At 36.1% G+C, this 288358-nt stretch overlaps 5 protein-coding genes and 4 long non-coding RNA genes across 15 annotated transcripts; 6 read left to right on the top strand and 3 right to left on the bottom strand.

The window, feature by feature from the left end:
* Positions 1–21765: 21765 nt before the first annotated feature.
* On the top strand, positions 21766–28863 carry LOC135153490 (uncharacterized). Its single transcript, XR_010292865.1, has 3 exons — positions 21766–21900; positions 24815–24934; positions 25293–28863. It is a non-coding gene; the product is annotated as an uncharacterized LOC135153490 (long non-coding RNA).
* A 7693-nt stretch (positions 28864–36556) lies between these two features.
* Positions 36557–73333, bottom strand: LOC129257977 (uncharacterized). The gene is made up of 3 exons (XM_064096152.1): positions 73107–73333; positions 44286–44438; positions 36557–42929 (listed from the first exon to the last, which is right to left on the bottom strand). Exons 2-3 carry the CDS (start codon positions 44399–44401, stop codon positions 41858–41860), a joined length of 1188 nt encoding a protein of 395 aa, XP_063952222.1. The 5' UTR covers positions 44402–44438; positions 73107–73333; the 3' UTR covers positions 36557–41857.
* A 4288-nt stretch (positions 73334–77621) lies between these two features.
* Positions 77622–101695, bottom strand: LOC129257979 (rab GDP dissociation inhibitor beta-like). Its single transcript, XM_054896430.2, has 8 exons — positions 100752–101695; positions 99822–99918; positions 94226–94360; positions 92577–92775; positions 89432–89563; positions 87945–88216; positions 83610–83809; positions 77622–81592 (listed from the first exon to the last, which is right to left on the bottom strand). The coding sequence occupies exons 1-8, from the start codon at positions 100839–100841 to the stop codon at positions 81455–81457; spliced, it is 1263 nt and encodes a 420-aa protein (XP_054752405.2). The 5' UTR covers positions 100842–101695; the 3' UTR covers positions 77622–81454.
* Positions 101696–104753: 3058 nt separating this feature from the next.
* Positions 104754–109117, top strand: LOC135153489 (uncharacterized). 2 transcript variants are annotated; one of them, XR_010292863.1, is made up of 4 exons: positions 104754–106054; positions 107925–108026; positions 108443–108562; positions 109000–109117. It is a non-coding gene; the product is annotated as an uncharacterized LOC135153489 (long non-coding RNA). The 2 variants fall into 2 exon arrangements; XR_010292864.1 differs by having other exon boundaries at positions 104754–106058.
* A 17586-nt stretch (positions 109118–126703) lies between these two features.
* LOC135153718 (uncharacterized) lies at positions 126704–129715 on the top strand. Of its 2 annotated transcripts, none has more exons than XR_010293230.1 (2): positions 126704–126791; positions 129476–129715. It is a non-coding gene; the product is annotated as an uncharacterized LOC135153718 (long non-coding RNA). The 2 variants fall into 2 exon arrangements; XR_010293231.1 differs by having other exon boundaries at positions 126709–126791; positions 129472–129715.
* Positions 129716–153459: 23744 nt separating this feature from the next.
* On the top strand, positions 153460–174618 carry LOC129256042 (CTTNBP2 N-terminal-like protein). Its single transcript, XM_064096151.1, has 4 exons — positions 153460–153574; positions 161860–162108; positions 162756–162863; positions 168500–174618. The coding sequence occupies exons 1-4, from the start codon at positions 153485–153487 to the stop codon at positions 170813–170815; spliced, it is 2763 nt and encodes a 920-aa protein (XP_063952221.1). The 5' UTR covers positions 153460–153484; the 3' UTR covers positions 170816–174618.
* A 27165-nt stretch (positions 174619–201783) lies between these two features.
* Positions 201784–227796, top strand: LOC129256043 (cortactin-binding protein 2-like). The gene is made up of 16 exons (XM_054894353.2): positions 201784–203159; positions 203760–203859; positions 204668–204818; positions 205539–205757; positions 210410–210527; positions 211349–211542; positions 212867–212987; positions 213695–213864; positions 214786–214872; positions 215323–215422; positions 216315–216549; positions 218483–218779; positions 219233–219408; positions 220412–220594; positions 220830–220929; positions 221373–227796. The coding sequence occupies exons 4-16, from the start codon at positions 205581–205583 to the stop codon at positions 221740–221742; spliced, it is 2328 nt and encodes a 775-aa protein (XP_054750328.2). The 5' UTR covers positions 201784–203159; positions 203760–203859; positions 204668–204818; positions 205539–205580; the 3' UTR covers positions 221743–227796.
* Positions 227797–230528: 2732 nt separating this feature from the next.
* On the bottom strand, positions 230529–250330 carry LOC129256602 (uncharacterized). 5 transcript variants are annotated; one of them, XR_010292859.1, is made up of 3 exons: positions 250145–250330; positions 240778–240932; positions 230529–233881 (listed from the first exon to the last, which is right to left on the bottom strand). It is a non-coding gene; the product is annotated as an uncharacterized LOC129256602 (long non-coding RNA). The 5 variants fall into 5 exon arrangements; XR_008584055.2 differs by lacking the exon at positions 250145–250330 and adding an exon at positions 246163–246241; XR_010292861.1 differs by lacking the exon at positions 250145–250330 and adding an exon at positions 242764–242786.
* A 22888-nt stretch (positions 250331–273218) lies between these two features.
* Positions 273219–286735, top strand: LOC135153717 (MAM and LDL-receptor class A domain-containing protein 1-like). The gene is made up of 7 exons (XM_064097824.1): positions 273219–273886; positions 276092–276339; positions 279880–279973; positions 280439–280588; positions 282425–282687; positions 283073–283172; positions 285076–286735. Exons 1-7 carry the CDS (start codon positions 273673–273675, stop codon positions 285273–285275), a joined length of 1269 nt encoding a protein of 422 aa, XP_063953894.1. The 5' UTR covers positions 273219–273672; the 3' UTR covers positions 285276–286735.
* Positions 286736–288358: the final 1623 nt, after the last annotated feature.

Raw genomic sequence — 288358 nt, 5'->3', positions numbered from 1 at the left:
AATTCCTCCTTGTACACTTGGCTCATTTCTTCTTTTTAAGTTTTCAAAATTCATCCTTGTACACTAGCCTCATTTCTTGTTTTTAAGTCCTCAAATTCCTCCTTGTACACTAGCCTCATTTCTTCTTTTTAGTCCTCAAAATTCCTCGTTCTACACTTGGCTCATTTCTTCTTTATAAGTTTTCAAAATTCATCCTTGTACACTAGCCTCATTACTTGTTTTTAGTCCTCAAATTCCTCCTTTTACACTAGCCTCATTTCTTCTTTTTAAGTTTTAAAAATTCCTCCTTGTACACTAGCCTCATTTCTTCTTTTTAAGTTTTAAAAATTCATCCTTGTACACAAGCCTCATTTCTTGTTTTTAAGTCCTCAAATTCCTCCTTGTACACTAGCCTCATTTCTTCTTTTTAGTCCTCAAAATTCCTCCTTGTACACTTGGCTCATTTCTTCTTTTTAAGTTTTCAAAATTCATCCTTGTACACTAGCCTCATTTCTTCTTTTTAAGTTTTCAAAATTCCTCCTTGTACACTAGCCTCATTTCTTGTTTTTAAGTCCTCAAATTCCTCCTTGTACACTAGCCTCGTTTCTTCTTTTTAGTCCTCAAAATTCCTTCTTGTACACTTGGCTCATTTCTTCTTTTTAAGTTTTCAAAATTCATCCTTGTACACTAGCCTCATTTCTTCTTTTTAAGTTTTCAAAATTCCTCCTTGTACACTAGCCTCATTTCTTGTTTTTAAGTCCTCAAATTCCTCCTTGTACACTAGCCTCATTTCTTCTTTTTAGTCCTCAGAATTCCTCCTTGTACACTAGCCTCATTTCTTCTTTTTAAGTTTTCAAAATTCATCCTTGTACACTAGCCTCATTTCTTTTTTTTTAAGTTTTCAAAATTCCTCCTTGTACACTAGCCTCATTTCTTATTTTTAGTCCTCAAAATTCCTCCTTGTACACTTGGCTCATTTCTTCTTTTTAAGTTTTCAAAATTCATCCTTGTACACTCGCCTCATTTCTTCTTTTTAAGTTTTCAAAATTCCTCCTTGTACACTAGCCTCATTTCTTGTTTTTAAGTCCTCTAATTCCTCCTTGTACACTAGCCTCATTTCTTCGTTTTAGTCCTCTGAATTCCTCCTTGTACACTTGCCTCATTTCTTCTTTTTTAAGTTTTCAAAATTCTTCCTTGTACACTTGGCTCATTTCTTCTTTTTAAGTTTTCGAAATTCATCCTTGTACACTAGCCTCATTTCTTCTTTTTAAGTTTTGAAAATTCCTCCTTGTACACTAGCCTCATTTCTTCTTTTTAAGTTTTCAAAATTCCTCCTTGTACACTAGCCTCATTTCTTGTTTTTAAGTCCTCAAATTCCTCCTTGTACACTAGCCTCATTTCTTCTTTTTAGTCCTCAGAATTCCTCCTTGTACACTAGCCTCATTTCTTCTTTTTAAGTTTTAAAAATTCATCCTTGTACACTAGCCTCATTTCTTTTTTTTTAAGTTTTCAAAATTCCTCCTTGTACACTAGCCTCATTTCTTATTTTTAGTCCTCAAAATTCCTCCTTGTACACTTGGCTCATTTCTTCTTTTTAAGTTTTCAAAATTCATCCTTGTACACTAGCCTCATTTCTTCTTTTTAAGTTTTCAAAATTCCTCCTTGTACACTAGCCTCATTTCTTGTTTTTAAGTCCTCAAATTCCTCCTTGTACACTAGCCTCATTTCTTCTTTTTAGTCCTCAGAATTCCTCCTTGTACACTAGCCTCATTTCTTCTTTTTTAAGTTTTCAAAATTCCTCCTTGTACACTAGCCTCATTTCTTGTTTTTAAGTCCTCAAATTCCTCCTTGTACACTAGCCTCATTTCTTCTTTTTAGTCCTCAAAATTTTTCCTTGTACACTAGCCTCATTTCTTCTTTTTAAGTTTTCAAAATTCATCCTTGTACACTAGCCTCATTTCTTGTTTTTAAGTCCTCAAATTCCTCCTTGTACACTAGCCTCATTTCTTCTTTTTAAGTTTTAAAAATTCCTCCTTGTACACTAGCCTCATTTCTTATTTTTAGTCCTCAAAATTCCTCCTTGTACACTTGGCTCATTTCTTCTTTTTAAGTTTTCAAAATTCATCCTTGTACACTAGCCTCATTTCTTCTTTTTAAGTTTTCAAAATTCCTCCTTGTACACTTGCCTCATTTCTTGTTTTTAAGTCCTCAAATTCCTCCTTTTACACTAGCCTCATTTCTTCTTTTTAGTCCTCAGAATTCCTCCTTGTACACTAGCCTCATTTCTTCTTTTTTAAGTTTTCAAAATTCCTCCTTGTACACTAGCCTCATTTCTTGTTTTTAAGTTTTCAAAATTCATCCTTGTACACTAGCCTCATTTCTTGTTTTTAAGTCCTCAAATTCCTCCTTGTATACTAGCCTCATTTCTTCTTTTTAAGTCCTCAAATTCCTCCTTGTACACTAGCCTCATTTCTTCTTTTTAAGTTTTCAAAATTCCTCCTTGTACACTTGCCTCATTTCTTGTTTTTAAGTCCTCAAATTCCTCCTTTTACACTAGCCTCATTTCTTCTTTTTAGTCCTCAGAATTCCTCCTTGTACACTAGCCTCATTTCTTCTTTTTTAAGTTTTCAAAATTCCTCCTTGTACACTAGCCTCATTTCTTGTTTTTAAGTTTTCAAAATTCATCCTTGTACACTAGCCTCATTTCTTGTTTTTAAGTCCTCAAATTCCTCCTTGTATACTAGCCTCATTTCTTGTTTTTAAGTCCTCAAATTCCTCCTTGTACACTAGCCTCATTTCTTCTTTTTAAGTTTTCAAAATTCATCCTTGTACACTAGCCTCATTTCTTCTTTTTAAGTTTTCAAAATTCATCCTTGTACACTAGCCTCATTTCTTGTTTTTAGTCCTCAAATTCCTCCTTGTACACTAGCCTCATTTTTTCTTTTTAAGTTTTCAAAATTCCTCCTTGTACACTAGCCTCATTTCTTCTTTTTAAGTTTTCAAAATCCTCCTTGTACACTAGCCTCATTTCTTCTTTTTAGTCCTCAAAATTCCTCCTTGTACACTTGGCTCATTTCTTCTTTTTAAGTTTTCAAAATTCATCCTTGTACACTAGCCTCATTTCTTGTTTTTAAGTCCTCAAATTCCTCCTTGTACACTAGCCTCATTTCTTCTTTTTAGTCCTCAAAATTCCTCCTTCTACACTTGGCTCATTTCTTCTTTATAAGTTTTCAAAATTCATCCTTGTACACTAGCCTCATTTCTTGTTTTTAGTCCTCAAATTCCTCCTTTTACACTAGCCTCATTTCTTCTTTTTAAGTTTTAAAAATTCCTCCTTGTACACTAGCCTCATTTCTTCTTTTTAAGTTTTAAAAATTCATCCTTGTACACAAGCCTCATTTCTTGTTTTTAAGTCCTCAAATTCCTCCTTGTACACTAGCCTCATTTCTTCTTTTTAGTCCTCAAAATTCCTCCTTGTACACTTGGCTCATTTCTTCTTTTTAAGTTTTCAAAATTCATCCTTGTACACTAGCCTCATTTCTTCTTTTTAAGTTTTCAAAATTCCTCCTTGTACACTAGCCTTATTTCTTGTTTTTAAGTCCTCAAATTCCTCCTTGTACACTAGCCTCATTTCTTCTTTTTAGTCCTCAGAATTCCTCCTTGTACACTAGCCTCATTTCTTCTTTTTAAGTTTTAAAAATTCATCCTTGTACACTAGCCTCATTTCTTTTTTTTTAAGTTTTCAAAATTCCTCCTTGTACACTAGCCTCATTTCTTATTTTTAGTCCTCAAAATTCCTCCTTGTACACTTGGCTCATTTCTTCTTTTTAAGTTTTCAAAATTCATCCTTGTACACTCGCCTCATTTCTTCTTTTTAAGTTTTCAAAATTCCTCCTTGTACACTAGCCTCATTTCTTGTTTTTAAGTCCTCTAATTCCTCCTTGTACACTAGCCTCATTTCTTCTTTTTAGTCCTCTGAATTCCTCCTTGTACACTTGCCTCATTTCTTCTTTTTTAAGTTTTCAAAATTCCTCCTTGTACACTTGGCTCATTTCTTCTTTTTAAGTTTTCAAAATTCATCCTTGTACACTAGCCTCATTTCTTCTTTTTAAGTTTTGAAAATTCCTCCTTGTACACTAGCCTCATTTCTTGTTTTTAAGTCCTCAAATTCCTCCTTGTACACTAGCCTCATTTCTTGTTTTTAAGTCCTCAAATTCCTCCTTGTACACTAGCCTCATTTCTTCTTTTTAAGTTTTAAAAATTCCTCCTTGTACACTAGCCTCATTTCTTCTTTTTAAGTCCTCAAATTCCTCCTTGTACACTAGCCTCATTTCTTGTTTTTAAGTCCTCAAATTCCTCCTTGTACACTAGCCTCATTTCTTCTTTTTAGTCCTCAAAATTCCTCCTTGTACACTAGCCTCATTTCTTGTTTTTAAGTTTTCAAAATTCATCCTTGTACACTAGCCTCATTTCTTGTTTTTAGTCCTCAAATTCCTCCTTTTACACTAGCGTCATTTCTTCTTTTTAAGTTTTCAAATGCGCAGCATGTGATTTAAAATGTCCTTAAAAAGTGAAGTTTTTAGGTCTAACTATCAGTAATTTCCAGCTGATGCTAGCATTCCTTGTTTAATTAGACATGTATCATGTTTAATATCACAAAAAGTGCTTACAATATTACGTCTAAAAATCTAAATGTGGAAAAATATCAGCTCGCGCTTTGCGTTTACGTCATTTGTTAAATTATGCCTACATTCCTCTCTACCATTTTGACATTTGGTCAAAATAGTAGCCTAACAATTTCGGAATACTAAGAATTTCATGTTGGAGATGTAGCTGTGAAATTGTTTGAAAATAGAAAGTGAAGGGACAATAACCCTTCGAGGAGGGGTCATGTAAAAAGGACCAACATAGTACAAGACATGGTCTAAATTGGGCAAAATTAAGATTTTGTAGCTAACTTTATGTCAAAAATGCATGTAGCTGTAAAATGGTTTCTTCCTGATACTGTTTATATATAAATGAAAGCATGGATGAACGAATGAATGCTAGATAATTATTCCATAGTATTACAAAAAAGATAAAGTATCATCGATATCACAATCCTAGAAACCAGAAGAAAATAAGGGGAAAATGATCTCCGAAATGTGACTAGGCCAAACAAATTCTCGGTACAACATTGAGTTTGCCCCGCACCGATGTCTCCATTACAGGTACTTCCGAAGGAATTTTAAGGAGTCTCCAAGCAACAATATTTATAAACATACACTTTAAAAGGATGCTTATTTGTTACACTAGCATGTCAAGTTAACAAAAATAACTAACACTGAAAGGAAAAGTACGAGGTACATTTTTCATACACGTATTTACATTTTTTGCTATTCCAAGGATAGAACTTGCCTGGCGAGACCTGTTAATGCATCTGCCATGTTCTTCCTTGAACTTCCAGTTTTACCTACACTATCTCACTATCATAATTCTACCAGTAATATTATCTTATTATTTCATTATTATCATCTTATTTGTTCATTTTCTTTACCAATCATTATTTTCTTATACCTAAAAATAGTGTCACTCATTCCTTGTAACTTTTGATAATTTGTTTTAATAGTGTTTTTTTTTTGGGGGGGTGTCATCCGTCACGACGGTGACGCTGCATTATATATTTGTTGCATATTGCCTATACACTAGGAAACTAAGTTACAGGGGGATTGCCTCCCGTACAATCATGGCTTTTCCTTGGCACGCTCCTCCGTTCTTTCCCATTATATTATAGGACCTACTTACAAGCAAAAGTCATTTCAGCTCCATTTTTCATATATCTTTTAATTTGTATGTATTACCACGATTGGCGCAGTTCTTTGTGATTTTTTTTTAAACTTTGATTGTATTTTGTTGTGTATAGAAAGAATAGATCTCAATCGCAATCTCAGTTTTATTGAGATCGGGGTCTACATGCATAAAAATATGAGAAGTGGGGTATAAATCCGTGGCATATAGAGGACAGCAAACAATATGCAACAGACTATACCAATTTAGTTGAGTGGTTGTGTTCGGATGGGCCTATTTACAACTGGAAGGCAAAAGATATTCATTCGAGCCAAACCCATTCTCATTTTTTTATTTTTATGTAGCTGATTGACAAAGTGTATGAATATTATTGTTCATTTAACACTGATTCTATGGATGGAGACGATGGAACTTCCTTTTCCGAAACTGAGGAGAAATATCACCAACTCTTGAACTATTTTTGAATGGCGGAAGGATTAGGGATATTTTCCTCTTTCAGACGATGAATTTGATCCCTCTGGAGATATGTCATCATTAATGCCAATTTAATTTTTAAAGTGAGCTGGTCGAGGGATCTGTTTCTGGTCAGATATGGATTTTCATCCTATCCATTAAACATTCCACCCCCAGAAATTCATCCTTACTTTTAATTATTTTTGTAATAAGTGCCACTTTATAACACGAGTCTATGTGAAATGTTTTACGCTCCTGAAACCTATGGTATATTGCTCAACGTCACGAAATTTATAAGTATAAATGTGAAGCTATGCTTTATATGTGACAGTTATGGTCACATACAAAGCATAGCTCTATATTATTCAAAGATAAGCAACCATATCTAATGAAAAATAACTGATATGCTTTCCAAAATTGCAACCTTCGGTTCAGTTTCGATCCCAAAAAAAATAGCGAATCAAATTATAGTTTTATCCCACTTTTGTTTCTTGGATACACTTCCATAATATACATTTTGCTCTATAGATAGGCGTATTCTTTAATCCAAACCTTGCAATCTTATGGGAAAAAGTCTTATGGTTGAAATAATTGGAAAACTAATTGAAATTCGTTAAAACAACTTAAAAACTTAAACCGGTTAGAAGAACTGGGAAACTATTTTTGATAAGAGAAAGTAACCGGAAAACTATCAAAAATCAGTTAAAACGGTCAGAAACCAATTTAAACCGGTTGAAATAACCGGAAACTGTTGAAAAAGAGTTAAAACAACCTCCAAAAACTCAATTCAATCGATTAAAATGACCGGTACCTTTTAAACCTTTTAAAATAACTGAAAAGTAAAAAAAACACAGTCAAAAACTTATTTTTAAAAAAAATCAAGCAAAACCAGTAGCCCCACCAAAATTTAAAGTCTAGAACTGCGCCTGCTCTCAACATGTACGTAGACAGGATTCTTACCACGGGGTTGGGGGCACTAGCGTACCTAAGGGGGGGCAGGGGAGCAGACTGCCCCCCCCCCCCTGACGAGTCACAACTCATGCAGGGGACGTATCCCTGCCCCCCCCCCCCCAGACGAGTCACAACTGATACAGGGGACGTGCCCCCCTTTTGAGAAGCCAAATTTATAATTTGTAATGTAAAAATGCAATAAAAACAGACGTGTACCTGAACCTGAACCTTTTGAACCTGAAGACCTTTTTTTTTTTTTTTTGCTTGTCAAAATTTTTTGTGGTAAGAAATCCTTTATTTGTGGTTGAAGACCTTTTTTTTTTTGCTTATCAATTTTTTTCGCGGACGAAATATCCTCCAAAATTTTTTTCCCCTTTCTGGAAAATCCTTAGTACGCCAGTGGTTGGGGGTGACCACTCGATCCCTCTTGATTTCCACTATATTGAAAAGGGGCGGGAGAGGAGTAAACGATTTTCGCAAGGATATAGTAAAACGAAGATAGAAGGAACAAAAGTATAAAAAGGTGATCGCCACACTCTACATTTCAATTGAGGAAACATATAACGTTACTTATAGATCGCCCCCCCCCCCCCATCACAATATCCTGCCGCCTACCATGTAAGTAAGAGTATAAAAATTCCAAATAACGTTGAACAATCTTTTGTAACAAAGAAAAGGTTATTGGTTTCTGAATTTCATATTTCTCTTTTAAAGATCATTTTTGCCCTTTTTATTGATTTGGCATTATAAAAGTGTTTTGTTCTTAATTATTATAAGGAGTTTTGTTGTTAGTATTTCTTCTGCATTTATATGATTTTTTTTCATATAAACAAGAATAGGGCGATTACTTTTTTTTAATCAATCATTTTGTCAACAAACAATAAACAAACATCATCTCCATCGCATTCATCTTCTGCATCGTCACCGTCATTATATTCCCTACAATGGCATAAAATCACTTTTCTTTGGAATAACTGATATTTTTGTACATTTGATTTAATACAATGTCATGATTCATGTAAATAAAAAGTAAGAGCCATAATAATCATTATATGCAACATTTATGTAGCGCTTACAATGTTTCTAAGCACTTATACTCAGGCGCGGATCCAAGATTTCGTGGGGAGGGGGGCCCAAATTTGACCTGATTTTTGGCGCCCATGTGTACTTTTCGAAAAATGGCGCCCCCTCCCTCCCGGCCAGGCTAACTTAAATGTAACTTAAATGCCTTAAATATATTTTGAATTATCTTATAACATTATCACATTTAAAAAAGGCAATTAAAGACCACTTTTTTAATGTGTTCTTGAAAAAAATCCATGAATATATAATGTAATATCAATGGGAGCGCGAAGCGCGAGCGATTTTGGGGGTCTCAATTTGGTTTAACTTCTCACCAGAGTAGGCCCTACTAGAAAAATAGCGTGAACGGGAGCTGTAGTTTATTTACTAGTTGTTTAGAATAGCCTTCAATAATATCAATGATAACCTCTTGGGAATAATGCAATCTCGAAGCAATCGACTCAATCTCCTCATCAGTGACGAAGCTGTGATTTATTCAGCAGGGTTGCCCGGGGGGGGGGGGCTTGTTGAACTTTTGTAGAGGGCACCAAGATAAAAAATATATATATAAAATGGAAGGGGGTAGAAGTTAAAGAAATTCCGAAATTTATTCTTAAAAACACATTGAGGTATCTCACAAGGCCTAAATAAATAATGATAACGCGAAGCGCGATATATTTGACATAATATTTGAAAAATAATATATTTCACCATAATCCCTTCCCTTTTCTCTCTTTTTTTTCTTGGTCGTGATTTTTTTTTTTTTTTGGGGGGGGGCAAAACGCCCATGTCCTAACAATCATTTCCTAGCTTTACTTTATAAACAACATTAATGTGCAATAATCTCATAAGCCCTATGTGAGATTTAAAAAAAAAAATTTCATGTATTTTGACCTGAAAATTGAACATTCTGGGCAATGTTTGTGAACCTGAACAAGATGCGTATGTAACTAGATAATTACTACGAGCGCGAAGCGCGAGCAGAAATGTTTAATGTGCGTTCTGGCCTGGTCGAAAAGGGACCTGTTAAGGAAGTTTTGCAGTTACCCATTAAGACGATACATATTTCAACGATTAAATAATGCGAGCGCGAAGCGCGAGCTGAACATTTTTGATATTCCAACCTAAAAAATTAGATTTCAAACCCCCAACGGGACACTCGATTCATGTTTTGTCACTCATGAAAAATGATGGGTAGTTTTTGGTATCTTCCTACATCAGTAATGCGAGCGCAAAGCGCGAGCAGAAAATTTTTGATATTCTGATCTGAAACTAGATAATTTTAGCACGTTTTGAATAAGATCAAGATGCGTATCTCAATAAACATGTGTGCACGTGTTTTAGAGTTAGACAGAATCTGGGCATTCTGAATACATTTAATTTTTCATCATGAAAATCAATAATGCGAGCGCGGATAGCGAGCTGGAAATAATATTTGAAATTCCGATATGAAATGGGTCAATTTAAGCAATATTTAAAGCACTGTGTATGTAGGGGAATTGTGAAGTGAATGTGGAAAGCACTTAATAAATGATGCGAGCGCGAAGCGCGAGCTGATATTTTATTATTATTTAAACTAGGATCGAGACATTTTAGGCCTAAGGACATTTTGTCATTATATAAAAATGATGCCTATCTTCTATTCCTCTTCCTAAAAATTTTTGATATTCAGATCAGAAAAATTGACATTTTAAGGACTAATTTTAGGAATTCAAGAAGAGCAGACATCTCACCAATCAACTAATGCGAACGTTAGCACGGACAGGAAATGTTTTATATTAAGACCTTAAAATTGGGCATTCACTTTAAGTGGTCATGAAAAAAAAGCAAATGTCACTACATAGTACAATAATAACTCGAATTGCGAGGAAATATATTTGGTGTATATTGATTTGAAAACGGGATGTTTTAGTACAACAGGATTATACATCTCGGTAAACAGTCTATGCGAGCACCAGGAACAATGAAGACATAGGCCCTGAGCAAACTGTTTCATAAAGTCATGAAAAAAATGCTTCTTATGTATCATAATTATGATATAATATAACATTATAATAAACAATAATTTCTTCTTTTCCCATTACGTTTCTCTTCCTTTCTCCCTCTTTTTCTCTTTTTCTCCCTTTTACGCCACTGTATACATAAATCACCAATCAAAATGCGAGCGCACAGCACTAGCTCATAGGCCTTCATTTTTGACAATCGAGACACCTGAAAAGGAATATTTTGAGAATCTTATATGAAATACACAAAGATAATAGGTAGGCCTACAACATTTTAAAGTTTCGCTTAATTTCACAAACCAATTGTATTCACATCCTTGTCGGTATGCAAATGAGGAGACTGATGACATCACTCACTCACTACTTCTTTTTGTATTTTTATATATGAAATATGAAATATTCCATTTTTCTCCGTGGTCGTGTGAAACAACGATTAATTCCTCCCTGAACATGAGCAATTAGAATTGTTTAATACTAATCAAGTTGGTCATATTGTAAAATATGTAAAAAATGAAATAATGTATAATTCTAACAATAAAAAACAAAGGAATTAGTGAGTGAGGGACATCATCGACTGTCTCATTTGCATGTCACTGGGTTGTGCATATCACTGTTTTGTGAAAAATAAGCAAATTATAAAATGTCATATTTTTTTTTTTATTTTACATCCGATTTTGATGAAATTTTCAGCATAATGCTTGTTTGATTTTTTTCTATTTATTTAAATCAACATTTTTTGGGGGTGGACTTGTCCTTTAAGAAATGAATGCGAGCGCGAAGCGCGAGCTGAAAACTTTTTTAATGATAAAATGAAAAGGACATTTTCAGTTGTTAGATTAGAATATAAAATATTTTCAGCTTGTGCTTCTCGTTCGCATAAAAAAAACTGTGAGGTCGGGATGCGTATATAACTAAACAGTGATGCGAGCGCGAAGCGCGAGCTCAATTTTTTTTTCATACTGACTTAAGAAGGACTCTTTTAAGGTATCATTCCTATTCTAAATGTTTTTCCTTTTTCTCTTCGTCTTTTTTTTTCTTTTTCTTTCCTTTTTTTGCGCCACCATGGGGGGGGGCAAAAACTTTGCCCCCTGGATCGGCCTATGTATATTGACTTGTAAAACACTAATATTTTAAGGACTTATGTACGTGTGATCGATGGAGAGGATACACACCTCACTAACCAAATATTGCGAGCGCGTAGCGCCAGCTGAACTTGATATTAACCCCTTTTCTGACCCTGAACAGGATACCTATCTCGCCAAACAAACATCAAACTCGAGCACATTGATTTTTGTCTATTATCGTAAAAACGGGATATTTTAATTCAGCCGCATTAATTTAGCCTTTTGGGGCAGGAAATAAATTTTACTATAAACAGGCAATACGAGCAATGTTGCGCCCCCGGTCGAACATGAATTTGCATGGAGCCCCCTAAGTTCAAGGTCAATTTGGCGCCCTCGGTTGAACATGAATTTGGCGCCATGTGAAATATCACTTTGCCCTCCCCCTTCTGAAATATGTATTTGTCGCCTTATGGTCAAACATCAAATTAGCGCTCCCCTAGTTCGAACATCAATTTGGCGCCCCGCTAGTTTGAACATCAATTCGGCGCTCCCCTAGTTCGAACATCAATTTGGCGCCCATCCCAGTTCAAACATCAATTTGGCGCCCCCATCTAGTTCGAAAATTAATTCACCACCTCCCCTTGTTCAAACATCAATTCGGCGCCCCATAGTTCGAACATCACTTTGGCGCCGCCTAGTTCGAACATCAATTTGGCGCCCCCTCGTTCGAACATCAATTTGGCGCCCCAAGTTCAAATAGCAATTCGGCGCCCCCTAGTTCGAACATCAAATTGGCGCCCCTAGTTCGAACATTCAATCGGCGCCCCCCGATGTCGAACATAAATTTTGCGCCCCTACGTCGAACATCAATTCGGCGCAACCCCCCCACGTCGAACATCTATTTGGCTTCCCTAGGTCGAACATCAATTTCGCGCCCCCAGTTAGAACATCATTTTGCCCTAGCTCGAGTATCAATTTGGCGCCCCCTAGTTCGAACATCAATTCTGCGCCCCCCTAGTTTGAGTATCAGTTTGGCGCCCTCCTAGCTCGAACATCGATTCGCCCCCCCCCCCTAGTTCGTATCAATTTGGCGCCCCCAGTTCGAACATCATTTTAACATCCCTTCGAACATCATTTTGGCGCCATCCTAGATCGAATATCAAATCGGCGCCCCTACATGTTGGTTCAACATCAATTTGGCGCCCCATAGTTCGAGTATCAATTTGGCGCCCCCCTAGTTCGAACATCGATTCGCCCCCCCCCCCTAGTTCGAGTATCAATCTGGCTCCCCCAATTCGAACATCATTTCGGCGCCCTCCTAGCAGTGGCGTAGCTAGGATTTTTTTCCCGGGGGGGCACTGGAGGGGCCTTGCTTTTTCAGGGGGGGCACCATTTTTTCCATTGTGTTTGTATGTGTCACAAGGGCAGATCCGACTTTCGCCAATAGGGGACGGGGCCCGAAATTATCTTCACCTATATTTCCCCCGTAACAACATAACTTGAAATAATCTCATAAGCCTTATAAAAAGTGCGAGCGCGAAGCGCGAGCGATTTTTTTGTGTTGTTACTTTCATGTATTTTGTCCTGAAAATTTAATATTCTGGGCAATGTTATGTGTGATCCTGAACAAGATTCGTATGTAACTAGATGGTTACTGCGAACGCCAAGCGCGAACAGAAATTTTTATTAACTGTTCTAGCATTATCGAAAAGGGACCTGTTAAGGACTGCTTACAGTTACCCACGAAGACGGTATATATTTCAATAATGCGAGCGCGAAGCGCGAGCAAATGTTTTTGACATTCCGACCTAAAAAATTGTTATTCTAAGCACTTTTTGTATTAATAAATGGGATAGGTATGTAACTAAACAATTGATGCGAGCGCGAAGCGCAAGAGGGAGAAAATTGAGATTTTAGACCTAAAAGCGGGACACTCTATTTATATTTTGTAAATCATAAATAGGATATAGTTAATTGGGTATCATTAATAATGCGATCGTGAAGCGTGAGCAGACAATATTGATATTCTGATGTGAAACTGGATAATTTAAGTACATTTGATATAAAGAACATGCAGGCTATCGCGCATGTTTTAGATTTAGACCTAGAATCTGGGCAGTCTGAATACATTTGTTTAATGGAACATTATGGAATACACGTAGACAATAGGAACTTGGCAAATCAAACAATTTGACCACGCAGCGTGAGCTTAAAAATTCTGATATGTAGACTATAAAAGGGACATTTAAAAAATTGATGAAAGCTCGATGTCCGAGCTAAAATATATTTTGTATATTGACTTCAAAACTTGCTCCATATTAGCCTATTGAGCAAGATATGAATCTCATCGAACAGGCAATTCTGGCGCGAAGCGCAAGCAAAAGTTTTATAAAGTAATATGAAAGATTTTTTTTTTGCAAGTCTTCCCTTCACATTATTTCATTTTCTCTTCTTCCTCTTATTTTCCTCTTCTGTCTTTCCTCTTCTTTTCCTCTTTTCTTTTCTTCTTTCTCCCTTTTTTCTTTTTTTGCTCTGCCAATTTTTTTCAGGGGGGGGCACCTGGGGTGGCACACCAAATCTCAGGGGGGGCACGTGCCCCCCCAGGCCCCCCCCCCCCCGTAGCTACGCCACTGCCTCCTAGTTCGAATATCAATTCGGCGCCCCTACATGTAGGTCCAACATCAATTTTGCGCCCCTAGTTCGAATATCATTTCACCCCCCTAGCTCGAGTATCAATTTGGCGCCCCCTAGTTCGAACATCAATTTGGCGCCCCTACGTCGAACATCAATTCGCCCCCCCCCCCCCTGTTCGAACATCAATTCGGCCACCAGTTCGAACATCATTTTGACATTCCTTCGAACATCATTTCGGCGCCCCTACATGTAGGTCGAACATCAATTTGGCGCCCCATAGTTCGAGTATTTCACCCTATAATAATGTTATATTTTCTGTATTATGCATTCATATTGAAGGTATTCTGTATATTACCAATTTGTCATTTGATTACATTTCGTAATTATTTGTATAAACTAACTGTCTTTGTATTATCACCTGGTAATAATAACGATTATTATGTTTTATGTATTATTCATGTATACTAAGATTGGGTGCCTTTTACTTTGTACATTTTATTCATGGCACGGCCCCAATGCAAATCAGACTATGTATCTGTTTGGGTTTTTTACCGTGTGAAAATAAAATGTATCTATCTATCTATCTATCTATCTATCTATCTATCAATTTGGCGCCCCCCCCTAGTTCGAACATCGATTCGGCCCCCTCCCCCCCCCCCCCTAGTTCGAGTATCAATCTGGCTCCCCCAATTCGAACATCATTTCGGCGCCCTCCTAGTTCGAATATCAATTCGGCGCCCCTACATGTAGGTCCAACATCAATTTGGCGCCCCTAGTTCGAATATCATTTCACCCCCCCCCCTAGCTCGAGTATCAATTTGGCGCCCCCTAGTTCGAACATCAATTTGGCGCCCCTACGTCGAACATCAATTCGCCCCCCCCCCCCCTGTTCGAACATCAATTCGGCCACCAGTTCGAACATCATTTTGACATTCCTTCGAACATCATTTCGGCGCCCTTTTGGTTCGAACATCATTTTCTTTCCTCCTCTTCCTCTTTTTTTCTTCTCGTCCTTCCCCCTCTTCCTCTCCCCTTTTCTTCTTTTCTTTTCCCCTTTCTCTCTTTTTTTCTTCTCTTCTTTCTTCCCTCTTCCTCTTTCTCCTTTTTACTCCTTTTCCTTTTCCCCTCTTCCTCTCTCTCCTTTTCTCCTTTCCCCCTCTTCCTCTCTCTTCCCCCCTCTTCTTCTTTTTCTCCCCCTCCTCCTCCCTTTTTCTTTTATTCCTTCCCCCTCTTCCTCTTTTTTCTCTTCCTTTCCCCTCTTCTTCTCATTTTTTCTTCTTTTCTTTCCCCTCTTCTTTTGTCTTCTTTTCTTTCCCCTCTCTTTTTTTTTCTTCTTTCCTCCCTCTTCCTTCTCTCCTTTTTCTCCTTTTCTTTCCCCTCTTCCTCTTTTATCTTCCCCTTCTCCCCCTCCCTTTTCTTCTCTTCCTTTCCCCTTTTCTTTCCTCTTTTTCCTCTCTCTCTTTTTCTTCTCTTCCTTTCCCCTCTTCCCCTCTCTCTCTTTTTCTCCTTTTCCTTTACCTCTCTTTTTCCTTCTCTTTCTTTCCCCTTTCTTCTCCCTTTTTCTTCCCTTCCTTCCCCCTCTTCCCTTTTTCTACTTTTCTTTCCCCCTTTCCTCTCTCTTTTTTCTCCTCTTCTTGCTTCCCCCTCTTCCTCTCTCTTTTCCCCTCTTCTTTTCCCCTTTCTCTCTCTTCTCTTCTTTCCTCCTTCTTCCTCTCTCTTTTTTTCTCCTTTTCCTTTCCCCTTCTTCCTCTCTCCTTTCCTCTTTTCTTTCCCCCCTTTTCCTCTCTCTTTTTTCTTCCCTTCTTCCCCCTCTTCCTTTCTTCTTTTCTTTCCCCTCTTCCCCTCTTTTTTCTCTTTCTTTCCCTCTCTTCTTTTTTTTTAGCCGAAGGGGGGGGGCCAAGGCCCCCTCGGCCCCCCCCCCCATGGATCCGCGCCTGCTTATACTATCACCACGGCCTTAATACGGCTACCCTGGTCGGACGCTCGAGCATTCAAGAAAATTAATAATATGGTTTATGCTTTATTTATTGATTTTTTTCTTACAAAATCTGATCGATAGTTTTTATTCGCACATAATTTGAGAACTTCGTTTTTTATTAGGAAAGAGAGAAAGAGAGAGAGGGAGGGGGATGATAAGGGGGAGGGGAAAGGAAGCGAGGGAGAGTGCGGATGGAAATTTGAATGTCTGAGGAGGGTAAGAATAAATGGATTTAAGTTGCAAAGAATGATGACTGCATGCGCTGTACTACTTCCCAGTGATGAAATGGACAAATAGAAATGTTCAACCGAGGAAACCTCTCACATTTCAGCCTGGGGCAAAATATTTCAGAAATTCATCCGAGTCTAATTGGCTGCGATGTTTTCCAGAATTGAAAGAGGTTTATAATATGTGAAGATGGATAGATTTCATGCCCTGCTAATCCCACTAACAAACGTCTATACCAAGTGGCTTCGGTAATTCAGTCTTTATCAGCCATTTTGTTGGGGTATACGTCCTAAAATTTTGACATTAAATGCATCGTTTATTATTTTGACGGATGTTTTAAAAGATGATTGTGTTGATATACTGGGAAATTTATGCAATCGTCTCTATGGTTAGGATTACCTTTAAAAGATTATGGATGGTAAAGCTACATTAAAAAAACATAGATTCATAAAATACCGTATAGCATTTTAGTTTTTGTTGACTTTACATAGTTGCCTATTATGAAAAGTAGATGGGATTTTTCATTGAATTGTTATAATATGTTTTCTCTCAAATCAAATATTCATTCATATGGTACTCGACAAAAAAGATAATTTCCAAGTTCCTAAAGTGAGACTTTCTTTCTCCCTAAATTCACTAGCTTTTACCGGTATAAAAAAAGTGGAATCAGCTCCCAACTTCTCTAAAGGATTGCTCAACCGTATCTCGTTTTAAAACAAAAAAAGTATGTAGGGCCTACTTAACCGAAAATCTATAAAATTGTCAGGGTGTGTGTTTGTGTTTATGTGTGTGGATGCATTTTTTTTAAATTATATCTCGATGTTGTTTATTGCAAATTTTTATTCCATTGTCTTTTTGTGCAATTTGTTGTTCTTTATGGTCCTATCCATATTTTGTATTATCTATTGCATATGTATATATACACTGTATGGTTTTTATATTGACACTTTTATGGTTGAATAGATTGAAATTGAAAATAGAGTTAGTAGTCACAGAAAGGTGTTTGGGTGATCTATGTTATTATCATTTTTTCAACACAAACCTAATCAGGGGCACTAAAGGCTTAGGCCTTGAATTGGAGAAAATACATAATCAAGTCCCAGTTATCGCTGACGCCCTATAATGCTGATTTATTTGATTAACCTATATAAATAACGCTACGTAATCTATTACGTCCATCGTCTGATCAGAAATTGGTTCAATAAATCTACGTTCTGTCTTCGATAATGATGTCTGCTATCCAGCTCACGTCCGCGAGTATAGACTTAAAGGGGAATCCAACCCAAATAAAAACTTGTTTTTATGAGAAAAAGAAAAATCAGACAAGTTGATAGGTGAAAGTTTGAACAATATTGGACAAACAACAAGAAAGTTATGAATTTTTAAAAGTTGTAAATATTGGTAATCACTATACCCATGGAGACTTCAAATTGGCCGCATATGGGATGTCATAGTGATGTAAGGCAAGGACTACTCTTTTATGTACTCCAATACATATTTAATATGGCTAACATGTCATTTCCCCCCAAAGTTTTATTTCAAATTTTATTTTTCTTTCATTAGGACATAAAACAATATACTACCTGGATTATATATTTAGATTACTGCCCCAGGGGAATGGGTACTTAGGAGAAAACCACAAATCCCTGATAATAAAGTACATGGTCTATGGGAAAGTTGTCCTTGCCCCTTGTCATTATTTACTTACCCAGTTGCCAATTTGAAATCTACATACTATTAGTGATCTTAATTTTAGAGCAGCTATAACTTTCTTAATGCTTGTCTGATTTCTTTCAAATTTTCACCATTCTGTTTAATTTATTTTTCTCCTTCCCAACACAACATTTTATGGCCAAGGCTGGATTCCCCTTTAATGATTGATGAGTAATGCACGTATATATTTTGAATGAGTGAGTGGTGAAGGGGTGTGGCGAGAGGGTACGTGCCCCCCCCCCCCTCCCTATGTACTAAAAGTAAATGGTAGGTGAATTTGCAAAATGCCTATTGCAAAAAGCAGAATATAGGAAGCAGGAAAGAAAAGGGAAAAGGAGAAGTAAAGGAAGTTAATTCACCTTTCTTTTTAATACTTTCCTTAATTTTCTTAATTTTTAATTCTTGGGGGCGTCGTGTTCTAGTGGTTACCCTTACAAAAAATTCCTGCAGTACTTTAGTGGTACTCTGTTGTACCTGTGTGATACTTCTGTCATACACGACGGTACCTCAGAATTACCACAGGACTTCTGTGGTATCACTCTGTGATAGTTCTGTCATACTTCTGTGGTACAGGAAAATATGAAAATTTCCTGCAATACCTTAATGGTACTCTGTCGTACCTGTGTGATACTTCTGTTGTACAAAACTGTATATAGAATTACAACAGGACTTCTGTGGTATCACTCTGTGATAGTTCTGTCATACTTCTGTGGTACAGGAAAATATGAAAATTTCATGCAATACCTTAATGGTACTCTGTCGTACCTGTGTGATACTGCTGTTGTACAAAACTGTATATAGAATTACAACAGGACTTCTGTGGTATCACTCTGTGATAGTTCTGTCATACTTCTGTGGTACATAAAAATATGAAAATTTCATGCAATACCTTAATGGTACTCTGTCGTACATGTGTGATACTTCTGTTGTACAAAACTGTATAAGGAATTACTACAGGACTCCTGTGGTATCACTCTGTGATAGTTCTACTTCTGTGGTACATAAAAATATGAAAATTTCATGCAATACCTTAATGGTACTCTGTCGTACCTGTGTAATACTTCTGTTGTACATAACTGTATACAATATCACTCTGTGATAGTTATGTCGTACTTCTGTTGTACATGAAAATTCTAAAATATCCTGCAGTACTTCTATGACAACCCTGCGATACTATTACTAAGCACTTCTATGGAAACCCTGTGATACTTCTGTGGTACATGAACATTTTGAAATTTCCTGCAGTACTCGATCCTATTAAAGACACTTCTATGAAAACCCTGTGATACTTCTGTGGTAAATGAAAATTTTGAAATTTCCTGCAGGACTCAATATAGGCACTTCTAAAATTCTATGGCAACCCCAGTGCTATACTTTCAAAATTTCCTGCGGTACTTCTCATGCAGCCACCCCAGAAATATGACTGAAACTGTATCACAGACGCTACTGGTGTATTTTCTGTGGTACAGTACATGAAAAAATTAGTTTCCTTCAGTACTTGTATGGAAGCCCTGTTTGTACCACAGACTAATTTTTTTATTTCCAGTGAGGGATTTATCTTTTTTTTCAGTTTCGGGAGAGGTCAGTAGCGTATTGAGTCTTATATTTTTAGAAGGCCATATGGCTTAAAAGGGCACCATTCATTTTAAAAAGTACAATTTTTTATATGAAAATTTAATTTTGTGATAGCTAGATTGTGACATATAGGCCCTATTTCAAAATTATATTTCACCCTGTCCCATTGTGTAGGTCTATATCAGCGAGGGGGGGGGGGGTTATGCCTACTGAGACTCAGAGGTTTTAAGTTTGATAGCTTCTATTTCTACGAGAAAGGGTACTATACGTACTAGATCAAAACTAGGAGCAAAGCGCGAACTGAAAAATGCGAAAAATTATTGACCCCAAAATGGGCAGCTTATATTTTGAGGACTATTGTTCGTTTTCAGGGTTATTTCTTTTTCATGCGCTCTTTTAAATTTCAATTATCATTTTTGTTTTGTTTGTTCGCCACTTATTTTTCATAAAAAACAGGATGAATAATAAAAAAATGACTATATTTAAAAGGGTACGTGTTGAAATATACAGGACACACCTAACACTCTTAGAGCTTAATGGTTGTGAGGAAGCCGGGTTGAATTTCAAAGAGATATTGTAATGAATAAAAATATAAGCATGAACGTATTATTCTACTTCATCCATCTCTTTCTAACAATACAAGAAAATAATTGAAGGGGAGGTCAACGCTAGAGATAATCAATAAATAGAGTAAAATTCACAAAACAAAATGCTTAAAATTTATTCAAAATCGGATGACAAATAACGAAGTTAAGTTGAATTTTAAGGATTTGCAATATTCCCATGAAACAGTTTTATTTAGGCATGTCTCATGAATATTCATTAGGTGGGCTGATGATGTCATATCCCATGTTCTTTTGTACAATATATGAAATTAGATTTATTCAACATATTTCTACCAAGAACTTAAACAATTGGAATGACGACTAATTAACCGCATTAGTTATTTAATGCAGCAACTTTACAATGGGGACATATTATTTACACATGTATTGAAAAAATAGATAATCATAATTTCATATCTAACATTAAAAAAGAAAAATGGGAATGTCACATCATCAGCCCACCAAATGAATATTCATGACGATGTGCACACTATCTGTTTTCACAAAATATTGATAAACAATTAACATAAGAAAGTTCAGCGTTGAATGTTGATTAAAAAATAAATCTCAGTTAAAATGCTATCTAAGATTTTGTTTTACACGTTTCATAACCAAGTTTTAATGCGATTCTGGCCCCTTAAAGTTTTTATTGCGAGAAAATACATTTTTCCAAGTTTCCCATCTATTTTTTTATTTATTTTTTTTTAGTAAAAAGGACCTATTTTCTTACAAATATATTATTATAAATAAAATTACTTCAATATTTGTTCTCCTATTCACAATATTTTTTACAGGTGGAATAGGATAAACTAAAAATAGGATATTTAATTTCCATTTTAAGGCCTATTTTTTGCTTTATATCCCCGGTTTATATCTTTGCCACCTTGCAATATGTTAGCCAGGCTGGTTTATATCTATTTCTTTTTAAATCAAATAAATTTGGATATTTTCAATCTATTTTTATGATGCGAAGCTATATATAGTTTGTAAATATGTTTTTTAATTGCAAGAACAATCTTGTATCTCTGTTCACATATGATGGCAGTTTATTTTGCTTCTTTTTTTCTAATTTGTATGAAGTTTGTATCTATATATTTTCAAACTATTTTCCATCCTTAAAGTGTCACAACCGATATCATATTATTTTTTACCTCGTTGGCAAAGTTATTATCTTTTCTTATGTTTCGCTTCAAAATGGTATCTTTATATTTGCTTGTCTTGCTCCTCCACCCCTTATCAAAATACCCTGCCGGCACTTGATCTAAGATTATTTTCTTTTACTACTTGAACCTTATAAAGGGATCTTTCCTTCGATCGCAAGAAAGGATAAAATGTGTGTTTTTGAAAAGAAATAAAATTAAAAATACATAGGATATTGGAGCTGTGATTTTCCTCATTGCTTTCTTTGTCATCCTACTTGCATACTAGTATAACATATTTTGAGTAAAATTGTGAGACATGTTTTTAAATCCTATCCTTATATTAAAAAAAAGAATAAAGAGAAAGAAAAAAATTAAAAGACATAGAAAAGAAAAAGAAAGGAAGAAGAAATAAATATTTGAATTTTACTTTATTCAATTCCTTTACGTTAATAATATGATATATAAATGATGGCGAAAATAGTCAAATTGTCTGGTTGCCAAGTAAAAAGTAAGACCCCCCCCCCCCCTCCGAGCTCCCCGTACAAACGCACGGACTGTACCGTATACGTGTTTCCGGTTCCGCCATTTGAAAAAAAAACGTTCGTAACTGCTCAGCTGAACCCGAAGCTTGATGAAGAAGGCCGTCAATATTTCAACAAAAACTAACAGAATATGGATCAGATTCGGACAACGACTTCTTAAGACATTCACACAACAGGCTAAACAGTAAGTTAGATCCATTTTTCGTAGTTTGGCGCGGCATGCACTTAAATTTCTTCGACTTTTTAATCATTACCGTACGGCCACTGCACTGCCGTTGTTCCCGATCGCTTATCGGGTGGGGGCTGATCTGCGGTGTGCGCGGCCGGGGACGGCCAACGGCTGGCTAAGTTAGTAGTATATTGATGGCGGCGGTGAGGATGTTTGTATTGTCATGATTGTAGCCAGGTCAGGGGTGGGCGCTAATGCAGTTTCGCACCGGCCGATTAATACCAGCATACCTCATCACCAATATTTGTTCCCAAATGTCATGACAAGTCTCTCAGTCACATTTGAAGTCAATATATCCACCACTTTTCAAAATATCGTGATCGGGAATGGCTGTAGGCCTAGCCAGGCGGCTTCTAGAGAGTGAAAATCATTTACTAACGTAACTTCGTAAGGTCACTCTCATATGAAGCCAGGGATCCTTTCTCATATACCCACACAGAGGAAGCCAAAACTTGAAACTTTCACCCCCGGCCCCGAGATTTCTACTTTCCTTCTAAAAGATCTAGCCTAACGTTAGACCTAAATCATGTACATGGGATAAAACTTAATTTCCAACATTTCTACGCTCTCGTCGTTATTTTTGAAGAAGAAATTCATTCCAAAAAATGCGAAAAATATCATGATTAGACGGAAGAGACTTGCCCGATGTTTACGCCGCCATCTTGTTTTCTATTGTTCTTCGCCAACGTTACAGACGCGAACTTCGAGACCATGAACTCGATCTGATATTCTGAGTGACAGAGGTGGGATTTTATGGGGGTGGGGAATATAAAATTCATGCAACATCTTGATTTTTAAAAAGAATTAAAACTAATATTCTTACTTTACACAAAGTTTCATTTAGTTCCATGCTTTTATCAGTCTCAAAATTGGTGATTTAGAGCCAACATGAAGTTCCTCACACATATTTATAATTCGCTGCCGATTTCAAAACATTGCATGCGGATGCAATATTCGCGAGATACCGGGCCTGGTCTGACCCGACCGACCTCACACGCATGCGATGTATTGAATGTTGATACGTGTGAGAAACTTCATGTTGGCTCTAAATCATCAATTTTGAGACGGATAGAGGCATGGAGAAGAACTGAAACTTTGTGTGCAGGAAGAATATTAGTTTTAATTTTTTTAAAGAGCGTGATGTTGCATGAATTTGATATCCCCCCCCCCATAAGATCCCACTTTTTGTCACTCGGAATATCAGATCGACAGATCCAGTTCACGGTCTCAAAGTTTGGGTAGGTGGAGCGTAGTGTAGCAATAGTGAAGTGGAGTGGAGCCTGCACAAACTTCACTCGAGGTAGGCAATCCCACAAATTTAAAAGAGGTTTCTATAAAATCAAGTCCGGCCTTCTATGAACATGACAAACTTACGAAAAGATGTGAAGTCAATTCACCCTAAATATCATCAATATCCCTCAAATAGCTTCATTTAAGCACTAATTTCTCTTCCGGTTGATAAAATATGGATCCGTCTTTAATTTCCAAAATTGTTCGTCTAACTAGCTAAAGGACGCATGTTTTATCTACATATTAAAGACACTACATAGAAAAGACTAGGCACAAAGACTATTATACATGTAAATCGATGCAAAGCATTACGCGATGTCGGCAAAGTGCCCAATCTTCTTATTGTAAAGACTTTAGCGACAATAACAGACTGTGAGTAAGGTTAAAATGCTCCTCTACTTTTAATGTTTTCATTAGTGCTGTTGTCGGGAACAAAAATCCATGTCGACATGTCGCTTAAAAATTAATCCCGACATCGACAATGTCGACATGAAAAAGGGACCGTAATTTAGCCTGGGCTCCCTAACATAAAAAAAAAGCATTCGATCGTGGAACAACACTCTCAATCAAATATATTCACCTTGACACGAGTGATATCCCCACACTAGATCTATATAATACAGGCTCAGTTCGGGAATTGAGCTTCCAAAATCACCGATTTAATCCACATTTTTTTTCTGGAGAATCAAGTTTTTGTACCAGGATCCGGTTTCGAAAGCATTGCTCAATAACACTCGTAGCCAATTTGAGAATCACCAATTACAACAGTGATCATTGCTGCAAACGCAAGCTCCTCAATTTGACAATGAAAAGTAATGAAAATCGACCGATAATTTCAGTATCACTTCCGCGGCGATCCGTGCAACGATCTCCAAACGAATGAAGGGAAGTTTTCTGTGACTTCGTGATATGAAGTAAGCGCTCAATTGCGGCAGTCACAACTTTGACAAAAACACGTGTTCGCTGCTGCTCACGTTTATGTGAAAAGTAATGCATTGAGGAGCAACGTATTATCAAGCACGGTGAATAGCGCGCGATGGGTACATATTTCCGTGGATGGGTACGGTGAATGCTACTCTCGCTATAACGGGATATCGAGGGCGGCTCGATCGGGCAGGCCGGCCCTGCACTGACGTATTTCTACTGCCGCACAGCTCGCAGATATTCTTTTTTCATTTAATGCGCTGCTAAGCTGAATAAACCTTTTAATCGCGCCAATTACTGTGGATAAATGCTTCTAACTTTTCAGCTAATCTTTACACTCGTGATTGTAGGCTAGACCCCTTTTTATTTTATGTTTACATGTCGATGTGGGTGCGTGCATGTCGACATGTCGGAATTTTGAAAATCCTTCGTATGTCGACATCAATGTCGATATGAGGCCTATCGACAACAGCACTAGTTTTCATTGATTTTATGTTGAATATTATTAAAGAATATGACTCTTTGCACCTGAATTGTAACACTGAAATATGGAAATGAAGAAGTTTTATCATGTATTTTTATTACATCATGTATTTGTATTAACCTGCAAATAAAATTTTACTATGTCACTCAAATTCATTTCATTTCATTAAAGATTCAAAGAGGGATCTCTGGATGATCGAGCAGCAAGTCCAGCATTATGTGGGAAAGATACTACAGGTGTACACAGAAAAGGCCATGTTCCTGTACAAGACACGGTTGGAGTTCATAAAAGGTGATTATATAGGCATTCACTTCAGTAGATATTATAATTACAAAATTAAGCAGATTGTATTCATGCAGTGGCATACAGTGTAATCCTTGTTAGAAGATGTAGATTTATTCTTCATTGTTTTATTAAAGAGTTTCAATATGTGCTTATGACAATTTGTTTGCATTATAAATTGTTTGTCACTCTTCGGCTTAGTTTGCTTTTATAAGCAAGAATATGCTAAGAGAGATAGCCGCAAGGACCTCATTATCCGATAGATATGTACTTGTGAAAAGAGATCTAGATGGGGGCAAAACACCTTATTTCTTGTATTTTTATGTTGTTCATGTTATCGTAATGGTATGTGTTTTTTTTTCTACAGATTAAGCTGCCTCGTGCTATACAGACTTGGATAAAAACAAGCTGTCCAATGAATGGTGACTACTCAAGAGGAGCCAGAAAGTCAACTAAAGCCAGGGTATTTTGGGAGTTGATATGGCCGGGGAAGGGGGGAGGGGGGGGTTTCCAGGGCCCCCCCCCCCTTCCTTGAGATCTTGACCGCACAATCGCGTCTAACATTGGCACATGGGTTGTCTAGGGCATAATTTACAAAATTAAATTGTAAATTATTTCACGCAAATTGTTAGTAAGTGATAATACTAATTTATGCGTAATTAGAATACAAAATCATACTTTTTCCTCTATTGCATTGACTTTGTACACAAAATCACGTTTTTGAGCAATTTTTGGTATGACATGTACTTACATAATGTCACGTTATTACAGAACCACGTACCGGGTGACACAAGATTGGTCTCAAAAGATGCACAAGACTAGAAAGAGGCATGTTTTAAAAAAATTGTGCGACAGCATGGTCGCAAAATTTTTGGAAGGGGGGGGGTCAAATTGGTCCAATTTAACTAAGGGTTAATAACTGGGAGGCTGTTAGCTGCCTTTTTACTTTCAAGTCTTGCACATCTTTTGAGACCAAATTTGTGATGCCTGGGTACGCTGTTCCGAAATTTCGCAACATTTTTATGTATTAATCCAACACAAATACTGTTTCTTGCTAAAAATTCACAATTAGTATACCAGTAATATTTATCAAGTCAAATTATTTAATTACATTTATAATCATAAAAGCTTTGATAAAGTATTAAAAAAAACAAAGAGTTGTATGTAGGCCTGGGACTTTCGGGTTTTTCCTCTTCGGGTACCCGTGGTAATTTTCGGGTGGGTACCTGAAAATCATGTCACTTGAAATATGACTGGTGGAAAAACCCCATAGGTGACGTCATCAAGCCAATGCGATGCAAGCCAATTTATGAATGAAAATATAGTAAGCATGCGCATTGCAAGCCTCCCGTGCCCCACGCAGTATTCCATCGAAACAAGTTTCAATACTCTGTCACCTCGTACCAAAATCGACCTAGAATTCCACTTTCCTATATATCATATGAATTATAAAAGGTTTTCTCACCGATACTGCACAGGTAAGCAAATTTTTATTCTTGCTTTTCCGTCAAAATCTTACGAAGTAGCATCGATATTACATCGTGTTCGTGAGTTTGTATCGCTACGTGAACAAAGTCAATTGATTTCCGGGTTTCGGAGCGTCAAATGCGCCAGCCAATCACGATCGTGTTCCCATTTTCGGTTTATGATGAACTAAAAATGGTAACAAGAACGTGATTGGCTGGTGCTTCGTAGGTCGATTTTGGTATGAGGTGACAGAGTATTGCAGACTTGTTTTGACGTAATACTGCGTGGGGCTGAGGCTTGCAATGCGCATGCTTACTATATTTTCATTCATAAATTGGTTTGCGTCGCAGTGGCTGGATGACGTCACTGCGCTGCAAAAGAAACATGGCGATGATTGAACGATCTCGGTCACATCATCATCACTTGAAAACTTGTATATTTATGGATATTTAGAGGGTAATTGGTGAAATTCAAAATGAGGCTTGTGTACTTTTGTAATGAGTTACAATCATGTCTTACACTACGCAATACAAATCAAATACATGTACATTATACTGGTGAGCAATTTTCGGGTATCGGGTATTGATTTTTCTACTCGGGTACCCGGGTTTTAGTCCCAGCCCTAGTTGTATGAAAATTTTCAAAAATAATGAAAGGTAAAAGAAAACAAGATTACAATGTCCATTGCAAGGGGGCTAGTCTAGCTATTCAGGATAATTGGGATTTTATTCAGTTTTTAATTGACATAACATTATGACAAGATCCCTCCATTTAGTGTATAAACAGCACATGGCCATGATTGAAATTCATATAACATTAAAGTATGCAAACCAGGCAGCTACATGTACATGTAGGACTCACTGCTTGTCAATTCTATTGTCTGCCAGGGTCAAGTGACATACAGTGCACATGTATAACATGTGTGAAAGTACATAAGAAAATCAGCTTTTTATTTTTGTACTGTAACATTGGGTGAACTGGTGATCACTTTGGATATGATGCTCTTCATATTGGTTTATTTTATGTATATGAATTTTTGGATAATCATTAAGAATTAAAGCCATTTACTTAATATATGGAAGCATAAGCCCATCAAAGAACAGAATTATGTCATGTACAGCTAATTCATTTTGCGTGATATTACAATTGTAATTGTTTACTTGAGCAAGTAATTTGAATTGCTGCATGACCTAAACAATGACATGTTCCAATTCGAATAGTAACATGACCTAAAGAAGAGTTACTCCACCTCGATTGAGAGTGCTTATGTTAAATAATTGATGTTGCTACTTCAAATAATTGAGGTCAATCAAATTGGTCATAATTATTCAAGTCAATTTTGAGCTATATGTCATAATTAATTAGGTCATATACTAATTGAAATTACTAAATGACTCGAGTAGGTATGAATTCACATTGCCACATGACCTTAATTATTTTATGTAGCAACATCAAGTATTGAACGTCATTTAGTTATCAATTATGACATGTAGCAAATCAAATTACATGCCGCAATTTCGTGTTTATGATGGGCTCATGCTTACATTCATATATAACCCTTCAATACGTAGTTGGAGCAATTCTTAGACAAGAAGACTGTGTAAAATGATATGCCTATTCAATGTCAAAAAGGTTAATGTCTCAATAGATTTGATCTACGTTTTGGCAAAGTAATCTTATGTTCATATTTTTTCTAACCTATGGTGAACGTTCTAAATCATGTGAAATTCATTCAAAAATATCTTTCAGTATTTATGGACTTAAGTGAATTCTGAGCAAAATGAAGTGATTATGATTACGTTCATGTACTTTAAGTTTATACTGGTGATCAACACATCATAATTTCATCCCTTACTGTATGTGCACCATGCATTATCTGTACATGCAGAAGTGGTTATCCATTGTTTCATAACATGGTTGAGTAAAGGATGTTCTGCTTTTAGTATTAAGCCAATCGGGTGTTGACAAGAAGGGGAAAATGCAATTGCTCAGCTATTACAGTTTTTTTTGCAACCATAATACTGGTTAAGCCTTGGTTACATTCGCCGGCTCGTGGCCTTACGTCGAGTCAAAATTAACAGTCTTAATCATCCTTGTACCAGCTACTACCAGCTACACGTGGGTGGTTTGTACAGGAATACCTAAAACTGCTGATTTTGTCTCGCCGTAAGGCAACCGGTCAAGGAATGTGACCAAGGTATTAATAATAATCGCTTATTGTTGTGTTAGAGGGAAGGATTCTGGGTCGAATCTAGCTTTCTTTATGTGATCTCAAAATGGCAGCAATGTATGAATAGTGAAAGTAGTTCATGTGGCATCTCAATGTTCATGGATATAAATCTTTGTACATGTCTTATCCTAAAGATGAAATGTTACTGCATTATTCTAGCAGTCATTTATGATATCAAAGATGTTCTATACTGTGCATAGTACAGCTCATACATAATAAAGGTATGTGAATATGCTTTTAACGTCTTTGCAAATTTGTGGGTTTTTTCACGCCTCTTTTCATTAGTCAAGATGTCAAAGTTGTTGTGCTGGATCACAGGAAATTCTTACAAACTACTACGCCTAACAAACCAGTGCAGGACGGTGTCGTGAGAAAATTGCACAGACTACTACAGGACAATACCATAGGATTGTCACAGGAAATCAACAAGAATACCCCTGCAGGATTACCACAGTAAAGTATCACAAGAAGGCTGCAGGATGAGACCAATAATGCCACAGAAGATATCAAAGATCAGTATCACAGGAATACCACAGGACAGTACTGCAGGAATTGTCCTGCAGTAAGGTCTCTTGGTATTCCTGCAGTACTGTCCTGTAGTACTGTTCTGTAGTACTTTCCTGTGATACTGGTCTGCGGAATTCCTAAAGTACTGTCCTGTCATACTGTCCTGTGATACTATTTATCACCACAGGATAGTATCACAGGACAGTACTACAGGAATACCAGACCAGTATCACAGGACAGTACTACAGGAATACCAGACCAGTATCACAGGACAGTACTACAGGAATACCAGACCAGTATCACAGGACAGTACTACAGGAATACCAGACCAGTATCACAGGACAGTACTACAGGAATACCAGACCAGTATCACAGGACAGTACTACAGGACACAGTACCAGAAGCCTGCGGTACTCCTGTAGTACTGTCCTGCGATACTGTTCTGTAGTACTTCCCTGTGATACTGGTCTGCGGTATTCCTGTAGTACTGTCCTGTCATACTGTCCTGTCATACTATCCTGTCATACTGTCCTGTCATACTATCATGTGATACTATCCTGTGATACTATCCTGTGATACTGTCCTGTAGTACTAATAGTAGTGTGGTAGTGGTTGTAGCGGTTGTAGCGGTTGTGGTGATCGTGTCCTGTCATACTTCCTGCCATACTTATGCGGTTATTACCACAGGAAGTATCACAGGACACGGACCTGTTGTACTCCTGTTGTACATTTCTGTAGTACCGTCCCAAATTACGTGCACGTAATTCCTGCAGTACTTTCCTGCGATACTTCCTGCAGTACATATCACAGAGTACTACAGGAATTTTTTGTAAGGGTAAGACTCTCGTCTTTCAATCTAAAGGACGTGGGTTCGATTTCAAGCCATGGCGTGTTTTCCTTCAGCAAGAAATTCGCCCACACTGTGCTGCACTCAACCCAGGTGAGGTAATGGGTACCGGCAATTCCTCAAAAAGCTGTGCGCACCGGAATCGGTAGACTATAGCTAAGCCGGGGTAATATAGGAGCGCCTTGAGCAACTAGCAAAGTGGATACGTGCGCTCACAAATCCTATATATGATTTATTTTTTTATTCCCCCTTTTCCAAGCGGTGATGGCAAATTTGCGGACAGGGGAGTGCTTCATGAAAGGAGATGTCAGACGTTTTATTCGACAAGTCCCATTTTATCCGATAGTTACCGGCCATAGTAACACTGCTTCTTAGCCAATCAATATCAATGATGTTGTCAGATCTGACAACTTGTCGGACAAAAATGTTGATGAAACGTGTTTTGTTTTTTTGATAATACTAATTCTAGGGCCTACTAATTTGTATATATAAAAAAGAATATGCATGATGGGCTTTCAAGCCACACTGCTATACCAGGCAAGTTTAACGGCAAAGAGTGAGTTCACCTATAAGAGGTTATTATTACTATTATTATTATCAGTATTATTATTATTATTATTATTATTATTATATTATTATTATTGAGATATAACGAACCCCGGGCAACGAACTCTAACCCTAATGGTTATTCAAGCCTTGTCCGATATAAAATTGCACCCATTAAGGTACATCAATTACTCACAAAATACACGGCAAGAAAGTGTAAGGAAACCGTTGAATTATAATAAAACGTAACGCCAATTCAGGTTGCAAGCTCGCTTATTATCTCTATTATCTCTTAGATTATCTGCACTTGAATATCGGAAACCAAAGCTTGGGTTGTATACAGTCACGTATATAGACCACAATTCCACTCCTTCCAGTATATCATCCTGTTCTTGAACCCAAAGCTGGTTTCCATGTACATTTCCTGTCCAAGACATTGATTTGATCTTGTTTGAATTTATTCGCGCTGAAAGCAATCCTGGATGTTATTTATTTATTTATCTATTTATATTTCTTTGTATCTATTTTGTGGGGGTGTCACAGTGGAATTTGATTTTTAGTAAATACTATACTCAATTCCCCCAAAGAATTTGTGTCAATGGTGGTGTCGAGCTATGAAAGCGTTGTACAGATGAATAGTTGTTAATCATGTTAATTCATGTATAGATTTTTTTTAATGGGCTTTCAGTAAAAGTGGGATATCGCGCTTTAAAAAAAAAGTATAAAGAAGTTGTAGTTTTGTAAAGTTTGTAATTATGGTTTCACAAATACAAGTTTCTGGGGACAACTGGCCCGATACCTCCTCCGGAATCATAGGCGGATCCAGGGGGCCCGGGTCCCGCCTATTGGCGGAGCAAAAAAATAAATAAAACAAAGGGGAAAGAAAAAGAAATAATAAAAGAAGGTAAAAGGAAGGAGACAAGGAAAAGGAAAATCAGAGGAGGAAGACGGGTGAATACAATAAGATGAGGAGAGGACCTGGAATTTGAAAATTTAACATAAAATCATGTCACTGTATAAAATTTTCGCTCGTGCTTCGCGCTCGCATTGCCTGATCGATGATTCATATCTTGCTCAATATGCTGATATAGAGCCCAAAAATATCAAGTTTGAAGTCAATATGCAAAACATATTTCAACTCGAACATCGAGTTTTCATTATTTTGTTTGATTTACAAATTGATTTGAAAAAAACGTGCTTTATAAAATGTCTGTTTTATGGTCTGAATATCAACATTTTCAGCTCGCGCTGCGCGCTCGTATTATTTGATCTGCCAAGTGCCTATCATCTTCGTGCATTCCATAAAGTTTTAAAAATATCCCCAAAATATTTCATTTCAGGTCTGATTGTCAGAATGTATCAGCTAGCGCTGCGCACTCGCATTTTGATTGAGTTACATAGTTGAGTTATGTATACCTTTATAATTATTCTATAACAAACTTCTTAAAATCCCCTTTTCATGACAGTTTTCAATGAAAATTTTCGGCTCATGATTTGCGCTCGCATCAATAAATATTGTTACAAATATATTTACCCATGCATCATATTCATAATTACAAAAGTGCTAAAAAAATGTCCAGTTTCAGGCCTTGATAGCAACAAATTTCGCGTTCTCATTAGGCTAATATGATTAATGAATAAGATAATAACATTTTTATGAATTTCTATATGATTAAAATACCCCGTTTTAGGAATGAAATATCGACAAGTTTCATCTCGCGCTAAAGAAGAGGAATATCATTTTCATATGATGACGAATGTTCGGTCCTAGGTAAAAAGATTAATAAAAATATCAGCTCGCGCTTCGCGCTCGCATCATTTATTAAGTGCAATCCATATCCATTTCACAATTTTCTTCCACAGTGCTTGAAATAGTGGTTGAATTGACCGTTTTTTACAGATCGGGATATCAAATATTTTCAGCTCGCGCTTTACGCTCGCATTGTTGATTTTCATGATGAAAAATGTATTTAGAATGCCCAGAGTCTTTATTTACAACGCGCTTAAATTATCAATTTTCAGATCAGAATATCAAAACTTTTCTTATCGCGCTTCGCGCTCGCATAATGTATGTAGGAAGATACCCGATTGCCCAATTTTCATGATTTACAAAGCATGAATAGAGTGTCCCGATTTAAGGTGTAAATCTCCCCTTTTCCGCTCGCATCAATCGTTTAGTTATATAATATCCTATTCATGATTACAAAAAAGTGCTTAGAATTCCATTTTTAGGTCAGAACGTCAAATTATTTTCGGCTCGCACTTCGCGCTTGCATTATTTGATTGTTGAAATATGTATCATCTTCATGGCTAAACTGCAAACAGTCCTTAACAGGTCCCTTTTCGACCAGGCTAGAATATATATTAAAACTTTCTGTAATTAATTATACGCATCTTGTTCAGGATCACAAACATTGCCGAATGTTCAATTTTCAGGACAAATTCATGAAATTTCCAAAAAAAATTGGCTCGCACTATTTAAACAGGGCTTATGAGATTATTATTTATGTTGTTTTAAAAGAATAAAGAGATATATATATAGTGACTGACTACTAGGACTACCTCTTCAAAGAAAAAAATAAATATCAATTCATGAGCGGCTGATCGGGAAAAATATGCCGGTGAAATTTTTTCGGCCCCCCTATTGGCGAAAGCTGGATCCGCCCCTGTCCTCCTCCTCCTGCTTCTCCTTCTTCTTCTTTGTCGATGTTCCATCTTCATGAATTTCCTTCTTAAAAATGATCGATTGGATTTTCTCAGGTGTCAATCGGATCGAATATCGTGTATAATTTCTAAATTCTGGTAAATTTGGTGAGTGGCGGGAAGGTTCCATGGCCATACGCATAATTTTTTTTCGCTGGGGGGGGGGGACAGCATGCGTAAACTTTATGACAAATCTCAAAAGCGAAAGAGCGAAGCGACCGAGCTTGTCATTGGGGCGCTTTGGCATTTTGTGAAGTGAAATTGAAAGATTTCGTGCATACTTTTGGTGAAAATTTGTGAACATTTTCAAGAAAAAATGAAAGTTTTCAAAATTACTGGGAAAGGGGCAACTGCCCCCCCCCCCACCGCTGCGTACGTCCATGGTAAGCTCTCTCCTTCCCCATTTTTTTTTTAAATACTCTCTTTTAGAATATCACATTAATTCGCCCAGAGCACTACATAATTCAACTTTAACTTTATACTTTGAAACAGCCCCATCCCGAAAATTCTGCATATATATTTATATACGGACATTTCCATGTGGTTCCATTTCTTCAAACTATATTGGATATTTGATTGATATTTGTTTCTCCGACCATGATGATCACCTCTTGTTAAAATACCCTTTGCAGTTACAGAGTTATGGATCTGTCTGGTGACATTGTTTTCGTGTTTGTATTATGACTATCGACTTAATGATTGCACTGATGTGAATTGTGAAATGTGAAAAAAAAGGGGCTTTAAAAATGATACATATTGATTTATATTCGGAGAAAGTGACCTCTTTCAGGAAAGTCCCCTTCCCCCTCCCCCATAAAAAAAAAAATGAAAATAATGTCACATGGATCTGGACATGTTGAATATTAGGCCTATATGAAATTAATTCTACTTGTACAAAAGTTTTGGCAGTCTTGCCAAATTGATATTTTCTTTTCATGACGATATTTAACCATCAACGTAAAATCAAATAGGTCCTAAATTAAGAGATTGCTTTGTTGTCCTTTTCAAGGAAGTGAATTTATAAATTTTACTCACAAGTGAGGGTTAAACCTAAAGGAAGATTAAAAGGTTGCAGTATAAGAGAACAGGGACAAAAAGAGCGAAACGGGGAAATTTGATATAATTCAATTAGGCATGGTGCCCGGGCATGATGGTAGACTTACTCTTGATAAGGAGTGAAAAGGACCCTTCAGCAGTATGAAGTGTTTGATAAAATACAACAAAAAATATAGGAAGTATCGTGTACTTAAATTACATGGATACGCGGCGTCTAATTCTGGGTTAGAATAGCAAGGCTTGCGAGGAAAAACACTTTTCATTAGGCATCTAGAAAGGGGTAAAAATGTGGGCCAAAATGGAGGAATGAATGGGTCTCAGAGAAGTAAATCCGCAAGTTTTTTTTTTATCAGTCTAACAGCTTAGTCGATGTTTACCATGATGATACGATAAAACGTTTATGAATGAATTCAGAAGTGACAGTCCGGCTAAATTGAAAGTCAAAGTAATATTTATCCGCTGAAGAGAAGGTTATCATATCACCCTTCCTGCCTGTGTGTCAAAATGATTAATGACCGCCAATGCTGTCATATAAATTATAATCATTATAATCATCATCATCATCACCTTCATCATTTTCATCCCCATCGTCATCTCCATTTTTCATCACCATCATCATCATCATCATCAACACTGTAAAATCTATCATCATTAATTAGCATGCATCTCTATCAACATTATTATCATTGCTTTTTTTCTTACCTATCTAAAACTGCATGACCTTCACAAGGAGGAATACGAATACAATCAAGGGGATTTAGTATCCATCTATGAGCATTACTGAGATTTATTAAATTTGTTTTGTCCATCGATATACCCGAGTGAATGACAATAATACTGACATTAACATTTACACGTATAATATGCAAACGATATAATTTACAGCTGAATAAAGTTAGCTCCATGTACATGAAAAATTATCTACATCACATTATTGTAAAGCTTGATATTGTTAATCATGAAATTCTTCTAAAACGAAGTATATTCTGGTGCACATGCATACATACACAGTACATACATATGTGCAAACTGAATTTTACACACTATAACACACTATCAAGACATACTTACACTTTCGCTGCATAATACTAGTATATGAATCACAGTAGTATATACAATGTCTTACTCTCATAAATCATGAAACAATATGTGGAGAATGATAGTCTATGAGGTGGTGTGTCAACTAACAGGGATGTCGATTGAAACATCCTGGCTCCAGAATGAAAATCTTTGCAATTGATTAAACAAGTCATATTATGATTGATTTGTGGGACAATAAAGAGGGGCGACTGCCCCTATTATTTCTCATGTGATCCACCCCCCCCCCAAAAAAAAAAAAAAAAAAAAGAGCTAAGAGATTAAATTGAGACCCTCCCAAAAAAAGAAAAAAGATACCAGCTGGAGGTAACATAGGCCTCTTGCTTAATGTTTAATGTAATATTATGCAACGTAATGCAATATAATTTATTATGCTCTTCATAATCCGTATACATGTATTATGTTAAGTTATAAATGTTAAGCGCTTAGAAACTACTGTAATAAGCGCTATATAAATGTACATTATTATTATTATTATTATTTGCTAAAATACTGATGTGCAGCTCCTCATTGCACACATAGAGCATGACTATCAGTTACAGAATAAATCCACCCTACAATCAATTTCTACAATGCGTAATAGATACCATACCGTATGAAATGGCAGTGTTACTATAGTTGAATATGATACATGTGGTACGGAACAAAACAACAAAGATGGGAATAATGATTCCTATCTGTCAAATATTAAAGTAACCCAGAATTACTTGCACCAATAAATCTTATTTTTCTTTATTAAAAAAATAGTACTCATTATAGCTGTTTTAATTAAAGGGGTACATGTATCTATCAAGAATTCACTTCTGCATCAAAATGCACCAAATTAATAACTTTGGATAAAATATGCACCTAACATAAAGATAAACCATTGCAAAAGAAAACAATAATACATGCATCTATGATATGATATTCTGAAGAATATCAATGAAAAAGTGAGGTTAGTATTGTTAAGAACCTCCATCACAGACCTGAAACTTATTTGCTAAACCATATTGATTTTTATCTTTTTCACTTTTTAAAAACAGAAATGCTCAAATATAAATTTATGCAAATAAGACATTACCACACACACAAAAAAAGAAAGCATAACGAAAAGAACTTAGAAATTACAAAAACTAAAATTAAATGGTTACTAGAAAGAATGCTTCAACAAAATATGTTAATCAAACACACTCCTAATACATCTTCTGGTGTTAAAAAACTTCTACCTGATAATCACATTTACAAATATTACTGGATCAGGAGTAAAAGTATTACCACTACAGATTGATAATAAATACAAGATTATCTCCACTTCAAGAATACAAAATTGAGCCAAAACAGACATTATTTCAATAAATCCCCTGGTCTTTTCAACTTTGCGAGAGGGGCTCGCAGAGGGGTTTGCATTTTTTTTAAAGACTTGGAAATTCACGGCCAAAGTCTTGTGTCAACTTGAGCCTTGGTTTGTTTGGGTTGTATTCATGTTTCACACTGTGGAGTATTTACACAGCATACATGGGAATATATAAATGGAGGAAAGAGAGGGAATATCCATGACACTGCTCAACCTTACAAATAAAAAAAGGCTACCTTACACTGGGTGTACTCACACCTGCCCCAGTAAGAAAAGTACCTGTAAGTTGCAAGACATTGTCTATGCCTAAAAATGCCCATGTCATTGTGCACATGCACACCTGCGTAAGAAAATAAATTTCTCTCAGTTTTAGGAGTAAGCAGTCTCTTGGAGTTGATTCATTTCGAGAAGTAGGCACAATATCTTGCCTCGCACAGCAAATATGTATGCAACATTTGAGATATCCCTGCAAAGGTTCTCTTAATTTGGAAAAGTGCCTTTTCATTTGAGGGTATTTTCTCGTGGGGATATTGAAATACGAGGCATTCGCACTGGCAAACTAACAGGTATATTTCCTGATTGGGGAGGTATAGATCAACCTTCTGATCCATTTCAAATGTTTGTCTGTCTGTCTTGACTGTTTGTCGACACCTAACCATCTTATTTCATTTACTTTTACAGGCCCTATAGGAATTATCTCAGAAGGGGGGGGGGGTGGGGCCAAGAGTTAAAGTCTGGGGGATGGGGCAGACTTGATCATTCCTTATCTTTGGTATGTTTACTCGTAATTGAAGAATTACATACTGTAATCAAAACTATTCATCAAAGTATACAGGCCAACCTCTGATGTCAACATCTTGCGGTCTCGATCGGGGTTCGCCGAGTCAGTTTGTAGGCAAATACACACCCGCTGACCAAACAACAAACATTGCAACAGACAATAACAGAGTCCAGAACTCTCTTCCCATATTGCTCATATTAAATGTAAAAACAATGTTAGTTCTGTAAGGTAGGCCAATTAGGTGAGCTATTTGAATTCATAAATACAAAGCAAAATGCAGCTTACAAATACATTTATATTTGTAGAGCACACTCATCATTTTCCCTACGCTTATCACTCAATCATAAAAACTCCAGACTGTAGACACACCTGTCAACAACATAATTTCTAATTGAATTGACTTTTGAATTATAAATGAGTCATGAATTATTATTAGCATAGCTGAAATACTCATATACTTGATAGCATGAATGGAAGGTTATGATACAAACCCTCAAATTCCATTTCAGCAGACATATCAGTCTGCTAACGTAGACATTCTAAACACAGTTTTTTCCACATGTTGATTACGGATACTTTTTATCATCTATGAGAGAGAAATATCCTTTTAAAATCATTTTCAAAAATTTTCATGAACACTTGACACTTTCAATATGACTCTTTTACTAATCTAATATGAAAGCATACATGCTTATAAATATGATATATTCATCAAGTGCTCATGAAGTGTTAAAAAGATAAAAAGAGAATTTATTACCCGAGAGACTTAATAAGACAATTTCTCAAATGGCTGCAGATAAGTGTATATATCAGTGTTAGATTTGTTTTCTCTTTCTTTTTAGTACATGCCGTTTTTTAACCTTCTGGCAGAGGGTTTCATGAAGCATGTCAGGGATTTTTCAATAATAAATTTGCTTTAAGCCAATCAGATGCAATAATTTCAGTAGCATACTACATTTACCAGTACAAACCTCTGACAATTCACTTCCTTTAATACATACCCTCCAAAATATATAATAATTTCATCAATAAAATGCAAATTACTTTCATCTTCAGAACAAATGTCCATAAATTTGAGGAATATGACAACAAAATGTCCATAAATTTGAGGAATATGACAACAAATTGAATATTTGAAATACATCCTCAGTCAAGATGTACAAACAGCTATTTCTTTAATATACCGGAGATTTCAATCACAATACTGAAGACATTCTGTCTAATTTGAATATATTCATAATAATACTTGGTTTTGACACATGCACTGATTGTATGTAACATCATAAGTATTAACACTAGGAAAATATAGCACAATAACACTATAGATGATGGTGAACTTAATATAAAGGAAAAAAACCTTCATATTTATTTAGCTTTAAGAAGCACAGAAAATATGAAAAATCCATCAACCAAGGTTCAATGAAACTCTATCCAAAAAAAATAAAGAGTTATTTTTTTTTTAATGTAATGACTATTATTCTTGAATAGAGTTTAGCCAGACTTTCATTCATGTACTTTCTCATTTTTGATGATTTTATTAAATTAAAACCAACTTAAAGGTCAAGTCCACCCCAGGAAAAGGCTGACTTGAATAAATAGAGAAAAATCAAACTAGCGCAGTGCTGAAAATTTCATCAAAATCGGATGTAAAATAAGAAAGTTTTGACATTTTTAAGTTTCGCTTATTTTTCACAAAACAGTGATACTGTATGCACAACTATAGGTGAGTCAGTCGATGATGTCCATCACTCACTATTTCTTTTGTTTTTTATTGTTTGAATTATACAATATTTAATTTTTTATAGATTTGACAATAAGGACCAACTTGACTGAACCATATATTATAGTATTAAACAATGCTAATTCCACATGTTCAGGGAGAAATTAATCGTTGTATCCCTTGGCAATGAGGAGAAAATTAGAATATTTCATATTTCATATAATAAAATACAAAAGAAATAGTGAGTGGGTGACGTCATCAGTCTCCTCATTTGCATATCAACCAGGATGTGCATATAACTGTTTTGTGAAATTAAGCGAAACTTTAAAATGTCATAACTTTCTTATTTTACATCCGATTTTGATGAAATTTTCAGTGTTATACTTGTTGGATTTTTCTCTTTTTATTCAAATCAATTTTTTGTTGGGGTGGACTTGTCCTTTAAATTCAGGGAGGACTTCCATTCAAATACTGGCACTGAAAAGTATTGATTTGAAGGGAAAAAAAGAAAATTATACAGTCAAAATTATATTCTTTGACAATGAAAATATATCAGCAAAATCATCTGATATTCTGCTGATTTCTGATGAATTCTAGTTCATTTATGAAATCAGCCCAATTCATATAATGGTCCCTTTTGACATATGCTACTGAAATTGACCCCTGCAATTTAAGCGTGAGATGAAATTCCAACAATATGCAAATGTTTCATTTCTCATCGGTTTTGACCCCAAATGCAAAAGTACACCAGATCCATCCTATATTATTTGCTTTTTTTTTAAATTAATCTTGATGAAAAAACACATTACCATTGCCAATGCCTTATTTCTAACTAGCATAAAGAGAAGAAAATGCAATTAATAGTTTTAAGTGTTGCTGTTCGTTGTTTTGTGTTTGTGGGTATCCTTCCATAACTGAAGATGAAATTTGAGTGTTGTCGAAGGACAAATTCAAGTTTCCTTCAAAGTATAGTCGGCTATCATGAGCCAGCCAGAATTTCATACCAGCAAATTACTGCAAATGGAGATGTATTGTTATATGAGTTGCAAAATTCATTTCCCTGACATATAAACCAAGACATAATGGAAACTGAATACAGGAAAAATACTGGCAAATATAAACTATCATATGACATGGTGATAAAATAATAAAAATAAAATAATAAAATTGTAGTCCAGAACCTTCATGTAAACAGTCAAAAGTGTACATAGGGTATTCATTATTTACAGCAACTGGCAGCAAAACTATTAAAAAATAGTACAAAACTACAAACGATGAGCAATAATAGTACTGCACATAAATTCAATATTTTAAAAGAAGTGTCAATAGTCTGCAAATGCTTCAAATCTACAAAGAAAGGTAACATATTTTGGGCAGCAATACTGATATTCTAATACCAATGAAGATTTCTCCCCCTGAAAAAAAAATGCGATTAATAAATAAAATAAATGAATAAATAAATAAATAAAAAGGAATAAAAGGGGCATATTTTGAGGAACGATAATGGCATTCTAATACACAGATCATTCAAACTGCTTAATAGATTGAACAAAAAATAAGGATGAAGATCTATTGCAACATCTTATTTTTCGAAAATCACTTGATCGATTATATCATCTATTATTCAATCGAGAATTTCACTTCCTTAATAGTCTTCATCAAGACACCATAAATTTAATGTAGGAGGAAGTATGCATAATACAAGCTAAATCCTCCGCAAATGCACACGATCTCAAGGGGGGTGGGTCAAAATATTCTTGGTCAAATTGTCATTATCTTGAGAGTAGAATTCAGTTGCATGAGTTTGCCTTACAATTTACATGTCATAGTAATCTTGGGTGTTTTATGTTAGGATTCCCAATATCTAGTACTTACAACTTCATAAAAACTGCTCATGACATTTAAAAGAACATGCACATACATGTACACTAGTCTAGTACAAAGTACATCAATATTACAACCATTTTTATTACGACAACAATACTATCCATATTATATTCATCATCACTTGCATGCATTAAGCATACAGCATGAACAACACGACAACAATCCTCCTCACAATTATATACACGTGATTAATTTGGTACTCGTTATCGGACACAAAAGGAATTTGATGAATCATGTGATTCTAAACTATGTCTCTGTTTCTTCTCAATATGAGAAACACGATGGCACAGCTTCTTCATTAATACAATGAGAAGACAAACACCATACCCCCCTCACCCCCTACCCCACTCTTTGGATGGTAAAAATAAAAGGAAAATAAGGAAAGGAAGAGGAATTTGAAGCAACAAGAACAATTAGAATAATGAGAATATACATTATAGCATAAATTTGTCTCTAATCTCCAGTCTTAATGATTGCATCATAAACAAATCATTTAAATATTTTGTTTATTTAAATCACATTTTAATAAATTTTTAAAATTATGCAAATGAATGCAAATAGGAATATCTTATCTACCCAGCAACTAAGTATGGCTCATCCCCTATAGATGAGAGTCTGTTGGGGACGTACAGAAATTGATGAAATAATTTACTCATCTATCATAATTTCAAATGAATGCAATAAACAAAAGTACAATAATTAGGTTAGTAAAGGTTTATTTTGTCCAAGAAAAAGGGACAGATAAAGAAAGAAATCATGAGGTTGTTTTTGTGAGGTATTTAAAGACTTCCTTTTGTCTATTGAATATTTGTTTTGCTTTCTCATACAAGACAAGGTCGGCATGCAACGATGCATTAACACGAGGGTCTGCCAACAGTTCCCGCTTAAGCTTTGCAACCAGAAGATCGGCTTCAATCTTTTGGCGCCTTTTCCGAAATCTTCCCTGGTTTTTGTGGGTATCTGCACACCTGTCTCTGAAAGGTACATGATAGACATGCTGAAGCATCCCCATGGTGAGATCAAAGTTATCTAGGAGGCCTATGACAGCGAAGTAGTTCTCTAGGTTGTCATGGACATGTTTTAGGAGATCTAATCGCTCCTTCTCACTCAACATGCGTTGTAGCAAGACTTTATGTTTGAACCAACATGGTATCACGTCGCTAGCAAACTTGTGTGGGAAGTCATCAAAGTTGCCGAGATACGGTGAGTTGTCGTAGGAACCGTTGCAGACCGCAGGGTTGAACACAAGCTGCCGGAAGAAGAAACTCCCATGATGGATAGCCCAGTCTACAACGCTCACCTCGCTTGCTCTGAGGGCAGTACACAACTGGTCCTTGCTCGCGTTCTTGGAGCAATAAAGGTACGCGGACACTGCACGGTCGTACGGATCCCGAATCATCGTGAAATACGAACATGGTCGGCCATCCGTGATAACGTCACAGACTCCAAAAGAATACCCACCATACAAGCCCATGCGCTGCTTAGTCCTTGCTGCATGCTTCCAATAGTCAAATTCTCGTGCTGTGTAGCGATAGCTGAATACATTCCTGGATACGTTCAATCCACTCTCTGGTCCAACTGCTTGCATACATTTCCTGATGCTGATACCCCCAGCCTTGTTATGATGCAGGAATATTATGTTACCTTCGCTGTATGATGAGAGCGTGGGAGACTTCTCCTTGTCCCATAGTAAAAAGAAGTTTGGGAGGAAGCGGTGCTTTTCCACTGGCCATGACCCTCCAGATACCTCACTCAGCGGCGAGAAACTGGTTATTTTCCTATGACGTTTACCGCTGTAGTGATTCCATGTGTCAACTGGATGAGAGCTGATAATTGGAGAAATAGTATGAAAATGATTGGAGTAAATGAATTGATTTAAACATCAAGGCAGCACCTGTTTTTACTACAGTTACACCAATGAATACCTGTAAATTCACTGTTTGTGTCTGAATATGGATATTACCATTTAAATATACATGTACATGTATGTCCTACTCCGACATGTACACATGCAAACTACTTTGGTAGTAATTTCTAATTACAATTACAATATCTATTAAAAAAATTAACATAAATGGCAGTGAAATGAGACAGAAAAATTTACAATGCGAAAAATTTGTCAAGAATTTATAGTTACCTTATTATTTGATTTGTGAGTAGAACTCTAAAGGGGAGACTAATAGCAGGGCCCACTTGAAGAACAGTTTTCAGAACTGGAGTGGCTACCCTGGGTAAATATGCTGTTATCATTATTATCACTTTTACAGTAAAACTGTGTAGTATATCACATTATACCCTAAAGCAAATAATTTTCTGTTGGTTTTTCAAATCATACCACATAACACATTGTACGCCTACTTAACTTGTTGTACATGAGAAAATGAATGTCGAACATTCGTATCGTAGCACACGTACCATCAATAATGTACCGTTGCACGGTCAGGAACAAGGTGACATCAAGTATTTGCATTACGCTTTTAAATGCAGGTGCAATATGCGTAGGGCTTACTGGTTAAATGTGCATTGCTGCTGCAGATCAGGTCCTCGTCTTACAAAGCGTTACGGTTGATCTGATCAATCGTAACTCTATGGAAATCCATCATTGTCATAATTTTTTCTACGAAAAATTTGCACAATGTCCCTTGTATGCAAAGAGAAGCGCAGTGAATTTTTTAGAAAACAATGAATGTATGAATATACATCATAGCTAGAAAATATTTTGGACGAACATGCATAATAAATGTTGACGTTGCTGGCTGTCAATAATTGCGATTGATCAGATCAATCGTAACTCTTTGTAAGACGGGGTCCTGACGCGCGTTTGAGGGGCTTTGCTACTCGCTTTCAATAATTCTTTCTTATTTTCAAAGATTAACACAAGAAACAAAATTTAATGTTCATATTTTTGCCAACTTCCGAGGCATTGTAAAAACATGAATAGCGAATATTCTTATTTATGCAATGGTGTGCAACTTTTCACATTCAGGGAAAGAAAGAGACACTCTATTTCAACTCAGCTACAGTACGCGTAGTTGAATAGAGCCTTTTTCTTTCACCTCATGCAAAATCTCGCACCATCACACTCATGCCTAATCGCTATTTGCATATTAATCAACACGTGAAGAGCTAAATTATATCATTCCCATGGTCTTTGTACAGTCACTACCTGGTTTCAGTATTACCTGACTTGCTGATAGAGTGTCCACAGAGCGATGCCTACAAAAGCAGTTATGCTTATGACAACATAGAATCTCTTAGATTTCATACTTGAACACACTTCATGGTAACTCCCTAGCATCTGTACAGGCGGTGGCAAAGTCTTTCAGAAAAGCAGACTGCACAAAGAAAAGAAACCAAAGAGAACAAGCAATAAGAATGGATTAAAGTACATGTAATGTTCAAAAGGCAAGATCTTTTCTCGTGAGTTATCATTAGTCTCATCACCATTAGTTTATGTACCTACCGTACATGTAAGTTCCACATTAGCACAGTCTCTAGCTCATACATGTACATGTACTGTAAAGTCACACCACCACATATAAAGATCAAGATCCATGATTACTAAAAGATAAACTCATGCCCTTTTTATTCCTCCCCTTTCAACTCACTCCTTGAACTTTGAGGTTTGGGATAAATAACAATAAATACCAGAGATATGCTGGCTCAGCTCATCTTGCTGGACATCAATATTATTTAAAGGGCAAGTTAAGTCATATAGTTGGCGTTTAGGAGAAGACCTGACATATAGTATGGGTTAGGGTTAGGGTAAGCTTTATGAATCAGATTTGATTATTAAGGTTAGGGTTATGTTTGTCAGGTTTAATGCTGGTAGTTAGTGACAGTTAGGGTTAAATTCACTTAAGACCTGTTTAAATTGAATTCGTTTTCGCAATATCATGATGATTGAGATACAAGCTACCAGAAGTCTGCAAATCCAGTCTTACCTATAAAGCAATCTATCCCCCATATTAATAAAAAAAATAAACTGACATTGTATCAGAATATTAGATTAGAGCATCTGAAAAGTTAAAAAGAAATCTGTTTTTAATTTTCCTTAAAGTATACATTAGATTAAAGGCAATAACTTTTGTACAGTGAAGTGTTATGTTATGAAGTATTATCATGTATGATATGATTAACTATCATAAGAATTATAAATCTAAACTGAATTTGTTCATTATATATCTAGCCCAATATAAAATCATGTAAATCCCTATTCAGTATGGTTTTTAAGAGTTAGTAATATACATGTAGGCCTCTATGGAGGCCAACACGTACACATAGATTCTGTGTGTGGTCCACAAGGATTTTCTAAATTGTGAATCTAAGCTGCCGATTTTGTAATTGGAAGTATTGTAGGCCAATATACATGTACATTAAATTTTATAATGTGATATAAACTCTCATTGCACTCTACATTATCATTTCTTCAGAGATTATCAGGATTAAGTCTCTTGCATGCAGTATGAACAGCAGTGTTAAGAGGCTTTCTCCAAGGAAACACCACAAAGAACTCACTCAGTCCTTCATTCTCACTGATTCCATTCAAGCATTTCAAGACTGAACTTATCTTCCCATAGAATAGGGGATAACAGAGAGAAATATGTTTCATAAAGTCAGCACATCAGCACTATAAAAGAAAAAAATAAAAATTACACAGAATATCTGGGTACTAGGAGCTAGCAGAGGCCAATTACCATTCAAAGGCTTGGGCTTCATGCGTAGTCCAGGCACAAGTACATGTGTATTAAATTGGAAGTTCACCCTGAGAAACTCTAATGTAAAAATAGCAGAAAAAATAGTAATAAACATTGGTGAAGGTTTGAGGAAAGTGTGACATCATAAACGAACAGCTGCCCCATATTTAATTAATATTAAATGCACCAATTCCAATTTTTTAATGGTTCGTGATGACTTACTTTTGTTTTCTTTTTAGGAACGAGTGTGAAATGATTTGTCTATTGATATACTGAAGGTACAGTAAGTATAAAACATCTTCAATTTTCTGACAAAATGACATTTCATTTTTTTTTTTTACCATTCGGTATGTAGGAAAGCTGCTCGCATATGAAGTCACAAATCAAATGATTAAAATTCTAATAACTTTTTTTAATTCTTTCATGGATTTTTCTCAAACCTTCGGCAATATTTTTAATTATTTTTTCTGCTATTCAGGGTGAACTTCCCTTTTAAAGCTTTTAATTAAATCAAGAAAAGAGATATACACAGAAAGGGTTGAATTTATTAAATTCTCAGTCGTTCTATTAACATATTTTTCTTTTTTAATTTTTTTTTTGGGGGGGTTCAGTGTGTCATTTTTACCATTAAGTATTGTTACAAATTACAAATAATAATAATAAGAAAGACTACAACATAAAACTACTTATCCTCCTAGCCTGAACTCTCTTATGGCAAAAATATTATAACAAATAATGACCTACTGTAAAAGAATTAAAATTCTGTACAATCTAGAAATTGCAATTTTTTTAGATTCTTTAATTATAACCTTGAACTAAGTCACAGTACACCAAGCAGGTTACTGATGAGGGTGATTAAACATTATACTAGTATTCATTGCTACATGTACTCTCTTAATTTCATCCTAATTTACAGAGTCCCCTGGCAGATGGCAAATACTAAGCTGTTCGGATCATCCAAGATCATATATTGATGCCAGTCGTGTCATTGACAAGCAACTGCTAGATTTCCGTAACCAATGAAATCACAGACCATGGCTGAATATTGGAAGTCATTTCCCCAGGTCTGGTCAGCTGGACATCCATGGGAGAACAGAAGCGCTGCCTGCGATATCACTTCTCACCATAGGCTCCCAGCCATAACATGTAGGCTTTATACTGCTGTTTGTTTGAAACGCATGTAATACAGTGTACATGTACATGCTGTCTGTAAATTATACAAACTATTTCATCAATATAACAGCTGGATGGTACATGGGGGTACATGTAAAAAAGTAGGGGCCGAACTTTCTGCAGCTTTGGCATCCCAAAATAGGTCATTCCCAACACTGCAGTGTTGAAGGCAAAAAAAGAATTCAAAGAAGAAACTGATTATTAAAATATTAATAATATGAAGTCAAATAATCTGCCTATTTGAGATTGAGGTATTTCACTCATGATCGGGTAAACCTGTAACAATGGTCACTTAATGCTTGAACTTAAATAGGAATCTACTGCTGTGCAATGATGAAGCATTTGCAAGTTTATTAATACCTCGGTCACATTTGCTCTACGGTGGCTGTACGGCAAGTCGAAAACAGCCATTTTAACATTTTTTTGTACCAGCTAGTTATATATAGGTGGTTTGAATAAAAATGAATAAACGGCTGTTTTCAACTCGCCGTACGGCCGCTGTAGAGCAAATGTGACCGAGGTAAAAAGAGATCGGAGGTATTTCACAAAGAGTAAAGTACACGTATGAATTTACATGTATGCTTAAACACCAATGCGTACACAGTATCTAAAAGGCATACACTGAGCGCACTGAGAGTCATTACAGGTCTGAAATTCGCTATTAATATGACTGCATGTATGTACGATGAACATGATCTGAAAAATGTGGTGAGGCATTATTAATTGTGACTTTCATTTTTATTTTTTTGTTGAAATCAAGCCACTTGCAAATAAATAAAATTTAGAAAAGATTTAACTTCATCTTACATCCAATTTTGATGAAATTTCTAGAAATATCATGCATGCATGCTTCCATATGTTATCATATTTTCACCAAAATCAACTTTGTGATTGGATGAACTCGACGTTTGAATAAAAATTTTCATGGCTACAACAACATGTAGCAGCTTAGGGAATACTACAGGGCAATGGTGATTTCACCCTCATGACAGCCCAAATAACCCCTGAAATTCCCCAAATGAATTGCTATGGGCAACCAACTTTTCTAAAGTTGCCCCAAGATCTGCTACAAACAATATTCAAGAAAGTTTAAAAATCAATTTTGTAAACAGAACAGAATAATGAGAACTACTTCTCAGCACAGTAGCTTGTTGCACAAAAAGTGACTCCTGAGGGCCCCGTTGTACAAAGAGTTACGATTGATCCGATCAGTCGCAACTATGGAAAGCCAGCAAAGTCAACATATGAAATGCAGGTTTGTTCAAAAAAAATTCTAGATATGAATGCATATCCATAAATTCATTGATTTCTTGACAATTTGGGGTGTTCTCCTTTGATTACAAAGGACATTTTGCAAATTTCCTCTAGAAAAAATTATGACACTGATGGATTTCCATAGAGTTACGATTGATCGGATCAATCGTAACTCTTTGTACAACAAAAAAAAAACCTCCTAAAATTCCACAATCACTCAAATGTGAAAAAGGAGTTCTAAAAGATTTGAATTATTTCCTACCCAGTTTCTAAACCATGATTCATGAAGGAAAACTTGTCATTGAACATAATCCATGATGTGTAAAGGGATAACAGACTTGGAGAAGAAGTGAGATGTATATACGGCCTATCAACCCAAGCATGACAGCTCGTATCATTTGATTTTATACCATCTCCTCCTCGGGCCATCTGGACCTATCAGAAATATCTTGTCATATCCAATTTCATCATCTGCTTTTAGACAAAAAAAAATCACGTTTCATCAAACAAGAAATGTTTTACTTTCAAATTCCAGTCCTGACTTCATTTGGGGATAGACAATAACAAAAATTCTTCTAAGATTAGAATTACTTCCACATTCTATTCTTGACTTCATTTGGGGATCATAGACACCAAAAAAAATTATCTTTAAAGGTCAAGTTCACCCCAGAAGAAAGTTGATTTGAATCAATTAGAGACAAATCAAACAAGTATAACGCTGAAAATTTCATCAAAATCGGATGAAAAAAAAGAAAATTACGAAAATTTTGTTAAAGTTTCGCTTATTTTTCACTAAACAGTTACATGCACAACTCAGTGATATGCAATTATTATTAAAAGAGAATTGACGTACCTCACTCACTATTTCTTTTGTTTTTTATTGTTTGAATTATACAATGATCCAATTTTACTGATTTGACAATTTAAGGACCTTCTTGTTTGAACCACAGTACATGTATGTTAAAACATGGTAATTCCAAATGTTCAGGGAGGAATAACATTTGTTTCACATGACAATGAGAAGAATATTTGAATAATTCATACTGACCAGGATGCGAATATAAATGTTTTGTGAAATTAAGCGAAACTTTAAAATGTCATAACCTTATTTTCCAACCGATTTAGACGAAATTTTCAGTGTAATGCTTCTATTACTTTTCTCCTTTTATTCATACCAACTTTTTGTTGGGGTGGACTTGTCCTTTAAAAACCTCTTTAAGATGTCAATTACATGCCTTGGTAAATTTTTTGAGAAACAACTGTCTATATTTTGATCAAATATTAAAACTAAACATGTTGTTCTTGCTCTTGATTTTCCATCCTGAAAAGAAAAAAACTATTCTCTATGAAAGACTCTTCATATGTATACATGTATGTATGTAATATACATGTACAGGATATCCTGAATACACTACACGTCTGCTTTTAGTCCCCCAAAATCTCCAAAGTATCTGTAAATTTGCAAGAATTTCTTCAGGACTCAGAACACCCAATAATCGATTTCCACAATCATACTCCCCCGAAACACAATTTTTTTTTTTTGGGGGGTAAGTACTTGAAGATACGAGCATGTGCAGTATGAGTGTAGTAGCAGACAAAGCACACTTAAGCAAAAATCGATAGCTTGACAGTGAACAATCCTAGACACCGTTCTCATTATACTTTCTAAAACTGGTTTACTGGAAACCGGTTCAGGAAACCAGTTTGGAAAATCCCTTTGCTAGCATTCCCATTTGATCACCAGAGTGGTTTTCAAAACTACTTCACGTAAAGCGGTCTTGTTGCCATGGGAACACTCTCAGTGTGGTGACATGTTTCGAGCGAAATTTGAAATCGCAGCGTACATGTAGGCCCTCCACATAGTGTGTGATGTAGCGCGCTCGAAATGTGTGAAGATCGCTTCCCGAAGAACCGTTGTGTCCTCACTTAGGCTAAAACCAGTTTAACGGGGCAAAGCGATCTTCAGAACTACATCGCGAGGAGGTTTTCTGAACTCGTTTGGAAGATCGCTTCCACAACCGCTTCAACCGTTCTCATTACACGTTAAACTAGTTTCCACTAAACTAGTTTTAGGATAGTGAGAACGGTGCGCATGTGAAACATACTTGCTGGATGGGATGGGATGGGAAAGGCCTTGGGAGTTGTATTGACACTGTCACAACCTTGTTCTCACAATGTTTCAATATAGATCTACCTACTTAGTGCATATTTTCTTTTGGGGGGATGATATGCTATCACACTGGTAAAAACCAGTATCTTTCAGGGTAGATTTGTTGATCAGAGCAGGATACCATAAGGTTATTTTCTTATGTTAGTTCTACAACCTGGTGGATGATTACATTTAAATGTAGACTAAATATATGTAACAGAAAGTGTTCTGAAAGTGTTTATTTGATATCATCAACAACATAACATTCTATTTATCCATGGAAAAATTCAAGCTGGTATCGCTTTCCCATTCGGTATGCAATTATTTTAAAAGTATATACTTGTAAGTCTAGAATGTCCTTTGGGTGGCAGGTTTTAAAATGATTGGATAGAACTTTTGTTGATTTTTGCCCAATGGATAAACTTGTTATCAAATTGAAAATTAAAATGAATTCCTGATAAAATTTATATCATCAATTAAGAAAGATACATGCATGCATATTAAAGGATCTGTTAGTAGCATCTGACAGAGAGATTTTTCTCTTTAATAATATTGAAGATACCGGTAATGAAAATAAAGATTAATTTGAGAATGTGCAGAAGAATTATACACATTATCTGAAAGAGAAACCTAATTCTTCAAAATTCTTGGAAATATTCTTAAAGAGCTGACTAGAACTAACATACAAGTACCTGAGACAGCAATTCTTGCTAAGAAAAAAGGAGAGAATCTTGACGTATGTAAGCCTAATACTGGAAAACAAGAGGTACATGTATATAGTAGTCCCATTCCTTTGATTTCGTGTCAACCTGTCCACATCTCCCTACAGATGTGATGCAGGCAGGCAGCCGCCTAGGATGTCAACAAGCTATCATGAAATCTTTACACTATCCATGGATCTCACTAGGTGAACTATCTTATCTTGCTCTTTAGCACAGTTTTCTTCTCCAGTATCCCTCCATCTCTTCCCTTTATCTAGGTCTGTTTATATTAGCTCCAGAATCGGAATGGCGCTGTAATTCTTAACCGTGAGCATTTCAACCAGTCACAGATACATGCAGCTCAAGCAAAAAAAAAATGCATTGGGAGTCCAAGATATTGGACTACATTACCCCATCCCCATAAGAAAAAAAGGGGGGGAGGGGGACAGAGTTGGCTGCTACATGTAGTTGAGTTCAACCTTGTTTGAGCCAATGGAAAACCACAAACTCCCTCTCACCTCTCCCTCTCCCTCTCTCTCTCTCTCTCTCCCTCTCTCACTCCATCTCTCTCACCCCAATCTCTTATCTCTCCTGGGTCCCGTAACACAAACGTTAGCAATTGATCGTACGCTTGATTTTCACAATTGATTGTACATTGTAGTCAATGGAATCAATCGTAGAAAAATGCTCTACGATCATTGCTAAGCTTTGTGTTATGGGCCCCAGGTCCATTTCCATTGGCCTGAATTGTCATATTATTTTGCCATTTCTGATGAGAAAAACCTTGAGCTTAATTACAGTAAATCGAGATGCGAGTAGTGGGCTATTTTGTGTGATCCATTTCACTATCACAATCCTGAGTAAACTGAGATTGTAATGTCATATTCAGTGAATTACCGGGATAAAGCTAAATCAAAAGTGGAGAGGAACTCCACACAAGTTTTGATTCAGGATAATAGTAACACAACATCGCACAGGCACTAGAGCCAGAAGTGTGCAAGGTACATGTCTGTAGCGCAGTGTCACATCCCACGCTGCATGAATTCTTCTTCTTGGGCTGATGGAGATAGGGTTACCTGAATATTGAGGGCGGGATCAACTTCTGGCTGATGAAGAACTACCTTCCTTCATCCTGGTTTCTTACCCTTCTCCATTATCACATCACAATTTCTCTTCGCCAGACAAGTTCTTATAGCAGGGCTTACATTTCTACACGGGGATAACGTCTGTCCATCACTACCAGTGGAAACAAATTTGTTTGCCGGCTCCTCAGAGGGAAGGTTAGGGGCCTCATCATTCGCAATGTGACAAACAAAATCCTTTTACTCTGTGGATGCGGTCTTCCCCTCTCCAAGGCAGAACAAATAATCAGACAATGATAAATGGGACGCGTGTCAACAGCCCAGAAACTCAACATTTTGTGATGGCAAATCAACTGGTGCAAAAGTATCTCCATGGGCATATTGGAATCCTATCCTTTTTTTTAACCTGCCAATGTATATTCCGCAGGCACAGCCACAGAAATCAATACGAACACCTCGGGCTCGGAAAATATAGGCTACATCATACATGTACATGCAAACATCCATGTTGCCCTGCAAAGCATGCAATAAAGTTATGTTTCATTATAAAAAAAAATTAACCTGAATGTTCTAATTGGTGGATGCATAGTTTTAAGTATTGCCCATCCCTTTCCCTTCCATATTTCAACAAAAAATTAATTAAGTAATCAGCGATCCTTTCACAATTGACAGAAAAAATATATTTGTACACTTTCCATTTTTGGTACAACATGGTGTAGTACTAGTCTCCAATATTAATACAAACATGCAGATACATTACATAGATCTGCATTATACATCTATTCTTCATTCATATCACGGATAAAAGCAATTCATTAATGACCAACATGCGTCTCCTTCACTCCATCGATGGCTCCAGAGCACTCAGTGCCACTGTACCCACTATATTCATGAACTATATATTCTATATTTCACCATGACCTACATTACATGTAGAAAAAAACTTTAAAATAAAAAAAACACCATAAGAATTCCTCTACAAAAATATTTATAAGGAGGAATTAAACAGACAATGGATCCTTGAAACATCAGAATTTTAATTACCACAAACTAGTCACATACATGTAGGTCAGATTCAAGTGTGCTGGCGTGACCGACTCAGGCCTCCTGAGGAGGAGTGAGGACCCATTTTTTTAAACAAATAATGCACAGGAATTAAATTTATTTCAGTGATTAAGGAAGGCATCTCAGGCTCAACAATGTCATAAAGAGCAGTAAGTGCATTTTTATAGCACCATCAAGCCTACATGTACATGTAGCCTTTAATTCTCAAGCGCACTGCATTGCCAACATTTACAAAGTCACACTATTGCCTGGTGAAACGTTTGGTTAATACATTCGTAGACACTGAAGAGAGAATAAAGGAAACAATTTTCATCAAAATCCCTCATGACTTTTACATACCAGAATCAATATCCATTGCATTATTATGCATAATCAGAAGTGAATGCATGCTCACGTCAGGCGTCCAGGGCACTGCCTTCACATCTGCCTATCAAGTCTGTTTATATTCTCTCTCTGATTGGTCCACTGGACACAATTTAATACATTTAAAGAGATTTAGGATTACAAACACATTTTGAAGTGTACATTTCACATTTCTATCAGTAAAACCTTTATATAATATTAATAAACACCCTCCAGATAAGCCACACAAAAAACTGTCTTTATGAGAAGGTGGTTTTTATTGACAGATTCCTTTCTAAAGTTTACCGGTAATAGGTGTTTCAATGGGGAATTCTATTCAAGGGAAACCTAATTTTGGGGTCTTTATATCCAGGTGAAATTTCCCCCCTTAGTCCATCAAACGGAGGTGTACATTATGTACGCCACATTCTCAAACAAAGAACCAAGCCCCAAAGGAAGGGTTACAAACTGATTCCCCTCGACATTTCCCATAGACTCGTGTGTTAAAGTGGTACTTTAAAAACTTCATAAAAAATAATGATGAAATCAGAGGGTCGAATGTTACCTACCAGTGGATAGGGATACATACATGTATATCTGACATTCCATATCTGACCAGAAAAGGGTACCTCGACCAGCTCATTTTAAAAATAAATCAGCATTTATGAAGACATTTCCCGACAGGATCAAATTCATCACCTGAGAGAGTAAAATTCTTCCATCAGTCAAAATAGTTCCAAAGTTGGTGATATTTCTTCCCTATTGGGAAAAGTTCAGTACCGTAGCTACCCTCCCTAGAATCAGTGTTAGATGGCCAATCATATTCATACACTTTTGTGAACCAGCTACCGCATATCAAATAAAAAATTTAGAACGGATTAGCCCTTTTCAGTTTCATTCTCCCGACAATTATCTTTCCTAGCCTGAAATAATATAAACCCTCAATTGTATGCAGTTGCAATTATAGGATTCACGTACGGCCATTTGTCTTTGAACATTTTAATTTACAAAGTCCCTACAGCATTCATAATGACCTTTGCATGGCTCATGTGGAATGAGAGGTAATCATGTTCCCTCCCCCAGACACATGCGCAAAACAGGTATAATGAGTAGGTGAATCCCATCGGAATTAACCTTTAAAAAATAATTCATCTTAATAGCCTTTATGACATCTGGATACCCTCCAAACATGGAGGCTACATGTACAGCATCCGTTAGACTATTGACAAAAGATATAAAATGTCACGTCAATACTATATAGGGTCTGTGTTTTATGAAGCCAACCAGGCTCATGGACATTTTAATCATGTTCAAAGGATGTTCATGTAAATTAACATCAGAGTTGGTTTGTTGAATGGGAGAGGAAAACATTTGCTTCATTGTGTTTATATCACCTTCCTAGAACCTGGTAGGTGTGCAGAGCATGGACCTATTCATAATAGGTCCACGTGCAGAGTAAGGTTTGCACTGCAAAACTTAAGTGATACAAGTAGCTTAATAAGCATAGTAAGACACTTAATGATGAAAATAAATATCAGTAAATCTAACATATTACAATAGTGTCCTTTGTCAGTACGATTTCCATGTACATGTACTTGGATGAAGCTCAACGTAAGTTAAAAGCAAAACAAGCATGTTTTCCTTTTCATAAACATGTTATCAAAAGTAGAAGAGCAAAGAGCTTATAACAAAACACCTTGAATAATATAGAAACTTGAAGTCAATAATCCAAAAGTCAAAAGAATACAGAATTGTTACGGTTTGAATTATGATATTTGATTCACCTATCATTTGGGAAGCTGGGGACAATGCTTTTTCAAACAACCCACTGCAATATGACATTGTAAATACTTTTTGTTATCTCTGCAATAACATTGATGCATGACCGATAGAGCAGATTCATTCATTTAAATCAATGTTGACATTGTATGCTTGGGATTCTAGTTGATGTATTTCATTGACCTCTTTTAAGGTCAATGAGCTACAGGTACATGTACATGTAAATGTACATGTACCTATTTGCACACGTTTTTTTTTTGGCAATCCTCAACCAAGCTATAGCCTGAAGTTGCAACTTTAAAAGATCAACCCAACTTTAATAAAGTTTACACAAAGCATGCAGTTTTCATATCTGTATCTTTTCAACAGATTAGACTACATGTACATTAATATTTGTGTCTAAATCCTTACAGTGTATGGCAAATGAATCAAACACTTTTACAAGAGAATTCCCTGATAATACGTTTCTAATTTCCACAGGGAAACTTTGCTCACTCACACCTTGTTCCACATGTTTGGGCCACATTCTTGATTTATATACCATTTCATAAAACAACTGAAACTGTATAGTAACTTTTCATAAACACATTTGATCAATAGAAATAAATAAAAGATAAAACAAGAATGTCTCGAGGTGTACATGTAGAGTAGTAGCAGAGTGCCCCCTTTAATACTGTTTCTTGGCAAAACATGTTCAAAGTCCAGCAGAAAATTATTTATCATTCTAGTGGACAAACTAATATTACAAAAATGTTGTATTCAGGGTACGAGGAAAACTGCAGACTATTTGGATGGCTTAGGACTCAAGATGATGCATTTCAAATTGACTTTGGAAATCTGGCTTTATTATGGATGATATTAGGTTGCAGTGAGTCATAATGTATACTATGAAACATTTCATTATTTATCAATTGCTTCCCCTTTCAGCCCTCCCATGGCATCTTTTTGTCGATGGTATCAATCATTCTGATGCTTTGGGCAAAGTAAACCCCCCCAAAAAGATTCTTTTCATCTTAAATGAACTTCTACAAATATATTCAAAACTGACTTCTATAGGTTCATCAACAATACACAGGGGTGTGAGTGGTCACAAATAAAAAGATCTAAAAAAAGCTGAAGAGTGTTGAAAAAGTCTGAAATAGAAAGAGCTTCCATGCTTTTTGTACAAAGGCCAAAAATAAGCTGAAATTAAGCTGAAAATCAAAAAAAAAAAAAATCTGAAATCAGATAAAAATCTGGACTCTGACACCCCTGAATACATGTACATGTAGTTCAGAATTTTCTATGAACCCTGGATTGCACAGGAAAATACATTCATCGACCAGATTCTAATGTCTCCCATGCAGTCCCATGGATGCCTCCATGTACATGTAGGCCTAAAATGTACATCTCAAAAAGTTAATAATTATTCAAATTTTCTGCATTTCTCATTCTTGTAAATGACAGAAAACTTAAGTCGCTGAATACAGCATAGTATGTTTGAGTAAAGTTTGTGAAGTAAAAATTCATACTCTTCCAAAAATATACAGCAAATGATAATTCCTCCAACATTCCCTACATTACATATAGATGGGTACAGTAATGAGGTACTTGTTAATTCCTCAGAAAGCTGTGTGCATCAGAATCGGTAGCCTAGCTTCAATAGCCAGAGATAATACACGTACATGTAGGAACAGCACCCAACAAGGTGGATATGTGCACTATACAAATAACCTACATCATTATCAAATCATTATCATTACTGCAGGAAAACTATTTCAGGAATAAATATGAAAATTGGTAAGCGTCTACATGTAGTTTTTATCACATACCTTTTGAGCTTTTACCAAAATATCGAAATTTCTTATTCTCACTCCCTTTCTCTCTCTCTTTGGATTAATACTATGAATTTGGTTTGGTGAGAAAAGCAAAGCAAGCAAGAGAACCAGATACTTGAGATGGGGGTGTCTATTTTCTTGATATCATCAAGCAGTATTAAAATCCCTACCGTTCTTTGAGCTCTGGAAGAAAAAAAGGCCTTCAGAGGAGGCGATGGGGTTCCAAACTTCCAACTGCAATTTCTATTTCAGGTGAAACTGAGACAGGGGCCAAAGATTGATATCATGGGCATCAAATTCAAGACATGATCTCATCTCAAGCTCTTGTCATCTGAGAGGCTGGGATCCTGGAGGAAAAGCTCTTTGAAGAGTGCCCTGGATTCAACATCAATTGACAGTAATTTGATTTAATTCGCATCAGTCATAGAAAAACAAGTATCCTACCCTTCCTACATGTAAATGATCGTTAAAGAAAGGTGGCAAGCAACATAAAACCTACACTGAATTCCATCATGTATCTATCTGTGCAGTATTTAAAAAAAAGTTTCATGTGCAATGGATGGTTATATGCATCTGAAACAATTAAATTACAAGAATCCCAGAAGATTCACTGGCAACTTAAAATGATGTTTCAAAACATACATTTGACACTATCGATATACAATTGATATACCATTGATTTCATCTTACCCCAGAAACTGAAGCCTTCATGTATACAGGAACTGTCAGGAAGCATTGATGTAAAGCAGTGAGTTTGAGAAAAGTGGTGCAAGTGTAGGCAAATTGTTTTCTACTACCGGTATAAAGCAAATCTATAAAATGTACATGTACATGTAGGTCTACATTCTGAGCTCTTCCATTGAGGTGACTCAACAGCAAACATAGGCCTATTAATATGCAAGGAAATTACCAAACGTCACTTTCTCAAGATTATTTATTTAATGGGGAAGTTCTCCCTGACAAAATCTTGTTGTAAAAACATCAGAAAAAATGATTTAAAAATTGGTGAAGGCTTGAGGAAAATCCAATAAAAAATATTAGAAAGTTAATTGAATTTTAAGTTTTTGATTTGTGATGTCGAACATGTATATATTTGTCATGTAATATAAAATGCATAAATTTCATTTTTAATGCATCATGACTAAAAAATTTCTTCTTTCAGAAGTTGGTGTGAAATAATTTGCTTGTTGATCACGGTACAATAAAAACCATTTTCATATTTTGAGAAAATTACATCTCAAGTTTCATTGATATTTTTAATTCATGATACATGGGAAGCTGCTCAAATATGACGTCACAAATCCAAAAATTAAAAATCTAATAACTTTAAAATCTTTTAAATAAGGATTTTTCACAAACCCTCACCATTATATTCAATTTTTCTGCTATTTTCACATTAAACTTTTCTGTCAAAACTACCCATGTAAATCTCTTGTCAATTGATAGCACATTACAGATGATACAATCAATCAAAAAAATCAGTCCTACAATCGATCCCTTGGCTTCAAATGCATCTATACGGGACCCAGATATTGAGTACATTATGTACCCACAGTAGACAACAAAAGTCACTGCACTTTGCATCCATCATCCAGATGATGTGCATTAATTCTGCAACAAGTCAGAGTAATATCAACCAGTCATGTGCAAACACTTTGAACAGGAATTGAACTAGCCTCAGCTCTTTGAACATCGAATTGAAGTCAGAATCGAATATTGTCAACATCACATACATGTACGGAACGTGAAATATCAGGATCACGTTTATGTTCACAATCGTCTTGGGGCAAAAGATACAAGAGAATTATAGAGTGAATAATGTGAGGTGATTTTGTTCCAATTTGATAAAAATACCCGGGGGCTGTTTCATAAAGCTATTCATACATGTAAATTAAGAGCAACTTACAGAACGACTGGTGATCCTTTCTTGCGGTAAATGATATGTTCATCAATCATCAGTGACTACTTCGCGCATAATAAATGTTCGCCAAACGTTCTTAAAGTTGCTCTTAACTTACAAACAGCTTTGTGAATCAACCACCAGGTCTTTTGGCCTTGTCAAAGCAAAAATACCCTCTTAAATATTTAAACAAAATGAAGGTTCTTTATCCGATCCCCCCCCCCCAAAAAAAAAAAAAAAAAAAACAGGGATTTATCCATTAGGTCATAGGGAATGGGGGTTTTTTCAGTATAAAAGTACATATTAAACATAACTTTTGATATGAGGCAAGAAGAATGTGAAAGGTCTTGGAGGATGTGAGTCTAAATACAGACACATATTAAACTTAATATCTGGTTCAGCTGGGTTTGAACATGGATCCTACTGAATGATCAAATGAAGTACAGTGTATCAGGTATTTTGAGGCCTGATAAGGACGTCATAATTATTGAACAGGTATGCTTCTGATCATGAAGATACAAGGATTTTGGCTCTTGTAACAATAATCAATGAATGAACATTTATAAATGAATGCTCCCCTGAAGAATTCACACAATTTACAATGGGTTTAATATACATGTAGGTCTTACCTACAATGTACATGTACATGCACATTCAAAACATCTCAAAATGACTCATATGAAAGGAAGTAATTTCACTGTAAAAGTTTTCCTTTTCTAAACTCCATACTTTGAAGTGACTTGCCTGTCCCTTCCTTCTTTGGATTCACAAATTCAAGTTCTTAATTAAACGAAAACATTTATTCTCCTCCAGGATTTTGAAAATAATGAAAAAAAGATGTTTATATTACCCGTTATATACATTTCGATGGCCGACATCAGAATTTCTTGCCAATAAAAAAAGGCTTTCCTTCCACACAAACACCAACATAGTGGACATTTTTATGCAGATGTATATGATGATACCAAAATACATGGGTTTATATGTAAATTGTACCTTTGTCACACATTTCTGGTGTAGGCCATATATGAAAGAACCCACACATGTTTTTCATAGCATATCCAATTCAATAGTCCTACTGTATAATTCACAGCTCAACATGTGCACATGTGATAGATTTTCATGATTTATCAAATGTTGTTTTATATCTTATTCACAAAAGAAAATTGAAACTGAAAGCAACTTAACATAGCCCCCAAAATTGATGTATAAGGAGTCCAGAACAATGATAAATTTTCTTACACATACATGTACATGTACTTGGCCAAGAATTAATGTAATCATTCACAATGGCAATCAAGCTATTGGTGAAATTACATGTACTTTATCTGCAAATTGTTGCCTGGACCATGGTCATACATACATGTAAATGCATGGACCTACTAGTCTGACGGTATATATGCAAAGCTTGAGGAAAATATCTTCAGGCAATGGCCAAGAAAAATCACAAGGGGGGCAGCAGAATGCTATAAAAACATTCCTTAATGCAAAGTGACAGGTGTCAATCAGTACTAATTGTATTTTTGTACAGAGGTGCAGAAATATTAATTGGTCAAAATAAATAATCATGCAGTATAAATAACAAATGCTTTGTGATGACTGACATCTAGGCATGCATGAACCATATGAAGATTAGGCCTACATGTATATTAGTTTCACATTGCATAAAAAGAACTGAAGAAATTTTAGAAGTTCATCGTCTCCATGTAAACAGCAAACACACCTCCCATCTATCATTTGGTAGAATAGAGAACAGGGACGAACACACGCCTTGCTATGAAGTAGAAAGATATCAAATTTGATCGCGGTTAGCCAATATGTCAGATTTATGCATATGACTCACACGCCAGTGAGCACCTCTTATGCAAGAACCTACGCTGCTGCGTATGTGTATGAGAGCATCACAGACCTCTTGTTATTCTCCAAAGACACTGACTGCATCAACGCACCACGCATGCATGTCTGATTCCGCTTATTCACAATGAGCTTGTCTTGGGAAGGAAAAGAGGCTTTCACAATGTAGCATGGCTTGTACACAATCATCAGGGCAGTAGCCTTTTTGGTTCATACACCTGCGTCCCCACAGCCACATTTAGAAAATCCATCAATCGCGGTCGCATTTCATTTAATGGCCCATTCATAAATGAAGACGGTTTTATCTTTTCAGGTTTGATATAAAGGGCACTAAATAATTATTGCATAGCCCAGAATGATCCCTTTCAATAGTAGTTTCATAGACTTTGTTCATGTATGCTAACAAGGAAGGATGCTAAATAAACACAGGATCAAATTGTTTACCCTACATGTACGGTACATTACTGTGCAAGCCTGACCTACATGTAATTATGGCATAGAGGTATAAAAAGCAGAAGCAGTCTACATGGAGGCTACACCATTCTTGAGAAGTAGGCATATGTTTTACAGTGTAAACACAGGAAGCAGACTTCTTAAAATGGATAAACTGCACATCTACAGTATAGACCTCACAATTTTTTTTCTTCTTTACCTGGGGAGGAAGTGGGAATTTTTTCCTTCAAAACTCTGCATAACAAATATGGCATCCAAGAACAAGGTCATGGTTTAAGAAGTCATGGTTCTCAACAAAGAGAGCAATTGGAAGGGGCAGTTTAAGGTTAATCTGGCATTTTTCCAAGGATCTACATTGTATACACATCCAGGTCTCTGCAAACTCCTGTGTGATGAGTCTACAGGCGTGTTCAATCAATTTTACTCATTCAAAGCCATAGAATGGCAGACTTAATCACATATCTACATGTAAATGCAAAAAAATACACTGGATACTTTTGGATAGCATTCAAGCATTATTCATGAACATTGATTCTCCTCCATCAAGCCACCTGACCCGAAGTATACAGCTTGGAGTATATGCAATCCATCAACAGCAGGTTCTTTGTAAATCAGAATCATAATTGACATCTCCATTGTCTTTAATATATTAATCTGTACATGTAGGCCTCCAGACTTGCATTCAAGTGTTTCATGATCACATTTTGACCCGGGGGGGCCACTTACATTGACGAGTGGATACCATGCACGACCAAAAAAACACGTAAAAAGGATGTCTTTTTCACGATAGGGCACGTTACGTACGTAACGTGATAAGGGTGTCAAAAACACAAAAATAATGAAAAAAGGGTATCTATTTCGCTAGGAAAATTACGTGTTTAGGGTCGAATTCGCGGGGATGATAAAACAAAATTAAAATGTTTTAAAAAGGATGTCCTTTTTGCCCCAATACTTCGTGTTTAGAGTCCGATTTGCGCGAGGTGTAGAAGGTGGGGTCGTACTAAACCAAATAAGGTAAAGCCGACGACCGAAGGATCCGTAACAATAAAACATTCCTGTACTTGTTTAGGGGTTCATTTCAGGGAACATTTGCCAAGAGTATCGTTTTGTTTCCAATACTTGTTAAGGGTAGGGTTTCACACGCCAATACTTGTTAAGGGGTGCATTTTCAGAATATGGAAATTACGTGTTTAGGGTGCTTTTCGAGACCCCATGGTCGCGCATGGTATCCACTCGTGAATGGAAGTGGCCCCCCCGGGCATTTTGAATACATTCACTCTCCAACTAAAATAGAATTGCTTGAACACCACTCATGGTTTGAATTTCAAAACGTTTAACTGAACACAGCCAAGGTCTCTGCATACACCAGTCTGATTAGCTAGCACAGTGCTCCTGTAAAAACAGCTGGCAAAAAACAATCAGCTAGTTCCCTCAAACATCATGCTCACAGGGTCAACCATTTGTGTACAGTCTGGTCATGACACAAGGCAGTAAATCACTATAGGATAGGATAAACACCTAAGTGAACTTGACTCCGGTTTGGAACAGAAACAAATACTTCTCTCATCGAGACATTCCTGCACTCTCTGATCTCCAGCGCAGCTGCTTTGTTTTTCCTTTTCTCAAATTGCATGCTACATGAACTTCATCATTTTCATGGAGCAAATAGATGTTATTGTTAAAGATAGTCACGATAGCTCGGTCGGTTGAGCAGGGGTTTCGGATTCCAGTGACCCAGGTTCGATTCCCACTTGGTGCGCTAGTGCCCTTTGGTAAGGCATTATCCTCATTTCCAGGTCCGTCAGAGAGGACATTAAGCCATCGTTACAAGCATTCATGTTTTCTTTAAAAGCAATCAGGTAAAAAATCACCACCATCACCACCATTTATTAAGAAGTGGTTCAAAATGAGATCATTTTGATGCAAGCAATAAACCAAAATAAAAATGTTTATCAAGTTTGAAAAAGCAGATCCTAAGCTTTAAAATACTACATAGTAACTTTTGAAATTGATCAACAAAAAAGCACACAAGTTCTTGAATGAATGTAGAAGGAATTCAGAGCTCTAGAGCTTCATACAATAAACTTGAAGAAAACAAGGATTAGAGTTTGGATTCACTCAAGCATGAGATGTACTTACAGCAAAATCTTGGTGAATATTCCAACCAATCTGTAAAAAATGGTTCAAGTTCAAATTATCTGAACTGTTATATACATGTATTCTTTCCCAATTCGTCAGTGTCTCAAATTCACATTTTTAAATATCCAGCTTCACATGATATCTATTTCCTAATACCATAATATGGTGATCAGGACAGTGAGAGAAATGTTTGAGTCCATTGTTCTGCTAAAGCTATCATTGTATCAGTGACATTGGTGCCCAATTTCGAGTGATCTTCTTTCAAGTGATGTTCAATGTTAAGAGATGGCAATCGGTCATCAGAGAAGACTGTTAAGTCCATCAAGAAATTAAGTCAATTGCTGTAGGCTACAGAAATGATATGCATGCACAGCAAAGAGAGAGAAAAAACCCATGGGTATTGCTCCGAACCATGCACCCCCCCCCCCCATCATTCTTCCCACTGAATTGGAAACAAAAAAGACAAAATTCAGACCTCTTTATTTCAATGTCCCCCAGCCCCCACCGCTTCCATTTGAATATTTTGGTAATGAGAGTACACACACACACTAATGCCGTTTCCTCACATTTATTTAAAGGGGAATCCAACCCAAATAAAAACTTGTTTTTATAAGAAAAAGAAAAATCAGACAATTTGATAGGTGAAAGTTTGAACAATATTGGACAAACAACAAGAAAGTTATGAATTTTTAAAAGTTGTAAATATTGGTAATCACTATACCCATGGAGACTTCAAATTCGCCGCATATGGGATGTCATAGTGATGTAAGGCAAGGACTACTCTTCCATGTACTCCAATACATATTATGGCTAATATGTCATTTTTCCCAAAAGTTTTATTTCAAATTATATTTTTCTTTCATGAGGACATAAAACAATATACTACCTGGGTTATATTTAGATTACTGCCCCAGGGGAATGGGTACTTAGGAGAAAACCACAAATCCCTGATAATAAAGTACATGGCCTATGGGCAAGTTGTCCTTGCCCCTTGTCATAATTTACTTACCCAGTTGCCAATTTGAAATCTACATAGTATTAGTGATCTCAATTTTAAAGCAGCTATAACTTTCTTATTGCTTGTCCGATTTCTTTCAAACTTTCACCATTCTGTTTAATTTATTTTTCTCCTTCCCAACACAACATTTAATGGCCAAGGCTGGATTCCCCTTTTTAAAGGTAAATTCCAGTTTTGGTAACGATCTCAAAATGACCTTTTACAGAATCTAATATAATGACCACCCAAGTGTCTGTTTGTATGAATAAAAAATATGTGCCAAAGGATTCTGGAAGAAATTGTGTAATTGCTGAGAAATAAGCAAAATAAGCGCGGATTTGGTCACTTCCGTCGGGTCTTTATTCCAGCAATAATAACACACTGTCCCACGTGTGCCTATCTGTGTTTGCGATCTTCAGCGTGATCGTATTTCAGCTTAGATTTTATGATTTCACAAAGTTCAGTTTATGTAACTGTACCAGATCTAGATCCACGATGATATAGTCATACTTAACCTTGGTTTTACAGACTTTCTCACGAAATTAGTGTTTTACTGCAACTACTGTAATTTAGCTTTAAGCCTGGACTATTGTTAACCCTATACACTGTACTTTACTTTTTACTGACTTGCTCTTTAAGACTCTCACATAGTGTATAGACACTCAATAATCCAATCAATCAACTCATTAAAATCTGGAATATGATTGTAATAGAAGTAATCAGCTCAAGTACTCACTGCACCTGATGTCTATAGCACTCAAAGAATATTGCTTTTGATATAACCCATTCTCATTGCAGTTCACTACATGATCTTAGGACACATGATACACACCAAGGAGAACGTATCATACACAGCATACATGTAACACGTTTCATGCAGAATAACTGCGAAGACAGATATTTATTAATTTCTTATCAAATTCATTCCTTAGTTTACAATACACACTTTGGTCAACAAGGACAAGCAATGTGCATTAGAAATTAATTTGAAATGCAATGTGGAATTGTGGACATCCAGGTTTCAACATGTGCGGCCCCAACAAGATTTGTTGGGGGCAGCAAAATTTAGCAGCAGAACTGTATCACAACCTCATCGATATAATTTTTTAATAGGTAAACTCATAAAAAATTAGAATTTTGAAGTACCTTCATCTTAGGACATTTAAAAAAATAAAGTGTGCTCAAAGCATTTTACTGTACATATTTCATGTTCAATATAACACTTTTTGTATATATTTAACATAGTTAGAGCATGATTTCAACCGCACAAATCGATCACAACAAACATGTTTGATGTGTCCGATATTTGGCAAGTGCGTCCAGCATTTGGAGTAAAATATGACAGGAATAAAAAATCTTTTCTGGCATGTCTGGGGATTAAAATAACATTTTCTTATACTTTACTACATGTACTATCTCTAATAAAGTTATCGTCTAATGCTACACAGTCACACAGACGTAACCAGGAGGCTCCTACAGATCCTAGAGTAAACATCATTCACGAACGTGTGTATCATAGAGCAAGCACACGTTAGTGAATGATTTTTACTCTCTAATAGCAATAATATTTAGCTAGATAGGAAAACAAAATTTAGAAAGCTCTTAATTTGTCATAAAAAACACATAAAAATAATCTTCAAGTCCTAAAACATAACAAAAATTACTTAAAAGTTACAGAAATTCCAAACAAATAACTTCTGAAAAAGTAGCAAAATAGATCATGTTTATGTGCCAAAAATACATAGAAGAAATGGTACCTTGCTTAGCTGTACGTTGCACGAATGCTCGCATGTGTGTAATGTGACGTAACATACATGTACATATTTTGTGTGTAAACAATCGTCAGCGAAAATCCATGAACTTCATTTATATGCAAGCCTATATCTATGACTTGTATGTATGCATAGGGCGATGCCAGGCGCAGGTCTAATACGGCCACTTATCGAAACTTCCTAAATTCAAGTTTTGAAAACGATCCATAAATTTGGACCCATTCATACCCCAAATTCATAAAATGCACCAAAAAAATGTGGTGAAACGTAAAATGAGCTATTGGATTCGCCGAATCATCGATAGATTTGAGCTGATTTTGAGTGGATTACATTGGATTTTGAAGCTAAAATCCAGCCCGTTGCAATGCCGCCGTATACACTGTACAGGGATACAATCAGAGGGGGAAATGGAGTATTCTTCAGCCCTGCCATAGACTTCAACGTTAGCAATACCCTGCTATTGCGGCACTAATGCATTGACAAGCGAACCGATGCGCCTACAAATTTTGTGCACATCCGTGCCCAACGAACGTAGAGGGCTATTAGGAAGGTCCACTTCCGAGATTTTATGACCATTTGCTCCCAGAGCACTTTTTTGGAAGATTGTAGAGTTGATATAAATGTTAAATAATATTATTTAAGTATTTCATTATTTTAAAAAAATGTAAGACAAAAGCTAATCATGTTTCTTGTAGTTGTAGTTTGCATAGCAATAAAAATACATAGACTAATGATATTTGTGTTACCGTTTTTCTGCTTACATGTAATTCCCTGGTCACATCGGGGCGCCATCACCATCACAAACACACATTGCTTGCTCGCCTTGGCCGAGCTGAGAGAGTACGGTAGATGCACGTGTTGCACAGCTCTCAACTGGCATTTTGGATGGTTTGTTTACAATCACATACGAGCTACGCATGTTGGGGATGATCTTTTACATCTAATTTTAATTTACCTCAACTTTTTGCTTCAAAAAAGGTTTTATACACGTCATCAAAAAAACCCAATTTCGCGGACGTAATTGTGCGTGTTTAAAGCATTCAGAGAGAGAACTTTAAACTATCAATTAAGTGAGTTTCATCGGTCTCAATGATAAATGATGTACACCATCGTGTTCTTTTTATTTTCCCCTTTAATTTGATATGTAATTCTTTATTTTTATGATTTTCAATATATTTCTACTTTAAAGATTAGGATTTCAATCTTCACTTACAGTGCAGATTGTAGTCTGAAAATCTAAAATAATTATGATATATCCACAAATCCAACACAGATTTTTGCAATACATCAGGCAGGATCAAATATGGCCACTACACTAGCTGAAAAGCCAAGTCCTAGACCTAGTCTAACGTTAGACCTAATATTAGGCCGAAATTATCTGGTTCAGTATCGAGCTATGTATATTTCGACGGGTCTTGACTCGAGAACTATCAAGGGTCTATGTCACATTTATATTTTCATTCCATAATTTTACAAAAATTTGTGTTAGCATATGCATGCAGCCAACCGTACCCTACCTCAGCACCGACTGGGCCGGTGCGCCGCCGCAGTTATGCCAGCCATGGTGGTTGTATACTCGAGAGGTGCTGCTGGATTGTGTAGGTGCATTAATGTGGTACAGCGAAATTTAGATGAAGTATTATCAACCTCACGTATCCTTAATACCATATTGATATGCAAAGTCATAAAACCGTTGTCACCACCACGTCACATTTTAGGAAATATATGGGACAAACATTCCATATTTTTACGCATGATATTTGATGTAAAAACTTTTCAAGCAAAAATAATCAAAAAGAGGAAATGAAAATAAATCAACTCTACAATCTGACTAAAAAACGCTCTGAGAGGATTTCCGTGGTCACAAAATGAGCTTGGATAAATCCGGGTGAAATTAGCAGACTGGTTTATTTACATGACAGAATTTAATCCTGTTTTACTGAATATTTACAAAAAATTAAGACAATAATTGAGTAATAGTTTTATTTCTTAAATGTGGTACATTAGTATTCCATTGTTTGTATATTTTTTTGTTTCTATTATAGAATTGTCATAGTCTATTAGTTTATCTCTATTTTGCTATTACTCCCTGGGTTGTATTATATGGTTCATGGTTTCGTTGGCATGACTACCAAATTGTTCACGCACTTCAATTGTATGAGAGTATAGAGTGGACCTTCCTAATAGCAACACTGTGTTGCTGCCCTCTACGTTCATTGGCCGTGCCTAACTAATGAGGCACCGACATAGAGATATATACTAATAACGCTAGAGGGCGTATTTCGTCAAATCGCTGTGATTACGCGGAGACCGGCCGCCATTACTCGATACGTCTTCGCAGCCTGCCATGCGCATACAGTACCTATGGGCCATGTACTGTGATAGCACAGAAACGGAACACAATGATGACATATGAGCGCGATTCAAGCAAATGGAAAAGTTAAATAGTATTGAATGTACAGAATTACAGTTTAAATTAACAAAAAATCTAACGAAACTGAGAACAAAAATGCCTATATAGGAATATCAATATAGCGCATAATATACAGGCCAATGATAGGCCTACATCCCCAATTGTTTTTGCTTTGTGAAAAGACGGAAGAGACTTGCCCGATGTTTACGCCGCCATCTTGTTTCTTATTGTACTTCCCCAACGTTACGCGACGCTCGCGTCCGTAACGTTGGGGAAGTACAATAAGAAACAAGATGGCGGCGTAAACATCGGGCAAGTCTCTTCCGTCTTTTCACAATATTTTTTCATTTTTTTGATGAGTTCTTGTTTTAAAAATAACAACGAGAGCGTAGAAATGTCGGACATGAAGTTTTATCCCATGTACATGATTTAGAGCTAGATCTTTTAGAAGGAAAGTAGAAATCTCGGGGGTGAAAGTTTCAGGTTTTGGCTTCCTTTGTGTGGGTCTATGACTGAGTCACCCATGGGTTCATATCATCTCGCGTGCGAAGGAATATCAGTCATATGCACGCGACACACACGACAAGTCAAAAAGATAGTGGGCTTTTGCCCACATAAAATATCACCAATAATCTGGTATTTCACATTCTGCTATGACACTTACCGAATCATTTAGATCCTTCCGTGACTTCTCCTTGAAGTTTTTTCTTAAAAATATGTATATTTTCTTGATCTTTAGTGAAGATTTCACAGAGATAAAATTTGGTCAGCGTAGATATCAATTTTCGCCTAAAGAGGGCGCGCGATTTATATTCATATCAAAGACACGACAAGGGAAAGATTAGGAACCTACACTGTGGAGCGTTGTGGCCCAGTGGATTAGTCTTCGGACTTTGAAACAGAGGGTCGTGGGTTCGAATCCCAGCCATGGCGTAATTTCCTTCGGCAAGAAACTGATCCACAATGTGCTGCACTCAACCCAGGTGAGGTAAATGGGTACCGGTAGGAAGTAATTCCTTAAAAAGCTGTGTGCGCTATGAACGCCTAGCTTAGCCGGGTAATATAGGAGCGCCTTGAGCACCTAACAAGGTGGATATGTGCGCAATATAAATACCCTATATTATTACACTATTTTACACGCAAATCGACGCAAGGCATTACGCGAAGTCTGTGAAGTGTCCAATCTTTTCATTGTATAGACTTTGGTATACCGGCCGTGACGTTCGTTAATACTGCTTGTACTGCTGGTTTCGTTCCAGGCATGTGTATTTAAAAAAAAAAAAAATTATATTAGACAGCGTTTTAAATTAATTGCAACAAAAGTGTTATCATCGCCAATAGTAATCCTGAATTATGTTTTTGAAGGTATTTTATTTATTGGTGCCCATAATTAGTAAATTAATCATAAGAATTGCGCATTCAAAGAATTTAGACACAGTTATAAATTTACCGAGGAGCTGAATCAAGGTTGTGAAATTTATTAGCGCCACCAACGGGCTTCCTTGTATTTCCGTAAAAGAGACAAACAAAGTCACTTGCTAGGCCGAGGTAAGCGAAATTTGCTCTTTTTAAATGTCATTTTAAATATCATAGGCCCTATGTATAATTTTGTTATGTATTGCTACTTACCGGAATTCGGAAAGAGCCCCGGTGCGTAGCGAGAAGGAGTTTCGGCAAATATTACTTCAGCAATGAAGCAATGTTTGCCGACTACTTCAAAATCTACGGTCAAACACGGTCCGGTGTACGAGGTTCGTATATATATACGAACCTCGTATTAGTGTGACTGAGTATGAGTATGACTATGAGATAGAACTTAAAGGCCTGGCTTCGTATGAGAGTAACCTTACGTTATTAGTAAATGATTTTTACTCTCTAGAAGCCGCCAGGCTAGACGTGGTCACAGCATTAGGAGCGATACACACGGCCTCTAGCCTAGGCTCTCAGCCTCTGCCAGCTCTGGTCCGGGCTCTGGCTATGCGGCGCAGCGGACCTGATGAACCTCCCCACGAATACTGTACCCAACCATGCCAACCAAAGCCCAGGGGTGGTATTCTGAAAACGTTCTTATCTTTGTTCTTATCTTTGTTCTTATCTCAATGAGATAGGAAGACGCTAAAATCATTGCAAATCGGTATTCTGAAAATCTTCTTAACGCGTTCTTATCTCTGTAAGGACTGCCTCCTTCTTATCTTCAACACGCCCATTTTAAAGATATTACCAATCAAAATGCACTTTATATTGGCAGTTTAACCAATAGAAGCGTTCCTTATGTCAAGAGAATATCATGGGCGCTGCGCGTACACTGTTTCTGGCCCATTGCGCGAAATAGGCATTTTATACGCAATGACTGATTATTATTTCGAGACGTCACGTGCACAAAATGAATAAAGAAAGAAAGAAAGAAAGAAAGTAAAGAAAAAAGGTGAAGAAAGCAGTTACGAATAAGAATAAAACAGGAAGAAAGAAAGTAAGTAGGTAAGTAAGAAGACAGAAAAGGGTCAGAATGAAGCAGAAATTTAAAAAATAAAAGGATCAAAGAGGAAAACAATGAAAGAAAGAAAGCAAGCAAAAAGAACTTAAAAGAAAATAAAAAAAATCAAAAGAAATACAAAAGGAAAGAATACAAGAAAGAAAAAGGATGAATTAATAAGATGATAATCAATGATAAAAGAGGAATAAAAAATTGAAGGAAAATAAAGAAGGAAAAGGAAAAAACGAAAAAGGACAAAACAAAAGATTAAAAATGATAAAATGGAGGAACAAAGAACCCCCCAAAAAAGTTAGACAAAACGAATGAAAGAAAGTAAAAAAAGGAAGGAATAAACTTTGTAAAAAGTGAAGGAAGAGAGAAAAAGGGAAAATGAAACAAAGAAATAAAGAGAGGGAGAGAAAGAAAGAGATAAGAGAGAGAATATAAAACATGAAAGGAAAGGAAAATTATAGCAAAATTGAAAACTAAATAAAGATAAAAAGAAAGGTAAATTCAAAGAAGGAAAGAAAAAGAAAGGGAAAGGCAGGAAAAATTAAGAATGAATGAAAAAAAACGAAGAAAGATTAATGGAAAGAATAAAGAAAACGATTTTTAAAAATTAATAGAAGAGTAAATAAAGAACGAACGAAATGAGAATGAGCAAAAAATAAATTAGAATAAAGAAAGAAGAAAGTAGGCCTAAAGAAGGAACACATTTAGTGTCATAAAGCAGAAATAAAAAGAATGAGGGGAAAAATAGAAAATTACGGGAAAGAGGAAAGAAAGAAAAAGGGAACAAATAAAATTAATAAATAAAAAAGAAAAAAAACAAATATAAAGAGGAAAGAATGAATGAAAGAAAGCAAAAGAATGAAAAAATAAAAAGTTTACAAAAAATAAATAAAGTGAAGGAAGAAAGGAAAAGAAAAACAGAAAAAAATAGAGAAAAGGGAAAGGAAAAACAACAACAAAATATTAATAATTAAAAGAAAAAAAGGAAAAAATCGAAAAGGGAAAAGGGAAAATAAAAAAGGAATCACCCCTCGGTAGACCAGCAGCACCTGTATCATTTTATATGTATTGTTATTTGTTTTTAACGGAAATAAATTCAATAAAAAAAAAAATAAATAAAGAATGAATAAAATAACGCAAAAGAAAAATAAGGAAGAAGTTAAAAGATTCAAAAGACTAAAACAAAATGAAGAATGAAAGAAAGGAAAAAAGACAAACAGAAAGGAAGAAAAAGCGAAAATAAATAAATGAAATAGAGAAAGACAGAACGAAAGAAGAAAGAAAGAAAAAAGGGATAGAAAAAACAAGAGACAGACAAAATACAGGGTGAATGAAAGAAAGGGTGGGAGGAATACTTGTTACTAGCTACCAGTGGCCATCGATTTTTAGCAAGAAAGGAGGCGGACATTGTAAGATGTGATAACCCTCTAGCTATCTTAAATATTATCATAAATATCGTGAAAGATAAGAAAGAAAAAAGATAAGAACGTTTTCAGAATACCACTTATCTTTATTTTGTTCTTATCTTTTAGCGCGCTTTTGTATCATATGCGCGAATGATAAATTTACGCGCTCAGCATCGATGGAAAGCAAGATAAGAAAAAGATAAGAACAAAAGATAAGAAAAAGATAAGAACGTTTTCAGAATACCAATTTGAGAACGTGACGTAGATAAGAACAAAATTAAGATAAGAACGTTTTCAGAATACCGCCCCAGATACACAGCCGCCGCGGCCGCCGCACGGGTACCATCAAGCACAGGCCACTAATCACAGCCTCAGGTCATACAATACAACCTCATCACTTCACATGATTAAAGTCACTAAAATTCAACTTTGAACAGACATAATATTAACAGTAATGTTCACTTCATGTACAAAAGACATACAAAAGTAGAATTGCAATATTCATCGCATTTATATGGCACTTACAGATCATTAAATTACACGTTCATTTGACAACACGTCCTCCTCTTCGGCGAGATCTTGAGCAAGCTTGAATTTGAAGGTCGTGATTTCGAAGATTGTACACAATGCATGCACAATTACAATTCAACTACTCGCGACGTCGACGAGTTATAAGAGTCGTAGATTGTAGAGATGGATATGCCATGGTGAAGCTTGTAGTTCGTCGCTTTTCGACCCATCCAGACCCAGAGACTGTCCCAGAGCCTCCAGTAGCTTTCTTGTAAAAAGGATGCCAAAGTTGGGAAAATTCAATTTTGGGGGCAGGGGTTGGCAAATATTCTTTTTTTTTTTTGTTAATTTGTTCCTTTTTAATCACACATGTTTAAACTGACAAAAACGAATACCATCAACCACTGGCGTAAATCCCGGGGGGGGGGGGGGATGGGGGGATATATCCCCCCCACTTTTCAAGGAGGGGGGGATGGCCTGTACAAACATCCCCCCACTTTTTACGAAAGAAATGAAGAAAAAAATCACAAGAGATAACTGTTTTATTGGTGAAAATTCTTCCTGAAATACCGCTTAACAAATAAAACAATATTATTGAATCATAAAATGCAAATAAAGAGCCAGTTCACCATTTCCAAACGAAATACTTATGTCCTTATCATAACATTGAAGAGAAACTCCCGTTTCTTCCAATTCATCAATGTTGGGGTCTTTGGCAAGGGATTAAGATGGAATGTCAATTCTTTTTTAATATAATCTCTAATAAAACCATTAAACCATCATGGGGTAAAAAGATAATAATATTGGAGGGGTATTTGCCATATGGACATACAGTGGCGTAACTATGGGGGGGGGGCATGGGGGCACGTCCCCCCCCCCCAATCGGCTGACAAAAAAAAACGGGGGAAAGGGGAAAAGGAGAAAAGAGGGAGAAAGGAAGAAAAGCGTAAAGTGGGAAAGAAGAAAATATTATTCATCATAATGTTATATTATAATTATGTTATGTTACATTACATAAGAAACATTTTTATCATAACTTCTTGAAACATAATTTGCCCAGGGCGTGGTGCTTGCATTGTCTGTTAACGAGATATATAGTCCTGTTGTACTGAAACATCCTGTTTTCAAGTCAATATAAACCAAATATATTTCCTAGCACTTGAGTTATCATTGTTTTATGAAGTGACATATGCTTCTTTTTCATGACTCAAAAAGTGATTGCCCCATGTTAAGGTCTTCGTATATATGAAACATTTTTTTGTCTGTGATTACGTTCGCATTAGTGGATTGGTGAGATATGTCTGCTCTTCATGAATTCCTAAAATCAGTCCTTAAAATGTCCCTTCTTCTGATCTGAATATCAAAAATTTTCAGCTCGCGCTTCGCGCTCGCATCATTTGGATATTGAAATACGTATGGTCCTAGTTAATTCCTACAAAGAAACCTTAGAATGCCCCACTTCAGGTCTGAATTATCTAAATTTTCAGCTCGCGCTTCGCGCTCGCAATATTTGATTAGTGAGATGCGTATGATAATCATGATTGCAATGACTACTAAAAGTGTTTCATGTGTTCAGATGTAATTCTTATAAACCAGCAAGCGCTTGGCACTCGCATTAGATGACTATGGTGAGATGTGCATACTCTTAATGGAATCCTAAAATATATTCCTCAAAATCTCGCTGTTTGGGGTCAAAATATACGAAAACTTCAGCTCGCGCTTCGCGCTCGTATTGTTTAGCGAGACGGTACCTATCATGATTACACAAATTTGATTATAATGTCTCTTTTTAGGTGTGAATATAAAAAAATTCAGCTCGCGCTTCGCGCTCGCATTATTTGATCAGTGAGATGCATATCCGTTTAATGACATAGTCCAGAAAATGTCTCTATTAGGTCAGTATAACTGGCAACTGAGTGCGCTCACTCAGTGATTCAAACATTTTGCTGGTGCCCCCCTCCCCAATGCCGTGACCCACGGTACGCCACTGTGGACATATCAATGACAATTCCTTGCATATCTAAAAACATGATTGTAAAAAAAATAAATAAAAAATTTCAGTCATCCCCCCCACCCATCAACACGGATTTACGCCAGTGCCATCAACTTCTCTTATCATTGGAATTATTGTTTTTATTGATCAATGATCACCATGGTATACATACGAAAAGGTTATTTATACTCTACATGTCCATGTGTATATATTAAGTGGCTATGCGGCGCAGCTGACCTGAACCTCCCCACGAATACTGTACCCAACCAAGGCCCAGATACACAATTACATTACCTATCAAAATATAACTTAATTAGTCCACTTTATATTGATGCCTAATTTTTTAAGATTAGGTGTTTGTTTTTTCCACATGATGACATGTTTCCATTTTCCCAGAAGCATGCCTTCTGTCTGAGGTATTTTAAGTTTAATCTGGGGTTATCTTATGACTTCAAGAGTGTTGCAAACAATGTATTTGTAGTTGATGGCAGATTCCAGATGTAAAATTTGTTGTTGGTTGTTCGATACAGATATTGCTTTCTATTGCAAGAAACAGAGTTTGAATTGGAAATTTGCAATCAAATTCAAGACTCTGTATGATTCTTTTTGAGAGTGAAAGGAAAAGTTCATCTTAGTAAGAATTAAGTTTTAACAGGAGCAGAAAAACAAAAGAAACACATTGGTGAAAATTTTGCTAAAATTCAACAAATATTAATACTTATGGAATTGGTGGTTATGTCCCTGGTTATGTGACATCATATCCTAGTAATATTATAATATGAATTCAATAAAATGGCATTTCTTCATAATTTGTTTAAAAAGAAAATTGAACATGATTTTGGGTATTCAATGTATAATCAGACACATTACTTCATTACTACTATTACTATAAAAATAATGTTCAATCATCACTAGCCATTAAGAAATGGTATTTATAAATTTCCTATGACATATGGAGCTGCTGCTTGCATCTGACGTCACAAATTTAAATCTCCGCTTCTTTTCATGGATTTTAATCAAACCTTCACCAATATATTTTTCCTCTACTTTTCTGCAAAAAATTTATCATCAAGAACTTTCCCTTTAATGTTGAGTGATGTCGATTCCATTAAAGACACCCCTCTCCCTTTCACCATAGACCCAGGCCTTGGACTTCATTTCCTCAATTCTCTCCCTCGCTCACTTCTGATTCATTTCATCAGGACTCCTGAAGACTTTTTGACCGATCCCATTTTTTAAATGATCTTTAATGATCCCATTTCTTCATTAAATACTCACTTTTCTCTTCCTACTCACATGCACCTTTATCTGAATTTGATCAATTTTTTTTCTAAATCTTCTTTCCAACTGACTTAACTTTTTGACAGTCACAGTAGCGTACACAGGATTTTATAAAGGGGGGGGGTTCAAGCTGAATGAAATGTTGACACCCTCCCCCCCCCCAAAAAAAAAAAAAAACTCTTCACCACAAATTCTATGTTTAGTACCTCCAAAAAAGGTCTTAACATTTTTTTAGGGGGGGGGGTTAATTCTTAGGGGGGTTCCGGGTATCAAAAAAATTTAAGGGGGGTTTGAACCCCTGTAACAGACCTGCCAACCTTTTCTGTGATAAAAAAAACTGTATTTTTCCCCAAAAAAGTGTATTTCATAATAAAATGCGTGGCGCACTCGCTCATCGCGGCACTCAAGCTGCATGCAAGCTAAAATGCGCACTGCTCTTGCAGATGAAAAAGAAAAACATTTAAACATGTGTATATCTAACCTGGTTTTAACAAAATGATTGATAAAAAAAAACAAGTTGCCTGAAATTACATTGATCTTATAGCCATATTTGTGTAAGTTTTATGAACTAGAGACATATAGAGATGATTTTTCTCAATAAATTACGATTTTGTATTAAATTTTTTTTTTTATACAAAAACATATTTTTTAAAGAAAAAACGTACTGCCGTATTTTAGTTGCAAAAACGTACTAAATACGCCATAAACGTACTGGTTGGCAGGTCAGCTGTAAGCGCCCCCTGCGTACGCCACTGGACAGTCATATCTCAGTGACATTTTTTTTAGATCCAGCTATCGGTTACTAAAAGGGCAAAAAATTTATCAAAAATTGACAAGAGCTTTACAAAAGGAGCCTTGTAGTTCTTCTTAATTTCCTTTTTTTTTCAAGTCATCCAAATACAATGTTTTAAACATTTTCATATATAGCTTAGGCGGATCCCAAACAATATATAAAGGGCGGAAAGAAGAGAAAAAAGGAAAAGATGGAAAGGAAGAGAAAATGGAGAAGACTGGAAAGTTGAAAAAAAATTATCTTATGCCCCTATTTACATGTACACAGTGGTGTATCATGGGGTTGAGGATGGGGGGAGGCAAGGGGGCATGGTGCAATACACAAACCTTGAAAGTTTGATCTGTTAAAAAACCTTTAAAAATCGTCAGTATGAAAGCTGGAAGGTGCAGAAATATTTCAATATTCCAAGATACATCACAGCATATAAATATATGTATATTCCAAAGAAAAATAGAAAATGAGATATGTTTTAACTGTACACTTTTATTTTAATATTCCCATAACAGTTGAATGTTTAATTGATAAATAGACGGTAACATAATTCTTATCCCAAGTGATAGATGAACCTAAACTCAAGACACATGATATTAAATTGATAAGATCAAGTAAAACTGAATTATACTTATTTATGCATAATTGTGCATTGCAAAGCAATATCGTGTTCCTTTAGAAATACATCAAACCATAATGAAATTGTACTTCATTTTATCTTTAATATAAGCAAAAGTACCAAAGGTATGCGTAACATGAATTTTAAAATCAGACTCTACTTTTATATTCAACATTTTATACCAATTAGTGATAGTGATAAATTGATACTGATATTTCATTTCCTTTGTATCAAGATAATCTATTCAAGACAGAAAAGGTAACTGAAATCTCGACACTTTATGTGTAAAAAAAAACACTGTATATTTTACACATAATGAATATGTAAAGCTTGTAAAAATTCATTGTTTTGTACGTAAATGTTTACTTTGCAACATGAAAATATTATTTTGCATGACTAAAAAAGAAGAATAAAATTTCAAATGATTCTAGGTCAACTGATGATTAAATTAATCTTCTGTACCTCAAATGGAATGTGTATTCAGTTCAAGAATTAATATGTTCTTTGATTTTGAAAAACCAAAACCAAAGAGAAAGAGAGGAAAATAAAACACTATAATATACGCCAATGTAAATGTGGGTGTAAATCAAAACATATCCATCTAGATATACATGTACAGAGCATTATAAATGGGAGGATATTGATCAATTTACACCATTTATCTCGAGTAGAGAATCATATTTCATATCGGTTATATGAACATAACAGAAATGAAGTCAACATCTATCTGTCATACATTTTAATTACGCTTAAAAAAAAAACCACACGCCACAATTACATGCAGATCGCAGGATAAGTACGTTTATGAACAAACAATGAACAATCATGATCGTTTATAAGTATTCACCTAAAAGGAAGGATTAGCAGAAATACTCCATGTAGTTCTAATCTATTTTCATATACTACTTAGCTTTTCACTAGTGGTAAATTTGGTAACCTTTTTTTCTTCCTTCCCTAAACCATATTGACTTCATTCACAATCTCAATCTGAATATAATATACTGACTTTTTTCTACTTTTTCTAAATTTTTACACACAGATTTTTAACATTTATAGAGCTTCCCATCTTCTATTCTAGAGTAAACAGATCCTCGAAACAGATCTCTCAAAGAAGAAAAAAATGGGGGGGGGCAGAATCAGCAAAGGTGATAACATGCTTGCCCATAAGCATAATTGCCTGAATTTTACAGTCTTATACAGAGAAAAAAAACATTGCATGTATCCATTATATCCACATCCTACATGTGCCATATAACTTGTAGATTTGAGAAATAAATTTGAGGGAAAGTGTTACTTAATTTGATATAGAGACAGAATATGTCATTACACAAAGACATTGTGAAGGAGGAATAGTTACTTTAAAAAGAAATGTTAAAAAAAATGAATCTGACAGAACTTTCATTATTTTTAACAGGACTATGTATTTATGAATCACGTAGGATCTCTAATCCACTTCCACTGATATGCAATGACTTTTTCCATGTAAAATTTTATTTTGTAATACCTGACTAATCACAAACAGACCTCTAATAAGTTTATACTGCAGTATGCTCAGGAAAGGTAAAGTTGTGGCGTTGTTTGGGGTTTTTATTCTTTCATCTTCAGCTTGAAAATAATTTGCCTTTTCTTCAGTAATAGGATATATTTACTTTGCAAAGTTCTACATGCAAGACATGCATAACAATAGATGCACTAATGGAAAAATTGCTGTTACTGCTCAATAGAAAGCTGTGCATGCACATAAATTCATTATAAATTCGATTTCTACGCATAAGGTAGTATGATTATCAGGGAGCAATTATAATGAAAGGTGATCAACGCATCTGATTCTTTCCTGGGTACATGTCCGTATCAATAATTGCTGTCATTATCTGTTTTATAAAGATGTAAAAATTTAAATGAATTCAATTTCTAACCATAAAGTAGTTTATGATGGAGTGATTACATGTAAAATCAAAGGGGATCGGCACATCTGATTCTCTCGTAAGTACATGTATGTATTCATAAATATTGCCAATTTACCATCATTATTTTAGGGGTGCTCAAGAAATTGTGGACCGACAGTGAGCTGCAGGCATGATATAGATATCTGTAATAAACATAAAAAATCATATTATCTATATCCAAAAAAAATTGTATAGTACTTTTTAAGTAATTTACTTCGTTTTTTCCTAGTATATCTGATGGTGGTAACTGGTAACTACAACTTGGCCTATCATAGAAAAACGAATGACATTTTTTCCACTCAAAAAGTCATGCAATCTACTATATTAGGATAATCTGATAAATCATAGAAATAGTTTATATTGTACTATCCACCACTATTCATTTTGTATTTAATGAAACCACAGGAAACTGTACATCAATTTCAAATAAGTGTGAATTACAGCACAGTTGTACATGAAATAAGATCTCTCACAGACTTCATTAACATTGTAAGAATCGCTGGATAAGCAATTGTCTCCATTTGATTTACAATATATAAGAATTAAAATATTGGTACAAGTAATTCTATACCATGTTATTGCTGAAATTTGTGAACTTTTTAAGAGGAAAAAAAAATAAATAAGTGTTAGACCTGTGAAATATGAAATAGGCATGTGTTTATACTGTATCTGGATAAGAATATAAGACTGCAATATCACAATTAATGTCAGATCTCTTCGATTAGACTGCCACATAAAACAATGAAAATCCTTTTACATGCTGGAATTCTTTCATTAAATAATTTTGTCCTATACTTATATAAATGTGACTAATTTATAGAAGATTATACATAAAAATATGCAGTGTATAAACAGAAGGGCTACACATACAATGAAATAGAAAAAAGAAAGGTTCAGGTATTTTCTTCATACTTCAACACAAAAACATTCTTTCAGGTAAAAAGAAAATTAACAAATACATACCTTTTTTTTCTAACCATATTGCAGATAAAAAACATTTCCAAAAACTTAAATCCATCAAATACAATAAATCTTCATGCCACTTGAAGACCAGGACAATCGCTTTTCATTCAACCACTAATTTTTTTTTCTTTCTATTACTTTCTATCATCATACTTAAAGATGTATGAATACGTGGTGTAAATTTGATCATACTATGTTGTACCTGTATGAAGGTATAAATTTAGAGAGAGATGATTAATTTAGAGTCACCTTACGGTGGTGTACATCTATTCTCTGCCATTTCCTTCAGGGTTAACAAATTCATCAGTAACAAAACTAACCAACCTCTCATCAAATTTGTGGTATGTATACAATGTTTTGTATTCCTTCATGAAAAAATTGTGAAGCTGTGTTACCCTTCTTAATCAAATTCTCACCAACTACCAAGAACTAACCCAATATATTTATGACCACACAATTGTACATTCATAACAAATAATATATACAATTAATGCTAGATACAGTTACCCGGATATGTAGTGGCATGAATCTATGTAATAGTATGGGAGGGAAGGGTAGCTGCAATACATAATTGGGTGAAATCAAGTTCGGTGTTGATCTTTTGGTGTTGGTGTTTGGCCAATCCTTAAATCAGCAAGGCACCAAACTCTTAAATGAAGCTGGTGCAGGGATGGATCTCATAGAGCTACCAATAAAGTGATTTGAATCATTTTTGATTGGATAACAGCGACAAAGGGCATTCTAACACCAACACTAACACCAAACTTCTCACTCCCTTTAGTCCGTTGTTTCAACCTCTTGTTTTATTTTGCTGAAATCAAAGTCTTCACCCGTGATTTTACGGTATATGTCCAGGATGTCATCACAGGTTGTCTCAAAGTGAGTAGTCGCATCGTAGGATTTGGTGACGAAAATCTGCAATGAACAAATACAAGAAACAAGAGGTCGACTGCTAGACTTTTGATTCAAGCACTTGATGGTTCAAGAGAAAAATTCAGGCGGTAGAATAAATTGGAAAATGTTGAAGCATTAAAAGATGTCGAAGTGTGCATTTATATCAGAGATATTTTTGCTTTAATCACCAAGAAATTGACAGAAATCGATGAAACAGCCAACTGAATTTGAAAATTGAAGATGCAAAAAAAGTAAATACGGCACAAGAGTTGAAAAAGTTGTGTGAAGAGATGGAATTGATGAAATTGTACCTGAGGGACAGGTTTAGCTGTCAGAATGGATGTAAAGCGGCTTTGACATTTTGATTAATGTTTAGGTAGCTGAATTTTTTAAAGGAATATATTTCAGTGAATATAATGACCTATGTGACCTCTGACCTTGATAATCCCTAAATAATCAGATCATTGTTAATGATTGTTAATAATCATGCGAAAAAATGTATGAAAATAATGTTTTTGCTTTTCAATTTGAATAGCTTGCAGAATGCCAATTTTGGGTGAAAATATTCATTTTGAATTTTCCAACAAATATCTACAAAAAAAAACAACTCTGAAACAGAATTTCCAATGTATTTTATATATTTCAGTGGTTTTTTTTTTAACTTTTGTATTATATTGGTTTTTTTTCAGTGAAGTTGGTCAGGGACCCTTTTGTGATCATAAACAGCATAAAAACCAATCCATAACGACCAGGAAAAGAGAAAAAATCATACATTTTGGGGGTTGAAAACACATGTTTTTTTAGCAATTTTAGGGTTGACATGCATACTGTTAACATTTGCACAATGTCAAAACAGTGTGCCTTATTATCCCCCAAAAATGGTTTCAAAAGACGAGCAGGATTTGAAAACAGGTCTGCTTGCGATGTGGTCAAAAAATTTTGTTGTGTAGTAGCGAAATTTGTCAACGTGGGGAGCAATTTGAGGCCCCCCCCCCCACCAGTTTAATAGTTTAAATAGGGTCAATAAATCTACCACCCAATTTTCAAAAGAAACTATGCATATCCTCAACCACCCAATATTGACCAGTAACCATTCTTGTCTTTGACTACAGTCCTAGGCCTTTATACTTTACCACCTTGTGTACAACACTGACTAAAATCATGTTTAATCTGCGAGCGAACCCGGGTTTAATTTGAAAAATTCCACTCCATGTTCATAAGAAATTATGCTTGTCCCTGACCTCAGACATCTAGTTAGTCCAAGGCCATGGCTTTCAGACCTTGTGCACAACACTGACCAAACTCATGTTTAAACTGCAGTTAAACCCAGGTTTAATGAGGAAAATACCATCCAATGTTCATAAGAAATTATGCTTGTCCCTGACCTCGGACATCTTGTTAGTCCAAGGCCATGGCTTTCAGACCTTGTGCACAACACTGACCAAACTCGTGTTTAATCTGCAGTTAAACCCAGGTTTAATGAGGAAAATACCATCCAATGTTCATACGAAATTATGCTTGTCCCTGACCTCAGACATCTTGTTAGTCCAAGGCCATGGCTTTCAGACCTTGTGCACAACACTGACCAAACTCGTGTTTAATCTGCAGGTAAACCCAGGTTTAATGAGGAAAATACCATCCAATGTTCATAAGAAATTATGCTTGTCCCTGACCTCAGACATCTTGTTAGTCCAAGGCCATGGCTTTCAGACCTTGTGCACAACACTGACCAAACTCGTGTTTAATCTGCAGGTAAACCCAGGTTTAATGAGGAAAATACCATCCAATGTTCATAAGAAATTATGCTTGTCCCTGACCTCAGACATCTTGTTAGTCCAAGGCCATGGCTTTCAGACCTTGTGCACAACACTGACCAAACTCGTGTTTAATCTGCAGTTAAACCCAGGTTTAATGAGGAAAATACCATCCAATGTTCAGACCTTGTGCACAACACTGACCAAACTCGTGTTTAATCTGCAGTTAAACCCAGGTTTAATGAGGAAAATACCATCCAATGTTCATAAGAAACTAGGCTAACCTGGCTCTGCTCTGCTGTTTCTTTAGGGCTCATCTGATCAACTATTGATATAAACTTCTCTGTGATAGGGCCAAGAAGTTTAATACCTGGTTCCAGTTCTGCTTCTGGATTAGAAGTCTCCACTGTGGTAGCTACGAGGGCAATATACCAATTTTCGGTTGCAACGTTGTGAGTTCTGGAGAGCATCAGTACATAGATGTCTGCAGAGGAACGATACAATTATACATTATGTCACTATAGGATATTCAATCTGAAAATGGGGAGGGGGCTTTTCTGGGGGTGCTTTTTATTTGTTGTTTTATTCTACATTTTTGCACTTATACCAACTTTTTACACCCAAGATTTTTTTTACAGATCAAACTGTGACATAATGAATTTTCATAGCTAAAGCTAAAAAAAAGTAAAATTCAAGCCCCTTTTTTTCAAACTTATTAACTTGTTCTGACATGGATATATTTATGTAAAAGAAAACATGTCAGCATGGGGGCATTGAGGGAAGCACATTTCACCACATATTGTGTAATATTTTCCATGCTGTTAAATGCTGGGGAAGCATTAACAGCATGTAATTGATTGTTAATTTAACAGCTTGCGAAAACGTTACTTGGGACCCTGTCAAAAATTATGTACACAAACAGCTCATATAGTAGCCCAGTCATTTAACCCCCACACCTTTTGTGATAAATCTGTAATCCAAACAGCTGGTGCCACGTCATTCCAAGAGTTTTTCTTCCAAGTCTTGCACAACTTTTTAGAATAAGTTTTGGACCCCCAAGTACACCGTTCTGAAATTATGCAAGTATATGTCAGACCCAAACTGCTAAAAAACATGAATCCATGCCTAAATTCAATGCAGATTGTATTTTTTTGTTAGATAAAAGTATCATCATTTCTACTTTTACTGACTAAACGTAATTCTTTCTGGTTTATGATCAGAATAATGTAAGCAAAGATTTCCATTGTAAAAAAAAAAGTCTAACGAGAAATGTGTGAGATATTAAAATACAAATTTTCTTTCTTTTTTTGTACATCTGAGCAGAATCCTACAAAATGTCTTTGAATAGAAAATTGGCAGTTTGGGGCATATTTAATTAATTAAAGCAATTTCTTTTATCATACGCATAAATCAGCATAATCAATTCATATAGAAAGAATATTATTTTGGAAAAATTAAGCAGATCACATCCCACTCTACCACTTTAATTTTTGTGGTGCTCATGTGATCAGGGGCTAAGACCTCTAATTATACATAATATGAATAGAATAAATACTATTGGGTAAGAATAAAATGATACATTTATCAAATTTAGCTAGAAACAGATTTTGCATTAGACTTTTACATGAAATCAGGTTTTGGGGAAAATTTGGGCTTGTCATGCACTAACATAATATTGCAAAATTTTGGAACCACGTACTTGGGCGTAAGTGGAGCGTTGTGGCCCAGTATATTAGTCTTCGGACTCTGAAACAGAGGGTCGTGGGTTCGAATCCCAGCCATGGCGAAATTTCCTTCAGCAAGAAACTGATCCACAGTGTGCTGCACTCAACCCAGGTGAGGTAAATGGGTACCGGTAGGAAGTAATTCCTTAAAAAGCTGTGTGCGCTATGAACGCCTAGCTTAGCCGGGTAATATAGGAGCGCCTTGAGCACCTAACAAGGTGGATATGTGTGCAATATACATGTAAATACCCTATCTTATACATGAATACTCTAAGCCCGAAGGGGGGTGATGGGTTGAACCGTATCTCCTCCCAGGATCCGCCACGCCCGGGCTTCAAAATCGCACCGCATGTCGGGCCTTCCACTCTTCACGGACATGCCACGCTCGCAGCCCATGACGACATCGCACAACGAAGTCGTCGTCCCATTCTTCCACCGAAAATCGACCGTAGACCTGCGTGTTGTAGCCCGACATTCAACCATTACAGACGACAGACGCGTCACGTGGGTCGTCTCGCTCCAAGGCCGCGTTCTGATTGGTCAGCCAGCACGGCCGGGTACGTGATATGATTTCGGTATTGGCGTGGGGCTCTTTCGATCGTGAAAAAGAGGAGTTTGATGTAAGTGTTTACTGATGTGAACAGTGCTTAACAAGAAGTAACGTGTACACTTACGGAGAGGTTGCTAAGCAAGAAGTAAGAAGACTTAAAAAGTAAGGTAATATTGCATTTTATTTTATTGAAAATATGGCAACCGCACATGACTGCATCAGTTATTCAATGTGCATTTATTAAGAAGTCAACTTCATTGAATTTGCACAGAACGTGAACGTGAAACTACGGCGAAGGCGAAGTCTGACTGAGGCGAAGTCCGACTGAGTGAACGTGAAATGAGATTTTGGCATTCTGTCACAACTGAAATGCACTTTCGCACCGGGCGATTTTCGCCAATTAATTTTGGCACAATATAATGATTTTATTCCCAAATGTCTAATCAATCCATAACCTGAATTTCAGCCACATCGAGCATCGGGAACGAGTGTATTTCGGCTTCGATCTCGACGCCTTTATTTGAATTCTCAGTTGGACTTCGCCTTCGCCGTAGTTGCGATATGGACTGAAGTTAGCGATCATAATAATGTGAACCTGCCTCGCGAAGGATGGGGCAGTTTGCGCCGCACCGCCTGTGTGTCCGCGCGGCAGGTTCACATCATTATGTCCAGTCCATATCGCAACTACGGTGAAGGCGAAGTCCGACTGAGAATTCAAACGGAGGCGTCGAGATCGAAGTTGAAATACACCCATTTTAGATGCTCAATTCTTTCTTTTTTCCCTTTTATTTATCCTTTCTTTACCTTTCACTTCTTCTTTCTTTTCTTTCGTCCTTCCTTTCCTTTATACTTCCTTATTATTTTCTTTCTTTAATCCTTTTTTTTTTTGTGATAAAGGGGACAAAAAAATAAAATAAATAAAAACAAATAAACTTGCGTCTTTTTAAAATGTTTTCTTCCTTCTTTACTTTTTGGGACCAATAGAAATAACAAGTGGAATGCCTCTGGCCGTCTCACCTGCATCACGCGATTCAATATAGCAGCAGTGCTGATTTTGAAAACTACTATAACTCGCACAAGATGTTCAGCGATACTTGGTTACTCTTATTTCCACGTTTTATGAACTAGACCAATACACTTATAGAGATATGATGGCAATTCAACAAATACCCCCAACGTGGCCAAAGTTCTTTGACCTTACATGACCTTTGACCTTGATCATGTGACCTGAAACTCGCACAGGATGTTCAGTGATACTTGATTAACCTTATGTATAAGTTTCATGAACTAGGTCCATATATTTTCTAAGTTATGATGACATTTCAAAAACTTAACCTTAGGTTAAGATTTTGATGTTGATTCCCCCAACATGGTCTAAGTTCATTGACCCTAAATGACCTTTGACCTTGGTCATGTGACATGAAACTCAGGCAGGATGTTCAGTAATACTTGATTAACCTTCTGGCCAAGTTTCATGAACTAGGTCCATATACTTTCTAAGTTATGCTGTCATTTCAAAAACTTAACCTCAGGTTAAGATTTGGTGTTGACGCCGCCGTCGCCGCCGCCGTCGGAAAAGCGGCGCCTATAGTCTCACTCTGCTATGCAGGTGAGACAAAAAACGGTTAAAAAAAAAAAAAAAAAGCGGGGGCGATAAAATGAATATCAGCTAATGCAATAAAATACGTTGAACAAGTAAATAAAAGGGTTAATGTAAATCCTCCAAAACCAAATACTTTTTAAACTTCCCTTTTTATAGTTAAAATGAGGGGCAATATTCTTAAACCCTACTTTAACTAAATATCATATTCGTCCAACTTCAATAGCATTTAAATTCTCTTATCTGTATTTCTTTTATTACCCAAAATCCTAAACTCTTTATCACTTTTTACTTTCTCACTATTACCTTTAATCAATCATATATTTTTTAAAACAAATTACAACTTCAAATAAAAACCTAACTTTCACATTCCTTTCAAACCACAACCACAACCTTCCAAAATGTTCTCTTAAAAAATTCAAATGTTTATTTCTTTCCCTATCTTGAATAAACCTGTCAATCTACAACAAATTCTATTTAACTTAATCACACCCCCAAAACCCGTGGAATTTCCACGGGCTCTGCAAGTATTATTATTATTATTATTATTACAAACTTAGGGTCAAAAATTGCATGAGACTCTGACCCAACAAACCTTTCGTGTTACAGACTTATCACAAACAATATTGATAGGGGTCTTATAGCCGGCCGCCCCCCCCCCCCCCCCAGCTTTTTAGGGTTAAGGGTTTAGTAAAAATACTTGAATACTGGATAAAGCCTTGTAAGAAAAAAGAAAAAACAATACCTGAATGTCGGCCAACTTGGTTCTTTGGGATGATGATTTGCCCTGAACTCACTCCTTGTATATCACTGATGCTATGGTTGAGCAGACAAATGGCTCTCACCACTTGGCCCTTCTTCTCAACCCTGTCAAGGAAATAGGAAGGGTCACCTATCACCATCTTACATTTAGCCATTTCACCTTGAGATTTGACGCCAACAACTTTACCCTCCTCCATCACGATCTCCTGTATTGGTTTGTCCAACATGTATGTACCTCCATAGATGGCTGAAAGTCTATTTAACAGAATTCAGAAAAAACAACAAATATAGCAAATGATGATTTAGATTTTCTTGTTACCAATGACAAATTATGAAAAAAGTGGTTACATCAACTTGCTCCAAGACTACATCCAAAACATGGTAAACTGTAAACATAAAAAAAAAAGGAAATAAAAAATGGTCTCATTTGGTGTTTAATTGCCCGAGGTAGTCCTCCCAAATAATTCCAATTTGGCATAAAAGAGTTTTTTGTGACTTTAAGAAATGACTAGAGCACCACTGACAAAGTGAAGCCATTCACTGTATTGGTATTCAGACTGTGTACTTTCAGATACAAAGATATGGTCTCGGAATGCATTCCATAAACTTCTTTAAAATCCTAGAGGCACAGTTTACAGATGACTATTTCAATAACCAAATTTTCTTTGACCATGAAAATATACACGTCCTTCAATAATGCAGCAAATTTGAAATGCTGAAAAATTTGGTTTTGAAAAGTGATTGTGCAGGACCCAGGGGCAGAACCACAGATGTTACGACCAAGTCACCATGCAATCAAAATGGTGATTCCATTTACCTTTACTTCATAGGGAAAAGTGTGCACTGGTTTACCTTGGGATTTGGAACACACAGATTCGCGATTAATCACTTAGTTGAAAAAAAACAATTCTGATTGGTTCCTGCTCAGTCTACGGTGCAAAGTGCGCACGTAACAACGATCTTCATAGGCCATTTTATTTAGCAATTAATTGCTAACCTTTGTGTTACGGTGCCCCAGCTTGGATGAACAAATATTGGGCGCTGAAAGAGGCAGCTACAAGCTCATGGCCTTGAATTCCCCCCTCAATTGGCCTCAATGCCCATTTCACTGGCCTTGAAAACTTTGCCCATTTGAGCTGTAACATCAAAACGTAGTTTTTGAAAAGTGGCCTTGCCTAAAAAGTATTGGAATCAAGGCTCAGGGGGCCATTTCATAAAGCAGTTCGTAAGTTATTAGTGACTATTAAAAGACTGGTGATCCTTTAAATCCATTAAATATTCATTGGTGATTATGTAGCGCATAAGATAGGTTCACCAGTTGTTCTTTTAAAAGTTGCTTTTAACCTAAGAACAGCTTTTTGGAACACCCACAAGGGCTATAATTATAGCGCGCCTTGGAACAGATCATGTTTAAATAGATGGTTCTGTGCAAATGTCCATTTAATGTAAATTATCTGTAATAATACTCACCTGGCAAAACCCTGAGGGAGTTCTCCCAATCCATATAGAGGATATATATATGGAGATTTGCCATATCTAGCAAGAGAATCAATATACAACTTGATTCTCAATATTGTGTCCTTGCAAGGCCGATCAACGTATCTATTGACAAAGGCAAAAAAAAAAAAGTTATCTCTTAACAGTATGAAACATTCAATTTTCAGCATTATTCTGACAATATGTGTAAGACCAACATTCCATGAATTGTATTTATCTTTATAAGATTACTGGGGCGATCCATAACCAATTATCAACTATTTTCACAATCCTACATCGGACCAACTTCAAATTTCTTTAAATTTGCAACAAATGTTCCCAAACATGTTTAATGGAATATATGTAAAATCCTGAAGTATTTTGCGCCAAAGCAAATTTTTTACTAAGAGACAGAGTTATGCGTAGCAAGGAATGTGCATTCCAGCAAAGGAGGAGAAACAATTTCCTGCTTCCACAGTGACATGAACATTTCCTATACAAAGTAATGCGACTTTGATGGGTTCCCATAATTGAGACTGATCAGGGCAGCATTTCATGAAAGGACTTGTGGAACGTTTTATCCGATGTTTCCGTAGTTAAAGTTGAAGTTCACCCTGAAGAAAAGTTTGTTGCAAAAATAGCTGAAAAAATAGTCACAAATATTGGTGAAGATTTAAAGAAAATCCACCAAAGATCAGGAAAGTTATTGGAAGTTTAAGTTTTGGATTTTTGCGTCGTCATAAATAGGGACAGTGATTTTCCACGATCGTGGAAAACGGACGGAAATCACGGAAAGGGCATTTTGAAACGTAAAGTGGCATTTCAAACGGAAAATCACGGAAAACATATTTTTCCTCAAAATACACAGAACAACAACAGAAATTACTCAAAATCTCAACAAAATATGAATATTAAATGGCCACAAAACCCCGGAAAACACGATCTCACTTCGCTACAATCATGACAATTCACACGTCGTGACTGCACTCGACTTCATCACACTCGATCGAACCACTCTCCGCCCGTACCCGGCGCCGGAACGGGCGGGGTTTGTATTGGGCTTATCGAAAACATTCACATGCACACACTTGATTTCAACAACACGGTCGTGTGTTGCTGCCCTCTACGTTCGAAGATGTAAGAGCACGATATCGGGGTCTTGAAATCCAAAATGGCGGATAGGCGAAACTCGTTGACTGCTGGAAACGATGTAAAAAAAAAAAAAAACTATCGATAAAATTCATTTAACCGTAAAATAATGCTATTAATTCGTAAGGTGAGGATGTATTTATGTTAAATGTTTGTCAAAATATTTTGTGTACCCGCATAGATCCAATTAGAACGGAATCTATCGCATTGCTGGTACAGTGGCAGATACAAATTTTGACCAGCGCGAGTGTGATATACTGATATTGCTATTCAATGGGTAAACGGAATTCCCCTTTTTTTATGTACACAAAGTCTATGGGGAAACGGAATTTGAGATTTTCTGAAACGGAAAAGGCAATTTTTTTAAACGGAAAATCACTGTCCCTACATAAACGAGCAGTTGCCCCATATGTTATGTAATATTAACTGTAAATTTCAATTTTTTAATAGTTCCTGATGGCTTTAGTTTTGTTTTCTTTTCAGGAACGGGTGTGAAAAGATTTATCTATTGATATACTGACAGTACAGTAAAAACCATAAGTTTTCAATTTTCTGAGAAAATTACATTTCATTGATTTTTTACCATATGTAAGAAAGCTGCCCGCATATGATGTCACAAATCAAATAATTATAATTTTAATAACTTTTTTATTAAGTAGAAGAAATAACAAGTTGTCGCACGATGCATCAAACATAGTTGGAAAGCGACGTTTCTTCCGCAAGCTGCTAGACTTCGTCAAGCAATGAGCAAAGACGCTGCTGCACACGGGTTATTTAGCGTCGGCGAGGGGCCGGCATGCCCGGCTGCACGCTATTGTCTGGCTCCAATCGGGTGTGAGAAGCGCTGTGATTGGCCGAAGCCGCCGGCCAATCAGCGTCTGTGCTGGTGCTTGGCGCCCGCTTGTCCTCATGCTGTGATTGGCCAATGCTGCCGGCTAATCAGCGTCTGCGCTGGTGTCAGGTACCCGCTGGTGTGGGCGCCGCACGCTGTGAACGGTGGATGCTGTATGTCGTCGGAAGGTAGGTAACCATTCATCAGGGATCTCAATGCCGCTGTCCCTGGTGATATTGCTCGGGTGCAAACGGATCTGAATCGCTTCCTTTATGCGCCGCGTATACCAATGCTTATCACTAGCGATGCAGCTGACCTCATTTTTCAGTTTTTTTTATATTATTTTTTTATTCTTTGATGGATTTTTATCAACCCTTCGCCACTATTTTTTTCTCTGCCATTTTTACAATAAATTTTTTGTCAGGGTGAACTTCCCCTTTAACAGTGTTTCTAGGCCAATCAAAATCTAGGAAAGTTGTCAAAATATTGATGAAATTGCTCCCCTGAACTACATGTATCATCATGATGGAAAGCCAGCATTTCTGTTCAAAGCGATTTCCTAAACATTATTCTTGCATGCACCATTATCATGAAATCGGTGTGCTTCTCTTAGCTTCCACATTGGCGTGTACCTTTCCTATACACAGTAATACGATTTTGATGGATTCCTATTTGTGAGATTGATCAGATCAATCACAACTCTTTGTAAGACAGGTCTTGGTGTGACATTTTATAGAAACAAAGCTTTGTAAGAGCTTTCACAATTGACCGTGCCATAATTTGGTCACAATATACGTCGCACAGAATTGCAACGGTTACAAGCAGTCGCACAACCAATTGTGAAAGAGGATTTACATGTTGTGCACAAAATCAATCACATGAGAAAAAAAAAATTTGTGTGTGCCAGGCTCCAAATATAATCGGTGAGCTGCAGTAATCATTTGTACAAAATATGTTGTAAAAAGTATATCTGCACAACTTTAGGAAGCACACTTTGATTTCATTGATGCAACCATGTGATGCATACAAATACCCTTAACATTCATGTTTTTGTATGTCTGTACAACATATCTGAATTATAGACATATATCATACAACCTTTTAGAATCATGAGTTCCTCATTGTAAACTGGAAAAACAAAACATCAAAATTACTTACTCGTCTTCACGGTGGAGAGCCATCGCATGTCCTACAAAACCTTGTGTGTTTTGATCCAAACCAAACTTTTGATATAGCTCATTCATAGTGGTTTTATTCGGATCTACTCCTTTAAAGGTACTGGGGTTTTCCTCTTCAAAGTTAACCACATAGTTGAGAAAATTCTTGAACCGGCGTTTTTCAAAGATTCCCATCAGGGCTGTAATAGTAATTCCAATGCAAAAGATCTTAAAAGGTGCAACTGAAGTGAATGATTAGTTGTTCTGGAGCAGAAAGCAAAAATATTTGCAATCAAACCAAAATATCTGATGCAACTTGAATTTTAAACAATCACAGGCTATTTGATTCTTTTCGTGTATAATGTAAATGGGCCCTGAGAACTGTATCTCTTCATGCTAACTAGGCTGAAGGAGGGGACAAGAGCCCCCCCCCCCCCTCGTGTTACGCAATACTCTCACCACAATGTTTTTTCACTTGTTTCCTTCTAGTCTCAGGCATCTTATGAGACCAAATAAGCAATGCTCGGGTAGGCAGTTCTGAAGACAAGCATAATTTTGTATGTTGCACCAAAATAGCTAAAAAAACGTGATGACAAATTATGTTTACAGCCAAACATCAAAATAGTGCTACTTGTCCTATGATAGCGGCTTTCTGCCATTCCCCCATTGCTTTGAATGTGGTGAACAGAGAGGATTGGTCGAGACAAGATGCTGGCCGGTTCCTTGTGGGAAAGACGGGGCTCTAACCTTTTACAGGGGGCCTAAGGAACATGAGCAGATGAAATAATCCAGAGAAAGTGGACAATACACATTGCTGGGTCTCACTATTGAGTTGCCTCAATAGAAATCTCATTTCATTTGATTCTGTATCAGTTTGCCAGATTTGCCATCAAAGACAGAGCCGCCAACCTGAACAAGATCATTTTGTATTTTGGTGAGGAAATCAGTATTTTCAAAGAAAAACCACAGGACAACACATAAAACTGAAACTTAAGAAATCAGTGTTTTGCATGAAACCATTAGCGTTCTTCTCATTTTTCAGTACGAAACACGGAAAATCTGTACTACTTGTCAGCTCTGCAAAGACTAACCAGAACAGATTTGTATTTCTCGTATTAAGGGAAAGAAAGAAAAATACGGGACCAGAGGGTGTTTCATGAAACTGTTTGTAAATAACACATGACCTTAAGGCTGTAACATCATTCCATGCAAGGCTTGCATTTGACTTTGTTTTCAGAAAAAGAAAATGCAAAAAAAATAACAATAACTTGGACTCTCCACAAGGTACAATTACACACATATTCCATTCTCACATGTTTTATGTGCATGATATCTGAGAAATGATTGTGGAAGAAAAGTGGGAAATGGCCAAAAAATGAGAGAGAAATTCTGAGATTGTTACCACAACTGGTATTTATCTTTAAACTACACATGGCAATTTGTGATAATCTGTGTCATAATAATAGATCAGGCTTCAGTCTAATTTCATTTGTTTCACATTTGGTGAAAGTACACTTTGTCAGATATGCAATTACATGTATGATGGCTAAATAACAATCATGAGTTCAAAGCCTTTCTCTCAAATCATCGCTATCTGCGATTACTCATGTTTCATATATGTTAGAAATATGAAATCGAAATAGTACTTACATGATGATAATGCCTCCTTTTCATTGGCTGGAACCTTGTAGATCTTTCCCCCTTTGTACACATAACTGCCTTCTATCTGCTTAAACTCTAGATAACGGGTAACTCCAGAATGAATTAACAACTTCACCAGCTGACCTATGAAGAGAGATAAAAATTTGAAAATAAAATGCGTTTTCCGTTATGAAAATTTTCTAGGAAAAGATCAAACATGCAAGATTTTTCCCTTGTTCTACGCTTATTAAAGTTTGTCATAGTGGAGTACCATAATCCGATCACAATTATTTTGTTTCCATCGCCAATGGAACAAGTGACAGCATAACTCATGCTAATAAATTCTTTCTGAGAATGAGAGCATTCTTTTCATTTTTAGTTTTCTCACAGGTTGCTAATAACCATTATACAGAAAAAAATATGAATTTATAAATATATATTGTGGAGCGTTGTGGCCCAGTGGAATTGTCTTCTGACTTTGAAACAGAGGGTTGTGGGTTTGAATCCCAGTCATGGCGTAATTTCCTTAGGTAAGAAATTTATCCACATTGTGCTGCACTCAACCAAGGTGAGGTGAATGGGTACCCGACAGGATTATTCCTTGAATGCATGAGCACTGAAAGGCAGCTCGAGCTAAAGCCGAGGTAATAATAATAATAACAACGCGCCTCGGAATAGAATTTTTCTATATAGATGGCGCTATACAAATGCCTATTATTATTAACAGTAAAACAAACCAAAAATTAAATGTTTAATTTTACATTTCATTCCTGATAAAAATTATTGATAAAACAAGACCATTTTCTGTCTTAGTCAGAATCAGTTTTGCTCAATAGTCTGCTTTTGCTTTTTCTGTTTCAAAAAAAGAAAAACAAATTATCCAACAGTACCTAGATTAACACTCCTATGATCCAAATATGAAGTTGATACGTCAAAGGATTCTTTGACAGAGATCCCCAAAACAAGAGTTTTAAGGAAAATAATGACCTCTGTGACCTTGAAACTTTGACTTTCATACCCTAAAAACTAATCAGGTCATTGTCACACCTATTATAGGCATACATAATCCACATACATGTATGTAGCCAATCTGCTGAAAGGTTCTTGAGTTATCTCCAGAACAAAAAACAGGACGGATGGACAGACAGACCACCGAGAAACGCAATGCCTCCGGCACCACCTACGTACAGTGGGTAGAGGCATGAAAATGAAAAGCTATTGTAGATCTTTCCTGGTATAAGGTTACCAAAAGATCCTTCCCTACAGCCAGGACATTCACAGACTTTGTCTTCCCCTTTTAGAAAATTGTCTCCCAAAGAAAAACTAGGCTCCAAAACTCTAACCACTCATTTTCAGAGCATAGTCTCCAAGAGGGAGGAATTTTGGTGCTCTAAAGAAACAGTCATGAACCAGAAATCATCATGGGCTGTGTGTGAACCTTAGCCTAAACCATTCATCTATTTCTGATACATAAACTTAAATAGGAAATATGTAGCGACAAAAGAAAAATACTTATATAGTCAATCTCAAAAATGAGAGCTGATCAGCTGAAGGCAAATCTTCTGAATAAAACAAGAGAGAATAAAACCATTATAATACCAGTACTTATAATTTAATCTAAATCAAACTATATCAAGTGCAGCCCCTCTGGCAGTCTCGCCTGCATTACGCGATTCAATATGGCAGCAGTGTTGACTTTAGAAACAACTATCAAATAATTATTCACAAAAACATCTTATAATAATATAATACTATGTTCACTGACCCTAAATAACATTTTACCAAGTGATCATGTGACCTATAAAGACTTGAGCAAGATGATCAGTGATACTTGATTAGCTCTGGGCAATTCCAAGCAAAAGTGGACATTTTCCAAAAATTTATATTGGCTCTTTTTCAAATCTGGATCAAATTTTTCTATCAAAACTCATATGGGATTTCATAAATACAAAAGGGGAACATAATTAGCCACAAATTTGTTTTCTTATGCATCTCCTTAAAGGAGAATCCAAACTATACAAAAAATTATATACATGGGACTACATATATTGTATTTTACTTAATTTCAATTTAACAGAAAACTATTGCTTGTTTTGTAAAATTTTCTTTTGGATAATCTGAAGGTCATCATTTTACATCATATCAAAGGTAAATTTTAAAATATAAGTTCATTTTATGTTGCCTGTGTGTGAATATTTCAGATGTCACTCCGTAACCGTCACTCCGTAACCCGGTATGGGTTTATGTTAAGTTGTAATTAATGAAAAAATACACAAATTTTTTAATGTAATGCAGCATATTAAAGCTAGAACAACATAGAATCCAATCAATAACTCAACATTGTGATAGCCATTTAAAGTTCACAGAGTTTGAGCAATATGATTTCTCCTCAAATATGCATGTCCATTTTACGTCACTCCGTAACCATGTTTATGAATATTCATATCTCATTAAAATCAGTGGATCAAAATAACAAATGTTATTATTTTGAAAAGTGGGTTTCAGCAACTACTGTCAGGTACCATTTCTTTGCAAATAACTATTTTAATATGTGTGATATCTTTGTTTGAATGCTAAAAACCTGTTTCTGAATGTCACTCCGTAACCGTGGAACTGCCCCTCTATATCCACATTTCATGAACAATATCCATAAACTTTCAAATTTATAATGGCAATTCAAATATTACCCCAACATGTTCAAAGTTCATTGACTTAAAATGACCTTTGACCTTAGTCATGTGACATGAAACTCGCACGGGATGTTCAGTGATACTGAATTACTTTTAAGTCCCAGTTTTATGAACTATACACAACAAAAAAAGTTTGTCCCCCCTTGAACAAACATCAATAATTTCCAAACCAATGCAAGTTTTTAATATATTTTTACATGAGCCTGTAGGTAATTTAATAAGCTACCCTCTGAGTAAATGTTATGGAAGTATTCTACGTCATGCTTCAGTGAGCACTGTCAGAAGGCAAAAATGTCACTTTTCAAAAGTCACAAGCCAAATATCATGACTTTGATTCCATTTTATTGGAACCAATTCCACATTCTCATCACGAAAAAATAGTCAGAAGGCTTGTAAAATGTACTTTCTAAAAGACGATACAACTTTTGTGGCTAAATTTCACGGTTGAATAAACACAAGTCCAAATTTGCTATAATTGGATTTTTTACACATTTCTATTAAAAAAATTATCGAATATGATGACAGTTATTTTTGGGAAGACTCAGAGTATCTTCAACAATATTCATCGTTTCACGGTTCAATGAACATTTATTGAAAACAAAAAATACAATTTTCAAATATTATAGGCAAGTATCATTTCATTTTGGTAACTGAAAATGATCTTTTCTCAACTTTTTCGTTATGTTCATGACCAATTAACATGCTTCAATGATTAAAAGGCGTTTTATTAAACATTCACGCTTGAATGAACATGTGATTAGCTCTTTTTTACGTTATTGGAAAATATGCAATTTGTAACTATGGATATCTGTCACAAACCTCCTTGCATAGTTCATTTTATTTGATTTTTATGAAAATCCCGATGTTTAATGCATCAGTGAGCACACAATATTCAATAATTATGCAAAGGAGAAGAAAGTTCAAGGCCTTGGCCCCACTCTGTGCCGTATCGAATGGTTATTTTGGTGTGCGTGCCTTTTGGATAGTGTTACTCTGAAGTCATGTGCGAAGTTTCATGAAATAAAAGTTGGCAGAAGTAACAAAAACCGTCCATGAAACAAACACTCATTTCACATTTGTTAAAATTTTGACTTCCTCTCTCATAGACATTGTGTACATTATGGGTGAATATGTTTATAAAGAATAAGTAATCCCTTATTCAATATGGTGGAACTTTTTTTCAAGGCTGTCTTTGGCAATGTCATTTGGCAGTAATGTTTATCAACCTGTGGGCAGAATTCTGTGCAAAAATGAAATCGTACTGTTTATTTATGGATGAGTGAGCACGCATCAAAGTGGGAAAAGGGGTATTTTCAATGTCACAGACTCATTTTTTGGGTATTAAAGTGAATTAAAGGGTATTAAAGTGAATTGGGGGCAAATTCGGTTTCAAATGTGACTTTTAATAATTGCTGTTATGTTTATCATCCATCATTTCTATCACCACACACCTTCCAAACTTTTAACATTTTCATGGTTGAGCGAGCACATTCAAAAACTTAGGAATGAATACTCTTTATACTGCATAAATGTATTCCTTTTCCTAAAAATTTCTCAGGATCAGTTTAATTTATGGACAAATCAGTGGTGGATCCAGAATTTTAAAATGGGGGAGGAGCCTATAATCGGGGGAGCCACCAACATTTTCAAATTTTAAAATGATATAACAAGTTGTAGAGGATACTACCATAAACCCCTATGATGATACGTCACAATACAGGGGCTGCGGAATGGTTTTCAAAGTGGGGGGGGGCTGACCATGCAAAAAATCACAATCGTATGGTCATTTATACATTTTTGTACATGCTTTTGGAACAAAAGTGGAGGGGGTGAACCCCCCCCCCCCCCCAGCTTCCGCGGCCCCTGCAATACATTGTGCTCACTCAACCATAAATATACGATATCAAAATTGTGTGTGGCGTGGCTAAATAATGGATAGTAAAACAGCATTAACACCATAAAATTCACCTAAAAACAAATTTTGCCCAACTTTGTATTTGCACAATCTGATAAACGACTCTTGTGACTTTCAAAAATGGTCATTTTTAATTCAATCTTTATTTACTCATGCATGACCCAACCGATCAATCTCATTTTTCCCCAGGAGTTGCTTGATATCATTATTCAAAATAATTCCGTTCAAAAGTTACGGCAATTTGATTTAGGGGGGACTTACTTTTTTTGTTGAGTATAGATCCATAAACTTTCAAAGTTACAATGGTAATTCAACAAATACCCCTAACATGGCCAAAGTTCATTGACCTTCAATGTCCTTTGACCTTGGTCATGTGACCTGAAACTTGGTTAGGATGTTAAGTAATACTTCATTACCCTTACGTCAAATTTTCATGAACTAGGTCCGGATACTTTTTAAAAGTTATGATGACATTTCAAAAACTTAGCCTAAGGTTAAGATTTCAATGTTGATTCCCCCAACATGGTCTCAGTACATTGACCCTAAATGATCCTTGACCTTGGTCATGTGACGTGAAACTAGAGCGGAATGTTCGGTAATACTTGATTACCCTTATGTCCAAATTTCATGAACTAGGTCCATATACTTTCTAAGTTATGATGACATTTCAAAAACTTAACCTTACGTTAAATATTTCAATGTTGACGCAACCGCCATCACCTCCATCAGAAAAGCAGTGCAGAAAATAGTCTCGCTCTGCTATGCAGGTGAGACAAAAATTATTAGGCTTTATTTCAAAGCTTTGCTCAATTTCATATAAAACCCTCATGAAAATAAAGAGGTTTTATATCACACCGTCACTAACTTTAAAAATCTTAAAAGGTTTCTTTACTTTATATTCAACATGCAATTTCAAATAAATATTCAATTTTATGCTGATTGATATTTGCCTTATTATTTGAAACAGCTCACTATCCCAGTGTTGTATATTATCTCTTACCTGAAGCCATCAAGATTTTGGGGATTAGATCAACATTCCAGTCTCTGTGTCTACCATATTTTTCTCCTGGTTTGGGCAGGCCAAATTTGGTAAACAGCTACATGTATAAAGCACACACAAAAATATGATGAAATATATTTGCAATATACTTAAGTAATTAAACAAGCATTCAAACACCCCCCCCCCCCCCCATGTGTAATCAGGGGTCTGTTTGGTTATTTTTTTTTCAGATGTATCAATCCAATATGATGATTTATATTAATTTACTTTGAAACCATGGAATAAAAATGAATTCTACTGATATTTTGTTAATACCTCGCAGGAAGTACATGTACATTGTGAATGTCATGAAATCCTAAAAATCGCTCAGTCATATTACAAAAAAAGGACAAGACAAAAAAAGTGACTGATTCATTTTTTGATCTTTTCAAATCAAAAAGTATTCATCAAGTTTATTGCCTGGAAAACATGACTAAGATATTGCAAGTCTCACAAAAATATATTGGAATTCGGTAAGCAATTTGAAGTATTTTAGGGGATGGAAAAACTCTGGTCAGTTGCATTACACTTTGTCCAGGAACAATTATACATCACTATCAATTCTATGGTATATATTCCAAACTTGGGTTTAATTCAAACGCTGATTTGAAACTGTGGTTTAACTATGGATTGCCAATCACGGTACAAAGTAACGGTTAAATGTCACCAGCTCGTGTGACACTCAAGTCAACTCTCAGCTCTGTCTGGGGATGACAAACAGTTTCCTTAACCATTAAAGAATGAAGAAGTTTACCACAGTAAACATACAATGTAAAAACAATTTTGACACTTTTTGCTTCCCCTTATTTTTAGCCAGAGTTAGACCATGGTTTAAGTTAAATTGGACTTCAAAATACAGGCTTGTGAATGGGAAAATTTACAACTGATTACCTCTGGCAGGGGTGTCATAGATGCACTGGCTCCTCCGTAGTATTTTTGTCTATCCATGTGCAGTACCTTCTTGCCACTTACAGCCAACATACCACTCAGCACACATTCCTAGATGATATACAGATAATTAATTACAATGAGAAAAATATAGAGTCTACGGATGTATTACAATTTGAAAGGAGGATTGAATTTTGTTGCCGTTATGCAGAATTTGATTATAGGGTTCCTACCCCACACCGCCCCAATTTTACAGACGTCATTGTTTATCACCAGGAGGTGGACATAGAGGAAAAGAAGATCCTGCGTCCAGGACTGAACCTTATGTAACCTTTATGTATATGTATATTATATTTCAAGTACGATATGCAGAAAAAATACTTTGGTCTATGACTGAGAAAATATACCATAAAACCAGTTATTTTCAGTATGTATGATTTCGTGTACATATTTTATTGATCAATTTGATACCTACAAATACATTCTTGAATGCTAACAGTTGACAATTTTGCCTCCACTATTACCAGATACTATTATAGGCCTACATAACTATTGAGGTTTGACTTTTAAAGGGGAATCCAACCTTGGTCCCAAAATGATGTGTTGGAAAAAAGAAAATTAAGAAAAACAGAATGGTGAAACTTTGAAAGAAATCAGACAAACAAATAAGCAAGTTATGGCTGCTTTAAAATAGAGATCTAGGGACAGTGATTTTCCCTTTCTAAAAATTGCCTTTTCCGTTTCAGAAAAATCTTAAATTCCGTTTCAGCATGTCTGAAAACGGAAATTCCGTTTCCCCATAGACTTTGTGTACATGAAAAAGTGACAATTCCGTTTACATAGAAAATCAATACATCCTCACCCTTCACATTATTAGCATTATGTTATGGTTAAATGAGATTTTATCGCTGATTTGGGGACTTTTTGGATGACTTTTACCTATCCACCATTTTGGATTTGATGAATACCGCGATCATGATATTATGACTGAATGCATGGGGCAGCAACACACGGCCATGTTTCTGCCTTAAATGCGGACGTGAGTGTAAGCTAATTTTGAAATTGAAGACCCCTTTTTTTTCAAGAAAAAATATGTTTTCTGTGATTTTCCATTTGAAAAGTCACTTTCCGTTTCAAAAGTCCAATTCCGTGAATTCTGTTCGTTTGCGTCTGTAATGTTGGCGAAGAACAAAAAGAAACATGATGGCGGCGTAAACATTCGTGCAAGTTTTCCCCGTCTTTTCATATTTTTCTCGTTTTTTTAAATGAATTCTTGTTTAAAAATGAAATATGAAATCAATATCGTAGAAATGTCCGAAATGAAGTTGTATCCCATTTACATGATTTAGGGCTAGATCTTTTAGAAGTAGAAATCTCAGGGGCGAAAGTTTCAGTTTTTTCGTGGAACATGCACATGAATGGGACGCAATCCCTGGCTCCGTGGAGAGTAAGCACACATTACTAAATGATTTTTACTCTCTAGGAGCCATCTGGCTAGTCCGGTGATTGCCTTGGGCTTGGTGTTGAAATTTGGATTGCTTTCCCTAGCTCCAATGATCAAATTATTGACATCTCAAAAACTATTGAGTGACTTTTCGGGACCATCTTCATTTTATGTTTGGTGTTATAGACTCTAATCGTGTAAAAATCGACCTAACACCAACACCAAAAGGTCAACACTGAACTTGAAATCACCCATGTCCCATTGTGTAAACACGTTCATAGTGTGAGCGCGAGGTTAGTAGATTGGAGTGAGACAATGCGAGGGAGCGAAACGACCAAGCCCGAGGGCGCGGAGCGCCCAAGGGGGGGGGGGATGGTTTGGAGCTTTTACAATTTTGCAATTTAAATGGTGCAATCTGGCACATACTTTTAACTCTGATTCCATAAATACATAAGGCAGGATTCAAATAGGCTAATTGACTTTTTTAATGAAGTTCACTGACCTTGAAAAAAAATCCAAATTTTTAAGTGCATTATTCCAAATAACTGTCTTTATAAGCTTAGCAGTGAAACCTCAACCTGTGATTATCTGCTGCTCCCTTAAGGAAAAAAGAATGAAGGAAGCAAGCAAGCAAGCGATATAAAAAAGAAAGAAAAGGTAAAAGAATAGATGTAAGGAAGAAAAAAAAAGAAAGACCGAAAGACAAAGAAACGAAGGAATGAATGAATAAGGAAGGAAAGAAAGACCAAAAGATAAAGAAACGAAGGAATGAAGGAATGAATGAATAAGGAAGGAAAGAAAGAGGGAGGGAGGGATAGAAAGAAAGAAAGAAAGAAAGAAAGAAAGAAAGAAAGAAAGAAAGAAAGAAAGAAAGAAAGAAAGAAAGAAAGAAAGAAAGAAAGAAAGAAAGAAAGAAAGAAAGAAAGAAAGAAAGAAAGAAAGAAAGAAAGAAAAATGAAAAAAAGAAAGAAAGGTAAAAGGATAGATGGAACAAAGGGAAAAGAGGAAAGAAAGAACAAAAGACAGAAAGAAGAAAGGAAGGAATGAATGAATGAAAGAAAGAGAGAAAAGGCTGAAAGGAAGAAATAAAAACAAGGGTAAAGAAAGGATGGATGGAAGGAAGAAAGAAACAAAGAATGAAGGAAAGAAAGGGTAAAAAGAATGAAAGAGATAAATATAGGATGGATGGACTCAAGAATTAAAGAAAGAAAGAAAGAAAGAAAGAAAAAGAAAAAAAAAAAGAAAGAAAGAAAGAAAGAGAAAAAGAAATAGAGAAAAATATTTTTTAAAGGACAGAACAAAGAACGAAAGACAAAGAAAAAAAGGAAAATTAACAAAGAAAGACAGTAACAAAAAAATGAAAGCGAGGGAAGAAACAAAGAAAGATTGAAAAGAAAGAAGGAAAGAAAACAGAGGAAGAAAGCTAAAACTATCATCATAAATAAATCATCAGTTTCTTTTTGGCTCAATTAAAATAAAGCTACGAAAGAAACCAAGTGTATCAACACACACACAAATGCATATGTGGTGCTATCATTAGCCTCTTGACGAAGCCCTGGCGGCTGCTTCCCAGGCAAAGCGAGGGATTTTCTTATTCGCGAAGCGAATTAGGCCTGGCGAGCGCAGCGAGCCAGGGCTTCTTGACATCTGAGCTGAATTATATATTCATGAGGAACGTCTTCCTAATGAATATACATGAGTCATGAATATTACCGGTCACCTAGTACAATGAAATGTCAAAGCTGTTTCGTCCGGGGTTCGGAATACTAGTAGTCTTCTTCTTCTTCAAGCTACACTGCCTCCTTCAATCCTGAAGATTCTTGCAGTATTGTAGTACCGGGGACCGGCAGGTGCAATACACCGGGTGAACACCCTACTCTTTGACGAATAGTGTATTGGTTTTAACGCGCATAGGTTGTGACTCTCCTATACACGGGACCAACATTTGCGTCCTTTCCGATGGACGGAGTGTTTTCCAACTGCATTCACACCCGCACTGAACACAGCGGTGAGGCACGTTAACACACAACGCTAGCATCAGTTTTTTTGTTAGACGTCTTCCGGCATGCTGCGGGACTCGAACCCACGCACGTTGAGATCTACGATCTTATCCGGAACAGGCGCTCTAACCGACTGAGCTACACTGCCTCCACACTGAGCTACACTGCCTCCACTGAGCTACACTGCCTCCACAATTCACCATTCTCAGGGACTATTCTGCAGGGGATTCATTTAATTGCGGGACACTACAGGGGATATAACCAGCAAAATGCTACAAGTAGTGGTACTACTACTACTACTAGTAGTACTAGTACTAGCCGTAACAGACCCATCACCGCCCCAAAACTTCCTGGGAGATTGGCCTGGTCAGACTCGAGTCAAGGGGAAGCACCACTAACTGCACAACTCGACTCCAGCATTCCACGCAGAGATCGATAATCGACGCATAGTGGAATCGCATCCGTAACGTTGGGGAAGTACAATAAGAAACAAGATGGCGGCGTAAACATCGGGCAAGTCTCTTCCGTCTTTTCACAATATTTTTTTATTTTTTTGATGAATTCTTTTTTTTAAAATAACAACGAGAGCGTAGAAATGTCGGAAATGAAGTTTTATCCCATGTACATCATGTACTAGACCAAAAGCTTCAGTCTCTGTATTTTGGTTGTTCCGCTGAACTACGTTGGCTCCACTCACCATACATAGACTGAAGGGGATGGGGCCCCGTACCTACAGCCAACGTATAGTGAACTAGCGTTTTATAGATCGCGATTTAAAACTGTTTTTTAAGCAAAATTGAAAGTTTCATGGTTTCCATTATCAGGGAAATATAAATAACTTAAGTAATTGCATACCTTGGGCCGGAGTTATTGAAAAAAATCCTCTGGATGATTGAGAAATCTGTCATCTAAGACATTTTCACCTGACCTGACGGTTTTTCTTGCAAGTTGCCATCTTGAATGACGTCATTATCGTTATTAACTTAATTTCTCGAATCGATATATCGCGATTATAACTAGAACTAGTACTAGTATAACTAGTATCGTTTATCTTCGGTTTCGTTCGCATATGGAGCAGATCGTATAATATCGAAAGCAATATCGATATCACATTCGTGATTGTTGACATTCGTTTGTAAATATTTTATAGTTTGGCTGCCATTTTGACCATTTTTATCGTGTTCAACCCAATTAAACATCGGTAAAGTATATTTTTCATGCCTTTTTTATCTATATCGTTTAAAGTATTTAAACATTAAAATATAAAGTTTTAAAAGTTTGTTGTTTATACATCCTTAGATTGTAAATTCGATGTGTAAAATTACATCAAACTTTGGACTGTGAATTGACAAAAGGGAGGGAATGAGAACACATGCGAGCCCACACGTACACCCTACCGTCGGTAAATGGGGATTACAGTAAAATGTCAGAAATTGTTGAATAAATCCCCAGAAACGACGGTTATTCCTGTCTAATCATGTAGGCCTACATAGCCTGGAGGCGTCTGGGGAGTGAAAGACTTATACTGTACGTATGGTCACTCCAAAGACCTTATAATATATTACTAGACCGAAAGCTGCGTGCGCGTTCAGCACAAAACAAATGAGATTAGGCTCCGCCTACCGCGATCATTTGAAGACAAAAATAAGCCCTCATTGACATTCATGAGCATGAAGATATTCATAATCCGGCCTTTTCATTGGCTAAGAGCGTCATTAATACGCGATTTCCCCGATTCTTTGTCATCGATACTAGTGGTATCGTGTTACAGAATTAATTATTCATTTGACCTCATTACGTCATCTAATTTATTCATTATGAAACTTTTCTTTCCACACAAAAATGGACCTACGAACACTCCGGTGAGTACACATAAATTGATATAACCACATTAATTCTGTGGACTATTTACACATTTCACACTGTATTTTGTGATCTTAGGTTATTTGTTTAACTAATTAGAGAGTTTGCTATCATTCTTCTGTTAAAGAAAAGCAGAATTTGGTCTTTGAAATTGAAGTTAGATTGTCATCGTCGCCCGGCCCAGTGCAGCATGTACCGGTATGTTGCTTTTCAGTGGTTATGCCGCTGTGTCAACCACATGTATTTTGTACGGGCTCCTAGTCGGCTGGGCATCGAGAGAAAATCGGGCCGGGAGCCCACGATTGATTAAAACAAGAAGACTGAAGCTTCTTTTTGTACACTTTATAACGTTAGATCTAGAGGGAGATCTGCATCTATCTTCAGTAGATCGAGACTCAGTCAGGAATACTGTGAAGCGGAGTGTGGAAGAAGATATGCCTGTCATCATTGTGTCAATCCTCACTAGATTCTCGTCAGTTTCAGATATCAAATTTATTTTGCATAACTTCAGGCTTCTTCTGCATTTAGCCCCCACCCATTTTAATTCTTATTGTTATTTATATAGTTAGACTCGGTATTAGAAATAACATGCTGCTCTGCATGTTTGTCTCACTCTTATTATCCGAATAGATCACGATCTAATTTCTGGTTAACAGAGCCTAGTGGCTAGTCTTTCTTCTTAATTTTACTTTATCAGTTTATGTATTGTTACTTTAGTTACTTTTATCCATCGATGCTTGTAGTACGTAGATCTGGGCCTACCTAATTCAAATCTAGTCATCTAACTTATACTTTCCCAACCCTCGACACGTTCCCCCAGGGCTTAGGATCTAGGTCTATAATTTTAGGCCTAGATGTAGGTCTGGGCCTAAACGACTACATTTACATGTACGAGTATGACTGTCGGTAACCCAGGGAGCTCCCGCCCGCGCAGCGGGAGCTCCCTGGGTTAGACTGTCGGTGGACCAAGGACTAGATCTAGATGATAGATCTACTCTCGGTCAATAATGGCAATGAAGGTTTAGCCAGGAATAAAAGTCAGACATCAAAAATTTCTAAATCGATATACATCTAGGTAAAGTCACCGAAGGGTTAGCTTTACATTCTAGGTCTAGATAGATCGAGAGTCTATCGATAGTCTAGATCTAGACCTTATTTAGATACATGAATGTTGTCATGCAGCACTGATTCTGGTTGGACTAGATCTATACTTTCTTACAAATAGAACTAGACCTAGTGCATGAGATTATGAAATTATGTTGTTAAAATCAAATGAACTAAGATTCGAAATAAAAAGATGCAGATTTTTTTTTTTTTTTTTGGGGGGGGGGCAGACATGTGAAAAAAATTAGAGAAACCTGAAATTGAGAAAGTGAGGGCCCGAACCTACCAATATTGCCTAGGGCTGTTTTTTGCATTTTCTAAAGTAAAATTGAAGGATTTCATGCAATTCTTTTTTTTTATGAAGGTTTTCACATTTCAGCTCCCACCCAAACCCCTCCCCCTACACTGTTAGAAAATTTATTCTTAAAATAAAATAATTTCCTGCAGCAGAGTCTCGAGAACACCTGTAATTTTACCAGATTGCATAATCTTACATTACCGGTATATCATGTAAAATTACAGGAAATTGGTATTTGGTGTATGGAACCTTACAAATTTCCTCAAATAAAACACCATTTTCCTCTTTTTAAACAGACCTGTTCTGTAGAAAACTTCCTGTTTTATGAATTTACAGAATGATTCTGTTATTGCTTTCTGCAAAATCTTGTTTTTTTTCTGTAAAATCTGTTTTTTTTTAACAGTGTACATACGGCCATGAAAGAGATCACTTGACACTTATTGTTCTCTCTTTTCTTTCACAAACAGGTTGAGTTTGAAGAACAAGAAAAACAGTAGAGGTCTACCCGGTACCTATGGTTAAACATGATGATCATAAGTGCATGTATCATTTTGCAGATTCTCATCCAGGTATAAAAGTTAAACTAACCCATTAAAAATTACAGATACATTACATGCATTGAAATGAATGTTAACCATGTTTACATTAAATAAAAATAACCTGAGCCACTGCTAAGAGGTAGGATCTATACTGAATATACACTTCTTATATATACAGGCTCTCGACTCTCTCGAGTCTAAAATAGAACCAATGCCAAAAGTTATGTACCTTGGGCAAATTTATAAAATAAGGTCATGTCCTTGATCTACTATTATTTAAATGGCCTTTTTATTTCCTATTTGTTTATAAACAAAGCAATATCTATTTTTCATGTTTTATATTTTATAAAATTCATTTTATTCATTCTTTAGTGTGATATTCATATTTCATATTTGTAGATTTACAATTTTTTTTAAATCTTATTATTTTACATTTTGTCCAATAGGATGATGCAGCTCTACAATTTCCATGGAGGTGATTGATGATGATAAACAATTGGTGAAGTAGGCCTAATAGAACAGTGATAGGACCACAAAGAGAAATACAACCTACAGCAGTTATATGAGTGAGTTAATAAGTGATTATTTTTAATAATGGGGGGTTTTCACAATATTTTTAGGCAACAAATAGACCTGCCTTTGAAAAAAACATTTCAATTCTGTTTTTAGGTTATAGATAGATAATTCTGACTATTATATATAATTTATATATGTTAATTCATATATTCATATTTATGGGAAATCTCTGACATTTTTTTTTATAGAGTACATGTAGTTATAATGGAGAGTGGTATGCAAACTGCATAGAACAGGTTTAAGTGATATGCTTTGTAGAAGTACAAGTTTATAATTAGTAGAAGTAAGATTTCCTATGTTATGTGATGAAGAAATTTATATACCGGTATGTATAGTCTTACTTTTCTTAAAACATTTATGTTTTACAAATCATGACAATTTTAATTTAAATTCATTGATTTTCTTTCTCTATTTTTTCAATCTGCAGGACTGGTGTAACAGATGTTTTCATTCAAGAAATCCAACAAATTGAAGAGTGACTTAGCTTAGGAAGCACTTGATAAAGATGGAAAAGGTTTTTTTTTTCAAGTCCAATTTTTTTTATTTTTTATTATCATCACAACCCCAAATTCATGAAGTATGAAATTTCCTGTCGATTTTCATTAAAACTGGTTGCAAAAGGAAAAGCTATAAACATACAAATAGGAGCGGCGAAGTGAAGTTGAAAGTGGGGGGGGGGCACAGGGAAAATGCTGTATTATGTGAAATTTTAAAGAAGTTGCGAGAGAGCAAAATTTTGACATTTTTAAAAAGAAAATCCAATTTTGTGATAGATTTCGACAAAATATTCAGAATGATATATTTCACCTTTTTGTTTGGGGGGGGGGGGGCAAGAGTCCTTCAAGCCCCCCCCCCCCTCCATCTGTAGTGTACGAAACTGCTTATCTCCCCACTCACATGAATTATTAAACTTAATGCACAAAGGATTTCCTTATTGTTCTTGTTTCAAAGGGCACTCGTCATGGTGACCATAAAACGGGTCCTTCTCAGGTGAAAGGGGCACAGAACAAACTCTTTAGGAGCACTTTTCTTGGGTAAAAGGGGGCAGTTATTCGAGAAAGCTAGGGCACTTACAAGAAGGCGAGGGGGCACTTTTTAACACTTAAAACGGGCCCCCAGATGAAAGGGCACAGAACACGTTCAGGGGGGCATTTTTTGGTAAAAATTTGCATACAAGGAAGAGCACTTGGTAACACCTAAAACGGGTTCTCGTCAGGTGAAAGGGACACAGTACACGTTCGTGAGGGGGCATTTTTCTTACATAAAATTAAAGGCACTTTTCAGTGCTTCAAAAAGTAGGGGGAACTGTGCCCCCCAGGATCGCTGCCCCTGCATACAAAAAACATTTTTGTTCGATTCAAAGTATTAACATACGCTTAAGAAAAAAAGTAAGGCTAAATCCTCTGATAATGTGATATTTTTTCTGGCTATTAATAAAATTCACAACTAACCAGAAAATGCCTTCATGTCTTTCATTTGTATTCATATAGTATTTGTACAGAGCTAAAATGAAAGGGATTTGGAATTGGCAAAATTCAAATGAGATGGAGATCGAGAGAGAGAAAGAGTGATGAGAAGGGGGTTGAAAAGAGATGAGAAAGAAATGGAGGGGCACATATGAAGAGATAATTTAGAGGGGGGGGTAAGAGAGCACGAATGGTGGGAAGTAGGAACAAAGGGGTGGAAGAGAAATAAGACGAGATTTATGGAAACCAGGAGACAGATAACAAGTGGGAAAAGAAGAAGGAAATATATGTAGGAGAAAGGCGGCACCAAAATAACGTGAGTGGGAAAATAAATTATTAAATGGAAAAACAGAGCAAGAAATGCTGGAGAATAGAGGGGACATGAAACGTATTAAACATGATAAACTGGGGCCCGTTTCATCATGAGTTACAAGTATGGTAATTATGATTGGTTACAGCCGTTACCATCGTAGTTAACTACGATGGCAACTGCTATAACCAATCATAATCTAGGTTACCACGGTAATCACAATAACAGCGATGTTTAAATAGCTGTAATTCATTATGAAACGGACGCCAGATAAAGAAAACAGGCACGGGGATCCATGAGGGCCGGCCCCTTACGTATTATACCTTGAACAAAATATTTTTTTTTTGCTTCTCGAAATTTGTAACAAGAAATGTACTCTATTAGTGGTGACGGTTATTTTTTTCAGTAACCATACTCAACCAGTGAAAATTACCATCAAATTGTAATAACCATGTTCTGCCCCCACCCGCCCCCCCCCCCCCTAGAAAAAAAAAAGAAAACAAGACTTTTGGGTCAGTGCAACAGCCCCCTTTGATCCGTTCGGCGGCCTCTGCCGGCTATTTAGAGTCTAGATTCAATTCAATTATTTTATTTTCCACTTTCAATTTCATATTTACAATTATGATACAATTGACAAAGTAACATATAATCACAATTGAAGTACATACAAAAATTGACAACATTATAAAATTACAATAGACAATTATCAAATCGAAATACAAATGAGGGAGGGAGGGCCAACTGAAAAGCAGAGCTTGTATAATGTAGGCCCCCCTAATATTGATTAATTAATATTGATTCTTTACATTTGTTAAAAACTAAGATGCTGTATATCTTAACATGTGACAATTTGGGGATGGCAAAAGCACTTGAGACCTCTTTAACTAATCACGACTTTATAGGCCTATAAGACACAATACAAACAATGCTTTGTTTTTAAGTGATATCGATTGTGATATCGATACTTTATTGAGCGCAATGTATCGTCTCAGATTTGCACTTGCTTGATTCGCTGAATCCTTCGCGTCACGAGCGCGTAACAAAATGAATACATTAATGAATTTGCCAAGTTGACCTTTGTCATTGCGCTGATGTGCGTATTGTCTAATACACGTACAAAACCACAGTCGACGAGGGAGCATCGTACGAAATTAATATTAATGAGGGCTTATTTTAGCTTCTAATGGATTAAACAAAATGGCGGTAGCTTCGGGGGCTTGGGTCACTCCCCTAACGCCTGGCACTGTCCCCTATACTATCCTACACACCGAGGGAAAATGCAACTATAGAAATGCGCCAAACTGCTAGTTATGTTTAGATTCTAGCTTTAAAACTTATGTACATGGGTAAAAATATTGGTTGGCAACGTTTGGCAAAAAATAAGTGTTGATGGATTTGAAATGACGAATAAATTAATATGAATAAGAAAAGTAGAAGAGAGTTCACTTACACTTGTTGACATCGCCATCTTTGATCCTTTGTAATTGCAACCTAGTTACGTGACGCGTATAGAGGGCGGCAAAATCACGAGCGGTGCTAGATTAAAAAGTGCTAAAATGTCCCGCTTCAACCACTGAACTAGAAATACGTGGAAGCCGTGTACACCCAAGCAAAACATCGCTGGCGAACTCGATAAGTCACATGACCGCCGCCATTTTGCTAGGTCAATTGTTCGAGAACGCGCCGCGCCGTAGAAGGCAAAATGCAATATGTTTTCTCTATGTATTTCTAGTTCAGTGGTTGAAGCGGGACATTTTAGCACTTTTTAATCTAGCACCGCTCGTGATTTTGCCGCCCTCTATACGCGTCACGTAACTAGGTTGCAATTACAAAGGATCAAAGATGGCGATGTCAACAAGTGTAAGTGAACTCTCTTCTACTTTTCTTATTCATATTAATTTATTCGTCATTTCAAATCCATCAACACTTATTTTTTGCCAAACGTTGCCAACCAATATTTTTACCCATGTACATAAGTTTTAAAGCTAGAATCTAAACATAACTAGCAGTTTGGCGCATTTCTATAGTTGCATTTTCCCTCGGTGTGTAGGATAGTATAGGGGACAGTGCCAGGCGTTAGGGGAGTGACCATACGTACAGTATAAGTCTTTCACTCCCCAGACGCCTCCAGGCTAGGCCTAGGCCTACATGATTTAGAGCTAGATCTTTTTTTAGAAGGAAAGTAGAAATCTCGGGGGTGAAAGTTTCAGGTTTTGGCTTCCATTGTGTGGGTCTATGGGATAGAAGGCCTGGCTTCGTATGAGAGTGACCTTACGTTAGTAAATGATTTTTACTCTCTAGAAGCCGCCTGGCTAAGTGTGACTCACTCAGTCACTGACTGTGACTGTGTGGACATGGACATGGTGGAATAAAAAAAAAAAGAAACATGTTTAATCAGAAGTTAAATAAAAATTTTAGGTGCACTCAGCTCAAGCCCAATCAAGCAGCACAGCCATTGCAAAGCAAGAATCCAAGATTTCCAAGGACCAAATGAAGCTGAAGTGGACTGGATGATTGAGCGGATCCACTGACTAGCTAACGTACGGTTAGTGACTGTCTGAGCTGTGACTGAGCTGTGTGAGTGCATATCCGCCCATTGATAATTTCACAAGTCAAATAAATGTCTAACTTGCAAATGTTCATAGTTACAATACCTTCAGGCCTGTTCCTAGAATTATTGCATCATATTCTTCATCCATATTGGAATGATTTCGGTCCAAAAAATAGAGTAAACAACAAAAATGTGTTAAGACTTGGACTGGTTTTCTCCGGGTCTTGTCGAGTCGACGGCACCTACAACCTTTGACCCAACGAACGTAGAGGGCGGCAACGGCATGCAGAGAAGTACAGTAAGTACAGAGAGATATATTTTTCAGGGGTATTTTCACCCCTTTTCCTTTTTTTTTTCTGCGTGGTAGTGAAAAGTTGGGAGTTGATACCCTCAAGCCCCCTCCCATCTATACGATAGTGTGATGATCAGAGCATCTCGCTGATCCAGGCGCGGATCCATGGGGGGCCGAGGGGGCCTTGCCCCCCCCCCCTTTGGCAAAAAAAAGAAGAGGGAAAGAAAGAGAAAAAAAGAGGGGAAAGAGGGTAAAGAAAAGAAGAAAAAGAAGAAAGGAAGAGGGGGAAGAAGGGAAGAAAAAAGAGAGAGGAAAAGGGGGAAAGAAAAGAGGAAAGGGGAGAGGGGGAAAGGAAAAGGAGAAAAAAAGAGAGAGGAAGGAGGAAAGAAGAGAAGAGAGAGAAAGGGGAAAAGAGAGAGGAAGAGGGGGAAGGAAGAAGAGGAGAAAAAAGAGAGAGGAAAGGGGGAAAGAAAAGAAGAAAAAAGGAAGAGGGGGAAGGAAGGAAAGGAGAGAGAGGAAGAGGGAGGAAAGAAGGAAGAAAAAGAGAGGGGAAAGAAAAGAAGAAAAAAGAAGAGGGAAAGAAAAGGAGAAGAAGAGGGGAAAGAAAGAGAAAAAAGAGGAAGAGCAGGAAAGAAAATGATGTTCGAACCAAAAGGGCGCCGAAACGATGTTCGAAGGAATGTCAAAATGATGTTCGAATTGGGGGCCGAATTGATGTTCGAACGGGGGGGGGGGAGCGAATTGATGTTCGACGTAGGGTCGCCAAATTGATGTTCGAACTAGGGGGAGGGCGCCAAATTGATACTCGAGCTAGGGGGGGGGGCGAAATGATATTCGAACTAGGGGCGCCAAATTGATGTTTGACCTACATGTATAGGGGCGCCGAATTGATATTCGAACTAGGAGGGCGCCGAAATGATGTTCGAAGGGATGTTAAAATGACGTTCGAACTGGGGGCGCCAGATTGATACTCGAACTAGGGGGTAAGGGGGCCGAATCGATGTTCGAACTAGGGGGGTGCCAAATTGATACTCGAACTAGGGGGGCTCAGAATTGATGTTGGAACTAGGGGGCGCCAAATTGATACTCGAACTATGGGGCGCCAAATTGATATTGGACCTACATGTAGGGGCGCCGAATTGATATTCGAACTAAAAGGGCGCCGAAATGATGTTCGAAGGGATGTTAAAATGATGTTCGGACTGGGGGCGCCAAATTGATACTCGAACTGGGGGGGGGCGAATCGATGTTCGAGCTAGGGGGGCGCCAAACTGATACTCAAACTAGGGGGGCGCCGAATCGATGTTCGAACTAAGGGGGCGCCAAATTGATACTCGAACTGGGGGGGGGGGGCGAATCGATGTTCGAGCTAGGGGGGCGCCAAACTGATACTCAAACTAGGGGGGCGCCGAATCGATGTTCGAACTAAGGGGGCGCCAAATTGATACTCGAGCTGGGGGGGGGGGGAAATGATATTCGAACTAGGGAAGCCAAATTGAGTTCGAAGGGATGCCAAAATGATGTTCGAATTGGGGGCCGAATTGATGTTCGAACGGGGGGGGGGGCGAATTGATGATCGAACTAGGGGGGGCGCCGAATTGATGTTCGAACTAGGGGCACCACATTGATGTTTGAACTAGGGGGCGCCGAATTGATATTCGAACTAGGGGCGCCAATTTGATGTTCCACTTTGGGGCGCCAAATTGATGTTCGACCTAGAGAGGCCAAATAGATGTTCGACGTAGGGGGGGGGGTTGCACCGAATTAATGTTCGACGTAGGGGCGCAAAATTTATGTTCGACATCGGGGAGCGCCGATTGAATGTTCGAACTAGGGGCGCCAAATTGCTATTCGAACTTGGGGCGCCAAATTGATGTTCGAACGAGGGGGGCGCCAAATTGATGTTAGAACTAGGGGGCGCTGAAATTGTGTATGGGTATGGCTTAAAAAGAATGCAACTAGTATAAGTTATACAAGTTGCATTCTTTTTAAGCCATATACCTATAATTGCATAGGTTACAAAGCACATGTTAACATCGTCACGTTCAACACCAATAACAAGCAAGCAATGACCCGCCGTGTAGCTATATAGAAAGCAAACTACTTAACGATGTCTTGGTCGAAAAAACTTTTGATTTTTCGAACAAAGCGAGGAATGAAAGAAACTAATCTTTGCATCTTCGCTCCAATCGGTTACTTCATACTTCCATAGTTTTCATTTTAACCCACATACACGACTCTCTTTATTGGCTTTCTGACTCACACAAATTGTATTACATAGAATCCAGTAGATGGCACTTAGCTTCAGGTCAACTCCATTCACCCACATGGTGATAACATAGAACACTGTACAATATATGTTATTATTATTCATTTTTATTCCATTTTAAGTCCAGACATAATACACAAAGCAGATTTTGATACAAAGGTAAAAGTAATCGAAGTTATGTAGTAAACGTATGTTGTAGACAAATAATTGCTAACTGTTATATCTTCGCTGTAACACAATCCATGTATAGACCTATGGCTGGTATGAATATTGACGATGGAAATAATAGAGTTCAATCTGTCATTTATGTTGACGGAGTTTTCAAGTTCTTGGATTATTTTGTTGACAAGGTGGTGCTGTGCCTTTAGTTGTAGACTCCATCCTCACTCTCTGTTTCTTCATCATCGTCGTCATCGTCACCTCCATCTGGGAACTGGAAAGAACCATCAAATTGTGGATCATGCCTGGCTAAGACTCTTTGTACGGCTTTCTGGAATTCCATGCCATTTTCTAATCTTTCCTTGAGATCAGAAACGATATCGTGATTGATGCCTGCTTCTCATAGGCTAACGTTCTGCTGCAAGAACTTGGAGTAAAGATCGAAAAAGATGCGTTTGACGGCCCACAGTAGTTACGTGAGCCTTTTCTTTAGCGTCTTCTTCTTCCATTCCCTCTGAGATATATTTCTGATATTTTTCGTCTCTCAAGTCCTTGGTGGCTGTCATGGCCTGATTTAACCATACTCGGTAAGCAATGTTGTCTTCAATTTCATCTACGTTATCTGTCTCTGACATTGACGATTCATCATCTCCTTCGTTTTCTGAATCACTAGATTCTTCAACTCCCTGCGTTTGAGAGGATGGTTCGGAGTAATCATCCTCACTTGTACCTTCTTCAGCGTAGGAAGATTTAATTTTGCCTTCATCTTCTGTATCAGTGTGAGCTTTTTGTTCATGCCTCTGCATATCAAACTTCCGACTATAGGTCCTCTGGCATTGGGAACATGCGTAACGCCGGTTGGACATATCAAGAGCGTTCATGTTGACTCGATGCTGTTTAGGTCAGAATTGAAGCAAAGTGATATCAATCGTATCTTTATACATGATCAGGGGCGGATCCAGCTTTTTATAAAGGGGGGGGGTTGGGGTGGTATGCGAGGGAGCGTAGCGACCGAGTCCAAGCGAGCGGAGCGAGCGAGGGGGGAGGGTGTGGAAGGGGGGTGTCCCCCCTCCCACAGTAGGGAAATTTTTTGAAAATCTGTGTGTGAAAATGGCGTTTTCTTGCATCTAAAACACCACTCTTTAAAAAAAAAGATAAGATTTAAAAAAATGGTCCCCGGATTTTTTTTTTGGGGGGGGGGTTGCAACCCCCGGCCCAACCCCCCCTCTAGATCCGCTTCTGATGATGTCAAGTATTGTCAACATCCACAAACGAATCCGTAGATCCGTAATGGAATCCGTAGATCCGTAAACGGATTCGAAATTCTTTGAATCATATTGATAGAATTGACAAAGTTTAATCTGTTTTAGTGGAGTACATATTTTATTACTACCGATGGTTTAAAGAGCCAGCAATGTCAACATCTGTTATGCATGTTTGTTATAAATATTTTCTAACTATGATGTATATTCATGCATTCATTGTTTTCTTGAAAACTTACTGTGCTTCTCTTTGTTTACAAAGGACATCGGGCAAATTTTCCATAGAAAAAAAATATGGTGGATGGATTTCCATAGAGTTACGATTGATTGGCTCAATCGTAACTCTTTCTAAGACGGGGCCCTGATAAACATTAGTGGGTATTCCCTCAATTTGCATAACGATGAATATTACATGGTAGGGTAATAAAGTGTGTCATTGAATTTTCCAAACATATAACATTGTGTACGAACAAAGTTGATTTTGAGCATTAAATCTTGACTTTTTATACTCTCAATGAAGTAGGGAAAGTGGGTATTTTCCACGCTCATGAAGCCGATGTATGCTTGATCATTAATTTTGTGCATATTACGGTATTGCATGTACAAAATAAATACGACGTTGCACCATCCAATAATGCATTGCCTAATCTGAGAAGTAATGACGTCATAAATACTTAGTAAGTTTACAAATATTGTGAATCATCAGCATTGTCATTAATCCCTATATGAGGTCTGTATAACTCTTTAAACCATCGGTAGTAATAAAATATGTACTCCAATAGCAATGTCATTGGTCATTGACCACTCGTAAGATCAGTTCTTTTCATAATAAAAGCTTAAAGCGGCTGACAGGTTTTTTGTTGATATTTTTCATTTCCACATTCTATCCATATTTGGGCAAACTGTACATTTTTTTTGTCAAAGAAGAACTACACAAGTGGTCTAGAAAATTTACAATCTTGACCTCTCGAGAGATCAGTTCTTTTCATAATAAAAGCTGAAAGGGGTTGAATAAGTTTGTTGTCCACATTTTGGCCAAAATTATTTTTTCGTTTTGTGTGTGTGTGTTTCCAGGCGCAGATCCAGGGGGGCACAGGGGGCACGTGCCCTACCCCCCCCCCTTGAGAAGCAAAATTAAAATTTGTAATGTAAAAATGCCAATGAAACCGAGGTGTGCCCCCTCTTTTGAAATTGAAGACCCCTTTTTTTTTTTTTTTTGCTTGTCAAATGTTTTCGGGTATATCCTTAATTTGTGGTTGAAAACTTTTTTTTTTTTGCTTGTCAAATTTTTTCGGGTTCGAAATATTCTTAATTTGTAGTTGAAAACCTTTTTTATTTTGGCTTGTCAAAATTTTCCTCCGAAAAATTTGCCCCCCCCCCCCCCTTTTTTTGTCATGGACCAATATTGTTGGGCATTCTGCATGAGCTGATTTGGAAGAGGAGGACTGTGACATTTGGGTCAAATTGAAAAGAAGCAAGTTAATTGAGGTCTTTAGCGGACGGAGAATGCTTCAAAAGCCAGTATGGTGCCTAATATCAGTTATAATAGATCATACGCGGATCCAGGGGGGCGAAGGGGCCACGGCACTCCGTGGCAGCCGGTGGCGGCGCAAACAATATGGAAAGGAGAGAGAGAAAAAGAGGAAAACTAAGAGCAGGAAGACGAGAAAAAATATATGGTGAGGGGCACTGGCGGATCCAGGGGGCCAGACCGTGCCCCACTCCCCCCTTTGAGAGGCATAATAAAAATTTGTAATGTAAATATGCCGTTCTAACAGAAGTGTGCTCCCCCCACCCCCCCCCCCCCGAAAGCGGGGACCTTTTTTTTTTTTTTGCTTGTCAAACTTTTTCGTGGACGAAATGACCTTAATTTTTTTCTAATTTTCATTATATTTAACATAAATTCACTTCAAAATTAACTGCTTATGTTCAAGTAAACATAAACGACATGATCCCACCTTCCTTCCACAATGTTCATACCATGAACATTCATTCATATTCTGCACGGTAACTCTTCAAATTTTTTCCACTTTGCTTTTTACGCAGAGATTCACAGAACACATGGTCCTGATTAATTCTTGGAACTTCCATATGCTCCACCAGAGTTTGTAAAAGATACTCGTCTCTTCACTCATTTCCGACAAATGTTAAATACATGTTATGATTGATATCAGTATATTAAGAAGATCATAATTCCTCCGATTTGATCATCACCAATAACTCCATCATGCATTTTCATTTCCATGACCATCATCTCACCATTGTCACCATCATGGATGTCGATCGGTGTTTATGGTTGGGAGGGGGGCTGACACAAATTTGATCTCTGTTGGAGATTTTGGGGGGCGGTCAGTAGCGTAATGAGTACAAAAATATGTACCAGACATGAAGTGAAGGGCAAATCTTAAAATAAGCTGCAAGTGGGCAAAGCGAACGAGCAATATTTTGACCTTTTTAATACAAGAATCTAATTTTGTGTTTGATTTTTTTTATATGATATTTTACCCTGTTTCTTTTCCTTTTCTTTCTCTTCTCCTTTCTTTGTCGTGAATAAATAAATATACATATATATTCTGGGGGCACTGGGGGTCCTTTTATGGGGGGCAACAATTTTGTTCTGCGTGTGTATGTGTCACAGGGGCGGATCCAGCTTTCGCCAATGAGGGGTTGGGGCCGATCAGACGCTCAAAGTTGATTTTTCTTTCTTTGAAGGGGTATCCTCACAGTAACTTCTTAGCTTAATTCTTATAAAACAACACAAATATGAAATAATCTCATATGAGCCCTACATGTATGTTTCATTTCTGTAATATTTATATGCATGACATAATAATGTAATATGTAAACATCTGTAAATATGTTGTTATCGTTGGTGAATAAATCAAATCAAATCAAATCAAATCAAATATAAAAAGTGCGAGTGCAAAGCGCGACCTTATTATTTTTTTTTTTACTTTCATGCATTTTGTCCTGAAAATTTAATGTTTGTGATCCTGAGCAAGATGCGTATGTAACTAATTACCGCGAACGCCAAGCGCGAGCAGAAATTTTCAATAAACGTTCTGGCCTGATCGAAATGGGACCAGTCGAGGACTGTTTGCATTTACCCATAAAGATGATACACATTTCAACAATTAAATAATGCGAGCGCGAAGCTCGAGCTGAAAATTTTTGACATTCCGAGCTAAAAAAATTGTCATTCTATAAGCACTTTTCGTAATCATGAAAGGGATAGGTATATGTAAACAATTAATTCAAACGCGAAGCGCGAGCGGAAGACAATTTAGATTTTAGACCTAAAAACGGGACACTCTATTCATGTTTTGTAAATCATGAAAGGATGGGTAATTGGGTATCTTCCTAGATTAATATTATACATTAATATTACTTATTGTAACGTTGTTTGGGCTAATTGTGGCTCAACAAAGCTGACTTCTATTTTCAAATTACAAAAGAGAGTTATTCGCATTTGTACAGGATCTCATTACTTGGCTCACACTGATCCATTATTTTTTAAACAGAAAACACTAAAAGTTGCCGACTTATATACTCTTCAAGTAGCTATCATTATGTTTAAGTATATTAATAACCTACTCCCTTCGTCTTTTGATGATATGTTTAAGTTCAATAGTTCTGTCCATACCTACCCAACTCGTATATCTGGAAACTTTCATCTCACAAACCCCAGACTGTTAATTACCTCTAAATCAATTCGACATCATGGTCCAGACACTTGGAATAATCTTGCAGAAAATATTAAATCTTGTTCCACTTTATACTCTTTAAAATCAACTTTTAAAAGAAATATCATTCGATCTTATTCATCCTAACCTTCAAATTAATCCTCATTTACCACTACAGTGCGTATCAAAAAAAAGTTTACACTTAGAAAAAATCCTGTAAAATTATACATTTATAATATCCTGAAGATTTTTCCACATTTTAACATTAGTACAGATCCATTTAAGAAAATGACGATAAAACTGTCGAAAAATATTTACGCTTGAGTGAGCACCACTTACTTTTGAAAAGTTAAAATGATTTGCGCAGAACTTTGAAATAGTTATGTGAAGAAAAATAGACCTTCATCATGAAGAACACATGGAATTTAGCTATAGTAAAATTGATTTGAAGATATCTTTTACCTTTTTGAACTTGTTTCCTTGCCCAAAACACTTTGAAGAGTGAATTGCGCGCCCCACCCCACTCCCTCACACACCAAGCCATCGTGACGATATTTGCTTTACACTGAGCTGTGATTTACATGACATGGCTTTGGCTTGATTTTTATTTTGTTAATCATTATCGAGCTTGGGAAAAGTGTGGAGAAACAAATAATAAATGAAAAATGAAATGTAAACCCACTTTAAATGATAAGAAATTAGTGAAAAATGCTGGAGATGTCTGAAATAAACTTTTGTTCAGATTAAGTTATTTTCTCAGATCCAGCTGGCACAAAAAGGGTAAATGTTGTGCTTACTAAGTGCTGAAATTGTTACAAAATGCTTGAATGTATCCGTTTTATTTCAATTGACTAAAAGTGCAAGGGAAATGTATGAGAAATGTTTCGCAGAGTAAGTTTGATTTCGCCTTTTCCCCTTGACACAACGTGAATACGAGCATTTCTGCGCAAACAGATTTCTGCGAGCTTTACAAAAATGGACAGTGCTCACTCAAGTGTAACATTCTGTCAAAACTGTTACTTTCATTGGATAGATGAGACCCAAACCCAAGAATATATGTGAAACAATTACCCACATGTTTTTTTTTTAATTCCGAGGGCTTTTTCAAAGTGTAAACTTTTTTTTGATACGCACTGTATAAATTAAATAAAAAAATATAAATTCTACAGCTATCTTCTGCACCCGCACCTGCACCTGCATTGCACCCACTTGTTCAGTAAATACCAATCATAGTCACGAACCCTTTTTATGAGGCCGCCATCAATTACAAGCTTAACCGCTCACGATGGCGGTCTCCTGCGTTAATTAAATTTTGTCAATGTTCCTTTTTTTATTATTGAAATGTGAAGTATTTGCCCACACCATTTTTTTCCTTCAAATTATGTATTATGTTTATATTGTATGCATTATGAATTATTTTGTATATTACAAACAATGTAGATATTTGTGATAATGTATTGTGAACGCAGAAATGAAAATAAAACAAACAAACAAACAAATAATGCGAGCGTGAAGCGCGAGCAGAAAATTATTGATATTCTGATCTGAAACTGAATAATTAGCACGTTTTAAATAAAGAACAAGCAAGCTGCCTATGTCAATTAAAGGGATGGTCCGGGCTGAAAATATTTAATCTTAATACATAGAGTGGAATTGACTGAGCAAAATGCCAAAAATTTCATCAAAATCAGATAACAAATAATAAAGTTATAGAAGTTTAAAGTTTAGCAATATTTTGTGAAAACAGTCGTCCTAAATATTCATTAGGTGGGCTGATGATTTCACATCTCCACCTTCCGTTTTCTTATGTTATTAAATAAAATCATAATTTTTTCATTATTTCATACTTGTGTGAATGATATGTCTCCCTTATAATGAAATAAGTTGCAGCAATAAATATCTAATGCACTAAATCAGTTACCAATCCAATTGTTCTAGTTCTTGGAGGAAAAAAATTGAATAAACCTAATTTCATATAATAAAATACAAAAGAACAAGTGGGGATGTGACGTCATGAGCCCACCTAATGAATATTCATGATGACTGTTTTCACAAAATATTGCTAAACTTAAAAATTCAATAACTTTTTTATTTGTTATCCGATTTTGATGAAATTTTCTGCATTTTGCTCAGTGAATTCTACTCTATTTATTAAGCTATAAATACTTTCAGCCAGGACCATCCCTTTAACATGCGTGCGTCTGTTTTAGATTTAGACCTAGAATCTGGACATTCTGTATGTAGGCCTATACATTTTTTTAATCATGAAGATCAATAATGCCAGTTCGAAGCGCGAGCTGAAAAAAAATTATATTCCGATCTGAAAAGGGGTCAATTTAAGCACTATTTCAAGCAGTGTGTAGGAAAATTGTGAAGTGGATGTGGATCACACCTGATTAACTACCCAGAAGGAAAAACCAGTAAGACCAGTAAGAATTTTTACTGGTTTCCAGTAGAATTTTACTGGTTTCCAGTATATTTTTACTGGGCCAGTTGATTTTTAACTGGACCAGTAAAAATCAACTGGAGACCAGTTCCAACAATTGCATTCCAGTTGATGCAATTAGTAATACCAGTTAAATTGTTTTTCATCAAACTGGTGTTTCTGGTCCAATAAATGGTTTCCAGTAGATTTTTACTGGTTTCCAGTATATGTTTACTGGACCAGTTGAATTTTAACTGGACCAGTATAAATCAACTTGAGACCAGTTCAAACAATTGCATTCCAGTTGAAGCAAAGTAGTAATATCAGTTAAATTGTTTTTCATCAAACTGGTGTTACTGGTCCAATAAATAATGATTTTATTTCAAGTCAGATCATTTGACGAATTATGGAAAATGAATCTTGCAATTCAGAGAAAGTTATTATCGTTATCATCATTCTTCTTATAATTATCATAATTATTATGATTATTATGATCATTGTTGTTATCATTCTTATTACTGTTATCATTTTTATCGATATTGTAATTATTATTATTAATATCATAATTGTCAAGTATTAACATTATCATTAAAATAATTATTTCCTTTAATTATGATTCAGATCAAAGCAAGATACATTCCTCTGATATAGTCAACTGGTCTAAAGTAATTCATTGTTTGAAATTGAACTGGTCAAGACCAGTAATACCAGTAATTATGATGATGCTGATCACGTGGTTTACCTCATTTGCATATTTCCTATTCAAAAAAGAAAAATCAGGATTTAGAATGGAATTATCCTTACAATGGCACTCATTGTTGTTTAAAAACTTTCCAAATAAATGTGTGAACTAATTCACAATGAAAATGTGTAATTTCATATATCACATTTAAAATAACAGCAGAAAGATTAATTTACTAACCATCTTTTCCATCACATTTCACAGACCATGGTATATAACAAACCAAATGCATATAATAAATTGATCCAGTAAGACCAGTACGAGGACCAATTTGACCAGTTCGAGGACCAGTTAGACCAGTAAAAAATACCATTAAACAGACCAGCTTGAAGACCAGTACGAAGACCAGTGATACCAGTATAACAACCACCAGAAACAAGACCAGTATAAAATTCCAGTAATTCAAGACCAGTTTAATTTTTAACTGGACCAGTAAAATTTTAACTGGACCAGTATGACCAGTTAGACCAGTAAACCGATGTTCCAATTTCCAGAGTTACCAGTTAAAATTCTACTGGTCTAACTGGTCCAGTGGAACTGGTTTTTCCTTCTGGGTATCCGAGTGCGAAGCGCTAGCTGATATTCTTTTAATTATTATTTCAACCTATAGGACCGGGACATTCTTAGGACATTTTGTCATCATTTATAAAAATGATGACTATCTTCCTATTATTCCTAAGCGCGAGATGAAACTTGTCGATATTCCATTCTGAAAAAGGGCCAATTTAGTTATTAGGAATTTATGAAAATGTTATTTTCTTACTTATTATCTGATATGCTTAATGAGAGCGTGGAGTTTGTTGATTATTAAGGATTGAAAACTGGACATTCTAAGCATTTTGTAGTTATGAATAGGACGCATGGGTTAATACATTTTATAATTAATGCGAGCGCAAATCGCGAGCCGAATTTTTTTTTTAGATGGCAATGAAAATTTGATTTTAAGTAGCTTGTTATAGAATTGATATAGAGGTGTATACAAAACTCACCAATCAAAATGCGAGTGCGCAGCGCTAGCTGATAGGCCTACGTTCCAACAAATTTAATGATGTAATAATTCAATTTGCAACTGATTTGAATGACCTATAAGATCAACATTTTAATGGTCAAATACTTAATTCAATTTAATTTTATTGGCATACGATTTCATGGTTATCATAAAGAACGATCAAATTAAAATAGCTGAAGAAGTGTTTTCAATTTCGCACCAGTACCCTCCTTGCGAACGTTTAGGAATTAAAAACCATAAATATGCAATCACTATGTCTTATACGATATGGACAGTGTTGTTCGTTGGTGCTTTTTTATATTTTGTTTATTTACTTCTTTAGAATAATTATGGAAATGGGGTTTACTTTGAAATTGGATGTTTACCATTTTACTGAAATTTATCATCCATCTGACAAACCATCATCGGAACAACAACTAGTTTTTGTTCCACTTTCATAACTATAGACTGTGGTCAATACCATGTCTCTTATATCCCTTCCCCAACACAATATAAATTACAATTATGTAAAAAAAATATATTAAAAAAAAGAACAAGAAGAAGAAGATGATGAAGAAAAAATACCTGCCATAGGCAAAGGTCATCCACCTACTCACCAATCACTAAAAGAATAACCGTTTACAAACATATCATATAAGCAGGGGCGGATCCAGCCTTCGCCAATAGGGGAGGGGGGGGGCGGAAATTTTTTTCAGCCACATTTTCCTCGATAGACGCTCGCGAAGTTGATTTTTGTTTGTTTCTTTGAAGGGGTAGTCCTAATAGTCACTTCTAATATCAAGCTTATATGAAATATTTTAATTTTCTCCTCATTATCATGTGAAACAACAACGATTCCTCCCTGAACATGTGGAATTAGCATTGTTTAATACTACATGGTTCATTCAAGTTGGTCCTTATTGTTAAATCTGTGAAAAATTAAATATTGTATAATTCAAACAATAAAAAACAAAAGAAATAGTGAGTGATGGATATCATCGACTGACTCATTTGCATGTCACTGAATTGTGCATATCACGGTTTTGTGAAAAATAAGTGAAACTTTAAAATGTCATAACTTTCTTATTTTACATCCGATTTTGATGAATTTTTCAACAATATGATGGTTTGATTTTTCTCTATTTATTCAAATCAACATTTTCCCGGGGAGGACTTGACATTTAAATAGTGCGAGCGCGAAGTGCGAGCTATTTTTTTTCATGTAATTTTCTTAAAATTTAAACATTCTGGGCAATGTTTGTGATCCCAAACGAATTGTGTATCCAACTAAATAATTACTGCGAGCACGAAGCGCGAGCAGAAATTTTTGATATATGTTTTGATCTGATCAAAAAAGGATCTGTTAACGGCTGCTTGCAGTTAGCCATGAAGACATTTCATATATCAACAATGAAATTTTGACATTTCTACCTGAAGAATGGAAATTCTATAAGCACTTTTTGTAATCGTGAAAAGGATAAGTATATAACTCAACAATGCGAGCGCGAAGCGCGAGCGGTAAAATTCGAGATTTACACCTAAAAATTTGACACTCTATTCATGTTTTGTAAATCATGAAAAGGATGAGTATTTGGAAATCTTCCTACATTGATAATGCAAGCGGAATCCGCGAGCAGAAATTTTTTTTATACTGTGATCTGAAACTGGATAATGATTTAAATGGAGAATAAGCTGCGTATCTAAATAAACATGAGAGCGCGTGTTTCAGATTTCGACCTAGGATCTGGACATTTTAAATATCTTTTTTATCATGAAAATCAATAAAGACTATGTTTTAAACCCAAGCGCAAGTTGGCATGTTTTTTGACAATTTTATTTATTTGATGCAAGATAAAAGAGCAACTAAAGTATTATAAATAAATCGCCTTGTTCAAGGCAAGGGGGCCGTCACTCGGTAATCGAACTCGGGACTTCTAAACCAAACCAATGGGGCCGTAAATTAAGAAAGTAAACAGCGACAGCTTATGACGGAAAAACGAAAGGGTGGAAAAAAAAAAGCAGTTTAACACACACAGGAGAAAGTCCAGAAACGTCGTCGGGTTATTTTGACGGTAAGTGTGGTTGTAAGATTCCTTATTCAACATGATTTGTGTTTATTTGATTTATTAATGAGAGGGAAAGAGTTCTATGTATCATACTGCTCGAATTATTTTCTTAAGTTCCTTGTTTTTAAGGTTTACCGTGCGGTACCTGATAGTGCAGGGCCAGGGGTACCGTGTTCACGTTGCGTTGAGCCCCGGGGACTTCGCCACGAACGTCCCGAGTCAAACCACCGTAGCTACATGTACATCTGAGACTGAGTGATAGACCCAGATCTATGTTAGATTTAGATCGACCAGTTGCTCTTATCTGACGCTCACAATTGGATGCGTATGGCAGTGTATCATATTATCTGGTCACCTTTATTTCAGTGCTTTAAAAATGACAACAAGAATGAAGATAATTTGAAACCATGATTTAAGCGTCAAATAAATGTTAATCGGGTTACTCGGGTGTGCCATGTCGTTTCTTGTATGTAATTTATTCATCAAATGCAAAATGAATTCTAATTTTTCTCACAGCAACTTTGGTTACCAATGAAGATGATTATTTTTGAAACTATGAAAAGTTGAAAACGTCGAATGAATGTTGATTGCGTGTGTCATGTTGTTTCTTGTATTTTGTAATTTATTCATCAAATGCAAAATGAATTCTACTTTTTCTCACAGCAACTTTGGTTACAAATAAATCTTGTCTTGAATCTTTGTTAGAAGTGTGATTATGTTTCAGAAGTTGAGAAATGAGAAGCTTGGCTATAATTTGGGGAATGGGGAGAAACCCGACATGAAAATGAAAAAATTCCAAGTACGATCCCATTTGAAGGTGTAGCGAGTGTAATGTGACCAAATATATATCGGACGATTCACTCCAGACATGTCCAGACAGGACAGCACATGAGTGAGCTGAATGATGTAGGCCTGTCTGGTTTTAGACTTTTAGTAATAGTAGACTCGCACTTACATTCGCCTCGGTCAAATTCATTGCATCTTATTTCATTCGATCGGATTTAAAAAATAAACACACATACTCTCGCAACCATTAAATGGGATCGTAACTAGGCCCGACTTGTATAACTCAAATAATAGTCATTTACTAATAGCTTACACAGCCATACGATCTACATTTGTAGCCGTAGCCTCACGCTAACTCACATTAGTCAAATCCGATTGCAAAACAGATTCAACCCAAAATATTCAGCTTCTCATAATTTCGTGGTTTTCAGAAATATTTTAATTAGCGCACGCTGACTCTCGCCATCATCGGATAGGTTCAAAACTGAATATATAACTGAAAATCTTAAATATAACTCAAATAAGTGCAAATGGATATTATTTTTTATATTTCAGGGTAAAATTTTGGATACCCGTCCGCCGTCCGGTTTTCACTGTCGGGTATCCGAATATTGTAATATCCGTTTCAAGTCAGGCCTACACCAAACTCTAATATCGGCCACCACCAAAAAAAGTTAATGTGGAGCTTTGCTATACATACCGGTATGCCTCGGAATTAGTCATGTCACACTCTCGTAGTACTTTTAGAAAGTAATGCAACTTGATTGTCTACTGTTTGATTCTTTGAACGAGACATCTGCTAAGCATGCTAGATAATTTCATGTTGGGGTGACCAATTGAATAATTCATTTATCGTCATAAAATTATGAAGTTGAATTTTCAATAAAAAAATTTTCCTACAAAATCAATTGAATTCAGAAAAACGAAACGGAAGGCAAGATCATAAGAGTCAAGATCGTTTGACAGATTTATAAAGTCTAGTATTGCGATCTCAAAAATATTATGCCTATGGCAATCGATGTTACTCGTTACTGTGCGCTCGGCTGAAAAAGTGCCATTAAAAAGTGTGACCCCCTTAATTAGTACACGATTGTTTTGCAAAGCCTTAGAAAAGAAATCGAGCAGAAAAGGTAAAGATAATTCATATCAGATGGAGGTTCAAATACCATAAAATTGGTTGGTATCACATTTTACTTAATTGTTTGAACACTACTGCTCGCAAATAGCGATTTCTTAATGCTTGTTGAGAAGTTTAGATTTTCTTGGAACAGATGCAAAAGGTAACAAAATTTGCTGATGTTTAGCCAAAATTTTCACAAATACGGATTTTATTGTAAAGGAAGTTACCATGTACTGAGTAATTTTGGGTCACTTTTTCTGTTGGTATAAGTTTTTCTAGATATTGATTAGATATTGAGATATTCGACCATGCACAAAATAAGGTAACTTGCGAATTAAAGTCATACTGCCTTTATTATAATTGTAATTGTTAATGATAATAAATTACGTTTTTACATTTATGTGTATCCCCCTTCATCAAAACTGCTACCTTGATGACTGAGCCCATCTTGCTTTTATCGAGATAGAATATAAAGTGAAATCATATGCATAAGCTTTTTTTTCTAGATGTAAAACTAAAGCTTCATGAATTCGCTCTAATTGAGTGCATTTTATATGATCTTTCGTCTTAGGATATAAAACTTGCAAAGTTACTCCTCTCATTGAATTAGGTGTTAAATGGTGGTGTATGGTCTATTTTGGTGAAGACACAGGAGGCAATGTGACATTGAATTTAGCATATTTGTGTTCAAAATGTGCTAATTGATGTAATGCATAAAATCTACTTATGTACTTCCTCTTGCAAATGCAAATCTAATTACTAATATTTCTCTTGAATCAGGTAGGCATCATTTGGAAACCTAAAGAAAAGTCTTCCCGATGTAGCTGGGTATTGGGTGTTCATCGTCTTTGCATGCTGGAGCTCTTGTGAGGTCAGTATGCTGGAGTCGCCCAATACCAGTGGACCTTCAACGCGGACACCTAGTAAGGATGGATACTCTGGTGGATCATCAAAGCCTTCTTCTGCTTCTTCTTCATCCATAGCTACAACAAATCTTCTGAAGAACAGTCATTCATTATTACAGGTAAGTCAAAATCTTTCTGGGCAAGACTCCACAGTATGGTGCTATTGCTTTAATGAGCTTCTGATAACTGATAGCTGATCAACGTTCATCAGGTATGAACAAATCAAAATAGCATGTTCAATACCAAGTCAACGTTGGACCTTATTTTGATGTTAAAAAAATGTATTTCAGGGATTAATTAAACAATTTTGGTTAATTATATTGGCAATTTTCTCATTTTTGGAACATATTTCATAGAAGTTGATATATGAACTTGCCACATTTTGTACATACAGCTCTGTAAGCTATAAACATTACACACAATATGTTGGGGGTAAAAAATATACTAGCAATTTTTATGTGATAACAGGAAATTTATTCTTTGAATTTATTATCCATATTCCATGAAGCATGTACATGTATGTAGCAGTAGGTCTGTGTATTGAGTACCGTACCATATCATCATGCAAGGAGAATTTCAAGTTTTTGGGTCAAGGTCGAAGGTCAGGTCAGGTCAGTAGACAGATAAAAATTGATATTTGATCATATTTTTTTAAGTATGTGAATTGTGATCAAAGCCATTATTTCATTTTCATAATACATACATGTACATTGCAATACCCATGTAAGGAACTTTTATCAGGAGTGCACCAATAAAGAGGAAAAAAATTCTGACAAGTACTTATATGGAAGCATGTGATTTCATCTCCCAGAAAAAAATATGAAATAAGTTATGATCATTGATGCAGTGCATGCTACATACATGTACACTTCAGTAATCACAGCATAGTCTAATGGCATATATGTAGGCCTTAAAGGGATGGTCCGGGCTGAAATTATTTATAGCTTAATAAATAGAGTAGAATTCACTGAGCAAAATGCCGAAAATTTCATCAAAATCGGATAACAAATAAAGTTATTGAATTTTAAAGTTTAGCAATATTTTGAGAAAAACAGTCGTCATGAATATTCATTAGGTGGGCTGATGATGTCACATCCCCACTTGTTCTTTTGTATTTTATTATATGAAATTAGGTTTATTCAAATTTTTTCCTCCAAGAACTAGAAAAATGGATTGACAACTGATTTAGTGCATTACATATTTATTGCTGCAACTTATTTCATTATAAAAGGAGACATATTATTCACACAAGTATGAAATAATGAAAAAATGATGATTTCATGTAATAACATAAGAAAACGAAAATTGGAGATGTGACATCATCAGCCCACCTAATGAATATTCATGACGACTGTTTTCACAAAATATTGCTAAACTTTAAACTTCAATAACTTTATTATTTGTTATCCGATTTTGATGAAATTTTCGGCACTTTGCCCAGTGAATTCTACTCTATGTATTAAGATATAAATATTTTCAGCCCGGACCATCCCTTTAATGGCATACATGTACATGTAGGCCTATAATGATTCATTTCATGTGTGACTGATCACTGTTTGCAGACAAAAACTACACTTTCACCTTTCAAATGATATAAAGTTATATTTTACGATGCCGTCCTAATTTAGGAATTTTTCTGTTCCAGTATATCCCATCTTCTCATTTTGCATTGTTATATGAAGTGTACACATGTGATGTAGGCAGTCCTTCACGTTTATATTGTCGTGGAGCTCCATAAATCGCTCTCCTTATTTTTTTGAGGAGCTCAATTGAGCTCCTCAGAATCGCTATCCTTGAGGAGCTCAAATCAATTCAATACAATACATGTATGATAAATTGTGGATTTTTTTAAACATCACATATATGCAATAGCTGTGTAGCTATTAATTAATCTTTGGTGAAACTAGGCCTGGGTCAATACGTTTACAAAATATGACGCTCCTGCAAAAAACAAAAAAAAAATCTATTTTCCATAATTCCTTGAAATTATTTTTATTTAATTGAAAGCTATCAGAAAAATGAAGAATATTCGCCTCTCTCCCGACTCTGATTTGAACGTACACTCGGTAAATATTGTAGTCCCACACGTAGACTTCCATGGTGTTGCCATGAAAATCTACATGTGGGACTACAATATTAACCGAGTTTAAATTCAAATCAGTCGGGAAAGAGGTGAATATTCTTAATTTTTCTGATAGTTTTCATCAAAATAAAAATAATTTCAAGGAATTATGGAAAATAGATGGCCATTTCATGGATTTAAAGATGTAAAATGTGAAATTTTAGCAATTTTTTTTTTTTTTTTTTTTTTTTTTTTTTTAGCAGGAGCGTCATATTTTGTAAACGTATTGACCCAGGCCTAGTTTCGATACGCCATACCTAGCCCCCTCAAAATTTTTGGCTCGTTATGCCACGGGGGCTACGTAGGCCTTACATGTACCGGTAATTTAGTTGCACAGCTTGTATGCCTTTTCATTCTCCCAGCCAAATAAGGAAATCAACAGTCACAATGGTATTACATGTAAAATTACATATTACCGTATTTCATTTGAATTTATAACCTAGTCGCATACCCACAAAGGAAGGCATCCGACATCCTAAGCAGAACTGCCTCCATGTACTGACTCATACTAATGCACAACATGTACTAGACACATTCATGTACATGTAACAGACACAATAGAAACCTCAACTGTGAATGCTTTCTCTGCCAAGATAGTGTGTGTGTACGTGCCATGGGATGTTTGTTGCTAGGTAGATTCCATTGATTTTAGGATTCTGTTTCTTAGCTGGGAGTGCTGAAAGGCACCAAGCTGTCGCAATTTGTGGAAATTCTGAAACATAATGAATCATGAACTGAGGGTATGTGCAACCATGTGTACCAACCATGTGTTACAAATCACTGAGTTTGACCATGGACCTATTACGAATGGACATTCAACGAGTGCATTTTATGACCACCACCTGTTTCCAGCTGTCAAAATTGCTGTCTAACCCTTAACTTTCTCTTTACGCGGTTTTTACGACGACCGCCCGGGGCGATTGTTTACACAAGCTCCTTTCGCCCAATGATCGTCACCGATTGATCACTGGCCCTCTTTCGACCAAAGACGGCCATGTTGTAGCCCCGATTGCCAATAGGGAAAGTCCCTACATTACCTAGAATGCAATGCGCAATTCATATCCGGTTTTTCAGTACATTATTTTAGGCTGTCTATAATGTGCGATTGTCGTCTGTCCATCAAAAAAAATCCCGTTAAATTTCATCAATCCTGTGGAATTTTATGCCCAAATGAAAATCAACTTCTGTCCGAAGGTAAGTGCTACTATCGACATCAATACTGTCCGAAAAAGATGAAATTTTAACGTTTTTCCGCAGATTTTTTCGTCGAATTTCAACTGCTTTTTTGCCGTAGATATACGGATCTGCAAGGTGATGTCAATGCATTTCATTTCCGGTTGTTAGCGATGTACGTAAAAAATACGTTTATGCACGCCTGTTTTCTTGTTTCTGCTATCATTTTCATAGCGCTAACGTTCGCTGCTGTGCGTTGCTTTTGATAAAGTGAACGAACAACATCGCAATGGGTAGGAGCAGCGTACAATTGATTTCCGCTGTCCATCAGTGAGAGCGAGTTTTACGACCGGCTTGATGGGTGTCAGCTGCCAGCGCTCTGTTTATAAAAGGATTAGCGGCGACGGTCTTTGGGTCAAAGGAGGGGATTCGTTGAATGTCCATTCGTAATAGGTCCATGGTTTGACCCAGGAAGCAAAGGTCAGTCTTGGATTGTCCAAAACTATTACATAGCAGAATCAAATTCAGATCTCTGCTACATTCGATTGACATAACGTCTATGGCTCTGCAGACTCTCCGTAAAGGTCGAATCCACCCCAGAAAAATGTGGATTTGAATACCGGTAAATAGAGAAAAATCAAATTAGCATAGCACTGAAAATTTCTTACAAATCAGATGTAAAATAATAATGTTATTACATTACAAAGTTACGCTTATTTTTCACCAAACAGTGATATGCACAACTCAGTGACATGCAAATGAGACAGTCGATGATGTCCCTCACTCACTATTTCATTTGTTTTTTATTGTTTGAATTATACATTTCATTTTTTACAGATATGACAATGAAGGCCAACTTGACTCAATTAAACAATGTTATAGTTCCACATGTTCAGGGAGGAATTATTGTTTCACTTGATAATGAGGAGAAAATTAAAATATTTCATATTTCATATAATAAAATAAAAAAGAAATAGGTAGTGGATGTCGTCATCAGTCTCTTGATTTGCATTTTTTGAAAGTAAGCGAAACTTTATTTTCAGTGTTATGCTTGTTGGATTTTTCTCTTTTATTAAAATCAACTTTTCTTTAAGGTGGACTTGTCCTTTAACGAAATACTCCTTTTTTTGTTGAGAAACTGATTGGACAATGACCATCTTTTTAAAGGACAAGTTCACCCTAACAAAAAGTTGATTTGAATAAAAAGAGAAATCCAACAAGCATAACACTGAAAATTTCATCAAAATCGGATGTAAAATAAGAAAGTTATGTCATTTTCAAGTTTCACTTAATTTCACAAAACAGTTATATGCATATCCCGGTCAGTATGCAAATGAGAGAACTGATGACATCACTCACTCACTATTTCTTATGTATTTTATTGTATGAAATATGAAATATTCTAATTTTCTCCTCATTGCCCTGTGAAACAAAGTTTTATTTCTCCCTGAACATGTGGAACTACCAATGTTTCACATTTTATGGTTCAGTCAAGTTGGTTCTTATTGTCAAATCTGTAAAAATAGAAATAATGTACAATTCAAACAATTAAAAAAACAAAAGAAATAGTGAGTGAAGGAGATCATCGATTCTCTCATTTGCATGTGACTAAATTGTGCATATAACTATTTTGTGAAAAATAAGCGAAACTTAAAAATGTCATAACTTTCTTATTTTACATCCAATTTTGATCAAATTTTCACCATTATGCTTGTCTGATTTTGGTCTATTCAAATCAACATTTCTCTAAGATGGACTTGACCTTTAACTAATAAAAATACGAAAGAGAGAATAACGTTATAAAGGAAATCATCAAATGTGATATTAAAATTTTTTATTTTGTAATAATGAATACTGTAGGAAAGATAGCGTACAGTATATTAAAGGGAGATACCTCATGTACAGTATGCGTTCCACTCCATGAATTTAAGACACCATAAAGAAGCCCAACTATTTTTTCATTTCATTTATTTTTCCATTTCCAACAATCATTTACAATCATTTACAATAAGTTTTGTTACTATTCAATGATTACATCCGGTAAATTGCCAATTCGTCTACTGCCAACTCGTCCACTCACCACATGGTCTACTTTCATTTAGTCTAATGCCAACTGGTTATTAGTCAAAATGGTGAGTGGACGAATCGGCAATTAGACCATGTGGATAGTGGACCAACTGATGGTAGACCAAATGACAGTAGACGAGTTGGCAATTGGACGAATTAGCATGAGACGAATTGGAAATTAACCATTACATCCTACATACATGTACAGCATGCAAAAAAACTGAAAATAAATCAAAATGTATTGTAGGGCCCAAATGCACTGCACGACATTTAAAAGCCGGGTAAAGTTCAGATTGCACATGTTGCATTGCATTGTCGTGTACACTTTGTACATGTACAACTGAAATATGCTACAGATTTTTGAGGTTTTTTTGTGTGCTGTAATCATTGAATGGAGTTTACAATTAATGTTGCAGATCATTGATCTGTTTACAAGTGTACAGTAGAACATATATGCCCTTCGCCTTCCAGACAGCAAAGCGTGTGGTTTTACATGTACTACCTGAAGCTAATTGGACTTTGACTTTCGATCATGTTTGTTGAATTAAGTATTTTACCTCATATACCTTGGATTGTAAAATGTACACTTGTAATTACGGAATCATTCACCACAAACACTTTATTCTTTCCCAATACAATACTTTCTCACGCCATGTACAGATGCTATGTTGTAAACACACTGCATGAGGAAGGGGGAATCGATACATGCTATTCAGCAAAATATCCCTTTGTAAGGCATGTCTAGAGAATCTTTGTTATTTGTAGCACTATTGTTGCTATTGTACAGTTGAATGAGACTTTTGATTCATAATCCTTTCCTTGCTGTATAGCCCATTGTGAGGGGGCATTTGGTTCAATGACATCCCCTGTTTGAAGAGTGTGAATATCTGTAAGCCTTTTCAAATGAAATAGTTTATCTGGAGAGATAGTCTAATACCATATTTGGATGAAATCCGTTTGGTCGATTATAAGGTTGGTCTCAACACTACACTATAAAGTCTGATCATTAGGCCTTGGTGTTCCGGTGTTCCAATAAACCAATGTAATACATAACAAATAGTTTAATATTTTCTTCTTCTGAATATCTTTAATTATCGAGGATGTTTTATTCAGTCTTACCAATCATAACCCAGGTTTCCCTGTTATATTTCAGGTGACCACCGAGAAAAATATGATGAGAAAACGGGAAAGAACTTGCCAATGTTTACGTGGCCTTCTTGTTCTTGTTATTAGCTAAGCTACGAGACGCATATAGAGGGCGGCAGACTCTTCATGCGTCTCGTAGCTTAGCTACTAACAAAGAGAACAAGGTGGCCACATAAACATCGGCAAGTTTTTTCCCGTCTTCTCATAATATTTTTCATGTTTTTTAAATGAATGTTTTTTTAAAAATTAAGTTTTTTTCCCATCTTCTCCTAATATTTTTTCTTGTTTTTTTTATTAAATGAATGTTTGTTTAAAAATGAAATCAATATTGTATAATCTGTGACTTCTATGTACTTCTCCGTTCATGAATTCATTTTTTAGGATACTGATTACCGACCAGCGCAACACCAGCGGATTCCAGAACAAAAAAAATTCTGACATGACTCAAGATTATTCATTGACCTTAGTAGGTCTGGACATAGTCTTTTAGCCGAAATGGCGAAATGGATAACATAGAGAATAAATTTTGGCAAAATTTTTAACGTTCTGCTTGTACTTGTAGTCAATTTAAGCTTATTCCAACCCGGAGTACCCTTTTTAAAATTCATTTCTTGCCTGATTCTGATGAGATTTCAAGTTTTTTGTTCATCAGGGCCCCGTCTTACAAAGAGTTGCGATTGATCCGATCAATCGCAACTATGGGAAGCCAGCAAAGTCAATATATCATGCATGTTTATTAGAAAAAAAATTCTAGATGTGAATGTATATCCATAAATTCAGGGATTTCTTGACAATTTGGTGTATTTTCCTTTGTTTACAATGGACATCACATTTTTGCAAATTTCCTGCAGAAAAAAATTATAACACTGATGGATTTCCATAGAGTTACGATTGATTGGATCAATTGTAAGTCTTTGTAAGACAGGGCCCAGATCTGTTCAAATCATATCCGATTCAGCTTGGAGTACCCCTTTATTAAAAACAAGTAGCAGAAAAATTCTGATGGAGCTGATGAAATGCTTTTTTTTCTTCTTCAAAATAGCATTTATTACCATCAGACTCGTGTTCTCACAACATGTGTGCACATACATTCAATTCATTTGAAATCGACTGAATTTAATTTTCATGTCTCATTGTTTGCACCATATCCATTAGACTACAGACCACATTCACCACACCACTGGTCTGCCATGTATTTGAAATGATTACTTTGCATCGTTAGGATTTAAAGCTATTAGCTATATGGGTATTTGATTTGTCCAGCATTATCACTTTCAGTATTAAGCAAATTGGCATTGGGCATTAGAGGCAATTGACTGTTTGTAATGCCTGAGTGATTTTTTTTTTTTGGTGGGGGGGGGGGGGGTGTGAGTGTGAGAGAGCAAATCATAGTGATGAAAGTGCATGAAAGCTGAATCCTCTCCCAATCATATTTTCAGAAGGAAGAATCGGTAGTTTGACCAATTCAAGCTATTGTTTCAGTTATAATTTTTTTCCATTTCAATGACTGTTATGTCACGGACGTTGGCTTTACCTTTACTTACATTGGGTTAAGTACAGCGCCACCTCCCACACCTCACTAAAATCAGACTCTAAACACGTAGTGTATGTTGGGGCTAAAAGTACATCATTTATCAAGCATTTTTAGTCTTTTATACCCTTGCAAATTTGACCATAATCATGTAGCTTTCCTAGCGAAATATATAACCTTTTTTCAGTAATTTAGTGTTTTTGACACCCTTTATCACGTTATGTGCCCAATCCTGAAAAAAAAAAATCCTTTTTTGTTTACTTGTTTCTTTGGTCGCGCCTGGTATCCACTCGTCAATGAAAGTGGCGTACATGCACAGTATGTGTGCATGTATACATGTAAGCAACATTTCTCAAAATGTGTTGATCGTAATGTGATGTGTGCATCATGTTTGTATTTCATGCACTAAGACCCCTGTTACATCTGAGAGATTCCCTACCTCGGGTTGGAAAGAAATCAGATGTAAACATCCCAAACCTACCTCGGGCCACCTTTTAGCGAACCTACCCGAGACCACATCCAGAGGTAGTCTCGGGTAGGTATCGGGCCGGCCCCAGTCCACTGATTCGTAGATGTAAACGCACACAAGCTTTCAAACCTATCTCGGTCCGTTCGCCAGCTGTCAAATTACGTCATAGCGCGCGCTATCCCCTCCCCAGCCCCGTCGTTCTTCGAATATTTTGCGGCATGCGACATGTGAATTGTGATTGATAAAGTCTTTGATTTGAGTGGAAAGAAGGAAGCATTTTAAATGTATTTTTTTCAAGTCGATCATAAATTATCTTCAACGACTGCTGGGATCATCAGCATTCTTCCAGAACGAAATGTAAACAACTCAAATTAGCGCGCGCAAATTATTCAGAGCCTAGATCGAGAGCGCCCTTTGGTGTCAGCAATCGGATACCGTTCGAAACCGTAAATGAACGCTGTGATGTAAACAGACCACATTTCGGACTCGGTCCGTTCGTGAAGCTAATCCACCAATAATCCAGTCAAGGTTGCAAGTGGACTCGGTCGGGTCTCGGGTAGGAAACTTTCAGATGTAACAGGGGTCTTATACAGCATGACGTCATTGGTGAATGATGACTCATTTATTGGGGGGTTTTCCAGTCCTCGGTTTATCAGTTGTACATACTCATTTGCTCATCAGACCAACCCTATTTCTCTCCACCAATGTTAGCAATACAAGACAACAATCCCTTTCTCATACATGTAATTTATGGAGGGACTGTGCTGTGCAATATCGGAGCATACCCCTGTCCAGCAATCGGTTATTGCAAACTATGAAGGTACAATATAGCCTGATTTGCAAATAAAAATAAACAGATTATTTTTCTCGCCTTTTTAACGAGAGAGATACTGTTCTTGTAGCACGAGCATGCTTTTTGGTCTACTAAATGAGAACAGGGTTGTAGTTTTGTGATGGTCATCTCATCTGCCTGAGTGACTAGATACTCAGTAATATTTAATGGTATTATAAAGCGCAGTCTCTGACCATCCTTGTGAATGATTCATCCACACAGACCCATTTAGTCTCGAAGAAAGAGCGAATATTTGAGGATTGTTTATGATAAGTTAGTCACCCCATTCATAGGGCTAATATAACTGTACGAGAAGGGGTTCCATAATCCATTAAGGGAGGCAAAATTGCACATACATGTACAATAATTAGCTGTCCAAGAATTCTCAATTTGTCCTTTTAATACTGTTGATGTTTCTTGAAATGTAGCAAATGGTTTTTTTTTTAATCCTTTTTTGTTCTTATTTTAAAGTAAACCTACCTCATTGAAAGGATACCATCATACCAAAATACATGAACATGCATTGAATGATTACAAATCCCACTAAATATTCCATAGCAGAGAAGAATAATTTAATGTCATTCATTCCTGATTTTCGGCCATCTGCCTGCAGTGTAGATGGGGCATGTAGCAGTAAGGCTTGGGCACCCACGCTTGTCCAATTAAAGATCCAGAGCTGGTGTAGGTCCTGGTGGCAAGCTGAGCCCAATGATGATTCATCCAAATCCTCTTGCATTTTTAAACTGTTACCACGCCAAGCTCTCCTCAGGTGAATGGGGAAGCTAAAAATCCCAATAGAAGTGAAAACAAAACAAAAAGGAAAGAAAAAGGCCTACATGATATAAACATGGTCACAGAAAAAAGTATATTTGTTACATTTTTATTATCACAGCTCTAATAGTTTGATCCCTATTGGGATTTTGTGTAGCCCTTAGCTTTTGTCTCACCTGCATAGCAGAGTGAGACTATAGGCGCCGCTTTTCCGACGGCGACGGCGGCGGCGGCGGCGTCAACACCAAATCTTAACCTGAGGTTAAGTTTTTGAAATGACAGCATAACTTAGAAAGTGTATAGACCTAGTTCATGAAACTTGGCCATAAGGTTAATCAAGTATTACTGAACATCCTGCCTGAGTTTCATGTCACATGACCAAGGTCAAAGGTCATTTAGGGTCAATGAACTTAGACCATGTTGGGGGAATCAACATCAAAATCTTAACCTAAGGTTAAGTTTTTGAAATGTCATCATAACTTAGAAAATATATGGACCTAGTTCATGAAACTTATACATAAGGTTAATCAAGTATCACTGAACATCCTGCATGAGTTTCACATCACATGACCAAGGTCAAAGGTCATTTAGGGTCAATGAACTTTGGCCGAATGGGGGTATCTGTTGAATTACCATCATAACTTTGAAAGTTTATGGATCTGATTCATGAAACTTGGACATAATAGTAATCAAGTATTACTGAACATCCTGTGCAAGTTTCAGGTCACATGATCAAGGTCAAAGGTCATTTAGGGTCAATGAACTTTGGCCAAATTGGGGTATTTGTTGAATTACAGCCATAAATTTGAAAGTGTGTTGGTCTAGTTCATAAAACTTGGACATAATAGTAATCAAGTATCACTGAACATCCTGTGCGAGTTTCAGGTCACATGATCAAGGTCAAAGGTCATGTAAGGTCAAAGAACTTTGGCCACGTTGGGGGTATTTGTTGAATTGCCATCATATCTCTATAAGTGTATTGGTCTAGTTCATAAAACGTGGAAATAAGAGTAACCAAGTATCACTGAACATCTTGTGCGAGTTATAGTAGTTTTCAAAATCAGCACTGCTGCTATATTGAATCGCGTGATGCAGGTGAGACGGCCAGAGGCATTCCACTTGTTCTGTTTATGCATTTATTCATTTTTATTTATTTAAGTATTAGTATTATTTATTTATTTTATTCATTTTTTTTTTATTTTAAATATTAATTAAATTATTTATTTATTTATTATTATTATTATTATTCTTATTATTTTTTTTTTTTTTGGGGGGGGGGGGCATTTTGATGCCCAAGCAGAAAACCTGTGTAATTTGTTCCCCCTCGGCCATTAGGGAGGCAAGAATATAAAATGTTTATGGATATGAAAAATTCATGTAGACCTATTCTTCATGTAAACAACAGGGGCTAGGGGCAATTTCGCCCCCAAAATGCTCAAAAAAGTCCTGGAAACCTGAATGAGGAGCCCGGAAAATCCCCATCCATTGCAATGTTAAAGCTTATCCAGTTAAATCACCATGAAAACCTGAGAGGTCTTTGTCGAAAAATGGTGAGCTTAGACAGCTGGTCGTCTTAAGATTCGGAGCTGAAAAAATTGCAGATAAGTCATTTGTCCATAGTCCAGGATGATACTGCTGTTTTGATTCACCAATTTTCGACAAAGCTGCTTTGTCATGAAGGGCTTTTGACAATAGATTTTCTATGTTCCAGAATGCGTCTGCGTAGTCAGTGGTTGTGAAAACTCCCCGATGCTTCATTCACATTCAACCAAACTAACTCCAAACAGACTGATGGTATGTCTGTAAATCATGTATCAGAGTTGGTCAGTCCCAAGTCTTTTTTTTGCTGGTGTGAAAGTGACATACATGATACAGCAAGATTTCTGGATTGAAAGTAGTAGGGCTATAGAGTGCTGGACAGACATTTCATTTGTCGAAAATATTGGCCTATTAATTCATTAAGTGTGGAATTTGATAATTCTTTTGTTTTTATTTTGTTCAATAGTAAATAAATGATCTGTTGCTTAAAACTCCTTCATCGATTCTCCATAAATGAAAACAATAAACACAATTATAGTCTATGTATGTATGTATGTCCTGGTAGCAATTAGCTAAATTTGATCTGTGGTATTGGTATGCTTGCAAAGGGCAGAGATCATTAAGAGAGGGTCATCCCTATACGATAGCCAACCCGCTGCGCTACTCCCAGCCAGCTATTTATTTCCTCTGCTATTTCAAGCAGTCGGGATGTATAGCTCTTGACGGCATGCCCTTTCAGGAAGGAGATTCATTCGGCTGGGAGGAGGTTTTGAGTGAAGGATAGCAAAGCAGGATTGCTGCCTGCTTTGAAAAACCCATTCAGCCGAATTTGTGCCTGGCTTAGGTTGGGAAGTTATGGGGCCGTCTTCAATCTGGAGGAGATTTTGACGATGTCATGGGACAGACGTGATGTGACTTCGCCAGCCAAGTAAATCTGATGGGCTGTCATTGTGTCAACTGTCAACGGACTCCTTTGCTTCTGCTGATATTCAATATGGAACAGAAGCTCTGGATTCTTCTGGACCCTTCCCTGATGTATCTCCCAGATGGCAACTGTGATCAAACATGTCCTCTACTGCTTCTGTAATTTGCATTCTTTGTAATCATCATGGAATTAAGCGAGTGACTATAGATTATTGATTGTCTTGCTGTGCCTTGTCATATTTGAGATGAGTTTTCCTTTTGGTGCGAGAGGTACCGGTACTATGAAGAATTACAGCAGCTATACCAAGTACAGGCCCACCACTGCTACTACTGGTAAAGGGGCATCATGGAGTGGAAGAGAGACATCTTCACTTCCTCTTCCATCCGTAAGTTTACATGTCCAAGATAATAAAGAAATAGTTGTAATTTATATCAAGATTGATATAACCTTAAATCGTAAATACAGCATAACTAATAATAAGAAGTAAATATCACCAAAAATGTATTGATAAAGCATGGAGAGAGGTCTATGCGAGGCCTTTATCTATTTCAAACTTTTAGCAAGATGGCTGTCTCTTGCATTTTTCTTTAAGGTCAAGTCCACCCAAGAAAAATGTTGATTTGAATAAATAGAGAAAAATCAAAATAGCATAACGCTGAAAATTTCATCAAAATCGGATGTAAAATAAAGTTATATGACTTTAATATGACATTTTAAAGTTTGCTTATTTTTCACAAAACAGTGATATATACAACTCAAATGAGACAGTCGATGATGTCCCTCACTCACTATTTCTTTTGTTTTTTAATGTTTGAATTATACAATATTTCATTTTTTATAGATTTGAAAAATAAGGACCAACTTGACTGAATCATATAGTATTAATCAATGCTCATCTAACATGTTCAGGGAGGAATTAATGGTTGTTTCACTCGACAATGGGGAGAAAAATATAATATTCCCTATTTCATACAATAAAATACAAAATAAATAGTGAGTGGATGACGTCATCAGTCTCCTCATTTGCATATCCACCAGGATGTGCGTATAACTGTTTTGTAAAATTAAGCAAAACTTTAAAATGTCGTTCTTTCTTATTTTACATCCAATTTTGATGAAATTTTCAGTGTTATGCTTGTTGGATTTTTCTTTATTTATTCAAATCAACTTTTGGTTGGGGTGGATTTGTACCTCTTCTTTATCTTTGATATGAAAAGAATGAGCAAGCAGCTTTTCCTGTTGTAAGAAGGCAGTTTATTTTCATTAAATTTCACACATTTTTTTCTGTTGATATCTCATGCATAAGTAAAATTAAAATGACATCATTTTTGGAACCAAACTCTTAATTTTGTGTGTTAGAGGATGGATTCTAGAAGGATCCATGTTTAGACCGTTGACAATATTCACTGTCAATATATTGGATTATTATTATTTTCATAGAACGAATAGCTTTAAAGATGCCCTCAGAAGTTCTTGGAATCAAAAGAATTGTGTAGTAAATGTATATTTTTATGAACATCAACTTCAGATTCCTCACCTCAACCACCATCACCAACACCGTAACCCTCACAGACCCTGTTCCCATTGCCGTCTTAAATCTAGTCTGGTGGAAACTAGTTTAACGTGTAAGAGAACGGTCGAAGCGATCTTCCAAACCGGTTCAGAAAACCACCTCGCGATGTAGTTTTCAAGATCGTTTTGCCTCGTTAAACTAATTCAAGCAAAGGTGAGAACAGAACTGATCTTTGGGAAGCGATTATTGGGATTCTTTGACACACTGCTCCAAACACTGAGTGTAAAAATGCCTACGCTGTGGTTTCAAATTTCACACAATACATTTTACCCCATTGAGAGTGTTCCCATAGAAACGAGATGGTGATGAGGATGCTCGCAAAGAACTGGTTTCCTAATGTGGTTTAAGGGAAACCAGTGCAAGAAAGTATACTGAGAACAGGACCTATTTGGGTGAGGGGGGTGTTGAGAGAACCTACACTGCATTGTGTTTGTAGGTGTTATGGTGTAAAATGAACGCTATCATGAAGTGATGGCGGAGTCTTTAGAGATGGTATTTTAATCACTGATGAGTCATCTCATGTGCAAGCCATTCTCCTTCTTATTGAAAATCAATAATTTCATAACCATGCCAAGGGAAGCATTTTTCATTTTTACTCTGTCTCATACCATCTTTGAAGGAATACTACTTTCAAGTACCTCTACTCCTGTCAATATCCTTTTGGCTGGTCCAAATTTGACACAGTTTTGACCAGCCTGGGCGCAAAGAGGTGAATGAAGTCCAAACCCATGCAGGGCCAGCCCCTACCGTCAGCTGGCATATATTTTGATGGCAGTTAGAAGCTTTTTGCTGTCCAATATCTTGGCTGTATGAAAGACTTTCATCAGCCTGTATATTGTGGCTGGCCAAAGTTTTGATCTTCATTGAAAAGGTACCATTGTCTCAAAATTTGTCGAAGGGAGGGGGGGGGGTCAGTATTTGATCCGTAAATTTGTATGCTTGAGCAGTACATTGCACTTCCCCTTTATTACATACATGTGCATACTGTTTTTTAGTAAATTAGTTTGTATTTCAATTTTATGGATCAGTGTCTCTATCTGGTGTAAAATACTGCCAGAAAAGTATGAAACATCAATTAAAATTTTTTGACCCTTCAATAATGTAGCCTTATCACATGGACTGCAGATATTGAATCAATTATTCCTATCTCCTTTGACATTTGAATGTCTTCTCCAGAGTGACTGTCTTTACTCCCCTTGAACAAGTGCACAAAGACGTGACCTTAGAATTAAAGAGGTTTCTATTTCTAGCAGATTATTTTAGATGACCCTCAATCGGCTTGGCGAACATCTTGTAGATATGATTTTATTTTGGGGGCCTCTCAAAACACGCACACTCATTCATAGAATTTCTTTCCTCTGGTAATGCTCAGAGTGCTGTATCCATCCTTCTGACGTCAGCCAAATCTCAGAGTTGGTGAGTGATTGGAGTAAAGTTGAAGAAATTCAGATATAGCTTATGTCAGATTTATTGTTTTTAAATCCATAGAGGTGTAAACAGTTTGTGACCGCCTATTCGACAATAAAAGTCTTCAGCTTTACAAGTATTCTTACAAAAACTTGATACATTTTGGGTTTGGGGCGTTGTAGAGATACCATGATACATGTAGGATAGCAACATGATATATTTTGTGAGCAGAGAAACTTTTTTTCTTTCAAATGGTTGTCTAAGTTTCAAATTACATTTTGTGTAAAAAAAAAATTAAAATATTTTTTTATCATTTATTTATTTATATATTTATTTATTTATTTATTTTTTTTTTTTTTGGGGGGGGGCTCCATTGCAACACACTATGAAAGTTATTTCTTATAGTTTCAAAGTTGGGATGGAGTAAAGCTGAGAAGAGAGGGTTAAAGAGCTCTTTATAAGATGGGGGGAGATAAAAAGACCGGAGGGGGGGAGGGGGGGGGCAAGATGGTAAAAGAATGGACTCGGAGAAAAATGACAAGTGCATTGCATTGCAATGCATCACAAGACAGGATTCTAGTAAAGACATACACGTACTTGTAGTTTGATTATTCGAATACTGCTATTTTTAAACCAAATGACTTGTTTTGATCAGTATCATTCCATTAATTTCATTTGATTGTGCTTTGAAAATTCATGTAATAGAGGGCCTAGTTTAGTACGTTTTTATGCTGTATGATGAGTGCGCTATTTAAAGAATAATAGTGGGCTATTGCGTCAAGTCGGTCTGTACTGTATGTTTTGATTTGTCGCATACAATAATTCCTTCCCATCATGCTCTGGTTTTGAGAATTTTAAAGGCAAATACAAGAATGATTATTGCAAACAAAAACGTCATTGGAAGAAAAGAGTCCTCTCGCACTGAGGAATAACTGTTGTGTAACTTCAACTTCAGATTGGTGAAATGAAAGGCATCTATGGAATGTACAAAGTATTGCCAACGTACTTGTACATCGTGCAGGTAGAGTACGAAGCAAGGTAATGCATTTGTTAGCATCATGCCGTGAAGTCTGATATGCCATTGGACAGGAATAGTGAGTGCATTTGAGAGCATGATACTTGTCAGTCATATTACAGTTCTTACTAGTTGTTGATATAAAACAGCAATGATTGTACATAACAAATACATGTATATTTGTACATATATATGTACACTGTACATGTAGTTGCAGTCGACTTTCAATGTACACTGTAGTTTTAAGTTTTTATTTCTTTGACAAGATAGAAACAGTGTTGATTTCTTTGTGGGGGAAGGGGTGGGGGATGGAATGAAATACTAGCAGTATGATTATCCCAACAAGTTATTGGTACATGTATGTTTAGGTGTAGTTACAGATTTGCTCAATTTTTGGCAGTACCTGTACATGTATGTAAATAGCTGTGTGCATGATGTTGTGTGTTATTTAAAATCCTAATTTCAGTGAATTCTTATTAACTGTAATATTTTTTTTGTTTGGATCATCAAAATACATAAGCCTACAGTATGTTCACAATATGGATCATGTGAAAAGGCCAGAATTTATATTTACATTAAAAACTTGTAATCTCAATGCATTGGAAATTATTTGTTCTGCGATAACCACAATTGTTTTACACACGGTATGATGTATACTAATGATTTCATGCCTCTCATGACTTAAAAAAAAATTTGGGAGCAGTTTCCCCTGCTAACAATTCTCAACATATTGATACCGGGGTAAACACAGAGAAATGTGTGAAAGAGTCTACAGTGTACGTCCATGTAGGGTGACGGTCTGGGTCCATGGTAAGATGGTTGAATGTGCATACAATATACATGTACATGCTCCAAGTCCCACTCTATTTTGTATTTGTTGACATAGAATAGCTACGATGAGAGAGAATTCCCCGCAGTTTGAATCACAACACTCTACTACTTACTGTCTCTAGGCTCTACCTAGCATTGGATGGTCTGATAAAGTGAGAAGGAAAGGTCTAGTGTACAAGGCATGAAGAGGATGAAAATAAGAAAGAGGCCAAGATTAATCCATGACTAATATGTACAGTACATGTATTTGTCCCCTTTTTGTTTGATTCAATGCCCTTCTACATGGACATAGGTGTATGCCCTTTTTTATTCTTACCATTTATCCTCTTATAATATGTGCCAAATAGTAGAGTGACCTTGCCTTCAAAATATATTGTATACATGTATCCGCTTTATATGGTCTGTACTTGGTATACTCCACTTAAAAATTGCTCTGGAGAATCCTGATGTTGATCTATTGAGCATGGAAAACAAAATGAGCCTAAATCTAAACCAAAACATAATGTACAACCATATTCATACCAAGGTCTTTTCTGAAACTAAAACCCTATTAAAAAAGCCTAACCCTACTGATTGTTCAAATTGCCAGCTTGCATAACCGCAGAGAAAATCATGTATGAGAACAGAACAAGTTGATGGTGAATACAGTTGGCCATTGATTTTGAGGTACATGTAGGCATGCATAGTTTGATCCGATAGCCTTCAATTCTTTACTGTACTTAAAGGCCAAGGTCGGAGCGATGACTTCTGTGACTGTCCTAAGTCATTTTTTTAATTAGCCATTTTCAAATACTAGCAGACTTGTCAGTCTACTGTAGACAGGTTTGGGCTAATTGCTGTAAACCCCAGCATGCTACACAGTGTAGTGCTTCTCAGCTTGTAATCTTGGCCCACTACGAACCTACTTAATGCCCTTATATGGAAAGCATTCTTGTTGTTGAACTTTTGATATGATATTACATTCTTACCAGAATTGCCCTTTACACATCAGGATTTCATTGAAAACATGATTTCAAAATATCCATAGGCCTTCTGCTCTGAACATTTGTCTCATTAATATTCAGTAATAAACTTTTTAAAATCTTGATTTCAGAAATAGGTCAGGCATGTAGGCTTCATTGGTGATGCTTTTATGAATCTGTAGTTAAGAGTGAAATCTTTTGCTAAAAATATGTATGATATTGACATCAATATCTTTTGAACGGATTTCAACAGAGCAAATCAATATCAATTATTAATATGATCAGTGTCGCATATATGAAAACACTCAACCCCTTTTCAACCTTTCCAATCGTAATTATACAGTGTAATTGTAATTGGAGATGATGAATGGAGATTACTGGTACTCATGTGTTAGTGTTGTGTTCATATTTTCATTCATAGTGCCATTTGTACGAAGGCCTGTACATCTACATGTATAATACCCCCATCTCACTAGGAAGGCGATCGTGGCGACCATGGCTATCTGTGTAAATCCCGCAAATCGTAGCAGAATCTTCCTCGAATTCTATTTTTAGCCTGCGAGACGATTTCACTGCAACTTCTATGCGACCGACCTGCGCTGAAGGCGATGGTAATACGCTGAAAGTATGACGATGCCACTTTCTTGCGACGATTCGAGGCAGATGTGATGCGCTGCTTCTGCGATCAAAGCGATCGTACAACGAGGCTCATATGCTAATTAGGACCTCGGTACGGTGGTGCTACGAATGAAGCGATTATGTTACGTTCATGATGGGCTCTTGAAACGATTTCAAGCAATCGGCATACTAATCGCGGCACATGACACATTTTTCAGTCGATTGCCAACCTCCGACCAACATGGATGTCCAGAATTTGGTTGGACTTATACATCTTGGCATTCTAAAAGAACATCAGTTAAAAGTTGAATGCGAGGACAGGAGAAGGAGGAGGCCAAAAAGATACAGGGTCCGATCCTGGCTGTCACCTAAGTCATAATATACAATATTTTTAAAATTTCATTCAAAAGATGTCGATGAGCCTAATAGTTAATATGAGGGATGCATCCAGAATTTCATAAAAGAGCATAAAAATCTTTGATATTCTGTTTATTTTTTTCCACAAAAGTTTGTCACTCAAAAATATTTGGTAAATTCCTTTCAAATTTGCTGACAAGAAGTAGTCTACTGATGTGAGAGCACTCATAAAAAGGGAGGGGGGGGGGGGAGGGGGGCACAATGCCAGAATCTCCCTAAAGATTGCCTTTCCCAATCAATACATTAGTGATCGAATCATTAACAAAATTTGATGTTGTCTACTGTCACTGTGGTTATAATTCAATTTATTTTCAAAACATAATCAATTTATTTATTTCTGCAGAGGTAACCCATTTCGTCATCAAGACATGTGAGCGTCTTTTTTCTCTTTCCAGCTGGCTCAGCAGTAAGATTTTCATCCTCCTCCTGTACCCCCTCCTTTTCCTCCTCTACCACCACCATAACCCGCCGGCCTAAGAGGGGTAGCTTGGGCAGCTTTCCCTTTTCTGGTCCTTTTTGTGGGAGGTATGTTTGAAAACGCCGTGGTATCGCCTCGTAATCAGTTGCAAATATGATAATCCGCCACCATCGGCACAGCGTTTTATAGCAGCGCGGACGGTTGTTGCGCAATCGCTGCCCAGTCATCAGCAGCGCAGCAAAAGTGCAACGCGAACGCCTGTAGCGGGCTGAGAACGTGTGCCACTTGCCACCCAAAGAAGAAAGCGTCGTGGTGGAAGCTGTGTGAAGCGTGTCAAGCGCAAGTCAGTCGCCTTGTAAACGGAAGCAGGGTAGCAGAATTGTCTTGGGAACGGGCCTGAAAACCACGGGCGATCGGTGCCGCTTTTAATGCGCTTATACTACGCTTTATGCGTTGGGGCTCCGTTACAGCTACGAATATGTCGTTTGTAATACGCTCATGACTCGATTGTGATGCGCTTTAGCACCTCCGCGATCTCGCTACGTAAGTTTTGAACATGTTCAAAATTTTGTGGCGACCAGGAAGATGGTGGCGATCCTTGCCGCTTCAGAAAAGATCAAGGTACGACGGAGAAGATTGAAAAGATCAAGGCACGATCAAGCTACGTTATACCACGCTTTGTCGATTTTTGACGATCGCAGTGGAATCGCCATCTAGTGAGATGGGGGTATAAAGTGATGGATCCAGGATTTATCCCCAAAAGAGTCTTGATAGACCCCATACATTGTAAGTCAGATATCCCATTAGATAGACAGTAAAAGGCCACGAGACAGACACTAGGCTAATACCCTTTTTACACAGGATTTTCTTAACCCCGGACTATCGCTAACCCCGTACTATCCTTAACCCCGTACTATGTTTTTTTCCTTTTCACACATGCCAAATTGTTATCGCTAACCCCGGATAAGGAATGCTTGCTTTTCACACACGAAACTCGCTAACCCCGGACTAGTGGTTTTTGTCGATCATTCGTAGTACAAGTACTTCACTCGTACCTTTTTACACACGCTAAAATTTCCTTAACCCCGTACTATATAGTACGGGGTTAAGCTTAGCCCACTTTCGTTTTACACTAGCGATCTTAACCCCAGCGATCTTAACCCCGTACTATCGCTCTTAGCACCGCAATTGCTGGGATAACCCTGCTTTTTTGCAAGGCCAAATAATCCCGTACTAAAGGTGGGGTTAGCCCACTTTGCAAAAATGCTGTGTAAAAAGAAAGTGGGCTAAGCTTAACCCCGTACTATAGGTGGGGCTAAATTGCCATTTAGCCCCACCTATAGTACGGGGTTAAGGAAATTTTAGCCTGTGTAAAAAGGGTATAATATAATCATGGTTTACTTTGTGATTGACATTGTACACTGTGAAAGGGCACACAGTCGTGGAATATCAAATTTCATTAGGGAACCTGTAGTGTATGACTCATAAAACAAACACTTCAATAGAGAAAGGGTTCTTGTCCAACAAAGATGGGGGTAGATTTTATGGAGTAATATATCTAAAGCCACCTAGCTAGTCTTTAACACCTTAGCTGTATAAGGAAATAGGATTGTAAATTTGATTTGATAGGAAGGTGTCAAAGACTTCACACGTTTACATTTAATGAGACACTCAAGTCAACTACATACATGTATGTACATGTATATACTATAGGCCTAATTTTCCATGGTCCAACTTCCCTGGTTCAGGCTGCATTAAAACATATATGATGTAGGCCTAAATTTATAGGTGGTTTTCGACCTGGCCTATGTCAATGTTTCCCCATCCATGTTCATTGTATCGATGGGATAGTACTGAATGCAGGCATACATATACAAGTGTAATGCTGATGTTTTTTCGTATACATACATGTAGGGGCTGAGTCCAAACGTTTAAACAGCGTTTAAACGACTGTTAGCATTAACATTTATATGTTTTCTATTTTGAAAACCATTAGACTCTATGAAAAAAAGCCATCACAAAAGTTGATGAAATTTCACATTTTACATTTTAACATCCATTAAATGCCCATCTATATTCCACATTTTCTTAAAATAGATGGAAACTATCAATAAGAATATTCCCTTCTTTCTTCATTCGTAAGATCGTTCTTAGTTGATGCCACTCTCGATCATCCTACATGAAAGTCCATACATGTGGGACTACAATATGTACAATATAAATAGAATTTCATCATGTTCAAAGCTTCATTACCATCAAACTGGCATGAGTGATGTGAATGAATTAGCTCTAATGTCCTTTTATGCAGGAGAATTGAACTAGTATTTGGGCCTATTCCCCATGGTATTCTGCAGGGCAGATCCAAGATTTCCTTTATATAGGAGGGGGGGGGGGGGAGGTCCATATTTTGTCAACTGTCAAAGTCCTGTAATTACAAAGAATTTCATATCCCAGATTTTAATTGACCATAAATGAAATGTCCCAAAACAGATTTGATATAATAGGCCTGTACAGCAATTATCATTCTGATTCATCTTTTTGCAATGAATTATTTGTTTTAATAGACCATTTTTTTTTATTACCGTACCAGTAGTTATTCATTCTTACTCTTTTCATTGTCTGTATATGCATACTGACTTAGGAATGCTGTTGCTAGAGTGACAAATCACTCGATATGGATCATATGACTCATTAAAATGCATCATCTTTTTTTACAATTCTGCTCGTGCAATATTCGCTGCAAGATATGGGCATAATTTCTTTTTTCTTTGTTGAATGTTGGTGCTGAATATATGAGATTATAGATCTCTAGTGTCCCCATTTATGTGTGTGTGTTTGTGACTCATTTCATTGTAAGGGGGATTCCGTTCGTAGGCAAGGAGCAGTCATAAGGGTTGGAACGGGAAATCTCAGGATTTATGATGGTATTTAGAATGCAGCTGATGAGGTCATTTTGTGAAATCCAGGGAATCTTAATTTTTCAGCTACACGTGCTGCAGCAGGAGCAACAACAGAAACATATTGTACACTGAAAAACATTTTGTGTACAGTCTGGAAAAAAGCGTACCGTACACCCAAACTTGATTTGTTTACCTCTGTATACAGTGTTATTGATCGAATGCAAGAAATGCAGAAGAGCTCTTTAAAAAATTGTCAGTGAAAAGTCACTGATGATTTGTTTCACAATATGCTGCCCTGATTAAGAGTCTTGAGACTAGTGATGACTTTGCACAGTGCCTTGCAGCACGTTTGAAAGACTGGTGCGTCGCAATTGCATCATGACTGATTCAGTCACTGTGTGTACGTTTGTCCAGTGTGTGTAGGGCAAAGGATCTTTGTCCAAATTTGTGATTCGAAAAACTTCTGTGGACCTCTTTGATGATCAGCTCACCTTGGGTCATGCAGATCTTGATCTTGTTTGGATTTTATGATGACAACAGTTCATGATAATTTCTCTCTGTGATTTTAGTGTACTCTAATCTGGGCACCTTTTCCTTGTATTAATATTCATGCAGCTATTACATCAATAGGATTTCTGGTTGACTGGTTGTCAGCATATTGGAATGGATTGAATAGAATATCTTGTGTATACATGTAGATGATGAATTGAGCTGGTCATTCAAAAAAACTTAGAAGGTTCCTTTTTATCTACTCAGTTGATAAACATGTTTGGTTTTCATCTTTCCATGAAAAGATTGTGTGGTTGGTTTACCAGCATATCACCCTTTTTGATACTCTGCACACCTTGTTTGGATGACTAATGAAATGTCTAGGTACCCACAGTAGCTCAGTTCTTGACATAAACAAAGGAGATTCTCTTTTCCATGCATCTCCTTGACGTAATCATACAGGGGAAGAATATTTCATTGTTGGATTCCTACATGAACCTGTACGCCTGGTAAAGTGAGTCTTTGCTGAATAATAATGTATTTGTTAGTATTGTATGATTTGTATCAAGCCGATTGGATTTTTCCCGAGGTTTCATACATTTTCTTAATGTTGTCATTCCTTTCTCACCTTTTTCTTCTTTCTTGTCTTTCCTTTTCAGAAGCATCAGAAAGAGAAGGGGATCATGGAGTTCTCCAAGGCTGACTTGATGAAGCTTCTAGGGTTACTGGAGGCAGAACTCCAAGCCAGGGACTTGGTCATCAACAGCCTGAAGGTGAGTGAAAATTTCAATGTCAAGTTGTCCAGATCAATGCTATGGCTTTAATAATTGCAGGATCCTTTCACATTTTCTCTGTAGACTACATAAATATATGCGTGCATGTTCTGATTCCAAGTGAGTTGTCTCACTGCAATAGTTCTTAAAGTTTTTCATCAACTTTTATTGTCTGACAAATTTCAGTGATTTTGATTGGCTGAGAAGCACAGGTGTCTGACTGTTACTACGCCTTCATCTTTTTTTTATTGAAACACATCCCTGATGTTGCTAGATCAGGGCATTCTTTGTGAAAATATTGTCAGCATATGAAATTTACAAGTTAAATTTGAATTTATAGTGTGTAGGCCTACACTTTCTCACTGTTAGGGGGAAGAATTTCTTTGGGCTTTTCTTCACTCTTATTGTTTTCAACATTTTCTTTAGCATTTAATAATTCCCTTGGAAATCTCGACGGAGTAGCTGCTCCTACAGAGGCATGAATGGGGGGGGGGGGGGAAGCATTGGAAATTAGCCCTATAGAACCTTTAAATTTTGCAAAAGTACTATTAAACATACATTAATGTCAAGTTTTCAGAGTGCTTGGTGTGCAAAATTCTGTATCATAATTTTGTGCACAGCATGTGCCAAAAATTGTTGGCCTTTTTCACTTTTGCCCCCCCCCCTCTATAATTGTGAAACATGGAACAATGCCCCTGCCCTCCCAACCAAAATAAATATTTTCTTGTCACTGAGTTTCAAGTATCAAAACCATTGAGTTTGGTATTGCTAAGTGAAAAATGGGAAGAAAAATTTGCTGGGAACAGCCTTACAATATGCAACTGCACATTTTAAAGTGTGTTCGCCTCGACCCGTATGGACTAGCATTCTAATAGAGTCAAAAGACATGTCTTAATGCCAAGTGTCAATTACAATCATAATGCTGCAGCTGGTGTTGTTTGAAACTAAGACACCGGTGCCTTTTGCGCTATGTCATTAACACCTCTATCAAGCAACAACTGTCATTTCCAACTTGTCCTGTTTATACCACTGCATTCAGGAAACCAATATTGATCTAAGCGCAATAACCTTTACCTTCTAGCATCTTCAGCAGGCGCATTCAGATCACCTTGAAGTCGGGGAATACCAAGTCTTTGCATTATGAAAGCAAATTTCTAACTTTCTCAAGCCAATGTGTAGTTGGGCTTGGGCGCCATAGGTGGCTGCTGAGCTAGTGAATTTGAATAACACACTTAAAGCCTTTACATGTACCTGTTAATCAGACCATCTTGCGCATGCTCGTTACGTCGAGAACTTAGCCTGAATGGGTCTGTTTCGGGTAGGTATGAATGAGGGCTATAATCATCAGTTATTTTTTAGCCTGAAAAAGTTCTCGTAATTTAACAGATATTCTGGTCCTCGAGGCAGTCTGAATGCACCTAGTGTAGATTAGATGTTTCCAGAATCTAGCCTTGATGTTTGGTTGATATCGTTCTTGGCAAACCTTTGGTAGTACAGCAGCGCTATCAAATGTCAATTAGCAGAAATCTAAAAACAGTTATTCCTCAAAATGTTATATTAGATATTGACTTTGACTATCTGCTTTTCAGCTTTTTGGGGTATTCTGTGAGGATAAGAACTGCTTTCTTAAGTCACAGTTTTTTTACTGCAATACATTATGGGAGGGAATTATTTTAAACAGCGTATCGAGCATGGCTATCAAGTTGCATACAGTCCCATTCAAAATTGTCACACACTTTGCATATTATTGCTCTCATAATATCACTCATATCATAATCATTGTATAGATATTTTTAAAAATGTGTGATTTCCATAGAGATTTTTGTACAATGTGATAAAAAAGTGATGTTCATTGATTTGAAAAAAATGATCTAATTACATGTACAGTATTTCACCAATCATGCTGTTATACATGTAATTCTATACTGTGATTTCTTCCTCAATGTATTGCTAAACAAGAAACATAAATTATAGTAACTATTGTTGGAACTTGATTCAGAAAGTACAAAGAGTTGTTGTTGTTTTTTATATTGGCATTGGTGTCCATCTCAAATTCTAATACCACATCAAGATATCAATCTCCTGAATTACAAAATTTAATTTACATTTTCTCCATGACATGTACAAAAATTAATTTACATTTGCGACATGTATTACCTGTTTTGATATTCATTATGTACATTTAGGTTAATGCACAGAAACGGCACCAACTAAATAGATTGACATTGATATCAAACATGGTTATAGTTGTGAATCGCCCCCCCCCCCCCCGGACTGAATGAAAAGCTATGCTGGCTGTAAAGCTGTATACTACTTGGTGCCCAGTCTTTGTATATACATGCAGCTCATCATTATATCACAAAAGTTCTTTACAAAAAAATTGTAAGGAATTTAATTATTTTTGAAATATAATTTGTGCATGATAATGGATTATTTTGTTCAAATAATTTGGCTCTGCAAACAAAACAGACCATTTTGATCATTAACAACTGGATTCACCTCAATAAACATTGATTAATAAAGCAACATGCATCACTATTTGAATTATTCGTCTACATGCGAACCATTCTTGAGCTGTATATTTCAGCATCGGTAGGAAATTGTACATCATTATCGCAGTTTTTGCATGATGCAGATAACGCTATTTAAGCGGGCTAAATGAAGGTAGAAGGGAACGGAACATAAACGAGGAAAGATTGGTAGTCTAAGAAATTTGGGAAGCCTTTAGAGATCCCAGCTTCCTTACAAGTCATTAGTCTTCAAGTTTATGGTGATATACCCCATGAAAGTGGGGGATTGACAACTGACAAGGCGGTGCATTCACAAAAAAAAGTTTTGAAGGGCTTGGAGAAAAAAGTGACAGAAAAGGCTGATAAGGAAAATTAGCAGATGAACGACATTTCCTAAACACAAATTGAAATGATTTGCCTTTCCTTCAGTGATGAAGGCTACTGAGTTCCCAAGATTTTCTCTTGAACTTGAAAAAAATATGTGAAAATTAAGTAAACTTTTCAACTTTGAAGATTATGCATTTTTGAAAGATTGAAAAGCATTTATCCAATTCTTGTTATTGTTTGAGTGTTCATTATTATTTTTTTTTTGCGTAAGAATCCAGATTGTTCTAGAAGATCCAAGAATAGATTCAGACCTAATCTTTGAAAACGTGCAGTGAGAAATTTTCTGTATTTATTTATTTTAGTTCTTTCATACTTTTTAGATATTTTTTAGATTTTTTTTTTGCTTTCTGTTTCTGTTTATGGATAACATTTTAGTGGTAGATGTTCAAGAGTTTATCCATGACTTGATATGAAAAAAAATCCAACTGTGGTGTGAATCCTTCAATTATGGCCCACAGCGTACCAAAGTAAATTGAGCAATTATCCTGGGACTGAATGGACGGATATTAGAACAGGGTTCGACCAAGGATCTTTAGGGCTCCTGTATCACTGAGCTTTATGATCAATTTTTTGGAATTAATTTTCTGACAGTGGCATTTATCATTGTGAGCAATTGAATGTAAAAGTCAGTGTACTCTGTATTAATCAAATGCTAAGTTTTGTGTTATTGGGCCCAAGATTTTTTTTCAAAATACACTGCAAGATTAATGAGGAAGAGGAGGTTTGCTGTGGAGGGGGTCAATTGGGATAGTTCCTGTTTTGGGCGAGTCCTTTATCGGCAATCCCGTTAATAGAGAATTCATGTATTATTTTATTAAATTACATGGTGATACACAATTAAGTCATCTGCAGTAGAGTAATTTGGTTTCCACTTTCAGAGAAAATAAACTTGCCTGGTCTGAGGGGGAAAACAAATTTGTATGGAAAAAACAAAGTCTTATTATAAAAGAAAGGAGCAATATGAACCTTTTTTTTCTCTCTCTCAAATTTAAGATTTTTACAGAGACAATAGCACAACACACATTGCTCATCAAATAAAAAAGGGAATTATCTTTTAAACCTCATCAGACCAAAGAGAGCAGTACATCTGTTGAATTAGACCTGTCAAAAGTTTTATTTTATCAGCTAAGAAAGGGAATGTTCATTTTTTTTTTGTATTTTGCCAACATGTACATGTATACATGATGTAGGTGCTTCATAAGAGCCCTTTGTAGATACAATTTGCAGTTAATGATGACTGTCATCAATTAAAAGGGTACCGGTACTTAAAGAAATATCTTACAATTCAAACCTTTATAACTTTATTGGATTAGTTTACTTATTTCATCATTCTATTTTACTTATTTTTTGCTTCAGTGTATTAATTGAAGCTATTCATTTATATTTTAATTCCAGAAAGCACTTAAAAACCATTTCAAAGTGGGTTCATGAAAGGCAAAAGAGAAACAGGAAATAATAAATGCTATCGATAAAAGGAGCATTATGACTTTGAGTGAAGACTTTTATACACTGTACTTCAAGATGACATCTCGAGATTTCATTGGTGAAAACTTTCAGTTTTACATCCCCTGCAAGCAACATGAATGTTGTACTATCAGGAGATTGATCTCATTTTCCAGTGTACTGCTATGAACATAAAGGTCATATAGTCCAGGCATCCAAAATATTCCCATAGGTAACTGTGTAAACAGCACTTCTTGTTCGTTCGTTCAAAGCTTGCAGTACACTCAGCAGCGGCAGGCTTTGATGCCAGTGCTTAATCATAGAGATCAATGTATACAAGGTTTAAATATCTCTGAGAGCTTTTATATCTGTTTTTTTTTTAATTCACCATTCTATCAAACAATATTTGAAGACACAACAAACATACATGTACATGTATATATGGGAGTATGACCTTTAATTGCAGCATTATTTATAAAAAGAGCTAGCAAGTAGCATGTTTTTGTCTGGGCACAGAAATAATGATCAAGTATACATGTATGGTGCAGACCGTAACAATTTGGCACCCTTTTTTTTGGGGGGGGGGGTGTTAGGGGTAGGGGGCAGCACATGTATGCAAGAAGGTTGCTGGTGTGATTTTAATGACGAACCAATCAAATTAAGATTTTACTCTAAAGTTAGTTTAGTCCGTACCATGTGCACAACTGTACGCTGTAGATATAATAGTCAAATACATATTAAAAATGAAAAGGCTTTGTAAGCATAAACAACAAATTTGAGTTGAATTTGAATGTATATATGCCATTAAAGGAAAATTGATATTTTGTAAACTTAGGGGGGGGATGGGTCTTCTTCATGTACGTTGTACATGTAAATGTAGGTACAATCCGTCAGCGGTGCGATCCATACACAGTTGTGTATTTTCATCATGCATCATCACGCATTTTATTAAATTGCATTCCCACAAATGAAATACAGACCTGCAACTTTGCCTTTTTAGAAGTCAAATCTTTTGGGATCACAAAATCTGTTCGACTTACATGTAGGGAAAATTCAATTTATATTTGCTGTGACTTTTTAATATGGAAGTCAACCTGTGCAAGTTTACTTGTACTGAATGCTGCTAATTATCTTGTTGCCTTGAGGCCTCATTGTGTCATGAGAGATAAAAACCTAGTCTGAAGAGTCTGTTTAGAAAATGAAAGATATTACTTCTTTTCTGTGTTTTGCTATCTGAATGCTTATTTACTCTTCATATGTGATTGATTTTTGAATAATAAAACTACAGGTAGATGTCTTCGAAATTAAAAAATTGAAACTGCTACTAGTATTCACAATTCTTATTGAAAAAAAGTAGATTGATACTTTATGATAGAATGGCATAGAAAAAACAAACGATTTGCCGAGTCTGTCCAAATTAATTTTTTGTACTACGTGTGGACATATTGTGTTACTTGTGATTTTGATTCGCTTGCAAGTGTCAGAAAATTTCTAAAATTCCAGCTTATACGGTAAATTTCATATTGTGTGAATAGCCTGTATAAGATCAAGATGGCTGCATCCTGCACGTGTGAGATGGGTCTCTGATAAAATAATTGAAAGTTAAGCTTTTTCTCAGACTCTGGAGCGATACACCTGTATGACTCATATATGATCAGGCATGAGTAATATGTGAGAATCTTCCAATAATCAGGATTCATCTACCTATATCAAGGTATGATACTGTCTGCTTCATCTTTGTTGCATGGCAAGTGACTGATAACTTGGTAATACATGTACATGTATGTATAATACGTACACTGGAGATCTGTAAATTCAACCCAATGCCATTTTGTAGTGGACCAGAGATCCTCTTGCATAATTGTCTGATGAACATAACATATTATAAATATGTTTATAATAGATGATCAGCTTGGTGATGTTTAATGTTGCTGTTCACATTTGATTCATTATTCATAACTCGGTCTGGGGGGGTGGGGCTTCATGGCATTGCTAACATAATTTGATTTCTGCCCTGACATAGCAACGTGTTACAGTTTTATAATATAATAATAATAATATAGGGTATTTATATTGCGCACATATCCACCTTGTTAGGTGCTCTTTCATAATATCTTTCATAATATTCTTTAGAAGCTCTAGTTATGCACAGCTACATGTAGAATAAGGTATGGTGGTGTATATGGATTAGGCTAGTGAACTGGGTCTAATCTTCTGTACAGATAATGATGTGGGTCTTAAATTGTCGCATTGTTCAAGACATGACTTGTAACAATGGGTATAGATGTACTGTAAGTAAAAGCCTTGATTCTTTTTATTGCGTAGTACACTGCCTCCCTCAAGTGCCATTGTAGAAATCATGCATCATGAAGCATTCTGTCTTCCATGTACTGTTACTACTGTGTAACAATATTCCGCATCATAAACCCCTTTCAGAGCAAATGTTGCAAAGTACACACTCTGTGTCATTTAAATCCATGTATGCAATTTTCTGTTGTCAATTGTGCCCTGCAATTGCGAAAAATTGACAGTCTGTTTTGCTTTGTGAAGATGCCAAGTGTATTCTGGTTCTATCCTAAGGTTTAATCAGCAGGCATATAGCAGAGTCGCTTCAGTGATTAGCAAGATAAATAGTCAAGTCAGATAGCCAATCATCCGTCCCCATCTCATGGTGCCTATTTAATGAAGCAAGGAAGACGTATTGTTGGGCGGAATGACCAAATATAAAACCTAATATCATTGCGAATATCATGGGTTGATGTCAGAAGCTGAATGTGATAAAATTGGGTGAATTATTCACCAAATCCACCATATAGATTTCACCATGCCTGAATGAAATATATGATGAGCCCTACTTGATGACTGGATATGATGTTCATCCGTTATCCAATTAGAAGTGGGTCAATATTCACCACAAAATGGAAATATTGAACGAGAAAAGGGTGAGAGAGAAAGTAAATGCGACATCGAGAAAAAAAATAACATTTTATTTGCATTTCATTTGTTAAAAATGAAATCTTTTTCTATTTAAAAAAAAATGTTGAAGTGAAGTGGCAAGAATGGAATAGGGAGTATTAGAAGAAAGGATATAATACCATAGATATTTCAATCAGATGACACTTTTACATCAAAATAGGCAAATTTTTGCTTCAAAGTCTTGCATTGTATCTTATCTGTAAATATCAATGATATTAAAGCTTTGGTTGGAAATGATTTTTGATGTTTTATTGATAACACCCATTCCTTTTTTAATCACAATGTTCCAAGAAACTGTCAACAAATTGCTTATTGTAATCTCATTGAAGTAGCATGAATAACAATATCTCTCCTCACATCTTACTATTATTATTATTCATTCTACCATTATAAAAATTACATACACATTACATTAGAAAAAACAATTACAGTATTCGAACATGCAAAGCAATGTGGGAATGGCATGTGGGTCAGGGGGCTCAAATGCGAAATTCAGCACTGTTGCCCGGAGTCATGTGCCCCCACACATGCCGCTCCCAAGACATAAATCAGATATATACTCTCTTACACAAAATATTTCATGTCAAAAAAAGGGAATTCATGCAAAGGTAGGGGGGCCAAAAAAAGTAAAGTAGATCAGCCTATAGATGCATTTAGAAAAAAAATTACCACTGCAAAAAAATGTAGAAATATAACTTTGTAAATAAATCAACACCTCTCTCCTTTGAAATAAAATCATAGTTTTCGAAATTTTATTTATGGATATATTATTGCAGATATAGGGGTCTTGTATACAAATTTGATATAGTCACTACTTTTTTTAAATAAAGCAGTAAACAATATACATTTTAATAAAAATGATGAGCACTACATTTATGTTTATTGAATGTCAATGATTAATCAAATGAGAACTTTTTTACCTTTAGGCATTTAAATCATTATTTTTTGCTATTTTTTTGCTCTGTTTAGAATGAGCGTACCAAGCTGCTGAAACCCTCCAAGAATCCTCATCGGCAGTACACCTTGGCCAACCCCTACACAGCCTTGGTGAGAGACAGTGAGAAGGCCGCAGGGAAGGGCGACTCGGACGAGGAGAAAACCAAGGGAACAGATACCAAAGATGTGGTGGCTTCGTTGCATGCTGTCATAGAGCATCATCGGAAAGCAGAGGAGAGGCTCAAGAACCAAGTCCAGACACTCAAAACCAGTCATTCAAAGGTAACTTTAGAAATGATGATGGAGATGATCAGATCATGATCATGACGACGAGAATGACAGCTAGGTACCATGGTGGCAGTAATGCCGCTCATGATATGGTGATTTCGATCATAAGAATGATGATGATGATGGTGGTAATGCTAAAAATTATATTGATGTTGGTATTGGTGATGATGATAGCATGCAGATTATTTCAAAAAACATTTACATAGAAGTTTGTAGACTTTAAAAATGTTAGCAGAGGAGTATGTAGTTTGACAATTTGGAGTCTAATTTTCTATGAAAATAAAAATGTTAATAATTGCATTATTGCAATGATAATAATATGTTTAAAGTCAATAACTATGGTGACAGTGATGATGTAGACATGATGAAGATGATGATTTTGAAGATGATGAAGATGATGATGATGATGATGATGATGACGATGATGATGGTGGTGGTGGTGGTGGTGGTGATGATGATGATGATGATGATGGTGATGGTGATGGTGATGGTGATGGTGATGGTGATGACGATGACGATGATGATGATGATGATGATGATGATGATGATAGCATGCTGATTACTGTATCATAAACATCAACATAGAAGTTTTTGGTCGGTCAATTTGAAGTCTTATTTTCTGTATTACCTGTGTGTTTTAGGCTGTCAATGAACTTGAGGATGAGAAGAGAAGACATGCTCAAGACACAGCACAAGGAGATGATGTCACATACATGCTGGAAAAGGAGAGAGAAAGACTCATGCAGCAGGTAGGAATGGAAATGTGTCAGCTTTCATAAAACTTTGTAATCGATAACAGTCACAATGACTAGTATGAATTACTTGATTGATAACTTGTGATTGGCTGAGAGTCCCAGACCATTTTCTATCATGGAATGAAGCATTTTTTTTTCAAGGGTGGGGGGACTATTGCACCAGGTGAATCACAAAAGGGTTTTTGTTGTAATGTATGTAAAGTGATCATTATGGACTTGTGAAATAGAAAATAAAGCATTCATTATGATATAAACAAATGTTGTATTAAATCGGGTCGAGATGATGCTAAAAAACAAATATCCCCATCGGATACATATTACCATGTAGCAGCATCAAGGGTGTTAAATCAATATTTTTTTATACGCGTATTGAAATAAAAAGGGTCTTGATTTGTAGGCATGATTTTATACCAGCCTGCATGTTTGGAGGGGCCCTTTGCTGAAAAAGATGCACTCAAAACACAACTCGAAAAACTCTGGTTTTTGTAATTTTGGAGAAAAAAATCTGTGTAGAGAAACCAAAAAAAATACAGAAATTTTAAAATTCCAAGGGGCCCTTTGCTGAAAAAGATGCACTCATAACGCAACTCCAAAAATCAAACGCATCATGGTATTCAACCAATCAGATGCTCATGAATAAGATTAGTGCTAATTTTTTTTTAAGTTGCATTTGTACTTCCCCAACGGGGTCCCTGGTGATTGTAAAAGTCCTGTGATTTAGAAGGAGGGCTAACTCCTGTGAGGTCAGTCAATTGACTGATCATTTCACACAAAATCATTGTACAAACATCTTTACCTCTAAATCTATTCCTCAGGCATGGCTCTCTGCATTCATTTCTGCCTATAGATGTTCAGACCTGCCCCATTTCTTTCCACCCCTCCCCATTCCTCCCGCTATTCCTCTTCTTTTCTTTTCTTTTCTTTTCTTTTCTTTCTTTTCCATTTGTATTCTGTATCTATCATCTCAATTTCAGCATTAATGCAAAGATGGCACTTATCATCATGTACTATGAAAAGCAATTAGTGATACAATTCAACTGAATGATGCTATTAGATATTTGTGTAACAAGGGGTCTTGTCAATTTTACAAGAGACCTTTACACACTTTTAGTTTTACACAAAACTTGTAATTGAAGTTTTAATTTCGATCCTCTTTCTTTTTCTTTTTTTTGGATAAAAATTCTTTGAGTATGTCTTTGCTCATCGCTATGTTTATTTCCAAGCTTAGTTCTTTTCACTTTTGAACATAATTTTATCTTGAGCATCCTTCTAGAATGTACCACTATAGGCCTACTCAATGTATTGATATTCATGATGTATGCAGCCGCTCTCTCTTCTTTCATACGCATACATGCAAGTGAAATCATACACACAGGTGATTTGAGCAAACTGTGTGTTTAATCTCGAGAGCAATTTAAACATGCATTGAGTGGGAAAATATGAACCTGTCTCCCAGGTTATAAAAAAAAGACTTATTAGGGTCAGTTATTGTGAAGTTCGCCAACTCTGATCGCCTCGGGTCAAAAGCACTGTTTTGTTATAGAGCCATCATAATGGGCAGTCCATCACGACAGAAGTACACTAAACTTTTCATAGGCCATAGACGTCAGTAGCTAGATTTTCTAAAGCTGCCCCAGAACTTGGGGAAAAACCTGGGAATTGGATGCCTCTTTTCATTTGTCATGTATGTAACAAATGAAGGGCTTTTTGGAAATATGTATATTAGTTTGGGGATTCTGAATTTGTAGTGAATGACAAGGAAGTTGCCAGTTTATTTACATACATGTATGTTTCTTTGAATTGTTGGTTGATTCAACTTCTTAGTGTAGTACTCAATGAATATATTGTAATATATATTCAGTATTATGATATATTGTAATGCCCCTCCTGATGTAGTACATAGCTTTAATACTTGATTCTATGACATTTTGATGTGGCAGCAGATTTGTTCCTTTGCAAAATCTGAGCATTAAAGGGGAATCCAACCCAAATAAAAACTTTTTTTTATAAGGAAAAGAAAAATCAGGCAAGTTGATAGGTGAAAGTTTGAACAATATTGGACAAACAATAAGAAAGTTATGAATTTTGAAAAGTTGTAAATATTGGTAATCACTATACCCATGGAGACTTCAAATTGGCCGCATATGGGATGTCATAGTGATGTAAGGCAAGGACTACTCTTCCATGTACTCCAATACATATTATGGCTAAAATGTCATTTTCCCCAAAAGTTTTATTTCAAATTATATTTTTCTTTCATGGGGACATAAAACAATATACTACCTGGGTTATATTTAGATTACTGCCCCAGGGGAATGGGTATACATAAAGTACATGGCCTATGGGAAAGTTGTCCTTGCCCCTTGTCAAAATTTACTTATCCAGTTGCCAATTTGAAATCTACATAGTATTAGTGATCTCAATTTTAAAGCAGTTATAACTTTCTTATAGCTTGTCAGATTTCTTTCAAATTTTCACCATTCTGTTTAATTCATTTTTCTCCTTCCCATCACAACATTTTATGGCCAAGGCTGGATTCCCCTTTAAGCCAAACATTCGTGTCACACCAAATCCCATCCCAAGGTAGAATAGGCCTAAATCCAAAACCTTATCACAAAGCATGTTTAGGGAAATGTACTTCACCTCAGGGAAATAATACTATGGAAAAGCTTAATTCACTGACACGTTATATTGTAAAATAATAGCCTGGAAAACAAAAACATAAACAAAAATACAGTATTAAAAAAACTAGGAAGAAAAGGGTGTTATTCTATTGTAGTTCATATTCTCATGATGGAAATGATGGATTATTTTATCAATTATTAATTTTATATTCGTCCTGTTGAAGTGACATATTTCCTTCATCATGTAGGCCCAAGTAATTTCTAGTTGAAAGTACAGGTGCCGAATGTCAAATTAGATGCAAGCAATATGGTGTCTGAGAGTAATTGGATTAATTCAGTCTAATTAATTGCTGGCTCTCGTTGTCATATTTCTTTCCTCTTCTGATCAAGAATGTCGAATGCAGTCAGTGACACAATGAGGACATGTTTACATGTGTGGGCTTGTTGTGAACCATGATAAGTGGGCACTCAATAGTTGAAGCTTCAACAACAAGTGTACATAAATGTGTACTTGTATAAAATAGTAAAAGAATTTTAATGGGATATAGTTCAGGAATTATAATGGTTATGGTCATGTGTAATTGGCCATTTGATTAATCATGGTCAGAACAAAATGAATGAAAACGGTAAATAAAGCAATAAAGTATAATTCCACACAATTAGGTTGAACAAAGGTAGATGGTACATGTAATTTTGATAATCTATAAAATCAATCTGCTCTGAGGTAAAATAATTGTTTTTCTGTTCAGGGATTATTTTTGCATGAATAATTCCAAAGATAACCTTAGAGTATTTTATAAAGACTTTTGTAACTTTCTGGAGCTTTCCTAATTTGATATGAAAGGGAGGGGGCAATGCAACAATATGATTTCACAAGGAAAATATCCCTTATTGTCTTTGTCTAAATTGTTGATGTTGTTTTTAATAGTTCAGACTCTAGAGACTTTCTGTAATTGCAGAATTTATTAATAATACAAAAGCTCTGAACTACTGCAGTACAGTATACATGTAGGCTTAAAAACTAGATGATTATTATTGATGTACAAGGAATCGATGTAAGATTTTATAAACAAGAAGGCATACATGTAGAAACCTCTTACAAGCAAACAAAAAAATGCTGCACCCTCTGATCTGTGCCTTCAGAGCAAAATAACACATACATTTCACTGCATGTTCATGTTAATATGTAAATTGGGAAAAAATTTGTGTAGCTAAATTTGATAATGACTTTTTATTGATAAGATGTCAAATTCTAATGTATTATATCAGTCAGCATTCATGTAATGAAATTTAACATTATAGATTGAGTTACAATGTAGACCTAATATCCAAGAACTTGTATTGTTTCTAAAACACACTGCTCCTCAATAAGGCATTGTCATTAAGTGTCAATAAAATATATTTTGGTAGCATAATACAATTATTGTATTTTTGCAGCAAGCTTCATTTTATTTTATAATTGATCATTAACCTCTTCAAGAAAATCATAATTAGATTAATTACACCGCGCAAGGCTTACTTGCAATTCGATTAAGCGTCGCTGCAACAGTGTCATTGATGCCTAACACTGAGATGACGCTGTGAGTTATTTTAGCATACTGTCTAGCCAGCCACCATCTGATATAATGTGTGTACTTGGCAATGTAGGGAGATTTGAATATAACAGGTTAATATGACCGAAGCCTTTATAATCCACTGCACACATCCCATGTGGGGGTGACATGGGGGCATGATGACTCATGCTAAGAAAATCGCTATTAAAAGGCTCTCCCTCTCTCGTCTGTGTTTTCCTCTCTCTCGCCTTTCTCATTCTCTCCCCCTTCCCTTCTCTTACCACTCCTCTCTCTTCCTCTTCCTTCCTCTCACTTCTCTCCCTTGTGCTTTTGACTTCTATTTCTTTCGTTCCCTCAATCTTTCTCTCTCTCAATCGCTTCCATATCGATTCCAATTGTTCACTGTGCATGCCTCCAGAAATTACAATTCAGTGATGAAAATTAAAGAGTGTTATAAGTACATTATTATGTTAAAAACTTGGAGGAGTTGTTTTAATTGCCCAAACTCTTGTAGATTATACTTGAATTTTATATCAATACATATGTATAACATTCAGAAAATACATTACGGCAGTTCTCAGTCTAGAGTATACATAAGGTTTTCCTGTTATATGCCAAAGAATGAAAAAAAAATAGCCTATTGTACAGATATGGTGCTGCTTGATTATTGCAGGCTACCTGGTATCAGCATTGATAATAATAATAATAATATAGGATTTGTATAGCACACGTATCCACCTTGCTAGGTGCTCAAGGCGCTCCTATATTACCCCGGCTAAGCTAGTCTACTGATTCTGGTGCGCACAGCTTGATGTGAATACAATCTCATTGCTTAATTAATCACTAAATAAGTCAAACTTAATGCCTACTGGTCTTATTTTAAGATGTTTCAGGTGCAAAATTTTCATTTTCATACAAAATGGTTACATTGAAAAGTCTTACGCCCTTTCTGATTCTTTCAGAAATTGAATAATAATTCAGGTGTCAACAAAAATATCTTGTTCCTGAGCAACATTTTCTTGTCACATTCCAACAAAATTTTGTTATCCAATCAGTTATTAAAAAGAGTAAACTAAAATGTCAAAAGCTACCCGGACAAACCTGTGACTTGTACTCAACATAACATCATAATGATGTCATGAGTTGGTCCTTACAACTTCGGACAATATTTTAGACATGAAGCATGCATGTAACACACATTACTTTAATAGCAAGAGTGATCTGCTTTTCCCTCATCTTGTCTTAACAATATGAAAACTGTTGCTGAACTTTGTCAAAAAGTAGCAAAACTATTTGAGACAGCGTTTTTGCAGTCTTGCATTTCTACTTTTCGAACATTTTACTCCTTTTGAGATCCAAGTTATTGTTGCCCAAGCAGTGATATTGATGTTGTGATTAATTCGCATCATCACGTTAATATTTATGTTGTATTATATTTTGTATTTTATTGCAGGTGGACTTTGAGAAGGCCCAGCAGAGCAAGCTAGAAAAGGAGTGCAAGAGATCTCAGGGTCGGCTGGTTCAGGAACGCAAGAAGCATGCAGAGTTCATCAAGCTCATGTTTGACAAGCATCTCTTACTAGCACAGCAGCTTGGAGACACTCAACAGAGAGCCATGGAATGGGAGACCCAGGCACAAGCAATGAGAGCTGAAGCGCAGAATGCTTCAAAGCTTGCCGCTGAAGAAAGGAACAAAAGTGTGAAAATGGAAGCAGAGATGGAGAAGAAGCTCTCGGAATTTGATATTGAGCGAGAGCAGTTGTTCGGAAGGTTGCAGCGGGAGGAAATGAGGACTAAAGAGCTTAGAGAAGAGCTGGAATCTCTCAAGAAGTCTTCTAAGAAATCTGCAGAGTTAGTTAATGGACGTGCAGCGAATGGTAGTGAGTTGAATAGCAATTCAAAAGGAAGTTCTGCAAAGAGTATATCAAGCAGTGGTGACGGTAAAACAACTAAGGGAAAAGAGACTCCTGGGTCTGTTCGCAAACCAGCTGTAGCTAAACCGAAAGCTTCAGCTAAAATCTATGGTGCAAAAGGATACAAGACTCCTCCTCATTCTGATAAATCTGAGGCCTCATCATCATCGTCATCTTCAGAAGATATCAATGTGACTGTTTCCTTAAGCAGAGTACACTCTGTGAGTCCTGCTGCTCCAAGTCCAAAGAGCAATTTGTCAGAAAGCAAGAAACCAAGCATAACCTCAAAGCCCAAGCCTGGTACCACTAACCTTTCCAAAGGCACAGGCAAAGACCATAAACCTCTTAGTCCTGCTTCAAGTCTGGACAAACTATCTGGGAAAGCGTCTTCTGCTTCACCTTCATCAGGGGTGTCTCAGAAGGGAACAAAGATACCAAGCAGCAGTGCCATGTTTGCAAATTCATCTCAACTAAGAAAGAGTGCCCCTACAGTGGCAGTTGTTGCCCCACAACCCAGCAAGGCTTCAAATATATCTCAGGAAGCTAGCAAACAACAGCTGCCTGTAAAGAAATCCTCAGACAGTACAGACTCATCTAAAATGGACAAAAGTGAACCTAAAAGCAATGCTTTGTCCAGACCGACAACTTTAGCTTCAGGGGATACTGCAATGAAAGCAAAAGAACCTGCTGGGAAAGTCTCCCAGTTACGGAACACTCTTACATCACCAAAGGACAAAGACTCGAGGGATAAATCTCCAACCAGGGGATATGTTGGAATGAATGTGAAAGCAGCTGCAGCTCAGCTCACCAGTCCCGTTGGTAAGAAAGTCTTCAATCCACTTGGAAACACTCCAAATAAACTCAATTCTTCCACTTCCTCAGAGCCTAGTGGTACCACTCAAACCAAAGAAGCTCCCACAAGTGTCAGCAGTACTGCCATCACTGACAAAGTGAAACCTGTGGTGACTTCTCCATCATCCATCACCCCAGGAAAACGCAATGTGTCACCCCGAGGTACTCCTCCACCTATTCCACCTAATAAACCCTCTCTTATACCTCATAAATCACAACCTTCTCTTTCCTCCACTTCTTCTGCTCCTCCTACGGCTTCCCTGTCCACTATGTGCTCAGTTACATCTTCCTCCAATACTGCTTCATCTAAATCAACAAGTACAACAACTACATCATCCTCTGCTTTATCTAAACCAATAAGTTCAACCATGTCATCTACTTTATCCAAACAATCAAGTTCAACATCATCCAAACCAACAAATACAACCTCTCCTTTATCAAAGCAAACAAATGCATCTTCCACAACTGCCTTTACAAAAACCTCAAGTACACCAACATCGTCATCTGCTTTCTCAAAGCAAACCACTAATACAAATTCACCCGCTTTGTCTAAGTCAACGACATCTACAACTCCTCCTGCCTTTACCAAATCAACAACATCTTCTTCCTCAACTCCAACCACCAACTCTCACCCCGAGTCCAATGGCCCCAAGAACTCCCCTACCTCCAACTCCCTGTCCAGCTCCAGGAAATCAGACTCTCTGGTCGAAGCCCGCAAGCAACTTTTTGCCAATAAACTTGGCAGCGGTGTGGGTATCAGTGCAACTAACCTGCGGCCACCCTTTGAAAGCAGCAACCCAATGCTCATGGTCAATAACTCCAACTCCAATAGCCTGGAGTCCCTTAACGAAAAGACCTCGTCCTCCTTGGTCACAGGAAGCTCCATCCAAGGAAAGGCTGCTGCGCAGGTGGGTCACCAGACTATAGAATTGAGCATGCCCAGACTGGTCCTCTTGTTAGCCACAGTGCTCTGCAGTCAGTTGTTTCTTGTGCAGAAAAATTAACGCTAACACCCCCTTATCCCAGATTGCCAATTTCCCTTTGCTTTTTTTATTTTGATTCAGTTTTTTCCTCTTTGCTTCCTGCTTTTTTCCCTAACTTCTTAAACTAATCCCCACCTTTAGCACTTCATTGTGGCCTGTTTTTGAGCCACTTTCCATGGTATCTTCTGCTGTTTGTAGTTCACACTAACAATTTTCAAGACTAATTTTTATCACTGGTTAGAAACGAATGCCATCAGATCCGTTTAGCAGAATCATGTATAAGCATGGTAGATTCGGCTGTATTGAGGCATGTCTAGTTGTAGATATTTTACAAGAGATCTAATTTAATCATTTTGTTTAGAAGAACATCCATTTATTTGGTACTCCTCTTTTCTTCATTTCAAAATCCATTTTAAGTGACATCTATGGTTGTTGAAATATTGAATAAATCCATATTTTGGTCATATAATTTTTCTACAATCAATGACAAACAGCAATTGAATACTATGTGCTATAACAAGTTATCAATATGCATTTCATCTTTTTATTGACTTCTCTTATTATCGCTCCTCCTTCTTTTATTGATGATCCTGTTTCAAACTATCTTTTTATCGGACATCAAAGCAGCGCTCTTTAGCTGTCCAATTTAGTTTGATTTCGTATTATCATTTTAGCCTTATCCAAGATGTGGAAACAGAGCTTGTAAGGAAGGAATAGTGAGAGGGAGGGAAAAGAGAGAGAGTGGGGATGGGGGAGGGGAAAGAGGAGAGTGTTGTAGTGAGGGAACGATTCTTCATCATTGGTGAAGCATTCTCCATCATCCCAGAATCAATAAGAGTTTATGGGATTTGTGGCGACTGTTTCACCTAAGGACAGCCAAGCATTGAGATGCATTCATTGTTGCTCTTCTGTGTTCTGCCATTGGGGCTTCTTTTCCTTAAATCTATATATTTTTATGTCATGTTATTAATAGCAGTCATGGTTCTTGGCTGTAGCCAACCAATCTGCTCTGTGGATTCCATTTCAAAGTTGGAAGTCCTGGCAGAAATCATGGGAGGCTTCATTTGAAGGATGGATGGATCAGTTCATATGTTTAGACCCAAAGACTAATCTATGTCTTAAAATGCTTAGAGTAGGGCTTGGTTATGACATACCATTGAATACTAATATACCCAAAGTTTGACGTACAGAGTTCTTTCAATGTTCATAGCAGTGTTAGTACTAAGTATTCGCTCCCACCAGCAAATTTGTACGATATGATATGCAATATTCTCAAAATTACAACAACACCACAGAAAAGTCACTTAGTGGATGGACAAGTTCAATTAGATTGTAGATTATATTTTGATGAAGGGTTTAAAAGAAGGAAAAAAAAGAAATGGGTAAATCAATCCTATATAATACAAAAATCATGCACCAGCTTGATGTATAGAAACAAATTCAACCTTGTAAGTATATATATTTTAGCAGAATGGTTGGGCAAAAATGAAATGTTTCCCTTTTAGTAGACCTTTCACCTGGCATGTAACTGACAATCATATCTTGATATTTTGCCATCTGGGTATCTTATTTTAGTTCAGGAGAGATCTAGCTGCCAATCCATAACCTTCTGCACCCAGGGACATGCCAGAAAATAAATTGATTTGTGCACTGATGTTTGACATTTATTTCCAAAGACCTAAAGGTTTCAGAGAAATCCTTTCCAACCTCTCTGTATGTGATGTGAATTGTTTTTCCATATTCCCTACTCCCCAAAAGCCTCCCCCAAGCAGAAGCAGAAAAAAGGCAGAAAAGGGTAAAAAATGAAATCCAATGTAACACTAACTCAAGTGGGAGGGGATGTCTGTATCATTTTAGGTGAGATGTTTCAGTTTTCATGAACCATATGTGAGTCATTTCTATTATTAAATCAATTTGTTTACATAAATGGGGGGGGTTCTTTTCTTTATCATACCAACAGTTTGGAGAATGCAGAATGACATTCTTTAGTAATGTGTGTTAAAAGATAGAATTAAATAAAAACCCATACTGGTATATTTTCCCCACATTCAAACTATTCAACATACAAAACTAATTTTCCCCTTTTAGGACAGTTTTTGTCTTTTTATTGAATCAAAGGTTGAAGAAGAAAAGACAAAAATGTATCCTTGTAATTCTTCAGAAAGCTATTTTTGCTGTTATTTACTGAAAATAAGCCTATTTAGACTTTATTAAATGGCCTACTTAAGGAGAATCAGGGGTGAATCGCTTCACATAAGAGATATAGAGGGGGGGGGGTAGGAGCAGAAATAGTTCCTTTAAAAGTTTTCCATTCGTTAATTATGCACCATTTCCCTTGTCATAATCACTTTTGATACTCTGCACTGCAATGAGCGACTTAAAAGTAGACTTGTCATATTTTGCATGAAAATTGTATTGTTGACTGTGAATGTGGTTTACCGTATGTGGTATGACAATTGTTCTGCTGTTCTTGTTGTATGTCATGCTATATGGAAGCATGTTCACATTTCTTGAAGTTTTGATGCAACCGGATGAATAAGCATGCATAGTTTTTGTTGAAAGCAAGCATGAAAGTTGCGTTTTAAAGTAACTTGTATGTATTTGTCGTTTAAATGTTTGTTGTTCTGACAAGAATTACTTTGACTTTCATCTACTCAAATGATTGTATTTTTGAATTGCTTATGGCTCATTCCATTCTGGAGTTATTATAAGTTCATACAAGTTTCCTGGCCATACCTGTTTGTCTTTCAGATTCATGCGTATTTCTTTTTATTTTGGAATCCAGTACATTTTATTTTTTCCTTATCCTTTATTATGTTGTCTCTTATTAGGCATGACAGCCTGACCTTTTTTTTATTTCCCTAGAAAATTTGTTGTTCTTTTTTACCACATTATATGTTGTTCCTTTTTACCACATTATATGTTGGGGAACTGATATGCTCTCAAATTTTAGTGCAAGAATGAGATATAGAATGATATCTAGGTAAACCCTAATCATTTCCAGGGTAAAAAGTGTATAGTTTAGGAATACATGTATGGTATGTAAAAAAGTTTCAGTAAATGCAGGAAAGGTCCCCTTACTCTGCTTTTGCATATAATCATTCAGTATTATTATTATTTTTTTTTGGTGTATATCAATAATACATTGATATGTCCAAAGAATGTGTAGTTGCTGACGCTATAAGGGAAACTTAAATCATGTATGATTTTGATAACATTTACAGGCCAAGAAGTTCGGCAAGGCAGTAAGTTCAATGTTTCATACACCCCTATTCGGGTTTTATTGTGGTTTATTGTTTTATTCATTGTCTTTTTATACCTTTTTTTTTCCTTCTAACTCTAACTTTTAAGAAAAAAAATTTAACTCATTTATTTCCATTTCAACCTAATAAACTGATATTTAAAATATTGCCAATGATGTTTTTTTTATAGTTTCTGTTCGATTGCAGTCACTCCATTTGAAATATCCCGCTATTAGTTTGTGGTTCCCATCTCTTTGGAAAATCATTAATACTATTTCATCACTTACATCCCACTCCCCTTTGAAGTTGATTTTCTGTCTTTTTTCCATTAAACACAGTTGACTTTCCATGTAGGTTAGAAAATCATTTGAAAATAACATTTTAGTAATTTTTCTGAAAAGTGTTAGTCGTTAAGTTACAATTAACACATAGGCCCCTTTAATCTTATTTGAAGCAACTTGCATTAGTACATTAAGTGCTAAATTCTCCTATTGGTTTGATCAAGAGAATGCCTGTTTTTTTGGTTTTTTTAAATAGCTGACGGTTTAAACAGTAGTACAGGATTGAACTGTGTATACTACTTCATGCCTCTTTTGTATCCTTATTTGTGTGTAATGTTCATGTTTGGGGATTAGAATTTAATATTCTTTGCCACGCATGGATTGTTGCGACCTTGCTGGACAAAAATATAATGGTTGTGGTACAATAGCATTATGAGCTCTACTCCAATCTGTTTTTTTTTTGGTCCCTTCATCCCCTCTTACCAAAATCCTCTAATCTTGGAGAATCAGGGTGTGTTCATATAATTTTCTTTACCCACAATCGCACATTGATATTACAAATCAAAACAGAGAAGTAAAAGTGCAATTACTTCAGACAACATCCAAGCGATCTTTCATCAATGCTGATTTTTCTTCATATCAAAATATATACTACTGTGCGGTTTGATCTAGGAATTATAGTTCAACTTTTCAGATGCAATGTAAGTCCAAACTTGAAGCAGTCTACCAGTATTCAATCAAATGTTGATACCATGCCGTAGTATAAGGATCAAAATATTTGTCTATTTTTTTAAAAGCAATTTTTAGCATCCTTAGTTCTGTCGTAAAATGCTTTTTTGTGCACTTGGAGCATTCAAGGAATTAACACTGCCAGGTACCCATTCTCCTCACCTGGGTTGAGTGAAGCACATTTGTTAACATTTTGAATATCATTATGCTAGGGTGGAAAATACTAACTTGAACTCAACCACACAAACAGGTGCTTTCCAGACATAAGCTTCAAAACAATAGCTACAACCTCCTCACCCCAAAATCTAGTTGACACTTCAAGGATCTTGGAGAAAATTGTCCAACTATTCATCATGAATTGGCAATTTCCTTGATGGTAATCGTTTTGCTTGAAAGAGATGTATAAGGTGTGACTTTGCTCTTCTATGTAGAATATTACCAGCTGAACATGTGATAAGATATGGTATAGGTCTTTATTCATCTGATATAGCTTGGAGGTGATAAATGCTTTAGAATCCACAGATATTTATGAAATTTTAGTGTTGCACCTTAAACAACTTTTACGTCAAATTCTTTAGCTACTTGTCCCAATATATGTGAATTTTAAAAGCTTGGTTTTTGCCTCTTAAAACAAGTTTTATTTCTTGTCTGAATGTCTTAGAATATAGAAAGCAAACTTTTTTAAAAACTACAAACAATAAGGAAACAATTTTTTTTTATTATAGTGGAGTCAACAATGATGGAACCAATTTCATAGTAAACATGTTATTACTATTAAAGCCTACAGTAGTAAGAGATAAGAAATGAAAGTTACTTATTGAAAATTTGAATGAGCCATTCACTTCTTTCATTATTTGGCTACTAATTTAACATTGAATTAAGTTAACTTTTACTAGTTTCCAACGTTTTAAGTTACAACCTTGTTTTCTTCAAATACATCCTTCTTTTAGAAATTGTGTTTATGTTTGCTATGTTGTGGTTACACTATATTCTTGGCAAAGTTTGTATCCTACAATGTATGTGCACATTTGCTCATTCACTCACTATTCATATTGAGAGTCATGTATTCTTGTACTGTCTAAAATATTGTTTATATACTTTGATTTTCCATTTCTACTGTCTGACTTCTGTTTACAAGTTATTGTTCAGTGGAAAAGTCAGGAGATGAACTAAAAGGGCTACATTATTAGAAACCACTCTCTTTTTGAAACTGTTCACTTGGATTGTAAAGATCAGTTTTCAAATTTCTTCCATTAGTCAGTTTGTTTTATAATTCAAAGCACATTAATTTTGTCCCTGTTATTTAAACCCCACCCATTGTACTGAAATTATAGGTCAATTTTGGTTGTATGCAATGCATACAACTGCACCGAGGAAAAAAAGTATTTAAAGTCTTCTCCAAATCGCCTGTATTGGTTGATTGGTGGTGATTTTTTTACCTGATTGCTAAGAAAGCATGAATGCTTGTAAGCAAGCAACCAGAGGACCGACGGCTTAAGGTCCCCTCCGAAGGACTTGGTACTGAGGATTAATGCCTTACCAAAGGGCACTAGCGCACCAAGTGGAAATCGAACCCGGGTCACCGGAATACGAGTCCCCCGCTCTACCGACTGAGCTATCGCGCCTCCAGAGTATTATCATTATGTAGTCAATCAAATTTGATCAGAAGTGGTTTTGCAGAATGGCCTTTCAAGTTGCATCTTTTCACCATTTCATATTTGAGACTTTTAAAACGTCTTTTTTTTTTAGGGGGGGGGGGGGGCAATCAAATGCACAAAAATTTACTTAAATGTAACCGTGATTGTTGTTTGCAACCATGTTTCTAGAGTGACAGTTGAATGCAGCCATTATGATCTGAGATTACTGAAACAGAACACCATATTTTTTCCAGAGTTTACCCACATTATAAACTACTGAAGTTATGCTCAAGGTTGTCTCTTGTAGGTTTGACCCTTCAGAGATGATTGACAGGACGTTTCTTTGTAATCGGCCAGGTTTTATAAAAATATAGGTTCCTACATATTCAGATTTAGATATATTCTGATTGTTTATAATGCAGTTTTATGTAGTGGAAATTCATGTTGCTCGCACCTGTCCTTTCATTTATGTAAATCCCTCATAAGTTTTCCTATCTAGGCTTGAACAAGAACATTTCTTTTGTTATACATCCAGTCCACCCTTACATCAAGTTTAAACAAGTGTAACGGTGAAATTTCACGAAAAGTAAATGTAAAATGAGAAAAGCAAAACTTTGACATTTCGTATGTGCATAACATGAGTGGCATGAACAGTGCAGGCGATGTCAAACACTCTTCCCTCAATATATTTTATTGTAAGAAATGTGTAATATTTGAATTTTCGTAGATAATATGCTAATTAAGATGCTCACACATTTATTGAAGAAAGTTAATATGGGAATAATGATTTAATCAGTTCCACGAGGCCATGAGCCTTTTATGATTTTGGAGATTATTTTTTAAAATACATGTATATGAGAGTATAACACAAGGCTTCATACAGATGTATATGACATACACCCATATTCCTCAATGCATCTTATGTATATGAAATTTCCAGTAAAGTAAATGTAATACCCAGAGCCTATTACCGGAGACCCCATCATTTGTAACATGTCACATGGATCATATTGCAGTCTTGTGACCCCTATTACACCAGGCAAGATTTGGCCATGAGGGTGATAACAGATGGAACATTTCATCCTTGATGCAGTGAAGGAGAGGTTTTTAAATGTTGCTGAGGAATACCAATTCCATTCCAACATGCCACCCCTACTTAGGTATAATTATTGTCCTTCTCTGGCTGAGTGAGGTTAACTGGAGGGTAACATCAAGTTGTGAAGATGAAGATGATATCATCTGATAACGGGAGGATAACATTCTCCTAATCATGGAGATTACATCTATCTTCAGTTAAGAGGCAAGCCAGAGTCGTTAAAGGGAAGCCTCACTGCGATAGAATGAGAAAAACAATGAAACACTTACAAATTGGGAGGTACTTTTCAAAATTGCAACAACTTTTAAAGGGGTTTTGAGTGAATTACTTTTAATGAACTTTTGAATTAAGGCGAGAAAAATATGCATCCTTTTAATAGAAATGTGAGCCTCGTTGCTGGCAGATATCTTTAGGCACTTAATCTTTTTCAAGCTGGTATGAATGTGTAAAATAATTTGTCAGCTAATTTGAGTCCTGATAATTCATGGGTATTTATGTTATCAGGTAGGTGTTTCATACAGCTGTTCGTAAGCTATGAGCGACTTTACAAATGACTGGTGACCCTTTCTCAGGAACTACAAGAAGGCACACCAATGAAAATCTGGTATGTATTATTTAATACGAGAAAGGATTGCCTGTCAGTTGCGCTAACTTACAAACAGCTTTATGAAACATCCTTCAGGAGGATATGAGTATGCCTATTCAGGGCCAACACCAATACATGCCCCAAATTACATGGTAGCACTCTATTTGAAGATGTTATTGTCATGGAAAGATGTGAAGGAGAAAGCTATAAAGTGATTGTAATGTCCCACCCTGATTCTCATCTTAGTCTTGATAAACTTTTGAGTTGGGATAAATAATTGTAAATATTTATGTCGAGATGTTGGTCATACCATGGACTTGGTTGTAAATGTGATGCTGGCCTTGTTTAAAGTACTGGTCCATGCTATGTTTACCATCTTAAGCATGTTAAGTATGTAAACAAAAAACTGACTGAATTTTCTGAATTTCTAGACATTTGTTTAGACATTGATATGCGGTAACTAGTCTAAAATCAATATATTCTAATTTTGTTTGTGTTCATACAGCAGAAAAGCAAAATTTGCCTTATGCCTTTTGCTTTTCTAGGAGCTTGACCAAATGTACCTGATGAAAGAACTGAATGGACTTTGAACAACTTCAAAGCTTGAATCACTTTCACATTAAAGGGAAAAAATTGAAAGAAAAAACACTTTCTTCAGTTAATACAGCAAATTGTGCATTAGTGGAAGCATGGTGGAAGCAGCTAAGACTTTGAAAATAGCTTTGTATTTCACGATATTTAGGTTATTTAAATGGATGAAAAATTATAATTTCTATAAATGAATGTGTATTGGAATTTTATCTACTTCATGGAATTTTCAATGAATGCTCCCCATCAAGCAGAAAAGAAATCATGAAGTTTATCTCATTTGAGTTTGATGGTGTTATACAGAACTGAAGAAAAAAATTGAAAGCATGGTATTATTGAGGTATGGTGCCCATAACACAAAAGCTTAGCAATCATCGCAGAACATTTTTTAACGATTGATTACATTGACTACAATGTGCAATTATTCATGAAAATCAAGCATACAATTAATTTCTAACCTTTGTGTTCCTGGACCCGGGAGAGCTTGGAAACCTTGGGTCACTTTAGCATCTATTAATGAAGCCTTAATGAAGCAAATTCCTGACTGAATTAGGCATAATTTTTACTCTTCCTGAAGTCTGTGTTTATGAGGCATTTAATTGCATCAACGAATGGAAGAACCTCCCCTCAAATGTGGTTGAGAGCCCATCTGTAAACAGCTTCAAATCCAATTTGTTGAAATTATGGAACTCAAGAAAAAAGAAATTTGAGCCAGATGCAAGTTTTGCTGGTCCATGTTCAAATGCTGTACAGTGCCATTAACAAAGTGTAATGGAATTTGTCATAAGAAGTCAACAAGAGCCAAATAAGTTTTATGAACTTCAAATGTCTACATCCAAAGTATTAATTGCAGTCCAAGTTTGGCAGTCTACTTGTTAAAATAATATTTAGTTGGTCTGAAAGCTTGTTAAGAGACAAATTATAGGCCCTAATTTGTAAAGAAATGTTATTGTGTTGTAGTTTTATTAATGACAATGTTAGCTTTTTTTTCTTTCGTAAGGTTCTTTTGTCAAAAGGGGATTACTTTCGATTATTGAATGTTTCTTTTTGCGGAGAAGCCCTGTGGTGGTTTGTTTACGGGTTCTGCTTTTAGTTTTCATCACTTGGTGATATTAATAGTGATCTTAGCTAGATTTTGTCTGGATATGGCTGACCGGCGGTTGTAGACCAGAGACGGAAGTATCTCACTACCCCACCTGTTCCCAGGGTACATCCTGATGAGAGGGATGTCATGTTCCCCCTCCTCTACGCCTTCTGTTCTCTACCTCACTCATTGGCCTATTCTGCCATCCCATGACAAAGGAAGCAACTCTACAGTGCATATCAAAATAAAGTTTACACTTAGAAAAAATCCTGTAAAATTATACATTTGTAATATCCCGAAGATTTTTCCACATTTTAACATTGGTACAGATCAATTGAAGCAAATGAGGATATAACTGTCGAAAAATATTTCCGCTTGAGTGAGCACCACTTACTTTTGAAATGTTAGTGAAAAATGATTTGCGCAGAACTTTGAAATAGTTATGCGAATAAAAGCAGACCTTAATCATGAAGAACATGTGTAATTTAGCTAGTAAAATTGATTTGAAGATATCTTTTACCTTTTTAACTTATTTCCTTGACCAAAACACTTTGAAGAGTGCATTGCGCCCCACCCCACTCCCCCACACACCGAGGCCATCGTGACGATATTTGCTTTACACTGAGCTGTGATTTACATGAAATGGCTTAGGCTTGAATTTCATTTTGCTAATCATTGTCAAGCTTGGGAAAAGTGTGGAGAAACAAGTATTAAATGAAATTTAAACCCACTTTAAATGATAAAAGCTTAGTGAAAAAATGCTGGAGATGTCTAAAAAGCTTTTGTTCAGATTCAGTTATGTCCTCAGATCTAGCTGGCACAAAAGGGTAAATGATGTGCTTACTAAGTGTTGAAATTTCAATTTGGGTGGCAAAATTGTTACAAAATGCTTGAATGTATCCATTTTATTTCAATTGACTAAAAGTCCAAGGGAAATTTATGAGAAATGTTTTTGCAGGGTAAGTTTGATTTCGCTCTTTCCCCTTGACACAGCTTGAAAACGAGCATTTCTGCGCAAACAGATTTCTGCGAGCTTTACAAAAATGGACAGTACTCACTCAAGTGTAACATTCTGTCAAAACTTTTACTTTCATTGGATAGATGAGACCCAAACCCAAGATGATATGTGAAAAAAATTACCCACATGTTGTATATTTTTTAATTCCCAGGGCTTTTTCAAAGTGTAAACTTTTTTTTGATACGCACTGTATAGAATGAGTTTCTTTTTGAAAAAAATTTAGGAAAATGTGTCATTGTGTTATGTAGAATTATGTAAAGTTACTTTCTTTTGATGTCTATACATGTATGTAAGAAATTGGGGCTTTGTGACTCCAATCCCTTTAGCATACTGAAAATATACCAAATCAGGAAAACGGTCAATTTTCAATAAAAGAAATAAAATGTAAGAGTTGCTTCATTTTGTCACGAGGCAGCAGTACATAGACTAAATTTTTTCAACATGAAGCATTCTTGGCATCACCAGATTTCCCCCAAAGTACGCCCATATCTGGCGCTGCGCAGTGGCTGCTGGGCCAACGATCAATTAGACAAAAATAATTTTCTGAGTATTTCTATTACAGATTTAATTTTGAACAATGTAATATGGATTTTTTTTCATAAATGGACAAAGCTGAAGGCTCTTTAATTTGTCAATGTGATTTCTGCCAAATGCAAGCTGCGATTTTATTGTTCATTTCTAAAGTCTGTTGACCAGGAGGGTGTGTGGAGGATGATATGTCATTCTCCTTTACAGTGGCATAACTTGGGTGCAAGGGGTAAATTGTGCCAACGGTGCCACTTTCGGGGGGAGCATATAAAAGCAGTATCTTGAATGTTTTTAAGCTAAGTAATTACTGAAGAACCCACCAATTTAAAGAAAATTATGGGAGGGATAATTTCAGTTTTGATATCAAATGATGGAGAGGGGTGCAACTTCAGCACCTGCCCAGACTATACCATTGATTCCTATTCTGTTTAAAAAAGGGGTTGTTTGTGTGGATTTCAACCTTCATATAATAGAATTGATAATTCCTTTTGAATTGGTATGGTTTGGTGATTATTCCAGGGGCGTCTTAACCTCCAGATACGTGCAACTTTGAACTTTCTGCAAGTTTGTCTCTGCACCTGAAAAGTAACACTCAGCCACAGGAAGGTACGTGTAGATATATATCATGTTTAAACTGAAGATGACATGGAGCAACATTCTGTACTTCCTCTGAACCCAAAGGCTCAGTCCAAATTCTTACTTAGATACTTCACAGGGTGCTTTTAGACCCACTCAATCTCCAATGTACCTGTAAATTAATACGAGATCTTGTAATTGTATTTTTCTCATCCATACCCATCTGAACCAGACCCATTCGGGTTGAGTTCTCAAAGCATGCGCAGTACAGTCTGAGAAACAGATGAGGCATGTGCTTTCAAATTCAAATGCCCTATGTGTTGGATTAAAGTTCTTGTGATTTGCTTTCACCCTGCGCAAACTCCAGCCATCGTGCAAAAAGCCCTGCAGAAATTCTAATTTGGGAAAGTACCTACAATTTAGCGAGCATTTTCTTCCAGGGATATTGAGAAAGTTCTCATAATTTCTTTCCGATCGCCAAAATACCCTTGACTTCAAAAAAATCCCTGCGAAAGTTCTTGTAATTTCAGCAAGTACCGGTGCCTGCTATTTAGAGGGTATTTTCTTCCGGGAATGTTGCAAGTAATTTGCTTTCACACTGATTGATTGGGGTTGGTAATGATTGCCCGATTGAAATATATATTTTCAGTTTTCATGTGGGTCTGGAAACAGCTATGTTCTTGTACATGAGCATTACGCACCATGAAGCAACATTATGCCTGTCAATTTATGAGAGAGCTGTCAAAATAATCACTGCTCGTGTTCAGTCTCTGCCAAACCGTCACTCTGTAAATGAATTATGTTCATTTTTTATCATCACAAATACATTCGTACGATGAATTTTGATTGTATACAGGGCCACAAAAGTCACCCCGGGAGTTCTTATCGCGCAGTTGTTTATTTCATTATAGGCTCGTATACAAGTCAAAAGGGCAACATTGAATGGAATGTAAAGTTAGCGAGGTACATTTAAAATTATATCCTACATAGAGTAAATCCTGTATAGTGATTGGTTCAAGTAGCATCATGTGACCTAATATATTTCAACTATGATGTTGTGTGACGTAAGACCTCGATATATTTTTGGATATATCGAGGTCTGACGTCATTATTTCGCAAAACTGGATATCTAGCTAAACTCTCGGGCGCACCGGCCAGCGCGCTCTCTCTCCAGGGCAAGTCCCGCGATGCGTCGGCGCAGGCACTAATCTGCGTTCCGCGGAGCGCGGTGGCTCGGAGAAAAGTATGTAATTCAACTCAAGTAACCGGACTTTGCAAGCTCAACACATAGATTTTGGTTGTAAATTATCAAAAGTAGGATGTAAAACAAATATACCAGGCATTTCATTCGAAAGCATAGTGGGAATTATTAATCCTCGGTTGGACTGGCAAAACTACTATATTTCCCTCGGGGCTTCGCCCCTCGGAAAAATAGTAATTGCCAGACCAACCTCGGATAAATAATTCCACTATACTTTCTCAAAGCCTGATATATTTGTTTACTATTTAATGTGCGGTTGCTGTATTTTCAGTGGTGTATCAAGGAAAACTGATGAGTGGGGAAAGTGCTGAAATTGTGCCCTCTTCAAACATTATGACACTGGTGTAAGCAAAAAAAAAACCAACCCTGCCATCTTACCTCTTCCAGCATGGTTGGCTTTGTTACATATATAATCGGATTAAACTAATCTTCATTTCATTGTTTTATATCATTCCATTTTTGAAATAAAATTGGCAATTTTTGTGCGTGTCCTTTGCCAACTCCCAAGCATATACACCTCTTTCTAGTTTGAAGGGATGGTAGTCCAAGGTGAAGATCAACATAGTTGTTAGTAATTGATTTTAGAAAAGGCCATGGAACTTATTTTTTACCAATATTTTATTTTCTTTTTTTTTCTCAGTAGAATATTCATATTGGAAATACTATAGGGCCTAAATGATAATAATGTGGATTGTGCACTAATGTTTTTTTAAAGAGAATGAAATCAGCGTTGGTCTATTGATGTATATAATCATGTACAAGATTTTACAATAAAAAAAAAATCATAGGCTGGTACTAGTATAATAAAACAGAAAAAGGAAGGGATAATTTCAGATGCATAGTAGAAGAAAAGTGTTAAAAAATTAATCAAACATCATTTTGGAAGGGGGGGCGGGGGTCATCATCTTGCTACACAAGTCTGTATAGCACATGCATGCTAGCAAGATTGAGAGAAGACAAAAGACAAATGAATACACTATCTTGCTCCCAGCCTGTTATACATGTGTACCCCTTATTTATTTGAGATTTGAGATGTGGCAAGCAAATTAGCGTCTCGTCGTCATCTCACACCTGACTGGTTGCCGTAGCGCGCTCCACAAACTGAGAATTTAAAATCAGGGCGAGCAGGCAGGCGCCGTCAAGCATTCATTGCTGGAGGGGGTACCACGAAGGGGGGGACTCCAGAGAGATACAACACGAGGAATGTTGTTTTCATGTTGAGTGAAACATCCAACAGTCGTAGGCGGGCTGTCCATGTGCACCGCTTGGTGTTTTGGGACTGTAAATGTCCCGGTTTGTCTCTGATTGCATTGAAGCTTGATTAAATCATCAAATTTCACCCTCTAATCAATTTAAAGGGGTATCTGCCAGTCAGACAGCTGGCATGGAACTCTATATATTAGATGCACTGTCTCAAAGCACTCAGAGAAGATGATAGATGAATGAGGACTGCCCCTTAACAACTGGACATGGGGAGGGGGATGTGAAACATGAAGAAAATGATCTTTTCCTCAATGCAGGAATGACCTTCGGTAATTGTTTATCAGAAGGCGTGATATGATTTTCTTTCCAAAAAAAGATTGAATTTTAAATCAGATATCCTTCTTTATAATATGCAGCTTATTGTAGACTTTTGAAATGAATGTGTGAGGAGATGACAATTGATAAACAATCAAGTACAGTGTGATGTCACCTCAAAGTTGGCATCACAGAACTTGCTCATCATTTTTATAGTACCCCTGTAATAGTTGAACAATCTAATGTCCCTTTTATTAATCATCATCAATTAGTAACCCAATTATGAATTAGAACAGTGATCAATGACCTAGTATCATTGTTGGATTATCATTAATCATGATCCAATGTTGGGGCTTCATATTTAATTTTGCTCTTCTCACAAAGGTGTCTATTCCGTCGAAAAGGGTAATAACACTTACATTCTAGATCACTCTCACTGAAGCGATATTGCTTGGTATTTTGATGATTAAATAAAGGTTTTATTCCATACTTGACAAGAATTTTTATGGAATGCTATTAAACCTGTTGCCTGGTTTCATTTTACCTCTTCAGTATCCATGACAAAGATTTTGTACCATGGAATTCATTGTTTATGGTTATGCTTTTTTTTTTTCTTATTTTCTGAAATTTATTGTATATCTTTTCACAATAGGATTAGTGTTCAGGAAAAAGTTTGGTCTGATTCTATCCATACATGGATCTTGCTATGCTAAGATATGTAATTATAGCAAGATTCCTCATACTGTTCACCTGGGTGAAGAGTGGCAAATATAGACTATATTTAATGTTCTGCTTCGAAAGATTAGTTTCTGTGAGAGCCTGCAACTGCATAGCCAAGATTTTTCCCCAACACTCCCAATCACTGGAATGAATTTACAACTCTCTTGAGTACTGTTCATTTGCCACCAAGATTAAGTCCATGGCCCTGGAACATAAAAAACTTACAATTGATCATAGGGATGATTTGACGATAGAGAATCATCAATCGTAAAATCAGCCCCACAACCGATTCCCTAAGCTGTATGTCACAGAGACCTTGGCAAATTTATCATTTCATGGTCGCATTCAATATAAACCATTTTTACCCTAGAAAACATGTTTTTAAAGACGTTTAATAAAAAAATAGATTGTGTTTTTTAAGATATGTTTTTTATGTTGTAAAAATAGTAAAAATGTTTTTCCTTGTTTCTGTTACAAATATGAAATACTTTAAAAGGTGCCATTTGAAAGGTTATTCTGCAGAACCACCGGCATTCAAATTTCCTCGAACACAAGAGAGATCTTGATCATTATTCTACAATGGGCCTTCTTCTGAGATTTTTATTCATTTCATAGCAAATTTAATGTTTCAGACAATGTTGTACACACTTAACTTAAGCTCAACCTTTCCTTGCCAAGTCAAATTCACTTATCTGGAAAGGGTAACGAGTTGGCTTAATTTAACACTCCCTATAGGTTCTGATGTTTTCAGTTTGCATTTTGATTTGTGATTCTTATTTGCAATAGAAGCTTAAGATATTGATTGAAAGCACCCTAAGAAGGAAAGTATAAAGAGTACAATCTTATGCAGACTCTGTATCCTACCAATGCTGGAGAGGCATGTAATAATTGGTGGTGATTTATAATCTTTTGTGCTAAGCATCTCATCTCGGGGAATCTCTGTAGTAAATTTTTAATAACATTTTGTGATTTATTGCATTTATCAAGTATCGTTTGTAATGGGAGGCAGCAATAGGATAAGGAATTCATGTCCTTTTGCCCTCTGGCGTGCTTTCTTGAAAACATGATAGCAGAGGTGAGAGCAGTTGTACTTTATTCTGCAATTACAAAATGATGAAAGAAATGACTATATGATATAATTGTTTTAAGAATCTGAGTGCATTGTCAAACTTTTTAGTAATAACCTCTGTTCAACACAGATTCATTGATTGTTCAGACCACTAGCCTTTTCGTGTATGGCGGAGAGATATGAAGGAAAAAATATTGACTTGCAGCGCGGAATACTCCCTTTAAGAAATCTACAAGCAAAAATTTGTACTTGGGCTGCAAGCACTGTGTCTCTCATGTGATGTATTAACAAGTTGATTCAGATTACTGTCCATCTTCCATGTAACATACACCCTTTATATGCATCTAAAGGGAATTATCTGCCCCAATAGTATATCATTTTGGAAAGGGAATCCTCTTTTCTAGGCATCTGTGTACATGGACAAACACGTTCTTGGCTGCTTCCATAATTATTGATAGGTTGTAAAGCAGGGATCTGATTATAGGGACCTTCGAAATGACAGGGGCATGCTATGGGGTTTTGTTTTTAAAAAAGGAGATGATTAGGCTACAAGATAATGTAAATATTGACTTTCCCTACAATTTTTAAGATAGTTTATTATAAACTATCTTAAAAATTGTATTTGTCTTTTTTACTCTCCAGATGAGAGCATTTTGGTGATTGGGTTTTCCTGGTTACGATAAATGTCGATAGATCGGTGGATGGACAGATAAATAGATAGCAAATACACATTGACAGACTGGGGTGGACTTGACCTTTAAGATGGACATTTCCCCATCAAATCATTATCTAAACCCCAAAAGAAAACAACAGAAATGAGTACAGTAGATGCCATGCAGAATGCTGCCATTGCTCTTAAAGTCAAACTTTATCCCTACAGTTATTAAGAAAAATTGTCTTGTCATCGGGAGATTACATCATCTTTAGTGAAAGTGCATGGATAAACTGTGTTGATTCCATGCGGATGTGGTTTATATTGTTATGGATACACAATCATAAGGATTCTGTTTTTCTTTTTAGAATATGTATTCATCAAATGCAGCTGATTGTAGAAAAATTTTCATGTTAGAAAACTTCATTCATTTTGATGAAATGTAGTCTGAATAGGATAAATTTTGTAAGTCTTCTTGACATTAATCTTTTTAGAAATATGTTCATTAAATTAATGGAGCTAATTGTAGGGATAAATCAAAATTATTTCTGGTCAGAAGACTTGCTTTAATACATTTTAGTGGAATGCAGTCTGAAAAATTAATGTTTAGTATCATCTTGACTTAATGACAATTCTTCTCATTCATCCAGTCTTGTGTTGTTCTGTCCAGTTTTTCGATTTTTAGCATGCAACTGATTCTAGAAAACATTTGAAAAATAGTCACATTTGAAAGAAATCTTGGTGCCATAAATGCAGTTTGAATAGTAATATTTTGCAAGTCATCTTGAATCCCCATCTCCTTCCCCCGGTCTCCTCTGATGGGAACATGAAAGTACCTTTAGAAAGTGACTAGTGTTCAAGAGCTTCCTACTTTTGCTCCTTCTTTCTCTTGACATTTTCACAACAATATCTGAAAAAATAAACTTGGAGTTGGGCGTTAAATGTCGCGAGGGCTGACATATTGCTTCATTAGAAAATTGAAAGCAAGAAGGTCTCAAGTGTGCTCTGTGTCATGTAATTAGGACCTTCTCCCACTATTGCCAAGTTCTGAAGACTGATACCCCTTTCATAAACCTATCCTCCAATTAGCCGCCTAATAGTAATGCGGATAATTCAATAAAAATTGCGTTCACAAACTCCGAAAATTATCCGCATTATTTTTACGAGAGCCCGTCCTGAAAAAGGCAGATAATCGTCATGATAACTGGACACGCCCCCTCCGATGCGGTTGTGTTGGAAAAGGGTGACCTTGTGACCGCACCATGGCAATTATCCGCATTATTTGGAAATACGTTCATAAACTCAAAATCTTGTCCCGATGCTGCTATTATGTGGATAATTGCAGCATCAAAATAATGCGGATAACTCTGGTCCTCCTCCGATTTTACGACCAAATTATGCTGCTATTAGCCGCATAATTGGGTTTATGAAAGGGGTAAGAGTCTGTCAAGTCTCAAGATCATTAGGATGGTTTCTGCAAATCTAAGTCAATCAACTTCCACTCCTCAAATTGGCAATAATTTCTTAATATTTATAGGGCCTTAAAAATTGGTATTGCAAAATTAAATTAAGAAAAGTTTTTATCACATTTCATGTTTGATCAGTTATAAGGGAAACTGAAACACAACACAAGGTACTGCATTGTGTATCAGAAATGTTTTTAGAAAATATTTAATCATTTATTTATTTACATGTACATGTACATGTATATATTTGTTATTTATTTATTTTCTTATTCATTTATTTATATTTATTTATTTATATATTTATTCATTCAGTCAATTATCTGTCTATCTTTCTAGCAATCTATCTATCTGTCTATATATCTTTCTTTCTAACTATTTGTATACCCGTACATCTATCTATCCATCCATCCATCCATTAAGATGTGGTATCTTCCATGTCAGTGAAGATGGCCATCACATCTTCCTGTCCAAAAGATTCCAAGGTCTGATTCTGTCTACCATTCTTCCTCTCGTCTCTTGCCAAACATTCATGAATGTTCAGGTTTCCTTGGGCGTATCATGGTTCCTTGATGACAGGGAGCACTTTTCCTCTTGGAAAGGCAGGGGTAATGGGGCTTATGTTTGAAAATATAAAGTGAGGGATCAAAGTGACCAAGCTTATTTTCATGAAGGTGTTTTATGGATTTCAAGGCTCAGAAATTACAAAGGATTTAGTGCACCTTTTATCAGCATTTTTGTGATTAGCATAGATTTTACAACCTTGAGCATCATGAATGCAACAAAATGAAATAGTGAACACGATTGAGTTTTTAAATGTCTTTAAATATGCTCTCGCAGCAGTTGTGCAGATGTTGGTTTTTTAGGGCAGGAAATTTAAAGACGATCACCGTACAATCAGCTTCAAATTTTCAACACTTGATGTTGTGTTTATGATTGTGTTTATGTTTTTTGTTTTGTAACTTCGTATGGAATCATGATTCATGTTGCTGTTTAAATTTGAAAATCAACATTGAACACACCTCTCCTCAATATGTGATGACAATATACATTTAGAATTATAGTCATAATCTTTGGTTTTTTTATATTATCTCTTTCATGCTACCCTCAATTTTTTTCAGACTTTCCATAGATTTCTTACCAAGCGAGTGACTTAAGAGTTGGAGTCAGACTTACTTATTTATCCCTTTATGAACCTTTACAGTTGTTCATTTTTAGGCTACTAATAAAGAAATAAGATACTGCATGGACATTTAGGAGACTTATCCCTTGATAAATCTTCTGAACTAGAGAATCAGAGGTCTTGCGAGCCCATTATAGGCCTATACTTTTAATGTATTTCATACTTTGAGTTTCACAGAATAAAATTACTGCTAGAATTAAATGTAGAAATATTGGCAAACAATTTGTACAGTAGAATACTTTATCACACTCATAGGCTTTGTTCCTCCTCGACTTGTCTTTTAAAAATGAATAGTACATTGTAAACAAATAAATGGTTGCCAGTAATTTACTAGTAATTCCTACAACTTTTTATACAATGTGGTTTTACTCAGAAGTAATTGCACCTTGGGTGTGGTCTTTGCTTGCGTAGAAATTTAATTATCTCTATTTGATACATGAATACCAGGAGAATAACAGGTTTTGATACATGATACAAACACTATCAGCAAACTCAGCAAAACGTATGAAACAAAACAACTGAGTACTTTATTTAACTCTCTCTTTCTCTTTTCGTCTTTCCTCATCCCCCTCTATCCTATGGCGTTCCTGTGTTATTAATAGCTTGGCAGGAATGTACAATTGACAGTTTGTAATTAGCAAGGCTGCAAGACTTTCTCCCATAGCACACATCCTCAAGGAAATTGATGTGACCTGGCTCAGGACACCAGGCTTGTGCCTCAGTCACACCAGTGATGCCAAACTCAAACCGACAGATGATATGCCATTGGAAGTGGCATAATAGATTTGGTCGGTCTGGAGTCTCGTGCCGCTGGTGTGTCTGAGGCATATTAGATTATCATCAGCTCCTGTGCTACCCAAGATCTAGTCTAGTTCTAGACGATTTTAAACGAATCTATTCGCACCGCGATGTATACGTTCTATTCCGTGCGTACGCCCAGCCGAGTGTGCGCGCAAAACCGAGAACCTGTACTCCGAGGAAAAATCGTCTAGACCAGTTGCTCTGCGGTGACGTCAGAGGTCAAAGGTCAACGGACGAGTGCTTCATAAATATGCATGAGTTACTTGTCAATCTCGCCGCGCCGAACAACAGTGCAACGTTGTTTACGTTTTGCACGTGTTATCAGCTGTGTGCATGCATTGTACACATGGGATTGATGTAATACTCAGTAGATCTATGTGATATGAATACATGTACACGTATCATACGAAAGTTTGAGATAGTTCATTATTTTTAAGGCTACAAATAGACATTTCATTGTTGGGAAATTACTGTAACATGCATAGGCCTATAGTTATTTCACTCAATGTGCATATCTTGGTTAAATCTGTGGGTATGATGTTACCATCATGATATATGAAAGAAGGTGCTAATGTACCAAATTTCAAACTTCAAAATAATACAGACTAGTTTTTCCACTTTATTCAGATGGAATAATTAATATACAAGTTTGAATGATATATTTTATATTCTTCTTCATCTACACATGTAATTACATAGAGGTAATTTGTCTTAGTATGGGTATTGAAAATTAAGACTCATAAATGTAAACTCTCATTCTTGTGAATGGATCACATCACGGTACATTTTACTGTGGGCACTTGTAAATATATCATTTTCAATGTCTTCTTCACATATTTCACTGTCAGAGAGTATGACAAAAAGGGTTGAGAAGTACATGTACTTTGTACAGATTAGTACAGAGCTGTGAAAGGGATAAGGAAAACAGAATAAAAATCATTAATGATTTTTAAAAGTAGATTAATCTCAGGCTCACAAAAATTTTGTATGCGGATTTTGATGCGTGCAGTGCATCAGATTTTGGAAGAAAATCTTTGCAGTTGTCCTTGGAACTTTTAGTTTATTTATTTACTTTACATGAACATCTAGATAATGCGTACAATTATTTTTGTTGTTCAGCTACATTATAATCTAGCTACATGTAGCCAGGAAATGATATTGCCAATGATGTACATGAAGCCTCTTCGATAAATAAAGGCACCTTTTCTCATTACATTTGAAGTACAGTATTTATGAAATATATTTTTGCAGCCATTATGAAAGAGCATTGTGTTCAGATCTACATGTAACTTGCCAGTTAATTAAATTGCTAGTAACTATTCCATTGCAGTGTAAGTTTTACATGTAGTTTGCATAGGCGGATCCAGCTTTTGGCGAAAGGGGGGGGGGGGCACACTGCCGAGCGGCGCACATAATTATTTTTGCACTTCACCGGCGCCATAAAAGAAAATGTTGAAAAAGGGGTAAAGTCTGACCCTGTCAAATGCTCTTTTCAAAATGTAGGATTTTCAGTCATGCCATTTTGCATGACCACACGCAGATAATATTTCCGGGGGGGGGGAAACTCGAACATATTTTTGAAAAAATAAAAAATAAAAACGATAGAGTAAACGGACCTAGCTGCTCAATGGGGTGATTATTTTTTTTACAAGTGTAATAAAAGTATTTGGTGCACATCTCACATTTGCACATTTTTCATAGTTTTCATGAAATGTTAAGGGAAAAAATGTGTTTTCACAACAACTGATCGGGAATTTGCCCCCCCCCCTTCCCCCTTGCTGCGTACGAACATTCCCTGAAGTCCACTTAAACATATATCATTATAACAGAAAATATACATGAATATACACATAAATAATCTTTCTAAGACATATATAGAGAGAGATTGAAGAACTTATTAAAGAAAGAAACAAACAAATTATGCATGTTATGTGCGATTTCAAAATCTCGTGTACTAACCCTTTTATTGCGATGAGGCAAATACTTGTGTATATTAATTGAGATACAAGGTTTTTTTTTACTATATATACAAAGGGGCGTCGATCCTTTTTTCAGATTGGGGGGGGGGCAAAATCATGAATCAACTTTCCAAAGGCGCTCGATCACACAAAACAAACTCACACACACTCATAATATATATATATATATTTCAGCGCGAGCTGAAATTTTTTAGTATACTGACCTGAAAACAGGAAAAACTGTTTGTAGTAACTCATGAGGAGAATACATATATCACTACACAGATAATGCGAGTGCCGAGGGCGAGCTGAAATTTCTTTATATTCTGACCAGAAAGCTTGATATCTTATATGCATTTTGGTACCAATGATTAAGATGGGTATCTAAAAAAGACAATAGATGCGAGCGCGAAGCGCGAGCTTAAAATTTTAATATTTCGATCTGAAAAAATGAGTTTAATGGACGTTTTTAAAAAAGAACAAGATTATATCCAACAAAAGATTATTGCAAATCGAAGCGGGACTTCTTTTGAGGTTTAGAACTGAGAACGGGACATTCTATTCACCTATGTAATCATGAAAAGTATGGGGTTTTGCTACAGAAATGGTGCGAGCGCAAAGCGCGAGCTGAAAATTTTTATATTGCAATTTGAAAAGCGGACAATTTGAGCACGATTTTAAACAAAGAACGAGTTGTGTAGCTCAATCTTGCTTGCTGATTTCTGTGTAACATTACCATCTTATTTTATTTTTGTACATGCGGAATTATTGGGGGAGGAGGGGGTGGGCAAAACGATATATGATCGACGCCTCTGTATATACAATGATACTACATCATGAATCATTCGGAATACATCACCAATCCAGGTTTATATATTATCATTCAATTTTCATGTACATGATGTATACATCATGTACAGAATTTAGTATATATTGTGATGCTTTTACTAAATCTAATGCAATTTGTAATGATGAGTAATTTTATCTAATTAATTTGATGAAACTGGATATGATGGTTATGACCTGAATTCAGAAAGAGATCCTTCAAGACAGAGCTTTGGAAATAGTTCTCCTGTTTTACAGGTATCGTTATCTTTGTTTTTAACTTCTTCCTGAGTGATCAGATGAATAATATTTAACTTAATGGAAGATGAAAATAAATCAAATTTTGTGGCGTAAACATTTAAACGTTAAAACAAAGATATTGACAAACTGTATTAATACATTGAAAATGATATTTAGTGGTTTAAGGTCTAACGAATATACGTCTGGTTGCGTAATTATACACTCCCTGTAATAGCAACGGGTTTTAGCAAAGTTTTGGACTAAAATATCGAATCATCTTCATAAAACACTTTAGTAGCTGTCTTACACTAAAGGCCATACAGGTGGCACAACGTGGAATGTGTAAAGAAGAAAAGTGACTGACCTTTTTTATTAAAGCATTGGAAAATAAGATCAAAATTAAAGTATTTGCTCTACTTGTATGATTCTGGGATATTTTTCAATAACAAAAGTTTAGATTTTATGACATCTGTGTGAAACTCCCCCGCCCCAGTCCACTCTGTAAGGGCATGTGATAAGCTTTGTTATGACCATTCAACAATAAAATGTATAACCAGGTGCCGCTGACCATTCTTGACCGGCGCCGATCTAGATTTGGTTGGCAATAGGCCCTTCTTCATTATTCTACCGGCGCCTAATTATTGGAACCAGGGGACGCTGATTATTCTTGACCGGCGCCGATTTAAATTTAGGTGGCGCCGGTTAAGACAAAGGCAGCGCCGATTTGTCTTGACCGGCGCCGATTTAGAACAAGTAGTGCTGATTATTTTTACCGACGTCCAGACGTCACGTAAGATTCAGGCAGCGGCAAATGATCGACTGGCGCCGATTTAGAACCAGGGGGCGCCGATTATTCTTGTCCGGCGCCGATTTAGATTTAGGTGGAGCTGATTATTCTTGATCGGCGCCGGTTAAGACTCAGGCAGCGCCGATTTATAATCAGATGGCGCTGATTATTCTTGACCAGCCCCGATTTAGAATGGCGCTGATTATCCTCGATCGGTGCCGGTTAAGAACTCAGGCAGCGGATATACACAATAATGAGCACATCTGAGAAGGACTTGTGTCAGATTTTTTTTTTTTTAATAAAAAAAGGATAATAATTATTTTATGTTTTAATTGTAGTTTAAAGTAATAATGATGACTTGACAGAGATGATGAATTAAACTTAATTTGGGAGTATATTATAAGGTTTTAATAGAGATAATTTGAATTTAGTCTTAAAAGAGTTCAAAGATTTTGCATTTGTTATATCATTATGAAGTGAGTTCCATAACTTCGGTCCATCATATATAAATGTGTTCTGAGCCCGCAACGTTCTTAAAAGTGGTAAATGAAATTCACCCAATCGCCTTGTTGGATAGTTGTGAATGGATTGATTTTTTGGAAACATTGAATTAAATACATTTGGGAGGTTGTTGTTGTTATAGTTATACATAAACTGACCGAGATTAAAGTGATTAAAGTGATATACTGTACGTACAAATATGACCGACTTGTTTCGAGTTTTGTTTTCCCGCATTCAGGTCATGGTTCTTTATGATTTTTTTTGTTCCAGAGAAAGTTTACTCAGTCCACTTTAACATATGCAAAATGGAGACAATTACTGTATTCTTGTTCTACTGCAAATGCCAATTATTGTTTGGTCAGCCATACTATGAAAAAACTGTACATTTCAGATCAAACTTGCCAGTTAAAGGACAAGTCCACCTCAACAAAAAGCTGACTTGAATAGATAAAGAAAAATCAAACAAACATAACTCTGAAAATTTCATCAAAATCGGATGTAAAATAAGAAAGTTATAACATTTTTAAGTTTCGCTTAATTTTTCAAAACAGTTATATGCACATCTTAGTCAGTATGCAAATGAGGGGACCGATGACATCATTCACTCACTATTTCTTTTGTATTTTATTTTATGAAATATGAAATATTTTGATTTTCTCGTCATTGTCTGTGAAACAAAGTTGTCTGTGAAACAAAGTTTCATTCCTCCCTGAACACATGTAATTCCATTATTCTCACATTTTGTGGTTCGAGCAAAGGGGTACTAATTGTCGAATTCGTAAAAATTGAAATATTGTATTATTCAAACAATAAAAAACACAAGAAATAGTGAGTGAGTGACATCATCGACTCTCTCATTTGCAAATCACTGAGTTGAGTATAGAACTGTTTTGTGAAAAATAAGCAAAACTTTAAAATGTCATAACTTTCCTATTTTACGTCCGATTTTGATGAAATTTTCAGCATTATTCATGTTTGATTTTTCTCTATTTATTAAAATCAATTTTTTTCTTTGCCATATTACTGCCATGTGAACAAAGGAAGCAACTCTGTGGAACAAGTTTATGAGGAAATGAGTAAAATTGTCATTGTCATTTTACATGTGGAAATATAGAATTTCTTGTTTTTTTTTAGAAACTTGGGGCCATGTGACTTCAATTAAACTGGCATCATGAAGAGCTTACATAATTAACCCAAATCAAGGGGGATGGTCAATTTTGAAGGATAAAAAGTTGCTACCCTCCCAGTAGGAACAGACAAGAAGACATCGTGGCCTCGGAGGAAACTTTTTAAATCGAGAGAACTTTGTTCTGTTGGATCTTCAAAGTCATTGTTCCCAACTGTTTGGACATAGGCCTATGCAGGATGGAATCTCTGATAGAATGACGTTCATTTTCCGTCGCCATCACACCATATAAAAAAAAACGAAGATAAGTGATCAAGACCTGTATGCACACTATAGCTGATTTGGTAAACAAGCAAGAAACTGAATTTGGAAACCGCGCGCAGTATACAATACACAATACAACCAGGGAGTCTCCCTGATACAACAGCACGATACAGTACACAAATCTATGGCTTATGTTGTGCTGCTTTGTGCGATCCGATTGATTCTGTAATCCATATACGATAGTCTACGCTTATAAACCCTATTGTAGGTATCAGGGGAAACATACACGATACGATTCATTTCTGATGTTTTTGTGTGTTTAATTTGATTTCTTTTATCAATTATTTATAACAAAAAGTCCTTTCTTAGGTAATTGATATTCATTTTATCGGTAGATCACACCATATTTCTCAACCGAGTAATCTTCCCTGCTGTTAACAAAGACTAGCGGCTGAACGGGAGGCGTGTCCACTTTTAACGACTTTCCCTCAAAAATCTGAGGGAGTGACGTCACCGCAGAGCAACTGGTCTAGACGATTTTTCCTCGGAGTACAGGTTCTCGGTTTTGCGCGCACACTCGGCTGGGCGTACGCACGGAATAGAACGTATACATCGCGGTGCGAATAGATTCGTTTAAAATCGTCTAGAACTAGACTACCCAAGATCAAGATTCTTGCACAATTCTAGGCCAGTCAGACCTCAAGAAAAATAAATTGAATATCACTTCATGATACAAAAAGATGTGTGGTATTGCAGTGTATTCTCTTTTTTATTCTTTTAAAAGGCCTAGAATGTGTTTATCTTTACAATGTGCGCATTAGTGATGGCAAAATTCACAATTGGTGTCAGCATCCTGGATTACCTTAGATTGGTTTTGTGTGGTATGACTTTTTGTATTTATATTTTATATGGTTGCGCGATAGCTCAATCGGTAGAGCGGGGTTTCAGATACAGGTGACTCGGTTTCGATTCCCACTTGGTGCGCTAGTGCCCGGCCTTTGGTAAGGCATTAATCCTCATTACGAGGTCTCTCGGAGAGGACCTTGGGCCATCGGTCCTCTGGTTGCTTGCTTACGAGCATTCATGCTTTCTTAGCAATCAGGTAAAAAATCTCCACCATTTGCATATTTAAATTGAAAGTGAAATTGAAGTTTTGATAGGAGGTGCCCTGCATGGCTGCATCAAATAAAATAAAAAATGGCCACATCTGTTGTCTCCATCCACCAGTCCACATCTTCATCATCCATCAGCCAAAGTTTGACAATTTAAAGTAGTATGGTCTTGATCATTAATAAATTATTACGATCCCAAAAGCCATGTGCATCTTCACCTTTGAAAATTTTTTACCAAATCTGACAATGACCTGGATTTGTTATATAGAGATTAATATTAAGTTGCCTGCCTAATCCTTTTTAGCTATTTTTATTTAGCAGAAGTTTCCTGAATAAAATTTATTTGTAGCAGACTATCCTAAGAACTCAGTCTGATGAAGACAGACAAAGAACGACGTGTTAACTTCATAATATTGTATCATCATTATATCAGATTGTTTGTCTGGGAATCAGGAAGGTCTTCTGGGGTTGCAATATGATTCTTGGTTTGTCATTTCTATTATTCATGAATAAAGTTCTTCTTTTGTCTGCTGTTATGGCTATGAACTGAATAATGCAAGTAGGTACATATAGACAGAGTTATATGGTTATTGTTGAAAAGAAAGGTGGAATATTAATGAATTTGACTGATTCTATAGTGCATGTTGTGGTTCTTGGTCTTTGATTTGCACTTCACCAGTAAAAGCATATGATCTCACAGGAATGTTGTGAAAATAGTCTAGAGGTATATCCTAGAGGACTTTTAATAGTCTTCACGAGTGACACCGGGATGCGGCAGCTTTTTCCAGATAGCGGGGGATGCTGTAACCTGGATCCGTATTCTCATCTTTCATATCTTTGACATAATGTTCTTCACCATCATCACCATCATAACCTCTCCCCTCATCCTCATCACTACAACCGTCACCAGCTTAATCACCATCTTCACCATCATGGTCTGGTCATCATCATAATCATCGTCATCATCTTCATCCTCATCATAATAATCATCATCATCATAATCATTGTCATCATCTTCGTTCTCGTCTCCATCATCTTCATTAGCATCGTCAAAATCATTAGTATCATCACCATCATAACCTCTCCCCTCCTAATCACTACAATCATCATCATCATCGTTTGTGGTTCATTGCTAAACCAAGAACTATTATTCCATTTTCATAATACATAATTACATGTACCATAACAAAGCTGAAAATAAGATGGAATACTCTCAATCTGTAGTATATCATTTCCCTCTTTACTTTATTCACAACGCTATTTTTCTGTATCAGCTTGACTGCTAACAAGCTGATTGTTCCTCGTATTTCTTTCTCTGTTTGGTAGAGATTAATATTTATCTCTTCCCTTCTTTTATAACATATTTTGTTGAGTCTGTTTTATTCAGTGAAACATATCACTATTTTAGTGGAGAAATATTTCATTTGTGTCGAGGAAAGTGATTTATGTAGCAACTAGCAAGGTTTAAATGTTTCTTCTTGCTATTGTTGGTGTAACATGACTATTTGCTATATCATTGTTTTTTTTTTCCTTTCCCCGTATTCTTGCTGATCTAATTGAAGACATTGAAGGGATATTTTGTCTTAATCTCCACTTCTCTCCCCTCCCCATATAAAGAATATATTACCCTACATTGGTCAAGTCAACGCTATTTAACATTCATATCCATATCATAGATGATTTAGCTTTTTGGGGTTAGAATGGGCATTTCAAAACATGTTTGGATCAAAAGCTGTTAGAATTTTGACATTTTGATGAATGGCAATTTGAGTCAAATGTTTATTCTGTTCAAACGACTGTTAAAACATAACACGATCATTCAGATACAGTTTTCAATTCAATTCAATTCAATTCAATAATGGTTTATTAAAAACATGCCTCGCAGCCAAAGGCTGAATAAAAACAGGTGAATAGCCTTCATTTTCTTGATAGTTTCCAACTAAGTCAAAATAAATTAAAGAAAATATTGATAATAGATGGGCATTTCATGGATTTTGAGATGCAAGATCTGAAATTTTAACAACTTTTGGTGATTTTTGTTTTTACTGCTCCCAGGTTAACCGTAAATGCCCATTTATTAATAGCATTTAAATGTTTTTCAAAATAAATGTAATGACTCAAGTCTAAGGGCAATCGAGAATGCTGGCATTGAAGGCTGAATCATGATCAAAATATTGTTAGTAGGATAGCATTAATGCAGCTGATAAGGTATTAACTTAAAAAAAAATATTATGTGAACTGTGTCTCGATTCAACGTACATTTCATAATATTCATTCTGACCTCAAGAGTTCTAAGCCTAAACGCACCCATTGACTCCACTCTTCAGGCCATTAAAGATGCACTCTCTCAATCTAATTCAATAAGAAATAGTATGATTGATAATGAAAGAGATTACCAGTAATACAGGCTTCCTTTCATTAGGAGAGGGGTGCATAGACAGCAAGCAATGCCAGTATGTAAATGTAGATGGCCTTTGCTTTTCTTGGAGTGCATATATATGAGATGTATTGAGAGATAGCTTGGAGGGCTTGATTTCAGCACCAAGAAACTTAAAGACCAGTGCACTTTGAAATGCACTTTCAAGATTTTTCTCTGTTTTCGAAATGTGATCTTTACAATGACTTAATCAGTTTATTACTTGGAGCATCAGCTTATGGACTCTCTTAACAATTACTGCATAATTTATTCATTTAATTAATTTATTTATTTATTTAATCAATAAGTTTTTCAGCAATATTGCAATCTTTAATGTTCAGGTCATTTGATTTAAGAACAAAAAAGTACCAACAATTATGTCTCATTGAAAACTGAATATACTCAGATGCAGAATAAACGGGATGTGGTGTTTCATGGTCATCTGTATTCAGCCTGAATATATTTCCAGTTTTGAGAAATCTTCCTTATTGTGCATGTACATGTATTCCCTAAACAGTTTTGCTGTCTATGATATAAAATATAAATGCCTTTTTAATATTGGATAGTATTTCCGAATATATTTTCAAAAGAGTTATTTTGATTGAGTGCATGTTCAAAATGAAATATCTGCTACATGTAAAACTGAAATGTTCAATTATATTCAATTATGATATTCATTATTAACCCTTTTTCCAAAGCTTCAGACAGGCTTTAAAGTTTCTTGATTCTCAGTTGGCAGTCAGTCTCACTGACACAAGTGGGATCAGGTTAAAAACCAATAAATTTTGAGATGGTTGAAATTGACGTCACCAAGATGCGACAAACTGTGAAACAATAAGGAATTAGATTTCAATCTCCCTGACCCAACAACAGAAGAGGAAGGAGGCTCAATGTCCCGATGATCAAAATAGAAATGCTTTCAACTGGACAAACATTACCCACATCTATCTATTAATAAAACTCAATGGAGGCATTACGTTGTCTCCATCGCAAGTTTCTGAATTACATCCCTCAGTTGTGTCTATCAAAGCAGATTATCCGTATCAAACAATTGGATCATTCAAGGAGAATATTGCAATATTTACTGCCTAACCTTGACTGTTATCAATACATTTCTTTAGGAGGTAGAGGCAGCCAGAGGGCAGTGTAGAATGAAAGAGCATCTCTCCTCCTGGCCTTATAGATTTATCCTCTTTCCCAATAATACTTTGGATGACATCTCATCATCTGTTTATGAGACAGAGTTGAGCGGTATTGATCTTTTTGCTAGCCCCGGCAGACCGGATCATTAGCTTCCAGCAAATAGCAGTCAGTCTCTTGACCTTTCACATTTTCTCTGCAATTCTCCAAGCTGCCGGTTTGAATTCTTCTCCCTGATGTATGCCAGCCAGTGATTTATATGTGTACCATGCTTTTGACATGGACAGAGATTGAGAGATGTAGTGAACATAATGGTAGAATTTATATAATTAGATAGTTTTTCGTATGTAAAAGGAGATAGGCAGGGATTTTAGAATCAACAGTTACGAATGGTTTGGGATTTAGAAAATGAATATGTGAAATATGACTATTTAGAGGCAACTTTTATTGATATTCAGGCAAGAGATGGAATGAATAAAATTCAGAGGGGAGGTGGGGGGGGGGGGTAATCAATATCATAACGCGAGACTCGCCAAAATGAAGTAAGAACATCAGGTGGGGTTTTAAATGTAGACGTTTCTTGTATAGGGCCCATTTGGTTTATGCTTAAGCGAACTTAGTCTTACAGAGACCTACCAAAGCCTATATAGCATTGCATGTGGATAAGAAAAAGGAGAAAGAAAGAAGGATATCCTCTCATCTTTCAAAAGCTAAGCCCACTTCCTAGTAAGTGGTGTTCACATGTCATGAGTAGGTCAGAGAAACTTCCCATAGCAGTAAATGTTCGTGGAATACATGCTACCTCTCAACATTCATTCATACTCACAATTTTGAACCTGTTAATTAAAAGGCCAATGAGCATTATTAGAAATACATGCCGTGAAATGTATCTATTTAATGTTCACCTTTTACAAAGTCTTTAAGATTGTTGCGTTTGTCTGAACAATAATTCTTGGTATAGTCTTGAAATGTTTGAAGTCTTGTTTGGAGTACCGATGTATGTTATTGGGAGTTCTGATGTTTTTAAGCATATCGTAAATTGGAGCATGGGATTTTAATATCTATTCATTTATTTTAATTTTTCAAGTTTCACCATTGCATACCTTGAATCACTATTTCGTTTCTGTCATTCGGGAGACATCTCTTTTCACTACTTAAAAGTTTGATAGAAATCGCATCACAGCTACATTTTTTTAAATACAAGTTTTTAATTGTGCTTTGGGTTGTCACAACCTGTGTTATAAGATCTTTATATAGGCTACTGTCCTCAGACCTTGTTCTGAGAACATGTTTATTTAAAAGACATGACCTAAATCTTTGAAACTAATGAATGCTGATGCTGTGTTGATGACATACAGACAATAAAAGCAGTTGTGAGAGTGAACTTGTTTTCAAGCAAGATATTTTACCAGCGTGGTATACCTTCTGCAATGATAAGAAAGTTCTTTAACACTCCAAGCCATGTTTGTTTACTCTTGAAGTGACTTCCGTTGCATATCTTGAGCTGTGCCATGTCTTCCTTTAGTTGTGATAGATCCAATTGCATTTCAGTTATGCTTAATTTTGATATCAATCACGTCCCAGGATGTGATGCATTGTGATCAACTGTCAATTTTTGATTGATTTTGATTAGTCATCACAGAAAATAAAGCCTAAAATGAACCCTTCAAGAAAATGGGCTGCAAGAAGATAAGTTACAATGCACAGATGATGAAGCTTTAATTCTATCTTCTCTTTGCCCCCTCCCCTTTTCTCTCCTCCATCTTCATCCCATGCAGGCAGTCCCCCTTCTCTAACCCGCCCCACCCTGTGTCCCTCGGCCTGGGAATCCCCTCTCCACCAGGCCGCTAGACAAGGGGACACGGCAACGCTCTGTAGGCTTATAGAGGAGCAACACGATAGGACTTCACCAGAGAAAGATGGCTCTACCCTCATTCATGCCGCTGCTTATGGCGGTCAAGTAGGTGAGTGGTGCATCATGGGGAGGGGTTGGTTACAAGAAACTGACTTGCCATGAGAGTGCAATAATATCAATTGCCAGTTTTGAAACGATGTTGGTCAGGGGTCCATTCCATAAAGTAAAGCAATATTCACTTTAATTCAATTCCATTTCAGTTGATGCAATGCCATTCAATGCAGTAGTCCAATGACTTATGCAAAGTTTGCATAAAACATGATTTACGAAATAGAGACTGTATAATAGTAATACATTTATAAAATATTGAATGTTAGTTGATGGAGACATTGATATTTAAAGATTGGATGGAATTAAAACCAGCCCAAGATTACAGTTAGAGGGTCTGTTTTGAATTAATGAAGATCTAGGGCCCATTTCATAAAAATTGTTATAATAGCAAATTTGCATTAACAGTTTAATAAAGCTCCTGAAATCATTCAAATTTATTGGCTAATAGTAAATTTGTTATAGAAATTGTGCATTTGTTATAACAAATCTTTATGAAACAGGGGTCTATATTAAACTGTGCTTGCATATATCTTTGTGCATGTACCTTACTGCACATATTCTTTAACCAGTCTCTTGTTTCTGCGGTTCTGTTTTACAGATAGTATAGATTTATTAGTAACCTTAGGAGAAGACCCCGATACAGCTCAGTCAGAAGGACTCACACCCCTACATGTGGCATCTGGAGAGGGGCATGAAGGGTAAGGAGTTCCTCTTCTAACAATGGCTTCTATCCAGAACTCTTTTAATTCAAGCCATGATTTATGTATATAGAATCAAGAGTAACCAATATGTGGATCTTGTTTGAAAAATGTTTTATCCAATATGCCACACCCACTTTGAATAGCCCCTGAATTAAACCCAACCTACTCTTATACATGTAGTTCCTTGTGAATGTTTCATATAACTGTTTGTAAGTTATAATTACAAGCAACTTTACAAACGACTCGTGAGCCTTTCTTGTGGTATTTGTGTGGATTTAGATCCTAAGAAAGGGTCACCAGGCGTTCGTATAGTCTCTTTTAACTTTATGAAACACCCACCTGGACACTTTCCCAGGATGCAATACTTTGATAACATAGACTTGCAATGTACGCCCGCAAATTATAAATCATTTACCACTACCCTTGACAAGATTTGTGCCACAATTTGCCAAGAAACAACATGTTTACAGGGTGCTTTCAAGTATCCCTGTTTTGCAATAAAGATTGAACGGCTATCATTACTTTATCAAAATTAACACTATATTATTGACTATTTCATAAAAGTGTATATGTATCAAGATTTAACATGCACAAGTATGGGACTACTTCAGGAGATGCAATTTGTTCTAAAGCCAAGAACTCAATCGAGTCAAATTCCCCTTTATTAACAAAAAAAACAATACAATTTCTGTGTTTGTTTTGACTCTATATATAATTTCTGTGTCAATATTAGGTCTTATCAATTAACCTGTCAAGTAAACCTGAAAATGCTAATTTGAGTTCGTTTTACTCCTATTCTGTGTAGATGTGTGAGGTTTCTGTCTGAGCATGGATGTAACCCCCTGTCCCGTGATTCACAAGGATGGCAACCAATACACTGGGCCGCTGCTAGTGGACACGCCTCGTGTGTCAGAACCCTACTGGATAATGGCTCCAAACGTGACTGCATTACAAATGTAAGATTTACACAACTATTTATGCGTCATACATGTATGTATTCTGATTTATATGATTTAAGTATGGTTGTCCAATGCAGTGTATTTACTTCAGGAGAAAGTTGTATGCTGATCTTGCTCTTTACTGTCATTGACAACTTTGTTCCAGCTAATCAGGACCATAATGCATAAAAGTTATTATTATGGTAAATTTGCAATCCAATGGTAACTACCATGGTAACAGTACTCAACAGCCAATCAAATAGCATTTATCATTGGGTGTCAAAGTTACCATAAATGTTATGTAACAAGGTCCAGAAGTAAGGATGTCAGTAGCTAATAGTTGTCACTTAGAAATTTGGAAAAGAATGTTGTATCACCTGACTAGCCTTCACCCAATTGTTTGATGAGGAATCTCAGAATCTTTATACTTAATTTACAAAACTTGAAACCATTCACAAACGATATGTTATCAAAGTATCCTAGAGAAATTTTAGGATGACCCATCATATAGCTCCATATATATCACGTCATATAGATTGACTGGACCCCTCCCTGCATCTGCTGGCTACGGTCCGATGGGTACATGTAGCTCACAAGCCTTGCTCTTCCACACCCCAACCAGTCAACAACTTGATTTTCAGATGCTGTCACAGATCAACCAAGAAATGACACCCCAACCTGTCTCATCAGACCGACCTGTACTTATATCATTGTCTTGTCTTTCATCCAACCTTATAGATTGGCTGGACCCCCTTCCACGCATCTGCTCGTTATGGTCAGATGGGTAGCTTACATGCCTTGCTCTACCACACACCAACCAGTGAACAACCTGACCTTCAGATGCTTTCACAGATCAACCAAGAGACGGCACCCCAGCCTGTCTCACCGGACTTACTCAACATGATGGACCATGATGGATGGACTCTGGCTCACATTCTAGCCTCGACTGGACAGAAGGTGAGTTCACATATGTCAATCCTGCGATTCTCATTGTTCCTCTGTTTTTTCTTCTGGATAATCTACCTCCGTCACTGCATGATTCTTGTCATCGTGCATTGGAATTGGTATGAAATAAACAAACGGCAATATTCAAAATGAAACTAGAAAAGATGATGTTTGAAGGTTTGCATGGTGGTATGAACAATCGCGGAAGTGGTTTACCATACACCATGTTTAAAATCCTAGAAGGGCTGAGGTAAAAGTGAATAGAGGTAGAAGTGAAATAGAAAGGCAAGAAAGTGGAGGTTGGGAAGAAGAAAGTTCACCAGTAAAAACCCAAAACATGCAGTGTGCTCTTGCTTTTAGATTTTCATATTATTTTTAAGATCAAAATGATATATAATTGACCAATTAACTTTATACTTTCATCTTGTTCTATCAAAATTTGTAAAAACATATTAATTTTGTGATTTGTTAAGTGAATAAGAAAGTCAGATTATGATCACTTTTCTAAGGAGCTCCTGCTGCCAGGTCATTGTGATCCTTGAAGGGAATTCACTCAATCATCTTATCACTCCCTCAAATGGCACACTGCAAAATTCTCTCCAGATTATTGCTAATCCGTAGCTCCTAATCCTGTTATATTTAGCCACGTTTTGATCAAATACGATGTGTTAGCAACTCATCTTCACCTACTCAAACCATAGTCACTGTCAATTAAGAGTCTTCCTCTAAACCAATCTAACATTTCCTTAAAAGCGCCTTCTTATTTCCTCCCAAGCGATTAAACATCTGCGATGGTGGGCAAACAGTTATGAGGATGGCATCACAACACTGACCAGTGGCCAAAGTTGTCCCACTTTGTTTGCATGATGAAGATGACTTTACAAATTTACTTCAATAGCAGCTCTCTGTGAAATAATTGAAAATGATATGTTTTTCCATGTTATTCCTTTATAACTTTCTTCCCCCATATGAAAACATCACTACGGGATTTATTTTGTAAATCTGGGCCCTGTTGCATAAAAGCTAATTTTAACTTTGCCGTTGAATGGTAACTTGCATGGAATACTTGATTTTGTTGAATATTTAGCATTTTTACCATGGTAGTTACTATTTGAGGGCAAAGTTACCATAATATGTACTTATGCAACAGGACTCTAGACCCTGTAACTCTGTGATTTGTGATTAATTGCAAATTTCAGTGAACAATATTGATTGTTTACAGGTCAGTGTTTTGAAAAAAAGAAGTACATTCAGCAGTGTTTTTGATTGGCCATTGACATTAAGCAATTGATTGCAAATATTTGTGTTATGAGGGTCCTAAGGTCTTGTTTAATATAACTAGATATTGAGGCTTCTTTTTAAAATCTAGAAATATATGACACTATTCCAAGCCAATCAAATTATGGGTTTTCAGTAGCTTATAACCATATCTTGTTACTTGCCACTGATAACAAGTTTCATGAAACCTTGCCTTGTTTTTCATTGTTGGAATGGAGGATATTGAAAGCTGTCAGAGGACTCTCGACCCCTGCTACCGATATCATAACAACAGGAAGTTTTCTCCAAAATGCATATGTTTTTGATTGCGTAAAGATCCTTGTATTATCATGTGATTTGATTCAGATCCAGCTCATAAAGTCATCTTGTGTGATGCATTAAACTCCAATGAGATTCATTTGTCTTGATGTTGTAGCCTTGGTTTGGAGAACCCTAGATAAGTGTTGTTTTTCAGTGAGAGGTTGAATCTGAGAATTGTACCATTTTATCTGAGGAAAGGCACACCCACCCCTTTACTCAAGTATTGTGTAAATCAACAAAACTAATCATAATTTGTTGTTATTAAGAAATTACATTAAACACCATTAATGAAAAAAAAACTGGCAACAATAAATAATAACTTGTTTTTACTTGTCAATAACATTCTTCTGTGTAGGGAAAAAATAAAAACCATAAAAAACTGCATGTGAACATAGTCAGTAAGGACCCCCCCCAAAAAAAAATAATAATAATAATGATGATAATAATAATATTAATAATGATGATAATATTAATTAATCAATCAAAACTTTTTTAAATAAATAATTGAATTTGTCATATAAATTTAGTCAAATTAGCTAGATGTTTGAGAAAATTCATTGAAAATAAAAGTATGGAATTTGAAAATGTTTCTTTGACATTTTATTTCTAGGGAGGGGGGGTGTTACATGTATATAGTATGAAAATGAGATTTTTTTGTTATTTAATCAGAACCTGAAATTATTATTTGAGTCTAGTTTTAATCATTCATCAGCTATTTTGTACAGATACTTGATGCTAGTCAGTAATGAAATATAAATGTAGAGGAAACCGCAATGCACAAACATGTTTTGATAAAGTATCTTATTGATTTTATGTGTATGACCAGCTCAATTGATTTTCATGGTTCATTAAAGGTATTGTGACGTTATCTCTATGTCGACCGATGAACTCAATTGATATATAACTCTGTTCCTAGAAACTATAAATATCTGAATTAAATACAGTGTATTGTTATGGTTTGATTGGCTTGTGCCATGTAAATGTGACCAGCTCCAATAAAATGAGTTTTTTTTTATTGCAAAGTTATTTCCAAGGTGCGTCTTTATTCAATTGAAAGAAAAAGCAACACTTTCATGATACACATTTACAAAAAATGTCAATTTCTCCAAATTGTTTGATGCTGACAAGAGCCCAATTTGTTATTTTGCTTCTCAAGTATATTTTCTTCTCTAGTTATTATAGATTGTATTTCCAATCTCTTTATATTGAACATTTGCATTTCAAAGTGTATTTTCACTATAATTCTATATCATCTTGAGTCTATCTCCTTGATGTACACTGCACTATTCTCTGATTTCTCCATGTTATCCTGACATAATAAGATTTGCTGGAATAAGTTGATTATGGAGTGGATTTCCTGTATGACAGGTGACCACATAATGCACTGCCCTCTGGCAAAGACATGACAACCTGTATGGCTGAGAGAGGAATATTCACCAGTCTTCATGTAATCTCTTTCGTGCATCTTGGGTAGAACATCCTCTGGAACATCTGAAAATCTTGTATATTTCGTTTTTTGTGGGATATAAATAGGCAGTCACATGTTAGAGGCAGCTACATATGAAACTGTCAATTGTTCATGCCTCAAATTTCAAAGTTTTAGGGCAAAACAACTTTTCCAAAGGGCACACATCAGAATACAAATGGGGAAATCAAATAGAAATTAAATTTATCCAAGCCCAATGAGAGGGCCATTGAGGCTAATCAACGAGAAATCATAGACAATGGCCTTAGTGGTAATGGAATGATTTAATGCTTGCATTTTCCATGTACAAATGTCATGTAATTTTCAACTGTTTAAGTGATTAAGCCACTTTCATGTATTAACACATACTCACACACATGTAAGAATTACCTGTAGACCTGTCATGTTGCATTTTTGTTTAGAAATAACATGAATATTCACCCCTCTATAGGTGCAGGCCTTCCAAATCAAATTTAATAAGGATGTTCTGCCAAAGTGAATTCAATCGAAAATTTCGGATTGGATTTCGGAGGCAGATCAATTCACGTGAATCAACATTTTGTTCGTTTTATCACGTGAATAGTGACTCTCTTGATTCTCAAGGTCACAATTTCCTTAAATATGATCGCAAGAATTTTTGTTGTTGTTTACGGAGGCACAAATGTAGCCCTGTCTATATACATCATGTACACCATCATGCATTGGGACAATGTTATCCCGATCACTCCTTTAGCAATTCCCCTTTTGATTTGCCCCTAATCTTAAACTAGATTGTCCAATCGCCCTCTAGGGCTATAGAATATTGATACAGTTAGACAAAGTACATGTGATAAAGAGAACCTCCTTATTCAATCATCATGTTCGTCCCCTGGCTTCGTTTCTTACTGTAATGCTCCAGCGTTACCTCTTGTCAGCAGTGATTACTGTCGGTTGGGGTACCCTCTTGACGATAAATGCTTCAAGAGGCTGAGGGTGCTACTATCCTTAGCAAGGAGAACAGTTTATGTTGCTGAAATTTTTAATGTGGTTACTTTTTCAATCTTATCTGTAAAAGATTGTAATAACTCAGCACATACTGGAAATCAACCGTGAATATATCAATTGCATTTATTTGTATGTTACATGGCTGTGACGTAATTGTATGGTGAAGTCTCGATTCCTATAGTCCTTGCAATCAGAATAATTCTGCAATTTACCAAACATTATGGCTCTATCTTTATGAACTCAATATTAACTGAGACAGTGGTATCAATTTGTGGTTTGATTATGGATAGACAAATACTTACACAAACCTAAAATGAGGAATTTAGTTCATAGGCTTACATGTATTTGGCACTAAACATATTGATTAACGGGTATGACGTTTTTTTTTTCACTGTTAAAATATGAGGAAAGGGGCAGAGCACAGCAAATACACAAATCATACAGTGTAAATTAAGTTTGATCATCTTTTGGCTATCCATACACTTAGCACAGACTGAGACCATGGCTCAAGTTAAACCACACTTCAGAGTACAGGCCTATGGTTATAAATTATATAAAATGGATGAAAATGAGACAAATCAGTTCTCAGTGTAATTCTGTTATCACATCTCTGTTTTGTTTACTGTGTATTATATAGGAGATGCTTGTCGCCCTTCATCAGTACGGTGGTGTTCATCTCGCTGTACCTGACAGGAGAGGGCGTACTCCGTGCGATGTTGCTTCCGACTCCTGCAAAGAATTCCTAAGCAGCATCAGTAAGTCCTTATATACAATTTTATATTACTAAGTCAATTCTCTTGAATCTACTAAATCTGCAAGCTACATGTAACTGCTCATAGTGATAGGCTCCTGTGTATGAAAATCTAGTTTGATTTTATGAATTTTATGTGTTTACTTTCATTGAGTACGGGATAGATTATTTATTGTTCTCTTAATTTCAATTTTCATTGTTTGTATCTTTGCTTGAATGTAGAAATAAAACGAATCCAAACCAAATATTTACATGACAGGGTGCCATTTTCAGAGATGTGCATGTAATTATGTTGATCAGTTAATCCTGTTTGAGACGCACTCTTATTTTGATAGATAGGTAAACAAGTATTCAGAGCAAAAGCCTGAGATGAGGCTTTAATGACTAAATACAGTCAAACCTGCTTTGAGTCCTTATAGAGACCACAAGATTGGAATCCCTTGAATTATTTTCCCCATTGAGACATGTATGAAATGAACCTATCGATAGAGATCACCTGCTCATAAAGACCGCTTTTCCTGTCTCCCTTAGGTGGTCTTGATATAAAGATATCACTGTATCTTTAAGAGTGTAGATTGATTTCTTTTTTAATCTGATAGCAATTTTTTCATCTTGGAATCTCAAGGAAGGTTGTGAAACCCTCGTTCTGTTCTCAAAAAGACCACTTTTATTGTCTTCTTTGGATGGTCTTCATGTACAGGTTTTACGGCATCAGGCCTGATATTTCAATTGCAGTAATGATTTTGTTTACAAACCCAAAAGGAGCCAATTCTTTGAATTTCAAGTAATCCCGATTTAATCCTGCTTCTTATGTTTGAATTCCAGCTGAAGGCAAGACTGTCCGAGTGATAGTGGACGTTAGCCAGAGTTCGATGCCTTCCAACGACCTTTCACCCCACCTCCTCGGCCAGAAGGACGAAGCCTCTCAGTTTGTAATTGGTCAGTTGTCTGTCCTATCAGGAATGACATGGTCAGCGTTTGACCTGGCCATCGGCTCGGTCCTGGCTAACAGCTGCAAGGTCAGTCACTTCTGTGTGTTATCTCTTTTTATCTAAACACATCATCTGTCCATTAAGGTTCATTCAAACATGATGCAAAAAAAGATAAGCACAGCGCTTTCATTAAAGTGCCTGATGAGATATCGAAGATTACCTTGATGCTGAAGGACAAGTTAACACTGACATGAAATTAGTTTGAATTAAAGCAGACAGAAATCTGAAGGAAAAAAAACATATTAATGACGATAAGGTTAAAATCAATCTAGAATATTAGCTTTATGTGTTTTATTTCTCATTTTTCTGCTGAAAAAAACAACATAAAAATGAAATTTAGATTAAATTGTATAAATAATATCATCTTAATTTTTCTTGGAAGTTTTGGTTTTGTAACTTCAGCTACCTCTTATGTCATGTGGTGTTGGTAGCGTGAAACAAAATGCAAATATTGACCTCTTTTTAATTTGTCACTTTTAACTCTTTTGATTGATCCAACATGTGTGGATGAGGTTGAAGTCCTTTGGTGGTCTTGCTCCCAAAGGACTTGCAGAACAAATTGTGTTCATAAAGTAATTTACAAAGCATAAAGCAATGACCCTTGGATTGTCACCTGATAAATGAGGTAGTTAACCTCAGAGAGCATTTACTCACTTCAGGTGTAGCTATGTGTACTCCATAACCTTTTACCTGGTTTGAAAAAAAATAGTATTATTGGTCTTAACCTTTGTTGATAGTGAAGAGAATACATGTAGGTAACTGTGTGGAAGAATTAAAATAGAAAAAAATAACATATGTAAATGAATCAATATCAGAATACTTCTATAGTTTGTTTAATATGATATTGATAATGATAGTTATAATTATGATAATAGTAGTTATAATTACTTCATATCAAACATTGGGGGAATTATTTTGTTCTATTTTATAGTTCCAAATTCTCTGTAACATATATTGTTTATTCCCCTGAACATCACCTGCCCTATTGTAAATGGAATAAACACATTTTCTCCTGAGGTTCTCTCTTGTGGTGATCCCCCTTCCTTATGGTAGATATGAGGCAGATAATGATAAAATGATGATGAGGAGGAGGAAGGGAGGATGATGATGATGATGATGATGATGATGATGATGATGATGATGATGATGATGATGATGATGATGATGATGATGATGATGATGATGATGATGATGATGATGATGATGATGATGATGATGATGATGATGATGATGATGATGATGATGATGATGATGATGATGATATGCTACTACTGGTGGTGGTGATGACGGTGATGATGATGATTACAATGCTGATGATAATGATTGATAGATTATCTATTATCATTGACAGATGCCTGAGAGTGACAATGAACTACCAAGTCCTAATAGTGATCAATCTCCGACAAACGAGAACTCACCTGAAAACATTGATATTGGATTAGGAGTCAACAGCATTCATAGCTATGTAGCAGGTGAGCAGAGAAGAATTAATACATTTAATAATAATAATAATAAATTGGTACTTATATAGCGCATAATCAATTGAAATTGCTCTATGCGCTTTGTACAAATTGCTCTCCAATATTACAGTTACACTGCAACAAAAATAAATATGTTTTCAAATTTCTTTTAAAAGATTCAACAGAAGTACATGATCAAAGGTGAATTTGTAAACTATTCCGTAATTTGGGACCGCAAAAATCAAAACTAGCTTCCCCCCCCCTTTGAAACCACTCTAGGAATGTGTAAAATTGTAGTGTCTTCACTAGAACAAAGTCTATAATGTGGCCGGTGTGGGGATCTAAGTAAATTATAGAGGTATTCGGGTGCCATTTTATGCATACACTTATAAACTTAGTGTATGCATAATTTCTATTTTAAATTAACCCTCACAGGAACAGAGTTTTCTGGTGGTCTCTTAAATCAGCTTTCATTTTCCCATCAAATAGATTATAACTTATGATTAACAAACCACATAATAGTAAATTTTTTGCAAGGTGACAAAAAAGTGTCCTGTCTGTGTATCATTTTTTTTCGCCTCGTGACAATGATTAAATAAACAAAATGATGCTGAACTTTGTTATGCCATCCACAAACCAATGTTGTGACATTATTCTATTGAAAATGCAAGTACAGGGATGTGTTTGTGATATTTCTGTCTTTTAAATATTTGTCCTAGGAAACTTGCATTGGTCAGTTGGAGAGACTCCTTCCATGCAACCACATGAAATCTTCAATTTGACCTCTGATATTGTCATCAAGCTCCATGGCAACCAAAACGGCCGCTTGGATCAGCTAGCCTTTGAAACCTTCCTGCCACTACAGATGATCCAGACCTATGTTAGAATTGTAAGTTGATCCTTCTTTACCCGGGTAAGGTGGGGGATGTTAAATTACTTCCCTCGTTTCCCAGTCTTCAGGCTTTCTTGACAAAAGTGACACAAAAAGTGCAATTTCATAAGAAGTACCAAGTATAAACCATTTCCATGAAACTATGGATTGTTCATTATACAAAGATCTGGCTCCCGTAACGCAAAGGTTAGCGATTGATCGTACGCTTGATTTCTACGATTGATTGTACATTGTAGTCTATGGAATCAATCATAGAAAAATGTTCTACGATCATTGTTAAGTTTTGTGTTATGGGCCCCTGGAAGTGTTTCATGAACGAGTTGTCAAATGTTTTATCCTACAAAGTCTGTTTATCCAGACATTTGTGCTTCTCACCCAATCAAAACCATTGAAAGTTTTCAGATCTGATAACTGGTCACACCATAACCCTGATGAAATGCTCTTCAGATATACAAATATATTTTTTTAGGTTGGCATGGGCAGGATTTTTTTTTCCCTGAGGGGAATTTAATTCTTCCTATAAATTTCATTTTGATCAAGAATAAGCTGTGAACAATATTTTGTGGCTCTTATGGGAGAATTTTTACAATATGGGAAATTATGATAATAATACTCTATTTTTTATATAGTGTGAGCATTGAATATTGGACAATTATGAGTTTTAATTCACATATATTTTATATTTTCTCAACTCCTTGAGGAGCACTCTGCTTGAGTTTGCCAAGCTCATATTTGTAGCACACTACTTTGGCTTTAACACCTGGGCAGAGATTGGCGAAGAATTGATTGGCATCTTGAAAAAAGACACTTATGCCACAAGGAAATTGAAACTCATTACCTTCAGAATGAGATTCACAAACACGACACTATGATACCTTATTTTTCAGTGAAATATCCTTTCTGTTTTCATTCATATAGATTAAGCAATATAAAAGTGTTCTGTTGTATGGATCACCCGGTTCTGGCAAGTCAAGACTAGCTGTTAAACTGGCTCAATTCATTCAGGTATGGTACCTTTTAGAAGAAAAATTGAAAAAAAAAAATTCTTGCTTAGACTTTTTTTGAGAATGTTGTAACTGTGTGAGGAGCCAACTACAGGGCCAACATTATTTCTCACTTGTTCTGTCCCAAACAGGTCTTGTTTGAATTAATATGGTGAACAAACCATTTCTATTAATGATGAGTGATAGATATGTTTCTCATGTCTGTATCAATAAATTTTAAAAACAAATGTTTGTCCTATTTCAAAGTTAATCATTTAATTAGTACTAACAACATTTTAGTCATATCTTGTATCTCTCAGTAGAATGCAATAACGGTGACAATATGTGTTCGATTAGCACACTCTTTGATATATGACTCAATACAAAGTAACATACATGTTATCATGATTTGATTGATTCATGTTCTAAAAGACGTTGTTGCATGATTAAAACTTTTTTATATGATTGACAGGCAAAGAACAAGAATGATAGAGTGGAGTCTGACATGACCTATGCCTCGTTAAATTCATCATCTACTCACAAAGACCTGTGCAAGTTGCTCCTTAGCAAAGGTATGTGATGTGTTCTCTTTTTCTTTCTCTTAACTCAAAAATGGGGTGGGGCATGGACATTGTAATCACTCTTAAAAAACTATAAAGAAGTTAAGAAAGTCTAAACTCAAAAACATGCTCTAACTATTAAAGAGTAACATGGGCAAAGGATGAGAAGAAATTTTTGTAGTCTAATTTTGAGACCCATCATCTAATTCTGCGACTTTCCACCATGGTGATCGTAACACAAAACATAAGCGTTTGATCATAGGGCTGACACTTATGCTTGATTTATCGTGCTATGACCTTGTCTTCACCAGAAGGCATCTCATCTCTTCTTGAGTTTCTCAAACCTTGTCGCTCTGGTCTTCACACTTCTAAGACTTCTACTCTTGAACTTTCTATTCCAAATTGAGACGGTCAGGGGGAGATCGCGCATTTGCATCAGCTGCTCCCCGTCTATAGAACAATCTTCCAACTTTTACTATTCCGTGACAACGTCACAGATCATGCAATCTCTTGGGCGAGGTGACTCTATGGGGCAAGTCCCGTGAAGGGACAGCGCAGGCACAAATCCGCGTTCCGCTGAGCGTGTGGCACCAGGAAAAGGCAGTCAGCGCAGCGCGTTACCTATATTTTGGTTCAGATTAAAATAGGATGAACTACGAGTACAATAACTAGATTATAAAGATCTATTGTTCTGCCTTAGTAAATGTAGGATATAAAACAAATATACCAGGCTATGAGTAAGTATTGCGGGAATTATTCATCCTCGGTTGTACTGGAAAAATAGTGATGCCAGTCCAACCTCATACAAATAATTCCTGCTATACTTACTCAAAGCCTGGTATATTATTTTTTAAAGTTCTATGACTTAATATTATCTTTACTATTTCTTCTTTCACCAATCCAGGATTTCTTGTCCAGGCTATGTCAGGCAAGCCTAACCCATCCCACAACAAATCAGTGCACATCCTGGTTCTTGATGGGTTGGATAAAGTGGGCGTGGCAGGTCTGTTTGCCGACCTCTTACCGCTGATAGAGAACAGATCGAATCAGAAGACCGTCCGGCTACAAGCCTTGTCTGGCACTGCCTTGTTTACATTGCATGAGAACTCCATCATCATTGGTACCGTGGACGGAGTGGGGTAAGATGGCTTCTTAGTTATGGATTGGCCACTTGGTTTAAAGGGATACTCCAGGCTGAAGTAAATATGATATGAACAGATAAAGAAAAATCAGATAAACAAAACACTGAAAATTTGATCAAATTCGGACAAGGATAACAAAGTTATGACATTCTAAAGTTTTGCATTTTCCGTTGAAACAGTTCTAGGCATGTCTTCATGAATATTCAGTGAGCAAATTGATGTCATATCCCTACTTGTTCTTTTGTATTTTATTATACGAAATAAGGTTTATTCAAATTTTTCCTACAAGAAATTAAAAACTTGGATTGACAACTGAATTAGTGGATTACATTGTAGATATTTCTTGCCGCAAATTATTTCATTATAAGGGAGACATATTATTCACACAAGTATGAAATAATGAAACAATTATGATTTCATGTGATAACATGAGAAAAAAGAAAATGGGGATGTGACATCATCAGCCCACCTAATGAATATTCATGATGACATGCATATAACTGTTTTCACAAAATATTGCTAAACTTTAAAACTCAATAACTTTGCTATTCGTTATTCGATTTTAATGAAATTTTCAGCATTTTGCTCTGAATTTTACTCTATGTATTCAGATATGAATATTATCAGCCCAGAGCATCCCTTTAATTCCACTAGGCATTCGCACTACGCCTTAGATTGGTTCTTATTCCATGCAGTTTTATCCATTCGGTCTATTACTAGATTTCTTTAATCACTTAGTCTTAACCTTTTTCTAGCTTTTCCCATTGACCATTCCATCTTATGCTCAGTCCATCTGTTTAGAAGAGCTGCCACTTGGTTTAGACTAAATAAGCATTAGAGGAAATGTGAATTCTCATTTATTTGTAGCATCATTCCTCAATGCATTTTAGGATGTGGTCAATGAAAAGTTGGTTTTTGTCTCACCTGCATAGCAGAGTGAGACTATAGGCGCCGCTTTTCCGACGGCGGCGGCGACGGCGGCGGCGTCAACACCAAATCTTAACCTGAGGTTAAGTTTTTGAAATGACAGCATAACTTAGAAAGTATATGGACCTAGTTCATGAAACTTGGCCATAAGGTTAATAAAGTATTACTGAACATCCTGCCTGAGTTTCATGTCACATGACCAAGGTCAAAGGTCATTTAGGGTCAATGAACTTAGACCATGTTGGGGGAATCAACATCAAAATCTTAACCTAAGGTTAAGTTTTTGAAATGTCATCATAACTTAGAAAATATATGGACCTAGTTCATGAAACTTATACATAAGGTTAATCAAGTATCACTGAACATCCTGCATGAGTTTCACATCACATGACCAAGGTCAAAGGTCATTTAGGGTCAATGAACTTTGGCCGAATTGGGGGTATCTGTTGAATTACCATCATAACTTTGAAAGTTTATGGATCTGATTCATGAAACTTGGACATAATAGTAATCAAGTATTACTGAACATCCTGTGCAAGTTTCAGGTCACATGATCAAGGTCAAAGGTCATTTAGGGTCAATGAACTTTGGCCAAATTGGGGTATTTGTTGAATTACAGCCATAAATTTGAAAGTGTGTTGGTCTAGTTCATAAAACTTGGACATAATAGTAATCAAGTATCACTGAACATCCTGTGCGAGTTTCAGGTCACATGATCAAGGTCAAAGGTCATGTAAGGTCAAAGAACTTTGGCCACGTTGGGGGTATTTGTTGAATTGCCATAATATCTCTAAAGTGTATTGGTCTAGTTCATAAAACGTGGAAATAAGAGTAACCAAGTATCACTGAACATCTTGTGCGAGTTATAGTAGTTTTCAAAATCAGCACTGCTGCTATATTGAATCGCGTGATGCAGGTGAGACGGCCAGAGGCATTCCACTTGTTATTTTAAACATCATGGATCAATGTTCTAAAATTCATGTTTTATTGTTTAATCTTGTAGACCTGGCACGGATCTAACAGTCCAGCAGCACTTCCGTTGGATCCGGGTAGATTGGGACCAGGAACCATTCCGTAGCATCCTTCCTCGGTATCTCTTCAGGCGTCTGATCCATGAGAAGGATGGCTGGATACCCACCTCTCCTTCTGATGATACCTTGAGAGTATTGACATGGGTGTGTGGTATCTGGAAACGACTCAACGACGCTCTGGCTAGACTCTCCATGCCCGAGTTCAGTACCGGCCCCAAACAGTTCTTCACTTGCTGCATCAACGGCGATGCTCCAATGTCCATATTGAAGTGAGAATAATTCTCCTAAATCTATATTCTAGGTTTGCTGTACACTTTTTTTCAGTCTTGAGCTGTTAGCTGGGCAGTACCATACATTTTGTACGTCTGACCTTTAGTTACGTCCCTTTGCATTTAGCCAGCGTATGATGAGACCTTGACATAAGACTTGCCCTTTTGTAAACAATATAAATTGATTTTTTTTTTATTTATAATCAAATGTTTTTTTAATTTTCTATCTACAAAAAACAACAAGTACAATCACTAAAAAGTAATTACCATGCAACAAGTCAGTGAGAACAAAATGATATTAACAAATTGAATTCTTGATATTAAGAAATTGGATGAAGTGGAAAATGTTGCCATACATACGTTGTCAAACGCTAGCATAAACATCTAATTGTGCCAGCCCCTTAAACTAAGGTGAAAATCCATGCTAAAGTGTATGTTCTTTACCATATACAGATGGTTATGTCTTCTATGGAACTGCAGTCTAGCACCTCACATCGAAGACACCTTCCACCACAATGGACCTACGGCATCATCTGCTCATATGCAGCAACAGAACATGGCTGCGAGCACTGCCCTCTATGTCCTGCTTCATAAAGCTTTCTTACCAGGATGCCCACTGAGTGATGAAGGTAAGACCGCTCTTCTCGGAAACATAGTCCTCAAGGAGTAAATTTAAAAAACTGGCCAGTAGTTTGTTGTGTAGAGTGTTTGAGTTTGATCATCTATCAAATTACAGTATTTATGTTTGTGTGTAATATTTCTTGGAACATGATTTTTAATTTGTAGAAAAACCTTTGAGCAGTGCAAATATCAGACTGTCTTGTGCAATATTCATATTTTGTCACCTGTAGAATTACAGATTTTCTTTATTGTGCAGTACTTCAAATGCACTTTCACGAAGCATCCTTCTGTATTTTTGCACTGTCAAATTTGCTCCCAGCCAATAAAATGCAAGCATTTCTGTCGCTTTTAGCAAATGTAAATCACTGACAAATTGCTTGATGAAAAAGTCCCACATAATGATAAAGCAGAGTCTTTCTAATTCAAATATGTTGGGACCTCAGAAATTAGTTCAACTTAGACAAAATTTAACTTAAAAGATATGTATATCATATTCTGGGTCCCGTCTTACAAAGTCTTACTGGGGTATGAATATAAATCGCGCACTCTCTTTAGACAAAAAATTGACGTTGTCGCGGTTTTACAAGCAGCGACGTCAAGATCAAGAAAAGATATCGTTTATTAGGAACATAGTGCTAAAAGAAGTCACTAAAGGGACTTTATATCGATCGGTAAGTGAAATGGAACAATTTGATTAGATTTCGTCACAGTAATTTATTTCGTGCAATCGTATGGAAGTGTGATTTATTTGGACTCCAGGAATCTCCAAAGAAGTGGAAGGATTAGCTCAGAGAGAGAGTTGCATGCGTCGTGCCTTGATTTTCCTGTGCACGGTGGCATGCAATGAACCCTTGAGCATGATCAAACATGCATTTAGATGTTGCTGTTGCTGGCTTTCCATAGTTGTGGTTGATCGAATCTATCGCAACTCTTTGTATAGAAGGTCAACTTATGCAGAGTCTATTGTACTTGACTTTTTATTTGCTGAATTTAACCTTTGACCCCATACAGAGGCAGACGAGTATTTCTCTGGATTCCGAGGCATCAGTGCCCCTACCATGGACGTTGTGGTTGAGAAGTCTAGCAGTGGTGCTAAGAAGCCCAGGAGGAGTAAGAGTTTGGATCGTAGCAAGACCAGCAACAAGGCTGCAGCTCTGGCAAGGAACCAGGCTCATATGGACCTCATAAGCGCAGGTAGGATATTTTCTAAGAAAGAAGGACAAAAAAATCAAATTGCTGGATGTTTGCAGATGGGACAATTCTATATGTACATTAATTCATAATGAAATATAATGCATGAAACCACAATTTGATGTAGATAAGCCTCCTAAATTGTCAAGATTTTATCTTTATCAAAGCTCTCATTCTAGTATTATTATCGCACACATCATGCAGTGAATATTATTTTTCTATTTATTCCTATGGCTAGATTCTCAGAGGAATGGTCGATCTATGATTCCACGTCGTGTGAACCCTAAACCTCTCAAGACTGTTACTAAGCAGAACTCACTACCTATCAGTTCAACAAGGTAAGGGTTGATCTTTGAAAAATTGCAATAAACCTATGCTTAAACAATTTCATATGAACCATAAATCTCCCAAGACTGTTACAAAACAGAACTGTAGAGATTGATCTTTAAAAATTGCACTTAAACCTGTATGAAAACCAATGTGTGAAACCAAAACCTTTCAAGACTTGTGCTAAACAGAACAAAAAACCAATCAGTTCAAAAAGGTAAATCCAGTAATGATTGATCTTTAAATACATGCAACTCTATGTGATCCTATAATATTAAAATTCATGTAAAATCTAAAACTCTCAAACTGTTATTAAATATAACTCACTGTCTGTCCACTCTATAAGGCAGGTTGAAGTAATGATTAGATTTAATTCTTAAAACATTGCAGTGGCAAGGAAGAATTTCCTCACTGTAATACATTTATGATTTATTTCTATTATTGCATTGAACAGTAAACTATCGGAGAGTCCTGTCATAACACACCAAAGAAGTCAAAGCATCCCATCATCACCAACCGATGACCCGAACCTCCTGGAATCACTCCTCAGTAACCATGCCAACCCTTCACTCTCAGAGATAGAACAACTCATCGAGCTTCAGAAGACTCTCTTTGGCAACGGAGGAGGGGACGGGGAAGACAAAGTAAAAAATAAGGGAATGAAATTGAGCAAGCAGACGACCGGTGCGGGGCAAGTGGGCGTGGTCGGAGGACAGAGGTTTCTACGGAGGGCCAGCGACGGAGCGCCGGTGTCGCCTGGACTGGCGAGAACAAGGACTAAAGATGAGGATGGCGTGTGGAGTGTTTGGGAAGAGACTGTCTGAAGGGATTCAGTCTGTCTATCTTACCTTCATTTACCAGCTTCTGCTCCAATATCAATTGTGACTACTGTGATGATACATGGTCATGACATCACTGATTCAACTTGAGTCCAATGATGTCATGAAATGATGGCGAATATACAATCAAGAGCACCATCTCATGACAACAGTGTTTCGTCAATATTGGTCAGTGCTTTATGAGGAAACATGGGGAAAAATATCCGAGAAGAAAAGGAAAGATGGAAATCTCAGCGAAACATTTTTGCCAGACCTTGGAAATTTGGCTTGTTTCGGTTTAAACCTTTCAGCTGAATCAAGGAATAACAGTTAGAGTGACCAAAATGAATAAATGATATTTGCGGGACTTTAATCAGTGGCTGTGGTTCACGTATTGCCATGCTCTACGATTTTGATCTTACCACCAGTTGAGAAATTAGCATGTTATGACCTGCCAATGAGGGATAGATTTTAAATCCCCTTGATTTACCATTGTCACCTGTGGGATTGCTGACTTGAGGTACGCTTCCATCATGAAAACTACTTTATTTTAAAAATCCAGCCAGAAACGCCATGATTTTATAGATAACAGAAACTTCCATCCTTGAATATATGCATTTTTATGATGGAGTATTAAATTTCTTCCTGCCAGAAAATCTTCAGAAGAATATCGGTAAATATGCAAATTGGAGCTAACCCACCAGCACGAATGATCAATGATCGGTAAAAATGAATCGTTAAATTGGAGAATTACTGAAAACGTAGCAGATTTGTCCTATCTATGTGAATACATCTATTATCATGCTGCTATGTGTCACTCACGTCACATAGTACTGCAATTTAGAAAAAAAAAAATTAAGTTCTTTATTTCAATCAGAAAGCATGAGAATGAGAATAATTTTAGGATCTCAACTTTCTTGGTGATATTCTGATAAAAAACCAGGATCAACTCCAGACGAAACATGAATTGTAATCCACACTTGTATGAAATTATAGTTTTTGGCCCTATTTGAACTTGTTATGATAACAAATGTGCAATAACGGGATAAAGCTACTGAAATCATTCAATTTCATAGGCTGATATTAGAAACTGAATTTGTTATTATAACAAGTCTGTATGAAATGGGCCCTTGATCTTACTTTTTTCATAGTCAAGACGTAGATAACGCACCAAAATTTGCAATTAAAAAACAAACTTGCCATCAATTGCAAAAATTTTGCAATCAATTACAAGAAACTTGCGATTAATTGCAAAAAACTTACAATCAATTGCAAGTATACTTTGGGCCCGACATCAGTCATATATCTTGAAATTAATTGCAAATTCGCGATTACTTGCTTATCTGCTCTTTGAAACAAGAAATGTAGTCTGATTTGCTAGAGCTAAAATTGATCACTTGTAAAATTGCAACAGAATATTTGCAAATGATTGCAAATATGTTCTTGCAACATCCCCTAAGTTAGACAATGGAACCATTGCTGTTACAATACCACTCACTGTCCCGTATTCTGAACTCTTGTGTGACTTGTACCATGGCCTGGATTTGTTGATTAACTACTGAAGTTGATATTTAACTATGGATAAATACTATAGCTTTCTTCCTCATTAAAACATGGAAAACATCTCAGTAACCTCACAATAAGTACACAGTCTAACAAATGATTGACACTTGTTGCTTGCCAGACTTTTCCCCCAGACTTTTCGACCATGGTTTAATGGGGAGTTCAGAATAGCCTCGGTGTTTATTCTTTCTCCGACTAATTTTTGACGTGCATCTGCTGTCCAGAAGAAAACCGCTATCATCATTTCTTCATAAGTACTTAATAAAATAAAATGAAATGACTTAAATCACTGCTCTGTGTACAAAAAAAAAATGTGATCAGTTCTTGCTTATCTCCACACCCATGTTTAAGCTGTTATCTTTGCAATGGTATTGCTTTCCTGAATATTTAATTAGCGAAATTTTGCCATTGACAAAATAACACCTAAGGGTAATTCCAGAAAATATACGTCCAGCTCCCCTATTTTTGCGATCTTCCTGAATTGATTTGTTTCTCCTTTCTACTTCACATGAAAAAATGTTGTCATGTCGGTGCAAGAACACCCTTAACACCACACTTTTGCCCATCACATGCGCGCAAAAATGCCCTTAGCCGTGCGCATAAGTGCATGGTGTAAGGGTATCTTTGCGCACAAGGGGTGCGGGAAAATGTTTTCCTAACGGCGTTCTTGCACCGACACACGTGGAGTTCTGAAATTATAACAGCTGGAGAAGTTCAGAAATAAAGTAAGAAGGGAGAAAATCAGTTAGATGTACAAAAAGGTTGACTATGAGGAAGCTTGTATTCATGAATTAGACTTTAAAAAAACTTAGTGAAAGTATTCACCTCCATATGATCTAGTTAGGGTAGACCAGGAGAGTGTAGATTCATTGCCCTTTAATTGCCAAGTATGTGTGTCCTAGGAGGTATGTCACAAATACTTAGATTTATTTAGAAAGTTGGGCTCATGGTGGCGAGCCATTTTAAAAGACACAGTATACCGGAACTCATGACATCACATATTAAATTTGTTTTATTTCTGTGTGTGCATTTCAGCATTTTTAATACTATATCTCAATGGAGCAAGATGCAAAGAGTCATGGAACAGACCAATCTACACCTATTTCTGTAGAGTACATTATTTGACCATGCATTGGGCCACCATGGACCAATTCGTGTCAAATGTAATGTGTGGAAGTCATGTCATCATGCTCCCCCCATAAAAAAATATGATCAATGACACAAAAATACTTAAATGCACAAAACAATAAGTTCGTGATTTTACTCTATAGTGCTCTTAATATCCCTGGCTTTGGTCACTCAAGCTGAGTGCAAATATGGTCACAAATTGATAGTATTTTCTTTGTTATAAGTCATTGGCTGAAAATAACAAATTTACATACCCATACAAAAATGGTGAGATTATTAAAGTCCTTGATGAAAAGAACAAAATGTAGAGAAAAAAAGGTAATCAGGAATATCAGCTGTATAGTTGTCATCGCATTTACTCAAGAGAGTGCCTTTATGCATCCAGATAAATAAAGTTCTTACTGTTTTATGCCACCGATTATTTGGAAAGTGTGCCTATTATATGTTCTTATGGTGTATCAAGCATCTGAGTTATTTGTGCTAGAACCCTTGATGATATAGATTAGCCCATTAGGATCTAGAATTGGTCCAATATCTAGAAATCTGTTTCTTAAAAATAAAGCAGTAGATGCCGCTGACTGTTCATTAGTTGATGACATGACAATAGAATTGTACTATGTAAGTTAGTATTATACAAATTATTTGTGAATGATATTATACATTCTAAGATAAGACAAAGCATTTTATTTATACTTGTATGAAATATTGATCAATTAAAAGGCTGTATTTTCCTCCTTTTTATATCATATTTTAAGATATATATGACATAATGAATGAGATATTTTTAGCCATCTTTCTCTGGTGATTAGTGTAAATAGAATCTCGTGTGAAAATCAGAAAAGCATTTTAATTTATAAAAGACAAACCAAGGTGTGAAAAAATGTCATGTAAAGAAAAAGAAATGTGTAATGTATATTGTGTACAGGCAACCAATTTTCAACATGTAAATAGTACATAAATGTTTTAAAGCATGTGATCGAGGCACTGGGTTTTTTTCTGTCTTTTTCTGAAAGAGGTCTTAATTCATGAGATTGGTTAGTCATTTTACCATTTTATGAACAAAATATTTTTTTAATCCTGTATTTTACATATACATGTAATGGGATGATGATGAAAAAAAGTATAACAGATGAATTTTTAGTCCCATGATTTTGAGATATATCTGTGAATGATTTTGAGCTCCTGTATGCAATCATTATTTTAACCTTTTGTTATTGTCTTTTATTCTCATACATAATGATCATTTCTTCTTTTTTTCCGGAATGTGTAATATGAAAGTTTCCTACCAGTGAAGTTAGCTACAATTTGATTTTACTTATTTCATTCATTCTTCAACGATTTTGTTATGGAATTATGAAATGTCATTTACTTTTGTTATGCCAGTGTACATGTATTATGCTATCAAATTTGACATTTTAAATTTCATACAAAATGTATTCATTTATTGTGATAGAAGTTTTTGGTTCATTTGTCCTTTTCTATAATCAGTGTGGATGATATTCAGCCGACGCTGTTCCTCATGATAATGAAAATGAAATGATTGTAAATTCATTCAAAGTATGTGATGAGCTGAATAACCATTATTATGATGTATTCAATTGGATAGTTTTTTTTTTAATCCTTATATATGTTTTACTTAGGATATGACTAATCCTGTTTCTTCATTTTAAAGCTTTACATCATTGTTAAGAGATTTTGGAAATGCAAAACATCAGCATATTTGTATAGATGATAAAAAGTGATACGCATTGCTAAAAAAAGATGAGATGATTATGAAATATTAGCTGTTGTTGCTCTAGCATTCACAGTGTTCGTCTTTGTCGTCACTACGGCGGGTGGTACTAGAGCCTGTGTTATAAAACTTGATACAATTACAAATTTGCATTAACAGTTTAAAGCTACTGAAATCCTGCAATTTGATTGGCTGATGCTAAACTTGTTATAGAAACTGGTCAGAACCTTCCACCTCTCAAAATTTCGGATTGACACTTAATGCAAATCAAACCTGAACGCCAATCTTTATGCCGGGAAAACCAATTAGTTTTTGTCTCCCTGAACCCATAATGGCAAGGTATCAGGCAATAGATTTCCACTACGAAATGTCCCTGATTTTCATAAAGATCATAAACTAATCACAGTTTCTTTAATGAAGTTGCTCAAGTGGCAGTTGGTTAAAAATCATACTTTATATAAAAGACCAAGAATAGACAGACATCTCCTTTTCATTTGACCCATAATTAGAATGTGCATCAAAAACAAGCAGTTTCATTCCCATCAACATGTTCTTGGCTGGCACTCTGTATTGTGTAAATGAAATTAAAAATGATTATTGCAGAAGAGATTCAATTAATCATTATACTTTCAATTGTATGTACAAGTCTTGTACATATAGTGATTGGAAGACTTATTTCTATTCCAAAATCTTGTCTCATTAAGAAGAAAAATTGATTTCACGTTTATCTATTACTATACGATCCATGCTGGTAAAAAAGCGAACAAAATGTTTAATTTTTTATTGTATTCATCTCTGTACATCATGAAAATTGTCGAGAATGAAACCAAATGCAAAGCTTAATAATTAACTGCCATCGGGACGAGATGTCCATCATCATACTTAATCTATAATGTATTCAAGAAACTTGGCATTTCATTTTCTTTTCATGTATGAACAAATGTGTATGGAAGGTATGGAAAAAAAAAAGAGACTTATTTTCATATTGTAGTGTCCCATCATTTTTTTTTTATTATCATGCATGCTTTGAAAGACTAGTCGTAGAATGACATTAGAGGTTGGGTTCTTAAAGGTTAATATTATTTAGCTTTATTGTGTGATCAAGGGCCTGGAACACAAAGGTTTATAGCGACTGATGGTACAGTTGATTTATGCACATGGTTGCATTAATGATCAATGTTATGAAGGGTAAAAATCAAACTTACCATCAATTGCTAGTCTTTGTGTTACGGGGTCCTCAACCATGTATTTCAAAATGTTGGGATCACTTCTAAGCCTGTAGAATCTGAGAAATGGGGAGAGCATTGTCTTTTTATTGCCAGTTATTTATAATCTTTGAACCGACACAAAGGATATTGTTTTTTTTTTCCATAGAAAATCACTGCTAGGCATGTATACAACATGGCTAGTATGATAGTAGAAACTCCTGGACTAAATGATTTTGTCTTTAATGATGGCATCTGCTTAATAAAAGTTCAGCACATTCTACGAAATATAAAGGCTATGAAAAATGAAGACGACATTTTATGTATATTTTCTATTGCTTTTCAGAATAAAGTCAATACTCTTCCATATTGGGGTGGGTATGTTTATCATTGTACAGAAGAGAAAATACAGTGCCATGGCGATTCAAGATATTCATCGAGTAGCACTTCTTCTTTTTTTGTCAATTTTGTGTGTGTTGAAAGAGATCATATCTGAAGCCATTCTTCAGGGCCCTGCCTCTTATTTAAAGGAGTGTGATTAAACCTATTAATCTCACTTTTGAAAGCCACCAGTGCCGTAATTCTCTCAATTCATTATAGATGATGATGTCACTGGTTATTCATAGTTGAGGTCAGTTGACTCAATCACACTTATTTTGTAAGACTGGGCCTCGTGTGTTTTGTAGACTCATTCAACAACATTGGTTGGTTTGACTATGGAAAGGCAGTGACACCATAAACTAAAATGCATATGACTTCAAATCGTCGTCTCGTCAGATGACAAATGGTCCATCAGTATGATTCTTCTTGTTTGCAGAGGGCTAAAAAGTGCATTTGCTTTAAATTAGACCTGGAATCGTGGTACTGTTGGCTTTCCATAGCTGAGATCTATTGGATTTAATCACATTTTTTTTTCTAAGATGGGCCCCTGGAGTGCATTTGAATGTGATATGTGAGATGCTGATGATGCAGTGTAGTTAGTGGGTGAGAATCACATTTTAACCGAGAAAAGTAAGAGGAGTGTATGAAAAATGATATTGTGGATGTAAAGTTTGCAGATATACTAATTTTCAAAAAAGCATTTGATATGTTAGAGTGAAAGTTTATTGATGCATGTTTAAAGAAATATTGTTTTCAAGATAGTTTTGGGAAATGGATTTCAGTAATATATGATTCCCGTCTTGATATATTAATGAATGGATGTTTAACTAGAGATGAAACCATCTAGAGGAATAAGAGGGCTGTCCCTTATCTGCTTATACTTAGCATTGAAACCCTTGCAAATCAGATAAGACAAGATAAACAAATCTTAGGCTTGAGTATTACCGGTAGTTCTAAACATGGTAATCAAAACACTTTCAAATTAAAGCAGTTAGCAGATGATAGGACATTATTCGTTAGTACAGTTTGTTCAGGTAATGTAGCTATTGACATCTAAAAAAATTGAACCGTATTCTGGAATTCATTTTAAATTTCTGTGTCTGGAAAACAGCAATCCAACAAATAACATTGGAAACATATATGGGAAGATATTTATGTAAAGTCACTTGATATATTTTTTGCAAAAAATAAATATAAAAGTTTAGAAATGAATTGGTCTGAACAAAGACATATAAAACAGCTGTTGCATATACATGTATGGAAACGGAGAAACCTCATGCTAAGAGTGAAAATATTAATATTAAAATCATTGGTCATGTCGAAAATAATATATACAACACAAGTTCTTAATTGTCCAAAAGAAGTAGCAAAAGAGCTCGACAAATTATTATTTTATTTTGTATGGAATGGACAACCTTGCAAAAGTCAAACGGACTAATGTAATAAACACAACAGAGGAAGGTGCTTGAACATGTTAGATGTTGAAAAAAAGTTGCTTCACTAAATTCAAATTGGTTTTGTAAATATCTAACTGATGTGAAAATAGACAAAAATAATAAAAATATTGGTGAAGGTTTGAGGTAAATCCATTAAAGATTAAAAAAGTTATCAGAATTGAAAGTTTTGGATTTGTGACATCATAAACAAGCAGCTGCCCCATATGTTGTGTATTATAAAATGCATATATATCAATTTTTTAATGGTTCATCATGACTTATTGTTTTCTTTTAGGAACGGGTGTGAAATGATTTTTCTATCGATATACTGTGAAGGTACAGAAAAAAACATTTTCGATTTTTCTGAGAATATTTCATTTCATTAATTTTTTTGGGGTTGACCAATTATGTATAAAGCTTATTTTATGCAATACTCTAGTAGCGAGGTTAATTATATAATAAGGGTTTTCTTTTTGCCAACTTCTGCATTTTGGCTTCGGTTTGGTATGTTGTTCACTTCAGTGATTTTAGTGGGGTCATTCCAATTTAGTTGAGTTGTTCCATTTTAGACGAGTTGTTCCATTTTAGTTGGGCTGTTCCATTTGATTTGGGTTTTTCTATTTTAGTTGGGCTCTCCCATTTAATTTTTTTTCTATTTTATTTGGATTGTACCATTTTAATTTGGGGTATTCTATTATAGTTGGGGTATATCACAATAATGTTAGAGGTTATTGCACAGTACTCCATTAGATCATGTCGGGGCTGTGAATGACCAATGACGATCCCTCATCTGCTCTGTTCTTTCCTCCATCCTTTTCTTCTCCTATATCTCTTCTTTCCCTCTCAATTTCTTTCCTTCGCTCTCCCTCTCTTCCTCCTCGATCTTGACTTTTCTCTCTCCTTGCTACTTTTCCATATTATCGTCTTGTCCTTCCGTCTACCTGATCCTTCTCTTTCTATTTCCTCTTTTCTTCTCCCCCACCCATTATCGAAACACCTGGCCCCGTCTTACAAAGAGTTACGATTGATCCAATCAATCTTACGTAACTCTATGGAAATCCATCAGTGTCATAATTGTTTCTACAGGAAATGTGCAAAATGCCCTTTGTAAGCAAAGGACAACACACCGAACTGTCAAGAAATCAATGAATTTAAATGGATATAGATTCATATCTAGAAAAAAATTTGAGCAAACATGCATTTTTTATGTTGACTTTGCTGGCTTTCCATAGTTGTGATTAATCGGATCAATCGCAAGTCTTTGTAAGACGGGCCCGTGTTATCCATCTCACTATACACTTTCATGCATGAACATTAAACATTGTACAATATTTGGTAATAAATGAATTGAGTATTGATATATTTTATTAAGTGATAAAATACAAACATAAATATTGTCTCAGTAATAAAAATGATTTCATTTAACATGCAGCAATAATTGATATATACCAGAATAAATACATGACTTCTTTTCTTGAATCTCACAGTGCATTGCAGTGCTTTAACATCAACTCAGTTTCATTAAACAAGTATTCAATCTATAGTATTAAAGGGGTACTCTATGCTAAAAAGTAGTGAAATCAAACAAAATAATGGTCAAATTTTCCTCAAAATTGGACAAGGAATACCAATGTTATGACATTTTTAAGTTTTGCATATCTTTTTATGAATATACAATGAAGCTGATGATGTCATATCTCCACTTATTTATTTATTTTTTCTTTACTTTATCAAATCAAATTTTGTCAATGAAGAATAAAAAAATATAATGTATTGAAAAGTGATTTATCAAGTAAGATGATCACTGCTGCAACTTATTTTGTTTAACAAGGGAGATATACATGTATACACACATATATTATGAAAATACTAAATACTTGTAATTTCATGTAAAAAACACAAGAGAAATGTGGGGACATAACACCATCAGCCCACCCATTGCATATTCATGATGGTGTGCATTTGTTACATGTATATATTTTATTTTGATGAAATTTTCCGTGTATTACTCAGAGAATTTTATTCTTTACTTACATCATTAATTTTTGGTTGAGAGTGCCCTTTAACACAGTGAATTGTGTGAAATATACTGAAATCAAATGTTTTTTAATTTAATATTGAATTCTAAAAATTACTTCAACAGAAATCACAGTACAAGTATTTAATAAGGCTTGAGTTCCTACATTTTTGATAATTTCAACTGCATTTCTTAAACCCAAATGCTACTTTTCTTTCACATTTTATTTATGCAGCAAAATGTACATTGCAATTAGAGAAACAGATTTTACATATTACAGTAGTCATTGTATTATCAGTTCTTAAACTAACACACCGAAAAGAAAAAAAAAAACTTTCAAAAATCCATGTGGGTAATGCAAGACTGGCATGCATGGACCCGCCCCAGCAACAATTAGAGATATTGTCCATTTAAACAAACATAAAACTGCTGATTTGACAAAATAAATTTAAATATCAAATGAGGTATGGGTAATAAAAAAAAAAACCAGAAACAAAATACTTTGAAGTTTGTGCATTAGAATGAAAAACTGCATTCTAAAACCCTGGAATGACCATAATAATACCTTGCATCATCGGTCTCATAACAGTTTATTTCGTTGTGTCGGTGCAAGAACGCCCTTAGCACGACACTTACGTGTATTGCATGCGCGCAGAAACACGCAGAGTAGCGCGCATTAGGGCACTGCGTAAGGGCGTTTGTGCACCGGTGAGGTGCGCGGAAGTGTGGTGCTAAGGGCATTCCTGCACCAACACGACGATTTGTGAAGACATCGAAATCTAACATTCTATAAACCTTGTTGAGGTGCTTCATCAGCCCAGATTTGATTACTCTTCAGATTCTAGCCCTTCCATAAGAAAGCTGAGAATCAAGAGCCCTAGTTTCACAAACCAAAGTGATATGATTCTGCATGGAATGAGATCTTTGCCAATAGGGCAATGCACACCATGGGAGTGTTTCACAAAGATTCAAGTATGACCTAGAGTCGCACTTTCTTTCGACAATCCATCTATTGTCACATGACCATTTTTCCACCAATGAGAGCCAAACAATACAGTATATTCTTTCATGATATATACCTTGTAATAATAATCCCCATGCACTAATGAAATGTACCATTTGTGTAATCTGTATACCTAGATATACATGTATCAATAAGATAAAAACAAAACAGAATAGGAAATAGAGAAATAAAAATTACACTGTGCCTTCTTACCATTGTGATTTTGTAATTATCTATCTTTTTTCAGTAGTCATGTTTAACACTGTAATACAAACAATTTCACTTACACTATTGGAGGGCTTGAAATTTAGCAAAGAAAATGTGACTAAAATTAATTTCCCATATTCGGCTGAACTTGAAAAATGGGAATAAATTAGATCTTTCTGAGGACAAAAAAATTCTTACATTTTATTCACATTTGATATAGATCTTGCTTGTTCATACAGAAAAATATATCTTTTTGATAAAATATACATAACTGCATTAAATTTTAAACAATTGGCATGTAATTTAGTCACTTTTCCTAAAGCATAACATATGGATTGCCTTAACATACATACAAACATTAATAGATCACATATATTATCTTGATATATTTTGCAGCAGAATTTAACATATACATGTGATTAGACCAAAATAATACACAACACACTAAAGCAAAACAAATTTATAATCATGTGCTCCAATGATATTTACAAAAAAAAAATGTATTCCCTATGTATGTTTTCAAAGAATTTGTTTGGATCGTCAGGTTTTACAATCAACTTCTAGGCGTGTATTCATTATAAATTCTTCTGGTCAACTTCTGGCACATTTCTTCATCATTCAGAATCTACTTTTGAAATTGGTGTCGATGTTGTTGCAACACCATGTGCTTAAAATCAGGCTTGTGTTGGTATTGAGTGCCTCTAAATGCTTTTCCTGCAGTAAAAATCAGCTTTTTGTGGCCAAGGAAATAAGTTTGATGAGAAATAAAATTATTTTGATGTGATTTTAAATTTGGTTGTTTTGCATCTATGATGATGAGATTTAACTGCAATTTTTTACCAGTGTTGCTGGCATCAATGAGTCTTTTTGATAGGAGTTGACATAATCATACAGAGGCATGATGTCATTCCCCAGTCTTTAAGCAACATGTACATGTACTGTTGGAATGATTGTTATCCTCTTTCTGAACCCTATATACTTGGATTGAAGCTTGGGCCAGCTGAAAGTTTCGCACTCTCAACACTAACACCGTACTTGAAATTACCCATTGTATCATTGCAAACAGAGGATTTGAAAAACTTAAAATCTCAATGTAATTTTTAAAAGTACCGACCCCCCCCCCCCCCCCCCGCAACAACCACCAAATTCATGACTAACTTTCCACTTCCTTTCATAACCCTCCCCCCCCCCACCACAAAACTATGGTCCTTCATTCTTTCACCCTCTGCCCCTCTCTCTTTCACCCTACTCCCTTACCCCCCCCCCTCTTTCCACTTTCTTTACCACTACCCCATCCCATCCCTTACCCTCCCCCCTTCACCCCTACCCAAATAGTACTTGATAGAAACCATGATATATGGTAATGTGCAGAAAGATCGAGTGTTGAGATGCCATTTTAACTTCCTCTAGGGCACTTGCATCTTTCTCCCTCTGGAACATCTCGCATCACCTGCTCAGCGTGTTGGCCGCATCCTGTAAGAACGAACCAAGGAAAATAGAAAGGAAATAATTAGTGATTCAGTACATTCAATTTGTGGTATAAATGACCAAAAATAATTTCAACAAAACCAACAAGAAATTGACAAAACAGTGTGTTTATACAAACATAACTTATGTGCCACACAATTTTGGTAGAAAATGGATTAAATGTTAAAGGTCAAGTCCATCCCAGAAAAATGTTGATTTGAATAAAATGAGAAAAATCCAACAAGTACAACACAGAAAATTTCATCAAAATTGGATGTAAAATAAGTTATGACATTTTAAAGTTTCACTTATTTAAATTGTCACAAAAGAGTTATACGCTCAACTCGGTGACATGCATGAGCAAGTTGATGATATCCCTCACTCGCTACTTCTTTTGTTTTTTATTGTTTGAATGAAACAATATAATTTATTAGAGATTTGGCAATTAGGACAAATTTGACTGAACCATATAATTTTAAAAAGAATAGTAATTCCACATGTCCAGGGTGGAGTAAAACTTTGTTTCACAAGACAATGAGAAAATCAAAATATTTAATATTTCATATGATAAAATACATAAGAAATAGCGAGTCGGTGGCGTCATCAGTCCCCTCATTTGCATACCTACCAGGATGTGCATATAACTGTTTTTTTAAGTGAAACCTAAATTTGTCATAACTTTCTTCATTCACATCCGATTTTGGTGAAATTTTCAGTGTGTTATACTTGTTGGATTTTTTTCTTTTTATTCAAATGAACTATTTGCTCGGATGGACTTGTCCTTTATAATGAACACATTTATCAAGGCATTCTGTCACTGGGAAGTAAAGCTTCTTCAATTGTAACGCAGATCGATAAGCTATACAGTACAGTGAGCCCTGAACATATCTCGTCTCCAAGATCACATACATGTACTGTACCATTTATCAACGTGTGCTTTTTTGTGTTATAATTTTTTTCACAATTTTTTCAGCATCATTCAATGTTCATTTGGTTTACTTTTCATTATTTTACAACTTTCTCCCACTCTCCCTTCTACCAAGGGTAATCACTAATACATGGATCTGACTTGCATTATAAACTAGCATTTAAAGTGATTCAAAATAGTCCATTGCATTGTGCCTTGTGGATCTACATGTTAAAATGGGTTGGTTAAAAAAAACACTCTCACTTTATGAATCTTGATGAGAAATATAGGTCATGCAGCAATAAACATTAAACATATCAGACTATAAATATATATTTTTTAAATATAAAGAAAGAGAGTAAAGTCAGTAAACTCATCAAAGTTCTGGTATACTATTTTCAGATCAATGTCATTTTGACTCAGTAAATATCAGAATGTGGGTTGGTATGAATTTTGTGATCAGACAGGTTTTTTTTTAAATATCTTTTCATTGTCGAACAGTCCACTTGAGTGTCATCTGTGAATAACTAACATCCTGTCATACAGAGAAGTGAATTAAAATTGTTTCAACGAAGATGATATGGTTTCAATGTTACAAAGAGGAAAGTAGATGAAGCGAAGGGGAGAGGGGAAGGGAAGGGAAGGGGAAGGGAAGTGGGAGGGGAATGGGAAGGAGGACCAATGATAAAGTTGTCAAGAATGAGTTTAGGCAACAGGCATCCTAAAAAGATAAAGATTTCAATTGGATTTCCAAAGGGGAGGGGAGAAGGGGACCGATGATAAAGTAGTCGAGAATAATTTAGGCAACAAGCATCCGCTTAAAAAAATAACAATTTCTGTTGAATTTCCAAGGTGTTCCAGCCAGTATCCTTCCAAATTCTCCCCAACATGTTTTGAAAAGTTAACGAGGAAATGGTCAAGGCAATAGTGTGATGAATCTCCAAACTTCTACCCTAGTATATCATCAGCCAGCTTTGTCAATGTTATTGAAATCCACTTCTTCTTTTGGAACAATTCCCAGAATAATTTCACGGTATTCGGTCAATATCCTCTGTAAGCTGTGGGTGTGATTCCAGGGCTAAAGTGGCTAAATCAAAGGCCTTGTAATTGCCGAGTAAAGTGTAACAGGAAATGAGAGAAATTGCCAGGGATTACGGTGATTTCCGCTCATAATACAATCACTGTCATCTATCTCACTTGTCTCCATTCACAGAGAGCTGTCTCAACCTCTAACAACCTTGGCGTAAAAAGTTAACTTTCTTGATTATAAAGCTAAAATAAAAAAGCAATAGTTTCATCAAAAGTCTTTAGAATCAAATTTGAAATTTACCATATCATCATAGATCAAGACCTAAAGTAAACAAACATCGTGAAAAGTTGAAATCCTCTTGAAAAAGGACCTGTCACCCTGCAGGAATGCTATTTTTTCAGCAATTACACATTTCTATCAGCATTGTTTAACACATATTGTGCTAATAATAAATCAATCTTTTATTATTATATATTTTGATCTAAATTGCTACAAACAGTTGGGTGATCATTTTACTGGGTTCTGTTCAAACACATTTTGAGACTCACCACAACTGGAATTAATGCTTCATAAATTTATGTCAAATTCATTCTCATTCACCATGCCATGTGACTTTATATCTCTTTAAGAGCCATTGGCAGCTATAGTTGCCCATAGCCCTCTAGTGCCACTGGCAGCTATAGTTGCCCAAGTAACTTTTTTTTGTTCAACCAATTTTACAGCCAGAAAATCAACACCATATTCTGTGTTTTTTATGTTGTTATATTGGCAAGGAATTCACAATTGATTTTGTTATATAAAAAATAGTGGTTTACATAGACATTTTTTGAGTAAAATGGCATCTTTGCATCATTATTTTGAAGAGTTGATTTCGGATATTGCCGCGATCTGAATCAAGATTTCTCCTATAGACACGTGTGATATAAAGGTTGTGTGTAGCAATACACGTACTTCTATGGGCAGAGCAAAGGCGAGTTTGCGAAGGCATTCAGCTCAGAATTGACCAATGACAGAGCGGTACGATGTCTCTCACCCAACGCTACTCACCCATTCGCCATTGTATTATGAATATTCATGAGCTATCGATCGGTTCTTTTGCAGGCCGGTATGGTAGTATTCTTGTGTCAAGGCTTTTTTCTGCCTGCAAATGTGCTCGGTTTGGGGGAGGGGGGGGGAAAGGTCTTATACTTTGTTTTTTTAGCATTCTCACAAAATTGTTCTCGTTACAAATATATATGAGTAAAGAAGGCTGTCTTTTCCAACTCTCATCGCACTGCAATCATCACACTCATTATTTATTTATTCATTTATTATTGTTATTATTATTATCATTATTAGTATTACTATTATCGTATTCATTATTATTGTTATTGTTATTATTATTATCATTATTCTTCTCCTTCACCTTCTTATTATTAATGTTATTGCCATCAGAATCATCATCATGATCATTATGATTATTATTCAAAAATAATTGTTGTAATCATATCAATTGCATTCCTTCTGCAGCCAAACTCTCTCTTCATAAACTTAAGATCAGGTAAATAACGGTTCATATTCACTTGTGTTTTTATAGCCCAAACCATTAAAAAAAAGAATGATTGACATTGTTTGATTGACATTGTTATGCTTATCAATATCATGTTCAAACTTGTCACAAAAATATGAATCGTTCAATATTCTCCTCGAATAAAATAGGAAGAAGCAAAACAAATAAATGTGATAATTAAAACGGCCGATAATACCGCTTTATTCGTCTCAAGATTGATTTTTTTTTCAAGGTGGATGTTTTTCCTTTGCTAAATCAAACCATTGGTCAGAGAAAAAGTAAACGGAGTATACACAGTAATATCAGATGTTTTGAGGAAAAGAAAGAAAGGGATACATTAACAAAACCGATCAGACCGACCTGTTAGTTGCTGCATCATTGACGTCACTATCAAGGGGATTTTAAAACGACTTTAGAGAGTAGAAATGAAAATGATAACGATGATAACGGGTTGAATATTACATTTCTTTATACCACGCATATTATTGTACACTATGTTATCTGAACAAAATATTTCTTTTACCACGGATAGTGCTACGAGCTGGGGAGGCCCTGGGCGGATGCAGGATTTTTCTGTAGGGGGTAAATTGTTTTCTCTTTACCTGGGTCACCCATAAGAAATCAATACCGGAACCTTTGAAAGCATTCAAAAGTCAAATCAAAAGACGCGCGTGAGCCCCGATTTCTATGAACATCCCGTGCTAAATTACTCTCCTAGATAATAGGTCAGGAGGGAGCGCGGATTAGAGATTCCTCATGAATGAGAGTCTGGGCATCTATTGTTCATGACTTGGTGGCATGAACAAAAGAATATAGTCACGTAGAATGTTAACAGGTGGCTACTTTGGTCAGACCAGTAATACAGAACAAATAGGCCTATTTTCTTTTTGGAAATTTGTATTGATTTTTTGTTTGTAACTGATTTACATTCCCTCTTCTTTGATTCACGAAAAATAAACTTTTTTTTCCTACTTCTGTGCATTTTGCCAGAACGCCCATATTATTTTGTGGGATTTTATACCCCAAAATTGTAAGTATTGAATCTGTCCGACCCCTCTTTATCTATATTTCAATATATCATCTTTAGTTCTTTTATATTTTGTCTCCTTCTGACTGGCAATAACTTTTTTGTTACACTACGAATAAAAAAAATTACAGAGTCTTATTTTGAAGACTACACGAATGAAAGGGTACGGTTTGCCGCACTTTGAAGATACATGGCTCAAATATATTATTGTGTGTGTTTGCTTGGGGATCGCAGCTGTGCTGTGATTGGTCACCTGATCGGTGACAATGCCCTTTTTTGGAACAGGTCGCTTTCTCGTACTTCAGAGGAAATAACTTGAATAGCAAAATAGTATATCATTCAAAAGAGCATTATTTTTCGTTATTTCTGTTTGTTCAATTTCATCAATAGATACGTCATTTGAAAGGATAAACATTGAACTTTCATTTTATCTTCTTAATTTCTTGGTATCTCTACAATTCCTCAGGTTATTTACTCTTTGAAATGTTCATGAAATCATAATTTTCTAGGTTTTACTTATTGAAAAAAAATGATGTAAAATATTACATCTTTTCTCCATTTTTCCAAACGCGAATATGAAAGATAATAACACGACCATAAAGCCCATGAACCATGCACCATTTCATGTGTAGAAGGTTTTATTATACAACGTACGGGTAAAGAATTATGACCGTTTTAAAATCAGTCGCTGCTCACATTTCGGACAATTTAGGATTCCCTCGAATATCCCTGGCAGTAGAGGGGTATTGGGCCTGGCAGATTAAGAGATATACACCTGTATTTTGACGTCCGGTCTAACATAGGCCATGGTCTAACTCTGTGCTAAAATTGTTAAAGGTCAAATACTTCAAAAACTTTGTTTACAATGGAAAGTATGTTTGTTACGTTTATGTGGAGCATTGTAGCCCAGAGGATTCAATAGTCTTCTGACTTTGAACAGAGGGTTGTGGATTCAAATCCCAGCCATGGCATAATTTCCTCTGCAAGAAAATGATCCACATTGTGCTGCACTCAAGCCCGGTGAGGTGAATGGGTACCTGGCAGGAATTTATTCTTTGAAATGCCTTCGCGCTGTAAAAGGCTGTGGGGCTACAGCCAGAATAAGAATATCCAAGTCCTTTGGAAGTGCGTAGGAACGTTATATTATGTGATATGCGCTATACAAGAATTGCATTAGTATTGTTATTATGTTTTTTTTTATACATATGTAGTCATCATCGGTGAATAAAAATATTTCAGATATCATTCCCTGACAGTTATGATTTGAGTGTCAAATGAACTGATTAATCTATGACAAGATTGACCAAGTTGGCTATTCACAGTATAAAAACACATAAACTTTGGACCAGAGTTTAACCAGAAGTCAGAAAACAGGCCATTGTGTTTTTTTTCTTTTCCTCAGAGATTATAAACAGCATTTGGTGGAGTTAGTTTGAATCTCTATAGCCCCCCCCCCCCCTGATTCTGTCCCCTTTTTATAGAAAATTGCCCACTTTTTATCTGCATATTTCTTGGGACCAAAGAAATATGTTTGACTTTGAAAGGCAAAAAATAAACAAAAAGATGCACTAACATCTGCTTTGCATAATCTGGTATGAATACTTGCTTTATTTGAATTAGGGAAGTTTTGAATCATGTGGGCTCAGCATTATTGTCCTGAAGTATAAAGCACTCTTGTTGTTGAAATGTGTTGGCAACATGACTTTGAGTCCCATATTTTTTTTTCTAAAGAGCAATTATATTCTGTTGTGTTCTAAAATTGGATTTGCCTTCTTTATTACAGTTTTTTTTATTTATTTTTTAATTAATTTTTTTCCTCAAAAATTGTTTTTTCATTTGAAATTCCATGTTCTTTTACAATTAAGTAATATTTATTTCAAATCAGTACTACAGCAAACTAGGGATTTAAGGAAATGTTCCAAGAGTGATGTATCTATCCTGGAAAATAATTGAAAAATCATGAATTCTAGTGAATTCTAGATTATCTAATATTAGTTACTGAAAAATTATTTGGGTCAATATTCTATTTAAAGAAATGCAGTCAGATTCTTCATTTATTTTGGCAGTATAATAATCTGTATCGATTTCATCTTAAATGTTCTTCCACTTTATATGTTTGTCTTCACTTGGGTTTTTTTTTTGGTTTTAATGGAAAATCAGATAAATAAATATAAACAAAGTGAAAAGGTGAGAAAATACTTACAGATAATTACAACTTAATGGTTAAACTCACAACAACAGATTGGGGTTAATCTGAATCGATTTCTTTAAAAAAAGCAAACTGAAGCAGATTTATAAACGGAGAATTTTAGCGGGAACAAGATGATGAATAAACTTTAAGGGATAAAAAAAAAACTGAGAAAAAGATGAGCATGTCAAATAGTCTTACCTTTCCATGTCTTCTTATTACACTTCTGACAGACAACAAGGTAACACATGATGTATAAAATATGTCAAGTTGATAAAAGAGCTCAGTCCAGGATCAGCTACGTCTGACACAAAATACTCCACCCCAAAGGCTGGCCAATGATACAGCAGAGTTTACTAGAATGAAATATACACAAAGATTATGTAAATATGAGCTACAAATGTCATTTAAATCATGAAAAATAATATGAAATGATACATTTTATTCATTATTACTCTGGTTAATAGTTGGACATCTGGTTGGTATATAACTTGTAGTTGTAACCATATACCACAGTAACTGGTTCACACAATTTGACACAAAGATAACAGATACATGTATCAGCTATATATATTCCCATTTCAAGATATTGAACAGAAAGTGAAATAGTGTATTTGTTATTTCTCTGTTGATAATTGATAGCTAGTTGGGACTGCCTGATTGGTTAGTTGGTGTATGACTTAAATCGTGCGCATAGATGACAGACTACTTTTTTTTCTGATTGCAAAATATATCTTTATACTTTTTTTTTCTTCCTAGCTTGAACAGAAAGTTGCAAATTACAATAGCTGTCTACACATAGATGAGTCAAAGTACTTTCACACCAAACGGTAGACCTACACACTAAGAAACCAAGGATCCTTATCAAAGCACTTGTAGCATGACACCACCTCAAAGGACATCAGCCAGAAACCCAGAATACATTGATCATCTGCACTACATGTAGGTGTCCCTGTTGCAACTCCTCTATGACAAGGATCACTGGATGTAAAATGCTTGTTGATGGATATATCATGTGCTCTTATTCACATCCCTGCTTCACCAAAGGAAACACCTCCACCATCCACTCCAAAACAGATCACAAGCCAAATGCTCAGAGTCAGGGACTCGGTTTTATAATTATAAGGGGAGCAATAAAAAGCTCTCCTAGAACTTTTAAGGAGAGCGGTAGAGGAGCACTTCAAAAAGCTCTTCTTCAACATACAAGGGAAGCTTTTTGCCCAATTAACAAAATGGATGGAGGAAATGTATGTACTATAAAATTACAATCAACAACCAAAGGAAGTATTTATAATTGTTTTACAATGTATTGTAATGAGATTGTGTGTTGTAAAACCTGTTTTAGTTAGGTTTTGACTTTGGCTAAAAGTTAAGTCACTGACAATTTTTTTTTTTTTTTCGGGGGCTCCATTTTAATTTTTTTGTCAAATTTCGGGGGCTCTTTTTAAATGCTACTTTTTTGTATTTTGAGGAATACCTGTTCACTTATTAAGGAATTATTACTTTTTGTTTAATATTGTATGATTTTTTAAGTTATTTATCATGTTTAGAATCTTGGACGTGGGTGTGTGTGGATGGGTGGGTGTGTGTGGGTGTGTGCGTGTGTGTGTGACTGTGGGTTGGACTTGGATATAAATGAATTCAATATCTAATTTCTACTCCATTTATTCCAGTACAATACCCTAGTCAGCCATGTACATGTAATAAAGGCCCACTTACCCTAACTTTTCCTGAAGTTCTTTGAAAACGCAGATCTCCATGAAAATTTAATTTCTCTATGGGGGAGTCTAAATTTGGTGAGAATGTATTCATTAAGAACTTAAATATACATGACAATGAAGAAATCATCAAACTTTATTGGCAGTTTTGAATAATATTCCTGAAATGTAAACTCTGTCTGAAACAGAAAATCACCATCATTGAGGCCTTTACTGAGCGAATTGTCCCCCAGAGCTCTGGCAGCTAGACAGAGCTCCAACTGGCTAGCTAGTAAAAGCGCCAATGCGTGAGCCTGCCGCCGTCCTTGTAAAAAAGATGGAGCTTTGTTTGATGATTTATTGTCTGATATAATACCTCATCCCCTAGAAAAAGAAAACAAATGATTTTTTAGTTATAATTGATAAATTAGATAACTTATTTTGGAAGTTAATAAGCCGTTTTGAAAAGCAAAGCCGAATGACAACTCACCAATGCTGGGTTACTAGACTCTGGGATTTATTTCCTGTGTAATTCGAATTATTTTATCACAGAATTGTGATATCTGTAGGGGAAACATGTGCATTCGAAATGGCACACGGTGGTAGTCATAATGGACCCCTATACATGCAACTCTTTCCCGACCGTTGCGTTGATTTTTTTTTTTCCATACCTGGTACCATGTGTATGGAAATACGTGGTACAGAAAAAATAACGCAACTTCGGAATTTGAAACTGCGCTACTCGCTGCTTTTAAGGCTTATTCGTGATTTTGAGTGTGGATTTTGGATGGTTTTTAAATGGTAAGCGGAGCTCGAGCATATGGCACTAGTGGGCCGTTGAGTTGTTATCACTCGGCAATAATTTCGGGGGCGACATAAAATCTGAATGTCGCCCCCGAAAGCATGATTTTGGGTGATTTCGAGGGCGACTTTAGGCATTTTCGCGCAGGTCAGCTATCGCGAGGCGCGCTATTAATCGCGCTACCAAAATTGGATTAAGGCGCGCATGTAGCGCGCGATCGCTCTCGCGCGCCTTAAAATCGAGTCCCTGCAGAGTGCATCTGGTTCGCACTCGATGATCCCTTCCCCCCTACACAAGTACGTGACTTCCGACTTCAATACATGTCGCTTTCAATGAAGCTACCTTCACGCTGAAGTGAGCATTGCTTGCCATGACTACACAATTGTCCTTCAGCATTCCCAGGCTTTACCCTAGAAAAGCGTGTGGGTGACACCATGCTTCGCTGAGTATTACACACCGCAGAGATGGCCAGATAGCATGCTGAAAATATTCAAACTCCATCATCAGACCAGAAATTTGTGGGGGTTTGTGTTACATGAAAAGATATAAATCAATATCAATATTTATCATTGACACAAGGATGAAATACAAATTATGAAATTATCTGCAAAGTCTATAAAAGACTTACTGTACAATACTGTATACAATCTTTCTGAAACTAAACCTTATCAAAATGAAAATCCTGGCAGTTTAATTTAACACTCATCGGTTAAAAAAAATATATACATTTTTTTTCTTCCCTCAATACACTTTATCAACTCTGCTTGACCAAGTTTAAGTATTTCAATAAATGTTCTGTCCAATTTGACTAAATTATATGAAATTGACTGTTGAATTATAAGAAAATTAAAATAAATGAGGTTTTTTTTATAATACATGTGCAGCTAATGAATTGAATGAACAATACATCTCAAAAGATCTAGGGCTTCTTTTTCAGGCACTTAACAATAAAAAAGATAGTTCTCTATAAACTTTTACAGAAAATTTACATTTTTTTATCTCCTTCTGCACGTTACAAAAATACCTTGAATTGATTTTAAAGATAAAGAATAGTGACAAAAAAAAACCCAAAGCCTTTGATGTGAAGACAATTATGATTGAGGTTTTTATATCCTTTATGGTAGGAAAACCTCAAACTAAATCCTACGAGTAATTTCCTGATTTCTTTTGTTTCTCTGGTTACATGATCATGTCACAAGACTCATGTCTAATAAACAACTTTCAGGGTTCAGGAGAATGTATAAAAAAATGATGGGTAAAATCTACAATCTAAAATATACAATAACAACACAATGCAGTATACATGTATGAGTTCAGAAACTCATTATGAAGAAAAATTACAACATTACTATGTGGGGCGTCATGGTCTAGTGGTTATGACTCTCGCCTTTCAATCAGAGGGACGTGGGTTCCTTAAGCAGGAAATTTACCCACATTGTGCTGCACTCAACCCAGGTGACGTGAATGGGTACCAGGTAGGAAGAAATTCCTTGAAATGCTTTTGCAGCTATACATGTAGGTAGCCGAGCTAAAGCCAGGGTAATAATATTATACCAGGGCCCGCTGGGAGTCACAGTTTTCGGATCTGAAGTGGCTACCTTGTGTAAATACCATTATTATCACTATCATTATCATTATCATCATTATCATTATTATTATGAGGGCACTACCTGTACATCTAAATTTACAGTCAAATTGTATTTTTTCAAAAAGAATCAATGAGAATCATTAAACTGACAAAAAGATTTTAATATTAGAATAGAATGATAATTCACATCAATGATTCTATACTTAAACTGTACTAAAAAGGCTCTTCTTCCCTTTTCTCTGTGGAAGAACTTCCTCATCCTACAGTACACCACACTTTGCCACTCTCCACCCAAGTGTTACATGGGTACATGGAAGGATGCAAAAGCCTTTTGGAATGCTCCTCAGCAAGCGGAGAAAGTGCTCACATTGTGTGTAGGCAAGCCATGGCGTAATTTCCTTCAGCAAGAAATTTATCCACACTGTGCTGCACTCAACCCAGGTGAGATGAATGGGTACCCGGTAGGAAGAAATTCCTTGAATGCTTTGAGCGCCTAGGCAGCCCAGCTAAAGCCGGGGTAATAATAATAGCAGGGCCCGCTGGGAGAACAGTTTTCGGAACTGAAGCGGCTTCCCTGGGTAAATATACCTGTATTATTATTATTATTATTATAAACAACCACATAATCTGTTAAGTGCTTAGAAACATTGTTCTGATTTGTTATCATTATATAAATAAACAGAATCTGTTTTTTAAATCATGACAATATTCACTTGGTCTGGCAGATTTAATCATTTTAATGGTTGCTGGGCATACCGGGGTAATACCAATTTGGAGCTATTGTCTTGTGTACATTTATTAGAAAATGCATGCGTCAGTTTTATTCTCCTAAGGCCTACCTTATTGCCCATATAAATAGACAGTGAACAGTGCCTTACATGTTGGCTTAGTCATGTTAGTGGCACGCCGCTCTGCTCATCCACCAGTATGTTCCAGTCTGGAGTCTCAATCGCGCCGCCATGCCCCTGTCCACAGCTCGCCATCGCAGCAGCAAGTTTACTTTGTCCTTCCAAACAGTAAAAATAAAATTCCCATTTTCATATAGGCCCTATATAAAATTGAATTCAAGTTCATTTCTTTCCACAATATAAACCAGAAAACATGTACCATATGTGCACAATATTAATGTTTAAACAAAATTATGAACAAGGTGCTGTAAATATGGGAAATACCTGTACACATGAGAGAGAGGTGATCTTTAAAAGAAGCAAGGCTATTAACACAATTTACATTTGTGACAACAACAAAAAATGTAGGATATAATCAAACACTGTACACCCACACTTTGCCACTCTCTACCCAGGTGCTACATGGGTACATGGAAGGATGCAAAAGCCTTTTGGAATGCTCCTCAGCAAGCGGAGAAAGTGCTCAATTTGTGTGTAGGCAAGCCAGGATCAAACAACCACATTATCTGTAAAGTGCTTCATAGTAACATTGTTCTGATTTATAGCAGAATATTATTATTATCATATCATAACAATTTACAAAACACTTACCAAAACAATTTTCAGATCAGAGCTGAGATGCCAGCAACTCTGTAAAGTACAACAGTCGTGGAAAGGATCTCTTTTGATACTGTCAAAATTAACAAATACACTGTAGACTGTAGTGTTTTGGTATTTACAGTATGAGCAGCAGAAATGACTGAGAAGCACTGGACAGACCTTCACCTTACATCTCTTTATGACATCACAACCACGCCAGGATTATCAACGACAAATGCAGGTCAATACCAACAGCGATGGACTTGACCTTTGTATTGTGTTTGTAATCAATATAACCAAGTCACAGGTACTCCTACACTTGTATAATCGAACAAGAGGCCAAGCAATGGGGGGGGGGGGGGTTCTTAGTTCTTAGTTCTTACGTTAAAATGAATTTATGTATTGTGAACAAAAGTGATAGAGCAGAGCAGAAAAAAAAGCATGAACATATTCTGAAATCACATATGAACATTAAAAACTTATTATGTTTGAGTTGAAGATGCTCTGGTAGATAATGAAAATATTATGCAGTTTAAAATTCCAGTGTGCTTGTTTTTACTAATCAATTACGTGGGCCACCGAGTATAAAAAAAAGAGTATATTAAAGTTCACTGTCCTAAAGTTTGATCAGTCGCGTGAATAATATTAGCCACCCGAAAAATGAGGGGCAGAATATGGAGCACAAAGCAAAGTTGTTGGTCAATGAGATCATGATTATTTATTATTATTATTTATTCGGCCATTAAAAACATGCAAAAATTGTACAATGTAATTACAAAAATACAATCTGAAATTGGATAATTGAATATGGGTAAAGTAGAAATGAAAGAAAGAAGAAAAGAGTAAGAAAACGGTTTTTCCACGAGCCAGGGCTCGCAAAAGTAAAATTCAGTACTATTGCCCAGAGGCATGCGGGCCCTCATGGAAAAACCGTTCAGAGAATATCGCACTTTCCAATATATAAATTTACACATTAAAATTCAAATAAAAGACATTCAACAAACATCATTAAAAAAAGTATGTGATACCAGGCAAGATAAAAGAAATAAAGAGGGGTATTGGGAAGAATTAGAATACCCATGCGGACTGATTAAAGAGTGTGTGTAATGCTTAAGATAACATAGTACGAAAATAACTTAAATTTGTGTGAGGTACTAGAGCCCAAGAAGCAACAATGAAATAAGGAAGAATGCCCTAGATAACAGCAAGTGCATGCCTCCACATTCCTATTATTGACATGTGTACTCGCCAGGCTCCAGCACCTAACACATAACAATCATAGAGACAACAAATAATAAAATTACAGGAAACTCGCCTCCTTTTAATAATGAAGAAAAAGAAGAGAAATTAAGAACTGCGTAGTAATAATAGTAATAAAAAAAAGTAATGATATTGAGATTCTTAGATTTTTATGTGCCCCCAACAGTTTTGCTAAAGAAAGATTTTTTTTTTTTAATAAAAAAAAATCAACTGTACCAAATGGATATAACAGATCATACAGACTATACTACTGTTACGCATTATTCTGAAATATTAATTGAGAAAAGATTTAATTATATACTAAATGCTTACAGATAATTGAATCAAATTAATATACAGGAAACAAAATTGTTGGATGCACATCAAAGAATGCAATATACAAAGTACATGTAATTATTTAGGTGATATGGCAAGCATATCAAATTACAGGAAAAGTGTAATGGTAAAAATTAATTTAGTATAAATGTTCTGGAGGTATGGTCCAACTAAAAAGAGGAGAAAAGAGGGGGGAAGGTATATATGCACTGTATATTGCAGCAGACAAAAATAATTTGTAAAGAAATTTCATTGTTGGTATCATACCGAAAATAATGAAGTGGTGAAAAGAAAGCAAATAAAATAGAAAGAAATGGAGGTATTTATGAGTTGGATAAGAGTGCTCCCTTTAAAGAAGAAAGAAATGAAGAAAGGGAAGTTGAAACAGCATTATCTCTTACACTTAGAGGAAGAGTGTCCCATGATGTTAATAATACTGTGATGACCATTCTCAATATATTTCCTTTATTTATTTTGTTTCACTTTTACATTTTTTGGAAGGCCACGCTATAAATTTTCATGCGGACTGGGACTCTACGTCTTTAAAGTGAAAGGAGCTTTGCACACGAAATTGTGCATTTCCTCATTCCTATAAACTACAATGTATTTTAATCATTTTCTATAAATCCATATATTGGCATATGCATCCAACTTCCCTTTATTAATAATTAAATAAAGATAATGTTAGATATTGTTCACCTTCAATTCATATTCTTTGTTTTTTTAATTATACAGTGCGTATCAAAAAAAGTTTACACTTAGGAAAAATCCTGTAAAATTATACATTTGTAATATCCTGAAGATTTTTCCACATTTTAACATTGGTACAGATCCATTTAAGTATATGACGATATAACTGTCAAAAAATATTTACGCTTGAGTGAGCATCACTTACTTTTGAAAAGTAGGTGAAAAATGATTTGCGCAGAACTTTGAAATAGTTATGCGAATAATAGCAGACCTTAATCATGAAGAACATGTGGAATTATCTAGTAAAATTGATTTGAAAGATATCTTATACCCCTTTTAACTTGTTTCCTTGCCCAAAACACTTCGAAGAGTGAATTGCGCCCCACCCAACTCCCCCACACACCGAGGCCATCGTGACGATATTTGCTTTACATTGAGCTGTGATTTACATGAAATGGCTTAGGCTTGATTTTCATTTTGTTATTCATTTTCAAGCTCGGGAAAAGTGTGGAGAAACAAGTATTTAATGAAAAATGAAATGTAAACCCACTTTAAATGATAAAAACTTAGTGAAAAAATGCTGGAGATGTCTGACATAAACTTTTTTCAGATTCAGTTAATGTCTTCAGATCCAGCTGGCACAAAAAGGGTAAAGGTTGCGCCTATTAAGTGTTGAAATTTCAATTTGGGTGGCAAAATTGTTACAAAATACTTGAATGTATCCGTTTTATTTCAATTGACTAAAAGTGCAAGGGAAATGTATGAGAAATGTTCCGCAGGGTAAGTTTGATTTTGCCCTTTCCCTTTGACACAGCATGAAAATGAGCATTTCTGCGCAAACAGATTTCTGCGAGCTTTACAAAAATGGACAGTGCTCACTCAAGTGTAACATTCTGTCAAAACTTTTACTTTCATTGGATAGATGAGACCCAAACCCAAGATTATATGTGAAAAAATTACCCACATGTTCTATATTTTTAAATTCCCAGGGCTTTTTCAAAGTGTAAACTTTTTTTTGATACGCACTGTAGTGGAGGATACAGATAGAAGTTTTGCCATTCTACCAACTACATAAAATGTACATCTATAGGCAGTATGTGACAGTATGCGCTTTTTGCCGTGCTGAAGACAGTGGGCACCTGAACTTGGAATGGCAATTAGATGAACAACACATTCTATTGTTAATATAAATATGTTGGTATTGCCTATTTTTGGTTATACATACATGTACACGCATTGTGAAAATACCCCAAAGTCCTTGAATTAGCAAGAACCGTACCTAGGGCATTGAAAAAAATACAGAGCAATGCAGAGGTTTAGAATTCTATAGAGAGAAGGTATCACGCCCATAAAATGCTTGTTTCTGTACAGTCAATTGCTGACGATTGCTTGGTTTATGAACAGCATCAGGTGAGAGTATTAAGCTGCACTGACGCAATGGCTTGAATCCTGATCTTCACAGCAAATATTAATATTAAAAAAATCCTTTTCACTTATACTTTATTCTGTTGAAATTAGACCAGAAAAAATTTAATTTTGACAATTAAATCAAACTTGACTATTCACTTGGTTTGGCAGATTTTATGGTGGCTGGGCATACCGGGGTAATACCAATTTGGACCTATTTATTCTCTTGTGTACATTTATTAGAAATGCATGCGTCACTTTGTTTCCTCTAAGGTCTACCTTAGTTGCCATATTAATAAATATACAGTGAACAGCGCCTTACGTGTTGGCTTTCATAGTCATGTATTAAAGTAAGTGGCACGCCGCTCTGCTCATCCACCGGCAAGTTCCAGTCTGAAGTCTCAATCGCGCCGCCACGCCCTGGTCCACAGCTCGCCATTGCAGCAGCAAATTTACTTCGTCCTTCCCAACAGCAAAAATAGAATTCCCGCTTTCATATAGGCCCTATATAAAATTGTAATTCGAGTTCATTTACTTCTTTCGATAATATAAACCAGAAAACATATGTGAACAATACCTAATATATATCAATAATGTAAAAAAAACTTTATATAAACAAAGAGCTGGAACTATGGGAAAGTAGTGATCTTGAGAGAAGCAAGGTTTGTTTTTTACACAATTTACTTTTGTAACAACAAAATATGTATTATAATCAAACATCTGCATGAAAAACAAGTAAAAAATAAATGAAAAATTACATTTAAGAAATAAAAATTAACAAGAGCACAGAAGAAGGTATTCACATAGTCACGACGAAACAGTGGCAGGGCAGGGGTTTTGTACATGTACTACATGTACTTATCCGAGGGGGTGCTCAAATTATTTTTTGATGGGGGAATGCCTCACAAAACCCTGAAATGGTGGTCTAAGGAACTGACCACAAGGGTAAAATACGGGGTCTTGGGAACTAAATTCATGTATATATACTGGGCAGTGTGAAAAACAGGGTCTATGGAACAGGATCGCAGTACAGGAGGTACGGTGCACGCTAGCGCTGTGCATGTACATATGGGCGCTAGCGGTGCATAGAGCTGCTAGCGGAGGGAGTTGTGAAGCTGTGCGTGCAGCTCTCGCATGCGGAGCTCACGCTGGACAATTTTGGCAGGGCAAGGGAACTGAGATGTTACGTAACCGGGGTCTTGCGAGTGGGGTGGGGCGGCTTCTGAACAGAAATTTTGTCATTCCGAGTATCTAGAGAACTGAAAATAAGGTCTGAAAAAGAGGATCATCAAAGCGACACGTCCCCGTACCACCAATATATGTGAGTGCCCCCCCCCCCCACCCGGCCCTGTGTACTTATCCAGTTGTCTGCAGTGAGTATGAATATAAACAGATCTACATAAAATACAGCACTAGAGGATTTTAAGCAGTTAGACACTCATGCTCACATATTCTGAAATGTGGCTTAACTTAGACCATAGTATAACTTTGTTTCTAAAACTTTGGGAAGCTGAAAATATAAAAAGTTTGTTTATTGTTTAATAGTTTCTTACGTTTACTAACTTTAATTTGCTCCTACCTTATGCTCTAATAGTTAATATTAACTAAAGCATTTTTAGTTATAATTTTCTGACAGTATTGAATGACTATTGTGTCAAATGAGCTGATAAATTGAACTTTACTGTTAAAGACATGAGTCACAGTTGGCTCTCTTAAGTTAAACCACAACTTTATTAAAACAGAGATCAAATTAAACCCGATACGGGCCTCAGAATCAAGAGTTGAATTGGACACCATTATCACTTTGGAAACCACTTCAGGAAATAAGTTTGGAAGACCACTTTACTACATGTAAGTTTGATGTAACTAGTGTTCCCACGTGATTGTTTGAAAGTGGTTTTCAAAACCACTTCACACGAGAACACTCTCAGTGGGGTATTATGTTTCGCGCAAAATTTGAAACCACTCAGTGTGTGGACTAATATTACTTCATCTTAAACTAGTTTCCACTTTAATAAAGAGGAACTTCCCCCTGAAAAAAAAATTGTTGTAAAAATAGCAGGAAAAAAATAAAAAATATTGGTGAAGGTTTGAGGAAAATCCATTCAAGACTGAGAAAGTTATTAGAATTTTCAGTTTTAGATATGTGACGTCATAAACGAGCAGCTGCCCCATATGTTATGTAATATAAAATGCATAAATTTCAATTTTGTTATGGTTTGCGATGACTTATTTTTATTTTCTTTTTAGAAACAGGGGTGAAATGATTTGTCTATTAATATAATGACCAGTAAAAAACAGTAAAAACCATTTTCGAATTTCAGAGAAAATGACATTTCATTGACTTTCTTACCATTCGATATATATGTAAGAATGCTGCTCGCATATGACATCACACATCAAAGAACTAAAATTCTATTAACCTTTTTATTGTTTTGACAGATTTTTTCAAACTTTTGGCAATATTTTGTATTATTTTTCTGCTATTTTTACAATAAATTTTTGTCAGGGTGTACTTCCCCTTTAAACTAGTAGTAGGACTGTCGGGGGGTCTTGTGTGAGGTTATGTAGTGTAAGATTAAATAAAATCGATATAAGCCTGAAATTGTGTTGAATCAAAGAAAGCCAGTCTAGAAATAACTTGTAGCAGGATATTACATGTACACAAAAATCAGAAAGCTGACATATATGTACTGTCTGATAAATTGTCTCAAATTTTAGAAAGTTCTAATATTTTGGTCAAGCATACATGTAGGTAAAAGTGAATTAATTCTACAAGTATAATGAGTTAGTGATCATCCTGTCACCAAGATTATTTGTGTATTTAGATATTCTTCAAAAAAGTTATATTGCCAAGGGTACTCTACTCTCCTCCAACTGATGAGTAATCTGAGAATCCTAAGATATAGACTCTAGAGGATATATCTTGGACATTCAGCATTTTCATAAAAAGAACTTAAATCAGTGTGAGTGTGCTGCAATCTGCCCCAAGAAAAGATAATTCTCTCAGCTCTCTCTTATGAATTAGTCTTATAGGATTAGTCTCCGGACTTTGAAACAGAGGGTCATGGGTTCAAATCCCAGCCATGGCGTAGTTTCCTTCAGCAAAAAATTTATCCACATTGTGCTGCACTCAACCCAGGTGAGGTGAATGGGTACCTGGCAGGAATTTATTCCTTGAAATGCCGAGTGCTGGAAGCTAGCTGCTTGAGCTATATACAGCCTGGTAATAATATCCAAGTCCTTTGGAAGCACATAGAGACGTTATTCATAATGTGTTATGCGCTATACATGAACTGACTTTTATTATTATGAACGAGTTTTTCTTTAATAACATGCCCACCACAGAGTAGAGGTCTCGATCTACATACTGTGTGGAAAGTATATTCCTAGGGAATACAATCTTCAGTTGTTTATTTCCGGAAAGTACTTTGCACAAAGGGATGCATGTACTGATATTATAAATATCCTCTGGGTCTAGAGATATATATGAATATCATACCTTTTCAATATTTACCTGATCAAAGACTACATTGGTGGGCGGCATAACTATAATATTTATAAAGTGAGTCTATTTGCATTAGATCTAATCCTTAATTTATAGTCAAAACCAAAAACTCCTTTAAACAATACCACAAATTTTATAAATATTCCTATTAGATAATGAGTGATTGTATTCCCAAACGGCCTTGTATTACCGAATGCAAGCATCATACGCGTCAAAAAATGATTTCATACGCTCAAAACTTTGCAACATTCTTCCGAATGGAACTTGAATAGAAAGATGATGAAAAATGGTCAAAAATACATTTTAAAAGTCTTTATATTCTACAAAATAACAAAATGTGGTCAAAATATATCATCACTGATTTTTTGTTTACTGTCTTTTGACATTGACTTTTTTTAGTTTATTAGGCTAGTCTTTACTGAGAAAAATCAGAAAATGTTTAAAAACTCCTCCAAATTTGTAACAGCAGAGTACCTTTAGGATCCAATGTCATAATCGATTATGAGGGCATGGATACTAAATGTAACGTTAACGAGGCATCACACACACAACACAAAATTCTTTTTTACACATCGGCATCTAGCGACCAATTTTATCCAATCTATCTCATAAATAGTTTTGTATTATGTAATTATGCCATGTCTATTTTGTGTCAATGAAGTCGTATTTAGGAATTGTATTCTGGGTATGGGGCAGATCAAAGTAAGGCCCCATCCTCTTGAGACAATGACCTTGCTTTCCCGCCTTTTTAGGGGGTACCTCGAATGCTCAATGTGCCAACACCCTATAGGGCAACCCAGGGAGCTCCCGGGCCGGAGCCCAGAACTCGTCCGTGCATAACTAGGCAGAAATGGGACTGGGGTAGATTGGGGTCTTTTTGACATACAGAGGTCCAATACTAATTGGTAGTATAGCTCCCTGTAGCTCCCTGGGTTACCTATAGGGTAGACAGGAATAACCGTCGTTTCTGGGGATTTATTTAACAATTTCTGACATTTTACTATCATCCCCATTCACTGACGGTAGTGTGTTAGTGCGAGCCTGCAAGTGTAATCATTTCTCCCAATTCGGGCGACCAGGTTTTTTTTTTAAATATTCTAAATGACATTATATTATCTTGAACGAAGGCCCACTTTTTCGTTAGACTCTAATCTTTCTTTTGATGATATACATGTACATATTGCAAGAAAATATCGAAAATATACGTTACTGATGATTTATTCCTTATTTTTTTAATTTTTCTGCCAGAGAGGAAAAATGGCAGCCGTGTGTTGCTGCCCTCTACGTTCAACGAGTTGTGTTTTAATAAAGGCTTTCCGATTAGAATTTTCGATATCCTGGCCAATCAATGCAAGCGACAAGTTCTGAACGCACGCACATCTACAAGCGCAAAGCAGCGGCACAAATCGCGATATATAGCGACTGGTAAAATACATCTGCGAGGATGATGACGTCATCCAAGATGGCAACTTACGTCGACCAATGAAAGGATCGAAGATGACTATGTTTTGATCATCATTTGGAAGGAATTAGCGGTAACTGCAGTCTAAGGTACGATATTTCTGAATTTTCTATATTTTTTCGTAAATTTGATGTAATTTCTTTTTATAATGTGACATTTTATGTACAAAAAACGATTCGAAAATCGGGTTTCCGCCGAATGTTAGATCTAAAGTTAGCCTAGGCCTACTGCTAATAATACGTTGTCTGCACGTACACGCCAACAACTCTTCAGTCAATGTATTGTTGAGTGGAGCCAACGCAGTTCAGCGGAAACACCAAAATACAGAGACTGAAGCTTTTTTGGTCTAACTCAAACTGTGTTTGTGTAGACTGCACTGTAGTGTTATGATCTACCGCCGTAGACTACCGGTATATCCATATTTTTTTGTGAAGGGGACATGATAATTATTAATTGATAATGTCATGATATGGAAGTCTTGCCAACCCGAGTCCCTCTACTACTAACATGTTAGTACCGGTACTTGGCCTAGTAATATAGCCCATAGTTTGTGACGCAGGAATCTAGGATTTTGTGATATTCCAATGACCATGATTAGCCCCGCCCGGTCCAGGCGTCCATCATGCCCATGCAGCCCCGGCCGAGGCCGGAGTAGAGTCAGCCAACAATAAGCTAGCCAACAGCAAGCCAGCCAACAGTTCCAGCCAACAAAATCGCGATGTGAGATAGATCAGCTACAGGATTTTGCGCACGAAGAGAAGCGTGCGTTCTTGTACAAATCAAACAAACGGGGTCAGGTGGGGTTTCCCTTCTTTCAATTTGTAAAGAAAAACAACGGGCTAGTGCTTAAATTTTAGTAGCCCACACCCCTATATACTCTATGTGTTTTCGTATATTGAGGAGTAAATTTCAACTAAAAGTCCTCTTTATAAAACACAATTGGAAGATTGCTCCTGAAATATATTTTGGGTGTGTGGAGGGGGTTTCCCTTCTTTCAATTTGTAAAGAAAAACAACGGGCTAGTGCTTTAGTTTTAGTAGCCCACACCCCTATACACTCTATGTTTTTCGTGTATTGAGGAGTAAATTTCAACTAAACGTCCTCTTTATAAAACACAATTGGAAGATTGCTCCTGAAATATATTTTTGGTGTGTGGAGGGGGGTTTCCCTTCTTTCAGTTTGTAAAGAAAAACAAGGGGCTAGTGCCTTCGTTTTAGTAGCCCACACTCATATACATTCCTATATATTCCACGTTTTTATATATATTGAGGAATAAATTTGAACTAAAAGTCCTCTTTATAAAATACAATTGGAAGATTGCTCCTGAAATATATTTTGGGTGTGTGTAGGGGGGTTTCCCTTCTTTCACTTTCTAAAGAAAAACAACGGGCTAGTGCTTTAGTTTTAGTAGCCCACACCCCTATATACTCTAGGTTTTTTCGTATATTGAGGAGTAAATTTCAACTAAAAGTCCTCTTTATTAAATACAATTGGAAGATTGCTCCTGAAATAAATTTTGGGTGTGTGGAGGGGGGTTTCCCTTCTTTCAATTTGTAAAGAAAAACAAGGGGCTAGTGCCTTCGTTTGAGTAGCCCACACTCATATACATTCCTATATATTCCACGTTTTTATATATATTGAGGAGTAAATTTGAACTAAAAGTCCTCTTTATAAAATACAATTGGAAAATTGCTCCTGAAATTTATTTTGGCTGTGTGTAGGGGGGTTTCCCTTCTTTCAATTCGTAAAATACACAACGGGCTAGTGCTTTAATTTTAGTAGCCCACACCCCTATATACTCTATGTTTTTTCGTATATTGAGGAGTGAATTTGAACTAAAAGTCCTCTTTATTAAATACAATTGGAAGATTGCTCCTGAAATATATTTTGGGTGTGTGGAGTGGGGTTTCCCTTCTTTCAATTTGTTTAAAAAAAACAACGGGCTAGTGCCTTCGTTTTAGTAGCCCACACTCATATACATTCCTATATATTCCACGTTTTTATATATATTGAGGACATAAATTTGAACTAAAAGTCCTCTTTATAAAATACAATTGGAAGATTGCTCCGGAAATATATTTTGGGTGTATGGAGGGGGGTTTCACTTCTTTCAATTTGTAAAGAAAAACAACGGGCTAGTGCTTTAGTTTTAGTAGCCCTTACCCCTATATACTCTATGTTTTTTTCGTGTATTGAGGAGTAAATTTGAACTAAAAGTCCTCTTTATTAAATGCAATTGGAAGATTGCTCCTGAAGGATATTTTGGGTGTGTGGAGGGGGGTTTCCCTTCTTTCAATTAGTAAAGAAAAACAAGGGGCTAGTGCCTTCGTTTTAGTAGCCCACACTCATATACATTCCTATATATTCCACGTTTTTATATATATTGAGGAGTAAATTTCAATTAAAGTCCTCTTTATAAAATACAATTGGAAGATTGCTCCTGAAATATATTTTGGGTGTGTGGAGGGGGGGTTCCCTTCTTTCAATTTGTAAAAAAAAAACAACGGGCTAGTGCCTTCGTTTTAGTAGCCCACACTCATATACATTCCTATATATTCCACGTTTTTATATATATTGAGGAGTAAATTTCAACTAAAAGTCCTCTTTATAAAATACAATTGGAAGATTGCTCCTGAAATATATTTTTGGTGTGTAGGGGGGTTTCCCTTCTTTCAATTTGTAAAGAAAAACAACGGGCTAGTGCTTTAATTTTAGTAGCCCACACCCCTATATACTCTATGTTTTTTTGTATATTGAGGAATAAATTTCAACTAAAAGTCCTCTTTATAAAATACAATTGGAAGATTGCTCCTGAAATTTATTTTGGGTGTGTGTAGGGGGGTTTCCCTTCTTTCAATTTGTAAAGAAAAACAACGGGCTAGTGCTTTAATTTTAGTAGCCCACACCCCTACATACTCTATGTGTTTTCGTATATTAAGGAGTAAATTTCAACAAAAAGTCCTCTTTATTAAATACAATTGGAAGATTGCTCCTGAAATATATTTTGGGTGTGTGGAGGGGGGTTTCCCTTCTTTCAATTTGTAAAGAAAAACAACGGGCTAGTGCCTTAGTTTTTGTAGCCCACACTCATATATATTCCTATATATTCCACATTTTTATATATATTGAGGAGTAAATTTGAACTAAAAGTCCTCTTTATAAAATACAATTGGAAGATTGCTCCTGAAATATATTTTGGGTTTGTGGAGGGGGGGGGGTTAATATCTCTCAATTTGTAAACAAAAAGAAAGGGCTAGTACTTTAGTTTTAGTAGCCCACACTCCTATATACTCCAGTTTTAAGAATATTGAGGAGTATGTAAAAAAAAAGTTCCTGATAAATGAAGAGAGCTATCGTATTTTTGAAGGGGGTCACCCTTTTTATTCAATTTTACAGTGCGTATCAATAAAAACGGGACAGTTATGAAACGTCTATCAAAATACCCTTTTGAATTATGATGTCTATATTTAGATGTTCATAGATGCTCTGAAATCTTATCGATCAAATTCAAAATGTTTTTTTTTTTTTAATTTGTTCATGCTTGAGTGCACACGAGATGGTTTTGTCGAGGGTTCAAATATAGGATTGCGCTAAGTGGTAGGAAATGAAATGTATGGTTATAAGACTTTTTGCCAATCAGCAGATTATTTTTGCCATAGTTTTCAGATTTTGGTCGCAAATGTCACGTACAAAGCTGTATATTTACTTTACTTTTTCATTTCAATAAATTATTTTTTTAGCAATGAATATTCTTTCATACTAACATTTTTTGTCAACCAAGAATGACCCAATTTGTAATTAGGAATTTGAGAGCTTGTAATCAATTCAAACCATTTTATTTTATGCAACAAGCAGATAAATCCTTTTCTGTTAGAATTGATAATTTAATATCCTATCTAACACACAATTATAATGATTTGAATAAAGTACAGCAAATTCACCCTATTTAACAACTAACAATTAACAATTAGGGGTTTGGTGAATGATAACATCTGTTCTCGTTGTGAAGTAGAGGAAGATATTCATCACGCTTTCATTTCTTGTGATTTGAACAAACCATTCTTAGAATTTTTGAAAAAAATAATCCAGCAAATATTTCATAAAGATTTAGAAATCAATCATTAAAATTTTGTTTAAACATGAAGTAGACGAAAAATTAGTTTTACTTCTGACTATCGCACTTTGGTGCATTCACAAAGTCATCGTTTTAAGAAACATGAGTGGAAACGAAAAGAGAGGCAATCCCAGAAGGAAAAACCAGTACGGCTTGACCAGTTACACCAGTAAAATTTAATTGGTAACTCTGGAAATTGGAACAAAATATACTGGTCTGCTATAAGCTGGACCAGTAATTTTTTGATGGTCAAATTTAACTGGACCAGTATAATTTTAACTGGACCAGTAACAAATATACTGGTCAAACTAACTGGACCAGTAATAATTTTACTGGTCCAATTGAACTGGACCAGTACAAATTGTGGTGGACCAGTAATTTTACTGGTCAAATTATACTGGACCAGTACAATTTTTGCTGGACCAGTAATAATTTTACTGGTCAAATTAAACTGGACCAGTACAATTTTTGCTGGACCAGTAATAATTTTACTGGTCAAATTAAACTGGGCCAGTACAATTTTTGCTGGACCAGTAATAATTTTACTGTTCAAATTAAACTGGACCAGTACAATTTTGGCTGGACCAGTAATAATTTTACTGGTCAAATTAAACTGGATCTGAAATTCATATTTTTAAGAGAAATAGAAAGAAGAATAGAAATGAAACCTCGGTACAGGAAAAGATATGTTCATCTACCCAAAGAAATTATGGAATATATTTGAAACACTGTGAATTTCATGTTTCCATTTAATTACTGGTCAAATTAAACTGGGCCAGTACAATTTTTGCTGGACCAGTAATAATTTTACTGTTCAAATTAAACTGGACCAGTACAATTTTGGCTGGACCAGTAATAATTTTACTGGTCAAATTAAACTGGATCTGAAATTCATATTTTTAAGAGAAATAGAAAGAAGAATAGAAATGAAACCTCGGTACAGGAAAAGATATGTTCATCTACCCAAAGAAATTATGGAATATATTTGAAACACTGTGAATTTCATGTTTCCATTTAATGTTTTTTTAAATTTATGTTAAAGATTACGTAAGATTATTGCACAATTACATTTTTATGTAAATTTTTGTTTTAATTTCTGAAATTTCCTGTAATGTCATGTATGCTCATTTTCATAATGAGTTATGTTGTTTTGTTGTAAATAAAATCCTCTAATTGAGGCCAAAAAAAAATGCAATTAGGCATTTCTTGGGTTGACTTTTATTAATTATTAAATATGCAATCCTAAAAAATATTTTTTTTTAAAGTAACTAAATAAGTGTGTGAGTGAATTTTGAAACATAATTTTAAAAACAATGGCAAAGATAATGAAAATGTTAAAAGGAAGTTTACTGCTTAGCAGGAAGTCTAATGACCATATATTTTGTTTCCTCTCATTTCTGCACAAACCTATTTTTGAACCCTTGACAAATCTCGTGTTCGTTCAAGCATGAACAAAATTCATTTCTTAAAATTGCATTTAAAATATAAGGTTTCAGAGCATCTATAAACATCAAAATATAGACATCATAATTTGAAAAGAATTTTTGATAGACTTTTCAAAACTGTCCAGTTTTTATTGATACGCACTGTATTGATAGAATGAAGGGGCTTGTCCTTTGATAAGGTTCACTGGCCCTCTCTTATTATTTGCGCCCTTTTAAAAAGTATTTCTTTTTTACTATTGAGGGGTGAACAAAAATGAAAGTATTCTTGACTGAAAAGCAAAAGTGAAGATTGCCCCTGAAAGAAATTTCGGGTGTTTGTGGAGGGGAGTTTCCCTTCTGTCAATTCGTTTATAAAGGGGGGGGGGGGTTAGTGCCTACATTTCAGTAGCCCACACTCCTATATATTATTTATATCCTTTTTTTGTCCTTATTTTAGTGTTGACAGTAATTCGGGATTAAATAAAATTAAAAAACCTCCTGATAGCAAACGGAAATATAGCTCCTAGAAGACCATTCGGTTGTTTGTAGGAAGTTTATTAAACCTCATTTCAATTTTTGGATATTTAGAAGGGCTAGGGCGGATTTTTTTAGTTGCCCGCACTCCTATAATATACTCGATGTTTTAAAATGATATAATGGAAAAAGATTGCCTGTTGAAAGCAAATAGAAAGATTGCTCCTGGTAGAGCTTTCAGTTGTTTGTAGGGGGTTTCACATATTTGCAATCTAGGGTTACAAACAAGGGGCTAGTCCTAAAGTAAAAAAAAATAGTGATCCCACCCTCCTGGGAAGATTGATCCATAAAGAAATTTCGGGTATGTGGAGCGAGTTCCCTAATTCCTTCAGTACGTTTATATTAACAAGTGGCAAGTGCGCGTACACACACACACACACAAACACACACCATCACACTGACACACCCTCACACGGACATATATACATATATATATATATATATTCATATTTTTTTTATATATAACTTCGAGGGAATTGAAAAAAAAATGGTTGGAATTTATGAGGGCTCCAGCCCACAAAAGCCCTCCCCCTCTCCATCTGTACGCCAGTGTTGATAACAAAAGAGAGTCAGAATAACAGCTATAGAAACAAGTGACCAAGCGAGAAAATTTCTTGGGTATTGAAAGTTAATTTCCATTATACACCACTTAAAAAGCCTATACAGTGCGAATTGTATTTCTGTTTCACAATACTCTTTTTCGCGTATTATCTTGCTTCAAAACAAAACAAAGTAAGGTTAATGGGGGAGAAGGCTGTAGCCCCCTTAACCCTATCTAGCCCGAGGAGGAGGGGGGAGCTTAATAAGCCCCCCCCCTTGACATTTTTCGCTAAACGTCTGTAATGGGCTACTAAAATGAAAGCACTAGCCCGTTGTTTTTCTTTACAAATTGAAAGAAGGGAAACCCCCCTACACACACCCAAAATATATTTCAGGAGCAATCTTCCAATTGTATTTTATAAAGAGGACTTTTAGTTGAAATTTACTCCTCAATATACGAAAAAACATATAGAGTATATAGGGGTGTGGTCTACTAAAATTAAAGCACTAGCCCGTTGTTTTTCTTTACGAATTGAAAGAAGGGAAACCCCCCTACACACACCCAAAATATATTTCAGGAGCAATCTTCCAATTGTATTTTATAAAGAGAACTTTTAGTTGAAATTTACTCCTCAATATACGAAAAAACATAGAGTATATAGGGGTGTGGTCTACTAAAATTAAAGCACTAGCCCGTTGTTTTTCTTTACAAATTGAAAGAAGGGAAACCCCCCTACACACACCCAAAATATATTTCAGGAGCAATCTTCCAATTGTATTTTATAAAGAGGACTTTTAGTTGAAATTTACTCCTCAATATACGAAAAAACATAGAGTATATAGGGGTGTGGGCTACTAAAATTAAAGCACTAGCCCGTTGTTTTTCTTGACAAATTGAAAGAAGGGAAACCCCCCTACACACACCCAAAATATATTTCAGGAGCAATCTTCCAATTGTATTTTATAAAGAGGACTTTTAGTTGAAATTTACTCCTCAATATACGAAAAAACATAGAGTATATAGGGGTGTGGGCTACTAAAATTAAAGCACTAGCCCGTTGTTTTTCTTTACAAATTGAAAGAAGGGAAACCCCCCTACACACACCCAAAATATATTTCAGGAGCAATCTTCCAATTGTATTTTATAAAGAGGACTTTTAGTTGAAATTTACTCCTCAATATACGAAAAAACATAGAGTATATAGGGGTGTGGGCTACTAAAATTAAAGCACTAGCCCGTTGTTTTTCTTGACAAATTGAAAGAAGGGAAAATTCCCTACACACACCCAAAATATATTTCAGGAGCAATCTTCCAATTGTATTTTATAAAGAGGACTTTTAGTTGAAATTTACTCCTCAATATACGAAAAAACATAGAGTATATAGGGGTGTGGGCTACTAAAATTAAAGCACTAGCCCGTTGTTTTTCTTTACAAATTGAAAGAAGGGAAACCCCCCTACACACACCCAAAATATGTTTCAGGAGCAATCTTCCAATTGTATTTAATAAAGAGGACTTTTAGTTGAAATTTACTCCTCAATATACGAAAAAACATAGAGTATATAGGGGTGTGGTCTACTAAAATTAAAGCACTAGCCCGTTGTTTTTCTTGACAAATTGAAAGAAGGGAAACCCCCCTACACACACCCAAAATATATTTCAGGAGCAATCTTCCAATTGTATTTTATAAAGAGAACTTTTAGTTGAAATTTACTCCTCAATATACGAAAAAACATAGAGTATATAGGGGTGTGGTCTACTAAAATTAAAGCACTAGCCCGTTGTTTTTCTTTACAAATTGAAAGAAGGGAAACCCCCCTACACACACCCAAAATATATTTCAGGAGCAATCTTCCAATTGTATTTTATAAAGAGGACTTTTAGTTGAAATTTACTCCTCAATATACGAAAAAACATAGAGTATATAGGGGTGTGGGCTACTAAAATTAAAGCACTAGCCCGTTGTTTTTCTTGACAAATTGAAAGAAGGGAAACCCCCCTACACACACCCAAAATATATTTCAGGAGCAATCTTCCAATTGTATTTTATAAAGAGGACTTTTAGTTGAAATTTACTCCTCAATATACGAAAAAACATAGAGTATATAGGGGTGTGGGCTACTAAAATTAAAGCACTAGCCCGTTGTTTTTCTTTACAAATTGAAAGAAGGGAAACCCCCCTACACACACCCAAAATATATTTCAGGAGCAATCTTCCAATTGTATTTTATAAAGAGGACTTTTAGTTGAAATTTACTCCTCAATATACGAAAAAACATAGAGTATATAGGGGTGTGGGCTACTAAAATTAAAGCACTAGCCCGTTGTTTTTCTTGACAAATTGAAAGAAGGGAAAATTCCCTACACACACCCAAAATATATTTCAGGAGCAATCTTCCAATTGTATTTTATAAAGAGGACTTTTAGTTGAAATTTACTCCTCAATATACGAAAAAACATAGAGTATATAGGGGTGTGGGCTACTAAAATTAAAGCACTAGCCCGTTGTTTTTCTTTACAAATTGAAAGAAGGGAAACCCCCCTACACACACCCAAAATATGTTTCAGGAGCAATCTTCCAATTGTATTTAATAAAGAGGACTTTTAGTTGAAATTTACTCCTCAATATACGAAAAAACATAGAGTATATAGGGGTGTGGTCTACTAAAATTAAAGCACTAGCCCGTTGTTTTTCTTGACAAATTGAAAGAAGGGAAACCCCCCTACACACACCCAAAATATATTTCAGGAGCAATCTTCCAATTGTATTTTATAAAGAGAACTTTTAGTTGAAATTTACTCCTCAATATACGAAAAAACATAGAGTATATAGGGGTGTGGGCTACTAAAATTAAAGCACTAGCCCGTTGTTTTTCTTTACAAATTGAAAGAAGGGAAACCCCCCTACACACACCCAAAATATATTTCAGGAGCAATCTTCCAATTGTATTTTATAAAGAGGACTTTTAGTTGAAATTTACTCCTCAATATACGAAAAAACATAGAGTATATAGGGGTGTGGTCTACTAAAATTAAAGCACTAGCCCGTTGTTTTTCTTTACAAATTGAAAGAAGGGAACCCCCAACTGAGGTCTCACAGGCCTAATTCATTGCCCATAGACTCGTGTGTTAAATTGGCACTTTAAAAAATTCATAAAAAATAAGGATGAAATTCGGGGGTCGAATGTTTACTACCAGTGGATAGGATATATATCTGGCAATCCATATCTGACCAGAAAAGGGTCCCTCGACCGGCTCATTTTAAAAAATAAATTGGTGTGTTTGAAGACATTGTCGGGGGGAGCAGATTCATCACCTCAAACAGCAAAATAGCCCAAAATATAGTCCAAAATTGGTGATATTTCTTCTCAATTTGGGAAAAGGAAGTTCAGTAATTACCAAAAATAGAATCAGTGTTAGATGGAAAATCATATGCATACACTTTGTCAATCAGCCATATCAAAATAAAAAAAAATAGCAATGGTTTGGCTCGAATGAATATCTATGGCCTGCCACTAGTGATTAGGCCCGTGTAGCCCGGAGTACCCCGTTTGTTTGATTTGTACAAGAATGCACGCTTCTCTTCGTGCGCAAAATCCTGTATCTGATCTATCTTATATCGCGATATTGTTGGCTGGAACTGTTGGCTGGCTTATTGTTGGCTCACTTGACATAGGCCCGGCCGAGCCCCGGGCCGGAAGTCGGCGACAATGTGTTCGGGCTGCCGCTGTAAAGTGTAAGACTAAGACGATCATGTTACAAAGTATTAGACGAATGTAAGGTTAATCTAAAAAACAAAAAGACGAAATTATCATAATTACATGGCAAAATGGCTAGAGTTCAAAACTGACCTACCTATGAGCGTGTTATTCTGTCTAAAGTGTATGATTTTGAAGAACACGGTTCTGGAGGTTCAGAAGGAGAAGGTTTAGAAGATCCGTGATTAATCAAATCAGCTGTGCAGTGAAGTGCGCACGCGCAGTGTTATAATGAGAAAGTTATGAGCAATTGAATATTGAGATCACTACTTCTATGGAGATGCTGATATAACTGCCTTCTATTGGCAATGCGACAAAGATGTGTGATGTCACATGTACGTGAACATGCAACTACCCCCCAAATGTCACTTTTTGCTCATTCTTATGGTGATACAAACTCTTAATCCATGATGTATTCTTTAAAAATCTTTATTACATTCCCTCCTATAGAAAGAATACATGATCTACTGATCTATATAAAAGAGGCAGTTTAAGTAAAATATGTACTACAAAGTAATGGAAAACTTGTTCAAATGTGACATCACACATCTTTGTCGCATTGCCAATAGGAGGATCTACATTACAATAATGATCTAAACTTCAAATGCTCATATCTTTCTTATTGATTATTCCACGTACTTTTCTCAAACTTTCGTTGATCTGTTTCTTTGATTTTTCTGTTTTTGCACAAGCTATCTTATCCCAAAGGTTTCATTTTCCTTTAAAAAACTGAGTGAAATTCCTTGTTTGAGCTTCGAAAATTCCTAAGTTAGATTTGGCTACAATTCCTTGAATATTTTTTATTTTGTAGTAGCGTTACGAGCCAAAACTTTAAAGGGACTCAGACAATAATCCCCCTTTTTTATAGAAGTTTTCATTTTCATGTAGGCCTATTATATATGGTCTATATTACGGTGCATGCACTCATCACAAGCTGTGCTTTCTCAGTTGCTACCTCCATTATAATTGTTTTGTTCAAGTTTTTAGAAATGTATGTGGATAAATGCTTTTATTGTTGGAAATACAGGGGCCGCGGAGCGGTTTTCAAAGTGGGGGGGGGGCTTACCATGCAAAAAATCACATTGTCGTTTTTACGTGTTTGTACACGGTTTTTTTTTTTAAGTGGGGGGAGGGCTGAAGACCCCAACCCCCAGTCCCCCCCCCCCCCGCTTCCGCGGCCCCTGAAATAAAACTTTCATTCATTCATCATTCATTCTTTTTAAAGGCTGCGAGCGAGCAAAAAATGCTTTTAAAAATTGCTAACTTTTTATGATAGAGATATATAAATATATTGTCATAGATTTTAACACATTATTCAGAAAATTATACATAAATAGGCTACATATATATTTTTTTTTTTTGGGGGGGGGGTCCATGCCCCAACCCCCTATCCAATCTGTACCGGAGTGTTGTGTGGTACAAAGCTTCATTTTCTTTTTAGCATTCCTACCTGAAAACGGGGCATATGTTATTGTGCTTTAATTAATCAATATGATACTAATCAATCAATCCCATGTGACAATTAATCCCATGAAACGAGAGTTTATATTATTACTCCGCTGACCTGAAAAGGGGGCATTTCAGATTTCAGGACTGTAATTTAAAGGGACTCATGCAGAATAATGCGAGTGCGCAGCTGATTTTTTTTTATATCCATCAATTTCTTTATGAACATAAACCATGGAGTGTACACCTACGGTTTCGCTAGTCATCCAGTCTTTTATTAGGTGAAAATATTTATTTTCTTATATTTTATATTCCTTGAATTCTTCTCTAATTTCCTTAAATATTCCTTGACTTTTTTCATTTTTCCTTGCAATTCCTTGAATTTTCAAAATTCCTTGAAAAATTCCTTGTGGTGTCAGAATTACTTAAATTCCCCAAAACAAGGAATTCCTTGCATGTGGAAGCACTGTATGGAAAGCTAAAAACGTCTAACCAAACAGAATGTTAAAAAATAATAATCTAACAAGTAAAACGTTGAAAATTATTTCTAAAAAAAGTTTTAAAAGTTCAATAAGAATTACATTGCAACATTTCGATTTCTGTCTGCAACCGTTCTCCCCTCCCCAGTCCCCCCCCCCCCCTGGCGTAATGAGGTTTTTTTTTTGAGAGAGAGAGTTGGACATGGCAAGAAATTGCGAGCGAGCAAAATTTTCGACATTTTTAATACTAAAATCTTATTTTGACATAATATTTGGAAAATTATATCATATTTCACCCTTATCCCTTTCCTTTTCAATTCTTTTCTCGGTTGTGAACGCCTTTGATTGAGAGCTAGTTTTTGTTGAAATGTTGGGCGTAATAATTGATGACCTTGGGGGGTTCAACGGCCGTTCAATTTATTTTTTCGGAACAAAAATATGCCATCTTTAAGAAAATCATTTATCTGCCCCTGTGGAGTATAGCTTAAATCGTTTTTCCCCTCTAGATTTCCGGTCGATTTCCCATTTCCCTTTTTTCTTCTCATATTCCACCCCCTTTTTGCGGGAGGGGGTGGTTAGGCCCCACGCCCAGCCTTTGGGCCTATATCAAACTAAGCTATTAAATGGACAGAGGCCATCTACACTTTTCCTAAATTTTCTACATATTTCTTCTTGTCTTCCCCATTATATCTCCCTTTCCATTAATTTTCCCTTCTCTGTTTATATTGTCTCTCTTTCCGTTTCTTTCCTCTCTCTCTCCCATCCTTCGTTTCTTTCGTCCACCCTTTTCCTTCTTTTTTTGTATTTCTCAAGTTCTAAATTCCTTTCTTTCCCGCTCTCCCCTCCCTTCTAGGGGCGGCGGAGCGAAGTGGAAAGTGGGGCACAGGGAAAATTTGCACCTTTTCTTTCGAAAAGGGCACTAAAAAACAAAGAAAAAAATGACTTATCTACAATGGCGTAATGAGCCGAAAATTTTTAGGGAGCTAGATATGACGTATTACGTGAAATTTTTCGCTCGCAAAAATGTTGACAATTTTATAACGAAAATAAAATTTTGTGATAGATTTTGACATAATATTCAGAAGATAATATTAATTTACCCTTCTCTCTTTCCTTTTATTTTTTTAAAGTCCCCAATCTGTACGCCACTGCTTATCTACCCCACTCACATGACTCATGAAACTTAAGAGAATTCTATTAGTATTACAGTGAGTATAATGTATTATAATGATTACAATGGGTATCATAATACTATGAGTCCCGGGGGCCACTTCCATTGACGAGTGGATACGCGCGACCATGGGGTCTCGAAAAACACCCTAAACAAGTATTTTCCGTATTCTGAAATGCACCCCTTAACAAGTATTGGCGTGTGAAACCCTAACCTTAACCATGGATCCTATTAGAACCATTCCTTAACAAATTGGAAACAGAACGATACTCTTGGCAAATATTACCTGACTTGAATCCCCGGGAACTTAAGGCACGTATGATTATCCTAACAAGTTTTTTTTCTTGATAAGCAGTAACATATAAAAATGAGAATATTGTTTTCTTGTTTCAAAGGGGCACTCGTTACCATAAAAAGGGTCTTTCCCAGGTGAAAGGGACACAGAGCACGTTCGTGAGGGGCACTCTTCTTAGGTAAAAAGGGGCACTGATACGAGAGATGGTATACCTATTTTTTATTTTAATTTTTTTTTCTTCCTCTTTCAAATCAATAAGCTTACAATCACAATTCATATAAATCAATATTTTGTACATATACGAAACAAATAAATATATCAATATCAATGAAATAACAAAATTTCAAAATTATTACAATGAAGTTAACTGCTCAATAATATTTCGATTCCATAACAAGGTGAAAGCAGAGGGGGGGAAACATATCAATCAACAACAAAAAAAACCTATAAGAAGGCAAAGGGGCAAAACGCGCCCTCTTCAGGTGAAAGGGGCACAGGACGCGTTCATGAGGGGCACTTTTCTTGGGTAAAAAGGGCACTGATTCGAAAAAGGGCTCTTACAAGAAGGCAAGGCCGGGCACTAATTGTCCACACTTAAAACGGGTCCACATGCAGGTGAAAGGGGCATAAAACTGTTCACAAAGGGCACTTTTCTTGGTAAAAAAGGGGCACTTATACGAGAAAGGGCACTTGGTAAAACAGGTCCTCCTCAGGTCCAAGGGGCACAGTACACGTTCGTGAGTGGGCATTATTCTTGCGTAGAAAAGGGCACCTTTTCAGTGTTTCCCCCACGATCGCCGCCCCTGCTCCCTTTCATTCCTTTTCTTTCTTTCTCTCTCTCCCCTCTCCATTTCCTTTATTTTCCGGGGTATTTTTTCTCTCATTCATTCCTTTCTCCTCTCGTTTTCCGTTTCTCAGAGTCTCCCCACCCCCCCCCCTCTCTCTCGATCTCTCTTTTCACCTTCATTTCCCCCCTCTATTTCCTTCCCTTTGCTTTCCTCTCTTACCCATAGAGTTTAATACCCCCGAATAAAATTTTCCACCCTTTTTCTTTCCCTTCTGCATTTCCCTAGGATTTTTCTTCACTTTCTCTCATTTTTACCTTCCTTTCTTCTTCGCTCTCCCTTTTCTTTCTTATTTATTTATTTTTAAAAATCTCTTCCCTTCTTCTATTCTTCTCTCCTCGCCCTTTACATTATTTTTCTCCTCCTTATTTCTCTTCTTTCTCCTTAGGTTCTTTTCTCTTGTCTTTCTTTCTCTTTCCCCTTCCTTTTCTTCCCCTCTCCCTTATCGCTCTCTCTTTCCTTCCCTTCTTTCCTATTTTCCTCTCCCTTCTTCCTCCTCTTCGGTATCTCTTTCCCTCTTTATGTTCTTTCCCTTCTCTTTTTTGTGGGGGGGGGGGGGCAAGGCCCCTTCGGCTTTGGCCCCCATGGATCAGCGCCTGTGCTAACGCTTGCAGAGCTTGATTCCAAAAGGGGCTAACTCCAATTTTGACAAAAATTGACGTGGGAATCTTAATGCCACATGTCGCATTTAAAAAAGTTTTTGGAAAGGTTGGTTAAAAATAATTGCAAATTTGAGTTTTGTTCCAAAAGGAGGTAAATCCACTGTAGGGATATTTAAAATTTGTTATTTTTCCTAATTTACATAAAGTTATGCATTCATTTTTTGAGGCAGATGTTGTGGATACAAGTTCACACCATCAGTGCAAATTTTGATGAAAATTAAAGAATTTTACAATTTTTATGAATAATTTTGGATTTAGCTCCTTTTGGAATTTGAAAAGTCACCGTCCTTAAAGAATTTTACAATTTTTATGAATATTTTTGGAATTAAAAAAATCACCATCCTTAAAGAATTTTACAATTTTTATGAATATTTTTGGAATTAAAAAAATCACCATCCTTAAAGAATTTTACAATTTTCATGAATATTTTTGGATTTAGCTCCTTTTGGAATTGGAAAAGTCACCGTCCTTAGAAAAGATGACGAAATATCGGTTATTCTTTATTTAAATTTCAATAGATAAACATCAGAAAAGATGTGAAATGTACCCTGCTCTGCTGTCCATAATCATTTAAGAGTTTCGTGTTCAATTTCCAATATCAAACATGTTTAAATTGGCAAAAAATTGACATTTTACAAAGGTTTTGTTCCAAAAGGAGTTAAATCCATGAAAAATAAAATTTCGAAAATTCTTTTAAAATTGATAATGAATGTTTTGGAAAACATGATTTATTAATCTAATATGATAGTAATATCATATACATGTATATCAAAATAAAACAGCAGTGGCTAAGGCAAAGTGGTGAATTAAAACACCTTGATTTACAGAAATAATACCCAAAGTGGAATTAGCCCCTTTTGGAACAAAACTCTTCATTTATTTTCTTCATGAATTCGAATGGTGCTTGAAATGCCCCCTTTCAGGTCAGTTTGAGAAAAAAAATCTCGCTTTGCAACTGCATAATCTATCCTTTATTTAGCTCACTCTCTTTGCTCGCTCAAAAAAAATCAGTAAATTATTATGTTTGTCGATCTATATGCAATTAGTGAATGAGGGAATATATAATTTATGTTGGCCTATGCAGTCCCCCTTTCCTGACGCGTCGTTATGCCAGGTATGGTATACGCAACAGTAATCTACTCCCAGGTTTCCATATTTGCCCCCCCCCCCGAAATCATCTCTTTGTGAAAATGACAAGACGACTTATGTTTTCTCCATTAGATTACAGGGGTAATGCGAGAGATACTTCTCTCATTATGTACTTTGTATTCCCTTTTTAAAATTCATTTATTTTCTTTTATTCGTTGTGCGCTGAAAGGCCGCTAAACTAAAGCCGGGGTAAAAAAAAATTCGCGGATATAGAAACGTTTGTATGCGCTATATACAAGAACTGGTTTTTTCTCTCTCCCTACGTTCCTCTTTTGGGTTTCACGGGCAGTTGCCCCTACCTAGCTGCCCCTGTAGCACTTCACCTTGCATTGCACAGTTATATACTTCAAATCACTGGTCTTTTAACCTATAAAACAAGGTTTATAGTTTTATAACAGTAATAACTTTATCTGTTTCAATATGCCTATTACAAATAATTGAAATGTTCAGTAAATAAAAGCGATAATTCCTGCATGCCCAGACAGGGATCCAAGGGGGGAAGGGGCAAAGAAGACATGTTCCCCCATTTTTCAGGATTTCTTTTTTTGTTGTTGCTCAGTTGTAAGAAAATATTTAGAAATTTTTGAATTTATTGGTATACTTTTGAATTTTTTAAAATCTTTTTTTTTTTGCTTGTCAGAACTATTATGCCACCATCCTCTTTTGGGATATCCTATTATCTGCGCCTGTCATGATTCCAATTATTATGATACAAACAAACCCTAAAACACATTCAACTTCAGATTGTACATTTAACAATGTTGCGTGTCATTGTGTTGTTGTCTTGCTATAATTAGGAGACCCAAAATTCTAATTTACCTATTGATCAAACTTCAGACTCTTATTCGCTCTTATATTTCCTCCTTTATATTTGTCAATAGGTAAAGTGTCTTCGTACTCCAGGTATAGGGTATAGTTTTCATTGTGATCAAATAGTTGGGTTTTTTAATCATTATTCATTACTACATAGAGATGACAAATGTGATGGTGGCGATGGTGACGATGATCTATAATAACAATAAGAATTATGATGATGACGATGTTGATGATAATAGTAACAGCAGCAACAACAATAATATTAATGATGGTAATAATACTTTTGATGATGATAATATAATTATGATACTACTACTACTACTATACTACTACTACTACTACTACTTTTACTACTACTACTACTACTACTCCTACTGCTACTTCTACTTCTACTACTACTACTACTACTACTACTACTACTACTACTACTACTACTACTACTACTACTACTAATAATAATAATAATAATAATAATCACTATAATATAATGATAAAAATGAATATGAATATGATGATGATGATGATGGTGATAAAAAAATGGGTATAAAAAAAATCTTACTAAAAACATGAAGGATTTTAACTGATAATCATTGAATCGTAATTTGCCTTATCTTTCCCTCGATTCAATAATAATGTTCCAGTTCCATTTTCTTTTCGGAGAATGATTGGCCTACACTTTCGCTAAAATCTATGGCGTGGAATAATCTAACAAAGATCAAATAAAAGGGAAAAATAGAATTAGGCACATTGCATTACACTATTGTTCATTTATCAGAAATTTTGACCCCTTCTTGATAAAATCGAGTCCCGCCACTCATGAGCAGGGGGAGCACTGTAAAACCGTGTACAAAAACGTAAAACATGACCATCTGATTATGATTTTTTGCATGGTCATCCCCCTACTTTTAAAAAACCGTTCCGCGGCCCCTGATGAGGGTCCATTAAACTACCGTTCAATCATTCTGTCTGAATCTTTATGATAAAAATCAACAAAGGAAAGAACATAAAGTTCACCTGGAGCGGGCCTATGAGTTTATTATATACATAAATACATACTGATATAAAATCCGAGGTCAATCGACGAGGTAATAATCATGATAATATTTGCCAGTATCACCTTTAGTCTTGTCATAAAGCTTGCAGTTATCACAACAAGTACTATAATTATAATACCACTCTTTTAGGGTCCTTCACTTCTGTTGGCCTCACTGGGAGGTACAGTTCATCTTCTCCTGCATGTCCTGGAGGAGGGCGTATCACAAGTCATGAACGGTGCCCGGGAATTGGGAAAGTTTTGCATTCTATGAGAAGAGATTGAATATTTTGTAAAAGAAACAGAGTATATCCCCACACTTTGTGAAGCTCGGATTATACTTTGCTCATGGAACTGACGCGCAATGGAAAAAAATTGGTAGTATTTTTGAAATTTGATTATAGCTATAGGCCTACAACTAATGGGCTGAGAACAGCCTCTTAAAGGCCACTGCTAACCCATCTTGACCACGGATATTTTGACCATTGACACCTCTGTCCAGAAGATTTCAGAGAGTTAGGAGGCCCATCAAAAGGACCTCGGTGCATTCGCATTGAGTCGAGGATTCAATACTCATTGCAGCCTCACTGTTGTTTGGCTCATTTCGACCATCATGTGGCCGTCATTCGTATCAGCGCTCCTCCTGGTTTTAGGAGTAACCCATCCCGCCAGGGGAGACGCGAATGTTCCGAATTTCGACTGCAATTTCGATACCAATAAATGTGGATGGCAATTTGATTTATCGAATCGATTGACATGGGCCAAGAACTCTGGTCCGACCACAACACCTAGGACAGGACCATCCGGAGACCATACAACAGGCTCAGGTAATGACATCATGGGCTGATTCGGGTGGGGGGGGGGGGCGGAAGGTGCGGTTGCATCCCATAAAATGCCTTCATTTGAGAGTGATGGGCTTATATTTTTTATCTTTTTTTCCGGGAGAACGCCCTTCTAGTTCTTGAGTTCGGGAGACAGGATGCTCTTCACGTGTGAGTGATGATGGCCCCTTTTCTTGTTTTGGCTCGTTTAGTTTTGGGGAAAAGACGCGACCCCTTTAAGAAAATCCTGATGGAGCCGCGCATGCCTGTATATATATCCCACTGTCTAAGAAACAATGAATCCACTGTTATTAGAAATATAAGCAATAGTCCAAGTGATATCAATGTTATATTTAAAGTGTTCGTGTAACATTAATTATAAGAATGCCTGCTAATATGACTGTTATCATCGTTACTGTTTTCAATTTCATCATTATTGCTATCACGATCATCACTATAAATCGCGCCTTTTGATACATTTTCATATACCGGTCATGTGCTGTACGGGGCTATAATCAGTTATTATTAGTATAACTATCGTGAATAATTCTTTTATAATAATTCTTTTAAAATATAAGTACATGTATATACGAACAAAATGGATATAAAGTATCCATAACCTTAAACTTGTATAAGCTTAATTAAAGTTGAATAGTAGTTAAGTAAAAATATCTAATTGTTGATTATATAAGTTAAAGGGGGTACTCCGGGCAGAAAATGATAATGTCTAAGTAAATAAATTGAAATTTACTGAACAAAGTTCCGAAATTTATAGTTATCTGATAACGAAATTGTTGAATTTTGAATTAGGTGGGCTGATAAAGCCATGTCCCAAATTTCCCTTTTCTTATGTTATTATAATGATATCATATTTTCACATGATTTATCTCCCCTAAAGCAAAGAAAGTTACAACAATTAATGTCTCATGCATTTAATCAATTATTGCCAATTCGCTTGTTTTTTTTAAAGTTCTTTCAGGAAAAAAATTAATAAACATAATTTCATATGATAAAATGCAAAAGAACCAGACTGTGGTATATGACATCATCAATCATTATTGCCAATTTTTTCATGAAGACATTGCACACTAGTATATGTTTCACCGAAATAATTTGTATCTTTAAAATGACATAACTTTATTATTCCTTGTCCGATTTTGATGAAATTTTCAATATTTCGTTTGTATGACTTTTCTTTATCTGTTCAAATCACATTTTCCACCCTTGATTGCTCCTTAAAAAGTCTTTAAAATGTCCCTTTTTAAGGTTAATATGATAAAAATGGTTGACTGCCGATTCGTCTATTGCCAACTCGTCCAATCATCACATAGTCTACCTTCATTTTAGTCTAATGCCATTTCGTCCATCAACATTTCGTCTAACAACCATTTGATCCAAGTCTAATCACCAGTTCGTCTAAGAACCAGGGGCGGAAATCTCTCCCAAAAGGTAGGGGGACAAGTGGCTGGAAAATTTGACAAGCAAAAAAAAAATTTCGCCCAATTAACACTTATCCAATTAGACCAAATGGTTTATGGACTAAATGGCTCTTCAACCAACTGATTATTAGACGAAATGGTGAGTGGACGAAATGGCAATTAGACCATGTGGATAGCGGACGAATTGATGATAGACCAAATGATAGTAGACGAGTTGGTAATTAGACAATTGGCATTTTTATAGACCAATTGGAAAATAAACCCCCAAAATCACCTTATAAAACCCACCAAACATTTAAATAAATCAGCTTACAAAGGACACAAAATGTACTTAAACTTCTCGGGGAAAATGTGGATGATTGCACCCCCTCCCCCTGGCAGTGGCCCTGACCCTGGCGGCCTGGCCCCTCCTGTATTGGACAATGCCTTGGATCCGCCCCTTAGAAAACATTCACCCAATCACTGTGTGAGAATCACACGGAATGGGTACTCCGTGAGGATTGTGAGCAATCTAGCTCCACTGCGCGCGCGAGATGCGATCCTGCTCACCTGATGCTGGCATGCACTTGCGGATAACTGTTTACTGTTGGCAGGTGGTGGATCCAGAGTGGATCATCTTTGATCATATTCCATCTAGATTAAACTTACAGATTGGAAGGTATCGGATCGGTTTAGTGCAGATTCAGCGGCAAAGTAACCGATAAGATTCGCCTCCAGCTTTTTCATATTCATCTTTTATTGTTTTGTCTCTCGTCTCGAATTCCTGCTTCAGGATTTTACATGTACATCGAAACTGCCAGTGCAAGCACGGGGGACAAGGCGACCCTCATCTCACCTACCATCCCCGCCCTGGGTGTTGGGAGTGCCTGTGTCACTTTCTGGTATCATATGCTCGGGAGCTCCATGGGGAAGCTCACCGTGTATAACCCGCCGAACATTGAGAAGTGGAAAAAATTGGGTAACCAAGGAAATCAGTGGATTCAGGCAAGGGTCTCACTCCAGTCGACAAGCTCATCGCAGGTAGGGAATTTAACTCAGTACTACACTCTACAGACAGACAGTAGGCTTATGTCAGTGGGAAATTACTGGCCTAAAACAGTTACTTAATAATAGTTGATCACATTATAAATCAAGCGACAAGCGTTAAGGCATCAGTTCACTTCAATTTCATTTTCAGATTCAGAGGATTTCTGGTCATCTAAAACCTGGATTCTGGAAGAGTAGCTTCCATGATCGATCAATTTAGGTCAAATGATAATATTTTAAATTATAATGAAATTGATTAATCCAATGGTGATGAGAATTGAAGATCACATTTATTGTTAATTATTCTGATACATGTGTGGCCTTTGTCAATCCCCTCTACATTTTATATTCTTATGTTTTTTATGTAATATATTGTAACTATTTTTTAAATGAAATTTTTTGAAAAATGAAATATGTTTAAAATGAAAAATCTATCACATAATTAGGATTTCATTTCAAAAGGCCATTTTTTTTCTGGCTCGCTTCGCTTGCTGGCAACTTTTTACATATTTTTCCACATTTGCTATGTCGTACCCCCTCAAAATGTTTGGTTTATTACCCAACTGAATTGAATTAATGTCTTGTGTGAAAACTATATATACCCTCAATTTGATTAAAAATAGCAGCCATCTGTAAGGTTTAAAATGGCTTTAGAATCAAGAGTTTCTGGGGGCTCTGCCCCCGTTCCCCACCCAAATAGCAGTGGCATAAAGATGGAAAGGTTTGGGCTATGGCCCCCGAAAGTTCTACATCCATGAACAAAAAAGGAAAGGAGGAAAGAAAAGCAAAGGAAAAGTGTAAGATATGATGTTATTTTCTGAATATCATGTCAAAATCTTTCTCAAAGTTAGATTTTTACAAAAAAGGTGATTTTTTTTCTCGCTCACTCGGGAATTATATTAAGCAACTTTTTGCCACATGCGCCATACTATGCCCCTCTTTTTTACTCACTTATTCTACTGCCGCATAGAGCTTTGCTCTAATGCTCGCGAACAATAGAAAGAAAAAAAATCATATTTACAGTAGCCTACAGAAAAACAGAAAAGGAAAGAGAGAAGGGTGAAATATGATATCAATCTGAATATAATGTAAAACTCTACCACAAAATTGGATTTTTGAAATAAAAATGTTGAAATTTTTGCTTGCGCGCTTCGTATATATATATATATACAGTGCGTCCCAGAAAAAACGAAACCGAGATTTATCGATGATTTATCATAACTTAATCATAAATACAATAGACAAATGACCTACCATTGTAAAGCTTAGAATCTCCTCTTTCATCTAAAATTACTTAGATAATTTCTCATTCACGCATGAGGGGGCCAGATATGGTGTATCAGGCATTATATATATACATATACAGTGCGTCCCAGAAAAAACGAAACCGAGATTTAGCGATGATTTATCATAACTTAATCACAAATGCAATAGACAAATGACCTACCATTGTAAAGCTTAGAATCTCCTCTTTTATCTGATATTACATAGATTATTCCTCATTTACGCATGAGTGATCAAAAACAATTTGAAGAGGGGATGCCAAAAAGTCATTTGGCGGGCTGTATCTGGGTTTCATAAAGAAAACCACATTTAAAAAAAATCAATATCTGCTCTTTAATTAGATACCTCAATTACCGAAAATGGTCAAGAAATAACAAAGTTCTGGTTATTTGAAATAAGGCTTGAATTTCAATAATTTCATAAAATAAAGAGGTTTTACAGGCTAGCGTTCAAACTCACTCGACACTCCGTTTTGTTGACGATCAGCCATGCATTAAGTCCTTCGTTAACCATGCGATAGCTTCTGTGGGAAACCAGTGAAAACACGTTTATTTAATGAAATTATGGAAATACAAGCATTGTTTCGAGGGAACATAACTTTTTTACTTCTTGACCAATTCTTATGATTAAGGTATCAAATAAAAGAGCAGATATTGAACTTTTTAGGCATGTGATTTTCATTTTGAAATTCAGATACCCCTCGCCAAATTAGTTTTTGGTATCCTTTCTTCAAATTGTTTTTGCTCACTCATGCGTAAATGAGGAATAATCTATGTAATATCAGATAAAAGAGGAGATTCTAAGCTTTACAATGGTAGGTCATTTGTCTATTGCATTTGTGATTAAGTTATGATAAATCATCGCTAAATCTCGGTTTCGTTTTTTCTGGGACGCACTGTATATATATATATATATAATGCCCGATACACCATATCTGGCCCCCTCAAAACTTTTGCCACATTACGCCACTGCCTGTTCAAGACCGGGAAATTTTTGGCTCTTGCCCCCCCTGGCAACCGACCCCTGTTACGCCCCTGAGGCCTATGTAGGGAGAGCGGCTGTAGTGGGACAGAAATCGAACTTTGGCACTTTTTGCCTCATGATTCCAAAATATAATAAGAGAACCTTCTTGATGATCATAAGTTAGGTAAAATTAATATATTGTTATCTCTATTGTCATTAGAACATAGTACCATCATAATTTATTCTGTATCAGGTGTATGGAGCTTCAGTCGGTTATGGGGATACTCTTTTCCTAATGATTAGAGTTTCATTGTAAAAATAGCATGACAAATAATAATAAAATACTGGTGAAAGTTTGAGGAAAAAACCATTGAAGCTTAAAAAAATTACTAGAATTCTAATATTTTTTTATTTGTGACACATATGTGAGCAGCTTCCCCATATTTCGTGTAGTAAAAATGTAATTTTCTCATTTTTTTTTTATTGTACTACCTTCAGTGTATCAATCCACAAATCATTTCATATCTACTCCTGATAGATAAAATAAGACACCATTCTCATTATACTACCGGTATCTAAAACTAGTTTACTGGAAATCGGTTCAGGAAACCAGTTTTGGGGATAGCTTTGCTAGCGTTCCCATTTGATCCGATCATCCAAAAGTGGATTTTCAAAACCACTTCACGTAAAGTGGCCTTGTTGTTATGGGAACAATCTCAGTGGGGGTGACATGTTTCTCGCAAAATTCAAAACTGCAGCGTAGAAAATCTACACAAAGTGTGCCGAGTAGCATGCTCAAAGCAGCAAAGATCGCTTCCCAAGGAACGGTTTTGTCCTCACGCTAAAACCAGTTTAATGAGGAAAAGCAAAACTACATCGCGAGGTGGTTTTCCAAACTGGTTTGGAAGGTCGCTTCTAAGACCGCTTCGACCGCTCTCATTACGTGTTAAATTAGTTTCCGCCAAACTTAATCCCAGAACACTTTTGTCTAGTTTTAAGGCGGTAATGAGAACAGGGTCTATTTTACTCATCATGAACCATTGAAAAATTGAAATTTATGCATTATGGGGCAACTGCTTCTATATGACGTGAGAAATTAAAAAATTAAAATTCTACTGACTTACTTAATTTTTGATGAAATTTCTTCAAACCTTCACAATATTTATTGTTTTTTCTGGTATTTTTTAAACAAACCTTCTCTTGAGGGTTAACTTCCCCTTTAAGAAAATGATTATGTTGGCTGTTAATTTTTTTATTTTTGTTGTCAAAATCTTCATTTGTGTTAAGATGTACATCACAGGTGAGATCGGGGGACCACACTACTCTGATATGGCAATAGATGATATATCAATTCAAACTGGAAATACTTGTCCTGACACGTGTAAGTTGAACAAAAGTGATTTTTTTTAAAGTTAAATGAAGTTAAAAATCTTTATCACCAAAACAAAAAATGGTATGTTCATTTGAACTAAAGAATATGACAATCATATAAAGAAAACATATGGTAGGGCAATAGAATGTATCTTTCCTTTCCTAGAAGTAGAGTCATTCAAATAACAATATTTTTACTCTGAAATGCATTTCAGGATGGTCCAGACATTAAGGCTTACATTTTTGTTCATAAGTTGCAAATTTTTTTTTTTAAGCTGCAGTTCAGACATATTTTCAGGAATATTTTTATTCTGCTTAAGGGTGGATTTTAATTCCTGTATGAAAAGAATAGCAATTGAGAAGATTGAAAAAATAGCAAGATTTTATTTTATTGTTTGTGTTGATATTGTGAAATTTGTTTTTCTTCAGTTATGCTGAATGATTATTTATTCTAATATTTCAATTTCTTTATCAGCACCCGATGTCCATGATTGTGATTTTGATAAGGATTTCTGTGCTTGGACTCCTGATATGAAGAGTACATATCAGTGGATCAGAGCGGCGGGTCCTACAGACACCAGAGCGACTGGTCCAGTGAATGACCACACCAAGGGTGATGAAACAGGTAGGTAAAAGGGGGAGGGGGAGAAAGAGGAAAGAGAAAAATCAAATAATGATAATAATAATAATAAAGTTTTATTTACCCAGGGTAGACACTTCAGTTAGGAAACTGCTCTACCAGCGGGCCCTGCATAACATAATATGTTATTATTACCCTTCTCCAATCTAAATGCTGAGCGCCTAGCAAGAAGGCAGAAGGTCCCATTTTTATAAGCCTTTGGTATGACTCGGCCGAGGATCGAACCCACGACCTCTCGTTCATGGGGCGGACGCTCTACCACTGAGCCTCCAAAAACTTGGGAGAGACAGAAAGTCAGAGAGAGGATGGGTGGGTGGAAGAGTAGTCTACAAGCATAGACTCAAATTTGACGCTACCAAATTATACCAAGTCTAGAGTGAAGACTATACTTCAAAAACCTAGCTGTGTCAAGTAAGGAGCAGCCACAGTACATGAGTGAATCTAGTCTCACTACTTCAGACTCTGCATTATGTACTTTGTGAAAACTGAAGGTCTGTTACTCCAGGCTAGTGGGAGAGAGAAAGAAAGAGAGAGGAATGCAAAAAGGGAGAGAGAGTGAGAGAAAAAGCATGGGGGTATGCATTTAGCCTGAATCAGGGTTACATTTTTTTTAAAATAATTTTTTTGGGGAAAGGTAGCAGATGATTAACCTGATATTGAGCACTTTTAGAAATGTACGTCCACATAGTGAACTGGTACGAAATGGCGTCATTTTTTGGCCTGCCATATGCCTCACGTCCTCACACACGTCCACTCTCAAAATCGAGAACCTCACCACATCCATTTTGCGGTTCTCCTAAATCATAGACGACGTGCACGTGAGTGACGTCATTTTAACCGTTCCAGCCCTGCATGAAGATCAACCTTTCCCTTTTGAAACACAGTTTTCAGCGACTTTTCACAAAATTAATGTAAGTTGTACGATGCATTATGTTTATCATATTTGAAATTGCTTTCTAATCTCCAAAATATACATCGAAATATATCCTAACTCGCGTAAAAAGGAATCAAAGCAAGTGAAAGGGCACATGTGCACAAGTTGCACCTTCGCATCACCCGACCGGGTCGCCAGGCGACGGTGCGCCAGATCTTCCGGGTCGGGCAGCGTGTCATGACCCGCTGGTTATCGCGCTGTTTCATGTGGACGTACGTACACGTACAAGTCGAGTGTTTAATCTAAAGTATTTGCATCTGTAGTGAACAAGGGCAGACGACGACGTTCACTCGAACGATCAGAGGACTGCTACGTCGTTCACGTTCACTGCTCCTAAAAGTCTCCATTGTCACGCGAAGTGACTTTAATTCTTTTTTAAGTCGGAATATAACTTTATATATTTTTTACTTGTTGTCTCGGGTACCAGAATGGAAATAAAAAAGTCACCTAATGTGACAGATGACTTTACCTTAATATGATCCTGCTGACTGGTGGTCGGAGAAAATGAAACAGCCTTCCTTATTATCATGCATTTAAACAGCAGCAGTTTCTGTTGAAATTTTTTCAGGGTTACAAGGGGTGAAATCGACCAACCGAAGACCCTGTAACAACCCCCCCCCACCTGATGCAGCATAAGCTGCAAATTTCTGGTGTAAATTTTTCGCTCACTTAATTTGTCTGAAATGATAATTAATGATTAGGTTTATTTCATATTCAAACCCCAAAATCATACTTTTAAATTCTAGTGTTTGATTTATAACTGAATACTTTACCTGACATACTGTGATCTGTATGAAATGGAATCGTTTCTTACTACCTGTAATCTCAGTTGAAGTATAGTTACTAATTATATATGTACAAATAAATGAACTTTTTTATAAATCCAGGTTACTATATCTATGTTGAATCTACCGGTCCAAAGAATGGCGATTCAGCCCTACTAGTCTCAAGCCTCGTCACTAACAGTGAAAATGGATACTGTATGAATATATGGTACCATATGTTTGGCGCCACCCTGGGGAGTCTCAACATTTATCGGAAACTTGAAGGGGGTAATGATCCTCGGTCACTGATCTGGAGAGAAACCCAGCCGCGAGGTCCGCAGTGGAACCAAGCCCAGCTCCACTTCATGGGGTCTGATCCATACCGTGTAAGTTTGTCTGAAGTCCAGGGTCTGGAGTATTCACATGTGAAAACCATGAACCTGTAAAAAATAAAGAATATATGATTGCATTATCTTTTCACATTGGAGAAATAATGGACAATGAGAGGAATAGAGAAAGAAATTTATGAAGGGCCTCATGGAATATCAACTCCTCTTCATAGGCTACCCTGGGAAAATATGAGTTACTAAATAAAGAGAGTAAAGTCCATGTTTTAGAGAAAATCCCTTCATTTGGGGGTTATTACTTGAAGACTTAATGTAATTTTAAAAAAATTTAAAAAGTGAAGTATTTATTTTTTGAAGTTTTTTAATACTGATGAATTGTGAATTGGTATGAGGGCGTATTTGCATTCATTTTGTTTTATTACAGCTTATGATAGAAGGAACAGTGGTAACTAATACGTATGACAGTCATGGGGACATTGCGGTTGACGATATTCAGTTTCACGACGGAAAGTGCCCAACACCTCGTAAGTACATGCCATTATCACTTCCCACCTTGATATACTGATAACAAGATGGCTTTTTGTTTGTACATTTGTTTTAAATTCTGAAATGAAGTCGTATGGAAAATGCAATAACAACAATTCAAGAAAACTCTAATTCAGCAATGCTTTTGCAAAATAATTTTTTGTATTAGGGTCCTATGTAAATGGAATTTCATTTCATTTCATTTATTTCATATTAAAAACCATACACACAATTACAAAAGAAAGAAAAGGAAATTACTCCATGTATATATAAAAGAGAAAAAAAAACATACAACAAAATTACAATACAATGGTATACAAATAGCGAATAGGCATGAGTGCGATGGTGCGAGATTTCGCATGAGATGAAAGAAAGATGCTCTATTAAACGAGGCGTTAGCCAAGTTGAATAGAGCGTCTCTTTCTTTCACCAAATGCGAAATCTCGCACCATCGCACTCATGCCTATTCACTATTTGTGTTGTACAACGCCTCGGAATTTAGCGAAAATATGAAAAAACAAGATTTTGTCCCTGTAGTAATCTATGAAAAGGGAGCAAAAATACTGAAAGCGAAAAGCAAAATCCCACAAGCGCACATGACCTTGGGCAGCATTGCGCATTTAGCCAGTAGGCTTATACGCGTATTGCACCTTTTTAACTGAGCGCAATTAATTTAATCGTATTGTGACGTCACCTCCTAAAACCGTGCAACGGTACATTTTGGATGGTACGTCTTTTGTGCAACGGTACGAATGTTTGACATTCAGCCTCCCATTTGCTCGCGTACAACAAGCTAAGTAGGCGTAGTACAATAAATAATGTGACCGGGGCAAGAAAAAGCAGAGCTTATCCAGTCTAGCCCCGGCATAAAAGGAGAATACAAGAAAGAAGGAGAGGCCCACCCCGGGAGCACGTACGGTCACAGGCGTTACGCAGAAGAGGGTTGGTGGAATAACAACCATAAGAGATTTTTGTACTTGAATGGTTAGATTGACAGTTGGAGATTTAACTACATTGGCAGTTGAAGTGAAATTGAGTACATATCATGATCTTCAATTAGTAATTTTGAACATATCTTCACCATTGAGATGATCTTTGAAAGTTTGCATGGTGGTGCAGATAATACGGAGTTTTTGCACCGCGATGCATAACAGATTCAAGAACTAATGTATAATTGAAAATGCTTGACAATGAACACCGGGAGGGGGGGCTTCGTTGAAAATTGAGAATTGGAACACCAGTTTCATCTTAAGTTTCGGAGCTGATGAAAAACTGCAAATATGTTGTTTGTCCAGAGCCCAGGATGAAACTGCTGATATGATTCTCCAATTTTCGTCAAAAACTTCTTGGTTGCCCTTTGTCATGAAGGGTATTTGACAATACATTTACTGTGTTATTGAATGAGTTCTGCGTTGGAGTGCAAAAACTCTGTAATGTAAAAGAGGCTCACAATTTATCGCGGGATTAATCCTGGAAAAGACTGTTGGATGGTGGAGCTTAGACTAATATTGAAAGGTGAGGAAGAGAAAGAAGGTAGTGAGAAGCATCTTTTGTGATATTAAGTGAAGTCCTTAAAAGAACTACAAACCAGATAAGAACTGATGAATTTGGAATAGAAGGGTAGATAAACTGATATGAGTTGAAATGTATCAACAGCGATAAGTCGATGAGCAGTGGAAAGTATAGAATGAGTGTCCTCCATTTGCTCCTATACACAGAATGACTAAAGTTTAATTTTGTTTTTCTTCAAAAGTTATGTACTAAGAAATAATAATGTTCTTTTATGGGGAGCAACAAAAATTTGCTCTCTCTGATATTTTGTTTCTGTCTATTATCTCCAATTGTGTTAATTATTATTTCCATCATTGTCAATGTAAATAATAGATAAATATTGATTTACAGGTCGTTGTGATTTTGAGAATGGGGACTGCAACTACACCCCTGGCTCTGGAAGTGATTTCACTTGGAACGTCATCCAGCCAAGCTCAGCCGTTATAACACCCTCTATCGATGTTACCTACCGGACAAATCAAGGTACGGTTTATATTGTCAGTGTCTTAAAGGTCAAGTCCACCCCAGGAAATGTTGATTTGAGTCAATAGAGAAAAATCAAACTAGCATAACGCTGAAAATTTCATCAAAATCAGATGTAAAATAAGAAAGTTATGACCTTTTAAACTTTTGATTATTTTTCACAAAGCAGTGATATGCACAGCTCAGTGACATGCAAATGAGACAGTCGATGTCCCTCACTCACTTTTTCTTTTGTTTTTTTATTGTTTGAATTATACAATAATTCTTTACAAAATACAAAAGATTTAAGAAATGGTGAGTGGATGACGTCATCATTTTCATTTGTATACCGACCAGGATGTGCTTATAATTGTTTTGTGAAATTAAGTGAAAATTTAAAATGTCATAACTTTCTTATTTTACATCTGATTTTGCTGAAATTTTCAGTGTTATGCTTGTTTGATTTTTCTCTTTTCATTCAAATCAAATTTCTTTTGAGGTGGACTTGTTTTTTAATCTCTTGAAAAGACATTTATCTGCTAACAGACTTCTTAGGCCAAAGGCCTGTGACACAAAGCTTAGAAATCATCGAAAAGAACGTCTTTTATTGATTGAAATTTACACTTAATATATTTTTCTAAACTTTATCAATGATTGTTAATTACACTGCACTTCATGTAACAGGCTAAATACAAGCCCCAGAGATTAAAACTTCGATGATTTGGATCTACTGAAATATGGAAAACATCATTGGATGTAAATAATGACCAGTATATTCCGATAAGGATATATAAATAGTGTTAGCACTAAAGCATATCTTCAAGTCATAATTAACCCTTTGTGACACGTCACCCCTAACTTTTTCTAAATTTTCCCCGCCTCCATTTTGTTTGCTTTCTCTGACTTTCATTGACATATGCATCATTGAAGGCTATATGGCAACCATGAAGGGGAGGTACAAATAGATCAGATTTGCATTTAATGGGTTACATTCTCAACATTACGAAAATACCCCATTTGAGGCTTTACCGCAGTTCGGATCGCAAACTGCGGTTTTAGACCCCATTTTTCATTTGAAACTCTCATTTTTCATTTGAACATTTCCAAGCCCCGATAAACCCATCTTGGCCAGGTAATCCCCATTGTCTCAATTTCACCTCCACAGGCCAGTAAAGCCAAGGACGAAATGATAAACAACAGCTGTGCTATTACGTAAGACTTCTCTGCCTGTAGAAGGACCTTCGGAATGAAATTATTGTATTCGATATTTAATCACGTTTCCAAAGGCATATTGTATTCAGACATCCAATATTAGTCATTTTCAATTTCGAACAAAAAAAATCGACCTCGAAATAAGGAAAATAAGCGAATAAAAATTACGGTATGCTTTGCATGCAGGACCGCCCTCAGCGCTGCGATGCATCCCATAGTTTCTGTCCGTCCAGCAAGAAAATATGGGATGCATGCCGTTCACTCGCGCATTGATAGGCCTACAGTCCTAACGTTAAAAAAACAAAACAGCCAGACAGAAAGAAAGAAGGAAAGAAGGAAAGAAAGAAAGAAAGAAAGAAAGGAAGGAAGGAAGAAAGAAAAGAAGAAAAAAGTTGCACTTCACCGCGTGTATACACGGAACTCCATAGCAGGCTCTTAGACACGTTGCCATCCATCGTGTGTGGTCCCCTGCTGTGACTGTATGTGCTGGGCTGTCGTGTTATCTTCGGACCGAGGTCAAGAAACAGGTGTTCGGCTTATAGTACTTGGAGAAGAGAATTGGTGAAAAAGAAACTGGGGTATAGTGTTCTGAAACGGAGGTTTTTCGTCATGACAAGTATATCAGTGGTTGTCGTGAAAAATATATAGACTTGTTCTCTACCTCTTCTTAAGCCATGATATTTTTCTTATAATTTTCATCATTCATTGTCTTCTGTATTCATTTTATAATCCCTTTCCCATCCATGTTTTGTTTTTATTGTTTTTGTTTTTTACTTTAATTTAATAATTTTGTTCTTCTTTCCCTTTATTTTCCCTTTATTTTCCCTTTATTCTTGTTATTCTTATTCTTATATCTATTCTTTTCCTACTTCTTTATCACCCTTCTTAATATGAGATAAGATTCATTAACTCTATCAGCACCCTTTAGAGGTATGAGCTAAGTATGAAAAAATTTCCATATTTACAATGATTTTATTTGCATGTATATAGCACTTTAATATTGTGTATCTTAGCCTTTCTGTCTTTTTCTGTTACTTTTGTTATTCTAACCACTACTTACAATTCTATCTCTCTTTCTTATACCTTTTTATCCTCCTTCCCATCCTCCTCATCATCATTTTACTTTGGATTGAACTGAACTGATTTTATCTTTTTAAAGGTCACATACTTTTTGCCGACCTTTCATCTCTCACTTCGAAGAATCAGAAAGGGATAGTTGAGACTGGTTTCCTCGACCCTACCGACCCAAAAGGTCACTGTTTTCAGTTCTGGTACTATATGGGCACATCCACAGTGTCTGTTCTAAAGGTAAAACATATATATAGGCCCGAATTCTCAAAGATGGTTTTGAATTCATGGTCACGATGATCATTACATAAAGAGCCCCCAAATTTGAGGGGGCACAACATGGTGTGGTTGGCAATTGGTTGGCAAAAATAAAGCGTGCATCCAAGAATGTTGACATTTTTAAAATGAAAATAAAATTTTGTGATAAATTTGGACATGATATTCAGAAGATAAACATATTTTACCCCTTTTCCATTCCTTTTCTGCTTTTTTTTTCTCACTTGGTTGTTGAAATTATAAGGGGGGCATGGCACCCAAGTCAACTATCTGTATGCCAAATGTTGCATGGTAGGAAACCATGCTTTATGGAGATTCCATCCATTAATTATGCCTAGTTCAGTGTACATATTGAGAAAGAATCTGATAATAAATTCTTGCTTTCATTACGTCGCTTTGAATTTATGCTTACCCAGGTTGGTGTGGTATTAATATAAAAACTATTCATGGAAATTTACAAGATCTAAATATCTCCAATTGTATGGGATATATTTTCAAATATAAATTTACACCAGATTTAAATAACATAATTCAATCTCTCCTACAATTCTAATAAGGAAGTTGAAACACCAGCACCAAGAAATGGAAGTTAATATCAGATTGAAATATTCAATTT

Source organism: Lytechinus pictus, chromosome 3 (assembly GCF_037042905.1).
Source record: "Lytechinus pictus isolate F3 Inbred chromosome 3, Lp3.0, whole genome shotgun sequence".
Classification (NCBI taxonomy): Eukaryota; Metazoa; Echinodermata; class Echinoidea; order Temnopleuroida; family Toxopneustidae; genus Lytechinus; species Lytechinus pictus.
This window is presented reverse-complemented; position numbering and strand designations above follow the sequence as displayed.

What these genes read in the sequence shown, in the direction of transcription:
- LOC129257977 (XM_064096152.1), bottom strand. Translation starts at nt 44,401, where the DNA reads ATGCTAGGGAGTTACCATGAAGTGTGTTCAAGTATGAAATCTAAGAGA. An exon ending in ACACTCTATCAGCAAGTCAG is followed by an intron (nt 42,930 to 44,285) that starts GTAATACTGAAA and finishes TCCAATTATCAG; the next exon opens with CTCTCATCCAGTTGACACAT.
- LOC129257979 (XM_054896430.2), bottom strand. Translation starts at nt 100,841, where the DNA reads ATGTTGGCTGTAAGTGGCAAGAAGGTACTGCACATGGATAGACAAAAA. An exon ending in CCAAGTTGGCCGACATTCAG is followed by an intron (nt 83,810 to 87,944) that starts GTATTGTTTTTT and finishes GTTCCTCTGCAG; the next exon opens with ACATCTATGTACTGATGCTC. An exon ending in AAACAGCAGAGCAGAGCCAG is followed by an intron (nt 81,593 to 83,609) that starts GTTAGCCTAGTT and finishes TGTTCATTGCAG; the next exon opens with ATTTTCGTCACCAAATCCTA.
- LOC129256042 (XM_064096151.1), top strand. Translation starts at nt 153,485, where the DNA reads ATGGAGTTCTCCAAGGCTGACTTGATGAAGCTTCTAGGGTTACTGGAG. An exon ending in TCAAAACCAGTCATTCAAAG is followed by an intron (nt 162,109 to 162,755) that starts GTAACTTTAGAA and finishes TGTGTGTTTTAG; the next exon opens with GCTGTCAATGAACTTGAGGA. An exon ending in GAGAAAGACTCATGCAGCAG is followed by an intron (nt 162,864 to 168,499) that starts GTAGGAATGGAA and finishes ATTTTATTGCAG; the next exon opens with GTGGACTTTGAGAAGGCCCA.
- LOC129256043 (XM_054894353.2), top strand. Translation starts at nt 205,581, where the DNA reads ATGGGTAGCTTACATGCCTTGCTCTACCACACACCAACCAGTGAACAA. An exon ending in TCCAGACCTATGTTAGAATT is followed by an intron (nt 213,865 to 214,785) that starts GTAAGTTGATCC and finishes TCATTCATATAG; the next exon opens with ATTAAGCAATATAAAAGTGT. An exon ending in ATGCCCACTGAGTGATGAAG is followed by an intron (nt 219,409 to 220,411) that starts GTAAGACCGCTC and finishes GACCCCATACAG; the next exon opens with AGGCAGACGAGTATTTCTCT.
- LOC135153717 (XM_064097824.1), top strand. Translation starts at nt 273,673, where the DNA reads ATGTGGCCGTCATTCGTATCAGCGCTCCTCCTGGTTTTAGGAGTAACC. An exon ending in AGACCATACAACAGGCTCAG is followed by an intron (nt 273,887 to 276,091) that starts GTAATGACATCA and finishes TTCCTGCTTCAG; the next exon opens with GATTTTACATGTACATCGAA. An exon ending in AAATACTTGTCCTGACACGT is followed by an intron (nt 279,974 to 280,438) that starts GTAAGTTGAACA and finishes TTTCTTTATCAG; the next exon opens with CACCCGATGTCCATGATTGT.